This window comes from Lissotriton vulgaris, chromosome 11 (genome assembly GCF_964263255.1).
Source record: "Lissotriton vulgaris chromosome 11, aLisVul1.2, whole genome shotgun sequence".
Taxonomy (NCBI): Eukaryota; Metazoa; Chordata; class Amphibia; order Caudata; family Salamandridae; genus Lissotriton; species Lissotriton vulgaris.
In genome coordinates, this window is record NC_141699.1 from 383,984,601 (window position 1) to 384,272,958 (window position 288,358).

General features: G+C 45.7%; 1 protein-coding gene across 1 annotated transcript; it reads left to right on the forward strand.

The window, feature by feature from the left end:
- The first annotated feature begins 106,028 nt into the window (after positions 1 to 106,028).
- On the forward strand, positions 106,029 to 233,459 carry PAX8 (paired box 8). Its single transcript, XM_086943386.1, has 13 exons — positions 106,029 to 106,094; positions 106,791 to 106,966; positions 151,595 to 151,651; positions 181,306 to 181,471; positions 183,026 to 183,223; positions 183,870 to 183,958; positions 184,965 to 185,090; positions 185,843 to 186,018; positions 188,417 to 188,537; positions 194,663 to 194,869; positions 209,780 to 209,881; positions 226,741 to 226,827; positions 228,823 to 233,459. The coding sequence occupies exons 2-13, from the start codon at positions 106,942 to 106,944 to the stop codon at positions 228,897 to 228,899; spliced, it is 1,431 nt and encodes a 476-aa protein (XP_086799512.1). The 5' UTR covers positions 106,029 to 106,094; positions 106,791 to 106,941; the 3' UTR covers positions 228,900 to 233,459.
- The last annotated feature ends 54,899 nt before the right edge of the window (positions 233,460 to 288,358 follow it).

Genomic DNA, 288,358 nt, shown 5'->3' on the forward strand with positions numbered 1-288,358 from the left:
AAAAGACCGCTTCTAACCATTGTTGCTTTTTGTGTTGAGAAATGTTTAAATGTTTTTAGTTTTTGTTCCGTTTGTTAAAGTTAGTAGTTAATAAAGTTTTATAACCTTACTTTGTTGGAGTGTTATCTATTTTTTTAAAAACGGGTGAATGGGGCCTTGAATCGGGTTATTGTCATGTGTGGGCTTTGGAAGTGTGCTGCTGCAGGATCGGACATTTCAAACTCAAATGCACGTTCTTTTTCTTACCTTTCCGAAGCATGGAGCGCAATAGCAGGCAGAGAAAGGGTGATGCACGTGTTGAACACTACCTGACCTGGCAAGTTGCTGGCAGTGCCCCCCCGCCCGCTCCTGAAAGAGGGCACACACACACCGCCGCCCCGAGTACTTCACAAATCTTTAAAAGACCATGCGCTTGTTCATGAGGCTTAAATGGTTTATCACCTCTTCTAGAACCCCTGCATCGACCCTCTGACGTTTCATGGAAAAATTACCATGTAACACAATACCAAGCCCTGTCAGCTGAAACCCCCAAGGAATCGTGGGGCATATTATCAAGGGGGTTTATCTCCGCTTTTTTGGCTTTAAAAACCATGAAAGCGGAGATAAAATTATTTCCCTATTATCAAGCTGTCGCTAACACCAGTTAGTGACAGCTAAAAGGAGATAGCGACCATCTTGGGCCCCGCTTTGCATGTCAGTGATACTTATCACTAATGACATGCAAAGTGGCGTGCCAAGATGTTAGCGACTGGAAACAGTCCCTAACATCGCTACCTTCTATTACCAACTTTTGGAGATATTCGCGCTAAGCGCGAATATCTCCAAAATCTAACACCTGCCCTGAGCAGTTCTTAGCCATGTTATCCAATGGGAGGTGGATAACATGGCTAAGAGCATTAGGTCGATAATACATGAATATCGCTGACTTTTCTGCGATAATAGCAAGGTTTATCTGCGATAAACATCGCCGATGTGCGGCGATAATTTTTGTCTCTAAACAAGTTAGAGACAAAAATTATCGCTAGTTGTTCGTAATATGCCCCCGGGTTTTTGCTTGCAGAAATCGGGAGGCGGGAGACTAGCACTGAAATCAGTACTCACACGCCTGAATCAGGAGGATTGGCATGTCTGAATTCTCTACAGCTGGGGCCATAAACTACATCCGCAGGGTTAGGTGATAGCCTGGAACCAGCCTGGCATCTAAAATGGCTGCCGTGCACGACAAAATTGTGGCATTCGAAAAAAGGCAAGATGGCGCAGCCGCTGGAAGAGATGTATCAACATATATCAGCCTCCTCAGCCACCCTCAGGAAACATAGGGGATTAGGATATGTCTCCCGCACCCCCTTATACCTAGTACTTTAATTAACGAAGCACAAAATGGCGAATTCCCGTTTCGCTACCAGTTTGCGGCCCAGTTCACGGCCCGTGAAGCGCTTCTACCGTGAAAAATCATTTTTTTTTTATTTTCCCCACGGGACCCTTTAATAACCCCAACAACATTCCTAGGGGGTCAAGAGGGGGATACCTTGCCCCCTTTCATTAAATTCCCCCTTAGTTTTTCACCTTTTCTTCTCTCTCGATCCTACCGAGAGACAAGATGGCGGCCGCTCCGGACTGTCACGCAGCAAAAAAAAAAAAAAAGCTCACGCACAGCCGCTGGAAGAGATGTATCAACATATATCAGCCTCCTCACCCACCCTCAGGAAACATAGGGGATTAGGATACGTCTCCCGCACCCACTTATAACTAGTAATTTAATTTACGAAGCACAAAATGGCGAATTCCCGTTTCGCTACCAGTTCGCGGCCGCGCTTCTACCGTGAAAAATCATTTTTTTTTTTATTTTCCCCACGGGACCCTTTAATAACCCCAACAACATTCCTAGGGGGTCAAGAGGGGGATACCTTGCCCCCTTTCATTAAATTCCCCTTTCGTTTTCCACCTCTTCTTCTCTCTCGATCCTACCGAGAGACAAGATGGCGTCCGCTCCGGACTGTTTAGAATGTTGACAGACACCGGAGAGCCAATCAGCTTTCTGCGCGCAAAGTTCCGATAAGCGAAAAGTAAGCGGACCGGATCGCTGCCCAGAGCGCTGTTACAGATATATATCTTGGTTTGAACGTTAATTTCTCAAAAACTACTGGAGCACATATATTGAGACCTAGCAAAGGCACATCGGGCTAACAGTCCCTACAATTTTGCCAAGTTTCGTGCAAATCCATTCAGCCGTTCGAGCTAAAAGTGAGTCCAACCGCCCTATGGAAAACTCAATGCAAAAAACGCGTTTTGGGACCCCCCTTTTTTCTCAGCCCGCCCTCGACGAAACCCCACCAAATTTTCAGGGGCTGCTCAGAAACAAAATGTGCCATTTTCCTGAAAATTTCAGCCGATTCCGTCCACAAACGCCAAAGTTATTAGACATAGAATTTTCAAAAGTTCCATAGAGAAAAAATCCTAACTATATATACCTACTGGCGACCGCCAGTAGGTAATATATATATATATATATATATATATATATATATATATATATATATATATACACAAGGTAAGCTGCATATATATATATCCTTATCTACCCCTAAACCCTTACCCACCACAAACCCTAAAAATACCCCACCCAGACAAATACCCCACCCACCTTAAAAATACATTTGCTACCCAAATACCCCTACCCACACTAAACCCTAAACGTTCCCTTGCCAACCAAATACCCTTACCCACCCTAAACCCTAAAAATACTCAGGCCAACCAAATGCCCCTACCCACCCTAAAAATACCCTTTCCCCCCAAATACCCTTACCCACCCTAAACCCTAAAAATGCCATAGCCACTAAATATCCCTACTCACTCTAAACCCTAAAAATACCTTTGCCAACCAAATAACCTTACTCACTTTAAAATCTAAAAACACGTTTACAAGTTGAATTGATGTAAATAATTATGCAAATTTTGCACATGATGTAAATATATGAAATTAGAAACATATTTTTTATATATTTGTATACATAGATTTATATTCTTTGATAAACTGAACTCGTTTTAGAAATTCTATGCTTGTAATGATGAAACACGTCATTTATTTGCCTCATGGTATAGACTAACTTTTGTCATGCTAACTGACTGGTTTCACATTTAAATGCACAGTATTGATATGCATTTTATATATTGGTATAGTTGGTTTTTGGGACATTAATAAGGGCACTGCGCCCAGCATTACCTTTTGATGTATACCCCTTTAACGATGACAGGATGTACTATCAGTCATGTGACTAAACTGCTATTTAAAAGTACCTTCTTCCTCCTTCTCATGACATGTGATCAAGCCTCGGCTGAGGCGAAACGCGTCATGGCGACTGGTGGGCTGTTTATTCTTCACGAATAAATGCACTAACAACAGGAGCACGGAGTCTGTGGCTTTACTCGATCTTTCTGTGTGGCGTGGCGTGGCTGCTCTCTTGCTACGTTTGCATTGGACTTAACGAAATATTGTGTGCCTTACAAACTTCCGAGGCACTGAGTAAAGCCCCTCCACAGCGAGTGGCGAGAAGCGGCAGGAAGTGATTGGTTCCGTGACCCGGAACCGGACTCAGCACTCTGGTCGGAGGAAGCCGCGAGAAGCCCCTGCGTAGGAAGCACACGCCGAATTTTGACCGAAGGAGTCCAGTGTCTGAACGCTACGGGGACACCTCAACATCCAGGTTAAGGTACGGCGGCGAAAATAACGCAGTGAGGAGTGTGCACGTTTACAGTCGTTGGGAAGCTTCTCATATTGACTGAATACGTTTGTTGTTAGGAGTTTGCTTTACGAGCCTAATTCACCATGTCAGCCGCCGTGTTAAGGAGTAGGGAGCAGGCTGCTGAACTTGTGTTTGTCACCCCAGCTGGGGGGGCAGCAGCATCCACATCCATGGGAAATTCTGCTAGCGCTATAAATCCAACGGCGCGCGATTTGTTCCGCAAGCTGGAGAAGCTAATGAAGAAAGAGACTTCCAAGTGGTGGGAGAACAAATCCCTATCAATGTATCTGGAAGTCGGACGTGTACCACGCGGTCTCCGCATCACCCTGGCCCCCAGCTACGAAGCTCCGGATCCTCGCATGCTCGAGGAATGGGCAGCGTCTAATTTGGAATCCTCGGCAAAACTGATGCAAATTTTAATTAAATATGCCGAAAGTGATCGGTTGAAAATCCAAGACGAAATCGTAATGGTAGAGGCGGAACTGGAAAAACTGGGTGATGACGAGGCGAACATGAAAAAGTTAAGAGAAGAAATGGAATCCCGGTTACAGAAGGAGGAAGACATCATTAAAAAGCGCAAAGCGTTTAAATTTGAGAGGGACAGGTTGGACTACCTAAATGGGCGCATCTTCACGTTTGCACGAAGATTTGAAAAAAATGATAACTACCAAAACTCACGAGGGAATAACAAACGTGCCAATAACACTAAAGGCAATGTAAGCTCAGCCTCCTCAGTAAGTTTAAGCTCAACGGAAGGTAGTGAATTTGAAGGTGAAGTACGGAGTGCACCGTTGGGGTTTACAGTACTAACACCCGCACAGGAGGTGAGTCGCCTGTGCGAGGCCAGACGAGAAACCCTAAGACCAAGAGTTGCCTTTGCTCAACCAGGAAAAGCGCAAACAGAAAACGAGCAGAGCGACGCAAGCGCCACAAAGAAAGGTGGAACAACCGAGAAGAGAACAAACCGGAAGTGGTCCCACAAAAAACGGGGGAACCAACAGGGAGCCCCTCAATAATCAATTTGACAAACATTACTTTGAGCCCGAAGGAAATGAAGATACTTAGCCTGGGGCTTTCCTACTGTGCACCACAGACCTTTGATTACGCTGGCACACGTATGGATATATATAGGTTTGTGAGGAGCTCAAATTGACTAAATTCCATCGCCTGCGACCAAAATCTAGTAAAGATGAGACCACTGTAATTTTGAACCCTGATCTACTTACAGCTGGGGATGCCTCCTCCTTTGAGGAAATCTGGGAACTACAAGCAGAACAGAATGTATTTAACTCTAATATGCCATCAACGACTGCCATCACCAGTACTAGTAGAGAGAAAGTGACAACACCTTTCAGGCCGAAATCTACTTTTAACCCCATTTCGGCACACAATAACCTGGATACTTACCAGGATCTAATGGTGGAGGATCTCAAGAAACTCTACATAAGTACAAACAAAAAGAGCCAAGCCATTGCACGACAAAATCAAAATTATAATCTATTGGTGAAAAAACTAAAGTCTGAGGAAAATCTAGTTGTGAAACAAGCAGACAAGGGGGGCAATATTGTCCTATGGACAAGAGACAATTATGTAGCCGAGGCTGAAAAACAACTCAGCGACACTGCCTGATATCGAAAAAACAATATTTCAGTTGTGAAAATGGCTTGGAATGATCTCAATGCGAAATTGATGGGTTGGCGTAGTTGTGGTCTGATTTCCATGGAGGAATTTAAGTTCCTCAAAAAAGAATTCCCGGTGATTCCGACATTCTACCTCCTGCCAAAGATTCATAAGGACCCTCTTATGCCACCAGGGAGACCGATTATATCGGCAATCGACAGTGCGACGGAAAACCTATCCAGGTACATCGATTTCTTTCTACAAGAATGGGTCAAGGGGTTCAATTCTTATATCAGAGACAAGAGCGATTTTCTGAGTAAGCTATCTCAACATGGTTGGAATGAGAACTATTTACTGATGACACTGGACATCTGTTCACTTTATACATCTATTAGGCATGTTGATGGCTTAAAAGCAACCCAATTCTTTTTGGACAAACGACCCATAACCAAAGCACAGCATAATAAGATGCTAATGGGGATGCTCAACATATGCTTGCAACAGAATTTCTTTATGTTTGGGGGCCAGACCTATCAGCAACTCAGAGGGGTGGCCATGGGATTTTGCTTCTCCCCCAGTTTCACGTGTCTACACATGGGACTGTGGGAGGAGCAAACCCTGATGGGGCAGCACAGACAACTAATGGAACAACATGCTATTCTGTATCTCAGATATATCGATGATTTATTTTTTATCTGGAGAGGTTCCATGGATAGTGCTACTGATTTTGTTAACAAGCTGAATGTTAATGATTTAAATCTTCAGTTCACTTCAACAATCAGTGATGTCTCAGTCAATTTCCTGGACGTAGAAGTATATATTGCAAACAAAAGAATTGAAACCAAGCTGCACAGGAAAAGTACCGCTGGGAATACGGTACTGCATGCCTCTAGCAGTCACCCGCGTCACCTTATTCATAGCATCCCCTACGGGGAGATGCTAAGAATAAAACGCATCTGTAGCAATGACGAAGAGTGTAGAACAGCTCAACTACAGTGTAAAATGCGGTTTTTAGACAGAGGGTACAGTGCTAAAATCATAGATGATGCTACTTTGAAGACCACAAAAGTAGTAAGAGAACATCTATTACAGAAATGTCCAGAAATGAATAATACAACTGAAATTCCATCAACAGAAAAAATCCAGTGTAGGGCCATAGTCACCTACAGCCAACAACATGCTGAGATTCGCAAAATATTCTCCAGAAATTGGAATCTCGTGCAAGGAGATCAAACAATTGATGATCTAGTAAAAAGTCAACCAGAGATCACATTCAGAAAATCTCCTTCCTTAGGCAGTGCTATTGGTAATAACACCTTAGACGTTCCGAAGAAATGGTGGGAACGCATCACAGGGTTTAAAAAGTGCCAGATCTGTAAAGCCTGTAAGCACGCCATAAATAAAACCCACTACATAAGTCCCTTCCATGATAAGCCCATTAAGATCCGACAGAAGCTGGGATGTAAAACGGAGTTTGTGGTCTATATATTGGTTTGCCCCTGTGGCCTTCAATACGTAGGCAGTACCCGCCTCCCGGCACATAAACGCATCCTTCAGCATCTCAGGGCTATCTCTGGAAAAGACCAGGCTTATCCAGTAGCTCGGAATTTCGAGAAATGTCACAACAGCAACCCCGAAAAGCTGCAATATTATGTGGTGGACTCAGTCCTACCTTTGAGGAGGGGGGGTGACAGAGACAGCAAGTTGCGTCTACTGGAAACCCGCTATATCCTCGAGTTAAACAGTAAACAACCTGGGGGGCTGAATAGCACTGAGGACCTTTATACCTGTTTATAACAGGCTCCTTGTTTTCCCTATTGGATTGGATAGAACATTGATGAAACAATCTAATTGTATGTGTTCTGGTTCAGCAGCCTGCATTTTTTAACTGATGAAACTCTATTGAATAGTTTTTCTTTATTATTTTTTGCACGAGCACTTTATTTTATGTTTCCATTTAGCAACCCGCTGGGAGGTACTTAGCGATGTACACTCTTTTGATATTTGACTGATATTATGTGCATTCCTTACCCACTTGGGTATGATTTTTTATACTATGCCAAAATCTGGTATCTTTGGCTAACAACACGATTTACCAGTCAGTAGTTCTAACACATTGATGAAATGTCAACATTATTGACAAAGTAGACACGGGACATATGAGGCAATGTTTGAAATGAACGTTTACAAGGTGAATTGATGAAAATAATTATGCAAATTTTGCACATGATGTAAATATATGAAATTAGAAACATATTTTTTTATATATTTGTATACATATATTTATATTCTTTGATAAACTGAACTAGTTTTAGAAATTCTATGCTTGTAATGATGAAACACGTCATTTATTTGCCTCATGGTATAGACTAACTTTTGTCATGCTAACTGACTGGTTTCACATTTAAATGCACAGTATTGATATGCATTTTATATATTGGTATAGTTGGTTTTTGGGACATTAATAAGGGCACTGCACCCAGCATTACCTTTTGATGTATACCCCTTTAACGATGACAGGATGTACTATCAGTCATGTGACTAAACTGCTATTTAAAAGTACCTTCTTCCTCCTTCTCATGACATGTGATCAAGCCTCGGCTGAGGCGAAACGCGACATGGCGACTGGTGGGCTGTTTATTCTTCACGAATAAATGCACTAACAACAGGAGCACGGAGTCTGTGGCTTTACTCGATCTTTCTGTGTGGCGTGGCGTGGCGTGGCTGCGCTCTTGCTACGTTTGCATTGGACTTAACGAAATATATATATATATATTTATATCGAAGTCCACAATCCTGCAGTACACGGAATCAAACGAACACCAGCACAAACAGGTACAGACCACAGTTAAGGATGAAAAAAAGTGCTTTACTCCAAAATGGGCAGCAGCATGATGCGATTCGTCTTGATCACACATGCATGCACATATATATATGTATGTGTGGTTGTATTTATATGTATATGAAAATATACATATATATATATATATAGCAGCTCCAGACGTTGCCTTCCTCACGGAGACCTGGATGAACGCCTCTTCAGCTCCCGACATCGCCATCGCCATCCCAGAGGGCTACAAGATCGTCCGGAGGGACCGAAACGCCAACCAGATGGGAGGAGGCATCGCCATCATCCACAGGAGCACCATCCGTCTCACGACCAGCACCGACAACTCCCTGACCACCGCCGAACACCTGCATTTCCAGATCCACACCAACCCGAACACCACCCTCAGAGGCACCCTGATCTACCGACCCCCTGGACCACGCACACAATTCAGCGAGGACATCGCCGACTTCGTCAGCCCACATGCCCTCCCCTCCGCTGACTACATCCTCCTGGGAGACCTCAACTTCCATCTGGAGAACAACAACGACCGCAACACCAGCACCCTGCTCGACAACCTCGCCAACCTGGGACTCAAGCAACTGGTGTCCACCCCCACCCACCTCGCCGGACACACACTCGACTCTGTCTTCTCATCCAGCAAGGACATCGACTTCAGCCACGCCACAGAGCTCCAATGGACGGACCACAGCTGCGTCCACTTCACCTTCAAGAAAACAACGACCCACCACCACCAGCAACATGCCGCCCGCAGAAGCTGGAACAAGATCACAGCAGACCAGCTCGCCACCTCCCTGAGCCAGCACCCTCCTGCCAGCTCAGCGAACCCCAGCCAGGCCGCCGACAACCTCACGAAGTGGATCAGCAACTGCGCGGACGAACTCGCCCCACTGAGGACCCCGCCCAGCAGACCCGGCAGCAAGAAAGCCCCATGGTTCACCGACGAACTCAAGAGCTCCAAGAAGAACTGCCGAGCCCTCGAGAAAGTCTGGAGAAGGGAACCGACACCGGACAACAGGACCTCCTTCAAACTTGCCACCCGGAAACACCACCAGCTGATCCGCGCCGCCAAGAAAACAGCATTCAAGGACCGGTTGGACAACAACGCACACAACTGCAAGGAACTCTTCAACATCGTGAAAGAGCTTTCCAACCCCAGCGCAGGAAACAACGACATCACCCCATCGCAAGACCTCTGCAACTCCCTCGCTTCATACTTCCACAACAAGATCGCGGACATACACAACAGCTTCAACAACCAACCAACGCACACCATGACCGAACAACCACCCCCCACCACCACCCTCCACGCCTGGACCCCGATCAGCACCGAAGACACCATCCGCACGATGAACTCCATCCACTCCGGATCACCGACCGACCCCTGCCCTCACCACGTCTTCAACAAGGCCGACGCTGTCATCGCACCCCACCTGCGAGACATCATCAACACATCCTTCGACACCACCATCTTCCCTGAGAGCTGGAAACACGCCGAACTCAGCGCTCTACTCAAGAAACCAACAGCGGACCCCACCGACCTCAAGAATTACCGCCCCATCTCGCTCCTCCCGTTTCCAGCCAAAGTCATCGAGAAGACCGTCAACAAGCAGATGGCCGCTTTCCTCGAGACTAACGGATCCCTCGACCCCTCACAGTCCGACTTCCGAGCCAACCACAGCACCGAGACTGCCCTCATCGCCGCCACCGATGACATCCGAGCCCTGATGGACAACGGAGAAACAGCGGCCCTCATCCTCCTAGACCTCTCCGCGGCATTCGACACGGTCTGCCATCGCACCCTAGTACGGCGCCTCAGCAACGTCGGAATCCAGGACAAGGCGCTGGAATGGATCATCTCCTTCCTCGACGGAAGAACACAGAGAGTCCGCCTACCACCGTACAAGTCAGAGGCCACCGAAGTCATCTGCGGCGTCCCCCAAGGATCATCTCTGAGCCCCACCCTCTTCAATGTCGCGGCCATCGTACGCAAACACAACCTCAGCATAATCTCCTACGCTGACGACACCCAGCTGATCCTCTCCCTGACCAACAACCCCGCCGCCGCCAGAGCCAACCTGCACGAAGGGATGAAAGAGGTAGCCGAGTGGATGACGACCAGCCGCCTGAAACTGAACTCGGACAAGACGGAGGTCCTCATCCTGGGCTCCTCTCCCTCCGCCTGGGACGACTCCTGGTGGCCTCCCGCACTGGGCACCGCACCCAAACCGACAGACCATGCACGCAACCTGGGCTTCATCCTGGACTCCTCCCTCTCCATGACCAGGCAAGTCAACAACGTCTCCTCGGCATGCTTCAACATCCTACGCATGCTACGGAAGATCTTCTGGTGGATCCCCACCGAGACCAGGAAGACCGTCACCCAGGCCCTCGTCACCAGCCGACTGGACTACGGCAACGCCCTCTACGCCGGTACCACCGCCAAGCTCCAGAAGAGACTCCAGCGGATCCAGAACGCCTCAGCCAGACTCATCCTCGACATCCCACGAACCAGCCACATCTCCGGACAACTGAGAGACCTTCACTGGCTCCCCGTCAACAAAAGAATCACCTTCCGCCTCCTCACCCACGCACACAAAGCCCTACACGACCAAGGCCCGAGCTACCTCAACAGCCGAGTCAACTTCTACGCTCCCAAACGCCACCTCCGATCAGCCAACCACGCCCTCGCCGCCGTCCCCCGCATCCGAAGAGCGACTACAGGAGGAAGGTCCTTCTCCTACCTGGCCGCCAAGACCTGGAACTCCCTCCCGACCGACCTGCGCCTGACCCAAGACCACCTCTCCTTCAGGAAGAAGCTGAAGACCTGGCTGTTCGAGCAGTAGCGGCTCCCCCCCCCCCCCCCCCCCAGCGCCTTGAGACCCTACGGGTATGTAGCGCGCTTTATAAGTGTCATTGATTGATTGATTGATATATATATATATATGTATATATATATATATATATTTACAAGGTAAGCTGCATATATATATATATCCTTATCTACCCCTAAACCCTTACCCACCACAAACCCTAAAAATACCCCACCCAGACAAATACCCCACCCACCTTAAAAATACCTTTGCTACCCAAATACCCCTACCCACACTAAACCCTAAACGTTCCCTTGCCAACCAAATACACTTACCCACCCTAAACCCTAAAAGTACTCAGGCCAACCAAATGCCCCTACCCACCCTAAAAATACCCTTTCCCCCCAAATACCCTTACCCACCCTAAACCCTAACAATGCCATAGCCACTAAATACCCCTACTCACTCTAAACCCTAAAAATACCTTTGCCAACCAAATAACCTTACTCACTTTAAAATCTAAAAACACCCTTGAAGAAAATGACCCAAATCGGGTCACTGGGTCACTCGTGACCACCTCTCAGCCTTCCAAACAAATGAAGAGTCGCTCAGACAGTAGAGAATACAAATCAAAGTTATTTATTAGTATTGCGCTGCAGCTAAGTCCAGTCTGACCAGCCTCATGAGATAGCTTCCGAACACTTAGAAATACATAATATGCATTTCCATCACTCCTAAAGACCCGCCCAGACTGGAATTTTCCAGCTCGGGCACTGATGAACAAAGGAGACACAGAAGGATGAGCTACCACCTGCAGAACGGATTATCACATTTTCAAGGTTGTCTTGTTCAAGCTCAAAGCTCTCTAGTGTGGAAGCAGGGCTACAGTAGAGGAAAGGCATGCAAAGACAGAATAAGCTATTCATTAGTGCATTAGGATTCAACCTTGAATACAATAAGAAGAAGTAACTGGGCAGCAGCTTTTCACTGAGGCAGACAGTTAATAAAACAGAAGCTTATTTTTGATCATAGTACAATATGGCGGCTAAAGACAAAATGGCGCACAAATGCTAACTTAACTCTCACAATGCTAGAAGGAGTCGACTAGACACATTTGCCGTCCAACAGACCCTCCTTTAAGCATTTGCTAACAATGCTCTAAGATACTTATAACTACTAACATAAAAAGTAAGTCATTAATGTGAGGCAATACACATACTGCTAATATTCAAAAATACCCTCATCAATATTCATCAAATCATGGGCAGCTTGCATCATCATAGCTGAGGGCTTAGTATCATGTCCTGGGACCTTGGGTGCAGGTTTTAACTTGCTAACACAATATTTACAGAAGGTAGGGAGACAATTAATACACAGGCAACAAGCAAAAATGACACCAGCAATGGCTAATAGGAAAAGTAGTATTTTCCAACCTCAGGGTGGTATCTAACCCCAGAACCAACCAGAAAGGGACCAGGTGCCCTTCTCTTGGTGAATATTGGATGCAAGTCGGTGCAACTTCTGTACTGCTGCATAGACATTCGGTATGTTCACTCAGCAAGGATGATGTCTAACTCCATCCGGTTTTGAAGAGCAACAAGTCTCATAGAGTGAAGCTCAGCTGTAATGTTGATGTGAATTCCTGCTATGGTGTTAATAACTCCCTCCACATCCCTTGTGAGTCGGTAAATGTTAAGGTTATTGGACATAGGACCCCAGAAGGGCAAAATACCCTTCATAGCAAACTGCTGCAGAGTAGTGTCTGTCTGATCTCTGTCTTCTGTGTTAATAACCCTTCTAACTTGGGACAAATATACACTCCTACGCTGCAATCAATGGTCATCGGCATGTGAACAGCATCAGTAAGACCTCTGACAACGGGAGTGTGTAAACTACACTTCCTATCAGGCAATGCGGGTGGAATCGCGTAGCGGCATCACGCGGACCGCATTTCCTCTATAATTGGACTTCCGGGGCAGAGAGCGCTGCAGATTATTCTGCTGATCCCCCTGTGTTTCCTGATGAGCTGGTCGGGTAAGGGTGTGTGTGGTACAGCACTTTCCCTTGTCGACCAACCAGGAAGCTTGGTTGCTCACTGGGGTCTCTTTCGTTATTGGGCCTTGTGTCATGCTGTGACTGCGGTTCTCCCTGCTGTTGGTGGGTCTTGACTGCCCTTGCAGATGGGGAGAGCTGTTTTTTTATCTCGAACTCTCCGTTGTTGGTTGGTCTAGGACGAGACCTTGCAGAGGATAAAAGCTACTATCACTGAGCAGCTTCTCTCTGTTGGCAAGTGGATTAGTTCACTCATGCGGAGGGAAGCTATCCTGAAACTTTCATTTTGTCTTTTTCCATACTTGGTGATTACTCGTATGCGGAGTGACGTTAACTCGATTGCTCCATGCCAACAGGCATTTGGTGTACAAGCTGATGACCTTTGTCTGTGTTCAATTTATGATATGAATATGTTGACTGTGTTGTGTTGAGGAATTCTGTGCATCTCTTCATATAACAAATTCATTATTGGATTGATATCTGCATTAATTTCTTTTATGTGCTTTGTGTTAGACTTATTAAAAGGGGATTAGACTGGGATTGCGCGAGGACTCACGAATGCCACCTCTGTGATTCCTGGTGTGACAGTGTGGTGTGGAGTGGTGTGGCTCACTGGTTAGAGGCGGCAGACCCGGAAGCAGAGAACGTCCCGTGACCAGGGTTCAATTCCCGACGCGCAGGGTGGTGGACCAGGGTCAGCGGACTTGATAATTCTCACCTCAGTGCCTACTCTAACCAGGAATCACACTCTGCAACTCTGGGCATTAGCTTGCCTCATCTCTACAACGGCCCCCCACATTCGCCGGGGATGCCTGGTTTCACCTTGGAGATACCCAGTAGGGACCATCTCACAGGGATAGCCAGGACAGGTTCCCCAGCGGTCTACAGCGCCACGACGCCTCAGGGCAGCAGTGCGCTTTACAAGACACATACATACCTACATACATACAAACAATGGGGTATGTGTGCCGCACCTTAAGAGTTGTTTAGGATCTCCATTAGCAATAGGATATTTATGTTCTGTCTCTCTTCCGGTAGTACTCCATATCAACACTTCACTAGTACCAAAGTTGAAGAATCAACCTACATTTCCTTACAGTTATTTTCATTTTCAGGTAGGAATCTTGCACTCCAGAATAGAGGGGAAGGTAACTATAAGTAGAGATTTTACCACAGACATATCCAGATCAGTAATTGTGTGTTCATTTGTAGATCTCCCTCCCTGCTGATCCCATCCTTTCCTTCCCCCACTTAGGGCCAAATGTAGGCAGGCACTACTGGTCGGTAACGGCCGAAAATACCGAATTTCAGCTGTTACCGACCGGAATTGGCTCCTTGAGATGTAGGAGTCAAAAATACACCGATTCGGTAAATACGAGTCGGTATTTTACCGACTCGAAATTTACAGAATTCTTATTTTCCAAATACTTAAATACCGATTTCTAATTTACCGAATTCTTATTTACCAAATCAGTAAATAAGAAATGGTAAAAAATGACCATTGAGATGTTGGAAACCTCAAAAATACTGAATTTCATGAAATTTGGTATTTATGAGTCAGTATTTACCATGGAGTAAAAGCAGGTGGTAACCAGGTGCGGGCAATGAAAAAGGACCCAAAACGCAACAGTTTGACCAGAATGGCGGCATTCTACGTTATTGCAAGGCGGCTACGGGCAGCAGGAAAGAGGGTCTGGAGAAGGGAGGAGCAAATCAACAGGCAGAGGATTACGCTTTTCCAACTCATCGAGCCAGAGATATTGCACAGGTACAGGCTTCACCCCCACACCATCCTGGACTTGATCAGTGACCTGTACCCACTCCTGGAGTACCCAACACCAAGGGCGCACGCCATCCCACCCCATGTGCAGGTGCTTTGTAGCCTACACCTGCTTGCATCTGGGAGTTACCTGAGTGTGATTGCTGCAGTAGGTGGGGTGTCCCAGAGCTGCCTGTCCCGTTTCTTCAGGAAGTTCCTGGAGGCCATGATGCGGAGAATGCATCATTACATTAGTTTCCCTGACACACATGCGGAACTGGTGAAGACCAAAACTGATTTCTATCAACTGGTACACTTCCCTCACGTGACGTCATAGGCTGTATAGATGGCACCCACATCCCAAACTGCCCAACTGCAGCACCAGAATACATATACAGGAACCGGAAGTCAACACACTCAATTAATGTGCAGGTGATATGCAACGCTGGCAACATCATAACATACATTGTGGCCAAATACCCTGGGAGCACCCACGACTCCTACATATTCTAGAACAGTGGGATCTACACACGTCTTGCTGCTGAAGATTTTGGGGAAGGATACCTGCTAGGTAGCTAACAGTGACACACCCTGATAGTTATTGCAGATGAATGTATAATGAGTATGTAAGTAATGGCACTCTCTTTTCCACCTAGGCGATAGCGCTTATGCTGTGTGGTCCTTTGTGCTCACCCACTACCTTAATCCATCTACCAGGAGTGATAGGCGTTACAATGTGGCACACAGAGCAACACACAGCATTGTAGGACGTACATTTGGACTTCTAAAAAGCAGGTTCTGCTGCCTCCACAAGAGTGGAGGTGCACGGCAGTACACTCCTATCGTCTGCTGTAAGATCATTGCGACCTGTGCCATGCTACACAACCTTGCCACCAAGAAAGGCACAGAAGTGGAAATGACATATCATGAGGACATTGATGATGGAACTGAACAGCCAGAGCCCTATGAAGCAGGAGCAGTGCAAGCCTCAGATGGGAGACTGAGACCGGCAGAGATCACAGGCAGCTATTTCTAAGTAAGTAAGGAGACACAGCTAGGCTTTGTATTGGAATTACGTAGTTTAATGGGCACTACGGCAATTTACTGATAGCACACCATGCTACTTCAATGTCTGAATACCCCACTGGGTGGTCACAGGTTACCTCACTGTGACATGTCCTGTGGGTTGTGGGCATCATCATTGTTTGCGCCCACGCACAACAGTGCGGGATGCACGAGTCTGGGTGGCAATGGTGGCAGTGGAACCTGGGTCAGCAAATTGGCGCCTGCTACTTCTTCAAATGTCAGGTATAGGAGTGCTACAGCTACTCCTGCTGGTGTAGTCTTCAGTGTCCCCAACGCCTGTGTCCCCTGCAGTGGCTGCCTGGTTTGTAAGTAGTAGTTCCATGGCAGAGGTTACTCTCCCCGTCCTCCTAGACAAATCCGTGCAGCAGTGCACAATGCCATCTTGCATGGCGACAGAGCGCCGACATAGCAGGGAGGTTGCTGTGGCAAGCCGGTCCATGGCCTTGGTGTGTTGCCGCATGCACTGTCGATCCCAGCGCCTCTCTGTGTGGTCAGAATCTAGTTTCTCACAGAGAGCAATCATGCACTGCAACATGTCCCTCAATCCCTCTGCCATGGACTAAATGCTGTCTGCCATGGAGCCAATCCCCCGGTCAATGTTGCCCATCCTGGTATTGAAGTTGCGCACCTGTCTATGTACTGCTAATATGCCCTTTGCTTGCAGGTGCTAGACTTTAACCATAGTGGCCTCCAGACCACAGAAGGCCCCCTCTCCAGCCTGAGCATCACCTCTCTCCCGTGCCCTTCGGCGTCTGGCAACGTTAGGCACACCTCCAGATGTGGTCTGCTGCCCAGCGTTGTCTGCCTCAAGTGGATCTGTATGTGTGTCACCCTCCCCCTCATTCTCATCGGATGTCTCCAGAATCCTGAGAGGGGGCACATCATGCCTCCTTGGCCTTACCAGTTCAGATGACACTGAAGTTGGTGAGGGGGAGAGTGTTGGTAGTTCCAACTGTTGTGAGCCAAACAGCAGAGGTGACCGAGGCTGTGGTGGGTCCCTCTGGTGTTGTTGCTGCCTGCGCTGTGGGTGTGGGTGGCGGAACAGTGCTTTGCCCTGCACTTGTAGCTGCGTCCTTACTCCTCTCAGGCCGGTGCCCTTTCCTGCTCTGTGCTGTGCGATGACTCTCCTGTGGACAGATAAAACATTGGCTTAATGATGATGTACACCTGTGTGTCATTATTAAATCACATTCCTGTCACACAATTGCATAGTCCTCAACTGATAATGGATGTAGTGTTTGGCATTCCTTGCTGTTTTCTGTGATGACTGTATTGATGTACGTTTGTATGACTACATCTCCCATGATGCATTGCAGGTAAATCCTAAAACCTGTACTGGAGTGTGATGCACACAACCACATTGGGGAAGGGGGACAGGGAAGGGGGTGGGGATTGATGTCCATGCAGCTTACCTTGTTTTTTTTGCAGCTCTGGCTGAGCTGTCAGCATCCCCTATCCCATGGACACTCTCTGGCTCCAGGGTAGACTCCACCATCAGCTCCAAGTCTGATAGTGCAGGTGCACGGTTCCTTCCTCCTCCTGTGGCACTGGCTTCTTTTTTCTGGGCTGACAGCTTTTTTTTGGTTATGATCCGAAGATCATACCACCATTTTTTCAGGTCATCAATGTCCCTGGTTGTGACCCCGATGGCATTCACCTTGGACTGGATCCCCAGCCAGGTGTTCCTTTTAACAGACTCTGCAACATGCAGAGACTGCTTGCCAAAGAGCTGGGTGTGGTGTCTCACAACCTCCTCCACCAGCACCCGCAGTTCAGCTGTGCTGAATTTAAGTTTCCTTTTGCGCTCCGCTCCATCCTTCTGGGCATCCTGGGACTCCATTGTGCAGCTCAGCTCAGCTCTGGGCAACCTGTTCCTCAGTGTCTCACTGCTCTCAATGCTGTTCAGTTGCTCTGCACCTGCATGGGTGTGGCCTCTTCCTGATGGTGGGGTGGGGTAGGTGCATTAGATTGGTTGGTTCCTCTGTTGCTTTGTTGTGGGGTGTGGTGAGTGTTCTTGATTGGTTGACAGGCTCAATTGGGTGTATTTTGTATTTCTGAATCGGTATTTACTGATTCGGTATTTACCGATTCGTTAAATACCGATTCGATACTTCCCATTCATTCCTATGGTCCTGGAGGCCCATATGTTTGAATGGGTGTTACCGAATCGGTAAATACCGAATCGGTAAATACCGATTCGGACTATCCGAATTTTGCCGAATCAGTATTTTTTACCGAATTTTTTCCTACATCCCATTTTCCGAATCTAAAATACCGAATCAGTAAAATTCTGAATTTTAGAGTCGGTAAAATGGGATTACCTACATCTGGCCCTTGATCACTTAAATAGTCTATGGTATTACATCAGTCAGACTTGAAGCTATTGAGTGTTGGACCAATGCGAGCATCAAACCAACCCAAAGGACTGTCTATGGATTACATTGTGATAACTAGACGGTGCTATGTATACTGGGGGTAGGAGGAAAGAGACATAACATATACCAGACCACAACTTGGGAAGCCGTACATAAGCCTGGGACCCACAAACAAAATAAACATTATGGGGTGGAAGTAAAGGTGGACTATTGGTCGTGCTCAGGTCATAAGTATATTAACAAATACCCCTTCCCACTTTAACACTCCCAAAGTCATTGGACACAGAAATTAGCTGTTGTGTTAACTATTGGCACTGGCATTGCCTCTTCCTGAGTAAAATTACGCATCTGAAAGGACCTGAGGTAGTCAGTGACATTAAAATCTTGAAAATCCATAATTTCATTTGGAGCCACGTTACATTCTTTTTGACTTTGTAAATATTGATACTTTGCATCATTATGGATGCAAAGTATTAGGGGCCCCTTGTTCTCTTGGAGTAAACCCCTGATGTACACGCATATATATTCTAATACAGTCTCATAATCGTAATACTTCATATTCATTGCATGAGTATAGAAATGGATATACACCATGGTAAACAGTTGAAGGCATGCCTCACAGCTCCCTAAACAAGAAAAGGGTAGGGACATCAATAAATCATGTTTATGCATCACATAAGGGAGCAAGCTGCAAACCCAGCAATCAGTAACATTAGAGGTATGGTGCACCTGATGGAGTATCTGTAAGAAAACATTGTCAATGTACGTGTGTCTGTGCCTCTCCTTATGAGGGGCCAAAGTGACAAATACATGCTCAAGGGGAACAGGAATAGTACCACTGAATGCACAAGACATTTCTCTTGAAGAAATCATATAATTTTGAATGCAGTTCTTAAAAGATAAGAACAATTACTACAAAGACTATCTTGCTTTTAGTAGTCCAGCTAGACCACCCAGGACCACTTTGCTCAAAACGTGGGGCTGCTAAGGGCTGTTCTTCATCCATAATTAGGTGGCCAAATTAGTAAAAAAAAATATTAATTAGACTACCAAAGGAAAGGTCATACAATGGAGCCAATGATGATAAAACAAAGAAGAGAGGCATAAAACACAGCGTCAGTCAGAGAATCGCTGGCATACTCCTATTGTTCATCTATGGTAGTGCTACTGAGAACTTCTCAGTGGAGCTGCGCGATCACAGCCATTTCTGAAGAAATCCATGTCGTTCAAGATAGGGTACCCTCCCTGCTGGGAAAACGCCCTCAACTTATCCTGTCCATTGTCTCTGACAATGCACCAATCTCCCTTTCCCTGATCTTTCTTTGGTACTGCAGACAGGGTACGTGCACCCTATTCTTCATCCATGCGATCCATCCCTACTAATCTGACTTTCTTTTGGTGCACTGTCCCTCCGTCGGGGGTGTTAATTGTACCCAGCCACTCCAGGCACTGTGTCTTTACGGAAAAGGATCTTAAATTCAGAAGGGCCAAAGGACTGAGACTAAAGCTCCTGTGGGCCAGATGGAGGAGGGTCCTGGGCAGTACTTACTTCTGGGGGAACCGCCTCATTCAAGACAGCATCGTTCTCCTCCTCCGTTTGCGCTCATGTCAGTCGAGCATCCGAAAAAGGAACAAAGCGTGGCACCTTCTCTGTCTTGTGGTCCCCTATGCTGTCAAGGACCCACTGGTCATAGGGGAGAGGTAGCGGGACTCTCCGACAGTGGGACAAATGTATCCAATGCTTCCGGCTGTCCACCTTCACTGTCATCCAGGTGGCGGGGAGGACCTGCAGAGTTCCTTTCCGACGCGGCTCCAAACTTCCCTTCCTCTGGTAGTTCCTCACCAAGATATAATCACTGTGTTGGATATCGTGGCCTTGCCCCTCAGGTATTGGCGATAGAGCCTTGTGAATCCGTTGATGAATAGAATGCACATTTTTAGTCAACTCGCACAAGTAGTCCGCAAGCAAAGCGTATTCTATCTCAGAAAAACAATGGGGTCGTGGGACACCCCAGACATTTGCCGGGCAGCCGAAAATGACATTGTATGCTGACAATCCTGGTCTAGAGTGGGCTGTCGCCCTTGTGGACAACAGTGCTAGGGGTAACGCATCTGGCCATTGCAATCCTGTGCTTTCTTTGATATTTGCCAACTTCAGTTTGAGAGTACCATTGTAATTCTCAACCAAATCTGCGGATTGGGGATGGTTTGCTACGAGGAATTTCTGCTTGATGAGCAAACGATTGCACACCAACTGGATAAACTTTGAGTTGAAGTGACTTCCGTTGTTACTTCAAATCAAATGGGGCAAACCGAAAGTGGGGTAAGCTTCAATCCATTTACTGAATGCACAAACAACCACTAACACATATTTCAAATTGTTGACTCATTCCATTTCGATGAAATCCACCTGGAGAAACTCAAAAGGGAAGGAAAGTTGTGCAAAGTTACCAGAAGGTGTAGAGGTGCCTCTTCCAGGATTATGTATCATGCAGACCATACAGTACTTCACCAGATGAGCAGCTACCTTAGGGATGTTATATTTCTGCCATACAGTATCTAACAATTTACATATTCCCTTTGCACTAATGTGGGCTGACCTGTGCGCCATTGTGACTACAGGGGGTACATATGCATCTGGTATCATCCATCTCTGCTTTTCTGATACCCTTCCTCATCTAAACGTCTTGTTCTCTCCTGCCATATTGCTAACTCCTCAATTGTTGCCTTGCTTTGAATCTCGTTAACATTCTCCAATGTATCTTCAAACATCGCATTGTCAGGTACACATCTAGCAGGACCTGCCACAAACATTCTTTTCATCATAGATCTCAATGTCTCCTCAGCTGTCTGATCTGCAAACGCATTTCCCCTCCCCACCTCATCAGTAATTGCCTTGTGGGCACTGTACTTCACTATTGCTAACTTTTTGGGAAGTGTCAGGACTGACAAAAGCCTATGTATCAGTGGGCCGTTCTGGTTCTTTAACCCATGTGAATCAAAAATCCCCAAAATGATGGGCAACCCCAAAGGAGTACTGGCTGTCAGTATAAATATTGACAGTCAGTCCCTCAATTAACTTGCAAACTCGAAGGAGAGCAACTAGTTCTGCAGCTTGGGCCGATTGATAAGGAACATGTGATGTCTCAACTACAGTATGCAGCGTAGTAATACAGATGCTGCAGTGGTAGTGCCAACTGGTAGTTTAAAACAAGAGCCACCAACATATAGTTCCCCTTGTGGGTCAGATAAGGGAACATCAGTCAGGTCTACTGGTCCCTTTGTCTCCACTTCTGTTCAGAAAATACAATCATGTATATCTCTGTCCTCACTTTCAGACTAGAGGGGTAGTAGCGTGGCTGGGTTCAGAGTGGAACATCTTTTAATCATGACATGTGGTGCAAAGAAGGTCAGCTCATAGCCGGTCGGACGTGCACTGGTTAGGTGCTGTGTCTTTGTTTTGTCCAAAAGTGTGCCACAGCATGAGGTATCATAACTGTGAGATCGGTATCAAGGACGAGCCCTGCCGATTGTTGGATAGAGGCAGCCATGGCCATGGCGGCTCTCAGACAGTTCGGGAGGGCTCTCACAACATTATCAAGCAAAGCGGAAAAATAAGCACATGGCCTCTGCTTACCTCCAAAGGTTTGTGTTAAAACAGAGAGCACGCAACCAACCGTCTCGTGTACATAAAGCACGAACGGCTGAGCATAATCTGGGGTGCCAAGCACAGGTGCAGAGCAAAGCAAACTTTTAATTGCTCAAAAGCTTGTTGACATTCAGGCATCCAGGGTAAGTGTTCATGGACATCTTTAGTGGTTAGCTGCAACAGCTGCTTTGTTAGTAAAGAATAGCTAGCAATCCAGTGGCAACAGGACGAAGTAATGCCGATAAAAGCTTGCTCATCCCTTTGAGTCTTAGGGATGGGCATTTTAACAATAGCATGAACGTGTTCAAGTGTTACTCTCCTTCCCTCCTTCAACAGTAGGTGACCTAAATAGGTGACCTCTTGTCGACAATATTGAAACTTTGAAAGGGACACTTTATGTCCCTGCTGTGTAAAATGTAGTATTAATTTAACCGTTGCATCTTTGCAACCTTCTTCAGTGTCAGAAGCGATTAAGAGGTTGTCTACATACTGCAGTAATACATTGCCTGGGGGAAGTGTGAGAGAATCCAGTTGGCCTTTTAAAGCCTGACTAGGACAGTCAGTATAGCCCTGAGGAGCACGATAGAATCGTAAACTTCTGCTAGCCAGAGTAAATACAAAAAGGTACCTGATATCTGGATCAATTGGACTGCTACAGAAAGCATTTTTTAAATCAGTCACAGAAAAGACTTTGGCAGTGGAAGGACTCATCGTCAGGAGGACGGTGATGTCGGGGACCACTGGGAACTGAGGGACCACTATTTTATTAACCTCATACAAATCAATCCCAAAACGATAGACATCAGGATGAGCATCAGAGGAATCCAACGGTGCCTTCTTAAGAATAGGAAGAATAGGACTATTACAGACATTCGCTGCTGTCTCTTCAACGACTCTGGGTTTAATCAAACCTGTATAAACTGCAATAGTGCTCACTCCCCTACCTGCAGTATTTTGTACTGGGGAATACGAGGCAACACAGCATTGTCTTTGACCTTAATAGAGACCGGAGGTATCTGCAGCAACCACCAGTAGCCCACAACATGGGTGGCACATCTTTGAATTCAGCAGGGAGGGCGCATCTTTGGAAAAACACAGTTTGGTACTAGCCACATTTGCTCCTAATGTCATATAGACAACATCTGGAGAACAAAAACATTTGGCAGGCAACTTTTTCAACAAATTTAGTCCCATTAAATTTTCTCCATAATTTGTTGTCAATAAGAATGGTGAATCTACTGTAAAAGGGCCAATAAACAAAGCAATGGGTTTGGAAATGGGGCTCACAACCGGTACACCTGAAAAGGCTACTGAAACATTATTTTGGCCAGACAGAGCTGCCCGGGGAACAGTGAATGAGAAACAGAGCTATTCATTGCACCAGTAGCTATCAAAACATTTTTAATAGAGCTGTGCAAATCCGCTGTAACATAGGACCACGCTGATCGACAGGTATCTGGACTGGTCCCTTACCCTGTTCCTGGCTGTCCTAGCTTTAAGACATCCCTGTCACCTTGTAAAAATTCATAATCATCGTGATAGTACTATCTTCCTCAAGGGTCATCAAAATAGTTCTGATCAGAGCGACCCTGTGACGACTCATCCACCCGAACCTCGTCACGACCACCTCCAACATGACCACGTCCTTGAGTACCCCGTCCTCTGGGGGCCGCAACTTTAGATAACAACTCTGAGCACTCACTTTGCCAGTATCCTTCCTCCTTACAATACGCACACTGATTCGGCCCAACAGGTGCACTACTTCTGCTAGTGCTTGGCAACTGAAGGGCCAGACCATTGCCACGTCCCCTGCCGTTCCTCCTAGCTGCCTGCTGCATCAACACCTTCATCTTCTACTCTTTATTCTTCTTCTCCACCTTTTCCTTCTCTTCATTTTCCCTATCCTCATAATACTGTGCCATACTTAATATCACTGAAGGGGAGGATGCAGTCCAAGTGCTCTCCGAAGCCTGTAACAGAGTCGCGATCTTGGGAAGCAGGTTCGTAACAAATCTCCCTCCATCGACAAATCCTGCCCACTGAAATCCAAACACACACCTTCAAACCTAGTAAAAAAATAAGATACACTTTAATTTTTCTTCTGACGGCATCCTGCTTACTCATTCTAATCTGCTCAACTAGTTGGGATGAGGGATTGCAAGTAAGTAATATTACAACTTGACAACTTGGCAAAACTAGTATCTCAGCCCAAGGCTTCTCACCAGGCTTCCTCTCTTTATCCCATACCCTGATCTTGTCCCAAGTGCCGCCCAACTCCACAACATGGTCCTGTGTTTGCACCTGTCTCCAAATATCCACTCGTACAAACAAACCGAAAAACATCTCAATATCTGCCAACGTCATCACTGTTGACGAGGCGGCCTCTTTCAATTCTTTGTAATATGCAGTTGCATTTTTCCTAGGGTCTGGCAACTGACCCTTAAGAGCTAAAACCTCACTCCTTTTCCATAGAGTGTAAACTCATTGTTCTCGAAAGTGGGACTCTACTCGCTGTCTGATAATAGCATCATACTGATTACACAGCTCTGGTATCTCAGGGTGAAAAATAGGATGTACTTCCTTTATCAGAAACTGGGACGCCGTCATTGGGGTTTTCTGTTGTAACCTACCTCGATAAACAATCAGTGTGACAACATTACTAAAAACGTCATTAGGAGCCATGTTGGCAGCATACACACGGTCTCAGATGTCATAAATTACCTGAGGTGCGACACTATTGAAACAGTGTTCCCACAACCCTATTAGTATGGCCGACATATGCTCGAGGGCATGCTGCTCCACAAATGGCTCATAATCTTTCACCACACTCCACACATCCTCCATGCTGTAAATCGGATTCCGGGCCCACTGTGTGGCCTGGTCAGCCACCATCTTTTTCTCTTCATTCCCCACATCAGATCAACTCAGCACCCGCCCCATTCGTTCTCGGGCTGCTGCCCAATTCCCTTCGTCCGGTCCACTCACTGGTGTCCCAGTCCTCAGCAATGTCGGGAAAGAGACATTTGAGGAAGACACATTGTAATAAAGGGGCAGGCACTAGCCCTATTAATGGCTGTGTTGAGGGTGTGAGAGATGGAGAGAGAGCATAAGCAGAAACAATAGGCATAGCAGGGAGACTTGCAGTCTTGCATCTGTGGGATGTGAAGCTAGAGAAAGATCAGGAGGTGCCATAGCTGATGCAGCCAGATCAAGAGCAGAAGAACCAGAGGTGGAAGCAGGAGGGGTGGAAGACTGAGGCAGAGGGACAACAGGGTATATTCTCTGCAGGGCAAAGGGAGGTGGAGGTCAAGCATCTAACAGCTCCTCCACAAATGTATCGCCTTTCTCTCGGGCGACTTGTCACATTGCAATCAAAACTTTCTATCAGCACACTCTATACCTTTTTCTATTTTCTCTCTATCGTACACTACTGTTTTCTGAGTCATTGTCTACATCTTCCCTCTCCGGGCCTCTTTTTCTGCTCTCATATGCCATTGCCTAGCTTCCATTTGCCATACCTGAAGAGAATAAAACATCGACTGTCTACTTTGTTTTGCAAGCAATCTATCCTGCAGGAAATTCAGTTTTTGTCATCAAAGGTACCTGTTAGTGGCCACTGCAGCTTCGCATTGTCCCTCATATATTTGTGTCACAATGTACTAAACATGATAGGGCCTATGCCGTGCTTGGCATACAAAACTCAAGGTGCCTTCCGAAGGTGCAGGACGGGTTGTCTTTCATCCAGTCGAGCCTCAGCAAAACAACAACAGCTCCCCAAACACCACAATTTGCTCAAACAAGGCCTCTTAGACAGGTTCACTATTCGTACCAAATGAGTAACTCGCAAATATTTTTTTAAAAAATCTTTCTTATTTTTTAAAAGAGTTGGTCCTCAGACCACATCAAACCAAGGAAACCAAGATTCGTCCTCAGACTGCACCAAAGAGACAGGCTCAAGCCCCAGGCATTTTCAAGAGTAAGCCAAATTCATTATGTTGCCTGGCAGAGTGTCTACAGACACTCTTTATCTAAATGGTCCACAACCTACCAAGTTCAAACAAACCAAGAAATGGTCTTTCGACCATACCCAAGATTATTTAAAACGGTGCCACATTCACCACGAATAAAGACAAACTCACCTGGTGCACACAAGTCAAACAATGTTATTTTCCAATGCAGACTTTTCGGACCAAACGGTCAGATCCAAGGGTTTCGCCTTTCAGGACCACAGCCGGGATGACCGCTGGACGAGGCACCACCCGATCAGAAAGGCAGGGCAGCTGCGAGTACTAGGCTCTATCATGCAGGGTCCCCGATTCGCCCATCTGACCCGACTTGGCACCGTCCTCCTCATCTGGCTGACCCGTCCTTCCCCGTCTGTGGGCAAAGATGGGTCAGCCCGATGGAGTCCCTGTTCCGTCACTAAATGAAGGAAATGACCCAATAGAATCACCCGGGTCACTTGTGACCACCACTCAGCCTTCCAAACAAATGAAGAATCGGTCAGACAGCGGAATATAAAACCAAAGTTATTTATTAGTATTGCGCTGCAGCGGAGCCCAGTCTGACTAGCCTCATAAGATAGCTGTTGAGGGAATGACTTCTGAACACTTGGTAAAACATAATATGCATTTCCAAGACCCCTAAAGACCCGCCCAGACTGGAATTTTCCAGTTCCGGCACTGGCGAACAAAGGAGACACAGAAGAATGAGCTACCACCTGCAGAACGGGTACTTGTTATCACATTTTCAAGGTTGTCTTGCTCAAGCTCAACGCTCTCTAGTGTGGGAGCAGGGCTACAAGAGAGGAAAGGCATGCGAAGACGGAATAAGCTATTCATTAGTGCATTAGGATTCAACCTTGAATACAATAAGAAGAAGTAACTGGGCAGCAGGTTTTTGCTGACTGCTGCAGTCCATGCCATGCAGGTACTGGGACGCATACACACAGGGGAGAACAACATGTGTCCCCTGTAGGCACCCCATGGTGCAGAGCACAAGGTGTCCCAGTAGGGCCCACTTTGTTTCCTCACCATTACACTTTTCATGGCGATCGCACCGCTAAGAAAAGTGTGACTGTGAGGAAACTCTTAATAAGATTAGCAGGTCTTCAGCAGCCCGCCAAGCATATTAAGGCCTCAAGACTGCTGCGCCACCGCCAGGGATCCCTGAACCCTGGAGGTTGCAGTGATCCCAAGGTAGAAGACCGCCACTGCCGCGCACCAGCAAGTCTGGCACCCTGTGGACTGCCAGGCTCGTAATTAGGCCATATATATATATATATATATATATATATCTGTAGGTACTGGATCCCACCAATTAGAAGGAAGCAGAGACGGCACACCAGGAAACCTTGCACAAACCCTTTATTGTGCACTCGTTAACGAGTGCACAATAAAGGGTTTGTGCAAGGTTTCCTGGTGTGCCGTCTCTGCTTCCTTCTAATTGGTGGGATCCAGTACCTACAGACATTAAGGTAGCGGCTGCTGCTACCGACGGCATCAGCGTTGTCTGGTCGAGGGTCGTTCGAGCAGCAGTGTGTACGTGATATATATATATATATATACATATATACATAAATTCGAATGCAGAATCCAACTTTTCGGTAGGAACCACACGATCACCGTACTTAGGCTCTCATATTTATTAACAGCATCTTGCCAGCAAAAGACCTTTCACAGGAGCATTGTTAACATCTTCCTCATCGTACCAGACGCGTTTCAGGACGGAATGTCCTTTCTTCAGTGGCATTCGAGACATGGGGAAACCGTTTGCAAAGCGTGTCTTCATTTATACAATTAATTCACTCCCGCCCCGATGGGCATTGCTAAAGGCATCTTGAGAGTTGAAGTCCGCCTTATTTCTTACCCTTGTGGGTGATTTCGCACTGTCTTAATGTCCGTAAAATACATGATGCTTGCACTCGTGTAAGCTGTTGCCCTGCTTTATGATTGCTGCCAGAGCTTCGGTAAACTCCTCTCTGCTTAGGAGTCCACTGTTTGTCCCGTAGTAATGCCGCGCCTTCTTGTGGTACTGCATACGGACCCACTGTAGTAGTGGGCTCCTTCCACGACCTTTGATTTGGCCGTTTTCAAATAAATTCGAATGCAGAATCCACCTTTTTAGTAGGAGCGACACGAACGCTGTAGTTAGGCTCTCTTATTTATTAACAGCATCTTACCAGCAAAAGACCTTTCACAGGAGCATTGTTAACATCTTCCTCATCGTACCAGACGCGTTTCAGGACGGAATGTCCTTTCTTCAGTGGCATTTCGGAGACATGGGAAAACCGTTTGCAAAGCGTGTCTTTATTTATACAATTAATTCACTCCCGCCCCGATGGGCGTTGCTAAAGGCATCTTGGGAGTTGAGGTCCGCCTTATTTCTTACCCTTGTGGGTGATTTCGCACTGTCTTAATGTCGGTAAAATACATGATGCTTGCACTCGTGTAAGCTGTTGCCCTGCTTTATGATTGCTGCCAGAGCCTCGGTAAACTCCTCTCTGCTTAGGAGTCCACTGTTCGTCCCGTAGTAATGCCGCACCTTCTTGTGGTACCGCATACGGACCCACCGGAGTAGTGGGCTCCTTCCACGACCTTGGATTTGGCCGTTTTCAAATAAATTCAAATGCAGAATCCAACTTTTCGGTAGGAACCACACGAACGCTGTATTTAGGCTCTCTTATTTATTAGCAGCTTCTTGCCAGCAAAAGACCTTTCACAGGAGCATTGTTAACATCTTCCTCATCGTACCAGACGCGTTTCAGGATGGAATGTCCTTTCTTCAGTGGCATTTCGGAGACATGGGGAAACCGTTTGCAAAGCATGTCTTCATTTATACAATTATTCACTCCCGCTCCGATGGGCGTTGCTAAAGGCATCTTGGGAGTTGAAGTCCACCTTATTTCTTACCCTTGTGGGTGATTTCGCACTGTCTTAATGTCCGTAAAATACATGATGCTTGCACTCGTGTAAGCTGTTGCCCTGCTTTATGATTGCTGCCAGAGCTTCGGTAAACTCCTCTCTGCTTAGGAGTCCACTGTTCGTCCCGTAGTAATGCCGCACCTTCTTGTGGTACCGCATACGGACCCACCGGAGTAGTGGGCTCCTTCCACGACCTTGGATTTGGCCGTTTTCAAATAAATTTGAATGTAGAATCCAACTTTTCGGTAGGAACCACACGAACGCTGTATTTAGGCTCTCTTATTTATTAACAGCATCTTGCCAGCAAAAGACCTTTCACAGGAGCATTGTTAACATCTTCCTCATCGTACCAGACGCGTTTCAGGACGGAATGTCCTTTCTTCAGTGGCATTTCGGAGACATGGGGAAACCGTTTGCAAAGCGTGTCTTCATTTATACAATTAATTCACTCCCGCCCCGATGGGCGTTGCTAAAGGCATCTTGGGAGTTGAAGTTCGCCTTATTTCTTACCCTTGTGGGTGATTTCGCACTGTCTTAATGTCCGTAAAATAGATGATGCTTGCACTCATGTAAGCTGTTGCCCTGCTTTATGATTGCTGCCAGAGCTTCGGTAAACTCCTCTCTGCTTAGGAATCCACTGTTCGTCCCGTAGTAATGCCGCACCTTCTTGTGGTACCACATACGGACCCACCGGAGTAGTGGGCTCCTTCCACGACCTTGGATTTGGCCGTTTTCAAATAAATTTGAATCCAGAATCCAACTTTTCGGTATGAACCACACGACGCTGTACTTAGGCTCTCTTCTTTATTAACAGCATCTTGCCAGCAAAAGACCTTTCACAGGAGCATTGTTAACATCTTCCTCATCGTACCAGACGCGTTTCAGGTACGATGAAGGCATCTTGGGAGTTGAAGTCTGCCTTATTTCTTACCCTTGTGGGTGATTTCGCACTGTCTTAATGTCCGTAAAATACATGATGCTTGCACTCGTGTAAGCTGTTGCCCTGCTTTATGATTGCTGCCCGCGGCAGCTCAGTCCGTCCACCAAGCCTGCTGCTCAAACCTCCTCCTAAGTTCCCCGTTGCACACCTGCGGGTCCGGCCGCAGCTCTGTTCAGTGCGTCGAGCAGGCACAGGCCAAAGTCCCTGTTGTCCCATGGAGAGATCTCAGGCCTGCAGTCTGCGGCCGGGTCGCCGAGAGACCCCTCTGCCCGTCCCAGTGCTGCAGATCAGTTGTGCCCCGCCGTGACGCAGTTTGCCTCTCCTCCTCTGGCCGCCATTGTCTTACAGCCTCGCCCGGCCCGTCTCATCTCCGCCTCAGGACATGACATGCAGGCACCACAAGGCTGTTGTAGACCCTTCAGGAATTCCCTCAACTGAGGCCCCAGGAGAGCGCCCCGGGTCTGGGCCGCAGCACCTCTTTATCAGGATAAATTGCCCAGCTGGCGCGGAGCTCTCGGCTCCCGCGTCTGCCATAGGTGGCTTCGTAGCCACGCCCCCAACAATAATCCATATAGACACTCATGCAGCTACTCACCAACAATGCAGCAGCTTACACAGCAATAGATAGACTGATCCAGACATTCACACAGTTTAATCACTAACCCATGCGTTCACTAAGATACATTTAATCACTCACTTGAACAGTCAGTCATGCACTTACTAAATCCTCCATCCAGACACTTATACACCCACTCATTCTTCAATACAGCTTGGCATATATATATAAAACATATTCAAACTTTACAGAAACACACAGTCACTGGGTGATGTCATCAGTGATGTAATTTGAGATGTCATCAGTGATGTCCCTCACCATGTCATGAATGATGTAATATGTGACGTCATCAGCAGTGCATTGCGGGGATGCGAGTTATAGTTAACTCAACTAACTATAACGGCGGAATTTCACTGGTTTTGTATGAGTGAAATGTCCAACTAACTATAACGTCAATGAAATCTATTTTTTTTTCAGTGAATATATATATATATACAACGGACTCGTTGTTCAGAGGGCGGCTGCTGCCGTCATTTCGCCCTGCTCACAGGTGCCGCCGTGGACATTCCATTCCACACTTTCCCCATTACACCGGCCCAGGGCGCTTTTCATCATTTGGCATCCTGGGAGTTGAAGTCCTGGATATACCCACAAACTTTCACCGGTGCACAGCAATGACTGAGGGGAGGGGCGGACCTACGCCAGTCATCTAGAGGCAGCAGGAGCTTCCGAACATCACAAGACTTGCATTAGGTGTTGGGCAATGAAGAAGGCAGTCCTTGCCGAAATGCATTAGCCGCCACCACGACTGCTGTCTGAATAATAAAGTCTGCCTCACCTGTTCCCCTCCGGGTCCTGCTTCGTTCTTTTTGGGAGGAAGTTACTGCTATATATATATATATATATATATATATATATATATATATATATATATATATATATATATATATATATATATATATATATATAGATGGTTTAATGCTTTTTTATTGGCGCAATTTGCACAGATTTTTAACATTGATAGAGTCTTGTTGTCCATGATTTCAATTTTAAATGCCAAATTTACTATTGAGTATTTTTTCAGCTATTGTCGGCTTAATTTATATTAACCGAGAGGGATCTCTTAGGACTGTTAGCCTGGGGGGCTCCCCAAATATGGATTTACATTAATCAGCAAAATCAAATGACTATCTGTATTGTATTCCATCTGAGTAGCACATTAGTGTGTGATGTATACAATTGAATAGCTACTGCTTTCTCTCTAGGAACATCTTTATTTACATTATTTTTTAGCCCTGGATGGGGTTTTGAGAGTTTTTTTTAGCACTTAGCACTTTATTCACTTTTTGGGCTGTCAACCATAGGTAGGGCAACTATTGCTTATAAATGTATTGTGTATACACCTATGATCTACATGTTAATTGTAATAGTTGTATACTCGAGCAATTTTTGCATTTTACTACGATCTTAAGTATTTGTACTGCAATTTTGTAAATTATATTTTTAATGCATTAATCAGACTCTAATAAATTAAGTTACCGGGGGATAGTATTCGAACTGTTATATGGTTTAATTGCTTCACAAAACGATTGACTTGCAATATTTGTTGCCAGTGCCCTGCTGTGAACGTTCTCCGTGCTCTCCATGCCACTGGAGTCAAGCTATCCTGGCTGAAGACGGCTGATAGCCAGAAATCGGACCTAGGATGCTTGATTCCGGTCCAGGGAAGACATGGCTTGGCAGTTCGGGCTGGACTGTTCCCATGAGGCACAGGGTCAAGGCTGATTTGCATATGGCCATATCTGAACTGGGGTGGTTTGGTGAGCGAACAAATTATGGATTTAGGCCTAGATCTCTGTACTGGGGTGAATGTATGACATTGTTCTGCATTCTGTCCATCAATTGTTGTTTTTGCTGCTGTGAACTACACTAGTATTTCTACTATGTTCACTACGAGTCAGGTGACAGCCCAACACATGACCATCTGGGAGGGTTTTAAATACTTAGTTAAATACTGCAAAGGTGTTTATGTGAGCAAGGTGACTGGGATCGCCGAAACGAGTCTTACCACTAGCACTTATTGATTGAAAATAAAGGATTTAATTTTCACCAGCAACCAGTGTATTGAAGCATCTGTTTTTCTCCTGATGGTGCCTACAAAAGCATTTGGAGTGTAGCCTGATATATATCTATATATGAAATGTGGTTTTATATATATGCAGCGTGAACAAGGGCACTCGTGCCCGAAACGCGTCGCTGAAAAATGGCTTGTGAAATGAAATAAAGAAATATGCTTGCGGAACTGGTGGTCCGTTTTTCCTTCCTGTGGTTGGCGTGGAGGCTTTGACCGCATTCGCAGATCCGAAGTGAGGGAATTCTGTGTTCTTATATATATATATATATATATATATATATATATATATATATATATATATATATATAAAACCAAATTTCATAGATAGATAGATAGATAGATAGATAGATAGATAGATATAAGGCTTTATATTATCCTACGAAATACTTACATTTTCATTATAAAGGAATATGCATTTCTTATAAATCTGCTAAGCACTTTTTGCAGTGGTATAGAGCAAAACTGTATATGGGAGATAAAATGGGAAATGCTTATATTTTATTCCCCATCCTTAACTTTTTTCCCACTGCAGAAGTTTGTCTGAAACTTTGCATGTTAAAACGTAGCTGTATCCGCTTTGAATGTGCCAAATTATGGCCGTTCACCAATTGATGAGAAAATTGTTAGCAAATCAATTAATTACTTTTCTTTTTATTGAAAGTGCGGCTGAAACATATCTACAGATCTGCTATTGTCAAATCTCTAATTAAATCATATATTTATGGGTGGGAGTTGGCCTATATATATGTGTGTGTGTATGTGTACATCCATGCATGGGTGTATGTGTATGTGTGCATCCACGTGTGTGTGTAGGTGTATGTATGCATGTATCCAAGTTGGTGTGTGAACATGTGCAGGCTGCAAGTCTGCTCATGCCTGAGTGTTAGTGAGTGAGCACGATAATAAGATAAGAGTGCAAGGTACAAGTTAAGCATCTCTGTGTGCTGCTCATTCCTAGAGTAGGTTGTAGCATTGTTTGTCTGTATTAATGTAACTGGTTATTCATCTATATATGATTTTCATTGTGTTTTTCATGTCTGTGTATATGAATTACATGGATGTATGTGTGTGTTTATGCTTGCATGTTCATGAGTTCATGTGTGTGTTTGTGTCTCTATAGTATGTATGTAAGTGTCTCTGTGGATAAAATACTGTGTAAAGAACTGCCTTTCTGTGTCTGTTTCTGTCCATGCATTTGTGTGTGTGTATTTGCTTACTTACTTACTTATGCCTACTATCCCTTCTGGTGCGTAGGCAGGCCATCAGCCAACACCCTCCAGCCTGGACATTTCTTTCAATCTGACTCCAGGTTTAACCCATCTCCTTGCAGTCATCCTTGAGGCATCAGTGCCAGGGGTTTCTTGGCCTTCTTCTTTTTCCCTTGAGGGTTCCAGGTCAAGGCTTGCCTGGTGATGTTTGATGCAGGCTAGTGGAGTGTGTGATCTATCAAGGGCCAGCGTCTTCTCATGATTTTTTCATGAGCAGTGAGTTGAAAAGTCTGCTGCCATTGGTTGTTGTAGCTGATGGTGTTTGGCCAGCGGCTTGGAGTATTTTCCTCTGACAGGTGTTGATGAAGGTCTGATCTTTGTGGGTGGTGTTCACTATTGTCCTCCAAGTTTCTGCTCCATACAGAAGACCAATTTTATGTCGGTGTTAAAAAATCTGATCTAGGTTTGCAGCTTTAGTTTCTTGGACATCCAGATCTTCTTTAGCTGAGTGAAGACAGTCCTTGCTTTGCTATTTGTTGCCTTGACCTCATAATCTGTGCCACCCTATTTGTCTATGACACTGCCCAGGTAGGTGAAGGCCTCAACATCTTTCAGTGCATTGCCTCCAAGAGTGACTGCAGTTGTGCTAGCTGTGTTAGCCTTGAGGATCTTGATTTTTCCCCTGTGGATGTTGAGGCCAAGTTATACAATCTTTGGCCAGCAGGAAGACAACACCCAAAATCAAACAACCCAGACGGACTCCGGTCCTCACTGGAAGGCTTCGATGTGTTGTCCCCCATGGACTCCATGGTCTATCTTGCTGGTCATTTCATAGTAAGAATTCCTGATCACTCTTACAAGTTTATCTGGCACACCATAGTGGTGGAGGAGTTTCCAAAGGATCTTGCTGTTCATCCTGTTGAATGCTTCCTCATATTCGATGAAGATGACATTGAGGGGGAAGTTCCATTCCATCAACTGCTCAATAATGATGCAAAATGTTGCAATCTGGTCTGTGCGGGATCTATCTTTGCAGAAGCCAGTTTGCTGGTCTCACAACTGAACATCATTTTTTATGTTCAGGATGACACTGTTGAACACTTTGTTGTTTTTTTTATATTTTTTTATTGAGCAGGATAAACAAAAACCATATTACGAATATAAACATCAATTAATACCAATTTTTACAGCACAGGAGAAAAATGCATTTAAATAATGATGGACATTAAAGGGCAATAAAGTGCTCACATACATGCTCCCATTAGCATCATTGCTCAACTAATACTCATAGCATATATCTGACATATAAAGTGCATCTATAGTATTAAAGTGCAATTTTCACTCTCATGTTGACAATCACAAACCATTAAATACATCCCCAAGGGAAAAATTTATATAAATAATAATGGACATGAAATGACAATAAAGTGCTCTCGTGCAATAAAAACACTGACATCGCTTTCATTTCACAGCATTGCTCCATCCAAAATCTTGCCATGCATCTGATATAGAAAGTGCAATTGTGATAATAAAATGCCATTTATCCCAATCATATTGCAAATTTCAAACCGTCAACAGATCTGTATTTAACTTACTAAGTAGATCCTGATAACTGAAAGGGAAAAATCTAGAACCATACAATTCCCCCAAATTGCTAAAAACCTTGGGAGGGCCCCCATTCCTCTTGCATATGTCTCTTCAATCATTTTTGTCCTAGTCCTTTTCTCAGCCCATAACTTAAAAGAGGGGACATTGTTTGTTTTCCCGTATTTCAAAATTAACTAACATGCCACTGTTATTGCAATCGAGATAAAATATTGAGAACGTATTAATCCTACCCACTAAATGAGATGAACCAAATAATACCAATGTAGGTTCTGGTAGTACTCTTGTCTGAATCGTTTTACTAATTTTCAGAAAACCCCTCATTCCAAAATGGCTGCAACCAAGGACATGAAGAAAAGTGTGGACCCAACTGCCTCTATCATTTGCGTTGCATCAAAATCATTGATTTGTTTGAGATGGAAACAATAATCTTAGTCTCTGGCCCCAAATACAGATTCTTCAGCATGCTTAAAAATTGGGCTGGGAATCCAAATTTCTCTAAAATATAAAGTAATGCTTGCCAATGTACTAAATCAAATGCTTTTTCGGCATTCATCATTAAAATTGCTGTTTTTTCCTCATTTACTGAAAAATAATATATTGCTTGCATCAAAAAATTAGCTTTTCTGCCATAGATCTTTTGAGCAGGAGCACATTCTGATCTTTATGTATACCTACCTAGGCTCCTAAAGCAACCCGTTCAGCTCAATTTTTCATAAAAAGCCTGTAGTCTGTGTTTACCAAGTAGTTTTTTGGGCGGTACTAGTTGGCATTAATCACATTTTTATCTTTTTTAAGAAAGCTAATGATTTTCTATTCCTTAAAAGAATATGTGATCTCCATCCCCTCTCTAATTTGATTAAACATTGTTGTTAAGAAAGGAAGCAACTCCTTTGTGAATGTTTTAGAAGCTTCAGTTGGGCTATCATCGCTCCCAGTAGCTTTCGTATTTGCCATATTTTAAGGGCATTGACAACCTCCCATCGCACAATTTTTTCTGTCAAAGCATTTTATTTTTAGAACTCGATAGTTTCAGTAACTGGAGTGTATCAAAATATTGATCAAGTCTTATTCAGGATACCACCTCAACTTCTTCATATATATCCTTATAATGCTGTAAAGACACCTCATCTATTGCCCCCTCCTCTGATTCCATACTTCTGGTATCAGGATTGTCTATTTTATTTATAACCTGTCTCTTCTTTTTGGTTTTGTAGACCAAGCCAGATATTTCCAACTTTGTTGATTTTCCTCATATAACTTTGGCTCAAATGCTTTATCTCCCGCAATTTCTTCTACCAAAAATAAATCTTTATGGTCTTGTTTTGCTCTATCCAACTAGTCTTTCTTTTCTGTGTGCTCTGCTAAAGATGTAGGTTTACTCTGAGTTGCCAAAAATTATTTCTTGCCCTTATCAACTACTGCTTGAAGTGCCTGAATTCTTCTAAGATGAAGCTTACTACACAGCGGTTTATAAGCTATAACCTGTCCCCAAAAAGCAGCTTTAATTGACTCCCCAACCATAAAGTCAGAGGCGGTATTGCAATTTTTTTTTATTCCTTTATAAAGCCCCTCATCTCTTCCAACGATCTGATCTGAAAGCAACAGTCTATCAAAATACCAATTTGGTCATACTTTTGGAAGTGGACCCATCCTTACTTGGAGGGAAACTATTGAATGACCAGAAAATGAGTTTGCTACAATTTCCACAGACCACCATTTCGCTGTATTTGTCATAAGAAAATAATCTAAGCGAGAGTCAGAACCAAATCTATTAGAGTAGCATGTATATTGTAAAGATTCAGGGTGATCCACCTGCCAAGGGGCGTCTAACCTAAAATCCTGCTTCGTTATTTTCCACAACTTGGCTGTTTTTTGTTTCAGCCTTTTTTGAGATGTCTTTCTTTAAGTCTTGGATATAATTAAAGTTTCCTCCCATTTCTGTCATCCCCTCTCTTTCATAGCCAAATTATAGATTTGCTCCAATGATTGGGACTCATCTATCACAGGGCCATAATAAGTCACAACGTTGACCATCCTATCCTTAACTTGAGCCTTCATCCAGATATACCTGCTGTTGGTGTCCCTCTCTATCTCTTTCATTTACCACTCCACTGTATTTGAAAACAGAATTGCCACCCCTGCCAAGGTGAAATAAACTCGCGGGAACCTTCCTGGTAACTGCATTTTAGGAAAGTTGCTCTTGAAATGCATTTCCTGTTAATAGATTACATCAGGACTGGTTGAAAAGAGCCATTTCAGCAATGCACCACATTTATGTCTATTCCCCAGCCCATTACCATTGTTAGTAATAACTTTAACATATTGCTTTTTTCAATTTTTTAACCACCACATCTCCTGAGATGCCTGCGCCCCCAAGTTTAAATTATCTGGCCAACCCTTGAAAATATTTTAGATGCCGGGCTGCTGTGATTGATAAATGCAAGAAAACCCTCATAGGAACATTATCTGCTACCAAAAATGATTTTTTGTGAATCACTACGGTCAAATTCTGCTCTTTTACCAAAATTGTTTGTTGATATTTTGCATTCAGGGGCTGATCTGCTGGAACCTATGTGCCCTAATGATTGTCAGATAGGGTGGTGCGTCTGCTAAAATATACTTCCTATAAGAGAATCCATCAACTGAGGCACATTCTGGATGACCCTTGAGACTCACTCCCCTCCGGCATCCCAATAAATCGGAGGTTCGAGCATCTCACATGATGCTCCATTTCTTCGACCTTACTTTCTAAATAGCAAAGCTTTTTTTGCTCTGCCAGAACATCTTTATTGTAGGACCCCACTTTATCTTCAATGTCAGTGATCTTTGTTTTGCCTCTTGCAGCCTTTTCGGAAATTGCTCAAGATTCTGCTCAATCTTAGTCAACCTTTACTGTATCATTTTGATCTTCTGTGCCTATTGCTGCTTAAGCTCACAAATTTCTGCTAAGATCGTCACAAACAGTGACTTTACAGACACTGCCGGTAATGTGGCGGTCCAGTCAGTACTTCCTTTACTACAATCAGCAGACTCAACCATATGCAGAGGGACACCTTGACCCTCAAAGACTAAAGAGTTCTCTCCCAAATTGGCACTCTCAGCCTGGATCACTCTTTTCCCTCTGTAGACTGATATTTGAGGATTGTCCTCTATTTTCTCAGTGCTGTCTCTCTGTTGAGAATTGGCATTTGTTCTTTGACCCCCCCTTTGCTGCATTGCTGTTTATGTTTCTTCTCCCTATCCAACTGGCTGCATGCTGCCTTCTGGAACACTCTGTACTCCTTGACCTTAGCTAACAGGCCTGCATTAGGAACAGACGTGGACTCTACAACTCCAGCTGAATTTCCATCTGCATCTGGCTATCGAACACCTGTGGATGCCTCCTTGTGTCCCACTGCCCACTCAGTATTTAGCTTTGTTATTGAGAAAGGGCTAGCGGATGGAGAAGTTTGAGAAACATTAACTTCAGATTGGTCTGCCTGCTTCGATTGATCCTGATTAGCCTCATGGCTGGGGGATAGACGTTTCTCCACCATTTCACAGCGACCTTTCTGCCCCATTTTCCTGCTTGCAGTTGGTGCCAAGCAACTTTGCATTGTCTGTCATTTTAACTTCTGGGTTGGAGGCATATTTTGGCATCATTTAAAGCTGGTAACTTTAAATGATGCTGCCTCATGCTAACGCTGAACCCCACTAGATCCCTTGGACCGAGCCTTCCACCACGATTCCTTGTGCCTGATTCTTGCTTATCACTGAATATCGGAGGCCTGCCAGCCACTCGCAGATCACTCTGTCTGCTCTCTCCATCCACTGGTCCGGCTTCTCTTTTCAGAAGTGCGCCTCTACCCAGCCAGTCAGCTGGAGTCAGTCCTGCCCTTTTAACTTCGATTTTGCTGCCTACTCCTCTTCACTGCAGCGTTGAATGTTCTGACGAAGATGCCAGAATCACAGAACCACAGAAACACCAAAGAAGCTAGCAGCCATAATCGAGCAGTGCATCCAGCCCAAGCCAGCAAACTTGTGCACGATATATGTAAGGGAGAGAGATCACAGGGAACGAATGCTAGCAGCAATCTATGTGGGCTCAGCCTGCTGCTTCCCTCACCAACCACCACCTGGGGTTAATAGAAAAGTTATACCTCTGTGCTTTGCACAGTTACTCAAATCATCTTTCTTTGGGATCTTGATGAGATATCCCTCCTTCCAGTCTGATGGCACATTTTCCTCTTCCCAGATTCTTCCAAACATGAGGTAGAGCATGTCTACAAATGTTTCACTGTCTGCCTTCAGCACCTCTCTAGGAATGTAGTCAGGTCCAGCTGCCTTCCCATTTCTCTGATGTTTGATGGTTTGCTGTATTTCTTTTATCGGGTGGTCTGCTGAAGTAATTTGGCAGGTCCTTGTCAGCCGGCTGCATGTCTGGCAGGGACTGCAGCACAGGCTGGTTCAGCAGTTCTTCAAAGTGCTCCACCCATCTTTGTTGTTGGCCTTCATTACCCATGATTGTCTTCCAAGCTTTGTCTTTAACAGGTCTTTCTGGCTTTCTGTATCTGCCTGAGAGTTTTCCTTGTTATGTCGAAGAGTTCTTTCAAGTTTCCGTGGCTTGCAGCTTCCTGGGCTTCTGCGGCAAGACCATAGATGAATCTTCGCTTGTCTACTCTTTGTTTCTCTTTGTTTCCTTATTAGTGTTGATGTATTTGCCTTGAACTTTCGCTTTTTCTGCTCTTGTTCAGCTGATGTTGACTGCAGCTTTCTTTTCCTTTCTCTCTTGGATTTTATGGAGACTCTCAATGGCGAGCCATTCTTTATGCTGGTGTTTCTTGGTACACCGTACTTCCTGGCAGGTTGGTGTAACGGTTTCTTTGACCTCTCACTACTGACATTCTACTGAGTCTCTGACGTTCTCTAGTTCTTGCAGGACTTGAAACTTGTTACTGAGCATGACTGAGTATTCACTCCATTTCTGTGTATCTTTGAGAAGGGTGGTGTTATATCGCTGACGTTGGTTTATCAGTTCCATCCATGCTTTCTTAAGCTTTAGCTTTAGGCTGGCCAATGCAAGGTGCTGGTCTGAAGCCTTGTCCGCTCCTCTCACCACTCACATCCTACAGGGACCGCCAGTACTTAATGGCAAAGCAGACATGGTCGATCTGATTCTCTGTTGAATAATCTGATGACACTCATGTATTCTTTTGTGTATGAATACACACAGCCTATTACCAGACTGGTCAGGGCACAGAGATATGCGAGCCTTTCACCAATCTCGTCAATGTTGCCAAATCCATGGTTGCCCATGGCTTCTTCTAAACCAGTGTTGTTGCTTCCAGTCTTGGCATTGAGGTTCCCCCATCAGTATGGTGATGTCTCTCTCAGGGCATTTCTCCAGGATGGACCAGAGTATGTAAAACTGTTCTTTTTCCTCTTCTTTGCTGTAATTTGTAGGTGCGTAGCACTGGATAACATTCATGTTGATCCTCTTTTTCTTCATGCGGCAGGTTGCTGTGATAATTCTGAAACCATGGGCCTCCCATTCAATCAAAGCTCTGTTGGCTGCTGGCATTAGCATCAGTGCCACTATATGAGTATTTGGGTTTTTCTCTTTCTCATGTCCAGAATACAGTAGGATTCCTCCTGGAGTGAGTCTTTTCTGCCGGAACTGTGCCCATCTGATCTTACTGATGCCAAGCATGGCAAGGTTGTATTTTTCAATCTTCACTTCTGCTTGGGGTGTCTTGTCTGTCTCATACATGGTCCTCTCATTCCATTTCTTGATGCTGATGGTTTTGGTCGAAAGCAGGTTAAACGGCTTTGTGGCTTTCTGGGATCTCTGGCTTTCACCAGAAGGTGTCATAGCTCTCTGTGAAGGAGATTCCTCTCTCACCAAGGCTGCAATCTCTTTTGGTTGACATTTCTGTAGCTAGGATTTGTTTACATGGTAGGGTAGCTAGCCCCACGCATAATTCTCCTCCTTTCGCAGCTGGGCTTGGTATCAGCCATGGGAGAGTTGTGTTTGTGTCCCTCTACTATGTATGTACATGTCTCTGTGGATAAATTACTGTGTGAAAAACTGTCTTTCTATGTCTGTCTCTGTACATGCATTTGTTTGTGTATGTACATATGTGCATAAGGCTGCTTGCATGTTCGTGTGTGTTTGTGTGTATGAGAGGAAATACAGAGAGAAGGTGCCGGTTTGTGAATTTATGCATGTATTCTATATGTATGTGTTTGTCTTAATGTAAAACTATAGCATTTTGTTCAAACATATCAGCAGTACTCAAATGACCAGGTCATGAACACATTCAGCCTCTAAGCCAGTCTGACACCTAGGCCGGAATCTCTCTGTTTGCTGTAGTGGTAAGTGACAATACTACCATGGACTGAATCCACAACTTGGAACAAGATTCACAAACGTTTTGGAAAAACAAATCCCATTACTTCCATGAGATTACTAGTATATTTTGAGCAAATGCCCAAATTTTGGGATTCTCAAAAATGTTTGGCAGAAGCAAAGGTGCATTTACAATAGTCGTGGGTTTCTTTAAATGCATGTGTTTCCCTACAACTAATAAAATAAGTGTGTCAATTCCACCTAGCTACATTCAGTGCAAATTTGCATGTTCACATATTTCCTGTAGACAGAACCCTCCCCCTGCACCACATCAGTTGGTGTTTCCACCTCATTCCCAAACCGGGACTCCTAAATCCTTGCCACTGACTAGGATAAATATGAGAGTGCACCTACCGGTGTGAAAGCTACCTGCAAATTATTGTTCAGTACACTCAAAACATACAAGTTTTTGGGCGTTGATCAAAAATTGCTGACAGATCAATCCAGAAATAACCACAGATTCAAAGCCACCACACAGGAAGAATATCCATATTGATAAATCTCATTTGTGAAGATGACAATCTGACATTCCTGACTCAGAAATAAAGAATGTAAATTTATGCTTAGATACCGGCTCTGATCTTGGGTACACACAATCTTTGATAATCAGCCCCAGTAGGTTCTTCCATCCAATCAAACTGCAGGGAGTTTTAAACCATGAAACCCTGAACAAACGTTCAGCAAACTTTTCGTGGGTAGAGCACATGTATTCTTCATGAGTATGTTCCAGATTTGGAAACGTTTTGTCCAAAATGTCATAATTTATATACAAAACCGGCCTAGCAAAAACACAAAATCTGACAAAGAGTTTCAGCACACCTTTGTAAACATATGATACACTATATCGATATTTGGCACGATCAAACTCATGTAACATTCACATTAACCAACACAAACCATTACTACACTAAACGATTAGCAATTTTTACTAACTACACAACCAACCATATACAGCCAATCTATGGAAAAACACACCCCCTTACAAACACTGTGCCACGGTTAAGTAAGCACTATGGTGCTATGCAAACGGTAGAGTATATTATGTGAATGCTGATATGACAAAAAATTGGATTTTAATTACCTAAAGAAAATAGCGATATATACCAATATTCATCTCCTCCTCCTTACATTTTTGCTACATCACCTTTCCACCTTCTAAAACGTAGCTTTTTTTTCTTTTTAAAAATGCTGTGTGTTTTCTTTGTTTGTGGTGCATGTACGACTGGCCTTCAGAAAGGAAGATACCTTCTGCCCTGAAGCTATCCTGGAAGTGTTTACATTTTTTGTCTGGTTGACTGCAGGAAATAGCTAGATCTCGCCTAATGGGAGGGGGGTTGAATAGAGGCATGGGTCCCTTCCTGTCTGTCCTGCCTCTGTATGGCAACTCAACAAGAGCTTCTGTGTGACACAGTATGCTGCCTGTGCCTTGATTCATGGGCGAATCCTGCATTGGTGCAGTAGGTGCAGTGGCACAGTAGGTGCAGTGGCACAGTATGCTGCCCGTGCCTTGATTCATGGGCGTAACCTGCATTGGTGCAGTAGGTGCAGTGACACAGTATGGTGCCTGTGCCTTGATTCATGGGCGTAACCTGCATTGGTGCAGTAGGTGCAGTGGCACAGTATACTGCCTGTGCCTTGATTCATGGGCGTAACCTGCATTGGTGCAGTAGGTGCAGTGGCACAGTATGGTGCCTGTGCCTTGATTCATGGGCGTAACCTGCATTGGTGCAGTAGGTGCAGTGGCACAGTATACTGCCTGTGCCTTGATTCATGGGCGTAACCTGCATTGGTGCAGTAGGTGCAGTGGCACAGTATGGTGCCTGTGCCTTGATTCATGGGCGTAACCTGCATTGGTGCAGTAGGTGCAGTGGCACAGTATACTGCCTGTGCCTCGATTCATGGGCGTAACTTGCATTGGTGCAGTAGGTGCAGTGGCACAGTATACTGCCTGTGCCTTGATTCATGGGCGTAACCTGCATTGGTGCAGTAGGTGCAGTGGCACAGTATGGTGCCTGTGCCTTGATTCATGGGCGTAACCTGCATTGGTGCGGCAGGTGCAGTGACACCGGGACCCACCAAACCCTGAATAATGTTGTACTTTATAATCCAAACAGCAGCAGGGCATTTTTTTGCGTCAGGGTGACTATGAGCAAGGTATGACTTTTGCTACTATTTATGTCACCCGTATCCTTGTACAGTACTAAAAATGGGTTTCCATATCAGAAAAGAGTGACTCCTTGATAGTGTCCCTTTGGACACAAAAAACCGTTTTTGCCAGGATCAGACAAACAACTGGTGTGAAAATGCTGCACTTTTTCCAGCACAAGTGTCTCTGGGTAAAACCTATGGGAATTTGTATGGGGAAATCCCACAACATTCTGAGTTGACACGTGGTGTTGCCGTATTATTCGATTCCGTGCGGTGCATTTCAAAAGGGGCTATGATACCGCCCCTGGTAACGTCTGCATCCAGCCGCATTTTCAGTATTTAAAGGATTACCGCCAGGCGTAGCAGGGTGCTCTTTAATGCAGTTTTTACTGTTCTGTTTCTCCACAGTTCGTTGTACACGGTGCAGCTTACTTAAAAATAAACATGCAGAGAAAAACTATGTATGCATTTTGCAGCACGGAAGTCTGCCGTAAATATGAAAGCATATTTCCTTGTACTACTAATCATTTCCATGCTCAGTTGCATCTTTGATGTGTGGAACAAATACACGTATTTCTAATAAGTAAAAAAATATATATTTTTCAGATTTCTTTGTGATTATATTATGCCGTTGTTTCTGTAAAATAGGCCCCACACCTTTTAAGTAAAGATTATTATATAGGCATTGCATCACGTCCTGTGACGTCACTTCGTGTGGCGTCATTTGTGAATTGCATAGGATAATTAGTCTCCCCGATGCCATACAAAAGAAATTATAATTGGTTTTTTTTTCTTCTGCTTTGGCATTGGGTACAGGGGGTTGTTGTAGAAAGGTGTCAATAGTCCGGGAAGGAGGGAGAGGGGCGGGGGATTTAAACTTTCGCTCACCTTCGCTCTGAGTGAGTGATGCCTTAATGAACTCTGTTACGTAGACACACACTTCCCCCCTGCAGGGCATTCGCCTGCCCCCTGTTGATGCCACAACAGCGCGCCTTTTGTCCCAGGACTGTCCCCCTGGCAGAGAGCAGGCCCCGCCCTCTGCCACCGGCACCCAGAGTGACACCTCGGCCCATGCCTCCCTCCTGGCTCAGCTGTGATCAGATAAGGGGGGGTGTTGGAAGAGTGGGGGCTCCTAGCGGGGGTTCTTGACACATCACAGGGGATTATCCCGCACTCTGTCCCATAACATGCTCCCCTGGGGTCCAGAAGAGATAACGCGGCCTGGTAATCCCCGGAGATTCTAATCCACTTGGAAAATGCCTGTCTTCATAATGGCGGTGACGGGTCCCAGGGGGCTTCCTGCCCCGCGGAAGGAGCCGGCCTCCAACATCAAATTTCTAGCTTTGTCTCCAGGAATGCCTTTGCTGTCGGCATCTGACTCTCGGAAACATTTCCCAGACGATTCCCTCACCTGTGCCACTTGGGTACCCTTTCCCACAATGCTGTGTTGGAAATGAGAATATTTGGATATAGGGAAATATTTAAGAGCAATAGAGGAGCAGTCTTTCTGTCTATGTACCTCAGTCCTGACCTGTAGCATTATGTGTTTTCTCCATTTCTTTAATCTACATACAGCTCTGCCAATGGCCCTCAATTCTGACATTTCTGTAATTTAACCGACACGCACAGCTTCGTCGGTGCATCTCAATTTGCACCTCCAGAATTCCCTGACAATCCACTGCTTTATCCACATAGCTTTGCCAATGCACCTCAGCCTGGGCCCGCAGCATTCCTTGTTGTTTAGGTATTTAACTCATTTACAGCTCTGTCAATGCCTTTCAATCCTGCCCTTCACCGGTCATTGCTGTTCCAGTACTGTAACCCACACACAGGTCTGCCACTGTACCCTAGCACTGGCCTGCATTGGTACATGCTGGTCCGGTACTGTAGCTCACATACAATCCAGGCGGATGCCTCTCAATCCTGACCAGCATCACTGCTTGGTATTCTGGTGAATTAACCCCCTTGCAGCTCTGGCAGTGCCCCTCAATGATGACCTGCAGCCGTCCACTGGGATCCACTCAAATCTCTGCCTCAGCAACCGAATCCTGACCTACAGCATCGCTTGGTATCATATGACTGATTCCATCACATACAGTTTCGTCATTGTACCTTAATACTGACCTCAAACACACCTGCTCAGTTATGACTGAAATTCACACAAAGCCACCGCTTAATTTGTGCCGGTAGTTTCCAGTGCTGGGCACTGCCACTTAATTGTTAACACTGGCACTTATGACAGTCTGCCACATGGTGGTGCTGTTTGAGTAATTTAGAGATGAGCAGAACAACAGTTGTTCATTAATTCAATATACATTAAAAACTACGAATACCTGCGACCCAAGTCAATCTTATAGATTAGGGGGCCTGGAACAGTCTTAACTATCACACTTGAAGGGATGTGATGGTTCATAGTTGTGTGTGTACTGTTGTTGGCAGTGCTGGCTGGAGCAAGGGGTGTTGCAACCTGCAGAGGCCTCCTGATGAGGGCCCTGACACTTATTGTTTGCAAATTTAGCACTGCACACAGGCCTCATAATTCCATGCCTAGGGTACACACACACACTCTTCCGATGTACCTCATTCCGACCTGCAGAAGCACCTTGTTTCTTCATAACTGGACTCACACACTGCGCTGCCAATGTACCAGGTTTACTTAGAGCTCTGGCAGTGCACCTTAATCTTACCCTGCAGCGTACCCTGCTTCTCCAGTGGTGGGGCCCACATTCTCCCAGCCGCGGTCCAGGCAGCTAACAGCAGTGGTGCAGCGGGGGGGGGGAGGATTTCGAGGGATGGTGCAGAGGGAAAGTTAAATAAATAATCAATTCTATTATTGAAAATGGTTCTCCTCTGCCAATACACCTCCTTCACATGCAGCATACGCTTTACAATATGCATTAACCACCAACTGTTCACACAACTTAATTTTAAGAGTGAGGGCCTACCTAGGGTCTAGCTTTCCCTTTGAACATTGCTTTGGAGCTGAATTGTCACTGTTTTTCATCACTTGCGTTCGCCTTACCACCATGTGGGGGGGTATCAGCGCTGGGTAGAACTATCAACGCTGTGAACAACTCAAACCGGAATTTCAAACGTAGTTATTTAATGCTTACATAGCTAATAATCTCTGCCAGGAGTACTTTTCTGAAAATGTTAGAACTGGTAATGAGTGTCAATGGTACGAACAGTGGTCAGGATGGTATGGTGGTTTTGGGTCCAGAATTGACATTCCTTCCTAAAGACAGCTTTTTTAAAAAGAACATTTTTATGCATTTTGTAGAGCGCACGGATACCCCCGACGGGAGTGTCCCGGCGCTGAGCAGAGAAGGAGGAAATGGAGGTTAGCATGGTGGGCCCGTTGGAACTACAGTTGACTGAAGAGCCACGTTTTCACCAACTTACGGAACAGCTTAAATGTTATATATTATATTTCTATTCAATATGGCAAAAGTCAAATTTCATCAGAAAATGTTTTAGAAGCCAGGGCAACTCAAAAGCAGTCCTTCAGGATCCTAGAAGTTTCTAAAAATGGTGCAACCATTACAAATTAAAAATCTCTCTTTCGCCACTCCACGGTGACAACCTTTCAATTTAATTTCCCAACAAAATCTCAAATTTGCATCATCAACATTGCTGTTTTTTGGTTATTTTTTAGAACAATCAGCCTACCAAAACATTGCATCCACTTCATCGACTACCACTAGGGTAAGCATACATTTACTCTTCTTAACTCAACATCCATCTATACTAGACTTATCATGTAATTGAGTTGATCAACGTAGTGGTTGTGGACCCAATCACCTCCGTTGCATACTCCTCAACACCCACTCCGCACGCAAACACGCCGTCGAGCTCTAGGATCTGCTCGAGATCTCCGCCCCAGACGTGGCCTTCCTGACCGAGACCTGGTGGAACGACTCCTCAGCACCCGGCATCCCCATAGCCATCCCTGACGGCTACAAGATCACCCTCAGGGATCGCGCCAACGGAATCGGAGGAGGAATAGCCATCGCCCACAAGACCACCCTCAAGTTCGCCACCCACGCAGACAACACCCTCAACACCGCCAAACACCTGCACTTCCGGATCCACACCGACCCCAACACCACCCTCAGAGGAACACTCATCTACAGACCCCCGGAACCCGAGCTCAATTCATCGACTCCATCGCCGACCTCGCCAGCACCCACGCACTTGCCTCCACGGACTACATCCTCCTCGGGTACCTGAATTTCCACCTCGAGAACAACAACGACGCCAACTCCGCCACCCTGTTCGACAACCTCGCCAACCTCGGCCTCAGACAACTCGTCACCGCACCCACCCATGCCGCTGGCCACACGCTGGTCCCTGTCTTCTCCACAGGCACCCACGTCACCTTCATCAAAATGCAACAGGCCCACCACCTGGAAGACAGCAACATCTTGGAACCGTCCCAGTCCGGGTTCAGACGAAACCACAGCACCAAGACAGCCCTCATCGCTGCCACAGAAACATCAGCTCTCATCCTCCTGGACCTGTCAGCCGCCTTCGACACGGTCTGCCATCTCACTCTAAAGACACGCCTCCTAGAAGCCGGAATCCAAGAGAAGGCCCTTGACTGGACCACGTCCTTCCTCTCCGGCAGAACCCAGAGCGTCTGTCTCCCGCCCTTCCGATCCGAGGCCACCAACATCATCTGCGGCGTCCCCCAGGGCTCATCCCTCAGCTGTTCAATGTCTACATGCCCCCCCCGCACAAGTGGCCCGCCAACACGACCTTAATATCATCTCCTACGCTGACGACACCCAGCTCATCCTCTCCCTCACCAAGGACCCGCACACTGCCAAAACCAACCTCCACGAGGGAATGAAGGCCGTCGCCAACTGGATGAGGAACAGCCATCTGAAGCTGATATTGTACAAGACGGAGGTACTCATCCTCGGACCCACCCCCTCAGCCTGGGATGACTCCTGGTGGCCAGCCACACTGGGAACAGCATCGAAACCCACCGACCACGCACGCAACCTAGGATTCATCCTCGACTCCTCCCTCTCCATGTCTAAACAGATCAATGCAGTCTCCTCCTCCTGCTACAACACCCTCCGCATGCTCCGCAGGATCTACAAGTGGATCCCGTCCGAAACAAGAAGAACGGTGACACAAGCCCTCGTAAGCAGCAGACTGGACTACGGCAACACACTCTACGCTGGAATCCCAGCCAAACAACTACAACGACTACAACGCATCCAAAACGCCTCCGTCTGACTGATTGTCATCGTCCCCCAACGCAGCCACATCACCCCCCACCTGAGAGACCTACACTGGCTCCCTGTCGACAAGAGGATCACCTTCAAGCTCCTCACCCAAGCACACAAAGCACTCCACAATGCAGACCTGCCTACCTGAACAGCAGACTCAGCTTCTACACCCCCACCCGCCAGCTCCGCTCCGCCAGCCTCGCCCTCGCCGCTGTTCCACGCATCCAACGAACAACCTCCGGTGGCAGATCCTTCTCCTACCTCACCGCCAATACCTGGAACACCCTCCCTACCCACCTACGACAGACCCAAGACCCACTCACCTTCAGAAGACTCCTCAAGACCTGGCTCTTCGAGCTGTAGTGGCACCCCCTCTCCTCAGCGCCTTGAGACCCTCACAGGTAAGTACTGCGCTTTCACGTTCACTCTGATTGATTTATTGATTGATTGATATTATTCCATGCTAGATATCACATACAATATAGTGCTCCTATGCCCTGCTCCATTAGCCAATTCCTATAAACACCCCCAGTTCCATCTTTAGAGGTTGATTTAACCATTCGACTTTCTTTTACATCATTAACTCTGAACCAAATGTAACTCTCTATGTGACCAAAGCAATTGTGTTAGACTTACAAGATCATGTGCCTGAAATGACCGTCACCACCCCTTTTTAAGTTTCAATAATTTTTATTGAATTTTTTATTTATACACAATATAAGGCTGCAATACCCACCCTGAACGTTAAGAAAGCCCTGTCCCAACCCACCTTCCCACAACTCCTCCCCTGCCCACATAGTGACACGCTATGCTGAGATATCGCTTTTCCAGATAGCATAACATAAGTATTCCGGCTCCCCATTAATATATACTTCTTATTGACCAATAAGCCCAAACCTTGAAGTTTATTTGGGCAGGTCAAGCCTCTGTTGTCGTTGTTGAGATACGTCAGTACTGGTTCCCACATTCTGCTAAACTTATGAACCTCCCTGCTCAGGTCGGATGCTACCTTTTCTAGGACCAGAAATTGCCGGAGCAACTGTAGCCATAGATCTAGAGTTGACGTCATTGCACTTCCCTAAAGACACAAGATGGTCTGTTTGGGGGCACGTAGTAAATGTGAGATCCTTTTCCCTCTGATTGGATATAATGGGTAGTTTTCGCCTACAGCGATCCCTAAAATGATTACTCCGGTTATGAAGGAAGTGTAAATAATCTGGCGCGGTTCCCTTCTTCTGAATCCAGAGCACCTCCAATAATGTGGCAGGCTGACAGATTCTGGTCTATGAAGCACCCAACTTGTCTTTTTTGCTCGAGCCATTCAATCACACAGCACACTTGAGACAATTTGTAAAAGTGGCGTAGATCTGACGTTCACAGGCCCCCTTGTCGAGGATGCACCGTACATGTTCGTTTGTACAATAGTGGCTCATTCTCACCACAGACAAAACGATTGCAAAGGTCTGTAACTGTGTGATTTCACCATTTGAGAGGGGAGGAGGTAGGCCCTGGAAGGAGTATTGTATCTTAGGTAAAGCCACTATTTTGAGTTAGGCAGTCCTCCAGAGCCATGACAAAGAAAGCATAGTCACACCATTAGTTTAAGACTGCCTTGGCCACCTTCAGCCACAACCCTTTTTAGTAAGAGATCCACCTCTCTTCTCAGAAATGTAAAGGATGCTATGGAGACGATCTGTGAGTATCTTCGCCCTATGTCACAGGCAATTGTGTTTTTGAAATAGGTGTATTGGCTCTTTGGCATTTGAAAAGAAGAGACTCCATCCTAAGCTAACCCTATATATCCATCTGACCTCTGCTTTAATAAAATACACCTGAAAGAACCCTTGTTTATGGTTGGTTTCATTAAAAGGGAAGCAGCTGCTTTTGCTGCTTTTCAGTTGCAAGGTTTTTAGAGAGTGCTTTCCTAACCTCTCATTGCACATGGCTCCCTAAGAATCATTCAAAAAACAATGTTGCTCAAATTAACCAGAGTGGGTCGAAGATCTTAGATCCTCATATAGACTAGATGTTCAGGAAAGCAGCTGAAGACACATGTTGCACCATTTGTCCAGTCCTAGGGACCCAACTGCAATTGTTTGAATTTCCCTGTACACCATATCCACCTTTTCGGCTCACACATCTGAGGTCTGGATTTCTTTCACAAGGAAGGATCGGGAATGTGGTTCCAATCTCCCTGTCTCAGTTTTTTTCCTTCTTAATTTCCAATTCCAATCAGCCCTTGTAAACGAAGCTGGAGTACTTTCACTTTTTAACCAACTCTCTTTAACTAGCGAGCAATCATCTTATGCCTTTTTCTGGGTTTGAGAGTCAAAAGTGGCAGATCAAAGACACTTCTAGCAAGGCAGGAGACCTCGTCTAGAAAAACAAATTATTACCATGCTAAACCACTCTCTGGAGACTGGGTATCTGCCATCGAACCTAAAGGAAGCGAGAGTGATACTCCTCCTGAAGAAGCCAGGGGCAGATGCGGCCTACCCCAAAAACTATAGTCCTATCTCCCAGCTACCCTTCTTGGCTAAGGTCCTAGAACAACATGTTCTTAAAACACTCTCAGCCTTCCTGGAAGACCACCACCTTCTCCAGGGGCGCCTAGCTGGGTTCAGGGCACACCATAGCACCAAGTTGGTCATGCTATCAGTACTTGATGAGCTTAGAGCCATGGCTGATAGTAAAAGACCGTGTGCCCTGATTCTATTAGATTGATCAGCAGCATTTGATACTGTCAGCATGCTCAACTACTGGATAGACTCCCCACCTTGGGTATCGGTGGTCTGGCATAGCTGTAGCTTGAATCATTTCTATCTGGCCGGTCCCAAAGGATTCCACGGGTGGAGTTGGTGTCCGATAAAGGCATGCTCAGCTGTGGAGTCCCCAGGGCTCAGCCCTGTCCCCACTCCTCTTTAATGTCTATCTGCAACCCTTGGTAGCAGCCTTAGCCAACATGGGCTGTAAAATCTTCAACTACGCAGATGACACCCAACTGCTCCTCAGCATTGATTACACCCCACTTGCTCAGGCCCGGGCACAAAACGTCCTTAGATTTGCTGTGAGTTGGATGACAGCTAACTCACTAAAAATCAACCCTGACAAGACAGAGATCCTGGTCATCCCCACAACATATTCCCCTTGGGGTGACCATTTCTGGCCCCAAGAGCTAGGCCCCGCCCCCCGACCCATGCCGGTCGTGAAGAGCCTCGGTATAAAAATTGATTCCGAGCTCTCCACGGCCAACCAAATCTCCTCTGTGGTCAGTCCCTGCACCGGCCTCGTTAGGCAATTGCGGAAACTGGACCCCCTTCTCTCCACATCCTCACTTCAGATAATAGTGTCGGCCACTATCGTCTTGAGGTTAGACTACGGCAACGCCCTATACATTGGTCTTCCTCAGAAACTGGCAAACAGATTACAGGTGGTCCTGAATGATGCAGCCAGATTGATCCTCAGGCTCCCTAGAAGGTCCAATGCCACCCCGCTACTGGACAAACTGCACTGGCTCCCTATAAGGCAAAGATCTAAATTCAAGGGCCTCTGCATCGCCCACAAAGCAATCTACGGCCAAGCCCCTACCTTCATAGAAGAATGCCTTGAGGTTTATATTCCGCGACAGTCACTGCGATCCTCTGAAGCCTGTCATCTGTCCTGTCCATGGTACAAGCCCTAAAAGGGGGCAGAGCTTTCTCTGTCATAGTCCCCCAGCTCTGGATCCAGTTACCTGAGCAACTCCGAAAGGAATCCAGTCCAGGAAGCGGCTCAAAACAATCCTGTTTAGGGATGCACTACTAGAAAATTGTCCTAACTGTCCTGAACCCCAACACTTATTAAGTGGTACTAAATACTCAAGTGCACTAACTACAAACTGTGTTGCCACTCTAGAAAATACAACACTTACCGAGCGGTAATTGGCGACCTACATCTGGCCCCAAGTGTTTTAAAAAATCAAAGGATAGAGGGGGTAAGAAATAGGAATGATTGTGTTTCCCTCACGAAGTCCTGGTCCCCCATAATAACCAGTGCTTTGATCCCGTGGTTGAACAAGTACAATTGCCCTACATCTGCCAGAATCTTGTTAGACGGTTTCAGAGATGGCTTCATAATTCCCGCGCTTGACTACGTAGGTTATCAAAAAAGTCCAGAATCAGCTATAGGTGAGGGCGAATCCTGGGATGGCGGCAGCAAAAATTGAAAAGCAATTACGCCTGGGCAGAGTAGCAGGTCCATTTGACTTGGTTCCGGTGGAGGGCTTTGTTTGCTCTCCACTGGGGGTGGTCCCCAAAAAAGAGCCAGGGGAGTTCAGGTTGATTCATAATCTTTCATCTCCCATGGGCCAGTCTTTGAACAACGCCATTGATGAAGAACTGTGCATGGTCAGGTACTCATCCTTTGATCAGGCAGTTGAGATGCTCAGAGGTCTGGGCCCTGGCGCGCTTCTGGAAAAGTCAAACATTGAGTCAGCTTTTCGCTTGTTGCCGGTGCACCCTTTAGATTTCTATCTGCTAGGTTTCCAATTCTAAGGGAAGCTCTACATGGATAAATGCATGCCTATGGGGTGCTCTGTTTCTTGTGCTTACTTTGAGAAGTTCAGTTCCTTCTTGGAATGGGTTTTCAGGCAAGTGACTGGGCACTGGTAGGTTTTGCATTACCTGGATGATTTGCTCTTCCTGGGAGCGCCAGGCTCTCAGGATTGTGACTAGGCACTGCAGGAATTCTGTGCACTCATGCAGGATTTTGGGGTACCACTGGCGCAAGGTAAGACTGTCGGGCCGTCCCCTGTGATAGAATTTTGGGAAATAGAGTTGGATCCTGCTCAAGGTTGCCCACGTCTGCCCAAAGAAAAGATCACGAGTTTCAGGTCAGCCCTACAACAATGATTGGCAAAAGAGAAGGTTACACTGCATCAGCTACAGTAGACTGTGGCACAGTTAAACTTTACATTGAAAGTCATTCCAATGGCACGACCATTCTCACACTCCATAGCACAGGCCATGTCAGGACTCAAAGAAAAAACGCTGACGGAGTAGGAGCAGGGAGGCCGAATTCAAAGTCCCAGCGGCAGGAGAATCCCCGCCAGGGTATGAACGCCAAAATTGATACACAAGCCAATTGAAAAGCTTGTGATAATATTAAGCTGCCAGTCAATAAAATCTGGCATATTTGAAAACCAATATCGGTGGCTCCTACTACCTGAGCGTGATTCTTCCCTGTACAAATACAAGAGATCAATACAGCGTATGTTAGATCAAAAGCATCGTGAATTCACAACAGTTACTGACCGGATTTTACAACCGGCTCCCGGCACTCCAGGATATATCTGGAAGCCATTATTAAATACAGAACTTGGTCCTGAAGAAGGTTATTTATTGTTAGCCCGTAACCGAAACGCCGCGTCGACCCCTGTTCTTATGAACTTTTAAACCAATGTTTGTTTTGTCAATTCTTTGTGACTTTTTATGCTTTTAATGAAATGTCTAATATACTTCATGTATATTTTTTAAATGATTTGTTATGACTGTGACAAACTATTAATATTTGAATAAATACACAAATGATATATATTTTTCCAAAAAACAATTTTCTGGCTTTCTTCTTAACCTCTTGACCTGAATTTAAGTAATGTGTGCTATAGTGGTTTATTTTTCGGTGGTTAAATGATTATATTGGTTGGATATGTCTTACAATTTAGCTTCCTGTTCCATTTATATCTGTGTGATTGGTATTGCTAAATAACGAAAACTAACCTGGTACCATTAGTCCACTTCTTACCAACTTAGTGGCAAATGTGTGGGACAATTTTGTTTTACAAAGGACTCAAAGAAAAACATCATAACACCAGGTCATCCAGCGAGGTCAGGCAGGACATGCAGATTTGGATGGCATTCCTGCGTGACTTCAATGGTAAGGTACTGTGGCCCGGACCGGCCACGCCATATACGGAGATATACTTGATGACTGACTCTGTAGGTAGTGAAGGTTTTGGTGCCATACTAGTTACCGAATGGGTAGCACAACGCTGGCCGGCATGCTGTGTCAAAACCGGGTTACCAGGTAATGTTGGTTTCTTGGAGCTGTTTCTCATCATGGTCGTATTGTCTGGCTGGCTGGAGCAACTGAGGAACCAATCAGTGGTTTTCTGGTCAGACAACATGGCTGTAGTTGAATGCATCAATCATCAATCAGCAAAGTGTAAGATGATCCTGCATCTGTTAAAAGAAACCATTCTGTTGTGCATGAAACTGAATAAGCTGTTTAGGGCCAAACATGTTCCAGGGGTGTTAAATCGTGCTGCTGACGCGCTCTCTTGCTTTAATATGCAGGTATTCAGGTCCCATCACCCTGAAGCGGCGGAGAACCAAATGCCTTTTCCAGAACAACTTTGGTAGCTTGATGCCCCAACTTACCGGACCTTGTGGCAGCTAGCCTAGCACCCAGGACCAGGAGGGCCTACGAAGGGGCGTTTTGGGCTTACTATAATTTTTGTGGGGATGAATGGCAGGGGAATTGGCATGACACAGGGGCAATGTTCTCCTACCTGAGGGCAATGAAAGATGAGGGGCACTAAGTGGCAGCAGCAAGGCGGCACATAGCGGTTATCTCCTTCTTTGCACAAGTGAAGGCCAGAAAAGACCCCACTAATACATATATAGTGCGGAAAGCTTTAAAAGGGTGGCAGCGTCTGCAAGGTTCACAGCTAGGCCCAAGGCCACCAACACTTTGGCCACAATACTGGAGGTGTTAGTCAGGTTTGCAACACAGAAGCGGAAGCATTACTGTCTAGGGCCGCTATTTCAATGGAGTTTTACGAGGCGTTCAGGATTGGGGAACTGGTGGCAAAGAATAAACAGGACTGGCAGGGAGGGTTGCAGTTTAGCCATGTGAAAGTATAAGGAGACTCATTATTCATATCAATCCACAGGTCTAAGACCGATCAGGAGGCCAGAGGGGATGGGGTGGTGCTGCGACGGGCACAGGGGAACCTTGCTGCCCCATCACCAGGTTAGAGGCATTCTAGGAGCACAGGCCTAAAAGCATAGGGGGTTGTTGTTAATTCACGCGAATGGTACCCCACTTATAGATTTCAGTTCAGAAGGGTCATGGGCTTGCCATGCGGCAAACAGGTTTAGACCCCAGCAGTTTTGGAAACCTCTCTTTCAGGATAGGGGCCGCCACTGAAGGGGCAGCAAGGGGATTTTCTAAGAGCAAGGGGCACAGGATCGCCAGGTGGTCTTCAAATTGTTACAAGCGCTATGTATGGCTGCATATGCTCTAGAATTGGAAGTACAGTTTCACTGACAGTATTTTCTTTCTCTTTCAAATTGCAGTTTCTACATCCTATCACGTGGGAGGGAAGCTCGCGGTGGCTCGTCATCAGTTAGGATCCACGCTGGGCCAGATCCTCGCCTTGGAACATGGCAAAAACAGCAGGGGCCTTCACTTTGACCAGTTCAGGGATTTGGTGTTAGGCCTGCTGGACAGAGAAGGGATTCCTCCTAGAGTCTTTGTTCTGCACCTGGGGGGGTACGACCTAGTACAACTGGGTAGAAGGAGTTTGGTGGAAACCTTGATCACTGAAGTGGGTTGGTTGGCAAAACGATGCCCTAGGTCTATACTGGTTGATCACATTTGATCCCAAGATTTCAGTGGAGGGGGGATGAGTCTGTGCGGACCTTGAACCATTCAGTTAAAAGAATTAATAATAAGATGGATAGACTGTTCAGATCTCAGAAATTGCAGACGATAGCGCATGGCTGCATTGGGGGGCAGCCATGCTTCCCACAGGATGGCATTCACCTGTCCAAGTTAGGTAATGAGCTCTTCATGGAGAACGTTCTTGCCTGGTAAGTAGGGTCACGGAGCAGGGCATGACCTTCGGTGGGGCAGAGGGGGGAGGCCAGATAGTCTTGCAACTATGCTGGCCTTTGGCGGTAAGGTGGTGAGCTTAAATTTAAGGTCCTTAGCGGGTGGCACCATTGTAAAATGGGGCTGCCCGAGGGGGAAGGACAGATGGTCTGTCATGGAACTCCAGGGGAAAGTTACAACTGCTAGGCTGGAAGGGTGCAGGGGAGGGGAGTTACGCTTTGCAGTAGGCTGGTTGGCCACCCCGCAAGCACACAAGGCTGCAATTAAGTTGAGCATAACTGCACGGGCCCCTTCTGGAGATAATCTTCTGGGGGTAGGGGGTGCCCAGGCGGAGGTATCCTCCCGGTGAACGTGGCCCCCTGCGCAATGTCACCCCATAGGAGTTTGAACATAGCTTGATCAGGATCTGGGGCCAGTCATTGACCTTGTCGTAGGCTCAAACAGGGATACGTAGAAAGATAATGTTATGTTGTTGAATGTTTAGCTTCAGATGGGAATGTCTATGTAGTAGAAACATGTTAAGGTTAGCCAATAAGACATACTGTACCTATCAATGTAACGACTGGATTTCTGCGTATTGTTTATATAATGTAAATATATTAATGTGTGATTATTGTTTGTAATAAATACGCCAGGGGTTTACGACCCTTAATCCAAATGTTGGTGTTAATGAAGTTGTTAGCCTTGGGGGAAGATGGGAGATGAGCAACTTGGGCACCGGGAAATGGGACAACCACCCCAAGGGCGGGACTTAAGGGAGGAGAGGGACTCGGCTGTACCTGGCCTTATAGCAAGACTGGGGACGGCATCGGACATGCTGCATCTATGCCAGTTGTGCCGGTCCCCCGCAGAGCCAGCAGGGAGGTGGCACTGCACCATGCACAAGAGTGATGCAGCTCCTCGCCTCCCTCTATGATTGGCGGGTCGGCGTGGGTCCCAGAAGCGGTAAGAGTTGCTTCTGGGTCGCGTGTCGTAGCAACGCCGGGAAAGCCGATTGTAACTGGCTTTGGCGTTAGGGGGCCATAAAAAAGCTGAGGAGCGGCGAGGACGTCATCTTTCCCCGACGCCCATACAGCATAATGCAGTGCACAACAGGACCTTGTCCGGAGGTCCCACCAGATTCACCTACCCACCATCCCCTGAAGCACAAGTTGTTGTGCAATGTTTTGTTGTGTTTTTTCCTATGTCAGATAATATTTTTCATTTGCAGGTTCTTCATTTTATGAGTTACATTTGTCGTATTTAGAGATGTTATTCCTTGGTCAACGGTAAAGTCATGATTGTTGAGCTAAATTTTAAGGTCCTTAGCGGGTGGCACCATTGTAAAATGGGGACGCCAGAGGGGGAGGGACAGATGGTCTCTCATGGAACTCCAGGGGCAGTTACAGCCGGTAGGCTGGAAGGGTGCGGGGGGAGGGGAGTTAGGCTTTCCGGTAGGCTGGTTGGCCACCCTGGACGTGCACAAGGGTGCAGGCAAGCTGTGCATAACTGCACGGTCCCCTTATGGAGATAATCTTCTGGACTAAGGGGTGCCCGGGGGGAGGTATTCTCCCGGTAAACGGGGCCCCCTGCGCAAGGTCACTCCAGTAGGAGTTTGGCCATAGCTTGATCAGGATTTTGGGCCAGTAATTGACCTTGCCTTAGGCTCAAACAGGGATACGCAAAAAGATGTTATGTTGTTGAATGTTTTGCTTAAGGTAGGAATGTCTATATATTAGAAATATGTTAAGGTTAGCCAATAAGACATACTGTACCTATCAATGTAACGGACTGGACTTTCTGCATATTGTGTATATAATGTCAATATATAAATGTGGGATTGTTTGTTGTAATAAATATGCCCGGGATTTACGACTTTACGATGTTGGTGTTAATGAAGTTGTTTGCCTTGAAGGAAGGTGGGCGGTGAGCAACGTGGGCACTGGGAAATGGGCCAACGACCCCAAGAGAGGGAGTTAAGGGAGGAGGGGGACTCGGCTGTACCTGGCCATAGTAAACTCTATGGCTTGCAGATAATGAGACATTATCTGCTCTCTGGCACAGAAACTCTTTAAAAGACCAAGTCCTGAAAGAGACTATTCCTGCCATGTTGACTAAGACGGCTATTACCCATGAAGGCTGGCAGTTGCTCTGTTACCGAGTGAAGGAAAAGATGTTCTGACTTGTTTACCTTTCAGTGAGTGATCCCTCATTTAGAGTAATTAGGGGCACCTCTGAACCGGACTGTTTACACAGAATCCAGTGACCCATTCTGATTCATTCATTCTTGGGCTCTTCTATTGTTGATTTTACCGAGAATAAGAGGTACCCTTGGATTCTACTACGTAATCAGATCTCCAGCCCAAAAGTAAAGCTAGAGAAGAAGCTCATAGGCCCATCCATGCACTCAGATTGTCCATGACTCTTCCACACCACTGAAGGTTGCTCATGGTCCTTCTTTTACGTCCTCATATAGACCCGCCAGTTAGGTCTTTAATTGCCACACTCATTATCAGGGTCGAAACTTCGACAATACAACTATGCAAGCCTGGATTGTTTTCTTATCATCCTAAAGACAGAGGTGTTTCGATTGATCGGCCTCTTTCTCTTTAATGGAGACATTTTGCAAACTCAAACCTGACCCACTCCACTCTTCACCACTTCACTCTACTCTGAAACAATCTACTCTGCACCACTGCCCTCTATTCCACTGCACTCTATGCCACTCTACTCCACTCTTTGCCATTCCACTCTATACCACTGCAATCAACACTGCACCACTTTACTCTATGCCCCTCTACACCACTGTACTCTGTGCCACTACTAAATGCCACTGCATTCTACCCTGCACCACTATGCTCTAACCTGCGCCACTTCACTCCACTCTTGAAATAATCTACTGTACGTCACTGCACTCTATGACACTGCTCTCTACACCAGTTTTCTCTTCTCTACCCCAGTGAACTATATGCTATGTCACTCTACGCCTCTGCAGTTTACGCTATGCCACTGTATTCTAAACCACTGCTCTCTACGCCAATGCACTCTACACCCCTTTACTCAAAACCAATGAACCCTATGCCACTCCACCTACACCAACTACTTTGCACCACTGCACTTTAAGCCACAATACTCTACAACATTATACTCTCTCACTGCATGCTACATCACTCTACACCATTGCACTCTAAGTCACTGCACTCTACACCACTCTATTCTAATCTGCACCACTGCACTCCATGTTAATGCCCTCTACACCACTCTATGGCTCTTCACTGTACGCCCCTGCATTCTATGTTCCTGCACCACTTCACTCTACACCACTCTAAAGCACTCTACACCACTGTACTCTATGCCACTACACTGTACAACACTACACTCTACACCACTATGCTCTGCATCACTACACTCTACCCCACTGCACTCTACACCGTTCTACTTCACTCAGTTCTGCACATCTGCACTCTACCCGACACTACTTCATTCTACCCTGCACCACTCCACTCGATGCTACTTCACTCTCAGCCACTCTACTCCACTCTGTGCCACTCTACTATACACCATTGCACTCTACTCTATGCCACTGCATTCTACACCATTTTACTCAAACCAATGCACTCCACACCACTGTACTCTATGCCAATCGACTCAGCACCACCATACTTTAAGCCATTGTACTCTAGGCATCTCTACTCCACTCTACTATTCTCCACTCTATGACACTATATTCCACAATACTTCATTCAATGATGCTCTACTCCATTAAACTCTGCTCCACTTACACTCTACTCCTACTTATGCAACTCCACTCTACAGCACTCTACTGTATTCTATGCCATTCTATGACACTACTCCACTCTAAGGCATGACACACTACTCCACTCTATGCCACTACACTGTACTCCACTCTATGCCACTCCACTCTGACAATCTACTCTGCTCTATGCCACTCTACTCTACAACACTTTACACCACTCTACGCAACACCATCTATGCCACTCCACTCTTCTCTACTCCATTTAACGATACCCTATGCCACTCCACTCTACTCAACTGTGACACTGTACCACATTCTAATCTAGGCCCTTCCATTCTACAACACTCTACTACCTCCACAGCACTGTGCACTATTCTATGGCATTCCACTTCACTCCTCTCCTCTCCACTCCACACCACTCAACTCTACTGTATGCCACTCCAAGCCACTCTACACCACTCTGTAACACTCCACTCTACGACACTCAACTCCACACATCTCTCCTTTACCCCGTTAACCTTTAGCCACACTAAACAGCAGCCACTGTGGTGTACGACATTTCTAAAACATATAATAGCGCTTGTATATGAGAGGCCTATTGCTTTGCCAATGCTTGATAAGCCTTGCAAAGCTAAGCTTTTTTTCATTATAGAGGGAGAGCTCTTATTGGGTGTAGTGAAGCCAACTACTTTTGTTCAATAAGCAGAGAATGAGCTTCAACCACTGAGTGGCTTGGGCAGGCCCCATTTGGCCACTGGCTTTAAATATTGTAAATCCTATCTTGGATCAGCCTAGAAGAGTATTTTAGCCTAATTATCTGTTTGGATGTATGCTTCTGCCTCTTAGAAAGTGCTTCCATTGAATGCTTGAGGGACTATTTGGCATCTAAAAAGTAGACTCAATAATCATGCTTAAGATCACATTAAATTCTTTATCAGATACATGCATTGTATACAAAAGCTATCCTCTAGGTTATTTTTTCACTTGATCCGCATTTGTTCACTTTACAGTAAAACAAATAAATTGCTAGGACTCCAAAGTGTCATTCCGCTAATGGGTTCAATTGGAGAATGTGTCCTTTGGCATCCCTAGCAGCTATATAAAGGGATCTGGCTGCTAATATGTTTCAGCACCATTGGCAGCACCACGGCTTCTGTGTCCGGGCAGCAGCTGCAATACACATTCCAGTTCCGTTGTAACTTGAAGGTCTAAAAGTGTCTTTAAAAGCTATTCTTTTTTATTAGCATGTGCGAGTGGTACTGCAATGAAATTGCATTGTTTTGCTGGCGTTTTTCTGCAAATTCTTTTGAAGGAAATGTACATTCTTTACAAGAAGGGTGAACCAATTCCTTTGCAAGCCCTGTTAAGAGCGAAAAAACACATACATCACTGGGAGAATTATGGAGAATTACCACCCATGAATAGAGCCATCCTCAATCTCCTAACACCATTTAGGCCTGCGCAAATGATTGCTTCGGTGCTATGATACTGGCCAGGAAGTGCATGCTGTGAAATTGTCTAAAGTAACAGCGTGAACACGAAATCTGTCAGCGCCTCAGTTTTATGAGACACCTTCAATTTCTGGGTTGGACAAATGCCCCCAATGTGCTTCACAAATTCTGCCATGCCCCCAGCAGAGCTTAGCCTTAAAGGTTGAAATGTTTAACTTCGACATCCCAGCAAAGTCATATGGGATATGAAGTATTTTGTAAAAAAAAAACACTTAATTGACATTGTCAATACCATTTGTAGTTTCAGCCAGTGCTGGCAAAGTTCAGAAACCTCCATGAACTTGTTTTTAGGGCCATTTCCAATCCTCAGAGTAAATTCTTCTTTCAGATTAAGAGCGTGTATAATAATAATGCTCCATGAAAAGGTGTGGTTGAATATCTTACAGTGAATGTGGCACACTGCTGGCTCCGACAACCTTCAAACCATCAATGTATTCAGTGTACAAGCACTTCGACATGTGACACCATTCATTCCAGCAAATGGATTTTGGTAAATGCCGTCTTTTATGTCAAATATTGCATTGCTTATCAAATTAAAATGGAATGGTTTGACCAACATAAGCTTGTGCACTCAAAGGACAATAAGTGAAGATTTACACTTAGTCTGTCTGCTTCTCAGACTTGCACGGGGATCCTTGTTTATAGACCACCCGGGCCCATTGGCTCCTTCTTCGAGGACCTGCAGGTGGCTCTTTCCGTACCCTGCATGCGATCAGCGCACTGTGTGTTGTTAGGTGACTTAAATTTGCATATGGACTCGATTGCGGATTCTGATGCTTCTAAGCTGCGGGATATTACTGCATTGTTGGGGCTAGTCCCTTTCATTGACAGTCCTACCCTTGTTAAAGGCCACACTTTAGATCTAATCTTTTCTACGATGCCGATTGAGGTGTCCCCGCCGCTCCCTGTCTTATGGTCAGATCACTTTTTAATAAACTTCGCTATCTTACATGAGACAAGGACCAGCCAGAGAGCACAGAAGGGTGTGACTCGACAGTCTAGAGCGTTTCATCTAGTTACAGCGGATGTGCTATCGGATGCTCTTGGTCAACATCCGTGTAAACTTCCAGGGAATCTAGACGCTGACCTGGCTTTGGTTCAGAAATGGCTGCAAACAAGATTTGAGGAGCTAGCCCCAGTCAAGTCAGCTAGAACAGCCCCCAGCCACGACTCCGCTCCTTGGTTTACCTCCGCACTACGAAAAATGTGCCAAGACTGTAAAAAGGCGGAAAGACTATGGCGTCGCAAATACGACCCAGTTGAGAAAATAAAGTACCGTGATGCCATAAAACAGTACCACAAACATATTTCGGAAGCCAAAAAGGAATATCTTGAGCACAGAATAGATCAGGTGGATAATATGAGTAGGGAACTTTTTAGAATTGTTAAGGAGTTTGTTGATTCTGCCGCAGGTGCCCTTTCACACTCTCATACCGAAGGGTGGATTAGGCAGCTTGCTGACTTTTTGGTCACGAAAATTAAAACTATTCAAGACTCCTTCTCCCCCATGGACCTTTCCATGGACATGGACGCCTCAGCTTGTAAATGGAGGTCTGTACCATTCTTAGGGGCAGAGCCTGGGCCCACTCTATCGTTCTTTCCACAGATGTCCTGTGCAACATCGCTTGAGTTACTGTCCCGGCTTCAATCCGGCTCACCCCTGGATGTATGTCCAGCAAAGTGCTTGGGCAGAGTGGCATCGGCAGTAAACAGCTTGCTGAACCCCCTGCTCAATCTGTCCTTGAGCTCCGGAGTGGTGCCTCGGGAATGGAAACACGCATTGATTCTGTCGCTGATCAAAAAACCTCTGCTAGATCCCTTGTTGCAGGCTAACTATAGACCGATCTCCCTGCTCCCTGCTCTGGCGAAGGTGGTTGAGAAACATGTTCAGCATACACTTACCAACTTTATTGAGAGTAACAACATTCTCCATGATTCTCAATCTGGTTTCCGTGCTAATTATAGCACGGAGACAGCCCTTGTGGAGGTGACCGAAGCCATCAGGGAGACGCTCGATCATGGGGGAAAGGCTATGTTAGTCATGCTGGACCTGTCGGCGGCTTTCGACACCGTCCCACATGCAGGTCTCCTTTTAAGACTCTGGGAGATCGGATTGCGTGGGACGGTGTTGGATTGGTTTCAATCCTTCCTATCGGGCCGTCGACAGGTGATCTGCGCTCCACCGTTCTCCGCGGAAATGCCATCGCTAGAGGTAGGGGTTCCTCAAGGGTCCATTCTGAGCCCCACCCTCTTTAATATCTATATGGCCCCTCTGGCGATGGTAGCGGAGGCTTATGGGGCCCGTGTCATTTCTTACGCTGATGACACCCAGCTCCTGTTTACTTGCAGGAAAGGAGAGGTTTTTGACGGCGACAGGATCAAAGACTGTCTGAGTGCGGTCTTTGCGTGGTTTCAGCGGCACAGCCTGAAATGCAACTCGGATAAGTCTGAGTTGCTTTTCTTTGGCTGTGCCCCTGATCCCGGCTGGAAGACGTGGTGGCCCCAGGACATGTTCCCTCCGGAGAAGACGTCCTCCCAAGTGAAAAATCTTGGAGTTGTGTTTGATGACGACCTTTCTTTTCGACCCCATATTATGGGGTTATCAGGGAAATGTTTTGGCATCCTCAAGATGCTTAGAAAATTTCTTCCATTGCTTTCCCTGCAGTATCGAAAGACTGTTGACCAGGCGCTAGTAGGGTCTCGGTTAGACTACGCTAATGCGCTATTTGCAGGTCTGCCCAAGTACCTACTGGCTAGACTGCAAATTGTTCCAAACTCGGCGGCCAGAGCCATATTTGGCCTGCCAAGGAGAGCCAGTGCCTCATTGCTTCTAAATAGGTTGCATTGGCTACCTATTTCTAGAAGAATCATGTTTAAAATCCTCACGCTGGCGTTCAAAGCTCTTCACTCTGTTGGTCCTAATTACATCAGAAAGCGTACCGCTTTCTATGTGCCGCGGAGGATGTTGCGGTCAGCCGATTTGGCTAAAATGGAGGTGCCGGCTGTCAAACGTGTTCGGATGGGAGGACGGTCTTTCCAATATGTGGCGGCTCGCCATTGGAATGAGCTCCCTCTCTCCCTCCGCAAAGCCGACAGCCTCCTAGCTTTCAGGAACGAGCTTAAGACCACGCTCTTCTCCGTGTAATCCTGAGACTGTAGCGTTTTTTTAGCCTTGGTGTTTCTGGGTTTTCAGGCCTCTTTGTCAAAGCGCCGGGACACCACCCGGGGTAGCCGTGCGCTCTAAAAGAATGGTGTAACATAACATAACATAACAAGATGATTCATAATGACATGCTTATAAATAATTCTTTAACAGTGATTTCTTCACTGCGCTCAAAACATCTCTGTGATATCCTTCAGGTTTATCTCCCTTGTCGAGTGCAGAGAAAGAGGAATTAGTAGTTGAGAAGGACAATTTGAGGATCACCATACTTTGAGGAGAGATTGGCTGAATACTCAAAGCATGTTGTATTATTGTAATTGATATGTTTTTATATAATTAACATTTACTTCCTAAAGTCAAGCACATGGGCAAACACTACACGATTTGTAAGTTTGGATCAGAAATGGATTAAGAAACAATGATGTGAATAGGGCCTTAATATGGCTTATACTGTGGAGTTGAACTAGTACTCTAGAAATGGCCATGAAGGCAAAGAAGACCAACAATGGAGTGCTTCTCTTCCAGAAAACCAGGCTGCATTAACTTGGGTAATAAAAGAACCTGGCCGATATTTGTAAACTGGTGCACAGTTGTTCTTGTAAGAGAGAAGAACAAAAGGCTAACTATTTAGAGTTGGGCAAGAGGAGTGCAGATACCATAAACTACAAAATACAGTGAACGGTTGAAAAAATGGCACATGAAACTAAATTATCCAATAGATATAAAAATGCTGATTGTACACAAAGGACAACGGACCTTGAACTAGGCATTGCCAGAATAGAGTGACCAGAATTTTAAGGCCAAAAACCGGGACACTTCCCAAAAATAGAAGGACAACAATTTTACTTCAACCCAGCACACAGAAAGACAGCACTCCTTAGCAGAGAATTACAGAAGAGACAGTAAGAGCATACATAAAATTTTTAAAGCCTTTGTAACTTTGTAAACTTTTATTAACTGTGTAATTAATTAAAATCATTACAGTAAAAACAATCAGTGTATAAAAGCTAAAAACAGTGATTTCAAACCTCTGTACTGAGTAAAATTTAACACCCCTCCCCGAGTCCCAAGTAGTCGGCCTTTCCCCAGCTTTTATGGACATGTTCTTAAAGCCCTCGTTTGTGCCCTGAGGTTGATCTGCATTAGGGAGCTCTTGAACTGCCCTCTGTGGCGCACTAAGTGTCAGGTAGGTTTCCTGAGAGGACACTCCTTCTACCAAATCGGACACAGGGAGTGCCTCCCCTCTGAGCCCCGATTACTGCAAACTACTTAGTGGCATTGATTTTTGCTACTCTGGAGTACCAGTGAGTACGCCAGTACTAATATGTTTCTTTTCCACACACCTTAGCGCGTGTGTAGGAATTTCACTTTTCACGTGGCACTTTACCACTTTTGCCACTCACTTATCACCACCCTGGTCCTGAAGAAAGCCCTAGCAATCACTTATGGGGCTGAAACATGTAGACCGCCACACATAGACAACTCGTAGGACTACCACTCCTTCAGGAGTTGCACCACACATAATTTTAATCGATACCCTGGGCCGCCAATATTAAAATACAAAGGCAAGGATTCCCAGAGGTATTTTTAACTAAACACTCACATCACACTGTTGCACCAACACCCACTCAGCTGTAATCAGGCGTCGTAGCACAACCAGGTGGCATTCGGCCGCCTGGTTGGGACCCCGATGATGAAGCATGACACCAACCAGGTTGGTGTGTGAGGGGTCTTTTAAAGCACCTAGTGGGTCCTAGTTTCAGGCCACAAAAACAGTGACTAAACTACCACACAGTGGGCTTGTCCACATTGTTTATACATTCTATGCATCTGGGGATCTGGACGCGCCCTAGTTACCCTTGCTCTCCCATTGTTTTTTGAAGTTGGATGAAGCCACCAAATTAATTTGCACGTTTCCCAGTTGCCACAGTGCATTATTTTTCAGACAGTAGGACCCAAAAATGATGACCTTGGTTTTTCCTTGATTACTTATCAGGTTTTTAATGATGTTAAAACTGTTTATTGCGTTTAGGGCTCTTTGTAGGCCCACCTTAGTATGGTCCATTATAACTGTGTCGTCAGCATACTGTAAAACTAGCAGCCTCACACTTGCTAATCTTGGGGCTACTAAACTGGCTCCTTTTATGGCCTTCCCCAAATCAGCCGTGTATAAATAAAAGAGGATGGGGGCCAGCACGCATCCTTGCTTCAACCCATTCTCCGTGGCTATTTTGGGGGAAACTGTATGGGCACTTGTTTTGACCTGCACCCAGGTGTCCTCGTATAATGATCTTATTGCCTTCAGGAGATTTGATGGAATGCCCCAATTTTCCAACTTTCACCATAATCGTTTTCTGACTACTTTGTCAAAGTCTGTCTTATAATCCACGAAACACCCGAAGAGTGGGCGATGGTTCTTCAGGGTTGCCTGGGCTGAAAGGTGCGTTAGCGCCAGGACATTGTCCATGGTTGATGCCTTTGACCTAGAGCCGGTCTGGTGCAAGGGTATTATGTTTCTCTCTTCAACCCACTTCTCCAAATCTTTCAATAGTAGGGGGCATATGCCTTGGCTTCCAGATCAAGCAGGGCAATGAGCCGGTAATTCGATGGCTTTAGGCGATCTCCTTTTCTGAAAATAGGGACCAGTATGGAACCTTTCCAAGACTCGGGGGTTATGGCAGTCGCAAAGATGTAATTGAAGAGCTGGGTTAGGAGTGATACCCAGAAATCTGGTGCCAGTTTAAAGACCGGTGCTGCAATCCCGTTAGGCCTAGGGGCCCCATCATTCCTCATGCTCTTGATAGTTTTGATGACCTGTTGGATGTTTGTCCGGGCTGGTAAAGTGTCATGGGCATCAGCCGGAGATCTGTTACCCTTGGAGGCCATGACTGGGCTAGGGGTCATGACTCCTGGCTTTGTGCTAACTAGCTAGACTTGCTCGGCTGGTTCTGCCCTACCACTTGTTAGGACTCCGTTAGTAAGGTCTGTTACATATAGCTGCTTCAAATATAGCATCCAATCTTTTTCTGCATCCCAATTTTCTCTTGAGGGTCCTCGATTGCTCAACTGGTTTATATGTCTCCAGAGTCAAGCTGGATTATTTTGTTTGAGCAAGGAGAAGATTTTAAGCCATTCCCTTTCCATTTTGACTTTTTTGTATTCCCATAGTTTCTCCCTTAAAGATGCCCTAAGCGATGCAATTGATGGTCCCTCGGTTTGGTTGCCCCCTCTTTTCTTTTCTTCGAGGCCTTACGCAGAAGCCTTTTGCATTCTCGTATTTGTTTGGACAGGTGCTCCCTGGTCTAAATTGCCCTTTCAGTCTCGGGTTTTGGGACTTGGGCTTTCCGAGCTTGGTTTGTAGGTCCTCAATGATGTTCTCCCATCCATTTATGGGTGAGAGCTCTGCAAGCAGGCTCCCTTCCTGTACCTGGCCCAGCCATGTTTGAAGTGTGTCCCTGTTCTTGTCTGACCACTTGAACCTCCTCATGATGCTGTGTTTTTCCTCCCCACTTGTCTTCCCAATAGGTTGGTAGATGGTAGCGAGCCTGTTAATTAAATTGCTTCATTAGAACAACTGCTAACTATGCCTGCTTAGCAAAACATAAAGAGATACCTCCCACCGTTTTCAGCCGACCCTCTCTAAAAACCCGAACATGAGCTTAATTTCATGAAATCTGCCGGGACACTTGGTGAAAAAATCGGGACTGTTAGGCAAATTCTAGACACCTGGTCACAATAGCTATGCGAGATTCCACTGAGTCTCAAAAACGACCTGAAACTTCCTGGAATTCCACGGGCAGAGCTGCTCAATGCGCTCGTTCGCTCTACGTTTGTTGACGTTTGGCAACGTGACGCCCTTTCTCGCACTCAAAATCGCGTGCGAATGGCCCCACAAGGACAAAATTTACTCATGGATCTGCCGCAGTCATTGGCACTTTCTTGTGCTCGCTGGCTTCAGGGAAAAGGTGCCAAAAGTCACAGGTGCAACCTAATGTCGCGCTAGCAGCCGGCAAGTCCCGCAAGGGCTCTTGGGCAGTCAGTAAGTCTCACTGGTGCTTGTAGACGGCCGGCAAATCTCACTGGCACTCGTGAGCGTGTGGCAAAATTTGTCGCTCTCACTAGCGCGCACAAAAACATGGCTCGAGCACACCAATTGAAAAAAAATTCCGCTACAAGGCGGAATGCGGAATTTATCGGAAACTCAGTGTTCTCTGCGGAGTTCCCAAATTCCACAAATTCCTTGAGCGGAGCGGAATTTTACATCCAGGCCTACCTTGAACCTTATAGGAAGTCAGCAACAATGGTGATAACGAATTTGTGTAGATGAGAAGGATTGTCTTGAAAGCAAACTCAGGTGTTGTTGCTAGTTAGCAAGGCTTGGCCAAGTAAAGCGTTATGGGAAATCTGCAGTAAAACAAATTCACAAAGTACTGCGAAGGAAAACTACCAAGTCTACTAGGAAATATTATAACCTAAAAGCGCTCCTCGAAACACCCTGCACTCTAAGCGTAACTTTAGCTTCAAAATTTTATCTGAACTTAAATGGAGCTCTAATAATGCTGCCCTCAGTACGTGAGAAGGGGTTATGCTAAACACTCAGCAAAAGCAGTAACAGGCAAAAAATACATAGCATTGAACTGATGTAGAAAGCATCGAAGATGTGCTTTGCTGAGCAGCAACGAAAAACACCTACAAAGCCTGGCCTGAACCTGATAAACAAAAATGCCTAAAGGAGCCAAAGATGATTCAGAAAGCATATTGAAGTGGGTGATAAGGTTAACTGCACAGAAAGCATGCACAGTAAAACAGGGATTCAATCCTGCTGTGATAAAGTAAGTAGAGGACACCAGGGCAAGAGAACTCGTGATTATTGCACAAAAACCAGTGGACACTACAAGAAATCGGATCACACTAGCAAATATGAAGCAAAGAAAAAAAGAAGATTCAGGTAAAACGTCTTTATAGCTTACATGGAGGTCCACATCAGTACACAGATTTGTGCGCCACTTCACAAAGGCATTGCTGAATATGAGAAGCACAATTTCTGTAGTGCTACTTCAGTTACTCTTAGATGCCTTTGTGAATTGAATCCAAAACATCCATAATGGAAATAAAAGAGGGACTATATGAGAAACATTCATATACAATTAGTACAAATTTGTGCGTCTAGCGCATGCTCAGTAGAATTCACATCTGTCTCTGATTAGCGTAGATAGGAATGTGCATTTTCGCGGGCCTCAAGAACCGTTAACTCCACCCATGTATTGATCATGTTCAGAAATGTCCATATATGGTCGTAAATCATGTTCTGAGTTGTATCCGCCTACTTATGAGCCCCTTCTTTGTGTATAAAAGGGGGCTATGTGCTTTAGTTATGTGTGCTACCCTGTACAATGCTGTAGAGTGTTGTGTGGGCTGTAGGACCACCTTTAAAGGTTTATTAAACTATGTTTTGTATTTCCAGTTTCCGTGCCAAATTCTTTGTGTAGTCTGAGGACTTTGTGCACAGAAGGGCGAACCCTTTGCACTCGCAGGCCTTGCTGAGGCCTGTACTCATCAATTGGCGCCCGACACGTGGGGCTCATCGGCGACTCGGATGCACGAAGGACTGGTCGTGACGAAGGATTGGAACCTTGCCGGGGACGTGATCACAGACAGCGGCGTCATTAGTCCTGGCATCCCGAGGTTTTCTTCCTTCCCTTCCGATCTGACCATCTGGGTGGCCCCGGTCCTCGACTGAGACCTCTTCTGTCGGTTTGCTGTGCAGTGGCCGTTTGAGCGAATTTGGAACTTGGCAGTTGGAATCTGGACGATCTGGATTGGCAAGAACCGTTCTACGGTACTTTCTACGAGCTTTTGGAAGCCTGGGTTGGCAAAGCAGTTTTAGGATACGCTTGCTGTGGCTATTTGGTTTTGTGGGACTAGTCATATTTGGTTTGGATTTGGGATATATGCGTTGCAACACATATAGGCAGGCAATGCGGAGATATTTCTCCCGAAACTTTGGATCTGAGCGGCGCAACGTGTTAAGTGCCATTTTAACTATAATATTGCATATTTTGCATTATTTCTAACATGCCTGTTTTTAGCGCACTCCGTAAGTGGTGCTGCTATTTTGGAAGTGACCGGTTAAGACTTGAGGAATCCCAGCCAGCTCCCCCAGAGGGGACACCGAATAGGGACATGTATGTGAAGTTTGATCTTTCCTCTATAATGTACAGCACATTGTGGAGGAAATACAGGAAAAAGGATCCTGAGTTACGTTGGCCCCTGTATGGTTCGTTTGATTTGCGTAAAATTTAGTATGTGGAGCAGTGTATGTGTAAGCGACGAGCAAGGCAAGATATGTTTGTATGTGTGAGTATGTGGGTGAAAGAAGTGTGTGAGCACGAGAAACGTGAGAAAGCGCTGATTGAGAAGGAACAGCGAAAGAGTGAGCGTGAGAGAGCGCAAGAGTTGAGAAAGCGTGAAGATAAGGAATTAGAAGAAAAACAGGAAAAGGAACGCAGATTGCAGATATCTGGCCAGTATGCTGTTCGGCAGCCTCTTTATCATGTCCTTAAAAACCTGATGACGATTATTTGTTACTAGATCGCTCTCCGCCTCCGTACGCTGGTCCGTCCGCTCCGAGAGGGGGAGGTGAGGATTCTGGATCACCACCAGGGAAGACAGACACACGGTCTATGCTATCGAACGATTGTATGGCGGACCTTCGAAAGATCGCTCATCGAGTACTCAAGGCCACCGTTTCTCTTTCTGAGTTACTGCCATCTCTTGAAGAATTGATAATCCAAACTGGGTATGGGTTTCCAGGCAGTAAGGCCAAACCCTGCCTTAACTACTATTCCAAAACTGAATGCCAATACTGCCACTTAATTTCACATCACTTATTTCATGTCATGCATATGAGCAAAACTATACGCAAGAAGGAATTTTTATCTCAGAATTAATCAATTCAATTTTGCATTTTATTTACAAATTTCTTCTTTTTTGTATTTTTTCAAAACATTTTTTGGTTTTAACGAGACTTTTTTGTGAAGCACATTACAAATGAACAGTACAAAAATTAAACATGTCGCAACTTACTTTTATACACCATTCATACCAAAAGACATTGCAATCATACTATGAGCACATTCACACTACTAGCAATATAAAAGGGAATACATTTTTCGTGCAAGTATATACAATTCATGAGTAAGAAACCATAGATATACGTTTTTTAGATATGAATCACTTTGATCAAAAGATTTGTTCAATTCTCTTATGGTTTCCACGTGAGAAACGTGATATAGAGGGTCTACGCGTTTCAAACTCCTTAGTGTTGGAGTTCTCGTCAGGACCAATAGCTGTGAATGACAAGAAAAAGGGGGGAACCTGTGTTAATGTGTGAGCTATTTCTGCGTGAGCCGCCTTGGGTTCAACACCCACTTCTCTGCTTCTTACCTCTCTAAGTGAAACAAGATGTGCCTCATATGTTCATCATCTATCACGGAGCGGGACCACCTATGTAACAAATATACACGTGTGTTGGTATAACTTTCTAATGACAACATTCCGTAGCAGAACAAGACCCTAGAGGAGGAGATATAGATACTAAATTGTCCAAAAAAGAGGCTGCAATGATTGTCAGATTTAACACGGCTACCAATGGATTAAATGAATTATCAGAAATGTTCAAGTTATAAGAATACATTGGCACCCATGATACAATTGATGTTCCCTATCCAAGATGGCCCCCATCGGAGACACCACCGGATCGACCGTAAAATCAAACACGTTTTTCCATCAATATTTGAAATTGACACATGACCAACTAGAACCTAAAGGAACACCAAGCTAATGCTTCACAAACACAAATGGCATTTTCGACATTGAAAACTTGACCACACAAACATGGCGACCATAATACACGAGTGAGTCACGTGACGCACAAACCAGGAAGTCAAAACACCATCGGGCGTCTTCACTATCAGATCGGAAGACGGGACCCTAACGAAGCACACCGCGAATATAAGGTATGATCCCAAACTTAAACTGGGGGTACTTAAATTTTCCACTAATAGGCAAACAAACATTGAGACAATCTCGCTTTTGGCCCCACAGAAGCGACACGACTCTCCGCCCGATCAGTCACAGATTCCGGCGTGCAGCAATGCATTAACCGGTAAGACCCGTCTCGAAGCACAGTTGGAATCTATAAAGTGCATGAAGGATATTATGACTTGTTTACATCGCGCAAAAATATATATTAAGACATTACTGCTCTTGGGCCCCACAGACGCCCTGTGACCTCCAACCCGAACCATCACACTAGCAAATATGAAGCAAAGAAAAAAAGAAGATTCAGGTAAAACGTCTTTATAGCTTACATGGAGGTCCACATCAGTACACAGATTTGTGCGCCACTTCACAAAGGCATTGCTGAATATGAGAAGCACAATTTCTGTAGTGCTACTTCAGTTACTCTTAGATGCCTTTGTGAATTGAATCCAAAACATCCATAATGGAAATAAAAAAGGGACTATATGAGAAACATTCATATACAATTAGTACAAATTTGTGCGTCTAGCGCATGCTCAGTAGAATTCACATCTGTCTCTGATTAGCGTAGATAGGAATGTGCATTTTCGCGGGCCTCAAGAACCGTTAACTCCACCCATGTATTGATCATGTTCAGAAATGTCCATATATGGTCGTAAATCATGTTCTGAGTTGTATCCGCCTACTTATGAGCCCCTTCTTTGTGTATAAAAGGGGGCTATGTGCTTTAGTTATGTGTGCTACCCTGTACAATGCTGTAGAGTGTTGTGTGGGCTGTAGGACCACCTTTAAAGGTTTATTAAACTATGTTTTGTATTTCCAGTTTCCGTGCCAAATTCTTTGTGTAGTCTGAGGACTTTGTGCACAGAAGGGCGAACCCTTTGCACTCGCAGGCCTTGCTGAGGCCTGTACTCATCAATTGGCGCCCGACACGTGGGGCTCATCGGCGACTCGGATGCACGAAGGACTGGTCGTGACGAAGGATTGGAACCTTGCCGGGGACGTGATCACAGACAGCGGCGTCATTAGTCCTGGCATCCCGAGGTTTTCTTCCTTCCCTTCCGATCTGACCATCTGGGTGGCCCCGGTCCTCGACTGAGACCTCTTCTGTCGGTTTGCTGTGCAGTGGCCGTTTGAGCGAATTTGGAACTTGGCAGTTGGAATCTGGACGCTCTGGATTGGCAAGAACCGTTCTACGGTACTTGCTACGAGCTTTTGGAAGCCTGGGTTGGCAAAGCAGTTTTAGGATACGCTTGCTGTGGCTATTTGGTTTTGTGGGACTAGTCATATTTGGTTTTGGATTTGGGATATATGCGTTGCAACACATATAGGCAGGCAATGTAGAGATATTTCTCCCGAAACTTTGGATCTGAGCGGCGCAACGTGTTAAGTGCCATTTTAACTATAATATTGCATATTTTGCATTATTTCTAACATGCCTGTTTTTAGCGCACTCCGTAAGTGGTGCTGCTATTTTGGAAGTGACCAGTTAAGACTTGAGGAATCCCAGCCAGCTCCCCCAGAGGGGACACCGAATAGGGACATGTATGTGAAGTTTGATCTTTCCTCTATAATGTACAGCACATTGTGGAGGAAATACAGGAAAAAGGATCCTGAGTTACGTTGGCCCCTGTATGGTTCGTTTGATTTGCGTAAAATTTAGTATGTGGAGCAGTGTATGTGTAAGCGACGAGCAAGGCAAGATATGTTTGTATGTGTGAGTATGTGGGTGAAAGAAGTGTGTGAGCACGAGAAACGTGAGAAAGCGCTGATTGAGAAGGAACAGCGAAAGAGTGAGCGTGAGAGAGCGCAAGAGTTGAGAAAGCGTGAAGATAAGGAATTAGAAGAAAAACAGGAAAAGGAACGCAGATTGCAGATATCTGGCCAGTATGCTGTTCGGCAGCCTCTTTATCATGTCCTTAAAAACCTGATGACGATTATTTGTTACTAGATCGCTCTCCGCCTCCGTACGCTGGTCCGTCCGCTCCGAGAGGGGGAGGTGAGGATTCTGGATCACCACCAGGGAAGACAGACACACGGTCTATGCTATCGAACGATTGTATGGCGGACCTTCGAAAGATCGCTCATCGAGTACTCAAGGCCACCGTTTCTCTTTCTGAGTTACTGCCATCTCTTGAAGAATTGATAATCCAAACTGGGTATGGGTTTCCAGGCAGTAAGGCCAAACCCTGCCTTAACTACTATTCCAAAACTGAATGCCAATACTGTCACTTAATTTCACATCACTTATTTCATGTCATGCATATGAGCAAAACTATACGCAAGAAGGAATTTTTATCTCAGAATTAATCAATTCAATTTTGCATTTTATTTACAAATTTCTTCTTTTTTGTATTTTTTCAAAACATTTTTTGGTTTTAACGAGACTTTTTTGTGAAGCACATTACAAATGAACAGTACAAAAATTAAACATGTCGCAACTTACTTTTATACACCATTCATACCAAAAGACATTGCAATCATACTATGAGCACATTCACACTACTAGCAATATAAAAGGGAATACATTTTTCGTGCAATTATATACAATTCATGAGTAAGAAACCATAGATATACGTTTTTTAGATATGAATCACTTTGATCAAAAGATTTGTTCAATTCTCTTATGGTTTCCACGTGAGAAACGTGATATAGAGGGTCTACGCGTTTCAAACTCCTTAGTGTTGGAGTTCTCGTCAGGACCAATAGCTGTGAATGACAAGAAAAAGGGGGGAACCTGTGTTAATGTGTGAGCTATTTCTGCGTGAGCCGCCTTGGGTTCAACACCCACTTCTCTGCTTCTTACCTCTCTAAGTGAAACAAGATGTGCCTCATATGTTCATCATCTATCACGGAGCGGGACCACCTATGTAACAAATATACACGTGTGTTGGTATAACTTTCTAATGACAACATTCCGTAGCAGAACAAGACCCTAGAGGAGGAGATATAGATACTAAATTGTCCAAAAAAGAGGCTGCAATGATTGTCAGATTTAACACGGCTACCAATGGATTAAATGAATTATCAGAAATGTTCAAGTTATAAGAATACATTGGCACCCATGATACAATTGATGTTCCCTATCCAAGATGGCCCCCATCGGAGACACCACCGGATCGACCGTAAAATCAAACACGTTTTTCCATCAATATTTGAAATTGACACATGACCAACTAGAACCTTAAGGAACACCAAGCTAATGCTTCACAAACACAAATGGCATTTTCGACATTGAAAACTTGACCACACAAACATCGCGACCATAATACACGAGTGAGTCATGTGACGCACAAACCAGGAAGTCAAAACACCATCGGGCGTCTTCACTATCAGATCGGAAGACGGGACCCTAACGAAGCACACCGCGAATTGAAGGTATGATCCCAAACTTAAACTGGGGGTACTTAAATTTTCCACTAATAGGCAAACAAACATTGAGACAATCTCGCTTTTGGCCCCACAGAAGCGACACGACTCTCCGCCCGATCAGTCACAGATCCCGGCGTGCAGCAATGCATTAACCGGTAAGACCCGTCTCGAAGCACAGTTGGAATCTATAAAGTGCATGAAGGATATTATGACTTGTTTACATCGCGCAAAAATATATATTAAGACATTACTGCTCTTGGCCCCCACAGACGCCCTGTGACCTCCAACCCGAACCATCACAGAGCAAAAATTCCGGCGTTTACCATCAAATTAACCGGTAAGACACGCCACGATATGTATGTGAATTCAAGCTCCAATTAAATACAAGCCATTGACAGAACCCCTGTCCTTTCCCCTTTATAGAACTGAGGAGAAAGATATCACGCCAGAAGTAAGTATGAGGTTGAGCATGTCTGCTACGGAATGTTGTCATTAGAAAGTTATACCAACACACGTGTATATTTGTTACATAGGTGGTCCCGCTCCGTGATAGATGATGAACATATGAGGCACATCTTGTTTCACATCTTGTTTCACTTAGAGAGGTAAGAAGCAGAGAAGTGGGTGTTGAACCCAAGGCGGCTCACGCAGAAATAGCTCACACATTAACACAGGTTCCCCCCTTTTTCTTGTCATTCACAGCTATTGGTCCTGACGAGAACTCCAACACTAAGGAGTTTGAAACGCGTAGACCCTCTATATCACGTTTCTCACGTGGAAACCATAAGAGAATTGAACAAATCTTTTGATCAAAGTGATTCATATCTAAAAAACGTATATCTATGGTTTCTTACTCATGAATTGTATATAATTGCACGAAAAATGTATTCCCTTTTATATTGCTAGTAGTGTGAATGTGCTCATAGTATGATTGCAATGTCTTTTGGTATGAATGGTGTATAAAAGTAAGTTGTGACATGTTTAATTTTTGTACTGTTCATTTGTAATGTGTTTCACAAAAAAGTCTTGTTAAAACAAAAAAATGTTTTGAAAAAATACAAAAAAGAAGAAATTTGCAAATAAAATGCAAAATTGAATTGATTAATTCTGAGATAAAAATTCCTTCTTGCGTATAGTTTTGCTCATATGCATGACATGAAATAAGTGATGTGAAATTAAGTGGCAGTATTGGCATTCAGTTTTGGAATAGTATCTCTTGAAGAATGGCAGGATAGGGAGAAAATATATTTACTGAATCTCTTTCTGATGAAGTGATTACATCTTTTTGGAAATATTCCGATGTTTTGGAACCTGATGATGTGATATCTGATTCTAAAGAACTGCGTAAAGGTCTTTCTCCTCCTTCCCAGGTGCCCGACGAGGTTCGACGGCTGTTTGCGTTGCCGGACGAGATGTTTCAGCTACAGGACAAAGCGCGGAAAAAAAAAGCGGAGAAGGAGCAAACGAATCCGAGCGGCGGCGGCAAGCAGTCATCCATCCTTCATTCAGATAAGACCGAGCTAGTGCATGTTAAGCCTATGCGAGAGGCAGCGCCTTTGTATGTTCCGCCTAAAGGAGCAGGTACTAGTTCGGATAAAACTTCTCCTGATGCTAGGGGGTATTTTAATTATAATTGGGTTTATACTCCTTGGAATAGAGCGGATGTGATGGCATTAAAAGCTGCACTACCTGATCCACGAAAGAATCCTGCCGCCTTTTATGAGGAAGTTGAGGGAGCTCTAAACTCTTGCATTATGACATTAGCTGATATTGATTTATTTATTGGGCTCATATTACCCCCTGATATGTGGAGATCTGTGCGGAAAGTAGATGATCTTGTTGCTTTTAAAGTTAGGTGGGCGGATCTTGAGGATGAGGATAGAGACAGGAAACCTGCGCAGAAGCCACCCCAGTCGATTTTAGACCTTCCTGCTGCTATTTTGGCTAAACTAAAAACGATTATTCCCCTAAGAAGATTGATTGGACTATGTTAGCGTCGTGTAAGCAGAAAGTAGATGAGTCAGTTTCTGATTTCTTTACGCGATTTGAGGAAACTTTCCATGATTTTAGCAGCCAGTCGCTTACGGACGACACGGGCCGACATCTTTTCGTTGATAAGTATGTTTCGAATTTATTGCCAGGAGTGGCAGCTCGGTTAAAAGCGAGTGAAAGCTCTTGGACGACTTCGTCTCCGGCAACCCTCCTGACGATGGCTCAGTATTATGAGCGTCCGGAATTTGAAGCGAAGGGTACTGAAGAGAAGAAGTCTAAGGATTTGAAAACGAAAGTCATGATAGCACAAGTGTACAGACCGCCCCATAGAGGTACCGATAGGGGTGGTCGAGGATCTTATGGTTCTTCTTTTGCTCGTTCGGATTTGGCTAGGGATCAATGTGTGTATTGCAAGCAGATGGGCCATTGGGCTAGGGAGTGTCCGTTGTTGCGCGCACAGAGGCAAGGGCGTAGTCAAGGACCGATGAGAAATCGAGGGGGCTTTCCAGGCCCTAGAGGTAACACGAATGATCGTGCTAGGTTTGATTCTAATATGCGACCACAAGAGGGGTCTAATGTTTTTGATCGACGGAATCAATGCCAAATATCTGATCACAAACAACCTGAATGTCATGATTCACAGTATGCATAGGATTGCGCAGGATGGGGTAAGGAATCAGTTGAAGTGCCAGTAGATCAGAGGGGTCCTTATGTTACAGCACATGATTTGGGTTCTACTGATCGGTTTCTGGTTGATACAGGAGCTACTCGTAGCGCTTTGTCTAAACAATTGGTTCCGAGGGCTCCCCTGTCTGGCTTAACAATTACATCTATAGGGTTCGATGGAACACCTTCTCTTAGCCCACTGTCACAGCCCCTTGCGCTTCATGTAGATAAGTTTGTTGCACCATGTCCATTCTTGCTCTCCCCAAACACGCCTGATAACATTGTGGGTTTGGATATGCTCAAGCATTTTAGAGCTACAATATGTTGCTCCCCTGAAGGAGTGCGTGTTATTTTGAACGACAACTATCAGACAATGGAGAGGGTGTGTATGATTAAAGAAGATACTGCATTGGCCTCTTTACCTCGTACCTTGTGGGCTACTTCAGATACTGATGTGGGACAGATGGTCATTCCCCCGGTGCACATCAGTGTAAAGGAGGGAGCTGTGTTGCCACGCCTAAATCAATATCGTATTTCACAGGAGGAGGAGGAGGCGCTTATACAGATCGTGCAGGATCTCATTAAAGTGGGGGTAGTAGAAGAGGTTCCATACAATGTGTGTAAGAGTCCTATCCTACCGATTTTGAAGAAAGACACTGATACTAGGATTTATCGATTTATCATCGATCTCCGGGAGGTGAATAAGATAGTGATACCTCAATAGCCAGTAGTTTCTGACATTACGACACTTCTTACTCTGGTTCCACCAACTGCAACCACGTTCTCCGTTATAGACTTGAAGAACGCTTTCTTTTCGATCCCTATTCATCCTGATAGCCGATATCTTTTCGGTTTCACTTTGAATAATCGATCGTATAGATTGTGTAGAGTTCCTCAAGGCTATACTGGGAGTCCTAGCATTTATAGCCAAGCGTTGAAATGACAATTGGATTCTTTTGTTCTACCTGAAGGTGTGGCGCTTATACAATATTTCGATGACATCTTGTTGGCGGCGGATACCCCTGAACAATGTGAGAAGTGTACACTGTCTTTGCCTGCTTTTCTGGCATCACATAATCACAAAGTATTGAAGAAGAAATTGCAATATTGTAGACCAAAGGTAACCTACTTAGGTCACCTTTTGTCTAAGGAGGGGCGTGCACTTACACCGGATCGTATTCAAGCAATTTTGGACACACCAGCACCCTCTACGCAGAAAGATGTTCGAGCATTCTTGGGTCTCACTTCCTTTTGCAGACAGTGGATACTGGGTTTTTCACACATAGTTAAACCACTGTTAGCACTTTTGACAAAGGATACTCCAGTTCCCCTTCCCTGGACAAATGAGTGTGAGAATGCTTTCCAGCAATTACGACAGGCCCTTTGTTCAGCACCAGTGTTAGGCACCCCTGATTACATGAAGCCTTTTACATTGTATGCACATGAAAAAGATGCATTCGCATTATCAGTTTTAGTGCAGATGCACGGGGATAAGCAGCGCCCTTGCGCATACTTCTCGACAGTACTTGATCCTGTTGCTCGAGCGTTACCTGGTTGTTTTCGCTCGGTTGCAGCGACAGCTGTGTCAATACGCCAGAGTGAGGGGATTGTGTTATCTCATAAGTTGTTGGTGTTGGTCCCCCATGCTGTTAATGCTCTTTTGAATCAGACAAAGACGCAGCATTTAACTAGCGCTCGTCTAACAGGATACGAGCTAACGCTGTTGGCTCCTCATATTACAATAAAGAGATGTGCAACACTAAACCCAGCCACGTTGTTGCCATTTCCGGCGACTCAGCCTGAGGTTCAAGAAGCGCATGACTGTGTTTTTGTGACTGAGGAACAGACAAAGCGTCGTATTGATTTTCAGGACACGCCCTTTACAGATGTGGATGGAGAGCTGTGGGTGGATGGGTCTTGCCTGAAGCTACCATCTTGATGGTACTACCTCAGCAGCATATGCAATTACTACGCTACACACAATAGTGGAGACAGCATGCATACCGCCGAAATCAGCTCAAGCAGCAGAACTGATAGCGTTGACACGAGCATGTGAGCTTAGTGCAGGATTATTCGTGAATGTTTACACAGATAGCCGCTATGCTTTTGGAGCAGCGCACGATTTTGGCCTGCTCTGGAAGGAAAGGGGCTTTTTGACATCACATGGAGCACAGATAATGTACGGAGAGTTAGTGCATAACCTCTTGACTGCATTGACCTATCCAAAGAAGATAGCTATAGTGAAATGTAGCGCAAACAAGAAAGTGACAGATAAAGTGGGAGAAGGAAATGCTTTTGTAGATCGAGTAGCACCTGAAACTGCGATGCAGCCTGACTCCACTCCAATGTACGTTGTGAAGTCACAAGTTGAGCGGTGGCACGATGCTAGGAAGAAGGTGCTAGAGATACAGAGGACCGCTTCTGATAAAGAGCGGGAGCAATGGTCCAAGGATGGAGAGTTGGATGATGAAGGTTGTTGGAGAAGTAAACAAATGGATAAGTGGAAGTTACCCACAGCCTTTGTACAACCTATGGTTCAGATGGAACATGGGCTAGCACATGTTCGAGCTACGGCAATTGTGAAATTGCTTATGCAAGTTTGGGAGCATCCAGAGATTGCTAGCATGGCTAAGAGAGTAGTACAGACCTGCATGATTTGTCTTAAGTACAATCCAGGAAAAGGCACACAAACTCCAACAGGAGGATTTGCAACACCTACTGCACCTTTTGAAGTATTGCAAATGGATTAGATTCAGTTGGAACGCTGCAATATTCTAAAATATGTCTTAGTTGTGGTTTGTGCGTTCAGTAAATGGATTGAAGCATACCCTACGAAGGACAATACTGCAATTACTACCGCAAAGGTGCTTTTGAAGTACTTCTTTCCTCGGTATAGTGTTTGTAGATTGTTGTGGAGTGACAACTGGCCTCATTTTATAGCGGACGTTGTTAAGTATGTCCTGAAAGGATTGGGAATCAAACAGAAATTTCATGCAGTGTTCCACCCGCAATCAGCAGGATTGGTGGAAAAGTACAATGGTACTCTAAAGCTTAAAATAGCAAAGATACAAGCTTCTACTTATTTGACTTGGCCAGACGCCTTGGCTTTGGCATTATTGTCTATCAGATCAGTACCACACTCTCGGACGGGCCTTAGATTGTATTCGGGCATCCCATGAATGTATGGGGAGTGCCCATGCCAAGCTCAGTGTATGATGTACCTTGTGTTTTAATGAATGACTATTTGGCAAAATTAACTGACAGTTTGGTTTCCATTCATCAACAGGTTCGAGAAGCACTCCCTGACCGGTCCACAGGTGAAGGCCATAATCTCCGGCCCGGAGATTTCGTCCTCATAAAATCATTCGATAGGTCGAGCAGTCTAGAGCCGAGGGGGTATGGTCCCGAGTTGGTTCTTCTTGCCACAAGAACAGCTGTCCAAATCACCAACCGGAAGAATTGGATCCATTCCGTACATTGCCGGAAGGTGCAACCCGGACTGGTGGAGCCTGCTGTATTGACTGACCATCGAGAAATTCTGACTGCGGAGAGAGGCTGTGCTGTGGTACCTGACGAATCTGAGGAGTTCTTCCCGGACCCGACCGTTCCTGGAACAAAGAGATACAATTTACGACCAAGGAAAGAGCCTACAGCTATGTGATAAGTTGTCAGAACGGTCCCTAGGTCAGTGAAACGGAGAGCCGATGAGGCAAGGGGGGGATCAGCCCTGCATTAGAGTAGTGACACCCGTCTTGGCCCGCTGGTGAAGAAAACAGCGGCTGCCTAGGGGGAAGAGTTCTGACAACCCTTTTTCAGGAAGATAATGTTTGTACATTTGTTCGGATGGATAAGAAGAAGATTTTCTGTGCTGTAGGGTTCATTGCTGCTGTACAGTTGTTGCTACAATCACGTGGTTTGTCGAGGATGCAATTCCTGCCCGTGAGTTGTATGTTGTTTCCACTCCAGTTCCAGATGAGCATTTCTTTTATACACTTCCATATCAAGAGTTGAAGCATCGACAGTCGTATTTGAATAATACTTTCATTCAGATGCTGCACCATACCCACGTAGCTACTAACGCCATAAACTGTTGGATATGTGGGATGATGCCAGCACACCAGAAGAAGGGGGAACACTGTTCATACCTCTCCCTTTCTCTCATTATGGCTCTTGTCGAGCATGGTATACTTTGCTTTTTGCCACGAGAAAGCCGACAGTGGGCAGACTGCTTTTCAGACTGAATAAAGAATGCCATCAGGATAAAGAAGGCTATCCACAAGCCAACGGAACTATATGGGTGTGGGAAGAATATCGACCGGACAATGAGTCAACGCCCTATATTTTTACGAACACTAGAGACATTGGTGGCAATGAGAAGTTTGTGATTTCAGTGGCCCAAGCACAAGCAGATTTATGTGTACAGAGTGTAGGTTATATTCCTGTAGGTGTTAGGGATTGTATTATCGTGTTGAATATTGATGGTCTGAATAATAGCACATTCCTTGCTTCTCATAACACTTACCTCGTATGCGGTAATAGAGGTTATTACCGATTACCAGCCGGATGGTCTGGAGTATGTTATGTAGCATTTTTACTACCGCCTGTATTCCTAGCACCTGCATCATATCATAAAGATTTGAAATTATTGAATAATGTAACTGTAAACAGATACAAATGGACTTTGTCTATTGATGATGTAGACCAGACTGACACTAGTCTGCAACAGTATATAGATTTCAATTTAGGATTATTTTTCTTTGTTGGAGCTGCTCTGAATAGTAGAAAGATACGGCGATTAACGAGAGTAGTGGAAACCGTAACGAATCAAACTGCCGCAGCTCTTGGTAATCTCACCGAAGAGCTGCAAATTACTAGAATTGTTGCGTTGCAAAACCGAATGGTTTTGGACGTGATGTTAGCAGATAGAGGCGGTGCTTGTAGAATTATTGGAAGTAGCTGTTGTGTATTTATCCCTGATCACACTCCTTCTGTGTACAAAGTAATTAATAAATCATATAAGATATCTGCATGATATACATGTCGAAAATGGAACCTGGACATTTTCAAGTTGGTTCTGGACTCTGATCTCCACATGGGGCTGGAAAGTTCTTAATGGCCGTTGTATAATTGTTGCAATTATTTTTACATGTTGTGTATGTATCCAATGTAGTCCACTGATATGTTCCCTATGTGTTTCATTTTGTGCACCTAATAAAAGAGCTGTTGCTGAGGCTGTCCACCAGAAAAGCATAACTAGAGAGTAAGCTGAAATGATGAGCATCGATATTAACGATGAGTATTTAGATTATCCTAAGAAACCGAATGTCTTCAGCTAATGCTGAAAGGGTCGTCTGTTGTAAATAAAACAGAGATATTGTTAATCATTAGCCAAAGACATGATATCGTAATTCACTTTTTGCGTTTTTCCGCTCTAACTCTTGATATGACGAGACTCCATCTTGTTTTCTGTCCTCCATTTTGTTTGCTACATATTGCCATGTGCTCGCCATGTGATGAGTCCTACCTCTTCGCTAGTCGCCCTTAGGATCTGCCCAGCAACAGTCTATAAATAGCCCTTTGTGCGTCTAGCGCATGCTCAGTAGAAGTCACATCTGTCTCTGATTAGCGTAGATAGGAATGTGCATTTTCGCGGGCCTCAAGAACCGTTAACTCCACCCATGTATTGATCATGTTCAGAAATGTCCATATATGGTCGTAAATCATGTTCTGAGTTGTATCCGCCTACTTATGAACCCCTTCTTTGTGTATAAAAGGGGGCTATGTGCTTGAGTTATGTGTGCTACCCTGTACAATGCTGTAGAGTGTTGTGTAGGCTGTAGGACCACCTTTAAAGGTTTATTAAACTATGTTTTGTTTTTCCAGTTTCCGTGCCAAATTCTTTGTGTAGTCTGAGGACTTCGAGCACAGAAGGGCGAACCCTTTGCACTTGCAGGCCTTGCTGAGGCCTGTACTCATCACCTTCCCTTAACCAGCAATGTTAACCATGGACACTAGAAAATCAAACCATATTCTCCAATAATTAATGTAACAAAAATCACTTTGTTGGAGCTGGATTTCAAATGTCAAATTAGTGTTATTTAAGAAAAGTTCTTCATGGCATAACTCTCTAATTAAATTGCACACACAATTATCTCTCTAAGAAACATGGAATAAAGTTGGCATGTTTGATGTTGCAGATATATGCCAAGACAACATGTTCTTATCCTTTTCAGACATCTAAATTAAATATAATATTCTCTTTTCTGAATGTTATCAATATATTTTGTTGTGTTTAATGCCACAGTGAATGTATATTGTAATTCTATTCCACTTGCTAAATATTCAGATTTTTTAAAAATCTCTTAGTATTAATAGAATGTCTGGTCAAATTACATCGAACACAAACTAAAAAATTGATTTCTAATGATTCTTTGAATTTTATTAAAATGTAGTGATTTTTCGAATACTGTTGTACAGGATAGTATTTCACTACAGCAATGGAACAAACTTTGGTAATGCAATATCTCTAACTGGTTTTCTTCTATATCCCAGACTAATGCGTTTATTTTATATAATGGTTATTGGTCACCTATTCAACTATTTGAGGGGAATTACTTGACAACGAAGAGGCCTGCTACAGTGGTTACAAACCTGCCATGTTGAAAAACGTATTATTTATCTTTTCATTTTCAATTTCGGTGTGAGGTTTGGGCTATTTTTTTTATTGCAAAGGTTTTATATAGCGCAGGCTAGACCCGGAGGTATCAGAGCGCTTTACATGAGCATCAGATCATAGTTACAGGTTACATAGTTACAAAGGTTACACAGTTATTAGAGCATGGCAACATAGTTACTTGTAAGGTCAGGATAACGATGTAACCTGTATCTATGATCTGATGCTCATGTAAAGCGCTCTGATACCTCCGGGTCTAGCCTGCGCTATATAAAACCTTTGAAATTAATAAGCACAAATACGTAAGGGGAAAAGCAGGCAAGGGGAAAGATTCAGGGGACGGGGAGGAGCTGGGGAAGTAGGCAGGTAATGAAGGCGAGAAAGAGGAGGGGAGGGTGAAGGACATCGCATGGAAAGAGGAGGGGAAGGGCAATGGGGACAAACCGGTAGACAAGTCAAAGCAATGTCCAAAGTCCAGTAAGCTGTGATCCCAGGTGAATGGGTTTCACTTCCCTATCTCTGCTGCGGGAGGCTCCCTTCACGCAGTGGACACTCTCAGAGGAGTCTCTGAGACTCCAAGGCCTACATACTGGATCCTTCCCCAACAAGCATTTACAATGCAATGGTTTTGCCTTTGTTAAAGTTAGAGCTATTGGCATTGCTCTTGACATTTTTATTTATGTTTTTTTTTGCCACACACAAACACCCACAGAGAGCCCCCCCCACACACACACAGAGCCCTCCACAGACACACCCACACAGAGCCCCCCACACACACAGCCACACAGAGCCCCCCCATACAGAGCCCCCCCCACACACCCACACAGAGCCCCCCACACACTGCGAGCCCCACACACACAGAATGTGTCCTGGGATAGTGCACTCCTCTCGGGGCACGACGGCGTCACGAAAGCCCTTGTGCAATGTGTGCCCGCCCCACTGCACGCACATTTTTTCACACTCAGGCGGACACACACACACAATACACACTCTCACACTGATACTCAACACGTAGACACATATGCAGAGACTGAGAGACATGCAGACGGACGAGCTGACACGCACAGGCACACTCACTCAGCCACACAATGCGTAGACAGACGTACACACATGAAGAAACCCGCACAGACACGCGCACAAACACACAGGCGCATACACATAGTACATACACACATAAGTATGTACACACATGTATTCGTACGCTCAGAAGTGTATACACAAACACCATTATTCACGGTGCATTCGTAGGTGGCTGGAGGGGTGGTCGGCACGAACCTATCCTGACCTGCTTGCAATAAATAAATAAAAAAAATAAAAAAATGGAAAGTCAACTATTGGATTCAAATTTGATTGAGGTGGACTAGCAAATCTGTAATCTCTGAACGCCTTAAAGACCACTCAATTGACAAATGCAGAATGTGACGTGGAAGTTATTGTAGAATTTTGGCAATCTGATGTTTAGACTGGGCATGCAGGCGGGACAAGGTGATCAAATAAGCGACAGAAGAGCATCTGGACATACAAATTAGTTGGATAAAAATTCACTGGACATATTTTGAATATACCACACAAGTAAGGAACGTTATATTTAAATACATAAAAAGGGACTAGATTGGGTATCTGAAACTAGTCCCTCACAAGCTCTTAGTGGCATGAACACAGTATAAGGTGACATGGATCCCCACTTGCTTCATTTCCTTCATGCCATTCATTACTGCACATGGCCTCGAGCGAGCCGAGTTCTCAGCCTGATTGTTTGTGTGACCTTGGGCACAGAAAGAGAAAGGATGTTTATCTCGCTGCTCTCTTCTGTAAATAGGACCACACCCCCCAACCACATTCACTGCCTATCTCTTTCTCCCAGCCTCGGGCTTTCTCAGCTTCCTTGTAATTTCCAGGCTTGTGCAACGCGCCTTCCCGCCCTCCTCCGCTCCGGACAGTGACGTGAGACGTCGCGCCACCGGCAGTCACGGGGCCGGTGAGTCACGCTTCGCCCTGAATGGAAGCACTGCTTAGTCTGGGCATAGCTTCGCCATGAGTCGACGGTGGGGGCGGAGACGGGGAAGGGCAGGCGGCTGGAGAACTGGCCAAGAAAGAGAGAGCGCCGCAAAGGAGAAAGGGAGGGGAGAAGTCAATAGCAGAAAAGGATATGGAAAGAGGGGGAGGGGTGTAGGAAATGTATAGATAAAAGAAGACATATGAAGGATATAGGTGGAAGCAACCGAGGGGATGAAAAGAATTAAAGTATCAGGGAGGGAGGGGAAGAGAAGGGATAAGAGACGGATCTGAGATGTAGCAAATAATAGATGGTAGAACGCAAGATGTCGTGGAGATAAAGGAGAGGTGGGCGAATGTAAAGGAAAGTGCAGGTAGGGAGGAGGAAAAAAAAAAGAGAAGAATGGATTCTAGGTGGGACCCCCAGGACAGAGAAACAGGCAACGAACGGACTGCAGTGAATGTTGCGCCCAATATGCCCCTTTCCTTCTGAATGTGCCACCAGGTGAGCGCGACGTAAGACTGAACGGGCTTGGAATGGAAAGTAGTAACACCACAGCAGAGCTATACCCAGGAACATTGGAATTACGCCATTTTGTAGCTGCTACTTTTCCAGCACAGCCACTGATTTTCCACATAATTTATCATCCTGCATAATCTGCAGATTTCATTTAAAAAAATACTAAATGTGTCTACTTAGATGCTCAAAAGTTAGTAAAAGCGTGGGGGCACGTTACAGCGCAGTGAAAGCTGCTTTGTAAAAGTTGTCTGGTCCCCTTTCTATTGGTCGAGTGGAAAACTAGTACTAATGAGGTGAAATATGGGCCCAGACAGTGTTACCCTGTGTAAAAATGACAAAATAAGGTTGTAAAACGATCACAAAATGTGCTGCATTGCACCGCATAATGTAATTTATTTCTGTATAATTTAGTCAATTATGCCGCATAATTTGTTGATCCCCTGCCGCATAATTCAAGCGGCTCTGGCTATACCTCAAAGTGCAAGAATCTGACAGGCTGACTGAAAACAAATTTATCAGCGAGTTGCGTGATCTCACGTGCGCTTCCTCCAGACATCGGAGCTATCCCTCGGGTCACAGAGCTGTCACGGAGTTCCCTTGAACAACGGCTACTGAGGAACATCCCACAGCTTCCTACGCGCAACGAGGAGGTGCTGCACATCACGAGGCTCCGTCTCGCCCCCTCACACAGTCTCCTTGATTCCTCTTGTCAAAGCGTCTCGCATCCCTGACTCACAGCCTCTTTCTTTGCAGGTCCCAACACCTACGTGTCCCTTTATCCTTTCGTCTTTAACATTCACCTTGACGCCACCAGTTACGTCGTCTTTTCTCTCACGTTTCTTGTTCTCCTCCTCTCTGAACTTTCCTTCTGGCTTCTTCTGTAAAGGTGATCGCTGTTGGTCCTTCTTCGAGACTGTAGCCAATGGATGCGCCGCTCTCATGGCGAGCCTTCGATGGTGGCGAAGCTGCGGCCAATCGCAGCGCGGCTCCAGCGAGAAGGCTGCAGCTCGAGAACCACTCCTATTGCGGCGACACTGAGGGGGCTCGACCGCCTCAGCCAATGGGAGGGCAGCTCCTTCGTTCTTGCTCTCCGCGGCCCCGGCGAGGTCCTCAAGTTATTCTCGGCCCCAGGCAGCGGCGGCAATCAGGGAGGCAGCGTTTGCACCGTAGTAGGAGGCGGCAGAGCGCTCGGGGTGCCACTAGTGCCTTACCAGATTCGGGGGCGTTCCCCAGAATCGGCTTTCGGCTGACGTAGCGTGACGTAGCCAAAAGCCAAAAATTCTCGGGAACGCCCCCGAATCTGGTCCGGCATTGACGGACAGGCCCGTCTTCCAATGGCTAGCCTCCATTTATGGAACTAGCCAATGGAAGACGGGGGCCGTTCCTGTCTCCCCTACTATAGTCATTAGGTTTTCGCCTGCGCGAAAAAGCTGCGCAGAGCGCAGCTTTCGCCAGGCAAAACCTAAAAAGGGGAGAGGGAGTGCTTTGGGAAGGGGTGCCATACCAAACCTCAGCTGTGAGTGGCTCCCCTGGCGCAGTGGACTCTCTCAGCAGATACGCTGAGACTCCAGAGTATAAATATTGGATCTTTCCCCAACAAGGGGAGAAGGGGTGCTTAGTCAAAAGGCACAAAGGACAGGGGGCTAGGCAAACTAGCAGGCAGTTTTCTTCAGGGGAGAGTGGATAGAAGCTAGGAGCTAAGGAGGTAGACAAAGGGAGAAAGAGTACTAAATGGGAACAAATTTAACTAATGAGTTTTTATATAGTGCTGGCTATACCCAATGGAATCAGAGTGCTTTACATGAGGGACAATAATGTTGCAAATTACATCAGTTAAAAGTTACATAAGTATCAAGAAAAGCATTTAAAGAGCATAGGGGACAGGGTGAATGGAGCAGGAAGAGTAAGGGGATAGGGTAAAGGGGTAGGAGGAAGACAGGACGTAGAGACGAGGGGGAAATCTGCCCAAGGTCCGGCTGGGTAGGTGACGGCAGGGAGGGGGAGTCCACAACCCATCTTCTCTTTAGCTATATGGTAGCTCCACCAGGCATGAGCCAAATCGCTAGGTCTCCACAGTCTGGGATAAGTTCCGCAGGTTCCAAGTCCTGATGTGTAGGCAGGTTAGGGGATAGGTTCAAGGTCTAGTCAATGTCCAATTGTTGTCCCAGGGAAGTAAAACAACGTGTAGGGGACCACTATGGAAGCCCTCTTGGGGTCAGGCACAGAACTGTACTGTACACTGGTACACTGTTGCCATCCTAAGGTTAGGCATCAGGCAGTTAAAGTCAATATCCAGGACAGCGGCCGCCAGAAAATAACAAATCCAATGTGCACACACCATCACACGCACAGACATGCACAAGCACACACCAATGTGAGCACACATTCTCATATGCGCACTGATGCACACAGACAAGCACATAGCCAGAAACATCCAAGAACACAAGCACACTTAAAATCCCATGCTCTAATACAAAAACACCCAAATACATGCACACGCAAACACCATCACATGCACAGACATGCACAAGCACACACAGATGCGCTCACTCTCATATACATGCAGACACGCACAAACGCACACACAGAAACTATCACAAAAAAACACATAAGCACACATACAATCACATGCTCCAGAACAAAAATACCCAAGGACGTACACAGAAATACATGCACACACACACACACATCATCACACGCACAGACATGCACAAGCATACAACAAATGTGCGCACACACTCTCATACGCGAACATAGGGCGCACATACATAAACATCCACACACACAAGCACACATACAATTCCATGCTCTAATACAAAAACACTCAAATACATGCACACAGCATCACACGCACAGACATAAGCACACATACAGAAACATCTGCTCACACAAACACAAGCACACATAGAATCACATGCTCTAATACAAGAACACCCAAATACATGTCAACACCATCACACGCACAGACATGCACAAGCACACCCAAATGTGAACATAGTCTTTCATACATGCACAGGCGCACACACACACGTGTTAAACTTAATTATTATGGGTAAATCCTCTGCTTTGCCTTTCAACATGTTTTATGCATTTTTTTTTTTTTTTTTTTTTTTATTTCCTCAGTAACTAAATATATCACTATGAATTTGAAAAATGCTTCTGCTTTGCCTATTTGTTCTTGATGATAATGAATACTATTTATGAATAATGGAATTCACACATTTAACAAAAATTGCAAATCTTCATTTTGTTTTTAAATGTGGAAAACACTTGATGGATATATAGCCAAACGTTAATAGTATTTATATTTCAGTAAGCTTATTTATATGTTATTTGTAGCCCTAGTTAAATTATTTCTTTTTACTGCCTCATTAGAAGATAACTAATATGTACATAATAATTTGTGCTCTTTTGTTATAATACCAATGTTCCTTTATGTCTCCTTGTATCTATAATTATACTGGTATTTTTGTATGTACTGATTTCATATTTAAAATTCAAAACATTATTTAGAACAAAAACTGCATATGCATACCTTGGCCTGAACATCGATGGCTTGTGTCAGTAGGACAGGTATGCAGAGGCCCAGCGCAGCTAGTAATGAGAATATCATGGACACCAACACCAAAGCATCAGCTCTTCAGTCCTGTCCTCGTTGTATGGATACCCCGAATAACACCCAGCACCTAAAAATAACACTTTATCTCCCAAAAGAACACATCAGACAGCACTTCTCACATATATCCAACACAGATCCCTTTTGCCACATTGTCTGTTTTGTATACATTAACAGCAGCAGTCCCATCCATATATGTTTATACTCTGTCCTGCTCCAACAGTACACACTAGAAACATGTCATGCCACCATAATGCACAACGTGGCACCAAATCTATATAGTTGGCTAGGTGTTGTCACATCACCAGCACATCAGTTTCCTGTCACAAAACTACATATAAAACCACTCCAAACAAGTAGGTCTAAACATGCCACACCTGCTTACAAATGCCATTGTATCAAAGCCATTTCATTGCTTAATGATATACCTGTATAGAGCATCTTACTCAGACTGACCAATGGGAAACTGTGTCCACCAACCGAACAAACTAAGGGGCTCATGTATGAGCTTGTGACCCTGTACAGTGCAGCAAGTTACCTCGCTGAGCTGCACTGCGTGACAGGGAAAGGGTAGGCATGCGTTGTATTCAAGTCAATATGGTGCATTCCTGTCCTTTTTCTTGCGCTGCCGCCCTTTTGGCATTCTAGCGTCAAATGCATGCACCCTTGCAGGATTGAGCAAGAGTGCCTGTGTTGCATGCAGGATTGTTTTGTGCAGGAAGGGGCACCTTCCTGCACAAAAACAATCATGGGAGCAGCCACGGTCTGTGAAGGTAACAGCGGTGGGGCCCCGTAAGGGGGGATTTCGAGGGACAATGCAGAGGGAAAATTAAAAAAAAAATACATTTGCCCTCTGCATCGTCCCTCGAAATCCCACCTTACCCGGCCCCACTGCCCCACCGCTGTAACCTGCACAGACCGCGGCTGCCTGGGAGACATATTCTTCTTTCTATGTGTGCTGCAGAATGCAGCTCACATAGAAACAGGAAGAAACGAGGAGAAATAGATATATTTCTCCTCGTTCTGCCTCCCTGGGGAAGGTGTATGATTTTGGGGCATCCCCAGGTTTACAAGTTCTTGTAAATCTCGGGATGCATCAAAACACCCACGCAACATCCATGGAACGCCTTCCCAGGACAGAGTCATGCAACGCAGCAATTTGTGCTGCATCGCGTAGTTCCAGATTTTTGAAGCCACTCAGAGCCATGCTAAGTGGCTTTGTGTGGCTTACAAAATTTAACTTAGATGTTTTTTTTTACACATGTGCCATGTTGCATGGTGCACACGTGACACAATCCTCTCATAAATAAGTACCTACGTCCACCCAGCAACCCACTAACATCCATACAAATATAACGCACTACAAAAACACCTGACAAAATCAGACACAGCCATCTCGACGATTACACAAATGCCATATTGTTTAATATTAGGTTGGCTAGATCTTCTCCAACCAAACACTGCCCACAGACAGACCCCTGAGACTCCAGGCATTGAGAATCCCAGAACCATACAGGACGCCCAGACTCTGAAAACACCAATGGACCAAAGAAATGGTAGAAACAAAGAACTAGAATACTGGCAACCAATGCTCTAAATAAACCGGTACTGTCAGGTACTGAGTAGTTGCACTTCTCTCGTTTGAGAGGGGGAGTACCTGCACTTCTCAGCAAAGATGCAGTACTTTTAATTGAGAGTACCGGCACTTCTCAGTAGAGGTGGGCGAGCCCCTGAAAGCCGGAGCCAGACTGGAGCCTGAAGCCTGGATCTAGCATTGCTCGAGGTCTAACGAGCCGAGCTTTCATGTGGCATCTGCCTACCTCCCTCCCCATACCCTAGATTTGGTGATGGGGCCAGAGCTATTGACTTTGTTCTAGGCTTTGCATAAGCCAACATCCTATGATTCTGGGCAAATCACTTAATTTGCCCACCCCTATGTTATGTTATGTTATGTTATGTTATTAAATATTTCTTAAGCGCACTGTCACCGATTGGTTTCTTGGCGCTGCGATCAGCAGTAACATGAACATAGATGAAGAGAGTTGAGTTATTGATATGCTTGTCTGAAGAGCCAGGTCTTCAGGGCTTTCCGGAAGGACAGAAGGTCTTGACAATTCCGGATCTCCAGAGGAAGGGAGTTCCACAAGCAGGAGGCAAGTGTGGCGAACCTACGGCCTCCGGCGCGCTTAAGTTTGAAGGAAGGCGTCTGCAGGAGGCTCAGATGGAGTGAGCGTAGGTTTCGAGATGGAGTGTATCTGGAGATTAGTTGGTTAATAAATGTGGGGCTTTTACAGTAAAGGGATTTGAATATTATGCATCCGGTTTTAAAGGCACAGTGCTGGGTGACTGGAAGCCAATGCAGTTTCCTAAGTAGGGGGGTAGCTGCCTGTCGCCTTGGTTGGTTCAGAATTAACCTCGAAGCATGGTTCTGTACCATCTGGAGTCGTTTGGATAGGTAGTTGAGAAGACCTAGATAGATGGCATTCCCGTAGTCCAGATGGGACAGAACAGTAGAGATCACGACCTGGGTGATTGCCTCGGGCGTAAGTAGACGACGGACCTTCCGGATTTTTTTTAGTTGGAAGAAGCACTTGGAGGCCACCTGACCTACCTGTGCTCTCAGTGAAAGATCACAGTCCACGGTGACTCCAAGTGTTTTGGCCGACGAGGAGGGTGTTGGAGCTTGGCCCAGTTCAGAAGGCCAGTAGTGTGGGCCCCAGTACTTGGCGCTGTCGCCGGTCAGGACTAACTCGGTTTTTCCCGGATTCAGTTTAAGCTGGTTCTGGTCCATCCATGTTTTAATAAAACTCATGATAGACTGAAAATGCAGTATGGAGTCTTCAGTGTTGTCGATGGTAAAAAGCAGTTGTAAATCATCGGCATAATTGAAGACTCTCACCTGTTTGTCTCTTAGAGTCTGAATCAGGGGAAGTATGTATAGGTTAAATAAGTGAGGTGACGGAAGAACCTTGTGGCACTCCGCAAGTGATGGGTTGTTTGGCACCCACTAGGTCTCTAAGACGTAGTGTTTGATTGCGGTTTGTCAAAAAGGACCTCAGCCAGCAGGCCGCTAGGTCCCGGATGCCGGCCTGTTCGACACGGTCGACCGTGTCAAAAGCGGCAGATAGGTCCAGGAGCACCAGGGCCTGTGGGGAGCGTCTGTCAGCGCAGTCTCGCAACGTATCCAGGACTGTGGTGACTACTGCTTCTGTGGAGTGTGCCGGTCGAAAGCCTGCCTGGTGGGGGTCAAAGCAGGAGGACTCCTCAAGAAAGTTAGAGAGGCATTTAGCCACGTGAGCCTCCAAAACTTTTGCCAGGTAGGGCAATAGGGAGATGGGCCGGAAGTTAGCTTTACAAGCTGGGTCTGCCCCGGGTTTTTTTAACAGCGGGATGACTGTGGCCTCTTTAAACGCTGAGGGGACTATGCCGAGAGTCAAGGAATTGTTCAGGAGTGTGAGGGCAGGGGCTGGGTATGTCGAGAAACACTCTTTCAAGATGTGGGGGGGGGCAGCTATCTGAGGGGGCACCGGATTGTACTCTTGTCAGTAGTTCCCGAAATTGGTCCTGGGTTATAGGTGAGAAACTACTGAGGGTATTGTGGTTAGGCTTAATTGTCATGCCAGAAGTGAGAGGGGACACCGGTTGAGGAATACTGGCTTTGATGTTCAATATTTTGTCAGTAAAGTAAACATTGAGTGAGTCACAGAGAGGCTGGGTGGGAGTTATCTTGGGACGGACAGTGTCTAAGTTTGTCAGTTCATTGAGAATGGAAAAGACGTCCTTAGATTTGTTTGTGGATTCCAAGATTCGGGATGAAAAATATGCCGCCTTTGCAGCAGAAATGGCGGTCATATACTCCTTCCTCGCCTTAGTATAAATCCTTTTTAGCTCAGGATTATAGTCACGGCGCCAGTGGCGTTCTAGCTGCCGTAGGGCCAGTTTCCTCGCTTTTAGATCAGAGGAAACCCATCTATTGGTGTTGGCACGTCGTGCTAATCTGACTTTTTTAAAAGGGGCATGAAGATCGCTGGCCGTTTGTAGCCAGCTGGTAAGCATGGATACAGAGGAGTTGATCTCGTTCTGAGAGGGGGGGATGGTATTGGCTAATGACTCTAGGATGGCTGTTTTATCCATTGCATTCCAGTTCCTAGGTAACCCACCTGCGCCTGGTACGGTAATTGTGGCGGGGGTAATACATAATTTAAATTGAAGAAGTAAGTGGTCTGACCAGAGGCATGGTAGAGTGGTCGGGACAGTTATGCAGGTGGTATTGGACCACACCTGGTCTAAGATGTGGCCCTTGCAGTGGGTGGGGGAGGAAACTAATTGAGTAAAGTTTAGGTTGGACAGAAGGTCAGTCAATTCAGCCGATTGTGGGCCCTCCTATAATCAATAAATGGTGACCTTGTGTAATGTACCTGGTGCTTATGTAATACCTTCTGGTCAAGTTTGCACTATATACAAGATGCACAAAGAGGTCAAAACAAAGAAAGCCGTAACAAAAGGAATGTTAATCTATACCGATCTCGGTCAATACAGGGTTTGCATGATAATTGTCTTGCCACTTAGTTCATTAATGGTTCATGTTTTAAAAAAAATCACTTTTAATAAAGTACTTCTCAGTGCAGTGCTATAATGTGAGATATTGATGTCAAAGCTTCCACACGATAAATACATAAAGGGTAGACTGATGCAAGCTGGGGCCATTCTGTCTGGGGTGGAGTCCCAGCTTGATGTTTTAAGCTCATCCAGCCTAAATGTGCTACCCTTATTTACAGAGACCATAGCAGTGCTGAGCGAGCTGTTTGTTATCCCCCAACCTAAGGTCAGGACTGCTGTTAATAGTATCCCTAAGGCTAAAGATAGATGGTACTCCGCCAAATGTAGAGCTGCGAAGAGGGAGCTCATCTCTGCTGTAAAAAATAGGGACCCAGCGACTATCAGTTCCGCAAGGAAATCTTATAAAAAAGCGGTGACTGAGGCGAATGGGATTCATGAAAATCACTTTTGGCGGGAGCTAACTGAGGCAAGTAATAGGAAGGACTCAAAGGGGTTCTGGGATCTCTTGAGAGCAAGAAACAAGCCCATTGATCAGCAGTTAACCTGCAACATTCCCGGCGATGTCTGGTTTGCCCATTTTTCCAAATTATACTCTGCTACACCGGGGGAAACTCCTCCTCAAGGCTCCATGATCTGCCCAACAACTATTCCTCTAGTCAATGTCGACCCTTTTACCATCCAGGAGGTCGAAAGGGCAATTGGAGGTATTGTTTCCAACAAGGCTCCAGGCCCGGACGGGATCCCTGGTGACCTGCTGAAGTCTCACCCAGCAGTATGGGGTAGATTAATTGCCACACTCTTAAACGAGGTTCTACTGGGAGGCTCCTTTCCTGATTCTTGGAGAGGCGCTGAAGTGGTGCCAATCTTTAATAAAGGCAGTAGGGATGATCCAGCCAACTATCGTCCCATCAGTTTGCTGGATTCAACCCAAAAGGTGGCAGGAAAAGTGGTACTGGGCAGGATTTTGCAGTGGATCGATGAGGAAAAGATTCTGTCTGACTTTCAGGCAGGATTTAGATCAGGGACAGGCACCATCGAGCAGACATTTCGTCTCCTAATGCTATACTGGAAAGTAGTGGTGCTGGGAGGGGGCAGTTTGTATTTAGTCTTTATTGACTTGCGTACTGCCTTCGACCTGGTCCCACGGGCACTACTTTGGAATGTCCTCGATGGTCTAGGCTTACCCCCTACTTGCTGTCCCTGCTCAGGAAATTCCATGAGGATAATTTCGCCCAGATCAGATGGGGTGTCCAGGGAGAAAAAACATCTTGAATCCCAGTAGACAGGGGCGTCCGCCAGGGATGCGTGCTCGCCCCCACTCTGTTCTCTCTTTATGTTAACGGAGTGGTGGAGCACCTGCTACAACATCCTGCAGATGCACCTACCCTGGCGGGCATAAAAGTTCCTACGCTCCTGTTTGCGGACGACACCCTTCTGATATCCAAATCACCAGCGGGTATCCAGAAACTGCTCACTTCCTTCAAATCCTTCTGTGACTCCAAGGGACTTGCAATAAACATAGGCAAGACAAAATTCCTTGTCCTCAACCCCCCCAAGAAATCCGTTACTCCTCGTGTCTTAGACTCTATCCCTCTGGAAAGAGTCAAAGAATTCGACTACTTAGGAATACGTCTCAGCGATACCATGACCTGGAAAGCACACCACCAGAAGGTATTCTTGACTCACAAAAGGGCTACTGGAGCCTTGCTTAAAGAACAGCGAGCCTCATCTCTAAAACCAATTGGGGCACTGATTGACATCTATAGAGCAAGGGTTGTGAGCGCAGCCCTGTACGGGGCTGAACTGTGGGGTTTGCAGAGAGTTGATACCCTGGCCCATCTCGAAAACAACTTTCATAAAGATCTGATGAGGCTACCCCACAGTACCCCTACAATCCCTCTCTTGTTAGATACAGGCACACGTCCAATCTGTGAGCAAGCAAAATTGCGTCCCTTGCTACTCTGGTCTCGGATATGGAATGTCCCTGAACTCTGTAGCTATGCTGATGCCCTAAGAGATCTTCTGTCGCTTCCAGGTTGTAATAAGGTACCCTGGTTGAGGGAAGTCAAACTCCTGCTTTATGAGCTGGGTCTGGGAGATGCCTGGGTCAACAAAACTGCACCTCCCAAACAGCTACTTAAGAAGGTGTATTGGCTCTGGGTAGATAATAAGCGAATGTCCAACCCCAATCACTGTAAATCTGTCGTCCAGTTCTTGCTAGTTAAGGAGTTACCTTATAGGGAACCCTATCTGGACCAAATCCATAAGTCTGGAGACAGATCGCTGTATTTTAAGTTTAGGGTGGGTGTGCTCCCTTTAGCATTGTTCACTTCCTCTTGGAACCCCCCGCTCCAAACGCTCCCTTACTGCCCGTTCTGTGTCACAAAGGTTGAATCTGTCGCCCATTTTCTGTTTGAGTGTAAAATGTATGCAGCGCCAAGATCGAAATGGCTAAAGCCCCTGTGTAAGACTTTGGGAACAAGGTCACATGTTGAAGCCCTACGTATATTGCGCTCAGATGCACGCCCGTTTTTTGCATGTTGCATGGCGAAATTCTTAGGTTGGGCTTGGCGCTTAAGAACCTCAAGGTTGTTGCTGCTCCAGTAAAGTGTCCCTTGGTAAAACTGAATTTCAAGTTGGTGTATATATGGAAAAAGTTTATTATTATCTGCACACTTGTTTTTATTGCTTTTATTCTTCGAATCTTAAAGTACTATATTGTATATTCTGTACTGTTTTTATTGATGTTGTACTGCTTTTTATGATACGTACTGTATCGAAATAAAGTTATTACAATTTAGATAAATACATAAACTTTTTTGAATTTTGAAGAGACTTAATCATATTTTATCTGATGTTTGGTCTATAATTTACACAGCGGACATTTTCAGGGTTCGTGCATCGGATCTACGATCTGAGCCAGGCCATTGGCTCTGCTCCTGATTGGCTCCCCCTGGCTCGCCCACCTCTACTTCTCAGAAGCAAGTGGGTATTCTGGCATTGGCTATCTGCATTTCTATGTTTCCATGTCAAGCACTGCTGGAAACATAACACAACTTTGGATGAGGGGTGTGTTCTTGCCTGGTCGATGGTTAGCTCACTCGGTGTGTATTTCAAAGGTAGGACAGTGTTAGCCTCATAAAAATGTAAACATTGTAGCAAAATTTAAATTATGGTGTGTATTAATGTAACTTCAAACTTCTCTCTGCGAGTTGTTCAGTCATTTTCATTTCATGAAGCTTTATTCGGTTCATAACAATCGATGACCATAAAAGCACATAGCAAAATGCAACAAGATAAAATACAGTAAGTGACAGTAATGTTAAAAAATCATACTTTTCCTGAAAGTCATAGATTTACAAATAAAACTCGCAGCATAAAAACATATAAAAGGGCAGTCCATATTGTATAAAATACACATTGCATCCTCCACAGTACGAATACCATACCTAAGAAATATTGGTTTCAAATATGCAATCCTTGCATTTTGAAACAACGTACAGATAAGCATAAAGTGCATGGTGCTTTGTTTAGAATGCCCGTCGCAGGGACAAGGGCCAACCGGGTGCTTTTTTTGGTGTGGAAAAGCCACCAAAACATGGGCGATTCCAGCTCTCAGTCTAGTTAGCACAAATCGATGCGCCGACCTGGTTACCACATTCAGGTAATTCTGAAATCCCTCGGTAGCAATATATTTATTGTAGAGATTAACAGTAACAAGGGTATTGGTCACAGCAGAGCGTTTCAGAGTTCTATAGGACTTAAGGGTGTTTTTCATGTCCTGTTTGACAAGACCTTGTGGGGGACAGTGGTCTAACAGCAAATTAATATCAAAAATGCTCAAATAGCTGTCCACAACGTATTTAAGCCATGGTATCATCGACCAGTTGTCTAAACCAAGGCAATCCCTAATGACAAGTTGATTAAACTCTGTCTCTTCCTTGAGCCAGGTCGCTCGATAGAGTAGTAGAGGCCTAAGTAAAGCTAGGTCCCCCAAGTATGCGACCCCTACCTCTTTGTGTATCAGCTCAGTTGGGGCAGATTTAGGGAGACATAGTAATTTCTTTATAAAGTCATTCTCTTCCCTCTGCAGATGCTCAACGTTGCAATAACCCCAGAGTCCCGCCCCATAAAGGGCGGTAGATACACTGCGCGCCTTGTAGATCTCCATCATATCCTTAATTCGCCTATCTCCCAGTTTAGAGGCAAATTTGAAGATACCAAAGGAGCTTTTTCTCAATTTCGTCCTAACATTGGTTAATTCTTGCCCCCAGCTACCATCGCTAGAAAAGGTAACCCCCAGGTAGCAAAAGCTGTTAACATGCTGAACCTTTACCCCTTCTATAAAAAAGGCGCAATTTTTTCCCGTCTTTGTCCCACAGGTCATAGTGTGAGTTTTGTTTTTATTAATCAGCATCCTCCTACTCCCAATAAAGAGTGTAAACCTGTCCATCAGGCGCTGCAAGCCAACAGGTGTTCGGGACAGAAGTACCGCGTCATCTGCATAAAGCAGAACAGGGACACTATTACCAGCAACCTGTGGGGCATCAGCTTTAACAGATTTCAGGGCAGAATCAACCCCATTAATAAAAAGACTAAACAGCAAGGGGGCAAGGACACATCCCTGTCTAATCCCTCGTTTAACGTTAAAATTTGGGGTACACTCCCCACCAGCCCCATAGCGAACACATGTTTGCATTTTACTGTACAATCTAGCAAGGAAAAAAATAATTTCTTTGGGGGCACCCATATCTAGCAGAACTGACCACAGGAGAGAATGATTTACCAAATCGAAAGCACTGCTTAGGTCAGCAAAGCAGAGATATAAATTTCCGGGCTTTGCTCTAGTATACTTGCCAATCAACAATTCAAGATTCAGGCACTGGTCTAACGTCCCCCGCCCCCTCCTGAATCCATATTGTGAATCGGCAAGAATCCCATTCTCATCAGCCCACTCTTCTAATCTATATAACAACACTCGACTCATAATTTTAACCGATGAGTCAAGCAGGCTAATAGGCCGATAATTGCAAGCTGATGCCTTATCTCCCTTTTTGTAAATGGGACAATGATGGAATCACCCCAAGAAGGCGGGATCAGAGTGGTAACCGCAGCATTGAGTGCCAAAGTAAGTATTGGTGCCCAGAGCTGCGGCTGAGCCCGGAACACATCAATTGGGACTCCATCTGGCCCCTGGGCCTTACCACCCTTGCTAGATTTAATACTACATTCCACTTCCTTCAGGGCGATGTCTAGAGGCACCACAGGCCAAACCCTTTGGTCCTCGGACGTGTTGATATCTTCCTGAAAGATTGCGGAAAAGTGTTTCACCCATTCCTCACTCCCAACATTGGAGGAGAGCTGTGGGTTATTATCATCTTGGAGGAAAGGGGAGTTAATGGTGGACCAAAATAAGCGGCTGTCAGCAGTTTCTGCAGACTTGGTTAGAAGATCCCAGGCCTCCTGCTGTAGTTCCTTCTTCCTTTTAGATAACGCCTTTTTGTATTCAATTCTTAAAAGTCTGACTCTGTTCTTATCTCTCGGTGTAGGGGCTAGAGCGTGTTTAAGTTGCGAAAGAAGGGACGTACATGTATGGTCAAACCAACCTATCCCTTTTTCGCTTCTAGCCGAACTGGTCCCCGTGAAGATGTTATTGATGATGTTGTTAATGTTAAGAAAATGAGTCATAACAGAGGCAGGCGGACATCCTGGAGTCAGGATAATATCTATATCCACACGGCATTTATTTACAATAATGGGTTCCACTATAGATGCTTTTTCCCCTTTCCACCTTAGCCTGGTCCCATTAGCCCTGTGTGGCTCAACACCCCCCAAAGTCTTTGTTGGCAGTTCTACTCTGCATTCCCATATAGTAATTTGCATAGTGATATAGTTGTGATCACTCAGGGAAGAAGCATCCCTTACCATGGTCAGGCAGTGAGGTACCAGATTAGATGAAACCATAATATGGTCAATTATGGATCCACTATTCCGCCCAATAAAGGTTGGGATGGGACTATCACTACCCCCTAGGTCAGCACTTACTAGCTCAAGGTCGTAGGAAGCCATCACGTTATTAATAGCTTCCCCATAGGCGTGGTGTGGGAAGTGTGCCATGCAATCCCCACTATTGGTTTGAATCCCACATGCCCTCGACGAGGACAGACTGCAAACTGTTAAGTTAAAATCCCCTAGCCAAATATAAGTAAAAGTGCATTTTGCCTCAGATATCAGCTTCATGAGGGCACAATCTAACTCCTCAATTACTTTGTGCCGTAAATTGTTAAAATTATTGTTATAAAAATTTATTAAAAGCACGTCAGTGCCGTCCTTTGTACGGACCCAAAGAATTTGCGAGTGGGGTTCGACTAACAGATGTTTAATAATTGTCAATTTTAGATCCACTGAAATTAGAAAAAGTAAACCTCCCTTTGCCCTACCATGCCTTGATTCAGTAGCTTCTAGACTATAGCATGTATACCCTTCAAAACTTGGTTTGGCAACACACCATGTCTCCTGTAGGCATAAAATGTCATAAGACCTTATAATGCCCTCCCACTCCATTTTATGTGCCTTAGAAGCCCAGCCGGCAATATTCCAACTAACAATTGAAATCCCCATGGTAAGGTCATTATTAGAACTATCCCCTGCATTATTAGGATTCTTGCCTTTGCTACAATGTTCATTTGTGGACCACCCATTATTGGTATCAGCATCCTTCACGGGGTCTTCAGAGATCACAGCAGCATAAGACACGTTTGCCCTTCTACAATTATTGCCCAAGATATCATTAGACTGTTGACTCTCAATGTCCACATTTACCTCACTGGAATTAATCAGAATGGCACCCCTATTGGCATCCCCTTCAAGGCCAAGTCTCCTAGGGAGTCAATCATTCTGATCCAGGGAACTCAGGAGTTGATACCTGTTCTGGACAGGGACTTCGTAAACCATCCCCATCCCCTGGGTTTGTGGAAAAAATCTAACATCATTAGATGGAAAAAAGGGGTTGGATGAAAAAAAACTATCCACAGTAGGTATAGGGTTTGGTGTAGGCAGGAAAAATCTATTACCAGTTGGAGCAAAATTAGGGTTAGGTTGAAAGGATCTCTCGCTATTGGATACAATGTTGGGGGTAAAAGTCCTATCTCTACTAATGGAAGGCGGTAACTTATTAAGATTATTGTAAAAATAGCCCAAAGGACGTGCTGTTACGTCAGTCTCATACTGGGTTATTGCAGCAGCTCTCAATAGGACCGTCGCCACGTGCTGGGGGTGTTTGAAATTAACAATCACGCAGTCTCCCCCACAATTCTTTCTGATGTTACCAACCCATGTAACCCTTCTAGTAGAAAGAATTTGGTCCGAGAAATTGATGGGGAACCCACAGTGTCTATGTAGCCAGTCGACCGTTTTGTTCTTTAACTGCAATTTGTTCTGTACGCTGCCACATGCTACAACCACATATCTTGCGGGACGCAAACAGGCAGACACAACACACAGACACACACGCACAGGGACGGGCATAGAAACGACAGCCACGCATACACATAGGTAAGCACACTCACATGCACACAAACATAGACACATACAGCAGACGCACGCACACACACAAAGGCAGTTGTAAGCGCACGTTTACTCTGACATGCACATAGTGTAGACTTGGTGTGTCTATGGTAGCAGAGTACAGCCCGGGTGGCTTCCTGGTATTCTTCTACGCCCTTGGTGAACCAGTTGTCCCCTGTCTCCTGTCTGTATCGTTTACGTCTGCATTGATTCTCATTCCTATGTTACTTTACAACTAGTGTTGTTTCTGTCACTCATCTGTCGCTATCTCTGCGCGCGTGTGTTGTATCGTCTCTCTGTCTCATTGCTGCTTATAAAGTCTGTTATTCCTCTCGATTTCGTTCAAGTTTTCACACGGCTCTTTTTTACCGCACTCTCTCTTGTCTATATCCCTTTTGGTCGCTTCTCTGACTGTGTAGTTAGTCACTCCTTTCTCTTTCTTGGTAGATTTTTTCTCCATACGTCTGTATTGTCTTTGTTACTTGTGTCTGTCTCTTCTCTGCCTGTGTTTGTTATGTCACTCCTCTCTTTATGATTGTAGCTTGTGCAGCGTGTCACTCCTTTCTTTATGATTGTAGCTTGTGCAGTGTGTGACTCCTCTGTATGATTGCAGCTTGTACAGTGTGTGTCACTCCTCTCTGTATGATTGCAGCTTGTGCAGTGTGGGTCACTCCTCTCTGCATTTTTGCAGCTTGTGAAATGTGGGTCACTCCTGTCTACAATATTGCTGCTTGTGCGGGGTGTGTCACTCCTCTCTGTATTACTGTAGCATGTGCAGTGTGTGTCACTCCTCTCTGTATTACTGTAGCGTGTGCAGTGTGTGTCACTCCTCTCTGTATTATTGCTGCTTGTGCGGTGTGTGTCACTCCTCTCTGTATTACTGTAGCGTGTGCAGTGTGTGTCACTCCTCTCTGTATTATTGCAGCTTGTGCAGTGTGTGTCACTCCTCTCTGCCTCTTTGAGGCCTGTCACTGTGTTAGGCCTCTGACTCCTTTATTTCGCCTTACAGCGTGTAGTTTGTCACTCATTGGTTCTTAAATTGTAGGTACTTTGTATTTCTTCTTGCTCTGCTGATTTTCACGGCTTACTGTCTCCTTGCGGTCTGTGTTCCCTGTCACTCCTCCGTCTCCTTGTTGTCATGTCACTTCTCTCGGTCTCTTCCCTACCTGGCCTGTGCTGGCTGTCAGTGCTGTCTCGTTGCTTCGGATTGCCTTTGCGTTGACTTCCCGGTGTCTTGCTGCGGCCTGTGTCGTATGTCACATATATCGCCCCCCTTGTCCCTCTTGTCTGTCCTTGACCCCCTGTCCCTCCTCTGTGTCTCATTGGCGCTCTGTCCCTCCTCTGCCTCGCGCTGCTCGTGCCACCCTTGTCTGGCTCGTGCGGCCTGCGTTCTCCCTTCCCAGGGCCTGCCATGTCCCTGCTCTCGGTGCCTCCGCTCATGGAATCACCCATCCATGTCCCAAGCTCCTTTTGAGCCCTGCTTCACCACGGCCCCCAAAGCCTGTCAGCCAATCAGCGGCCGGCTGGCCCTGCCAGGCTGCTGCGAAAGGTCCTCGGTGGGATCAAACCAGTTTCAAACGCCTCTGATTGGGGAGGGAGGGGGGCATTAAAAAAACTTCCCAAAGTATCAAAAGTCAGGAGGGAGGAGCGGGCTGCATTCGGCTTCTGTCCCTGGCTGGTGACACTCGCGGAGACGGCGGCCCTCAGCTCCAGCAGGTAAGCTTGGTGCATGGGGGCCAGGAGCCATCCTGTGTGAGGGGCCTGTGTGAGGGCTTGTCGGTGGAACGGCTTGTGTGACAGGAAGAATGGACGCACATATATTCTTTGTTTTTGGCACGGTTACGTGGCACGAACCAGGTGTGGCGGGTGTGTGTGGAGAGAAACCGGTCTCGGAGCCTGTGAGATGTAGGTGAGAATGTGTGTGGCGGTGTGTTGTTGTGTGTGTGCTCCTACTGGTACACGAAGGAGGGAGCTGTATTTGCAGTGACGTTTGTGTGTTGTGTTTTTTAGTGGGAGTTGGGTGTGCTGGCTCCGTGTGCGGAAGTTGTGTCTGTGGTGGTGGGGCCTGTTCATTGTGTACTGAGTGTAGCTGGTGGAAGTAGCCTATAGATACAGGGCTCTATAGGTTGTGTGTGGTGTGACGAGTGTGTATGTATGAAGTGAACAGTTCCTGTTGTGCCAGCTACGAGTTGTGCGGTGTTGTGTGTATGTAGAAACACCTTGAGATGTAGCACAGCCTGTCTCTGTGGGTGGCACTGTTGATCTCTGTGGGGTGCGGCCTAGCCTATGTAATCCCTTGTACCACCAGGGGTTGGTATATCTCCCCGAGCACCCTACCACAGCCCCCAATGCCCTGCTGGTCCCACCAGGTCCTCTCCGAGCACTGACATATGTCTCTTCCCTTCCACCAAGTCTCCCGCGCCTGACTCTGGATTGTACCCCCACTGCTGACCGGGAGCACCCCACCCTGAAGCCACCCCACGCCCCACCTTTGAGGAGACCTGCGCTGGAGGAAACGGGGGCCCCCGTGTTCGCCCTATTCGCCCCCAGGAGCAGAGAGGCAATGCCACACAACATCATCCGCTCAGGTAAGGGGCGCTGGGGGACATGGGTCGGGGATGAAGGCCATGGGTCGTGGGCCCACGGGTGGGTGGGGTGGAAGGGCTTTTGGGGTGCCTTACAACATGGGGTATTACTACATCTGCCTGAAAAAGTGAGCAATGCATTACATTGCGATTCATAATTACTGGTTTTGGTCTTAAACCCTGAACTGTCAAGTATAAAAACTGGTTAAGGCAGCTAAAGCCACCAGGACAGTACTTTTGGCCCAGTATATGAGGGGGTTTATTACTCATATGATAGTGGCAGGGACTGTTACCACTTTGACGTGACGGCCTTCTTTGGTAGAGGAATTGAATGTATCCTGGCATTCGTCTGAATCATTCAGTGTATTACAGTGACAGGGTATCACTGCCCACTTCCGGGGTGAGAGATGGGATGCAAGGTGTGGGGGCAAGGGTGAAGAAAACCTTTAGATGCCGAGTCAGTATGACAAACTTTTTTAAAATTTAAATTGCTACACGCGGCTCTTTTATTTTTTACAAGGAGTGTGAAGATGTTTTTCTTCTTATGAGGCCCTGGCTACTGTAAACGAAGAATGGTCGTATGAAAACTATAAAAAAATAACGTGAATTGCAAGTGAAATATGGGGTGGAAGTTCGAGTGTGGTCTAGCGGGGGTGTGTGATGAATATTCCCATGTGTTTATATAAATGTTCGCCCTTTGACTCGCACGTTTTACGGGTTTTTAAAGTCTGCGTTTCTTACTAAAATTGCGAACAATCATGACAGAATAGGACCTTCAACATGTGATTTATTTAACCTTAAAATTGTTTTGGTCTGTTATTAGTAATGTGGATTTTTTTTCAAATGTTAAAACACATAGGTTTTATATAGTGAAACAGCAAGGCCGGTGATAAATAAAAAAGGCATTTTTGCAGCGTGTGAGTATATTTCACTTTGCGGTGTGCCTGTGTTAGCAGTGTACACACTCGCTCATGTAGGTCACTAGATTGACGGTAAAAGTAAATGGCGGCGGCGTGAATGCAACTGGTGTCTGTGAGGCGTGAGCACGCGCTGAGTCCAGTGCATTGCTCTTGGTGGTGTTTACTGGCGGAAGTGGAAAGGAGCTGGTGACAGGTCAATGCTATGGTGGACTGGCATCGGTCTAAGGGGGCAATGGCAGGGGAACAGGGTTGTGCTGAGGTAACTGGGCAGTTTGGGGATAACACGGAAGCGAAAGGGTCACGCGACAGCACGCGGAATGGAATGTCAGGGCAGTTCCGGGTTTAGAGTGACAGGCGGCTGGGACTGCAGAGGGCTCTGGTTTTAGGTGACAGTGCGGGGCTGAGGGTGACTGGGCAGTGCTGGGGTCACAGGGAAGTGACAGGTACATTGGACAGTACCCGGCTCGGAGTGGCAGGGTAGTGTCTGTGGAGAAGGGGGTGCTGGGAGTGGAGTGACTAAGTTATACCGGAGGTAACGTGATGGCTTTAGGGCGACATGGCAGTTCTGGGATTGGGCAATCGGTGATATGTTGGGGTTAACCGGGCAGGTCTCGGTGTTGGGTTCACAGGCAGCTCTGGGTGTAGGGTGGCAGGGCAGTGTTGGGTTTGGGGTAACAGGAGAGTGCTGGTGGAACAGGGAAGTCCTGACATTAATGGTGACAGGGTAGAGGTGAGGGTCATAGGTCAGTTTTGAGTGTGGGATTCACAGACAGCGCGAGGCAGTGGTTGGGCCTTGTGACAGGCAGTACGGGATGTTGGTTGACAGGACAGTGCTGGGCAGTGATAGGGTAGTACTGAATCAGGAATGACAGGCACTGGCGGACGGTGGGTTGGGACGGCAGAGCAGCTCAGGAGATTAACCGATTAACAGGGCAGTGAGATGGTTTAGGTGACAATGCAGTGCTCGAGTGGCAGGCCCGTAGTTAGAAAGGATAGGGCAGTGTGAGTGTAAAATTATTTGGTCACAGGACAGAGCTGTGTTTGGGTGACAGGCCTGGGCTAGCGGTTAGGCGCAAAACCTGGATTGGGTTTAGCGTTATAGGGCAGTGTTGAGTTTCGGTCGATAGGGCAGTTCTGAAAAGTGGCTCAGCATGGCTGGGCCTGAGTGGCGGGCAGTCCTGAGTGGGTCAGAGGCAACCCTCGGATTACAGGGCAGTGCTGGCCTTTGGGTTTGAGGCCTTGAGAGTGACGGGCGGCACTGGGTTTGGGGTGCCAGGGCTAGGCTGTGGGAGGGAGCAGAGGCTTTTGTGGGTCTAGGCTGGGATTTGGAGGCTACGATCAGTGCTGGGCTTCTGGGGCAGTCCCAGGTGGGTGTCACAGGCAGTGCTGAGCCTGCAGCGACGGGCCGGTTAGAGAGCAGAGCCTTGGGTGGCAGGTAGAGGCAGCAGGTCCCAGTCAGAGCGGGGTCACAGGCCTGCCATGGCCCGGGGGGTCCCAATCTGCTGGGATTGAGGTAGAAGGCCTGTCCGGAGGTCACAAGCAGCGTTCAGCCTCGGCTGTGGAGCCAGGCCGGGTGTCAGGCGATGACAGGTTTAGGGTGACAGGCCCCGGACGGGTGTCACTGGCAATGCTGGGCTTATGGAGAGTAGCTTGTGTGTTGGTGAGGGTCACAAGCAGTAGTGCGCTTAGGGCGTGTAGGGTGTCATAGGTAGTGGTGAGCTTGGGGCGACACTCGGGGTTTCCCGTAGGGTCTCCAGGCAGCGCGAGGCCTCGGGTGACAGCAGGCCCGAGCTGTAGGCGGGCGGGGTGGTGGCGGCGACAGCTCCCCGCGCAAACACACACAGTCATCCGTTAGCCCCGCTGACACCAGCTGGGAAGGGGCCAGCGGACCGTGAGCCCAGGAATAATGACCCGCACTCGGGGAAAATTGATATTGCTTTTTGTAAAAGCGGGAAGTGGATATCGAGGCTGAATAAAGAGACAGGTGAATCCATACAGAGGCGAGAGAGCTGTAACTCCCGGCTCAAGTGGGCCCGAGGAGCACAGGTGCGTGTGTCCGGAGCCGGGAGGGGCTCCCACAGCCTGAGGTCCCTCCACCCCGTGAGCCCACGGGAGGAGAAGACATACCTTTACGCGCTGTCAGTGGCAGTGATGATGATGATGAGGACTCATATTATTATTGTTATTGTGGTCGACATGGACATCCAGCAGTTACACCAATGCTTTTGTTATGATTACTAGTAGTGGTAGTATTTATGGTGACGTGGTCATCGTTAACATTACGTTACCACTGGTTTTATTATTTTTTAATTATTTTTCTTCCTCTTCTTCTAATTATCATAATTATTGTAATTTTTATTAATAATAATACTATTGTTACATACTGTGAAAGCGTGTGCTGTGGTCTTATAATGCATTTGAGGGTTCCTGTTGACTCGGCAATAAAGGACGAATCGGAGGGCCAATACTTTGTAAATGCCACCAGAAATCCAAACGTATTGCACATGACGCTTTATTTTTTTTATATTACATGTATTTATAAACAGAAAAATGTTCCCTGAAAACAGTACTGCAGAATACTGTAGAATATGTTCATGCAGAACACCAATTACACAACTCCCCTATGTTTGAGATCTGTATTTCACAGAGATTGTTTCATTCTCACACTATATGGAAAATAATTCACGGATATGACATCGAACCCGCTACTGACCGTGCAAGAAGAATAACCACGGATATATATATTACGATATTATCATCGTAATTGTAAAATGAATTATTCTTTTTGCCTGTTACTGCTGCAGTGTTTTCATTGTGTGAGCTTGAGCATATCACCTAGAAGCCCACACAAGGAAATGGGTATGTTTCTTTGTTGATGACGTCATATACAGAATGCAAAATCCGCTCATGACGAACCAGGAAATAGAAAGAAAATCGCATTGATAGACTGTGCTTACTCTCTTGGCGAGCGCGCGCGCGTGTGCGAACGCACAAAGACACACGCAGGTGTGTTTACAACACTCAATATAGGGGCATTCTGGAGAAAAACAATCTAATATGGCTCACTTTTCCACACAGTTGTGTTTTCACAAAAACGAGATCGGTCGGCAGTGTACTACAACTTTATTACACTGCTCCTTGCTCTTTTGGGCGAGGCTGCACGCCTGAGTTACTCTAGTTATATGGAGCATTTTTTGTTGTTGTTGCTAAAAATATACACAGCTATTCTGGAAAATTGAAAACGCACGTTTCTCGAGGTTACACTATAATCCCAATTTCTTCGGTTGCGATTTACAGTAGAACACTTCATGCCTTTCCCGAGCCCCGTTGACCAGTCTGTGACCGACTTGGACAACATGAGCGCCATGTTTACACGTCCAGCAGGGGTCCTGAGTCCGGGGAAGAGCAGCGCGTGGGCTGTACCAAACGCTGGGCAGGGGGGTTGGACCTGTTCACGCCAAGGGACCCCAGTGGCTCGTGCACACTGGGTGCACTGCAACAGTGTTTGGTAATGTGGTATGTGGGTTGGAGGGTGAATAACCAGTACATTTTGTCCTAAGAGGCCTTCCATTGGGTTGACGGGCATGGGGCTTCAAACCCCCCTCCTTCGTTTGTTTATTTGCCCAACATGCCGCCTGTGTCTTCCTGGGGTCATTAGCGCCGGATTAGTTCAGCCCCTGAGGGGCATATTTGCGGATTTATATAGAGAGAAAGAGATACACTTCCCTCATTGATCTCGGCCAGCGGCGCGCGCCCGGATCAATATTTCAGACAAATATGAAGTTCCACTTGTGTAAACCAAGCATTAGTCCTCATCAGAGGGGTCAGGGCCAAGGCGCCCGGCAGCGCCATCCATCTCCCGCCTGCTAATGTCGGAGGAGCTATAGACTGCTCATATATAGAGCTTGTTTGTCAGAGCTGGGCGAGAGGAGGGGTGTGACAGGGTTTATATTGTGGCCAATTATAGAGAGAGTGGCCTCGACTGATTAATATAAATGGGCCCCTTCCAGTCCTTTATATCTACACACAGACACTCTACTAATGCGCACCCTGTGTGTTGTTGTTGTTATATGTACCTCTGTCATATATATATATATATATATATATATATATATATATATATATATATATTTCCCCGGGAAATTAATTTGTATCGCCATTATTGCAGTTTCCTTTGCACGTTATCTCAGTTATGTGGCAAATGGGCAACATTTTGCAGCTCGTTCTCTCGCAGTATTATTTTCACCCATTTAAAGTAGAAAGAAGATGTTGTGTAATATCTGAAAAGTATGCGGCAAATGCAGTAAATACATAATTATGTGGTAAATACTGCAGCCAGAGATTCGCATAAATCCACCAGCCTTCACCGTTCTTCGGCGTTTTATCACCAATTCTTTCATTACTAAAACCTAAATATTCTAATTTTAGTCTGTGCTCATTTTAAGCTGCACTTTGAAGAGAGAAAAGCTTTTTTCTAGGACTCTACTCCAAAATGAACATGTGATTTAAAAAAAAATACCTAATGGGTAACCTTAATGTGACGTCGTCCTATATTGCCATGTCCGGGTTCTAGACATTCACAAATCATTCTATCTTTTGACTCATTGTTTATGGTGATATATATACATATATATATACACACACACACACACACATATATATATATATATATATATATATATATCTACATACGCGCACACACACACATATATATATATATATACATATATATATATATATATATATATATATATATAATATGTCTTAATTTATTTGGCATTGGCAGCAAATCACTGCTAACATTTTTATTGTTATTCTATCACTTCAAAGGGGTAATGAATATAAAATAAAAGCCATTGGTCATAAGTTCATGGAATGGAATGCTGCTAGTATACATGCTTTTCCTATGGATTAAGCGGCGCCGTGCACGCGTGTTAAATATACACGGACACGGTGATATTGTTTTTATTGTTTTAGCTACTTTATACTTTACAATAGGTAGCCCTTACATTATGAACAAAAAAAACATATACAAAAACACGATTGAAGAGCTCCCGGCGTTCCCACTCAAACGGTTACTTTCGGATGGATCTCACCCAGTGCCTTTTGGTCCGGCTAGAACACTCTTCTTCGGTTACGGCAGCACTTCAAGGCTGCTGTATGGTGCGACAACTGAAAAATAATCCAGCGCGTGCCCTGTGGCCTCGGGTCAGCACCCCCCAGCCCAAGAACACCCCTCTTTAAATAGGTCAGAAATGACACGGAATCTCTCACATAGCCGCCCACCTCCCCAGTATCAGCTCTCCATCAATGTTATTATATGTGATCACAAATATACAAGCATGTGTACTCTAATGACCACAAGTCTGCTGGAAACTTATATTGTATTCCATCTAATAGAGAAAACGAAATGTAGCTCAAAGGGACACATGCAAATGTATTTATTTTAAGTACTTACGTGTATCTGTATAGCGCTTACTTTGATCTGCATTGTCAAGTAGCGCTTAGACAATCTGGGAGTTATAGCAGTAGTTCACCGCCTGAGTAATGGGACGCTTTATGTAAAGAACTAAGAAATAAGTGAATAAGTAAATAAGACGCTCTTCCTGTTGCGGGTCGTTTACCTACCCCCGCCCCATATTGTTTCCTGATCTCCAGGTGTGTAGAAGTGTTTTCTGGCGGAAAAACGTCGCTAATCTCGGATTTTGTAATACTAAATAGATAGATATTTAAATTGCAAAAAATATATACATTCAGGTGACATCTTGTGCCTTGTTTCACGAATAAAAAAGCACGATACCCCTCGTGCCACCACACAAGGGGCTTCGCTCGTGTGTTTTTTTGTGGTCCAGTAAAAAGGGCGAGAGAGGCGCCAAACGGGAGCACGAAACATATTCGTTGATATTACATTTCAAAACTTCGATACAAGTTACCTATCTCGGTTAGTTGGCGACAATTTAATCAGAAACCACTGTTATCTTTAATAATCCACATACATTTGTCAGCACCTGCGGCGATGGTTGGTGGGAACCACAAAGTCCCCGCCCCGACCTTCACCCCACCCCGTACAGGTAGAGGCATAATCCTTAGCTTATCACGCAGTTTAAAGGAATGCCCGAGACTATTGCTGAACTTCCTTAATGTAAAATATGTTCCTTTTTTTATCAGTGACCATGTGACCCGCTAAGAGTTCAGCGGTACAATTATTTTTGTGAATGTTTGGGAATTTTTAAAGTTGTATTTTGTAAGTATTTTAGCGATTTTATGTACCTCTATGCACACACACCTTCGATCACTGTGAGAAATTGTAGAATTTTCCAAATAAACTGAATCTTAAATTGTTGATTTTGTGTTGGTGCAGGGCAGTCACTTATTGGCTGTTGAGAATGGAAAGATTCATATGCCATTAAATATGGGCTTTCGATCAGTGATTATTTTTTTATCAATGATGTACATATATCGTGCCAATGAGTTTGCAGTAAATGTTATTGTCTCTAGAAGTAATGAAGCGCATGAAGATTATAGGTGTGTGATCCTGGGCTTAAACATATTCTTGGGTTCACGTCCTGGCTTTGACTGTGACAAACATAATTGTGTAGTTTTTGGCAATTCGCTGTATTTCACAGTGCCTCAGGCTGTGCGCGTTTTAGTTGTTCCAAGACATAATTAGCCGATTTAAAGAAAATATGTACAAAATGGTCTAATGGTCGTGAAATTGAATTTTGGGGTATCTTTGTGAATTTCCCAAAAAAACAACTACAGGGCCACAGGCACTACAAAATGGAGTGTAGAGTGTGGGGCAGGAGGAAGGGACACAAAGGGAGTTTGAAAATGTTTATAAGGCCCGTGTTTGGTGACCATCCGATCCCAGGCACCTCAATGAGCATTAATTAGCAGCTAATTGAGGCGTCCTCTGAACGGCGCAGATGAGTGTCTGCCCGGCCCCTGGCGCTTTCACTGCAGCGCTGACGGATGGGCGCTCGCCCCTCCGACTGGCAGCTTTTCATGCCACTTTGGAGGAATTTATTTCGCCTCTGTCACATGAAACAGATTTTTTATCTGCTCATAAATCAGGGGCTTCTCTTCCTTGGGAGGGGGTTAATTAATTGTCAGATGTCAGCCACAACATTTGTGTTTAAAGAACGTTTTTACGAGCTCAGATAGTGAGCGGATAAGAGCTAGGAGTTAATTAAACGCATTTTGGGACAGGGGCAAATGGAGAGGGGGGGGGAGCAGAGAAGGGTGGTATGTGGGGAGGACCGCGGAAGATCTGTTGTGTGGGTGTAAAAAGAAAGGAAAAGCATGGAGAGGCGCGTGAGGTGGCGGGGTGTCCATTAGAGCACAGGTGAGGCCAGGGGGGTACGTGTCCACAATTTGGGGGGCCATGTTCACAACAGAGGATATTGAACAGAATTAAGAAGCATGTCCACTGACCCCTGCAGGAAACGCGGAAACATGTCCACTGACACCGGGCAGGAAGCTTGAGCGGGTGCACGGACTCTGCTGGGACGAGTCTGCGCACTGAGCCCATCACGTGACACCCCAGCGGAGGGTTGAACTGAGTCCCGCAGAACATATGTACTGAGTCTGACCACGTGTGTCCGAGCAAGTCTTACATCTATTGGTGTCTATGTACGTTCATCCCTTCCCTGATTGGCTATTTATGTCCGTCTGCCTACCCCGGTGTCACTGCACATGCTGCACCATTTATAGTTTCTCCCCTGCCTGTCTTATCTCTCTATTTAGTTGCCTGTCCATTGTCTTTTTAGCTCCCTAGTTGTCTGTCCCCGGCAGTCTTCCTGACTATCTCTCTGTATGCATTGGTCAGTTAGTCTTTCACTGTCTCTTCTCTGTCTGTCTGTCTATTTTACTCCATAGCTGTCCCCCGGGCTGGCTATCTGCAAGTATCCTTCAGTCGCTCTGTCTGCCTTTTGTTTCTGTCTGTCTCCCTATTTGTCTGTCTCTCCCCCTCTTTCTGACTGCCTTTATTTCTTATCTCAAAACAAAACTACTTACAAAAAAGTCAGGGTCATAATAAACATCAGCTAAAAAGGTCAGGTGTCAACTACATGGTTACACCCCCCAAGTACACTGACGTGCTGAGGTTTCTGGGTAGGGGGCATTGTTAAAGATGTCTGTTATGTGTTGCCATTGGCTTGTGGTTGTTTACTTTCTAATATTAATTTTAGGTATTTTGCATTTGGTGGTCTGCTTGTTTGACGTTCGGTTTGACGTGAACTTCAGGAGCGTGATGTGTCGAAGTGAATTATTTTTGACCTCACTATCACAAGTTCAAGCCAGGTGCAGTGTGTATGCAGAATACCGGGTGTATAAACTTCCTTCAAAGTGTAACACCAACACTAATGACAATAAAAAAGTAATAACAAAAATAATAATCTGAACAATATTTTTAGCACATCACACTGCGGTGTATTTAATCCCTACATGTGGTAAATCAGGGCTGTTTCTTTTTTTTCTTCTTTTTTTAATTCAGTACATTTTTTATTGAAATTATATATACACGGTGCATTACACTTACATGGGTAGCAATTAGACGAGAGGCAGAAGAGACGATTGGCTGCCTGATGCATCATTCCGCCTCCCATGGAGTGCTTGCATTGTAGTGCCCGAGGCACAACTTTATATCTCAGAAGTATATTACATTCTTAATCTCACAGGTGCATTATACACTGTAACTTTTTTTGTTTTGTTCATTTACTGCAGCAGGCTTTTTTATGTTTTAGTCCGGACTCGAAATGCAAGCCAGAGCTTATTGGTTTTGCCAATGCTTGAGTTAAAATGCATCTTCACTGAAGACTTGCAGTACTATTGAAACATTATCTTTTTTAAATACCCAGCCCAGAGTCCATTTATTACGATTGTTGATTACGTGGAGCAGCCAAGACACATGGTGGTCGGAGCCTTCAGTGAGCTATAGGGCCCACCCCTCCCTCAACAATGGCATTAAATACCATATTACACTCTGCACACATCTCTCATAGCAGAGCGTTCTGCTGTGTGTGTTTATTAGAAGACAAGGAATTAAACCACAACCAGGATGCAGCAGTGTAAATGTGTGCAGTGAAGTGTGACATCTCTTTGCAGAGACCTTGTGACTTACAGGAGTGTCGTTTCCCTGTGTATAGTAACTGGAACCATGCCATCCGTGAGGCAGTAAGGTTCTGGGACGTTTTCTTAAGAGAATTTTGCTGTACTGTGATAATAAAATGGAACTTAACCTTAGTAAGAAATTTGTGACTGTCTTTTTATTTGTTCACCTGCTCTAAATAACGTATTTTTGTGATTTATTTATTTTCCTTGCCATGAAATGAAGACAGACAGACAAACAAACAGAGAGACATACATATAGATAGATAGATAGATAGATAGATAGATAGATAGATAGATAGATAGAGATAGAAAGACAGAGATAGATAGACATAGATAGATAGATAGATCGATAGATAGATAGATAGATAGATAGATAGATAGATAGATAGATAGACAGACAGACAGAGATAGATAGACAGAGATTGATAGATAGATAGATAGATAGATAGATAGATAGATAGATAGATAGATAGACAGATAGACAGATAGACAGATAGATATGTAATGACAGTGAAAATAAATGTGGCACAATAGCCCATATTATTTGGGGCAACTGAACTAATATTGAGGCATGCATACATTTGTCGCTAGGAAATGTTTGTTGCAGCAATTATTTCCCTACACAATGTACTGATTACCTAAATGCAAAAATCAAATCAAGAAAGGCATAAGGATTCAGGGTGAGTCAACACTTCCCCCCCCTTACCAAGGCCCATGCCACGTGGGCAGCCACAAGGAGCTTGTGGCATTACATTTATATTAAAATAATTAAAGATATTGCAGAATTTGTAATACGTGATGGATTCTCAAATCTTAGACCCTCCCTCAATCCCTCGACCTCCATTGGGTCACAAAATTCACTAATCCAGCACTCGAAATGAGAATCCTGAAAATAAAAAAATAATTTGGAGCACTTCTGCTGCGCTTGGCTCGTGGCCTTTGGCTGTGTGTAGCAGGGTCTGGCTGTCCACAATGAGTGGGCCCTGTGGCCATTCTCTGCTGCTCAGGGGGCCAAAGGTTATTTGCAGTGGGGGTATGCCGCCTGTAGTAGTTTATCAACAAGGAACTGTTTGATGTGGTATATGATACAAAAAGATACAATTTACTAAGAAAACAAAGGTTAAAATGAAGTTATGGTTAGATTTGGTTATGTCTCCTTAACGTATGCAGTTATAACTACAAATTAACACCAAAAGCTTCTGAAATTCGCAAGTCATGGTTAGGGCCTCAATCCATCACTCCCACAGCATCTATGCAAGCCATTACTTGCACATCAGATGCAATTCTTAAGACCACACAATATTTACAACATTAACTAATACCATCTAAAGGCAACATGAAGTTAAAAAGCAACACATTCTCAAACCAATACATAATACTACATGTGTAGCCATCTCTTCCAAAGTGGTAAAGGGAATGGGATATGTAATCTTGTGTAACATTATTTACATTTGTGATTCTGTCTGCCGTATTACGGTTGAGGCCAGCACTGCATTCGGTGGCTGAGTTACGGTGTGCATGGCTGTAGTGCCAGTTATTGATTTTGGTACTAACCATAACCTGCTCATTTCAGTGGTTTGGGGGTTTTAATTTGTAACCATAACTCTACTTTAACTTTGCGAGTGTGTGCCCGCGGACGCGTCATTGGCGTAACGAAACTTGAGGGGCCCCCCTGCACCCTGCAAAGTACATTAAGTGCCCCCCTTCGGACTCACGTGGGAGCTCTCAGGCCAGGGTCCTGTGCTGAGGGCCCCCCTGGAGTTCCAGGGGACTTTGTTACACCCCTTGCACGCGCTGGCATGCACACGTTTGCACAGAAAGGGAGGCAGAGAGGAAAGCTCAGGGGGGCAAAGAGAGAGTTCTTTCCAACTGTGTACCATGGTCCTGTAATGCCATCAAACTTCCGGTTACAAGATGCTAAGCGGGCTCATGGTTCATAAATGTCACCGGACCCTCGAAGTGGCATTATTTAGCACCACAATACACATGCTACTAGGGATATATTTTTTTTATGGGGCAGGTATTATATCTTTTTTACTTTGTCTCAGTTGAAATCCTTGAGTCAGTGCAATGCTATTGTTCCAGTACATTATGAGTTTTGACATAGATCAATGCCACATCTGTGAGAGCAAACTCACAACAATTAATCATTTTATTTTAACAGATTTATCCCCCACGGGGATGGGAGGGGGAAGAGGAGTCGAAGCAGCATGACGCTGTGGTATGAGGGAGATCTGAAGCTTCCACAACCCCTTGAAAAGTATCCCTAAACCCAATAGAAGTTTGCCAGCGCATTCGTAACAAAAATAATTCAATGATAAAAATAATTGCAATGTTTGAAAAGTTACATTGGGTAATGTGAGTGATGAAAGGCAACACTGAGCATTCATTTTCTTTAAGATTTCTTTAAAAAATATATGACCTCAACTCGAGTGAAGTGCGTTTAACATTTCGCTACCTCAGAATATATATTTATTTTACCATACTCAAGTTAATGTGATGAAAATTCAACACAGTTTGTAGTTGTGGATTTTTGATTGAAGTTGCTCTGGTCTGTGCTCACTTGAAATGTGTGTCTCGCTTGCAGTGGGTTCTGTGGCATAGATTTATGAGGATGAGCTAAAAATAAACACTGAATATCAGCCTTTGCCTGCCTTACTTAAGGGCATTGCCTTCAAGCCTCATTGCAATGTTTTAGCTTTTTCACACTAATTAATCTTCTACAAAAATAAGTGTGATAAAATATTATGATGCTGTTTTGGTAAACAAAAATAAAGTTTTTAAAGCCTGAAAAGGGCTGGGATGATAAAGTTTGAAGCTAGCAGCATATTCAGATTGTTCCAGTGTATAAAATTGTTTTTGTAAAGTGTCCAAAAGTGCACCTGGACGCTGACCCGGAAGTTACTGCAGCTGCAAAAGAGCAACCTGGGGTTTTTGCACCAAGTTCTGTTTCCTTTGGGCCTTCTGACATTTCCTTGTGGGAAACTGGGGTCCTCATCTACAAGAAAATCTTGTAGGGCGGCGCCGCACGCTAGTTAGCTGCGCCGTGCTGCTTCATTTTCAAACCAAAGGGATGCGTTGTATTCACAACAATATGACGCATCTCTGTGCTTTCCCCTGCGCTGGTGCACAATTGGCTGCCATGCACCAGCACAGGCACCCTTGTATCTTGTTACAAGGGTGTCTGCGCTGCGGGATGATAGTTTTTGTGCAGGAAGGGACACCTTCCTGCACAAAACAATAATTAATGGTATTTACCTCTTTCTATGCGTGCTGCAGAATGCAACATGCATAGAATGAGGGAAAAACAAAGCCAAATAAACGTTTTTCTCCTCGTTATGCCATTCCCACGCCCGCCCAGGGTAGGCGTAGGATTCCGACCCATTACCAACTTTGAAAAATGTTGTAAATCTGAGAATGCGTCAAGTTCGATAGAAACAGCAACACTCATGGAATGTCCCTGTCACGCTGAGTAATGCGTGAAAGAGGCCCATATTTAAAGGACCATGAAAAGTTAAGCGGGGTGAACTTACGTGGCCTTGTAAATATGGAATGCCCATTGCGCCACTAGTGCGTTAAAAAAAGTGATGCACCGGCAGCAAAATGGACTTGTAAATAAGCCCGTGGATAGGGTTTTACGGCTGGATGTTCTGCCATAAACCAGTCCTGAAGTGCTTAGGGTTGTGCTCTGTTTGAGCCCTTAAAAAAAAAATTACCTTGGGGAGGAGCACTCCACCCCAAAATTAACTGGATAGATTGCTTGCTCACATGCTACAGTCTGAATCCGGTTTGAACTTTTTTGGAGGGGTAGGCTTGGGTTCTCATTCCACCCTCTTTCCAAGGATTCATCTTCTCGAATATATGTGACTTAAATGCACTCATATCACATACCTTCGCCTCTCATCACCATCATCCCTCCTGTAATGCCCATTGACACTGCTCCTGTGCACTGCTTCTAGGTGAGGTCGTAAGGGGGAACAGATATCTGGAGATGTGACTAGTATGGCATTTCAGAAAACATTACATAAAATTATGAGAAATGCACATCTGGCACGTAGCACCATATTTTATCACGAAATGCATCCTTCTGTCCATGCACTTCATGGTAAAACAATTAAACAAGTACTACAAGTGCTGTGAACAATGGTCACTCCCGTTCTTTTCGTTCATGCTGTTACCGGAACCCGGCGATGGGATTTTTACCTGAACAAACTTGTAATTGCACCGTGGTGTAATGGTGTAATTCTGGGAATTTTGCTTAACAAACTTAATCCGAAATGGCAGAATTTTTCCGGGTTTACTCTGGCATAACAAAACATTTTCCTGGGCCTAAATGTGACCCACCCCAAGGGGTTCATTGGCTGGGCTTAGGCAACGCAGAGTGGCCCAGCAAGAGGAAGAGAAGGTCAAAGGAGTGATAAGAAAGTGTGAGGGGTCAAAGGTAGAGCATGGAGAGTGATCCAGAATGTTGTCAGGCTGTTCAGAGTTAATGTCTGCATTTTCCTGGGTCGAGTCACTGAGCCATACATGATGTATTCTCTTTGTAATGTCATGGAACTCCTATCCTATGTGTTGTAATCGCGTATGTTTTTTGATGTCATAAAAGAGAGCTTTGCTGAAATAACGTCCTGTTGTGATGGCAGTAATTTCTCTTGTGATATGACAGCCTCCCAGGGTTCCATTCAGCTACTTTCGTGTTGTGTTAAAAGGCAATTTTAATGTAATGGAGACCTGTCGTGATGGCAGCGATGTCTGTTGTGATATCACTGGTTTCCTTTGCTGTGTCACAGAACCCTTTTGTGATGTCAGAAGGTCATATTGTGATATCAGTAAATTTCTTTATCATGTCACAGAATCCCTGTGTGCTTTCAGGGGCTCCCACAGTGAGCGAGTGAAATGGATTTGAAGTGCTTCCCATGAACTTAATTCTCTCTGTGTTTGTCTTGCTGAGGGAAGGATAGTATAGTAAAAGGCTCAGTGTGGGCGAGTATCCACTTCCAGTGATTCACCCAGGCGTGGACGTCGACGGAAAATACTTTCTGGAGCACTTTCTGGAGTCAGGAACCCTGAAATAACAAATGTTGGCACTCACAATTAAATCTAATATATTCGATAGAGACCTAGTAGACTTAAGTCCTACGTCACTTCTATAGGATATATTATTCCAATGCGCAGAGCCTATTGGGAATATAGGAACTTCACTACAACCTAGTTATACTTATTATGGTGCACCGCGTGATTGCTAGTCCTGCACTGATCTCACTGTACACCTCACATTACTCATTAGTCAGGCTAGGATCACCATACACTGAAAGTGCTATTAGATCGTAATCTGGTTTCTAATGATATATTGTAGAGTGTAGGTACAACTTTGTGCTGGGGTGGTGAGCCGATTTTTGTGTGGTGAGCACAGAGGCCCACTTGTGTGTGTGTAGCTTCCTTCTTTTTCAGTTGATTCGGAACTTGATCCATTTATGGATGTAGACATAGACGCAGATATATTTCTCCACACATCCAAAGCGTCCCGTCGGCGTAAAACAGAGAGCACTTACAGGTCCTTGCTCAAGATGTAATTTTATTCGTGCTAAGAACCCACCCCCGGACTGACAGACGCGTTTTGGCAATCTGCCTTTCTCAATGTCCATATTTATATATATCTCAGTAAGTAGCTTTACTGTGGGCCGATATTGCCATCAAAGGGTTTTGGTGACATTTAAAAACCGTAAAGCTGAAGGCTAAGTTATTTATAAATGTCACTTGAACCCCTCAATGGCAAAGTAGGACCATATTACGCATACTACCTACAATATAATTGTTTTTGTATTCAACTTTTTCTTAACTTATTTCAATACTCTTTAGAACCATTTGGAGCATATAAGCATCAGGAGTTGAGTTGCTATTTATTGTTTGCCTGAGACTGCAGATATGTCTATTTATGTTTTGAGAAATGTGTGTTCCTGTGGGGTTAATGTGCTAATATTTAAAATGTGTTTTATGCAAATTATATTTGTCATGCCAAGCTCAATGTAAGGAAATTAAAATTGCTTTCTAAAAGATGCTTTTATATTATTGCTCATTGACACTATATAGTAGCTTTAACAAGAGATATTTAAAGAACGCAAGTAAGTACAATACAGGACAGTGTGACTATTTTGTTGGCAGGTTTCTGCGTTTATGATTATTTTCACACATTGAGGATGAGTCTATGTTAGAAGCTTGATCAAAGCTGGGCCTGCAACTGTGAGCTTGTCAGGTGTGCTGATAAGTTGTTTAAGCGCTGTATTGTCATTTTTAATGCGTTCTTTTTTACCAGCACTGAAAGAAAGGCAACATGTTATTTTTAAGTTTTTCATTTGTTTGAGAAGCTAAATATCCTGTAAATGAATTTAGCATTGTAAATTACAGGAAAGAAGTCTCAGTTAGACCTCCTATACAGTACTTATTCACTTAAAAATGACAATCTGGATATATATATACACATATATATATATATATATATATATATATATATATATATATATATATATATATATATATATACACACTCACCACCATAACATAACATATACGTAGAAAGTCAGATTTAAAGCATTTTAAGCTAACAAAGCAGCTTGCCTTAGAATTATATGAGCCTGATGGTTGGTGACGCAAAGAGCTGAGTGTCAGTGGTATAAGAGTGGTAAAATAGGTCCTGGTCGCCAATGATATGGAGGAGTTAAACAAGAACATTTGTAAAAATGACTGGTGAGCAGGATTCATCTTTTGGAAGTACTAAGCATATGCCATGTCATAGAATTATCTAGGCCTGGCCCCAGTACAAAGAAAAAATTGCAAAGATTCAAGGCAATCATAAAGCCAATGTGTTCTTGTGTGATGTCGAGGAACCCATATCGGGAAACTCAGATGTCAAAGGTGTCGATTGGAATGTCAGTTGATTTTCTTGTGATAGTGGTTTCTTTATTGTGAGGTAAGTGGAGCCTAATTGTGATATACCTAATTGCTCTCGCATCGTCAAAAGGCTCTACAATATCAGATAATCTTTCTATGATGCCAATGGATCCTTGTGTGATGTCATGGATTCCTTTTGAGTAAGCCAGTCTGTTACCTGTCTGCACCTGTGTTAAAACTTAAATAAGCATTAAGCACTTCAGCCAAAAGTTTGATTTTGAGTTTTAGCTGCACACTTTTAAATGCACCTAAAGACAATTGAATAACATTAGTATTCGTCAACTGTTGACTCAAATGTAAAATAGTAAGGTGGTTCAGTAATATGAAGTTTACAATTTTGAATTTGGCTATAACGTTTTCAATAAATAAGAAGCCCAGATACAATAGCCTAAAAGAAGCATGAAATCACAAATTGTCACTATTAAAAAACACTTTTTAGAAGAGAGAAAGCTCTGTGTGGGCAGTCTTATCAGAAAATGAAATAAAAGTCGTGCTTGTATACAACCATCAGGTTCGCGCTTTTACGGTTAGTGAGAGGCACTGCTTTTGCTGTCTGTGTATATGTTTCTATGGTCAGTGAGAGGCACCGCTCTAGCTATCCATGTATATGTTTCTATGGTTAGTGAGGGGCACCGCTCTAGCTATCCATGTATATGTTTCTATGGTCAGTGAGAAGCACCGCTCTAGGTATCCATGTATATGTTTCTATGGTTAGAGAGAGACACCCCTCTAGCTATCCATGTATATGTTTCTATGGTTAGAGAATGACACCCGTCTAACTATCCATGTATTGCTATCCATGGATATGTTTCTATGGTTAGTGAGAGGCACCCCTCTAGCTATCTATGTATTTGTTTCTTTGGTTAGTGAGAGGCGCCCCTCTAGCTATCTATGTATTTGTTTCTTTGGTTAGTGAGAGGCACCCCTCTAGCTATCTATGTATTTGTTTCTTTGGTTAGTGAGAGGCGCCCCTCTAGCTGTCTGTGTATACGTTTCTATGATTAGTGAGAAGCACCACTTTTGCTGTCTGTGTATATGTTTCTGTGGTTAGTGAGCGGCACTGCTTTTGCTGTCTGTGTATGTTTCTATGGTTAGTGAAAGGCACCACTTTTGCTGTCTGTGTATTTGTTTCAATGGTTAGTGAGAGGCACCCCTCTAGCTATCCATGTATATGTTTCTATGGTTAGAGAATGACACCCGTCTAACTATCCATGTATTGCTGTCTATGTATTTGTTTCTTTGGTTAGTGAGAGGCGCCCCTCTAGCTGTCTATGTATTTGTTTCTATGGTTAGTGAGAGGCGCCCCTCTAGCTGTCTATGTATTTGTTTCTTTGGTTAGTGAGAGGCGCCCCTCTAGCTGTCTATGTATTTGTTTCTTTGGTTAGTGAGAGGCGCCCCTCTAGCTGTCTATGTATTTGTTTCTTTGGTTAGTGAGAGGCGCCCCTCTAGCTGTCTATGTATTTGTTTCTATGGTTAGTGAGAGGCGCCCCTCTAGCTGTCTATGTATTTGTTTCTATGGTTAGTGAGAGGCGCCCCTCTAGCTGTCTATGTATTTGTTTCTTTGGTTAGTGAGAGGCGCCCCTCTAGCTGTCTATGTATTTGTTTCTTTGGTTAGTGAGAGGCGCCCCTCTAGCTATCTATGTATTTGTTTCTTTGGTTAGTGAGAGGCGCCCCTCTAGCTGTCTATGTATTTGTTTCTTTGGTTAGTGAGAGGCGCCCCTCTAGCTGTCTATGTATTTGTTTCTTTGGTTAGTGAGAGGCGCCCCTCTAGCTGTCTATGTATTTGTTTCTTTGGTTAGTGAGAGGCGCCCCTCTAGCTGTCTATGTATTTGTTTCTTTGGTTAGTGAGAGGCGCCCCTCTAGCTGTCTATGTATTTGTTTCTTTGGTTAGTGAGAGGCGCCCCTCTAGCTGTCTATGTATTTGTTTCTTTGGTTAGTGAGAGGCGCCCCTCTAGCTGTCTATGTATTTGTTTCTATGGTTAGTGAGAGGCGCCCCTCTAGCTGTCTATGTATTTGTTTCTATGGTTAGTGAGAGGCGCCCCTCTAGCTGTCTATGTATTTGTTTCTTTGGTTAGTGAGAGGCGCCCCTCTAGCTGTCTATGTATTTGTTTCTTTGGTTAGTGAGAGGCGCCCCTCTAGCTATCTATGTATTTGTTTCTTTGGTTAGTGAGAGGCGCCCCTCTAGCTGTCTATGTATTTGTTTCTTTGGTTAGTGAGAGGCGCCCCTCTAGCTGTCTATGTATTTGTTTCTTTGGTTAGTGAGAGGCGCCCCTCTAGCTGTCTATGTATTTGTTTCTATGGTTAGTGAGAGGCGCCCCTCTAGCTGTCTATGTATTTGTTTCTTTGGTTAGTGAGAGGCGCCCCTCTAGCTGTCTATGTATTTGTTTCTATGGTTAGTGAGAGGCGCCCCTCTAGCTGTCTATGTATTTGTTTCTTTGGTTAGTGAGAGGCGCCCCTCTAGCTATCTATGTATTTGTTTCTTTGGTTAGTGAGAGGCGCCCCTCTAGCTGTCTATGTATTTGTTTCTTTGGTTAGTGAGAGGCGCCCCTCTAGCTGTCTATGTATTTGTTTCTTTGGTTAGTGAGAGGCGCCCCTCTAGCTGTCTATGTATTTGTTTCTTTGGTTAGTGAGAGGCGCCCCTCTAGCTATCTATGTATTTGTTTCTTTGGTTAGTGAGAGGCGCCCCTCTAGCTATCTATGTATTTGTTTCTTTGGTTAGTGAGAGGCGCCCCTCTAGCTATCTATGTATTTGTTTCTTTGGTTAGTGAGAGGCGCCCCTCTAGCTGTCTATGTATTTGTTTCTTTGGTTAGTGAGAGGCGCCCCTCTAGCTATCTATGTATTTGTTTCTTTGGTTAGTGAGAGGCGCCCCTCTAGCTGTCTATGTATTTGTTTCTTTGGTTAGTGAGAGGCGCCCCTCTAGCTGTCTATGTATTTGTTTCTTTGGTTAGTGAGAGGCGCCCCTCTAGCTGTCTATGTATTTGTTTCTTTGGTTAGTGAGAGGCACCCCTCTAGCTGTCTATGTATTTGTTTCTTTGGTTAGTGAGAGGCGCCCCTCTAGCTGTCTATGTATTTGTTTCTTTGGTTAGTGAGAGGCACCCCTCTAGCTATCCATGTATATGTTTCTATGGTTAGAGAATGACACCCGTCTAACTATCCATGTATTGCTATCCATGGATATGTTTCTATGGTTAGTGAGAGGCGCCCCTCTAGCTGTCTATGTATTTGTTTCTATGGTTAGTGAGAGGCGCCCCTCTAGCTATCTATGTATTTGTTTCTATGGTTAGTGAGAGGCGCCCCTCTAGCTATCTATGTATTTGTTTCTTTGGTTAGTGAGAGGCACCCCTCTAGCTATCTATGTATTTGTTTCTTTGGTTAGTGAGAGGCGCCCCTCTAGCTTTCTGTGTATACGTTTCTATGATTAGTGAGAAGCACCACTTTTGCTGTCTGTGTATATGTTTCTGTGGTTAGTGAGCGGCACTGCTTTTGCTGTCTGTGTATGTTTCTATGGTTAGTGAAAGGCACCACTTTTGCTGTCTGTGTATTTGTTTCAATGGTTAGTGAGAGGCACCCCTCTAGCTATCCATGTATATGTTTCTATGGTTAGAGAATGACACCCGTCTAACTATCCATGTATTGCTATCCATGGATATGTTTCTATGGTTAGTGAGAGGCACCCCTCTAGCTATCTATGTATTTGTTTCTATGGTTAGTGAGAGGCACCCCTCTAGCTATCTATGTATTTGTTTCTTTGGTTAGTGAGAGGCGCCCCTCTAGCTATCTATGTATTTGTTTCTTTGGTTAGTGAGAGGCGCCCCTCTAGCTGTCTATGTATTTGTTTCTTTGGTTAGTGAGAGGCGCCCCTCTAGCTATCTATGTATTTGTTTCTTTGGTTAGTGAGAGGCGCCCCTCTAGCTATCTATGTATTTGTTTCTTTGGTTAGTGAGAGGCGCCCCTCTAGCTGTCTATGTATTTGTTTCTTTGGTTAGTGAGAGGCGCCCCTCTAGCTATCTATGTATTTGTTTCTTTGGTTAGTGAGAGGCGCCCCTCTAGCTGTCTATGTATTTGTTTCTTTGGTTAGTGAGAGGCGCCCCTCTAGCTGTCTATGTATTTGTTTCTTTGGTTAGTGAGAGGCGCCCCTCTAGCTGTCTATGTATTTGTTTCTTTGGTTAGTGAGAGGCGCCCCTCTAGCTGTCTATGTATTTGTTTCTTTGGTTAGTGAGAGGCGCCCCTCTAGCTATCTATGTATTTGTTTCTTTGGTTAGTGAGAGGCGCCCCTCTAGCTATCTATGTATTTGTTTCTTTGGTTAGTGAGAGGCGCCCCTCTAGCTATCTATGTATTTGTTTCTTTGGTTAGTGAGAGGCGCCCCTCTAGCTATCTATGTATTTGTTTCTTTGGTTAGTGAGAGGCGCCCCTCTAGCTGTCTGTGTATACGTTTCTATGATTAGTGAGAAGCACCACTTTTGCTGTCTGTGTATATGTTTCTGTGGTTAGTGAGCGGCACTGCTTTTGCTGTCTGTGTATTTGTTTCAATGGTTAGTGAGAGGCACCCCTCTAGCTATCCATGTATATGTTTCTATGGTTAGTGAGAGACACCTCTCTAGCTATCCATGTATATGTTTCTATGGTTAGTGAGAGGCACCTCTTTAGCTATCCATGTATATGTTTCTATGGTTAGTGAGAGGCACCTCTCTAGCTATCCATGTATATGTTTCTGTGGTTAATGAGAGGCACCACTCTTGAAGTCTGTATATATGTTTCTATGGTTAGTGAGAGGCGCCCCTCTAGCAATCCAAGTATATGTTTCTATGGTTAGTGAGAGGCACCGCTCTTGCAGTCGGTGTATATGGTTCTATGGTTAGTGAGAGGCGCCCCTCTAGCAATCCATGAATATGTCTCTATGGTTAGCGAGAGACATCGCTCTAGCTAGCCATTTGTATGTTTCTGTGGTTAGTGAAAGGCACCTCTCTTGCAGTCTGTGTATACGTTTCTAAGGTTAGTGAGAGGCACTGCTCTAGCTATCCATGTGTATGTTTCTGTGGTTAATGAGAGGCACCGCTCTTGCAGTCTGTGTATATATTTCAATGGTCAGAGAGAGACACCTCTTCGCAGACCTTCTACGCTACTATGGTCTGTAAGACAAACCTCTTTGGCGGTCTGTTTACATGTTGCTACGGTCATGAGAGGCAGCCCCTTTGACGTCAGTGGTCATGTTTCTATGGCCAGTAATAGGCAAGTCTCTAGCTGTCAGGGTTGTTTCTATTTTTTTTTAATATCTTTATTTGCTTTTATAAGATAGACAGCTTACAAACGACATTGAGACAAAATAGCAAAGGGGGGTGGGGAGAGAGGGAATGAGACTGTCAGGGTTGTTTCTATTGTTAGTGATTTCTACCTCCCTTGCTGTCTGTGTACATGTTTCTATGGTCAGTGAGGTGCACCCCCCTTTCCTGCTGTCAGTGGTAATTCTTCTATGGTTAGGGAGAGGCACCTCTCCTGCTGTCAGTGGTTATGTTTCTATGTTCAGTGAGCGGCACCTCTTTTGCTTTCCTTGTATATGTTTCTATGGTCTGTGACAGGCACCATTTTTTGCTGTCTGTAATAGGTATATGTTCTATGGTCAGCAAGGGGCCCCTCTACTACTGGCAGTTCATATATTTCAATTATTAATAAAATGCCCATCTCTTGCTCAGTGTGACAATACTGTTCATGCTAATTACTTGTTTTAAACACACTTCTTTATACCACACTTCTGTCGTTTTTAAGTGCACAAATAATTACACAGGTCCAATTTAATGGCACTCAATTTACCAACATCAGAAGGATCGAAGTCTGGTTTAAAGTTGTCAAGATTCATATCAATATGTGATCTCCAGTTCAAAACAGATGTCAGCGTTTTTATAGTCAGTGATTTGCACCTCTCGTATAGCATATGATTCTGTAACCACGGAAGGATATTTCTTTTTCTACCAGCGCACGTTTCTATGGCCATGGAGAGGTCTCATATTGCTGTTAAAGTATACATCTGTATGGCCAGCTAAAAGCACCACTCTCACCACCATAAGTGCAGTGGGGTGACTGCTTATGTGTTTATGCTTCTCAACGTTTTCGTCTACTAGAATATTTACAGTGAAATGCACCTCTTTGATGTCAGTGTACATTCTTTGGTTGGTGTGAGACACATCTCTTTCGCCAGCATATACTATTCTACGGTGAGAAAAATGCATCACTCTTATCATTCTGTGTGTCATTATGGCCACTGAAATAAACATCTCTGTTGTTGTCAGTGTACAGTGTTATGTGAGTAGTGGGACAAATGTGTTTTGCCTTCAGGTTATAGTGCAGTGGTCTTCAAACAGTTTAAACACACGCCCCCTCCAGTGTTTAAAAAAACCCATATCCAACCCTCCTCCGAATGGAAGAGTATTCTTTTCAGAAGTATTCTATACAATTGGCAATATTAACTATTTATAAACATATTTAAATTTTACAGTTATACCTTTTAAAAATACAATCAAAAACATGATTGCTAACATACTGTTTTGGTCAGAAAGGTCTTCCTAATGCGTACAAGTATCATTCAGAGGCCCTCCCACTGTGAGGCCTACTCCCAGCCAGGTTATGAACAGCAAAATATGTTAGTGATGGCCCATTACAGAGCAGATTAGTACCCTTCTGTTGTTTTCAGTAAAAACAAAGCACATTTATCAGCATGAATATTGTATTAGACAGTGGCTGCCCCCCCCCCCCCACCCAGTGAGCGACTGTATACCTCGTATGTGTACATTTTTCTATTGTCATTGTGCGGCATCTCTTTTGCTATTGGTTTGATTTTGTTTCTATAGGTGGTAATGCATCACTCTTGATGTCAGTGTATATATTTCTGAATCCCTTAGAAAGAACTATCCATATTTGTATGGCCAGTGGCATTCCCCTCATTGTTAGAGTATCTCTTTATAGTCAATGGCAGGAAGTTCCCTTGTGGTCAGGGCCATTTAAATGAAAAGGTGATGCAAACTCTTGTCTATGTGGCCTCCTTCTGGATGGCACACTAATGAACAGCAGTGTAGCTGCATGGAAGCCAAGAAGGAGAGTTGCAAAATATGTACATAGCTTAGGGCACCAAAGTACTTTGAGACGGCCAGGCTTGCTTTCATTGTATGAGTTTCTGTAGTCAATGAGATACGTCTCTCCTGATGTCTCTATATGTGTCTTCGTTCAGCACGAGGCACCTCTCTTGCTGTCTGTGTATGTTTTTCTTTGTTCAATGAGCAGCACTCCCCTTGCTGTCCAGTGTATATTTTGTCGATGGTCAATTAGAGGCACCCTTCAAGGTGCTTTGGGTATAGGTACCATTTTGTTATAGAGTGGTGCATTTCCTTGCTGTTATTTTCTTTCTTTGGAATTTTTTCCCAAATTTCTAGTTGCCAGTGTATCTTTTCCATGGTCAGTGAAAGGCCCCGTTCGTGCTTCTTCTTGTCTTGCTGCTGTCAGTGCATAGCTTCCTTTGGTCAGTGAGTGGCACCTCTTCGGCTGCCAGCATATATTTCTGGTTGTATGACTGAGGCACACATGGCTAAACCATGCATGCCTTTACTAGCGGCCCGAACAACAAATGTGTCTGAACAACGTGTTCCTGAGCCACGCATGCCTCTACCATGCAATTTCGTGGTAAAGACATGATTGGTAAAGGCATGTGTAGTAAAGTTCACACCCCAGCCCCTCCATCCTGAGCCCTGAAGCCCTGGCTCCTGCCCTACTATTAACTTGACTCCCACCCCAAAAACCTTAAATTACCCCAACCCCACTGAGCCCTAAAACTCTGGCTTCTTCCCTATAATTAACCCGAACGCCCTGAGCCCTAAAAACAACCCCAATCCCTAAAACCCAAAACTACCCCGACCACCCCCCGCCCTGAGCCTTAAAACTCTGGTCCCTGCCCTATAAACAACCCGACTCCCCCCAAGCCCAAAAAACTACCTTACCCCAAAAACTACCCTGACCCCCTCACCCTGAGCCCTAAACCCAGACCCCTCCCCTATAAACAACTATGAACCCCCCTAAATCCTAAAAACTTCCCACCCCAAAAATTACCTCCCACCACCCCAAACCCGTTCCCAGCCCCTCTTAGCCGTCCACGTCGAGCTTCCTGTTTCTGACACTTCCTGTTCCTATTCCTTGACAACTAAACTGTGTCCTGTCTTAACCACACATATGCGTGGTTAAGGCATGTGTGGTTGTGCTTGCGGGGAAACTGCACGCGAGGCTCTGCCCACATTGTAAAGTCGGTTTCCCTATATTTCTATTGTCACCGTGAGCCAACTAACTGTCCATGTATGTTTTAATGTAATGAGAAAACTGCCTTGCTTTGGGTACATGTTTTTGTGGTCAATGAGAGAAATTTATTTTGCAATCATGGTAGGTCTTTCTGAGATCATGGAGTGGTACCTCCCTTTCTGTTACCGTGTATTTTTCAATGTTTAGTGAAAGGCTTTCCTCTTTCTTCTTCATTGAATGCTACCTGGCTTGACACCTTGCTTGCGGTCAGCGTATATTTTTAGTGCCACGGGGAGTCATCTATCTTGTTTTCAATGCATGCTTTAGTGGTATTTGACAGTCCCAGTCCTGGTAGGCAGTGTTTTCAAGTGTGTGTTGTTAGGCTGGGTTGTGGGGGTGACAGTGTCAATGGCTGTTATTGTGTTGCAGTGGGAGGAGGTGGGCTTTCAGAGCAATCTTGAAGGGCTTGACAGAGGTGTCACAGGTTGGCATGGAGCAAGTTTCATGGCGGAGATCCCGAAGGACCAAAATATGAATATGGCACAGCAGGGTTTAGGAGTGATGAGTAGGTTGTGGCTGGAAGGTCGCATGTTTCTTGCAGATGTGTAGGGGGATGGGTTTGTTATGGTGTCCTGAAGGAAATTCCATGCATTGTCTTGATGACTAAGGGCAGCAATTTATAATGGGTTCTATCGTGGGATACAGCCGTAAGAATCATAAGAATATTTTGCGTTAAGAGGTCTGTCTGGTAGACTAAAGTGTGGTGAAATCAGTCACTTTGCCTAGGATGGAGAATAAGTACTAGTGTACGCCAACCAGAATTTGGGTGCAATAGTAATTTGTATTCACAACTCCTAGATTTATTTATTTATTTATTTATTTGCTGGTTTATATAGCGCTTGAATCGACTCCTAGTGGAGTATATCTGCGCTTTTGGAGCCCGTTCGAAACAGAAAGGTGTGAAGGAATAAGGACTAGATCTCATTTCTGAACAGTACAGTTTTCAGTTGTCTCCTGAATGTAAGATGTTCTTTACACTGTCTCAGAGACAGAGGGAGTTTGTTCCATAAAGTGGGTCCTGTAATTGATAGTGCTTTGCTCCCATGTCTAGCTTTTTTAGCATGGGGGAACACTAAAAGAAGATTATTGCTGGACCTGAGCGATCAAGTTGGAATGTAGGGAACAAATTTGTTCTCAAGGTAGGCGGACCCTTGTCCATTTAGACATTTATGAATCAAACAACATATTTTAAATTTGGTTCTCTGCCGGATTGAAAGCCAGTGCAGTTGCTCAAGGAGGGGCTTAGATTGATTAGGGACCTGGCTGTATGAAAAGAGCAGTGGCTGTAGGTGGCAGGTATAGTCAGCGCCTGTTACCTGGCTGTCACAGCTGTAGCTGAGATAAAGATTCCCAGATAGTGTTGAAGGTAAACACGACAAGATGGTTTCCACCAGAGGGAAGTTATATTAGAGTGAATATTGGAAAAGTGGTGGGACAATTAAAAGGTTTGTATTGCAGAGGCAGGCAAGAATGTTGTTTGACTTTTAGAGGTTAGCGTAGGGTAGCAGAAAGCCATCCAGTGATGGATTTCCCCTAGGACGGTTAGTGATGCAAAACTGGCAGTGCGTAAAAAAAATGGGGAAAGAAAAAAAAGTGTTGTTTGCAAGGAGACAGTATGAGAAACTGAATGTAGATGTAATGTAACCTAGAGGTGTGGTTTAAAGGCAAAATATGAGAGGGTCAGGACCAAACATTAGGGGTGCCCAAAGGTAGGTTGATAGTTGTCCTGAGATTATAATGAATCGGTCAGACAGCTAGGAAGAGAACCAGTCAAGGGTCAGTAATTCAATGAGTTGTGATTATGATAGGCCCTTTCCTGCTATCAGCCATATTATAGGCACATTAAATCCTATGGCACTTGTAATATGGCAGACAGGATATTCATCACGTTTGTGAGAGAGAATCAAAACTGCTCAGCTGTAAATGAGGTCCTGTGCGTCTATGGTCAAAGAAAGAGACTTCTCTTGTTACTTGTGTACACTTTTACATAGTGAGTAAAATGCACTGCTCTTCTGTCAGTATATATGCTATTGTGGTCGGTAGTAAGCTGGTGTATATCTTTTTTGACCGATGACGACTCCTGTCTCATGGTCCGTGTTCATGTGTTTCCTGGGTCTGTGAGAGACCTTTGTTTTCTTTTCTTTATATACGCTTCTGTGGCTAGCTAAAAGTCCCATCTCATGTGTTATTATGCTCAATAAAAGGTCGAAATATTGCTGCTAGTTCAAGTGTCTGTATTCAGCGAAAGAGCCACCTTGCTGTCCGTGTATATGGTTTTCTGTCCACTGAAAAGAATCTCAAATAGCGACAGCTCATATTGCTGTGTGGGCCGTAAGAGATGTATCTTGTCATTAGCATAGTAGGATTAATGAGACTCCCTTCTATTGCTGTCAGTTCATGTGTCCATGTTCAGTGAGTGGTGCCTTTCATTTTCACTGAATAATCTCTTCCTGTAGTCAGAAAGAGCCCCTTTTACTGCCTGTGTGCTGACAGAAAAATCCAAGAGTCACTCAAAGAACACGGGTAGCACATGAGCCACGCCCCTTCAGCAGGAGAGTGCCAAGGGTGTGGTACGTAGCCGGTGGAGCATTTTGGAGCACTGGAAGGGTAGTGCTCGGTCATTTACAGGCAGCACATTTTTGGTTGAATCGGCGACTACATTTGCATAGGTATGCAGTTTTACAGGTAAAACGATTTAGTCCAGAAATAATAATGTGTGGAAATCAGGTTCCATGATTTTATATCATTTGCACACCACCAAGTAAAGTGTCTCGTTTTGTTTCCGATCCTAACAAAATCATTGTTTCCATCACACTTCCGAATTACAAAAAATGTGCTTCACTTGGGCTTTCCTACTTGCGGATATATTTAGAAATATGTATATAATTCATTTACAGGTATTAAAATGTTGTTGTGTGTTAGAAAAAAAAGACACCCTACAGCCTTTACTTTCACTTCCTGTAACTCGGGAATATTATCACCTAAGTCACATTTAGAGAAATAAAAGTAAACGCTGGTTTCTGAATAAGCAGCAATTTGTCAAAAGACATAGCCCGATATTTGATCTTTGTCTTTGAACACACAGCAAATGTGACAAGATAAACACAAAAGGTAAAGGCATCTTTATACTCGGTCACCTTCTGAAGTCCAGCAAGGTAGCACCCCTCCACCCCCACCTCGGAGTGTGCAGGTTTCAGTGGTCAGGGACAGACCCAACTCTTTTGGGTCAGAGAGACATATCTCTCTGGTTACTGAATCATGTCATCTGTGCATATGATGATATGTGGAGTGTGTGATCTTAAATTGCATATGGTTATACCCTCAGTAAGAGGGTTCTCTCTCGTTGCTTCATATGTCTTCGTGGCCATTGAAAGGACACTTGCTTCTTGCTGTCAGAATGTATGCTCATTGTCGTCACTGACACGCGTCTCTTGTCAGTGTGCATGTTTCTTTCGTCATTGGGATGCACCTCTCTAGTCTTGATATTTATATGGTAATGAGAGACCACACTCTTGCAGTCAGTGTGTTGGTGTTTTTGCTCAGTGAGAGGCAACTCTCCCTGTTGGTGGTGTGATGTTTCTGTCATCACTACGAGAGCTAGTTCCTCCCTGCAGTGAACTGGGAAAATAGCTCCTGCTTAAGTGCCCAACTGATAAATAATAATTTTATGGTCTAGCGATGTCTGTTGGGGTACCATTTTTTAACTTGGTTCAGTTGAATGCTGCAGTATATCAGTTGGTTGTTTGTACTAAATATCGTTTTAGAAAGCTGCTTAGAAGCTGAAGTATTAGTGAATCTTTTCTGTCTTTACCTTGCCCAAAAATAACAATTACAAAGTGCAAATGCTGCAATGAACGTCAAGCAGTGAAGCGTTTGACATGTTTTTGCTGAGGCTTGTGGTCACATCCATCACATTGCATGTTGGAAAAATTGTGTTTGTAGCTATGGTTTTACCAGGTCCCAGGAGACCAGTACAAGGATATACCAATCCAAGATGGTTGCTTTTCAAATCAATTTTAATCAGAACTATACTTATATGTTATCTCATGCATGATCAGTAGGAACTACATTTTTGGTGAATCTATTTAATGTTATTTCGAATCTCGTCATCGCAAAAATAGCACACCACAAACATATCACCCCTTCCCCCTGCTTGGGTAAACATCACCAAACCTGCCATCAACATTGAAAATTAGGCAGGACAAATATCTGGGCATGTTTAGTGCGCATCCGTTAAGAGGAGCTACTCTTAGAAGTAAGAAACAAGTTTGTAAACCTTACACATGTGGCACTGTTAAATTTTATCAATATATTTATCAAGGTACCTGTGAATATTTTTGGTATTTCAGTGTATTTCAAAATATCTATGGGTATTTCTTTTTGGTATTTCAGAAATGTTTGGCATACCTCAGCGCACTGCTGGTTATTTTATTGTTTCATTAAATGTCAGTGTATATTGACGTACAGGCATTACTTAAGCTTATATGTAGTCAAATTCACTTAGCTCAGTGCTGTTGAAAGAAAATCTGCCACTTTACATTGCGCAAATGGTAAAAAACTTTAAAAGCATGATATTTGCTAAGAGCCAAGAGTCCATGAGGTTATTGGCCACATGTGTTCAAAAAAGGAGGTTTAGCACACAGTCAAGCAGTGTGTTACAATGCAAAGGCTATCCAACAATGAATGACTGGTGTGAGATTTGTACTCGAGCAATGCATAAGCAGCGTAAAATTAGCAATTTCGCCGAAATGACACGCTATCATAAGATATTCAGTGTGCCTCATGTTTGTGCATGGTTTTATTTGCCTTTAGGACCTAATATAAAACTAGGTCATGTTAGCTTAGTATTTCAGGCTTTGTGTCAATTAGGGGGTTTGCACTATTGTTGACCTGTTACACTCCCATTGCATCCATTTACAAGAGGCGATTTGCTCATGCAAAGCGTTTGTGATGCTGCACTCACATCACTTTTCTGCACTACACCACTTTAGCACCAGAAAGCGCACCAGTACATCGGTTTGTGCTTAGCGGCGTTGTTTAGCACTGCACGAGTGCTGCAGAAAAGTATAGTGAGCCTGATCGAAGTATCAAGTATGACCATGGCAGTAAAAATTCATGCGTTAGGGAGTTAGCTATTTTCAATCTGCCATCACGTGCTACTGAATTTTGCCCCCTGGTGCAGAGCGCTTGGATCCCACAGACCAGCTATACCTGATCGAACCCCTCCTCTAGCTTCCTGAACGCCCCTGCGGAGGCACGTCTACCAGTTAGATGAGCACCATTGGGTTCTGTCTAGCACTCTAGCCTGAGAGACCTCATGCAAAAGCTAGTGGAAAGCTAGAGACTACTGAGAGCTGCCCAGTAGGCCAGTCACTCACCTGGCTAGACTGATTCCCTGGGCTCTGGTTACCTTTAAAATAACAACCATCGTGTATACCCTTTAGCAATTAGCAACACAGAGCTCTGGTAACCAATATATCAAAAATTAAAAATGTTTCCCTTGTGCTTTTAGCAATTCTTTGTAAAGATATATACATAATGCAACATTATTAAATTGTAGGTCAAATTATAGCATAAATCCTGAAAAATAAAAGAAGAATGGCTTTGAGAGCAATGTACGGTTTGGTCATGGAGCAGAAAGGACACTTGGATGTTTCTCTTCCCCATATTTTTAAAATTCGTGGATGCAAACCTGAAAATTCAACAGATTGGATTGAGACTTGTTCCCCTTTTAAATCCATGTGAAACTCATGAATGCAATGTTTTATCAAAGCTGTAGTGGAAAGTTTTGGAACAACGAGGACTGCAGGGGCAATTTAATATTGGCCTTAGCTTAGAATTACGTTTAGATTTGATTCAATTTTAACCCAGAATTTAAAAGCACCGTATTCCTTTGAATAGTCTATAACCATCACTAAGTACTGATGATGCTCCTGACAGACACTTATATGGGACCGAAAAGTCAACATTTTGACTCATCGTAGGATTTAAAGAAGTGTTGTTAATATGTTGGGGAATTATTTTTCAAGTAGGAGGACCGTGCTTGTTTAATATTTAATACTTTCTTCTCTCAATAGGTTATTTGTTCCCTTAGTCTTAGGTGTTACTTCATACGTATAGTTTGCGTGAACTGTTTTTTATCGATAACGGCCATATAGGTGGGGATTGGTGTAGAATGTCTACATTGATGAATAATAAATGGATCTGATTACTTTTAAGTCCTAAATTAGTAGCGCTGAAAATCCTCCAACTGCTTTAGGGAAATGTGATATCAGGAACAGTGTTAGTGTTGTGAGCTGTCAAAGCAATTCACAGATTTGTTATCTGAAGTACTGTCTATAAAATTAAGGATATTTCCATACCCTTTTTCAGTAAGTTGGTTCTATAACAGGTATCGCTTACGGCAGCACCCTTCTTGAGCCTTGTCCCAGCTTTTTACCAACCGCATGTTGCATTCTATGATTTGTAATTCAACTTTTACCATTGTCAGTACAGACTCAAAAATCCCAGCATTCTGGTGGATTTCATCCATTTGGCTTGGAGGTGCCCCCCTATTTCCCGATACTGGAGACAGGTAACGGGGGCTGTATCAAATATGCTATTGAAAGTAGTAGAACAGCAATCTCACATATGTTTCTTGGGCTCTGTCAAAAATGTGATCCCCGCAATGTGCAAGCTGGCGGCACTCGCATTATTGATGGCGAAGAGAAGACTAGCAATTAGCTGGGGCAAACGGAACTTACAGGTGAAGCAACAATGGCTCACAGACCATGTATATTGCATAGATCAACTCGTAACATATGTAGATGAACTAACTGTGGCATCGCAGCCTAAAGATAGATGGGCCCCTTTGATCATCTGTCTGTTGACAGACAAGGGAATACCATTTAAGTGACTTATATGAACATATAATCATAGTTTTAATGGGTTGTGTTACTGTTAACCACTACGCCTGCAACATGGTAAACTTTGCAATGCTGCAGTTTATGCTTCGAGAAAGATTTATTTATTTTTTCGTAGTACTTCAGATTTATGTTGTAAACACACCAAACTAAAAAAAATAAAAAACAACGAAAAAGACAATTAAAAAGCCAAGATTGGATTCATTTGTCAGTCATGAAATGAGTCCTCTTGGCAGCTACGTGCCTCAGGATAAATTCACTTGCCTTCTAATGCGCTCCACACAGCGATGACAATCAAGGATAAAATATATGTGTTCATATTTCTATATGGAATGTTTTTGTGTCTGAAAAGTACAAATAAATGATAAGTTAAATAGCGTAGAAATATAGTACTTACAGCTTAATTCTTTCACTGTCTGAGAAAAAAGTTAATATCGATAAATACAGACAGAAATGTCCAAAAATATAAATACCATAGCAGTTCAGTTCCCTCTTTAAAGTCCTACCAAAGTCCTCCCACACCAGCAACCAAACACCGCTGCCCTAAGTAGAAAGTGTTCGGGAGACAAGTTTGCATTTTATATTGGCGACCCTTTACAATCTTCATTTGTCTTTTCTAGACACTACAGATTCTATTAAGTTTTGTTATTTGCTTCTTTAGGTGCACAAATACGACTGTTCTTTTGTTTCAGATCAGTTTTAAATACAGTTATTCAGAAGACTAGGGTCCAAATGTATCAAACAATTTTGCATTCACAAATGGTGCGAATAGGTTATTTTGGCCGTTTGCGAGTGCAAAATAGCTTTTCAAGATGTATGAAAGGCTTTGTAGTTGCAATTTTAGGTAATCGCAAAAACCAAGCATTTTCTGAATGCAAACTGTGCATTTAGGAAATGCTATTACCATCAATTTTAATTAGATGGTAACCATGTGCAATTTTTGAGAAATGCACAAAAAAGCAGTTTTCAAAGTGGCATGTGTGCGCTTTACATGTGCACATTTTTTTAGGGGGTGCTTCAGGGGGCCATAGACCCCCGGGCATACTTGGTATTGGATTACCTAATTTGTGATTACCAATTAGGGAATCGCAAATTAGGTAATGCAAAACCATTCGCACCTATGGGCCTTGAGGCCCATAGGGATGAATAGAGTACTATTACCTGATTGTGAGTGCGAATTTTTAGGAATCTCATTAGGTAATCACTATTATCTTACATACCATTTTGCATCCCTTAAATAGCGATTACCTAAAATTTTCTATTTAAGGAATGTAAAATGGATTTTTGATGCAAGTGGCCCTAGATACTACAGGTTGAAGACTGCACAGTTATATACACCTCCAGATGCCAGGTGAAGGCTGCGAACTATTGGAAGCCTTGGAAATAGATTTAATACTAGCCCCATACTACGCCAAGTTAGTGAGGTAGTGGGTGTGCCTCTTCCACGTTGTTCTCCATAATAAAACTCAAAAACAAATTGTGCTAAACCACTGAATTTCATCACTATTTCCCAACATATAGGGTCGAAAGCTAGAAAACTACAGGTTTCCCGGGAATTGCAAATAAGAATTCTCAACATTTCTCAATAAGTTAGGTTTTTGTCGATTACACCAGAGCTTTATCTCCTGAACTGGAAACTTTGTTTTCTACCCCATCAGGTATACACAGTCACGGCATTCCTTATTTATTTATTTATTTTTGCAATTTATTGAACGCACAAATACCCTTAGGTGTCTCGGCGCTATTGAGGAGAGATCCATGCTGAGAGAAAGGTAGCCTAAGCTTGATCAAAAAGCCAAGTCTTCAAATGCTTACGAAATGTCAACAGTGAAGGGCTCTTTTTTATGTGGAAAGGAAGAGTGTTCCACAGTCTAGAGACCGCGACAATGAAGCGCCTGTCTCCCCAGTTTACCTTTTTCGTACGGGGGACTGGCAGTAGATGAGCTGAAGAAGAACGTAGAGTTCTAGTTGGCATGTATGTGCATAACGCTTTTTTCAGGTAATGTGGCCCTATATTATTCATAGCCTTATATGTGATGCACAAAGCCTTGAATTTTGCACAGCTTCGAAATGGAAGCCAGTGTAGTTGTCGAACAATGGGGGAAATTGATACAAATCTAGGTGTCCGTGTCAGAATTCTAACAGCCGCGTTTTGGATTGACTGCATCTTACTTATGACTCGCTCCTGAGCGTTTAGCAATAGTCCGTTGCAGTAGTCCATTTTAGATAGTACTAACGTGCACATAAGGGTCTTGCCTGCATACAGCGGAAGAAGCTGCAGGAGTTTCCTAATCATTCGGAGGGTATAGAAGGATGAAGAGACCACTGCGTTTGCGTGACTCATGAACGACAGCTTCTCATCAAATAAAACCCATAGATTTCTGACCTTTTTTACTGGAGTTGGGGGAGAGCCCAGATCTGTCGGCCACCAAGTGGGAGACCAAGATGGAGTCAACCAGCCGAAGATCAGGACCGCGGTCTTTTCCGAATTCAACTTTAAACAATTCTGGTCCATCCACGTACTGATTGCCATCATTCCATCTTCAAAATTTGCTGCTACTGCTTCTCCATTGTTATGGATGGCTAATATCAGCTGCGTGTCATCAACGTACGATGTTAACCCCATTCCATAAGACTGAATTACCCTCGCCAAGTCCGACACATAGATGTTAAATAGTGTCGGACTCAGCGAGGAGCCCTGGGGAACACCGCACGGTAGTGAGAAGACAGGAGAGTAGAAGTCACCCAGTTTAACAGTTTAGGAGCGGTCTGACAGAAAGGAAGCCAGAAGAGATTTGGCTTTGTCTATGATGCCCAGTTTGCCTACACGGTTGATCAAGATGTTGTGATCAACCGTGTCGAAGGCAGCAGATAAGTCCAGCAGGATGAGCACTGCTGCACCTCCTTGGTCCATAATCGCTCTGACTTCATCTGCTGTCTCCGTCCCATGGCCCTTTCTAAAGCCAAATTGTGTGTCATCAAGAAGATTGTTCTGGTCGATGTAATTAGTTAATTGGCTGTTCATGATCTTTTCGATTATTTTAGTAGGGAAAGGGAGCGCTGCAATTGGTCGGCAACTTTTCGGCTCAGCCGGGTCCAGGTTGGGTTTTTTTTATAAGGGGTTTAATTATGGCCTTCTTCCAGATTGAGGGGTAGTGTCCCGAAGAAAACATATTATTGCAAATTTCTGTTAGCACAGGTGCTATTAAATTAGAAACTGACCTAAGTATCTGAGGAGGACATGGGTCTAATGGTGATCCTGATTTAGTTAGTGTGATAAGGTCAGCCCCAACAGCAGGCCCCTATCCCCTTGCCACCCAGAGATGTGCCTGCATCCTATATGACAAAACCAGCACTTCCTGTTGCCGCTGTATAGTTTTCTTCCTCTGATATGTACCAGTTTACAATAGCAGTTTTGTCCTAGATAGACACCATCAGCCTCACTACTGTCTTTCCCAGCTTCAGTCAATAACTCGCTACAGTGCCATTTATCATGGATAATATAAGATGTCCAAGGTAAGGTATTTTTTCACCATACTACAGCAGGAAAAAACAATCCTTTCTCAGAAACACCTTATTCAGGTTCTCCGATCAGTCTAGCACTGAAAATACCCTTTCAAGCTTACTCTAATTTTCTGTGACCAACTGCTTCTCTGGCATCCAGGACAGGATAGCACCACACTGATTAACGTTGAACCTAAAGTCCGAGATCATCTGATTTTTTTTCCACCCCAGCCCATACAAACATTCCATCCCAGATCCAGTCTTACTTCTCCTCTTGAAAATTTGGGGTCCATTTTCATCAGCGAAATGAGGCTTGTTATTTATCTTCATTCATGTTAACCTCCTCCCGGCCACCAGCTCAACAATATCAAAATGCTCGCACCTCATGTACCTTCCTCCCAAGACCCCGATTAGTGCTTTAACAATCAGCAGTCTGGACTAGGAGAGAGAGCCTCCCCATCCGACTTCATCCAGCAGGACCTTCCCAGATCCCATCCTCTCCTGTAGCCATAAGCCACTCTGGGTCACAGTATGTTCCGCAGTCTATGAGGACATTGGAATGTTGGGAGCTCCATTGAAAACATGGAGGGCTCTGGGCTTCTTATGGTTGGTAGAAGCCAAGAGCTCCAACATTCCAATGTTTGTTCACAGCTGTTGCTCTGAATAAAAGGCCTCTTGGAGCCCGAGTGGAGGCCTCTGTATTACAACTTAGAACATTCTGCCCTCTAAGGGCGGAATGTTCTAATAGCCTTAGAGCCCTCCCTCTGTAGTGGGCTCTACCGGCCAATAAAGGCACCCTCCCTGTTAAAGGCCTTCGGCTAAGGCCTGTAACGCTGGAGGTGACCTTTAATGGCCAGTAGAGTCCACTATGGTGGGCTAAGAGGCTATGGTGTTCGACGCTATCAATGGGAATGTTTCTCCTCCACCCATTTTGCCTTGTGCTGAACAGATTCTTCAGCACCCATGACTGTCCCCTTCAGTCATATCACTCCACCACCTCTAAGCCCCTTTGCAGCTTCTAGATATTCAAGTACTTCTGCCTCTGGAAACCCCTCCAATGAATCACCCTGCCGTCTCACACTGAGAGGGACCTCATCCCAGAATACCTTCTAAATATCTATAAAGAGCCACCATCTCCAACTCTCCATATCTACACAACCTGGATGCCAATGTTATAAAGATATCATATACACTCTGGGTTCTATAGAATTATGTTTAATAAAAATGTTGTGCCATGCAATGTCTCACTGGTGATGCGGTCTCTTAAAAGCTGGTCCTCGGTTTTCAATCATCATTATTAGGTGTAAATTTACGAGAACTCCGTGCAATATGTCTGTTTCAGATGCTCTGTAAATAGAAGAATAATTAACTAAATTATCTCCAGAACATGTCACTGCCCTACATGAAAAACATTGTGACGATATAAAAGCATATATTCATATACATTGTATCATAAACTATTGCACCCTAATGTATCGAGTAATATTGCATCTTTTGGTGGTTTTATTGCACAAAATGTAATGACATAAAAAATCCATATTTCATGGTTCCTTGTGATATCTGAGTTTCATCATTATGACATAATGTCAATATGACATCCCCCAAAGCTCTCTGTTAGTCTTTGCCATGGTCAGGACTACGAGGATTAAGTGGTATGTTAGACCATATTATGCTGCAAAGCTATCTAAATTATGTGCCCGAAAGGGCAGATTATGTGGCAGTTTATCTTGATCAATTTGACGTAAAAGAGGTTTATGAAATCTGCAAATACTGCCAAGTAAGTAGCAACATTTATAAATCCATAATTATTCTGTAAAAGCTGCAGCCACAGACTCCAGAAATGTTCTGGCTCCTCATTACCCATTGTTTTATTAACAATGTATCCATGATATCCATGAAAAGTAAACAAAACCTAGACAATCTAATTTTAGTCAGTGCCCATAGTTAGCTAGACTTAGGAAAAAACATAATTCCCAAGCCACTTTTCCCATAATAAACATGGAATATTTTTAAAAAGGCATAACGGTAACCATGTCATAAGGTCCAGTTTTACATCTCGGGTTTCTGGTGACATTTACAAACCACTTAGTGATTTGTCTTGTGGTTTTTGATTAAATCAGAACCCCTATATGGTTTCGTGTGGTATACCATATATATTTTCACTGCAGGGGGTTGATAAATCATGAGAGGTAAATCCTCGGGTGAGTCATGATAACCCTTTTCTTTCCAACACTGGTAATAAATAGCATATTATACTCTGCACATCTGCATGTATGGTTTATGCCTCTGCCTTTTTTTCATGTATATTTGTTTTAACCAAACCCAGAATTACATTTCTTTGTGCAGTAAGCAAAGATGTTATTGCATAGGCATTGTATCTATTATGAAGGATGTTTGCTTGTGTTATGTAATTGGTACATGAAATCTATGAGGCAGCTGTGCTTTTCTCCAGTCAGTTTTGCTGTACTGTGATAATAAACTTGGATTTGACCTTTGCACTGGTATAATAACTATCTGTATATTTGTATAGTTGCCTTACATAACGTGTTCTTTTGCCACCTGTTTGTGCCCTTTCATCTTTTAAACTCCACAACGTAATCATCACCCACTGTACACGTGAATTTGTTCTCGTGCCCAAAGGTTCAGTCTTCTCAACACTGTTTATGAGCATACCCTTTTCACTTGTCATTTTGTTTTTTCACTCAATACGTTAAAAGTCCCACGTTAGAAAAAGGGTGTTTAGATAATGCTGAGATCAAATGTATTCACAGTTAGTTCCACTGAGCATTCTTTCCTCCCTGTACATTCACGTTGAGCTCACACTCTTCTACTGAGTCCATGTCCCAACGTTAATACATCACTGATTATTATACAGATCATTCACTTGATAATATCATGATTAACCCGTGTTTCTTTTTTCAATAGACTTGTTCTGTTAATTATTTTGGCTCCCTCTAGTCTAATTAAATTGCGCTCCTAATTTTTGACAGTTCTTCCTTAAACAACACGAAATATATATTTTGCTTAAGTACCAAAAAAAGAAAAAAAACAGAAAACAAATTCAAAGCGATCTTTTCTTATGGTACAACCAGAAAACAAATTCAAAGCTGCCGTTTGTTATGGTACAACCAGAATGAAAATCAAAGGGGTCTATTGTCATGGTACAATCAGGCTCCACCAACCTCTATGTTTTTCTGTTTTGTTCAGCTAAGTGTTGTTAAGATCATGCAAGTTAAAGACTCCCTGTGCTACATAAAGTAACATGATCTGTTCTCACTTCTACTAGTAGGTAACAGAAGGCCCAGGTGTAGTGGTAGTACTTAGCACAATGTACTTGTCAACTCTCACCCAGACACCAGCAAAAATGTTGACAATGGTTGATTTTAATACCCACAAATCTCTGAAATTCTTCATTCATGTGAAGTTAATATCTAACTACTACAAGGTTTATTATCCATTTTGTTTCTAGTTCCCAATAGGCATTATTTATATTTCCTTCTCATCTATAATCACTTTCAGCCCAAGTATTTAATTCAACTCACTTTGCTGTTTTCATGGAATACACTACGGTATTTGATTATTGTTTTTACTACACTGTGTCATTCACACTTTGAGAACTTCTAGCGTGGAGGCCAGGTCGATTTCTACATAATAGGACATATACACTTTAGTTGGTGCTGCAGTGAATAAAGGACTTGGAATAAAAGTTGTTGACCTATCGCAGTGAAGCGATTGTTGTGCGTTTTCACTTGTATATGCATCACACATACCATAGGCCCATTTGTAAAATCAACTCAGTAATTCATTCACTCACGTTTGTTTTCTTTTCTGGGATTCATAGATGAAGTTGAACTTAAAACATTATGTAATATTGGGGGGCTTCGACAGGTAACACCCATCCAATCCACAGTTGATTCTTAAATATCTTGCTCCAGTATGAACTAAGGTTTAAGTTCTTCGACTTTCAACAGGGAAATTGATATTAGGTATTGCTTCCAAGTACTTGGATGGATGAATGAATAAAACTGCATTTATAAAATGCTAATGCTCCTCAGAGTGCATCCCGGTGCTGTACATACATAGACTGTGCCATTCATTTAGAATACAAAATGAGATCTTCTGTAAATTCTTTCACCTTGATTGTTTTCTTCACCAATCACAAAATATTGTAAAGTTTAGATAAAAACATGTAAATTATACTAGCCTCTTTGACAAAATCCTGCTTGGTATTTTAGCTTTGTTGTTTAGCCTACATAAACTGCCTTTTTGGAATATACGAAATCGGCCTCCTTTGTTATTCAAATTCTGCTTGTAACACATCACTGCTGGAAGTTTCCTGTCACCATAACCTACTCTGTAATATCTCATAAAATATGAATCATTTGGCATCGAAATACATTGTTTGATTTACATCATACTCCATTGCAAGTTCTACATTGTAGTCACTATTACCTAATACTTTCTATTTTCATAGTGTGCCTTTCAAGCCCGTATTACTTTTTCATTATCTACATACCATCCTTAAACGATGATACATTGATTAAATTAATCCATTTGATCCGAGTAGGTCTGCCCTCAGTACTACATGCCAGTGCAGTGTGTGAATCCTCTCTGAACCAATCTGCAAAGTGAATTCCAGTATATAAATACATTTTGTTCCAAGATAAAATCTGTTCACATCATATATAGAATTTTTATATCTGATTGCTGTTAAATGAACGAAATAGAATGTCAGAAGCATGTGGACGATATACTTGTGTATATAATTTTCACAATCTTGGCAGCCAGGATGTTTGCTCTCTAAATAATTCATTACATCTGTTATATTTGTGATTCGGGAAAGTAAAGAGGGCACAATCTCTGCTAAACAGGCATCTACCCCGATTGACAGCTTATTGGTTAAAAAGCTAGAACCTATTTTATGAGAGTACATAGTACTGTGCATTTTCGCCAAAAAATAATAATAGGCTTTATAGGATAAACATCATTCTAAAAGGTGTATTTTTAATCACTAAGCATACCCACATTTGTTCGAACTTAAAAAGTTCTTCAACAATATATGTAAGTCCTCTTGCATGTCTGCATGGCGATTCACGTTCAAACTTACATATCCCTGTGAGGTCGTCAGTTCCCTTCAGATTTTCTTGGTGTAAACATTTGGATTGCTGATCACTTCTTTTTTCCATGCCCGCAGTGATTAATATGATGGTGTCTTGTTTGTTTGGTGCTAATAGTGCTTCATTCCTTTCATGTGCCTCGTTTGCTCATTTCCAAGTGAGTTTATTGCCCAATTATTTAGCATTATCAATAACATGTGTGTAAAAGGTGTCTATTAAATCATTAGTATCGAGGTTTGAAGAGATGATAGACTGTGGCTACAGTCAATGGTACAATTATCCATTAGGGTCCAATGAGGCAAAAACTGTTAAAAAGTCCATGACTAAATTATTGCTTTTAGATTAAAAAATAAGTAAGTGAAAAAAAGATAGAATTTTCTACTTTAAATACTCAGTGTTATACATTGTATAGTACTTCATTTAAATGTGTCGCACAAAAAAAATGCAATTATCTTTTTACCTCTTTGTTTTTGTATTTTCTGCTGTCTTTTTTGGTTTGTTCTTGGTGTCCTAATGATCATAAAATATTTTTTATATTCCATCTAAAAAGGTTACCACAGAATGGGATTTGTTAGAAGTAGTGCTCAAAAGCATAATTTGTCGAAATATTACATTCTCATGAACTCATTGAAGTACTTAATATTCTTTGAATTTTCAATTTGGAAATTACTTTGTCTTCCATATGTGTACACCTCTCACTATTGGCAGTCCTGTCATCTGTTTGGTCTTTGTGTAACGTCTTCATTCTTATTTCAAAAAAATGTAAATAAATGTATGAACTATCTTATAGTTGGATTTTGTAACATACTTACATTGTAAATTCGCAGTTCCTTTACAAATGATCTCGGTTGTTTTTTGGTAGTTATGACATTGTTTACACATAATTAACAATTAACCTCTTGATTATATTATTTGAACATTCTGTCAATTTCTTTTCACCGTTTATTGCCAAATTCTCACCCAATATCTCGTTCATTGTATATCGATTCTTTGTATTTTGTTAGCCTCCCGCCATTTTGACAATTCATGTACAACAATATAGTTTCAAGTCCTACCTATAGACGACCTTCTGGCAGAGGTAGGAATTTCCATCAGCTACCCCAGCCTGCCAAATGTTCCATTATCCACCACAAAGCAGTCCAGTTGTTTCAGCTCCAAGAATCCCTGGGACTCTTTCACACCAGAGCTGAAGCCATGCTGCTTGCTTTGGGGTAAATATCTAGAGCACCTTTATAGCACTGTGTTCTAGTCCAACCCCAACCCCCAACCAAAGCTTCCACTCCAGACTCCCTAAATTATTTATGCTTCTCTAACCAAAGGCTATTATACACCAGCACGCACACCGTCGATTTGGTGTGCACATGCTATAGCTCCAAAGGAGGAGCAACCTTTACAGTGAAAGGAGCCTCTCTCTGGAGCGCTCTCCATTTAAGTAAGCAGAGGTAGTAAATACATTTTGCAGTCAGGTCGTCTCTAGATGCTATTGGTCTAGTTACCTGCAAGAGACCAACCCACCCCTTAAATTAAGTGTGAGCATTCCTACAGAATCCCAGGAATAGTACTATGTCAAGACCATTACCATTACAAGAACGCCACAAAATGTCACACGAGAGCACCAGATCGCAAGAAATGGCCTAGAACATGGCCTTGTTCCAAGTGGAGGAGGAGCCCCGAAAATGAAAACTTGCTTAAAGGGGTTCTGAAAGTCCATGAACCAAAGCTACCAAGACAAGAAAGCTCTCTCAGGCATAAGCTCTATCTCCATCTTTTCTTAACACTCCCAACATCCACTCTACAAAGCCAGAAAATGTATTGTGATACTATGCAAAACTATTCATTTATTCATCCATTTGCTGTGCTAGCTATGGCATTACGCCTTAAAAATGCATATTTTGGTAGCTTGAAATAATTTCTAACTGATATGACAGGATGTTTCTGTCTAATTATTACTTAGAATAAAATAAACCGCTTTTGGAGCAAAAATAAAAATTCCACTACCTTCTCAATGGTTCCGGGGCAGGCTTGAGCTTAGTTAGCTAGTGGCAGAGAAAGGACCACAGTTCCCAGTATGCAGAGGATGTAGAAACGAGGGCTGGATTACAGGGTGTTCTGAGGCAGAGGTGAGGTGGAGGGTGACTTCGCTGCAGGGAAGAAGGTCGAGGTGGTCGGGAGATGGGGCACATGGTGCGCCCACCTTTTCTCAAGCCACTGCATAACTTTCTTCATTACATAAGACTCTACTTTAACGAGGCAGATATATGAGATGGTCAAGAGGTTCTGGTCAGAGAGGTTCGGGGGAAGCCGAAGAGGAGCAGCAAGGGTTAATTAGGATTGTGAGGGCCACTGAGCAGCTGTAAAGGTCATTGATAGTGGAAAGAACAAGGACTGGTGCGAGCTAATGAGGGTTCCTGAGCAGCAGAAAACCAATAAAAAGTAGTCGAGCATTCAGGGCCAGTGCGAAAAATTAGCAAACGTATGGGCCAATAGAAAGCAGAGAGAGGGTGTTGGGGTCTGTATGAGACAATGGGGATGTGTAAGCAGCAACAAGTCTTAACGCAAAGCAGTAACAGCCTGTTAAAAAGCAATGAGGAGCGATGAAGACTGGTGAAAGACAGGGCGGTAAGCAACCGGGGAGCTTAAGGGTCACTACTGGCCACTGAGGGGAAGTATGTATCAGCAAGGCTCAATAGAAATCCATCCAGGGAGGGAAGGCGAGGGACAGTAAGGGGCTGTTAAGGGCAATAAGAGGCAATGAGGCTCAGTGCGGCCCAGTGAAACTTACTGAAGGCCATGAAGAGACAGTGAGGACCGCTGGAGATACTGATCACCACTGAGGAGTAATAAAAGAACATTTAGGGCCACTGTTGGTTTTTATGATTTTAGTCGGTCAGCGGTCTGTCTGCCTCTCTCCTTCTCTCACTCTTAATTCTGCTCCTTTCACCCATCGTTTTCACATTCTTGTGTTCTCCCCTTTCCAACTGCCCCATCTAATTCCTGTTCCATCTTTCTCTACATCATCTCATCAGCCCTTTTCTCTTCTCTGCTGATCAGAAACTCTTTTTACTTTCCATTACCTACAGTATAAAGTCATCCAAGGCATAAACGCTAATATAGATTTTCCCCCAATTGGTTCGTTGAAGCAAGTATAATCCTTATCCTTTGTTTAAATATTTCATGTGTGTGCAGTATTTTTTTTTATGCTTGTACTGTCTTTAGGCCTGTACCTTCCTCTCCCCTCCCCCAATCTCTGACCTGGAAGAGTGATCAGAACTTCTAATGCGGACCCATTCTACATCATATCTCCCTTACTGCAGCCATACATGACAGTCATACAAGTGGTGCGCCATGATATATTTCCCAGTCAACCACCCTCTGTTGTCAGTCACAGCAGAGAAACATACCATTGAATGGGCAAGGCTTTTGACAAACAGTGGTGGTGGGCAGTGTGAAAAGGTGCTATCAGGAAGGGGCAATAATTCCAAGCTGTAAATCTACTCATCTATCAAGGGGCCTCAGTGTTACCATACAAACATTGACCACTACCTTTCTCTCCTCTCCGCTTTCTCTTTATCCTCTCTACACTTCTCCATCAGTCTCCCTCCCTGCATCCTTTCTTATACCTTTCTTCGTCTATCTTTTTACTTCCTCTCCACCCCCCCCCCCCCTCCCTTGGACCCCCACCTACCTGAACATCTCCTCTGTTTCCCCCTCTCTCTCCCGCTTTCTGATTTTAGTGCTTATGAAATGTACCCGCTTGAGCGCACCTAAAATGAAATCCTCCCTTTGTCCACAGAGCACAGCGGGGGCAGCGACAGGGCCTGGATCGGCACCAACAACTCCTTCCACATAGGTCAGAGTTCACTTTCTTACCTCTTCCGTCTTGTCACTGTCTCACGTAACCTTGTCTGTGTTTTTCCCTTTAAAGCAGAAGCGTGCGGTCTCCGCAGAAGGACGCAGGCCCGCTATTTGTTTACGTCAGAGGCGTAACATGCGGAAGTGAAACTGAAGGCTCAGAGAACTAAGCACAGGGGAAACTGAGAGATGCGATGCCTGGTTTAGAGTTTGGTTGGCGGCGGATTTTCCGACCACCACCTTTACACTTGCAGCTTTTGGCAAAACGACACCTGCAGATCTGTCATATTTATGAATGTCCACCACGTTGATGGAGGTTTTTGCATCGAAACTGCCGTACCATTGCAAGATTAGAGATAATTATGACGGGTAAAATTTTGGGGCGAAAATCCACAAGTGCCTGACATTGCTGGCAGTAATTCTTCCAGCAATCATGGACCACGGTAATGTCCCCATAACTGTGGGCAAATAGTCAGTGCCAGTTTAAGCTGTACCAAAAGGGTCTTTGCCTCTGTAAGTAAACAGAATCGGACACCTGTCTGAGACTAACATGCCGCGTAAATTGCTATCACACTGGTCTACCATTGGGTGTGAGTGACGTGTTCCAAGACCCGGGCTGCTTGTTTTCTGGCTCAGGAATGACCCGGTCTGGCAGTTTGGACTGGACTGTTCTGACTGGAGGAGGGTCAAAGCTGATTTGCATGTGGCTGGGTCCATACTGAGGTGGCATGGTGGGCGAAAAACGATGAACTGGGATGTTAGTGGCTGAGATTATTAACTCAAACATTCCCTCTATCACCTCGTTGTTGCAGTGTTCAAAGCCGCAGCATTCCAGCTGTCCTGTACTGGATTAACTGGTGGTTTCACCTCAAAACCAGAAACAGCTAAATTTAGAGGGGGAGCCAAGGGGTCTGAATGACTGGAGGGCACAGGCCAGCAAACCCGCCCTTGCCCAGACCACAGCTCATGAGCCTGCGACCCCTTTGAGGTGGGCTAGTAACTAAAAAGACCCAAAACAACCCACAGAAGTTTGTGGATGCTGCGTATGGTGTCTGCATGCTAACACATAGTATGCCTGTGGTATCTATGTGGTGGGCACATAGAGTGTGTGTTGTGTGTATTGCGTGTGGTTGGTGGGTGTATGACCCAGTCAGCCTCTCAGAAGTTGTCTATTCATATTTTACAAAAACAGTGTGGCACCTGCCACGCAGGTGGTGACAGAAGAAAACAGCTGAAGCAAAGCCAGATCATTGACATTCTGTCTCACTGCATGGATTTAACCCCTTGTACTCTGCATATGGTTATATAGCTATGTTTATAACTACGTCTCATGCAATAATAGCCTGGCAAAATTCATACTTATTGAGAGAGGAGGGGCATCAAGAGTCAATCGAAGCTTTGCATCTTGTGAATCATGACCCCACTAGTCGCTTAACAATAGTAATTTATTTATCTATGTGAGAGTTTTATATAGCGATAGCTAGACCCGGAGATATCAGAGCGCTTTACAACAGTAAATGTTCACATCAAAGATAAGTCTATACAGAGCATCTTAGTCAGTGTGCTTTACAACAGTAAGTGTTCACAACATAGATAAGTACCCAAAGCACTAAAAGGGGACAAGACACACAGAGAACCCATAGAGATATATATATGTGTGTGTGTATGTATAAGTATATATATATATATTAATCCAACGAACGCTGCCACACTCTCCAGGCGAAAAACACCGGAAAAGCAGCAACCATGAACTCTCGCTGTAAAGCAGTATTTTTTATTTTAGCAAATCGGCAAATCCACTGGCTGCTGCCGAGAGGAACTGCTTGGATATATATATATATATATATATATATATATATATCTATATCAGCGCTCACTCCTTTCTCCTTCTAGATATAAGGAAAGCTCTCCACAGCAACTTTGTTTGCCATCAATTACTTTAATTCATAATCCGCAGGGACAAGCAAAAAATGACGCGTTCGGCGATGCCTTAGTCGTATGTAAACATACGACTAAAGCATCGCCGAAACGCGTCATGTTTTGCTTGTCCCTGCGGATTATGAATGAAAGTAATGGATGACAAACAAAGTTCCTGTGGAGTGCTTTCCTTATATCTAGAAGGAGAAAGGCGTGAGCGCTGATATTTACGCGAAGGCACCATCGCATTCAAAGCACCCGTCTGTGAGTGCGCTGCTTCGTGGTGCAAACGGAGCTTCTATATATATTTAATTATTATTTTTAACTTGTGTAATTGCTGCTGTTCCAACTCTGTAAAGCTCTCTGATACCTTTCTGAGTATTTTATTGTACATGTGTGTTGACTGCATCCTCTACTACTGGGGGAAATGGGCGAGCCATTTTCTTGAGTAGGTCTCCTAACTAGCTCTGGTGCAACATCACGTTTTCTAACATCAAAAGTGACACACCAGGCTCTTTGATGTCATCTGCAGTGAGACTGTGTGACCGGACGTCATCAGTTGATGTCTTTGGTGCAACAGGGTGCTCTCTGATTGTATCAGTGAAAGTGTGTTATGTGATATCTGTGGTGAGTATAATGCTCTGTGATTTAATCTGGGTGGGACAGTTACCTCTATGACATAATCAGTAAAACTGGTGCTCTTTGATTTTATGTTCAGTGAGACTGTGTCTGTGATGTCGTAAGTGAATCAGTGCCCTCTGTGGCCCTTGGAAACAGAGAGCTCTGTGATTTCAGCAGTGTTAAAATGTGCTTTGTGATGCCCTACGAAATGGCTGTTCAGGTACGGTTGTCAATAAAAAGGCTTTCAAAGCAAATATTGTACAAAAACGCAATATTGGAATAAAACATACAAAAGTGTTGCAAGAGGTGCAGCAATACATCCCGCAATGTCATGCAACACCTTTGGAGGACCGGGGTCTGCTGCGGCGCCTGATTTAGTGAACAAAATCAATTCCACTACTCACTCAGTTATCAGGACTAGAAAGTTGAAAAAACCCAAAGTGTTTTCCTCTGGGAAAATAATAAGGCAGTCTGTTATAGAGATAGTTCAGGACTTGACCATTTTACTGCCTTTGCAACTAGGCAATGGTTTACATGTCAGAAATTAATACAACTTCCTTAAGTTAAGTGATGATATCTGATTAACATTGTAATTCTCTCCAGCTTGATGTTACCATCTAAGCAAAGCCTACTGAAGGAAACTCCCAAGAACAGGAGCCAAATTCTTCTTGATCTTTCCCAACAGTGTTAATTCAATATGCCAAGATCTCTTAGGGATAATATTTCAGTTATCCCAGATACAACTTACCTAAAGCACTTCTAGACAACTCTTCATCATGTGAGTAAATGTAGGGAGTTTACCAATAGACTTCCTTCTGTATGCCAAATTCCCTTATGGGCAGTGTCTCTGACTTTTCCTAGGTACAGCTTAACTGAGGCTTCTTTAGTCAATTTCTGATATGTGTAAACCTAGGGAGTTTACTAATAGGCTTGCTTCTGTATACCAAGATCGCTTATGGCCAGCATCACTGAATTTTTCCAGATATACCTTAACTGAGGCGCCTTTATACACTTTTTGGTTTATAAAAAAGTAAGTAGTTCACCAGTAGTCTGACTTCAGTATGCCACAAACTCTTACAGGCAATGTCTCTGCATTATCCCAGACACAAATTAACACAAGTGACTGTAGTTAATTTGTGATTTATGTAAACCTAAGGATTTTAAGAGTTTGATATAGCTGCAACACATCGTTTGACTGACTACCTGTATTAAAAGAGCAATACCTGTTAAGGTCTCTTGATGCAGGTCTAAAGTTACTCAAATTAATATTTTGAGCCTCTTTGAAAACTGTCAGCATGTGGGACTGGCACAGCACTAGCGGTAGTGAATTCCAGAACCATGGCCCCTGCAATGAGTAAGCTACTCCTCTTTTAGAAATGTGTCTGCAGTGGTGTATAACCAGGAGCTTTCACTCTTAGCTTCTGAGGTCCCTTGTTGGATGGGATGGGAAGGATGCAGTTTTGCTGTGAGATTTTTCTTTTCTTTCTTTATGGTTAAGAAAGTTACTGATGACGACGTGGGCAAGCTATTGAGTACCAACCAGCAGCCCCCCTGGGTGATGCTAACGTGAGGTACTTTCTTACCTTCCTTACACTTCTTTGGTCACAAATCGTTTGTGGTTACAAATTTCCTCTCGATGCTTGTATGGAATGGGGTGTATTGACGCTTCTTTGAAATTGAACAGATGGACTAACATGTTAGCGGCAATGAGCCTGTCCTGTGAGGGAAGTTTTGCAGCGTGAATCTTTCTGGATTCCCTATGCTGTGCATTATTCCGCGGTCTAGTGGTTGGGTCCGGAATCATAGTCTTTTCTTTCTTTTTTTTTTTCGTAGCCCAGGTGGGCATCGACGTCCCACCTTCTGGTGTACTTCCTGTGACGTTGGCACGCTTCCTGCGGAAGCTCCCACCTTTGGGCGCCATCTTCAGATTCTTTTTTCCGCCGTTGGGTCTGGATCGTCACAAGAGGCTTTTTGGAGGAAAGAAGAGGGAAAAGACCGATTTCTTCACGGAAAAGATTGGAGAAGACATCGAGAAACAAGATCACTGAGCCTGGACGACGAACAAGGAGGAAAACTTTGAGAACTTTGACAACCGACGGAGTATGCGCACACAGGGGGCCCCCTGAGCGCAGGAATGGACAAAACACCCTTTAAATTCTGCCGTAACTGCCATCACAAATACGCGCAAAAGGACCAGCACCCGGTTTACAACCTCTGCCTAACGGTCGACCACGAGAGCAAGGATTGCAACACCTGTTCCGTCTTCACCCCGAAGACTCTCAGGGTTAGAGAGAGACAGAGAAGAGCCAACTACATCATGCAAGGCAAAGGCCAACCTCTGTCGCTTCGGGACATGGGCCTCTCCAGTGACGAAGAGGACAACATCGCAGATGGACCAGAGGACTGCACAGTCATAGAGACCTATAAAGAAACATCTAAAGAGGTGGGAGACACGTCGACCTCTAAACCCTCGACAGACTCTCGAAAGCCTGAGTCAGACTCTCAAAAAAACAGAGTCTAAGTCCACGAAAGGAGGACTGGCGCCGAAAATTTTGAAGGCCGCAGCTGCATCCAGGGACAAACAGCCCAGCGGATCCTTCGAAAAGGACTCCCAGACAGCAAAAACAGGCGAAAAACCAAGGTCGTCGAAGCACATCCCCGAAAAGGACCACTCGACTCCGAAGGAAAAGGACCCGAAGGCTACTTCGACGTCGACGACTATGTTGAAGAGATCGGCCTAAACACTCGACACCGAACAGGCTGCCAGAATGGGGAGAAAGAAGAGAAGGCTTGAGGCTTAAATGGATAACATCCTACAAAGGAAAAGAGAGTTCGACGAAAAGATGAAAAGGTGCATGATTCAGTCGAAACCACTGAGGACGATCGTCAAAATCGAAGAAGAAGAGGAGTTCGACGCCGAAGGGCCGCCAAAAACTCCAGAGCCCCAGGAAAACCAAGAGGAAGAGGGCCTATACTACGACGAGGAAGGCGAGGAAGACCAGCGGACGAGTTTCAGCTCGGCATCCTCGATGGCACAGGACCTAGATTGGCAGGACCTCGACACTGAAAGCCCAGAACAGGCCGTGGAATCGTACCCTTCGAGGCCTTCGCCGCCAGATGACATTGGGGTCTACAACATGGTCGTCAAGAATGCAGCAACGGCTTATGGAGTGAAACTGGAGGAAGAAAAACCAAAGGCCTGATTCCTCTTAGAGACCCTGCTCCCCACTCAAACAAGGAGTCAATTCCTCCCCATGCTTCTAAGTATCCTGGACCAGGGGAGGGAGGCATTCAATGACCCGTCGACATGCAGATCTGTCACACCTAGGACAGAGAAGAAATACAAACACTCCTCTAAAGATCCCCCCTACATCCAGGGATCCGTCACGGCTGACTCATTATTGCGGCAACAGCCAGGAAAAGGGCAAACGTTCTAACAACATCAGGCCCACCACCAGACAAAGAAAGTAGGAGGATGGACCTCACTGGAAGGAAGATAGAGAGGAATGCAGCAGTACACTGGTGCATTGCAAACTCCAATGCCCTACTGAACAGACACTCATACCAACACTGGGACGAGGTCGGACAGCTGCTCAAACACCTCCCTGAGCAATACCAACAAAGAGCGTCACACCTGGTGGAGGAAGGCAAGAATATAGCAAATTCATGCCTGAAATTAGCTTTGGATGGGGCTGACACATCCAGCAGGCTCATGATGATCGAGGTCACAGAACGAAGGCATGCCTGGCTGAGGATCTCAGGCTTCAGGCCGGAAGTACAAAACAACATTCTGAGCACAGCCTTCAATGGAGAAACCCTGTTCGGGGCACCGGGGGATGAGAAACTCACCCAGCTCAAAAAAGAAAATGAGACTGCAAGGTTCATGGGGCCTTGCAATGCAGAGGAATGAGAAGGGGTACCCCGACACGAAGACCAAACGGAAGGGGGGGAAACCAGCCGGGAACGTCACATCAGACATTCCAGCAGACCTACCAGGGTGACAACCAAGCCCAGCAGGGCCAGCAAAAACAAACCTGGCAGTACCAGCCTGGGGCCAGTCCTTTTGCGGGAGGGCGAATGGATGAGGGCAAACAAGAAGAGGGGGCCAGCAACCCACCCCAAAGTCACTCCGTCCCACCAAGCGTGCCCACCCACACGACACCTCTAAGGGTGGGGCACAACAAGGTCAACAATAGAGGGTGACATGGACTAAGCACCAACGAACATGTAACACCAGTAGGAGGCAGGTTAAAACATTTCTTCCAGGAATGGAAAAAAATAACTACAGACAAATGGATACTGAACATCATACAGTTCGGATACTGCATAGAACTGGAAAAGAAGCCACCAAACTGAAAACCAAAAAGAAAGGCACACTCAGCAAAAGAAGTAGCACTGCTCCTAGAGGAGGCACAAGAACTCCTCCAAAAGGAGGCCATCGAACCAGTACCATTCAGAGAAAGGAACAAGGGAGTGTACTCAAACTATGTCCTGTTACCAAAAGTGGACGAAACGCTAAGACCCATCCTGGATCTAAGGTTCCTAAACCAATACATAAAGAAACAAAAATTCAAAATGACATCCCTACAAGAGGTCATTCCTTAGATAAGGGACGGAGACTTCATGTCCACCATAGACCTTAAAGATGCCTTCTTACACATTCCCATGAACAGGCAGCACAAACATCTACTAAGATTTGCTATCAACAAAGCACACTACCAGTTCACAGCCCTAGCCTTCGGACTAAAATCCGCACCAAGGGTCTTCACCAAATGTCTCAGTGCCGAGGCAGCGCACCTACAGAGGGAAGGGATTCATGTATACCCATACCTCGACGACTGGCTAATAAAAGCAAGTTCACACAGGACATGCAAGGAACACGCACAGCGGGTCACAGAAACTCTGACAGACCTGGGATTCTCCAAACACTGGGGGAAATCCTCAATGGAACCAGAGCAAGTGAAGCTCTTCCTAGGCACACAGATCAACACCATACATAGCAAGGTGTTCCCCAGCGACAAGAGAACACTGGCCCTGCTGAAGGAGACACGCCACTACCAGCAGGGGCGAGCTCTAACAGTGAGGACAGCGAGCAAGATCATGGGGATGATGGCGTCCTGCATACACCTGGTCCCCAATATTCGGCTCCACATGAGACCATTCCAGGATTGGTTGCAACAACAATGGTCACAAACTACAGGAAGTTGGGAAGATCTAATGGTTGTAACGCACTCAGTGCAGGAGGAGATAACGTGGTGGAACAAGGAAAACATAACAAAGGGGAAGCCTTTAACACCACCAACACCAACGGTGACCATCACCACAGACGCATCCCAGATGGGATGGGGAGCACACATGAACAAGCTCAAGGTGAGAGGTCTGTGGACTCCAGCAGATGCGATCAGACACATCAACTACCTGGAACTAAAGACCATGCTCCTCGCCCTGAAGGCCTTCCAGAAACAACTGTACAACCAGAGAGTGTTGATACAAACAGACAACACAACAACGATGTTCTACATCAACAAACAGGGAGGAACACAATCAGTTGCACTATCCAACCTAGCGCAGGAAATATGGAGATGGGCCATCCCACTCAAAATAGACCTTCTAGCCATACACCTACCAGGAAAGGACAATGTGGAAGCAGACAGGCTCAGCAGACAAACATCAGCATCCCACGAGTGGGAGCTCAATGCACAGGAAACGCAATGGCTATTCAGGAGGTGAGGAACACCAACAATAGACCTATTTGCACCACACCAGAATGCAAAATGCCGATACTTTGCATCCAGGCAACCAGAGGAACAATCCTAGGGGAATGCCCTATGGATAAGCTGGTCAAAAACATTTGCCTACGCTTTTACCCCGATACCACTGATACACCTGGTACTCAGCAAGTGCAGAACCAGCAACATGACACTGATCCTGGTGGCACCACAGTGGGCAAGGCAGACCTGGTACTCACAAATAATGGAAATGGCACATGGACCACCCCACAAGTTCGGGAAAAGAAAATAATTACTCTCCATGCAAAATAGAGAAGTACTACACCCAGAGCCAGAGAGCCTCAGCCTAGCTGCATGGCTCCTGAAGACATAGAGTTTGCACACCTAAGACTACCGGAGAGCACTCTGCGGGTGCTACGGGAGGTAAGGAGACCTACCACACGAAGGTGCTTTTTGGCAAAATGGAAAAGGTTCACATAATGGTGCAGCAAGGACAAGCTACACAAGAAAATGACAAGGGAATCAACGGTGCTAAAATATCTAACACACCTGCTGAAAGCAAAACTAAGTTCATCCTCGCTAAAAATACTCCTAGCAGTGATAGTAGCCTACACAAGAGGAGAGACAGGAAAGAGCTTCTTTACATCACAAGTAGTTAAGAGATTCCTGGAAGGGGCAAAAAGGATCGCACCACCTAAGAGAATGCCGCCACCTGCATGGAACCTTAATTTAGTCCTAACCGAGCTTATGAAAGCGACCTTTGAACCCATTCATAAGGCCTCACTACAAATGCTCACAATGAAGACAGCCTTTCTGGTGGCAATCACCTCGCTGTGCAGGGTAAGCGAGCTGCAAGCACTGACGCTACAAGAACCTTACATCCAAATACACAATGACAGGGTGGTAATGAGAATGGACCCACACTTTATGCCAAAGGTGTGTCAAGGTTCCACATGAACCAAACAATACAAATTTCGAGCTTCTTTCAAAAACCGTCCACAAGCGCGGAGAGGGCACTGCACACTTTGGACTCTAGAAGGGCAGTAATGCATTACATGGAAAGAACAAAAGAGCACAGAAAAACAAAGCAGTCATTTGTGTCCTTCGCAACCAGTTTCCTGGGTAGACCAGTAACAAAAGACACAATCGCACGATGGATCGCACAAACTATGCAATTCTGCCACAAACAGGCAAGGCAAGAATTAACACAGGGGGCACAAGCCCACTCTACCAGAAAAAAGGAGCAACAATAGCCTTCCTGGCTAACACACCCATTCAAGACATATGCCTGGCGGCAACATGGGCTTCAGTGCACACGTTCACTAAGCACTACTGCGTGGATATACAAATGAACAAGGAAGCACAAGTAGGACAGAAAGTGCTTCAACAGATATTCAACAACCAACGCTCATCTTCCACCCAGCTGCCACAAACATAACAAACTGCTGCAAAGTCTTTGCACAGCTTAGTGAATCCAGAAAGATTCACGCTGCAAAACTAATAGTTTCTTACCTGTCAGGTAGTTTTGCAGCTTGAAGATCTTTCTGGATTCACTAGCGAACCCATCACTTCCGCCAGAAAGATGAGGCAGGAGAAGAAAGTGGGAAATACAAGCAGGCCCAGCCCGTGCAGGGCGTTATACCGGGGCGGTGACGTCGGGCGGGGGAGGGGCAGAGTGGGGGGTTTTAAAATGCGGGATATGGACCATTACAGGTAAGTAACGAAAAAAATTAATAAAACGAATTTCGTTGCCTACGCTGCATCACATTTGGCGATGCAGCGTAGGCAACGAAATTCGTTATTTTTTCTTCGTTACTTACCTGTAATGGTCCATATCCCGCATTTTAAAACTCCCCAACCTGCCCCTCCCCCGCCTGACGTCATCGCCCCGGTATAACGCCCTGCACGGGCCGGGCCTGAATACAAGGAATAAAGTACAAACAGACACTTTCAGAGACAAAGTGATAAATCATTTACTTTAAGGAAAAACTTGAAAACATTGCCAAGAATTCACAAACAGAACACAAAAACAAGAAAAAAGAATCCGAAGATGGCGCCCAAAGGTGGGAGTGGCAGGAAGTGTGCCGACATCACAGGAAGTATACCAGAAGTTGGGACTTCGATGCCCAACTGGGCTACGAAAAAAACAAAAAACAAAGAAAAGACTATGATTCCGGACCCAACCACTAGACCGCGGAATAATGCACAGCATAGTGAATCCAGAAACATCTTCAAGCTGCAAAACTACACCGACAGGTAAGAAGCTATTTGTTTTATGTTATTTTTAAAACTCCCCACATCTTAAAAATACAGTTAACTGTTCAGAGCAAGTCGGGACTTTATGTGTTTATGCATTATTGAGTGGGGGGGTGACCTGACTGTTTACCCGCTGGTGCTTCTTTTGTGTTTTTGCTGTGAGATAGCCCATTGCCAGGTTTTTTTTATTATCTATGGGTGTAAAATGACCTAGTTTACAAGCGCTGGAAAATACATTAGGTCTGGGTTAAATATTATAATGCACAAAGTTAGCACATTAGAGCAAAGCATGCAGAAGGGAGAATGTCTGAGCGGCCAAGAGGCTTTTAGTTGCAAAGTTGTCCCTTATGCAGTTCAGTGCACTTGAGTAGAAGAGGAAGGATAACCCCAAAAGGCCGTTATCATTAGGTGAGAGATGAATACTTTAGTGGACTGAGCCAAAACATGATTGACAAAGTCTCAAATCAATAGCTGAAAGACCTGTTTGAAGAAATTCAATGGCTGAAAGGGATTAATCGAAACCAACTCTATAAATATTGTTAGCAATAGACCTGTTTGGCAGCCGCATTGTAAAAACGGATTCAATCCAACACTGGTTGCCAGTACACAGACTCTCTGGCTGTGGTAATGTGTTTTTTTTAGCGAATACATAGATTCTTGCCCTTTAAAGTGTATAATTTGGTATGAGGTTTTGCAAAGACATAAAGTGTTACAGTAGTCAAGCTCAGAGTTAATAGCTACAGCCACCATTAATGTCCAGTTGTCTATCAATAAGAGAGTAAGAATGTGTCTTACTTTATTTGAATGACAGTAAAAGCTGCCAACTACAGTGCCAATCTGGGCGCTCAATTGAAGATCAGAGTAAAAATAAAAGCCCAGATGTTTAACTTTAAAGAACAGTATAGAGTGGTGGCCAGCGTTCCTGCGTGAGAGATGGACAAAAGCGCTTGATGACAGCACATTGAGTTCTATAAGCAGTCAGGGCTCCCGGACTGTCATTTAAACCTACTCCAGGTGCATTCGGTTCAGGTTAGAGTGGTAGGAGGAAGTCGACAGACGACGGAAAAGGTAAAATAAAATTTAAAAAATCATAAAACCACTTACCCTGTGCTCTCCCCAGCGCCGACTTGGCGATGCGGCGAGCGTAAAGTAAGTGTTTTTTAATTTTTTTTATTTTATTACCTATTCCCTCTTCTGTCAACTTCTTCCCCTGCCGCCCCCACCCCACCGCTCTCAACCGGCCATGCCTGAGCTACTCGTTCTGATCATGTTACATTCACCAGGCAAGAATAAGGCTGTTTCAGTGACACAACACAGGCCGCAGCGGTGCGGGGAGGGACCCCAAGTTCCAGGGGGCCCCTCAGCACAGTACTCTGCCCGGAGAACTCCTTAATGGGGCCGGACGGGCCCCTCCATGTACCTTGCAGGGGGGGCCTCCAGTTTCATTACACCAGTGGGCTGTTTGGTTAGTGCACTCAAGCGAGATGTATGGGTAAGGTGACTCTGCCAGCCTCAACTCCTGAAGATCCTAGGTGCTGAAATCTGGCCTCACAACAACTCCTTATCAAGGGTAATGCAATTTTAGGTTATGTTGCATTTTGTTCATATAGCACAACATAATAACGTTTTAAATTGCCCTTTTTGTTTAAAGTGAGTTTTAAAGTCTAAAGGAAGGGTGTTTCTATGATGAATCATGTCTCTTGGCCCTCTGCTTCAACCTGTATGGGTGTCTTTGTACCCCTAGTTTAATTGTGCTGTTTCGTTCTGAATACGTCTGTCTCTTTAGGACGTTTCCCCTTCTGCAGGGTCACCCCAGATGTTTTCGCCTTTTGCTGGACCCCATATTTTTGCTGGCTGTAGTACTCTCTACGCTTTACCCCTGCTAACCAGTGACAATGCGTCTTTGATCCTCTTTTCAACATGGTAAAATTGAGATACTCCTTATTGGCATATTTAACTTACCTTTAAGCCCCAAGTCTATGGTACAAAGTGTACCCAAGGCATGTAAATTCTACACAGCAAATTTGACTTTTCGAAATAACCCCTTTTGACAGGTCAAAACCTTTCTTTAAAATATTTATGTCACTCCAATGTAGGCCTTATATGTAAGCCAGGGTGAATGGTATATAAAAATAGGACATGTAGGACAATGTCACAGTTAAACAATTTCCCCAAAGTTGTTTTCACTGTTACATGGCTAGCTGTTCCATAGGAAAACATTGGGTTATCATATTACATTGAGTAATGCTACTTTTTGTTAGTAAACAGCCAAAAAAATAACTAAGCAACTATTTTTAATAGTTGATACAAGCCAATTCAATGGTGAAGTTGGATTTTTGATAAATATTAAGGGAAAAGTTACTTTAGAAAGTTACTTTATCTCTGCCTAAAGCCTCTGGGGACTGAATGTGCATTTGCTCTCCCACTTCCAGCAGCCAGTAATTAGCATATGAATAGGTATGCATAGGAGTCAAATGCTTCCCAGTAGCAAACAATGGACTGAAATGAATGGTCAGAAATGACCCGTCTGAACCTGAGAGAATAAGGATAGTGGGGCTGTGAGTTTGGTGTTAACTCCTGGTTGAATATCAAATCTTCCTTGACAGGTTTGCTTGGTTTTATATATAACACTTGGAGCGCACTTTAATAGACGAGACCAGGATTCAAGATAATTCTTGTATATCCACTGTCTGTTTCTGGAAAACCCTACTTTGATCTACCAGACTTCTGCCTCTGGGCTTGTTGGGGGTACAGTGACTGCCCAAAACTAGATTTCATTTTTAGAAGTGGGAGGACTCTAGGATTTCCATAGTACACTCCCTACACACACACACCCAGCCCTCAGAACACACGTTTAATGCGGTTGAAGACTTCCGCCATCTTCAAAATTAGCAAAGTGGGGGGAGTTGGTGCAGAGAACTTTTATTCCTTTGGTTAGGGCTTGCCCTGGAGTCATTTCCACCCCCTACCTCATGCCAGGCATAATTGTGGCAGTGCCACTGTACCAGAACTGGGTTTGACCTCTACATGACACCCTGTGAGTCTCTAAGTGCCTCCCCTGAGGTCCTGATGTGCTCCTGCAGTGGATTGGGATTTAAAGGAGTAAAGTCAGAAGGAAAATCTTTAACAAAGGACAAACCAAGTTGTTTCATCTAACCGGCACTTCATAGTGGTCAGCGTCAGGTTGCGCCTAGGTCCTGTACCACTGCTGCAATTGACTATCATTGGCACTTGATGATTCTTGGCATTATTCCTACTTAAAAAAAAATTTAAACATATATTTAGTTCCCCTTATTTGATCATTGTCATGTTGGTGTCATTTGGTTTATTAAATTTCACTCAATTTTTCTAAATCAGTTTGAGATTTTTATTGTTTTGTATTTTGACTTTATTACTATTTTGGTGCTACGTAAACACTTTACACATTGCACTAAGTTAAGTCTGTCTGCTCTGTGCCATAGCTACCAGGTATTGAGCTCACTCAGGTTAATTAAGTGACTTTAAGGGTTTACCCTGAAAAGGGTTGTGATTATTCTGTGAGGTAGGTAGTCACCTACCTCAATTAATAATTCAGTTTCAAACAGTTCCTATTTATCATTGTTTTTTGTCTTTATTGGTCTTGTGGTTTGTGGCTTCGTAGATGGTTGTATGCTCTTATCCTCTAGTTGCTCCTTGTCTCAGTAACTGCAAATGTTTAGTTATAGGTTATCGAAGAGGTCTGTGTGGATAGGCTGCCTTTTTCACTTATCACCAACTGTGTGATTATGGGAGATGAAGAATGCATGCTACACCTTTAGATTTGTCATTGGGTTGTGGTGCATCTGACAGAGGCCTCACGTTCCTGATTGTACTCACACTGTTGTGAGGTGTTGAGGTTGGGTCGGATTGTCTTTCCTCATAACATGCAACTGGGAGGTCCATCCAATGATCCACAAAGACTGGCATGTGATGATGCTCCCACAGTGTCTATTTGTGGCGTTAAGATAGGTGGTGTTTTTTGTGAGCTCCAACTGGCGTGGTTCAGACATTCACACATTCTACTTTACATCACACAAGTATTGGGCTTCCAGACACCGTCTATGTCTGCATGGATATTTTGTGCATTGTATATATAGAACAGTGTATGCCATAACCAGCTAACTTTTCTTCACCACCTTCAGCTGTTTCATTCCCTAGAGTTCTGTTCTGTGTGTGTTCTCACTGGTTTTGTGGGGATGGTGCTATGATTAGCTTTTTTGACCTATTGAAGCATTCTCAGTTCCTTGATTGTTCCCTGTTCCAGAGCTGTGTTCCTAAGATACCACTCAAGAGGACTACGGGCACATACAGACCTTTGTGTTCATTGTATTTATCTGTAGAGCTTGGTGCTGGAGAGAGAGAGTTGGAAGTAAGGTAAATGAGGAGGACTGCTAATTGCAATACATTTTTTTCTTGGAGAGCTCAGGCCTGTGGAGACACAGGAACGTCATCATCAGGGTAAGGTTGAGGCCTTGACAGTCTCCTGCCACCGAATGACGTGACCTAGGCTGACACAACTCTATGCATTACTTGGGCCATCTAATGTTGTCTTCTGGTGAGGGCCCTTGTTGTCTAGACCTGGGGAGGGCTGAGCTCGGATGAAGGGATGTGGAAGCACTGGCATCATGTATGAGGAGATGCAGGTTGTAAAGCTCTGAGGGTTCACTTCAGGATTTCATGTTAATTAACAAGAACAATAAACAAGATACAACACAATTCTGGCTCAATGGCATGCATCTCTATGGCTTTAAACCCCAATTTAACTGAATGCTAAGTCATTTGGATTCACTGTGGACAGTAACCAATTCCTCAAAGATTCTGCCGAAATAAGGAAAGTCTGGTACCAGCTCTCCCTTCTTAAGATAGTCAAACTATTTCTCAAGAAAGCAACTCCAGAACTGCTGTTTAAGCCCTGAACCCGCATCTGTTTGGTGGTAATGCCCTACTCCACGGTCTCCAAGATGCGCTCAGTGGCACCTTTAGCGGCATCCTACACGCATTCTACAGCACATCTCCTCCTGGACCTGGGGAAATATAATCACATCTCCTACTTCATGATGGAACTCCATTAGCTCCCCTTGCTGGCCCAAACGGATGTATGACGTTACAACTCATACTTTTACCACGCATACCTTTACAACGCGGTATTTACAATGAATACCGTTACAACGCATAGCGCTTAGAGGTGCTCGATAGTGGTAAGTATAATTTTCTATTCCAACTCCAGTCCCAGTGGACACTAGAGAAGGTGTTGGATAGAAAATTAAACGTATTCCCTATCCTAGAGCGCCCCCCAGCGCAATGCGTTGGAATGGTATGCGTGGTAATGCCTGCGTTGTAATGGTAGTGCGTTGTAAAAACTTTGTTGTAAACGTTGCATACCGCCCAAACTATCCTCAAAATCAGCTGTATCATTTATAAAGCCTGACAAGCACTTATTTTTACCTTGTAGAGAAGCTCGCCATCTCTGGTGGTTCTAGGCACACCCACAGCCGGGACACCATCAGACTGTATACTGAGAAGTGTAAAATAGGAAAAAAGCTAGACAACTGGCTTTTTCCATCTATGCACACAGGATCTCTGGACCAACATTCCCCTATCTACCAGGACCACCCCAATGTTGCTTCAATCTAGGAAACAGTTTAAATCTCACCTGTTCAAAGCACACTACATCACCCACCCAGATTCCTCTCCTTTTATTCTTTGGCCTTAAGTTTATCTTTGACCATGTACTCCGCTGCCTTTTGGCTAGGTTCGTGCAATAGAAACACCATATACGTACATTGCTCAATGCCTTGGCTGTGTGAAAGGGCCAGTTTGGGGGGTATCTTACGGATAGTTAAGCATTGATGCTTGGTTTCCATGGCATTAGCAGACGGTGGTGAAGAGCATTCAGATATATCTGGCCGATGATGCTGAAGGTCAAAGTTCCTGAAGGGCAAGCCACTGTGGGGGAGTGGGAGAGAGTAGACAGGTAGGAGTAAATGCTGCAGGAAAACAGATCACATCTATTTTTGTCGCATTCACCACGAGTGAGCAGATGGTGCACTGCTGTGAGGTGGGGTGAAGGTTGCGATCGATGAGGTGTGGGCCTTATTAACACGTAGATGATAAGAGAATCCGTAAGCGAAGAGGATGTCACTGAGAGAGATGGTGTACAGGCTGAAATGAGAACGACCCAGGACTGGGTCTTGGGGGACACTGATGTGTAAAGGAGTTGAACCGCCCTCTCCCCTCCCCCTCCTCTGTCCATTAATGTTAGATGGTCCCACGCGCAGCGTCCACGCGCTACGTACACGCCGAAGGTGCGCCAAAGGTAAGCCCGTCTACGCCCGTCCGCGCCTGGACCGCGCCCAACGCCATACCCCCTGCCCCTCGCGCTGCCCAGCCCCCCCGCGTCACCTACGATGCCGCCACCCTCCTAGCCCTTAACCCCGGTCGCACCCCCACCTGCGTCCAAGCCGCTCCTGGACGCACCCATGGACCGTTCTCCTGCTTCTCCTGCAAATTTACTTGCACCGACAACATCTCCGCTACGACCACACCACAGATTCCCGACCCCAACCACCTAGAATGCATCCTTCTCAACACCCGCTCGGTCCACAGGCACGCCATTGACCTCTGGAACCTACTAGACACCATCTCTCCTGACGTCGCCTTCCTAACGGAAACATGGATGAACGCTTCCTCCGCCCCTGACATCGCCATCGCTATCCCTGATGACTATAAGATCACACGCAAGGACCGCACCGACCATACAGGAGGTGGAATCGCTATCGTCCATAAGAAAACAATCCGCATCTCAACCAGCTCTGATGCCAACCTCGCCAACTCCGAACACCTTCACTTCCAGATCCACATCGACCCCAAGACCACTCTCAGAGGCACCCTCCTCTACAGACCACCAGGACCACGCGCAAAATTCAGTGAAGACATCACGGACTTCATCACCCCACACGCGCTCCCCTCCAAAGACTACATCCTACTGGGAGACCTCAACTTCCACTTTGAAAAGATCAACGACCGCAACACCGCCACCCTCTTAGACAACCTCGCAAACCTCGAACTTAAACAACTGGTCACTTCCCCCACCCACATCGCAGGTCACACTCTCGACCCCATCTTCACCTCCAGCAACCATGTCTCCTTCAGCCACACTACAGATCTCCTCTGGACTGACCACAGCTGCGTTCACTTCACCTACAACAAGCCGAAACCCATCATCCACCTCCAACCAACTCTACAAAGAAACTGGAACAAAATCACCACAGAGCAGATTTCCACATCACTCCTCCACACCTCCCCAGCCCCCTCTTCTAACGCCAACGAAGCCGCCTCCAACCTCACCCTTTGGTTATCCAACACCGCCGACACCTTGCACCACTGAAAAAACGTCAACACAAACTTGGCATCAAGAAGGCCTCATGGTTCAACAACGACCTCAAGAAATCCAAGAAACTGTGCCGCTCCCTTGAAAAGGCCTGGAAAAAAGACCCATCCACCAGCAACAAGGACGCCTTCAAAAGCGCCATCCGTACTCACCACCAACTGATCCGAAAAGCCAAGAAAACAGCATTCAAAGATCGACTTGACAACAACGCCCACAACAGCAAGGAACTTTTCAACATCGTCAAGGAATTCTCCAACCCCTCGGCCAATTCCAACGACATCACCCCCTCTCAAACCCTCTGCGATTCCCTAGCCTCTTTTTTCCACAACAAGATTGCTGACATCCACAACAGCTTTGACAACCAACCCGGAAGCCAACCCACCCTACCATCAGCTGACATCCACAACAGCTCTGACAACCAACCCGGAAGCCAACCCACCTTACCATCAGCTGACCATCCTCCCCCCGGTAACACCCTTAACGCCTGGAACCCAATCTCCACTGAGGACACCATCCGCCTGATGAATTCCATCCACTCTGGATCCCCCACAGACCCATGCCCCCACCACATCTTCAACAAAGCAGACTCCGTCATAGCTCCGCACCTCCGGGACGTCATCAACTGCTCCTTCAACTCCGCTACCTTCCCAGAAGATTGGAAACACGCTGAACTCACCGCCCTTCTGAAAAAACCAACAGCAGACCCCACCGAACTCAAAAACTACCGCCCCATCTCGCTCCTTCCATTCCCGGCCAAAGTCATCGAGAAAGCTGTCAACAACCAGCTCGCCGCCTTCCTCGAAGCCAACAAACTACTCGACCCCTCACAATCTGGCTTCCGAGCCAAACACAGCACTGAGACCGCCCTCATCGCAGCAACAGACGACATTCGTACTCTACTGGACAATGGAGACACAGTCGCCCTCATCCTCCTCGACCTCTCTGCAGCCTTCGACACAGTCTGCCACAGCACCCTCTTACAACGCCTCAGAAACATCGGAATCCAAGGAAAGGCACTGGAATGGATCACCTCGTTCCTCACCGGAAGAACCCAGAGAGTCCGCCTCCCACCATTCAAGTCCGAGGCCTCTGCAATCATCTGCGGCGTACCACAAGGATCATCACTCAGTCCCACCCTCTTCAACGTATACATGAGCCCCCTCGCGGCCATCGCCCGCCAACACAACCTCAACATCATCTCTTACGCGGATGACACTCAACTGATCCTATCTCTCACCAAGGACCCCAGCACCGCTAAAACTAACCTACACGAAGGAATGAAGGAAGTCGCCGAATGGATGAAACAAAGCCGTCTGAAACTGAATTCAGACAAGACGGAAGTCCTCATCTTAGGTAAGTCCCCCTCTGCATGGGACGACTCCTGGTGGCCGGAAGCCCTCGGAAATGCACCCATCCCGACAGACCACGCACGGAACCTTGGCGTCATCCTGGATTCTTCACTCTCTATGAACAGACAAGTCAGCGCCGTATCCTCTTCCTGCTTCAACATTCTTCGCATGCTCAGAAAAACATTTCGCTGGATCCCCTCCGAAACAAGGAAAACAGTCACCCACGCCCTAGTCACGAGCCGACTGGACTACGGAAACACCCTCTACGCAGGTACCACCGCTAAACTCCAGAAGAAACTACAGCGAATCCAAAACGCCTCAGCCAGGCTCATATTAGACATCCCACGCAACGAACACATCTCTGGTCACCTTAAAGACCTCCACTGGCTACCCGTCAATAAGAGGATCACTTTCCGACTGCTTACCCACGCACACAAATCACTCTACGACATCGGACCAGACTGCCTCAACTCTCGACTGTCCTTCTACACCCCCTCCCGCTAACTTCGCTCTTCCAGCCAAGCCTTCGCCACTGTACCTCGCATCAACAAGTCCAGCATGGGAGGCAGATCCTTCTCATACCTGGCTGCCAAAACATGGAACTCACTCCCTGCTTACCTTCGCCTCACCCAGAATCACCTAGCGTTCAGAAAGCAGCTTAAGACGTGGATATTTGACAAATAATCCACCTCCCCTTCCTAAGCGCCTTGAAACCCTCTGGGTATGTAGTGCGCTATATAAATGTTGACTTGACTTGACTTGACTTGAGGAGTTGAAGAGATGGCGAGTGAACATTCATAAGAAAAAGACGAGACCCATAAGAGGGCTGAGTCCAGGGCTGGCCTTAGGCATGTGCAAGCTGTGCACCTGCACAGGACCACCAAACCCCAGGGGCCACCAAGCCAATATATATCCTTAATATAATAATCCTCTGAGGATGGATACATATTTGCGTGGCGGCCCCTGGCAGGGATTTGGTGGCCTCCGGCTCTGTTCCACTTCCAAATACCCTGACCCCCCCCTCTTCACTGGCCTCCACGCTCTGCCCCACCTGGACCCCCTCTTTCGGGGCCCCCTACCTATGCTTCCTGCCCAGGGCCACCATGAGCCTAGAGCCGCCCCTGGGCTGAGTCAGTGACACCAAGGGTTACAACGGCTTAGAGTAGCATAGTGTGATTGACTGGTGAACACTGTACTAGAGGCGAAGGTTAATGGAGATTTGAAACACTTTGTGTCAGTGCCCAAGTCCAAGGAATGGTTAAGAGTGATAGAAGAGTGACGTAAGGCTGGACAAGACACTAGACATAAAGGCTGGTGGTTTAATGCCTTGGATCTTGAAGAGCTCGAATGTCGCACTTGATGGGTTGCAGATGTAAGAAAGGAGTGAACTATTTGGGAAATACGGGAGGAAGGGTGGAGAGCTGTTCGAAGTGAATGGTTGAATGGAGGAGGTGAATTTTGATAACCCTAGCAGAGGTGTTTATGGAGGCTGTTATTTTAGATGAACACTCCCTCATTTAGGGGTCATGAAAGCAGTGTCAGGAACAAAACAATAAACAAGAATTAGTTCTACCTTTATATTTTCTTTACATTTCATTACCTGCCTTTCCCCTAGCCCTTCACAGGTGGCAAGGTGCATAAGGAGGGACATGAGGTCACCCTGGGTTGTCAGTGTCACTGAGGACAAAAAGTGCACAATGTCACGTCTGCTATCATTTTATTCATTTGAAACCTTTGCTTTTCTGTGTATAAATTAGAATGCTGTTGTGTTGCATCTTTGAGTAGGTAGCGGGGGCACTTCGCCTATTCCCGCCCGCACTGTTCTCCCAAGACTGCAGGTGTAGTTTATTCAAATGAAGCTATTACTGGAGTTCAAAGGTTTTTGGAGATACTTTCTAATGCAGGACTGGTAAAATGTAATGGGTGGCCATTGAGAAATCCTTGGATGCTTTGGAGGCCCTTATGCTTTTGAGTATACATTCAGAGTACAGAGCGCCACAGATTTTTTTTAAAAGCGAACTTCTCCAATGGCCACTGCCTGGGCTAATGTCCCCTATGGGTGGCACATTTGCAAGGCCACAAGCATTTGCTTGTCAACCTTGACATGCAGAGCCTTTATCTCAGCTCGCCCGGTGTCATGTGATTGACAGTGCCCCAGCCCAATCAGCTATGGAGAATTACAACCCTGCCATATTTTCAGTTCCCTGTGAATCCCTTCTGCCCTCTAGCTGTATTGGGGAATGAGGTGAGGCTGGGAGTGACACACGTTCACACTTCCGCCTCCTGATTCATGTATGGCTTAAAAGCCACAATACCGTTAGCTAAAGTTCTAGCAATTTCCGGCGGCCATTGTAGTGCCAGGAGATGCACGGACTGCACTTCATCTGCCCCCCAAAGAGCGAACCCCCCTCTTTGCGCCTCCCGCCTCCGCCCAATCCCCGTTTAATTCCCGCCACGGCTGAACAAATTCTGAATGGAGGCGGGGATTGGAGGCCATCACTGAAAGGATGCAGAGGGTTCGGGATGAGCGCCCTAGTGGCCTGGGGGTTGTGGCTGGCGGGGGGCAGCGAGGCTGCCTGGTACAATGGGCTGAGGAAGGGGGGCATACACACAAAGTCAGTGGAAGGGAGTGGGGGCTTTTCTAATACCAACCGGGGAAAAATAAATGGAGATGAGGGGGATGAACAAATTAGCTTTAATGGTCTCGGCGCCATTACAGAAATAACCGCGGAATTGGATGTGCCCGTGAGGGGGGCACGGGTGGGGCGGGGGTGCGAGCCAAGGCAATCAGGGCGCCGTAAACTGAACCGGAGAGGAGGGAAGCTACGGAACACAGGGAGGGGTAGGAAGGAGGCGAAGGGTACGGGAGAGCGGCTAATGGGCGAGGGAACAGTCTATGTGGATAGAGGACAAGTCAACATAGGAATGGTCGACAAATGGTGGAGGGCGCAGAACAGAAGGAAGAGAGAAAGACCCTTGGCACTGGATTTGATGGCCAAGGGCTGAAAGAAAGAAGTGGGGGACTTACCAAGTTGGCGTATGCAGGTGACATCATGGCGCGTGGCATCACAACCCATGACCTCAGAGGAAGTGACATCAGCTCTTAAGACCTCATGAGTTTGTTTAGCAGGTTTATCGTTAATACATTTGAGCACATTACAATATTTAACAAATGTGATTTTGCATGGGGGTTGTGCCAAAAACGTGACGAAACCCCGACGCAACATCTAGGCCTCAACTTATATATTAAGTCTTTAAAACTCTCGAACAAATGATTGGCAACAAGGAGAAACCTAGTTGTTAATCTGTTCTGCTTACTTGGTTGCAAAGTCTGCCTTTTAAAATATCTAATGGGGTTAAGGCATCTGCTGCACAGATCTTGGTGTTCCCAATAAATTTCAGGGAATAAAAATAATGGTAAGATAACTCTCGGGGTTACCTCATTTGATGGAGAGACCTGTGTCTTGTCTAGTCCCAGTTTTGAATCAACGTAGGGCAGCGGCGGCTGGTCCATGGGGGCGTTTGGGCGCCGCCCCCCCTGTTTTCTCGCCGTGCGAGAAGGCAAACAAAGGTAGTTATTACCAATGATAATAACTACCATTTGTTTCTGCCTTGCCTTCGCGCACGGCGAGAAGAGAAAGCAGAAGTTTGGTTCCTGTGTGGGCGGTGTTACGCGAGGGCAGGGGGGAGCGGCTTGCCCACTGTTGGTAATACTGTCTGTTTGGGCTGCCTGAGAGGCTACCCAAACATACAGTATTTACAGTGTAGGCAAGCCGCTCCCCCCTGCCCTCGCGTAACCCCTCCCACTCTCCCTGCTCTCTGTATGCTGCTGTGCTGCAGCATACAGAGAGAAATGACGTCAGTAGGGGGCAGCCGGCCGAACCTATCACAGCGCTGTGCTGTGGTGGAGGGGAGGGGAGGGAGGCTGCCTGCAGCCTTCCTGCTGCGTCACGACGAGTCGAGCACCATGGAAATTTCAAACAGGACGGCGCCGCGGGAGTCAGGACTTGAAGGCGGGAAGCGGAGCCTAAGGTAAGTTAACTGTTTCGGCCTGGTTGATTTATAAATTATATGTACAAGAGAATTTTAAAGTGTTTTGTGCACGATTGAATTATAGATTTTGTTTAGTTAATTAGAGAGGGCGTTATTAAAGGTGTGTTTCCGTTTTACCGTCCCTCCGGGCAGACCACTATCACGATGCCTGGAGTGCGCAAATAAAAAGAAGGAACAATCCTGCGTTTTGTGTGACATTGTCTTTACTTCTTCCCGGTGATGGAGGTGTGGGGCTCGAGATGTACAAGAAGTGCCTAAAATGTTTAACTTGGAAGTTTCAGTTACAAGTAATTTAACGGGGGGCGGGGTTCTGATCACTTATTCACCTGCCGAACCTCCGTGAACAAGCAGGGCCTGAAATGTCCCTTTTAATACCCCGGTTTGTATTTTCGGCTTGATAGCAGCACAAAGGACCCTATGAAATGCAAGCTGCAGAGACCACATTCCATGTCCGCTGGAGCGCCCACGGCAGCGCCAGGGTTGATTGTACACTGATTGCTCTATTTGTGCCACTCGTGTTTCCTCGGGGCACCAAAACACACAGGTGTTGAGGGAATACTATCAGGGATCGTGCATGGACCTAGGTGACAGTTACAATTTATTCGTACTCAAACTAATGATATCGGAAGAATGAGTTTGTCCTGCATGGATTCGAACAGGTTACCAGCTAATTACACTCACATTTTAGCAGCGAATATTTAACTTACTGAGCTACTATGACTGCATAGATGGTTTAAATTAATTTGTAATACGGTTGTTGTGGGTTTCCTATAGTGCTACTTGACTCATGCATGCAGCTTAAATAACAGAAAACAGTGTTATGTCAGCTTTAACTCACAACAAATAAGATGCTTTTGTTTAGCTAGTTTTCTGAATGACATTGAACAGCTTTTGTATGCTTAAATAAATGAATATATGTTTGTCAAAGGACGACACCGATTTAGAATAAGGATCGTTGTTCTCTTGAGCAGTGCATCTCCCAGATACATCACTGCCATTGTACTTACTATTACAAGTGTTTGGACGGAAGCTCCTCAGTTTAGAAAACTATGCTTATCCTATCTACGTCAGGCTGTGAATAGTTGCTGAATTCTTGTCATAGCCGCTCCATAGTATTGCATATAACTGTGGCCTAAAAAGAATTCGCAATGTGTCAATTATCTGCCTGGCTGAGAATAGACCCATATACTGAAGCAGTCCAAAAGAAAGAAAAGCATTTATGTAGCAAAGCTCAATGCAGAATTCAATAAACTATTACCAGATTATCTGGAGGATTTATTTGAATGAATATGAAGGTTACGTCTTCAATATGTTCTTTATAAATGATATTAACCCCCCCCCCAATTATTTTACGCCCTACCACTTTCAAATGTCACCAGCCGCCACTGACGTAGGGGGTTAATATATCTCATATAAAGCACACCGTGTAATATGCAGATGACAGATTTGCATTTTATGTAGTCAGGTAAATGGGTCACTGCTTTTAACAAAGAGATCCTCTTGTTACTTTCAGTTCATAAATTGTAATCAGCCTAATAGAGCTCAGTGAGCTAAGATGGGCATCTGACTCCTACACCATGTAACCCTCGCTGTTTTAACACAGCCTGTACACTAATTTACACACACATGATTTATTGTCAATGTATAAAGTGTACATGTGGTGTAAAGTGTAAAGACAGCCTACATTGCGATGAGTAGCGCTAGAAAAGATATCAAACAAAATAGTGGTATTTAAATTGTTATTTGAGTAAATATTGGAACAGACCAACACATCTGACATTCTTACAGTGCATGCGTATCTCTTATTTACAGGGACTAAAAAAGTCAAAAGCATATCTCTCATAAGTATAAGTGAAATAACGACAAGCTGTGTGCCTTTGTTTCCCCTCTATTGCACATGCACCTAGTTCTGAGGCTCCACATAGCTGCCAACGAGGAGTTTTAAACAAAAGGAGGCCTGATGCCCCTTTAAATTCAGCTTTTGTTTTGGGCCCAACTGGTTTTTAAAATAACAAAGCCCCCTTGCCATCTGAAACGAAAGCAAACATTCAGGACCTGCTATATGTGTACCAGTGTCTGAAAATTACACCAGGACAAGTTCAGTATTTTTCAGCGGGCCCAATTTCTTGGCAGGGTGGACTGCGTCCACCCTGTGATAAGAGTAGGTAGATGGCAACAAACCTGCGTGCACACCGCCTTGAACCCTGGCTGAAAGGAACCAAGGTGTGGAATAGAATGAACAAAATTAATGTAAAATTTTGGATTTATAGTTCAACCGAAACTGTCAAACTTTATTTATAGAATGACCGTTCAAACTAATACACTTACCACACGTTTTTGGCCCAACCACCTCTGCCTGTCTCATCCACTCTCCCACGCATAGCCATTGACACCCTCACGTAGACACCACATTAATTTCAAGCAGCATGAAGGGCTCCAACCACAAATCTTTTTGGATGAAGTTCAGTGCTGTAGATATGTGTAATCTGAGTACAATGGAAGGGGTCTCTTTATCCGTCAAAGCCATCAACAGCAACTCAGTGTCTGAAGGGTTGTGCACACTTCTAGATGCCTCGTCTTGTAGGACTAGGTTCGGTTCTTCTGTATTAATCTGGAGTACCGTCTCCAATTCTGGAAGCCTTGCCTCAAAGATCATGCTCACTTGGATTGACGGCACCGGGGGAATTGTCTCCACATCGGTATGCCTTATATGGGACATTGTGCACACATCCGTAGATCATTTGACATACTTAGTCAAATTCTGCAGGAGACAGATTGTGCAGATCTTAAGTACACTAATGTGTCCACTGCTAGAGGCCACATTAGGAGTTTTATCTTTATCTCTGGAGATCGTCAATAGAGTTATGTGGCCAGTACAGGAGGCCGTGTTCAGTACTGACCACATCTAGAGTATTGAGTAGAGTTCTGGCAGACACGTGTGCCGTACTGAGTCCACTGAGAATTATTTTCAGTTCTGGAGGACATTCATAGGAAGTACAGTTCTGGAGTACCCATCTGGAATATCTAACCCAATTGTAGAGCTCCAACTAGATATTGTATACAGGGTATTGTGCCAAGTTTCAGATGCTATTTATATGTAAGCCGCATCTCCTGAACTTTAAGGTGTCTTGGTGAAATTACAAAGGTGACCCAGTGGGGTTTTATAAACCACAAATCCTATTTAGAATCGAACTGTGCGAATCGGGGATGTATTGAGATTGAAGTACGAGTTTCGCAACCCTAAATGACACAGTGTAATTTTGGAGTAGGAGTTGGCAATCCGGGGATCTCAGGAGAAAAATGGTAAAACTTTATTTTACCAAGGAACTGAAGTACCCTGTACATGCAGAAGACAAACTCACTAAATGTGTTAAATAGCGTCCGAAACAGGTGGATAACCAGTACTGAGTAGGACTATGTAGGGCCTGTGTGTCTGGAGTATCAAAAACTGGGCTCAAGGGATCCACCTAGCGCAGTCCACCTGCCCTCAAATTTTATTTTAGGTTCATTCTCATAACTAGAATCAGTCACTTCCTGGGGGTGGAAGAGGGGCAAGCACGGGATTTGGAGAAATGTTCTTATGGGGGATGTTGTAATTATTGGACTTTATTTAAAATTGATGCATTAATTAAAATTACGTTCCATGCAATTAATGTGTTGAAATTGCATCACAGCCCTTAGCAACCTTCCTATCCTATGTGTCATTCGTACCTGGGTAACTAAGCTACCTCTAGTACTGCTTATGTATCCTATGGGATGTATGACGATACATCGCAAACCAAGACAACGAGTGCCTTTACAACGCGGTTTTTAGTTCGCATGTACCGTCACAATGCATGTTTTTAAAATGGATAGCATTAGTTCGCATTTCATTTGAAATGCATACTAAATGCCTTTACAACGGACCCCAATTCCCCGCATGTATTTACAATGCAAAATAACCCCTAAACACTAATACAGTATCCTAAATAACACACACTCCACAGCACTACCCTACAGTACGAAACAGTAGACTATCCTACATTACAACCCCCCTAACCTAAAACATTACTATACACTACGACCTCCTGACACTAACCTAAGCCCTAAACCCTAAAACACTACCATACACCACGACCCCTGACACTACCCTAAACCCTAAGCCCTAAGCCCTACACCCTAAAACACTACTATACACTACGACACTACAACACTACCCTAAACCACTACCCAAACTAATCCCACCCCAGGCACAATCACCCTTACTTCTCTTTCCTCGTGGTTTCTCTCCAGCGTCGCCGTCTCTGCTCCCGGTTCCAGCATTGCTGTCTCTGTGCCGGCGCCATTACATCACATGCGTTTTAAAAGTGCATGCAATGTAATAGTACGCGTCTCAATGTGTACGCGTGGTAACGTCGCTTGCGTTGTAATGCATGCGACGTAAAGCCATGTGTAGTGTTGCCGGCGTTGTAATGGGTGTTCACCATCCTATGTGTCATCCGTACCTGGGTAACCCAGCTACCTCTAGTACTGCTTATCTATCCTATGTGTCATTCGTACCTGGGTAACCCAGCTACCTCTACTACTACTTATCAATCCTATGTGTCATTCGTACCTGGGTAACCCAGCTACCTCTAGTACTGCTTATCTATCCTATGTGTCATTCGTACCTGGGTAACCCAGCTACCTCTAGTACTACTTATCTATCCTATGTGTCATCCGTACCTGGGTAACCCAGCTACCTCTAGTACTGTTTATCTATCCTATGTGTCATTCGTACCTGGGTAACCCAGCTACCTCTACTACTACTTATCTATCCTATGTGTCATTCGTACCTGGGTAACCCAGCTACCTCTAGTACTACTTATCTATCCTATGTGTCATTCGTACCTGGGTAACCCAGCTACCTCCACCACAGTTTGTCTATACTATGCACCCATACCTGGGCAATCTCAGTTACCTCTACCACGGCTTTTCCATGCTACGTGTCATTCATAGCTGGGCAGTCTCAGCTACCTCCACCACAGTTTGTCTATCCTATACACCCATACCTGGGCAGTCCCAGTTACCTCTAGTATGGCTTGTCTATGCTATGGCTAACCCCAGCTACTGCTTGTACTGCTTGTCTGTCCTATGTGTCAATGGTACATGGGTCATCCAAGCTACCTATAGCGCCTCTATCTTGTGTACCTAGGCAATCTTAGCTACCTCTAGCACTGTTTGTGTATCCTATGCAATATCCATACCTGGGTATCCCAGTTACCTCTAGCATGGCTTGTATATTGGATATGTCAATCACACCTGGGTAGACCCAGCCACGTCTAGCACTTCTTGTCTGTCCCATATGTCAATCACACCTAGGTAGTCCCAGCTACGTCTAGCACTTGTTGTCTGTCCCATATGTCAATCACACCTGGGTAGACCCAGCTACGTCTAGCACTTCTTGTCTGTCCCATATGTTAATCACACCTAGGTAGTCCCAGCTACGTCTAGCACTTCTTATCTGTCCTATGTGTCAATCGTACCTGGGTTATCCCAGCTACTTGTAGCACTGCTTGCCTATCCTATGTGTCAATCGTCCCCGGGTAAGCCCTCCTATCTCTAGCATTGCTTGTCTAACCTATGCATCATTCATATGTATCAGTTGTATTTCTTTGTAATCACAGCTATCTCCAGCAGTGCTCATATATGTTATGCTTACGCACCGAGGTAATCTTAGCTATGTGTAGCATGTCCACTGTATCTTATGCGCTGGCTACCTGGGAGGTTTTACCTAGCTCTTCCTCTGCTTGTGTATCCTATGCCTCCCCTATGTCTTGGTAAACCCAGATATCTTTACTATTGCTTGTCTGTCCTGTCTGTTGTTCTTCTCAGGGTAAAGTCAGCTTCCTGTAGCATTTCTTGTCTATCCTATGTGGCATTGATGCCTGGACAATCCCAATTAACTGTTACATTGCTTGTCTATCCTGCCTGTTGTTCTTACCTGGGTAATGTCAGCTTCCTGTAACACTGCTTGTCTATTCTTTGTGGCATTTATGCCTGGGTAATCTCAAATAACTGCTACATAGCTTGCCTATTTTATGCACCAGACACACCTGGGTAGCTATGCCCAGCACATCTGGTATATCCAAGCTGTCTTCTCTGTACGTGGGCAAGAAGCTATGCCTGGCACTGCATTTGTACCATAGGTTTCATCAATACATGGTGAATCTCAGCTATCTCTAATGTTATCTGTTTCATACAATGTATCCTCCGTGTCCAGCAGCCTCTGCTACACTCAGATGTGACTGTTAATCAAATCTACGCTAACACTAGTCTTTATCTTTGCCATTTTTCATAGGTCATGGGGGTTTGAACCAGCTGGGAGGGGCCTTTGTGAATGGACGCCCCCTTCCAGAAGTGGTCCGGCAGCGTATAGTGGACCTGGCACACCAGGGTGTGCGGCCGTGCGACATCTCGCGCCAACTTCGAGTCAGCCACGGCTGTGTCAGCAAAATACTGGGCAGGTAAGAGACGAGTACTAGACCATAGTTAGGTGTACCAGAACCCTACCAAAATACTCCCTCAGAGTGTCAAAAAGTATTAGAAAAGTATCAAAACTCTGGGGGAACTGCTAAAGGATTTATAACACGAGTTAGGTGTTAGGAGACTCACTAGATACTTCTAAGAGATTATAATAGCTGCTAAGAAAGGAGTAGAGAACTAACAAAGTCTTAAAAGCAGGGCCGGACTGGCACTGAGGCTTTCATGACAAGTGGGGCGATAATTACTGATGTGTATGGTAACTCCTGTACACAACTATATTAGTTATGATTTTTGCTCTTTTATTACACCTCTTTTATTACACCTGGTATGCACGAATCCCTCGTTACATTTGTGGAGGTCAAATTGCCTGGATTTAAAGGTAGAAAAATGGCAAACAGTTACTGGGACATGAGGATTTTGGTGTGGTAAGCATGCTAAGCTGCAGTTCATGAGTAAACTCGTAAAAAGCAAAAATATTACATCCAATAAATTGCGCCGTACCTCAGTGTCAGATTTTATTGATGTAAGAATTATTGCATCAAAAACCAGGCCACCGGCAATGACGGCCTTAGCAGTCTGGCTGGACTGGCTAAATGAGCTACAGGGAAAACTCTTGGTAGTTTGTAGACCAATGGACTCCTTTCAGTGCTATGTAGACTGAGCTTTTCCCAGTTCATGCAACAAAAAATGTAGCCCTTCAACAGCACATTATTTTTAACTCGACATATATATGAACTGTTGTGTTAGAGAAATAATGCGAAATCCTGAAGATTTGGAGTAATACATGTTAGACTTATCTGTTAAACTTTCAGCTCTTTGCCGTTACATATAAGACATTGCGTGTACAATTAATAACTTGTCCTGCTTAAAAAAAATATCGTGGGGGGAATTATCACAAGATCTCCTTGAAATGGCCAGGCATTTGTGCTGCGCTTATTCGGTGTAGCAAATTTTTGATATTAAAATGTGTTCTATGTCTACATTTAGCTCACAATCAAGACCTGCTTAGTACCACTGCTACAAGAATACTAAGCAATTACACTACTGCTTAACAAATACTAGCGCTGGGGAGATACTTCTATTTGTTTACACAATTGCTAAGAGAGTGCTATGAGATTGGAGAGGTGATGGTCAATCTTTTCCTAGGAGACTAATACATGATAGTTAGTAAACCACTGGGACTATTAAAAAACACTAATAAACTGTGGTGATATTATTGAAAGGCTGACAAAATAATATTTACAGGTAACATTAAGGGTATGAAAGGAAATGCTGAAAATACCCAGTTATGCTACTAAGAGTCTCTGAGAGAAATTGTATTGGGGAGGCTCTTTGACACTCATATCAAATGATTGGTGCCCCAAACCAGAGTACTCCCTAAAGTGCAGCCTTACAAAGACTTGCATGCCTTAAATGCTGTAGTGACTCTTTCTTTCACATCTGATGTTCCACTTGAGTTTCCGAGGGCATTCAAACCTATCCTGCCCATGGAGGGTTCTGTACTGAGTATGATACTCTTTTCTCTATTGGAGTAGGTACTACGAGACTGGAAGTATACGGCCAGGCGTGATTGGTGGTTCCAAGCCAAAGGTGGCAACCCCTAAAGTTGTGGAGAAGATTGGGGACTACAAACGGCAGAATCCAACCATGTTTGCGTGGGAGATCCGAGACCGACTGCTGGCGGAAGGGGTCTGCGATAATGACACTGTGCCCAGCGTCAGCTCAATCAACAGGTCAGAGATAGAGACAGTGGTGCCCAAATCTAATTATCAACCCATTACACCAAATGAAGCACATATGAGGCATGCATGACCTTTGGAAATGCAGGTACTTCACTCACAGCACAGGCAAGCTCAGTTATCAAGCCCTCAAGACAAGTGCAAACAGATCAACCACTCATTGTGCAAACCATCATTGACAACACATTAATGTCATATGTACAATCGGCTCAAAGCCTCAAACATGTGAAAACAGAGATCAACCATCTTGTAATGCAAATATGAAGACCAACTTATGACGGCACTCATGACATATGCAGACACGTCAATCTCTCATAGCATAAGTAAACATAGACAAAAGTCTCAGCATGTTAAAAAACATAAGCAATCACCCCCTGGTAAATGCAAACACAGATCAACTCAACCAGGCATTATGACATAACATAAAGCAACTTCTCAAAGCCTTAGATACACAGAGGCCAACACCACATTGCACATGAAATACAGGTCAAATCTTCACAGTAGATTCAAAGAGATATAAAACATTAATTGTGTGTACAAACCATAATAATAATTTTTCTTAATGCATGCAATTAGAGAGTTCAACTTTCTTGATATGTAACAATTAATATTCCTTTTCCTCTTGTATTTTTGACCTTAGGATAATTCGCACAAAGGTGCAACAGCCCTTTAACCTGCCGATGGACAACTGCGTGGGCTCCAAGGGTCTCAGTCCTGGTCACAATCTGAGTAAGTGACTCACGCAGCAGTGGGTTTCAGATAGGTCATGATATTGGGTCTTGTTCCAGGGCCCATAAATGTTTTCCACTATGGAGGGTGGGTCTGGCGATAGGCTCTGAGAATGTGTAACCTGTGGCCTAGTGGTGAGCAGCCATCAACCTCCTCTGTGTTCCTTTTCTGACTTCATCCGTGGGTACTTACCCCACACTCACAGTGTGACCTCAGCCCAACTGTCTTCGTTTGCTTATTCCAAAAGACTTGCATGACTTTAAATCTGAACTAAGGTTCTGAGCCAATGGTAAACGCACACTGGCTATAACTCCCAGTGTCTTGTTTATAATAAACACCCAGATATAGAACATGTTTTTGCCCAGCAGAGTTAACATTAGCTTTGGGTGTCTTATTCTTCAGAGGTTTTGATAAACGTTCACTTGTTCCCCGTAAAGCAACTTCTCAAAAAGCTCTACGTGGTTATGAGAAAGATTCTCTGGGTTTCTGTAGACCAAATTCTCCATGTGCTTCTAAAACCTTTAGAAGAGTACTTGTCCCCCCTGGAAGGAGTTTCATCATGTTCTCTGAGAGAGCTTCAATGTTACCCCTTAGACAGAATACCTCCCTATGCTCATAGCGGCTGTGGCAAGAAGCTTGCTGTACCCTGTGTAGAGAATTCCTACACATGATCTAACCTAACTCTTGATCTCAAAATGGACCAGTGATCCAGCTCTCAGACAAATGGATTCTCAATTTTTTAAAATGTGGGTCATGTCTCTATGAAATTCTCTTCCAATTAATATTGGCATTATTTAAGGGGATCGTTTTAGAAAGAAATTATAAATATGTGCTTATCTTCCTTTTACTATGTTAATCGCTAATTGTTTTTATGTTGCTTAGTTTGGATAAACTGTATTTATTTTATTGTTATGTTATTTAGCACTCACTTGCCTTGGTCAAGTGGGCACCATTCAATGAGGTGAAATAAAAAATAAATGCTGAATATAGTTTCTTTTCTTCGAAGTTCCTAGCTCTGCAGTTACCCCGCCCGAGTCCCCGCAGTCTGACTCGCTGGGATCCACCTACTCGATCAACGGGCTTCTTGGGATTGTCCCCTCATCTGGTGACGGCAAACGCAAAATGGACGACAGTGAGTTTTTGGTCTTAATATGAGTTTGTTATTAATGGTTGCTTCACAGCAGTTTTACCTTTTCACTCTATGATTCTTCAAGGATCCCAGGCGGCTTTATTGGTAAATATGTGGTAGAGTCAGCTGCTTGTCCTGCTCAATACTGGCAATTCTATAGGATGAAGAGATAAGTCAGTAAAGCCCTCTATGCACAGCTTTGGGTACATTCAAATAATGCTCTAAGCATCTTCCTTACTATAAATACTTTGGTGTCGTAGGGTCAGAGAGCAAGTATCGTGCTGGCCAAATATATGAAACTCTACCTTGGGTCGGAAGCAGAGATGAGCGCGCTATACGTCACACTGGTCACCTGGAGTGAGAAGGCAAGAAGTTGTTTGTTAAATATCACAGATCACCTAATTGTATAGGGCATGGATACGACGTGTGCAACATTGCACCAAAGACTTCAGGTTTGACTTTGGCTTAGTGGAAGGTCCAATATTTCATGTGTCACCTGGGATCAGGGTGCAGCAAGAGTCCACATTTCCTTGAAAGCCTGCCATGGTCTTCCTTGGGGACAGACCTCACCTTCTCCTAGGAAAGAGGCCCTGTTCTTACTGGGGCTTTAACCCTGCCTTGCCATGGATGAATGCTGTGTCAGAAGGAACGCAAGTCCTACCCCTTGTCACCAACCTCTCTCCCCACGATCCTTACTCCTTCTCATAATGTTTTAATCCCAAAGCAACAACTAGTATATTTGGCATTTTTTGCAGGTGACCAGGACAGCTGCCGACTCAGCCTCGACTCGCAGGGTAGCAGCGGAGTCTCCCGGAAACACCTACGAACAGACGCCTTCAGCCAGCACCACCTTGAAGCCATGGAATGTCCCTTCGAGAGGCAACACTATCCAGAAGCCTACGCTTCACCCAGCCATGCTAAAGGGGAGCAGGTGAGTGGGGGCTGCAAGACAGTCTAGAAGAGATGTAAACAGACAAGTCAGCAAGTAGCGGTACATTTTTACTTTGTCTGATTTAAGGTATTTTTATAGTGCATATATGTATGGCTTTATGGGGCAGTTGAGTGTGGTACACAGCATAGTTGGATGATTAACAGGACAAGCATAGTACATAGCAAGGTCGTGAGTGTAATAGCATAGTGCAGTATAAGACATGGGGGATAGGCTGTGTCTAGCACAGAACGTAAATTAACAGAGTGAGGCGTAACATATGGCACAGTCGCTATACTTAGCACAACAGAAAACATGGAGGACGAGGGTGTCGATAGCACTGACGTTTAAGTAACATAAGCCAAAAAAATGTTGCAACCCTAACACCAAACTCAAGGAAAGACATGGTGGAAGAGGTTATAGTAAACCCAGAAGGATTCTTAATTGAGTGATTCCCAGTACGCGGCACACTCTTACGATAAAGATCAGTATAGATCATGGAGCATAGACAATGTTTGTTAAAAGGGTAGAAGGATAGAAAGAGTAGGTAGGAGTAGGCATTGGTATTGTTATGTTATATCGATTTGTTTAGCACACTAATCACACACGAGGGTGTACCAGACTGTACAAAATCACAGGTGTGAGGCAGTGATTGAGGGAATAGGTGGGGCTGAGTGTCTTTCTTCATTGGATAGTGTTGTAAGTGACAATAGACAGGTAAGAAGTGTGTGTCTCCATCCACTTCGGATTAAACTAGTAGCTAGTGTATCCGAGTGCAACTCAGGTTCAGGGCGGCTGGATCCATGCCAGTTTTCAGGATATCGATATATGAGAAACCTACCTAAATGTAATTGGAACTTTTTGAAACAGTCTATGGTTATTCTGAAAATCCAACCCGTATCTGACCTTCCCGGACAAACCCTGGCCATGCCCTGCTTGGAGGGCGTAGGCCATGATCTTAAAGAGGAAACGCAACATGTGATAAACTGTCTGTGACTTCTTGCTCATGTGATGGCTGGGGGAAAGCTACAAGACAACAATGAAGTCTTTGGATTGTGTTTAACAAATGTAATACACAGCCCAATGTGAGAGAACTAGAACTAGTATTCTGTTTTGATATGAGTGTTTGGGTTTTAAACACTGGTGGATAATGGACTAAAGCTCTGTGTTACAGAAATACATTTGCCCAGAATCTGATTTTGCTGATGAAAGCTGAGATAGAGATATATAATGATGCAGTGATATTTCTCGTCAAGGATGATGCATTGGGGAGCGGTACGTAGTGTGATCGGAGAGAATGTGGAGTTCGATCTGGACTAACACTATGTAACTGAAAGCAAGAAAGTATTTTATTTTAGGAGCATGTGGTCATAGTCCTTTACTGGTAATAGGAACAAAGAGACACATATTTCTTTTATCAATCATTTGGAGGGCATCATCAGTCAAAGAGGTGGATGTTGCTTTTGTGATGCACCTGTGGAGCAACTTTGCCGGATAAGACTGAAGAATGTGGTGTCAATCGATGAATGCTTGACGTGGGATTGGTATAGCTCTTAGCAGTATTGTTCCTAGGAAGGAGATGTGCGTGGCCTGTTAGTAGTTGGAAACTTGACTGGTGTGAAGGTGGGTGTCTTCTTGAAGGGTAGTATCTAAACATTTTTCAGTGTGCAGTGTAATGCCCGTTTCATGAATAAAGAGCAGTAAATAAAGAAGAGGCCAATTTATGTGTTCTATTGATGGAACTAGAGCTGTAGAAAGCCATATCAAGACACCTTGGGATATACAATGGACACTTGGGTAATCTTCGGGAAGCACAAGTCCTTCAAGAGAATGCTTTATACATTCATGGAGAGTTACGGTATCTAAAGGAAAGTCTAGACCATCTAAGAAAAAGCTTCAGCGATGCAAGAGGAAGCTAATATCTGAGAGAATGCTGGGACTAACTATGGCGAAGTCTAAACCTTGCAAGGAAGTCTTTTTAGCTATTAAGAAAAATTCTCAATTCATCCAAAGTATCCTCAAGTCATCAACGCAAGAAGTTTTTTGAGCCATACAGTACGAAACTCAAGCAGTCCAAAATGAAGTGTGAGGCATTCAAAGAAAAAATGAGCAAGTCGTGGGGGAAGCTCAACCCACTCAATGGAAGTAAAATCATGCTTATTTGATCAGAAAAGTGTATCGTTCAAGGTCTGAAGCTGGGTTTCCACCCACTTTAAAGTCATTAACCTGGTGGATGAGCAGCTGATAGGAAGCAAAGATAGCAGAAGCCTTTTACATATCTCTATGTTCCCTTTTAACCCTTTTGAGGAAACTCCAGTGCATGCATCTTCATTCTGCAAATTATATACCATATGTGTTTTACAAAATATCTAATTGCTTTGATTTTTTTCTTTATTTCCAGAGTTTGTATCCACTACCTCTACTCAACAGTGCAATGGATGATGGGAAATCGACTCTAACTCCTTCCAGCACCCCCCTTGGACGAAACCTGTCCGCGCACCAGGCCTATGCAGCTGTATCAGGTATGATGCTGCGGTGTGGGTCTGCCACAAAACTGGCTAAATATGTTGAATGTTGGCCAATTGAGTAGCACCTATCACACCTATATTGTTCCTCCCAATCACGTTGCTTGTAGGAAGTTGCAAGCAGAAGGAAGTGTGAAACTACACATTCTTCTAGGGACTCTGGATATTGGGTTCATAGTGGAAATTCAAGACTCTAGTTTTATTGGCTCTACGTTGGTAGGTGTGTGTATGAGCTGTCGAGACCTAACACATGATAAAAGGTCTGATAGTCGGTACCATATAGAGCGTAACCCAAATTGTTAAAACCAATCAATGTCAAGATCCAGTGAGGAGTATTACTCTTAAAAGCAGTGGGTATTTGCTATAAACATAGACTTTAGAGCAGTTATAGTAGATATCCTAGGGGTAACTCAGAGGTCTCCAGCTGGTGCAGTGCTCAGGATGTCACTTTTCTCTAGTGTCTAGGGATTTCAGTGTTTACTCAGTAGTTCACTGGTTATTGGCCACCATTAATGACTGGTGTACCAGGGCATAGGGCACAGTTAAGCAGCTCATTCGGGTTTTGACTCGCCAAGGGATGGAGTAGTCAAGATGTCAAGACTTGTTTTAGAAGTTGATGACAGTTTGGATCACACCGGCACAGGATGTAAACTAACAACCCTCAGTAAAAGACTCTGCCCAGTCAGGGTTATAACTTTAACAAAGAAAGGGTCTTTATTTGCAACCAGATATGTGGGTGAGTAAAAATGATCAAATCAGAAGGCCCTAGCAGTTAGTCAAAATGTTTTATAGACTTACATAGTAAGATTGTATAGTCACAGTAACATTGAAGACTATGGATAACCTTTTACTGCAGGCTGGAGATTGTTAGTACTGTACAATCTCTGGAAAGATGTGCATCTCAGATATTTTACTGTACTCTTGTTTGCTAAATGAGTGTAGGTGGGGGGAGCTTCTTCTTTGACTTAGTTTTGCAGTGGCCCTTGGTGTAAGGAGGCGAGCTCAGTGTCTTTGAACCATAGCTTCTGTTATATTACACAAAACACAAGAACTCAAACATAAACTGGGATCCCCAACCAACAAAAAGGTGGATTTCTGCTTGGCAAGGAGAAAGTATCCCAGAGTCAAAATACCTACTTCTTGGTAAAGGGCCTTTGGCTCAGTGACAAAGGGCGTGACTCACTGTTGCTGGAGACCAGTTTCTGTTCCAACTACTTTAAGATCAGTTTTTCAGGGGTGCCACTGATACAAGGAAATAAAATCATATCCACAAGGAGCATGCTGAGGTAAATCAAATGCATTGGCCTTTATTGCAGAGGTATTGCAGATGCCAATATTCAGTGGTGGCAGACTTCAGGATATCATAGCCCAGTACTGGTATGACCTCTTATCTTCTAAGTTAAACAGCTATAGCCCCCCTCACAATCCTATGCTTCATTCTAACCTGTACAAAACTGCAATAGAAAAGTCCTGCCCCCAGTTATATGTCTTCTGTTTGCTTGTTTGCAGAACCTCTTCAGATCTGACAATAAATACAAAGAACTAGTTCTGGTGGGCCAGCTCTGATTTCGTTTTGAGTGCACAGGAGTGAACTAGGGTCAATCGTATGATAGAATACAAACTTTGACCTCAAACAATGTTTCTGTAACATAGCATAATAAAGCAAAGATTGTAATTTCTCATCAAATGAACAAGCTATGTTAACGTTTGGGGCAGCATTTGCAAAGTCTCTGAAATCCTCGTAACCGTAATCTCTATCTTACTCGGCTTTGCGTTTCACTAGGCAGTCAAGTAGACAGTGTTACAATAGTGAGCTACCATGTAGAGAAGAGTGATATTGGCTCTTTGGATTTAATGATGGACGACAGATTCTTGAAGTGTAACACTACTTTACAAATAGTCTTTGCAAAACATAGCAAGAGCCAATACGCAGACAAAGCTGAAATTGCTGATAGGGATGTGTAGATCTGGTCGTGATTTTGAGAAGAAGAGAACGTTTTGGAGTAAAAAGACTTTTGCATTTTCTTCAATTTATTTGTATCGCTGTATTGCTCGCTCAGTGTTACATGAGAGCCTCCGTTGGCGCTTTATTGTGGTTTGTGATTAGAGGAGGACAAAATGCGCAAGTATAAAAAAAATCTAATTGTATTTGGGATTTTCTGGTGCGTCAGGGATGCCTCGGGTCTTTGTTACATTGTGGTCATGGATAGGGGATACCCACTTCCGTAACACGCATGAAACTTACAATCTAGTGGCCAAAGTCCAGATATTCTTGTGCCCCAGGTCTCCCTTATGTCTCTGGCACCTGGCAGTTAGTGTTACAGGCTCCATGGCTATGATTAAGATGTTCATGAGGAAGAGTGTACCTTGCATTTCAATATGGGGGTGGGGGAATGGGGAGGCAGTCACAGTTTGCTATCAGTGGATCTGTCGCAATGGTTACTGATTGCTAGACTTCGAGTCAACATGGGCATGGTCGCTGGAAAGACTTTCCGCACACAGCATATTCCGACTGATACTGGGCCATTGGTCAAAGTACCTCGCAGTCCGACCTATTTAGGGCAGTTTTTCCTTGTTTGAAAGCACCTGCCAATGCCTGGAGGTCCTGAGCAGGAAAACAAAGAAATGACTCCCATGCTGTAAACGAAAACGCACCTCATCTCAGGACCATTTGCTTTTTTTTTTCAATAACAAACTCCCATTTTAGGAGTTTGTTTTTGATTACCAAACAACTTTCCTGTGCTGGCGGACTGAGCATGGCACGCAGCCAGAAAAGCTTCAGCCCTTCAGTGGAGCTGCCACTACGGCAGATGAGGTGTCTGTCTGGAGCAAATACCTAAATATGATGGGCGACATATGTCTTTCTGCTGAACTGGCTGAATAGAGCAAAAACGGCCAAAACCCTAAAGAAGCCCTAAAATGACATAATAATTTGCCATATTTAAATTATTTGGGAAAAACAAAGCAACGCCATTAAAGTGTAGACACTTTATCCATTAACGCATTGGCCTCACAGTGGTAATCTTCATGGAGGATATGAGAACTAAATCAATGTTTCCATTGAATCCATGGAGTTTCTCTCAGTACATGGCTCTCCCTTGAAGGTAGGAGTGGAACTCAGTCTATTCCTATTCACTCCCTGACCTCTCTCTTGATCGCTTTGTTGGACCCATCTCCAAAGTTAGGAGGGGAACACAACTGTTCTGTTTATCATCTGTACACAGATCCACATTTGGGGGAAAGTGAAAACCTCTAGGAAAGGCTGTGCAAAAGGGCATCTTTATTTTCCATGCAATACGTCCAATCACCGCAAACATTGAGGTTATATACGTATAATTCGTGGGTAGTCCTCTCTGTGAAAGCCACGTGAGCTGAGCCCTTGCATATAAAAGGAATGTCATCTCAATGTATTATCCATACATAAAAATACAAAAAAATTTATTATCCATACAATTTCTCAAAGCCAGCAGTGAACGTTACTAGCACATGCAGCTCAGGTACACAATTCCCAGAAGATATTTTCGGGTACTACTTGGCCTCCGAGATTGCATTAATGTGATGCGCATAGCCCAGTAATTGCAGGTTACGCAAGTTTATTCTGGTGCAATAAAAAAAATCAAGCATTGACAATGCCAACTAGTCTGGCTTTCATTTTGAGTCCCTAAAATATTTTGAAATGGCCTGCAGCAGTCAAAAAGCAAAACAAAAAATATAGCATTCTCTAAATAATACATTTATGAGATAAATTATTGAATCTTTCTTAATTCATGATACCTTTGAGTTGTAAAATAGTCCCTCATGCTGTGAAATGTAAATATTCCATAAGAGGCAAAATGCTGCGCCAAATAGCAAATAACGTGAAGTGAGAGAGAAATGCTACTCTGGGCCGAGCCAAAGCCCACCTTATGTATATTTTAAGGAATATGTTACATTAGGTCAGACAAACGGCTGCACTGCCAAACCTGGCCTAAACAGTGTGCAGACTTCCACTCTACGGATGAGAGTGGGGGCTGTTGTCTATTTCATTTGTGACTTTTCTGAAAGTATGCTCTTGGAACTGCTTTGGTGAAAATGCACATCCACTACTCATCATCTCTCAACCATCAGCATCACTAGCCCTTCCATTTAACATCATCCCTGCCACATAACTTTCCGCATCCCTTTGCTGCCGATGACACAGGCCACTACTAATCATGATCAAACCCATGCTAAACCACAACTGACCATCACAAGACTATGCTGAATAAGGAAACAATAAGGAAACAAGGCCAACTACTGATTACCACAGCTCCCACTACTGATCACCACACCCAGCTATGCTGATTACCTGAGTCTGAGCTACTAATCACAAGAACCATCTACTCCTTATCAGCACATTCCTGCATGAATATCCACACCAGTCCATTCCTGATCACCACAGATCATACAATGGCCAGAACAGCACCAGCACCCTCACTTCTGACCAACACATCTTTGAACGAATATCTACCACAAATTTCCAATTCTTCTTTAATGATCATTACAGGCCTCCATTCGTCACCGGAACTCTCCACTGCTGATCCCCGCCCAGCCACTATACACCAACACACTCCAAGCCACTCAAGACCTCCCGAACACTCATCAAGACTGCCACCCACTACTGACCACTGCATCCTTTAACTATATGTAGTCTCAACCCCACCAAACACCATAAACGATTTCCGCTCTTCCAATTCACAAGGATTCAGCCCTTTCATTGTACATAGCCTTGGTGTCTGTGCCAGTCTTGTTTTCAGCCATAGACCACACTTGGTCTCAGCCTTTCCACCCCACATGGTTTCAGACCTACCATTGCCTCCACCATAGTTGGAATCAATCCCTTCACTACACACGTGTTCTCAGCCAATCCACCAGTGGTGGTCTCAGCCCTTTCAGTGCTCCTAATCTCATCTGAATCAACACACATAGGTTCAGCCCTTGTCCTGTACATGATCACAGCTCCACAATATATGGTCTGAACCCTCTACCAGTTAAGGTTTTTGCACCTCCAGTGCACATTGTTGCACCATCTCCAACAAACATTGGGGCATATTTACAACAAAGTGGCGGAGCGCGGTGTTAGCCTCCTTGGATTAACACCGCACTCCACCAATTCAGAAATACAGGGCTGCACCAGATTTACAAGAATATGGTGCAGCCCTGCATTTCCCCCAGCGCAATCGCAAAATTATGCAGCCTAGCGCCAATGCAGGCACCCTTGCACCATAGTGCAGGGGTGTCTGCTTCGACGGGAAGGTCTCCCTTTCTGCATATAAACAATCTTTAAATGGCGTTTTGTAACTTTTATGTGTGCTACTTAACGCAGCACAAATACTAGTTGCAAAACATAATTTTTTTTATTGTTTATGCGCAGGAAGGGACAGCTTCCTGCACATAAACAATCAATGGCATTTTGCTGTTTCTATGTGTGTTGCACAATGCAGCATACATAGAAACTGCAAGAACGGGGAGAAATAAAGCATTTCTCCTCGTTTCGCCTGTTTAAGATCAGGTTTTCCCTGGTCTTAATGTTGGCGCTGCCTCCTGTTTATGCCACTCTTGTAAATAGGGGGCAGCATCAAAATCAGTAAGTGTTGCGGTGGAATGCCTACCACAACGCCAATTGCCCGCCCCTTTCACGCTAAGTATAGCGCGAAAGGGCGTCTTATTTAGTGCATTTATTTAAGCCACTTAACGTGGCTTAACGCTGCCTTGTAAATAAGGCTAAACCCCTATCGCCGATATTGCGAATCCCCTATCGCCACCACAATGTCACTAAAAGTGACATTGTTGTGGCGATAGGGGCTTGCAATATATACTCCATTGTCTGAAGAGCTGTACTATGTGGTGCATACTCCCTCCCTGATATTACCTCAGCCCTGCCACAAAACATGTTTTGATCACTTCTACCATATCTGCGCTAATTCCATCCGCTAAACACTGCCTCAGCACTCCTGTCTGCATAGAATAAACCCCAGTGCACATGGTCTAAACCCCTCCATCTTCCAGGCTTGTGCTTTGTTCATTGTGTGTAAAACCCTCCTTCTCATTCCATCTCTGTTCCATGTCTTCTATTTCTCCCCCCTCCCTCATCCTCTCAACAGATCCACATTCATCCTTCTTCATAAAGCAGGAAACGCAAGATGGCCGCGCCGCTAGCTCCACCCCGCCTTCCTTATGTAGCCCCTCCTTCTCGGACCTGCAGCCAACCAGTGTGGGAGAGCTGGGGATGAACTCCGCCCCTACCTTCAGTGCCTTCCCCCACGTGGCCTCCGTGTACGGCCAATTCACAGGCCAGGCAATGATCACAGGTATGGAGTGGACGAGTGTCATGCACCAGAGCATTGTGGGGGATTATGGGCCAAAGCACTGGGACGTATCGGCCTTGTGTCAGTGGGACTGGGGTACATGAGATTGTAGACCAGTAGAGTGGCCTAATATCAGTAAGTGTGAGGGTTACGGAAACATAGTAACTTGAAGAGCTCAGTCTCTTGATAGTGAAACCAGAAACGATGCCAGTACTGCAGGTTCAGATCTGTAGTACTGGACAACGCTCACCTTGGTGTCTGTGATTGCGAAACCCATTAAACTGCTTTACTAGAGACCTTAACTTTGTATATTGTTTTGGGTAGGGGTGATTATGAAACATCAGTACTAGGGAAAGCTCAGACTGATGTCAGTGAGAGAGGAACCCCTGAGGCTTCAGTATGAGAGAGCTCAGCCTGGTGTCAGTGAGTGTAGGGGCCACGGGGCTGTAGAATTAGATGAATACCACCCAGTGTCAGTGAGAGAGTGACTGACCATCCTGTAGATCTGAAGAGTACAGCTTACTGTCAGAGAGCGACTCCATGAGGTCTAGAGCTAGAGACCTCGGATTTGTTTTAGTTTCTGTGTGGGGTGCACGAGTCTGTACAATTTGGTAGCTCTCTGCCTGGTGTCAGGGTGGACCCCTGAGTGGATCCGTCTAAATGGGGCCTTTAATCTGCATTACTTAGATAGCCCTGCCGGGGTCTGTGAGTTAGAACACGTTAAGCTGCAGTACTGGGATCGCTGTGCATGGGGTTAGTGAGCTTGGAGAGACGGAGCCTCCAGTACTGGGAGAGTTCAGACTGGAGTCACTGATAATGGACCACAGGGGCTGTAATGCGGGGTAGGGAGAACCCAACCTTGGGTCAGTGGGTGTTTTAGGCTCCAGTACTGGGAGAGTTCAGACTGGGTCAGTGGGTGTGGCTCCCTAAGGCTCCAGTACTGGGAGAGTTCAGTCCTATTAGTGGGTGTGGCTCCCTAAGGCTCCAGTACTGTAGCAGTTTAAACTAGGGTTAGTGGGTGTGGCTCCCTAAAGTTCCAGTACAGGGAGAGTGCAGACTGGGGTCAGTGGGTGTGGCTCCCTAAGGCTCCAGTGCTGGGAGAGTTCAGACCTGTCAGCGGGTGTGGCTCCCTAAGGCTCCAGTACTGAAGCAGTTTAAACGAGGGTCAGTGGGTGTGGCTCCCTAAGGTTCCAGTACAGGGAGAGTGCAGACTGGGGTCAGTGCGTGTGGCTCCCTAAGGCTCCAGTACTGGAGCAGTTCAGACTAGGGTCAGTGGGTGTGGCTCCCTAAGGCTCCAGTACTAGGAGAGTTCAGTCTGGGGTCAATGGGTGTGGCTCCCCAAGGCTCCAGTACTAGGAGAGTTCAGTCTGGGGTCAATGGGTGTGGCTCCCTAAGGCTCCAGTACTGGAGCAGTTCAGTCTGTGGTCAGTGGGTGTGGCTCCCCAAGGCTCCAGTACTAGGAGAGTTAAGTCTGGGGTCAGTGGGTGTGCTCCCTAGGGCTCCAGTACTGGGAAAGTTTAGTCTGGGGTCAATGGGTGTGACTCCCTAAGGCTCCAGTACTGGGAGAGTGCAGTCAGGGGTCAGTGGGTGTGGCTCCCTAGGGCTCCAGTACTGGGAGAGTTGAGTCTGGGGTCAATGGGTGTGGCTCCCTAGGGCTCCAGTACTGGAGCAGTTCAGTCTATGGTCAGTGGTTGTGGCTCCCCAAGGCTCCAGTACTAGGAGAGTTCAGTCTGGGGTCAGTGGTTGTGGCTCCCTAGGGCTCCAGTACTGGGAGAGTTCAGTCTGTGAGCAGTAGGTGTGGCTCCCTAAGGCTCATGTACTGGGTAAATATAGACTGGAGCTACTGAGAGTGGACCACAGGGGCGGTAATGTCAGGGAGGGAGGGCACAACCTGGGGCCGGTGGATGTGGGCCCGTAAGACTGCAGTACTGGAGAACGTTTGGAGTCAACGATTGTCCATCCATGTCTAGGCATCTGTGTGTGAGCGCGGCCTTCGTCAGGCTGCAGTATCAGAGAGCTCAGGTTGGTATCAGTGGCAGTGGGCCACATAGCACTGGAGTACTGGAGAAAGTTCTGGTTGTGAACAAATTAGGGACTGCAGTACTGGGGTGAGCAGAGCTTGGTGTCAGTGGAGGTAGGTTGGATGCTGGACTGGGTTGTGCGTTCAGTGTGAGGCCCAATGATCTGTTACGCTAGGGGATGCTGCCTTGGGTGTCAGTGAATGTGGAGCTCACTATTCTGCACCACCGGAAGTGCTCACACCGGAAGCGCTCACTCTGGTGTCAGACAGTGAATGTGGGACCAGTCAGCGTGTCGTAGTGGGCAAAGGGCTCAGCCTGAAGTCAACCCGTGTGATTCCAAGACTGTAGTGATGGTGGTATCCCTCTTGTGTTTCAGGCGAAGTCAAAACGTTTTTTACTTTGCCGGATTGTGTAGAAAAGAAGGAAACGCGGGGGTGCGTGTTTTTTAAACAGATGCTTAATCAGAGCGCTCCTCCGCTGTCAATACCACCCCCCAGGAGATGCGCTGAGGTAGCTTCCCTTCCTCCCTCCCTCGCCCACCCCTCGGATGGGAGGTCTGCGCCTCCAGCTTCAGATCACTAGACCGGCTAGGGCTATACACAAGGGCTCGCTTTCACGTCCTCCTCGAAGCCGCCCCTCCTCCCCTCCTGTTGCAAACTCTTCCATTTCACGCTTCTAAGCACAGCCTGCTCTCCAGAGGCCGGCCTCTAATGGCTCGGATGCAGTCACCAGTTTTCTCAGCTCACACAGCTCTCACAAGCCTCCGACAGCAGAGCTGTCCCTCCGTTTACATATCACTCTCAGGACTGGAACAGCAGAGGTATCTGTCAGCTCTCACTAGCATCTGGGCTGTCCCAAAGCTCACACAGACCTCAGAAGTCTGGGACTGTAGATTTGTTCTTCAGCTCACACAGATGTCATATGATGAGCCTCAGAAAGCAAGATTGTCCCTCAGTTCATGCATCCCTCTGAGGCCTGAGACAGCAGACCTGTCCCCTCGCTCCCCCAACTCTCACATATCAGCTACAGCAGAGCTATCGCCCAGCTCACTCTTTACAATAGAGCTATCTAGTAACTAACACAGACTCTCACGCCTGAGACAGAAGATCTGTCCCTCAGCTCCCACAGCACTCTCAGGCCTGAGCTATTCCATCGCTCACTCAGATCTCACAGACCAGAGACAGCAGAGCTATCGCTCACATCGCAGTTTACAGCACAGCTACCCATGAACTCAGACAGACCACACAAGGCTGAGATGTTCCATGGTCACTCAGACCTCACACGCCTTAAGAAGGCACAACCACCACCATCAGGTTACACAGTACATGCGCAGGCAGCTGGCCTGTCCCCATCATCACATAAATCACCCAGACCACAGGTGGGATAGCCGTCCCTCAGGTTACATACATTGTACAGTCTCAGGAATCAGCAACCCAAACTATCCCAACTGGCACGGATCCTGGGGTTTCAGGTCTTGGACGGCAGAGCTCACATAACCCTCACAGGCCTTAGAAAGTGGAGCCGCACTTCAGGTTATAAAGGTTGTATGCTGTCATTTGCATGAACCCCAATTCACCAAAATGCCAAGAGAAGCGGAAGTGACATCACATGCTTCTTTACTCCAGATGACATCACAAGGGTCAACCTGTGTTCCATCCTTAGCCGCCCAACAGCTGTTGCTGAGGGCCTTGTAAAGCACTGTTCACTTTCTGTCCTGCTGCTCTCTTCATGACCCCTAAGGTCAGGGGTAGATTGAGCAGTACCAGGGGCATTAAAGAGCATGCCAGGGGTAGCAGCTGTACTTTAAGAAATAAGTGCAGGTGCCCAAGCTTTTCCTCCAGGGCCGCCCACCCAATGCCAGGGTTGCAGTTACCTTGGGTATCTAGTCATCCCACTCCAGAACTCTTTTTTTCACTACCTTGCACTTCCTCTCTTACCTCTTGCAGTTTCTTTCACATCCCACACTTCAGCATTTTCACTGCATTCTTATGTTTCTCTTCCTCCCTTTTCCCAGTTTCTCTTTAGCTCAAAGTACAATCGGCCACATGCATCATTCCGGGTGTTTGCGAATTCTTAATTGCGAAAAATAGCGATTCGCAATTTAGAATTCGCAAAACGGGATGCATGAATATTTTCGGTAAATTTATGCGATTCGGTAAAAATCGCAATTTTTACCGAATCGCATAAATTACCGAAATACAATTTGCGAATTCGCTATTCCCATTGGTTCCTATGGGCCAAAAGGCCCATAGGAAGCAATGGGAAGGCATTAGCAAATTGCGATTTTCACTTTGAAAATCGCAATTTGTTAATGCATTTCATGGGTGCAGGGGGGGGTCCAAAGGACCCCCCCATGCACCCCTGAAATGTATTTTTCGCATCATGTTTCACACACACATGTCCTAAGGACATGTGTGTCCGTAACATGAATGTTGAAAAAAATGCATTTTCAGCATTTTAAACACTTTTTGCAAATTTACCGAGTGGTTCAACCACTCGGTAAATTTGACCCCCTAATTGCTATTTCGCAATTTTAAAAGTAATCATGCATTGCTTTTAAGAAATCGCAAATTTGCGATTTCTTAAAAGCAATCGCAATTTTAGAAATCGCAAAAATGTTGCGATTTCTAAAATTGCTTCATGCATCCCAAAAAGCACTTTTGGAATCGCAAACAGACGATTTTAAGGAATCGCACCGTTTGCGACTCCAAAAATGCTTGATGCATGTGGGGGAATAATACTTCAAAATTAGTTCTGGGACTGCCACTGTCAATGCCACGTCGTTGTCTGTCCTCTGTGTTGCACTTCGCATCCTGTGAAGTACAGCTCGTACTAGTCCACCCCCAGAAATATCAGTATTTTAAGTCCTACCTTACCATACCCACTCAACATGGAAGCCTTTAGGATCCATGGACGTCCGCGTACGTGCACCATAGATTCTGTGAAGGGAGATTGAGCTGCCATGTCTTGACAGAGCTTGTGGCTCCCTGCAAATTGCTGCAATGTGTTTTGAAAGCGGGTGCTGTATTGTGTAGGGAGAGGGGGGGGGGGGGGGCAAATCTTTGAGCGCCTAGCAGATCCAGTCCATTTTGGCTTTACATTCTGGCACTTGTAATGCTGAATTTGTGGAAGAATAAACTTACTACAATTAGGAGAATACAAAAAACTAGATGGATGAGTTACTCATACATGGACCTTGGAAAGTTTGGCGGTCTGGGGGGAGCTGGTGTAGAACTCAGTCGATCGCCTGCTTCCAATTATCTAGCTGTCTTCAGGGGTCAATAACATAATGAACGAGCTTCCAATCACACAGAAAACTGGACTTTCGTAATCATCAAATCGTAAAACATTTCACTGTAACTGAAAAAGCAACATTGGCTGAACTGAAAATGGAAAAAATTGACTGAAAAGCAGAAGTGGCTGAACATTCCTTTCTTTTGAAACACTTAAACAATATTCACTTACAAATTTTAAAAAATGGCCCTGTTACACGAAATATTATTACAGCACATGTGTAAACTACATACAAGTTGACACGGGGAGATGCAGTTGTGGAACACAATAGCAACCGCTTGGCAGAGCCATACATCCTATTGCCTGCTGCCAGAAGTCTTGTCAGGAGACTTTTGGCAGCAGGGAATGGATTATAAGAAGCTTGGGACGCTGGAAGGAGCACACGGTAATCAGCAGCAAAGCAAACTGGCCTGGAACTGCCCTTTGCAGTAGCTGGAACTTTTCCCGCTGTTGCAGAGTGCACCTATTTCCCTCCCATGTTTTTCAAACTTCCCCATCCTCACGATTTGCGAAGCTGGCATAGTTTAAAAAGAAGGATCTGATGTTACAAAGCATTGGTTTTGCAAGTCTGCACACTCCTAGTTAATCGAAACAACAGAACGAGATTGCCAATACTGATACTATATTTTGGGACAATTAATTCTCAACCAAAAAAGGACTCCTGCTCAAATTTGGGAAATGCTACTTAATAGCTATTTTTTATTTAGCAAAACGGATTTAGGAAAGTATATTTATTTTAACTTTCAACTCATAAAGTCAAAGCACAATACAGTTTATATACACAAATGAAGATAAGGACACAAAGCAGGGCAATAAAATCAGCCAGGCATACAAAAGTCAATCATATCTCAGTCATACCAGAAACATTCATACATTCATACTATAATGCTTAGCCCAAATGACATATAAAATAAACCAAAAGGCTAAGTGTTGGGTCTGCTAGATTAATCAAAGAATTTTTACATTCATTAACTTTCGACTTAATCTATTAGTTTGTGAAACCTTTTAAAACAAAAATGTGATTGTGTAACTGATGATCATAAGTGTGGGGAAAATCAACACTAAGGCCACATGAAAAGGGCAGACACTGGAGGGAGAGAGGCCTACGCGTTTCGAATCCCTTTAGTTCAAGCAGGGAGACTCCTCAGGGCCAAATGCACTCACAAATGAATATATCCGATGGGACGAGTCAAAAGAGTAGAAATCACCTCTGGATTGTGTATTGGCGTGTCCTTACGCATGTATGGAACTGGAGGTGGCTGACCGGGAGACTGTGCGTCCACATCTTAAGCGGGGAACCTTGTCGATTGGCGTGTGCGGTCGTTCTCGGTGTAACGGAATCTTCTTTATCGGGGCTGCGGGTTCAATTTGTTTCATGAGGGTCCGGTAGCGTCCAGTCGGCACTAGTCCTTCGCCTTACTGATTAGAGCCAACCCTAGTTGTTTTGAGCACTCCTAGTTAAGGCTTTAAATAGGGCGGCTCCCTCCGGGTCTCAGACCCGGTAGCTAGTAGCGGCTGGCACGGATCGCAGGTGGCGGGCCGGGCATGGTCGTGTTATCGTCCTTCCGCAGCAGCCAGGATCCCCTGACCAATCACAATGCTGCAATGCAGTGTTGTGATTGGTCTGAGCGCCGTGGTTCGGTGCTCAGATGGGGAATGGGGGCCTGGGCATGTTCTCCATGCAAGCTGTAATGCAGCCTGCATGAAGAACATGCCAAGTGTGCATGACCTTTATGGCCGGCCCTAGAGGGACAGTCAAAAATTCATGCGCTCTTTACAGAGTGCCACCACTCCTTCACCTGCTCTGAGAGCAGAGTAGCCCTGCCCCAAAAGACGCAGGAACAAATAAAGTGATAATAACACCCAGTTTTGCAGCGTGAATCTTTCTGGATTCACTATGCTGTGCATTATTCCGCGATCTGGTGGTTGGGTCCGGATTCGTAGTCTTTTTGCTCTTTCTTTTTTTTTTTTTTTTGTAGCCCAGGTGGGCGTCGACGTCCCACCATTTGGTGCACCTTCGTGACGTCGGCACGCTTCCTGCGGAAGCTCCCACCCTTGTGCGCCATCTTCAGATTCTTTTTTCCGCCGTTGGGTCTGGATCGTCGCATGAAGCTCCGGAGAAGTTTCAGGAGAAAAGAAGGAAATACACAAGTTTTTGGAAGAAAAAGGACCGAGGAAGGTCGGAGAAGAAGACCTCCTAGAGCCAGAACGGAGAAGGAGGAAGAAAACCTCGAGGTTTTCGACAGCCAAGGAGAAAGAGCGGGCAGGGGACCCCCTGACCGAGCACATGGACAACACTCCATTCAAGTTCTGCCGTAATTGCCACCACAAGTACGCGCAGAAGGACCAGCATCCGGTCTGCAACCTCTGCCTGCCGGTCGACCACTCCAGCGAGGATTGCAACGCCTGTTCAGTCTTCACGCCGAAGACTTTGAGAGTTCGAGAGAGACAGAGGGTGGCCCACCAGACGATGCAAGGGAAAGGGACCACGCTGACGCTTTACGACCTGGGTGCCTCCTCCGAAGAAGAGGAGAACATCGCCGAGGGACCAGATGACTTCACGGTCGTAGAGACCGATGTGAGACCTTCAAAAAAGGTAGGAGAGTCTACGACCCCGAAAACCCAGACAGGGCCTAGAAAGCCTGAGGGAGAACCCCGAAAAACAGAGGCTAAGTCCTCGAAAGGAGCACCGGCGACGAAATGTTCGACGTCCGAAGTTGCATCCTCCGAAAGGCCCAGCGGATCCTTCGAAAAGGACTCCCAGATGGTGAAGACCAGCGAAAAGCAAAGGTCGTCGAAGCAGGCCCTCGAGAAGGGACCCGCGAGCGAGAAGACGCTCAAAATGGCCTCGACGTCGAAGGCACCGTCGAAGAGACCAGCCGAGAAGGTTGACGCCGTGCAGGCGGCAGAGATGGAGAAAAAGAGAAGAAGGCTCGAGGCCGAAATGGAGAGTATGCTCCAGAGGAAGAGAGACTTCGACGAGAAAATGAAGAACTACTCGATTCCCTCGAAGACCGCGACTGCCGCCTCGAGCACTGCAGCGGCAGCCGAAGAGGTAGAGTTGCAGGAGGATTTCGAGGCCGAAGAGCCGCCGAAAACTCCAAACCCCACGGATGAAGGGGAAGAGGAGGACTTCTACCGCTCGGAGGGAGATTACCTCCGCGAGAGCTACTACTCAGAATCCTCGGCGTCGTTAGACGAAGAATGGCAGGATCTCGAGGCCGATAACCCCGAGGAACCTGTGGAGACGTATCCGTCGAGGCCTTCGCCGCCAGACGACATCGGGGCTTACTATGAAGTCGTCAAGAAGGCTGCAACAGTCTACAATGTAAAGTTGGAGGAGGAACAGACAAAGGCAGACTTCCTGCTGGAAACCTTTCTCCCCTCACAGACGAAAAGCAGTTTCCTGCCCATGCTGAAGAGCGTCACGGCACAAGGAACCGAAGCCTTCAAGGAACCGGCTACATGCAGGTCAGTGACCCCGAGGACGGAGAAGAAATACAAGTTCTCCTCCGGGGACCCCCCTTATATCCAGGGTACCGTGGCAGCTGACTCTATTATCGCGGCAACGGCCAGGAGAAGGGCCAACGTGCCAACCACATCTGGCCCACCACCTGATAAGGAAAGCAGGAGGATGGACCTCACTGGAAGGAAAATAGAAAGGAATGCGGCTATGCATTGGAGGATGGCGAACTCCAACGCACTCCTGAATAGACACCAATATCAGCACTGGGATGAGATGAGCCAGTTGCTGAAACACATGCCTGAGGAGTACAGGCAGAGGGCAGCCCACCTCGTGGAGGGGGGAAAGGACATAGCAAACGCATGCCTGAAGACGGCCCTAGACGGGGCAGAAACATCAAGCAGATTGATGGCCATAGGTATCACTGAGAGAAGGCAAGCCTGGCTCAGAATATCAGGCTTCAAGGCAGAAGTACAGAACAACATCCTGAACACCCCCTTCAATGGGGAGACGCTGTTCGGAGCATCGGTGGATGACAAACTGGCTCAGCTGAAGAAAGACAATGAGACAGCCAAATCAATGGGAGCCCTACAATTCAGGGGGATGCGGAGAGGCACCCCCACGAGGAGACCAAATGGTAGAGGTGGAAACCAGCAATCACATTCGCATCAGTCGCAACACCATGGTCAACAGGGTGACAACCAATGGCACCAGGGTCAACAGAGGCAGAATTGGAGCTCCCAGAATAGGGGCCAGTCCTTTCGAGGGAGAGGAAACGGACGGGGCCAGAGACGGAGAGGTGGTGATCAACCCCCCCAAAAGTGACTCCACGAAGAGGGAGGCGCTCACCCACCCAAAGCCTCCGGGGGGAGAGCACCTACAGCTAAGGAGAGGCTCGCACGGGCACGGCTCAAGAGAACACACAACACCAGTAGGGGGAAGGTTGAGATTTTTTCTACACGAGTGGAGAAAAATAACCACAGACAAGTGGATACTAAACATTATACAACACGGATACTGCATAGAGTTGGAAAGATATCCACCAAACAGAAGGCCAAAGAGAAGGGGTCATAAGGGCAGAGAACTGCAGCTGCTCCAGGAGGAAGCTCAAGAACTGCTCCTCAAAGAGGCCATAGAACCAGTCCCGCACAGAGAACGGAACAAGGGGGTGTACTCAAACTACTTCCTAGTACCAAAGGCGGACGAAAGCCTAAGACCCATCTTGGACCTACGCTTCCTGAACACCTACGTAAAAACTCAAAAGTTCAAGATGACTTCCCTGCAAGAGGTCATCCCACAAATAAGGCCCGGGGACTACTTGTCCACAATAGACCTAAAAGACGCATACCTGCACATCCCCATGAACAGGAAACACAAACACATGTTAAGATTCAAGGTGGACAAAGACCACTATCAGTTCACAACCCTGGCTTTCGGGCTCAAGTCAGCGCCAAGGGTCTTTACCAAATGCCTCGCGGCGGTGGCCGCACACCTACGAAGGGAGGGTATACACGTGTACCCCTACCTGGACGACTGGCTCGTGAAAGCAAGCTCTTACACGAGGTGCAAAGCCCACGCAGAACAGGTCACAAGAACGCTCACGAACCTGGGCTTCTCCATCCACTGGAGGAAGTGCTCCATGGACCCAGAACAAGTGAAAATCTTCCTGGGAGCCCTGATCAACACGGTCGAATGCAGAGTGACACCCAGCGAGAAGAGAACACTCAGCCTGCTGAGGGAGAAACGTCACTACCAGAAGGGGCAAGTTCTGACAGTGAGGACGGTGAGCAAGATCTTGGGGATGATGGCGTCATGCATCCACCTGGTCCCCAATGTTCGCCTAAAGATGAGACCACTACAGGAGTGGCTGCAACAGCAATGGTCACAAGCAGAAGGAAGTTGGGAAGATCTAGTGGTTGTTACGCACAATGTGCAGGAGGAGATGACATGGTGGACGAAGGAGAATATAACGATGGGGAAGCCTCTAACGCCACCGGACCCAACTGTGACCATCACCACAGACGCATCCCAGAAAGGATGGGGCGCACATATGAACAGGCTCAGAGTGAGGGGTCTGTGGAACCCAGGAGATGCGGTCAAGCACATCAACTACCTGGAACTGAAAACAGTGTTGCTGGCCCTCAAGGCCTTCCAAAAGCACCTTTACAACAAAAGGGTGATGATACAGACAGACAACACCACAACGATGTTTTACATCAACAAGCAAGGGGGGACTCAGTCATTCCCTCTGTCGAGCTTGGCTCAAGAAATATGGAGATGGGCGATCCCACTCAGGATAGACCTGCTTGCCATACACCTGCCAGGGAAGGACAATGTGGAAGCGGATTGGCTCAGCAGGCAAGCATCGGTGTCCCACGAATTGTAACTGAACAACCAAGAGACAGAGAACCTGTTCAGGAGGTGGGGCACACCAACAATAGACCTGTTTGCAACACGCCAGAATGCAAAATGCCAACACTTTACATCGAGGGAACAGGAACCAATGTCCCATGGGAATGCCCTATGGATAAGCTGGTCAAAGAAATTTGCCTACGCTTTTCCACCGACGCCACTGATCCCCAGAGTCCTGAACAAGTGCAGGTCGAGCAACATGACTCTCATCCTGGTGGCTCCCCAATGGGCGAGGCAGACTTGGTACTCTCAGATTATGGAGATGTCGCAGGGCAGAGCACACAAGTTCCCAAAAAGAAGAGACCTTCTCTCCATGGAAGGGGGACAGGTTCTACACCCAGAACCAGAAAGCCTCTGCCTCTCAGCGTGGCTCCTGAGGACTTAGAGTTTGCACATCTAAAACTACCAGAGAGCACACTTCGGGTGCTGAGAGAAGCAAGGAGACCCAGCACTCGGAAGTGCTATGGGGAGAAATGGAAGAGGTTCACGCAGTGGTGCCATAGGAAAAACCTGGAGAAAAAACTGACTAGAGAGTCTACAGTACTCAGATACCTCACGCACCTGATCAAAGCCAAACTAAGCTCGTCCTCGCTGAGGGTTCACCTGGCAGCGATTGTGGCATACACAAGAGGAGAAACAGGGAGAAGTTTCTTCACTTCCAGAGTAGTGAAAAGGTTCTTGGAAGGAGCGAAGAGAATAGCGCCACCCAAGAGGATGCCGCCGCCGGCATGGAACTTGAACGTGGTACTGACGGAACTCATGAAGCCACCGTTTGAACCCATCCATAAAGCGTCACTACAAATGCTGACAATGAAGACAGCCTTTCTAGTAGCAATAACATCGCTAGGCAGAGTGAGCGAGCTACAAGCTTTGACGCTGCAAGAACCGTACATACAAATACACAGTGATAGGGTCGTGATGAGGACAGACCCGTTTTTCATGCCCAAGGTAGTATCTAAATTCCACATGAACCAAAGTATCCAGATTCCTAGCTTCTTCCAGAAGCCCACGTCAAATGCGGAGAGGGCACTCCACACTCTGGATGCAAGGCGGGCAGTAATGCACTATATAGAAAGGACGAAAGAACACAGGAAGACAAAACAATTCTTTGTGTCCTTCGCAAGGAGTCTCCTGGGTAGACCAGTGACTAAGAACACCATAGCAAGATGGATTGCAAAAACAATACAGCTCTGCCACATGCAAGCTGGTGAAGAGCTCACGGAGGGGCCACGAGCCCACTCAACCAGAAAGAAAGGGGCAACGATCGCCTTCCTGGCAAACACGCCCATCCAAGACATATGCCTGGCGGCAACATGGGCTTCAGTGCACACTTTCACTAAACACTATTGCGTAGATGTGCAGATGAACAAGGAAGCACAAGTGGGCCAAAGAGTGCTTCAACATATCTTTAACAACCAACGCTCATCTTCCACCCAGCCGCCACATGAGTGACAAAACCGCTACGAAATCTATGCACAGCATAGTGAATCCAGAAAGATTCACGCTGCAAAACGAATAGTTTCTTACCTGTCGGTGTAGTTTTGCAGCTTGAAGATCTTTCTGGATTCACTAGCGAACCCACCCACCTCCGCCAGAAAGATGAGGCTGGAGAAGGTGGAAGGACATGGAGCAAGATAGGAACGTTTAACAAAGACATATATACGTAAGAAAGTTACGTTGAAGGAAAGTTTAATACACATAGCCATGGATTCACCACAAAGGAGAAAAGAAAAAAGAATCCGAAGATGGCGCCCAAGGGTGGGAGCTTCCGCAGGAAGCGTGCCGACGTCACGAAGGTGCACCAAATGGTGGGACGTCGACGCCCACCTGGGCTACAAAAAAAAAAAAAAAAAAAGAGAAAAAAGACTACGAATCCGGACCCAACCACCAGATCGCGGAATAATGCACAGCATAGTGAATCCAGAAAGATCTTCAAGCTGCAAAACTACACCGACAGGTAAGAAACTATTCGTTATTATCATTCTATTTTTCCTTCTTTTCACTTTGTAATGGACATTGGCTGTGCATACATTCCATCATTTTCGAAGTGGGAAGTATGAGATTTTGAAAAGAAAATCAGGAAATATATTTTCTCAATTGGTTTATATTGAATCAGAGGCAACTTTAGGCGGGAGGCACCTGAAATAAAGCAATTCTTGGTTCAAAACATCGGGGGTCTCCAGTCTAAATTGGGCCTATTGAAGGGTGACCAGATGTCCCAGGTTTGCCCGGACAGTCCCGGTTTATAAGCTGCTGTCCCGGCAGATTTCTGCAATTTTGGCTCTTGTCCCGGTTTTTAGAGGGGGTTGACTGAAAACAGTGACAAGCACTTTTTTGGGTATTCTAAAGCAGTGCTAGTTAGCAGCTGCTATAAGTCAGCAATGCAATTAATATATATGATGCTGGTTGTAGAAATTACATTTTATTTATTTTCTTAATGTATCTTCTGTGATCCTATGTTGATGAGAGCTGTCATTCTGTTCCAAAAATTGTAGTCATTCTTGTATTTTTTCAAAATGTCCCGGTTTTTGGGTCTCAAGATCTGGTCACCCTAGCCTATTGGAGCGTATATTGTACAGGGCAGTTCATTATTTGTTCCACCCTGTGATATTGACTTTTCACCCTAAAATTGTGTGATGGGATCATATATCCTGTGCACTTGGCAGGTCTCGCGCCGAATATGGCTTCTCACGCTTGCAACGTGAGGCTTCCATTACAAGATGGCAGGTACACTGCAGTCACTTTGCCCGCCCGCCATCCTCGTGGTAATAGGGACCACCCGCCATAAGTGCAGAGGTCCCGTGGGGGATATTAGGATGTGCCCGCCACAGTGGCGGGCAAATCCTGCATGTTAAGCATTGTGGCAGGCGGTGCTCTCAGCACCGTCCGCCACAATGCTAAAAAATCACTTTTGCATTTGCATATTCAAAGCATCAGGCACCGCGCGGTGCCTGCCGCTTTGATCATGCAAATGCAGGGGGGTACCACAGGTACCCCCCGTGTGCACACCCCTACTCTCCTTCACTCTGGGTGCCCGCAGGGGGCCCCCAGAGTGAAGTGTGCATGCCTTTCCGTGGCGCAATTGCCGCCACGGAAAGGCATTGAAAAATGCCTATCATAATATGGCTGGCGGCGCCACCATATTATTCCGTTTCCGCCCCGGCCGCAAGGTGACCAGGGCGGAAAAGCGGCGGACGGTGTTTCCGTCCGCCGAGGTCCTCCCCGCCATACTAATATGGTTGGAGGGAAATCAAGAGTGGATGTCGGGCGGATTGCCCCCGCCAGCCTGGCAGGGGCAATCCGCCCGACATCATAATGGGCTCCTTTGTGTCCTTCTGTATGGTCATCATCTGTTCTTATAGTGACATCTACTGGCTAGATCTGTCAGTGCTGCTGAAGTGACAGGCCTGTGGTGGGGTAGGCAATGGCGGGGTAGGGGTGTCGTGCTGATTTTGCTGGGCACTGACGCTGCAGGGCCGTCGGCGTCCTGGAGGGGAAACCAAGCACGGTTTTCCAGAGAGAACTCTCCGGGATTGGGGTGTGCTCTTGCGGGGTAATGCCGTCTCTGTAGAAGGAGCGCTAACTACTCGTCCTGTAGCGACACCTTCCGGCCACAACTTGCGGTGCTGCTGAGGTATCGGCACTAAGTAATTATAATGCACAGGTTACTATGGAGGAGCTCACAGGTTTTATTAATTTTTGCCTCTTTTTTCCGATGTCTAGGGCGTGATATGGTGGGCTCCACTCTGCCAGGGTACCCTCCTCACATCCCAACAGGCGGACAGGGCAACTACGCTTCCTCAGCCATCGCTGGAATGGTGGCAGGTAAGCCCAGCTTTTCTCTCTACGCACACTACAGTGGGATGGATGAGCAGGGCCTTGCAAGTTAAAGGGTGAATAACGATAATCAAACACATTAGGATCCGAGGTAGCAGGACCCGACGGGAAACATGAGGGTTCTCTGCCCCACTGGTAACTTGAGAGTCGAGTACCTCTACCCCACTGGAAACCTGAGGGTTCTCTACCACACTGATACCATTGAGTGACTTTTACCCTACTGGAAACTTTGAGATTCCTCTACCCCACTGGAACCTGCGGGTTCTCTGCCCCACTCCTAACCTTGAGGGTTCTCTGCCCCACTGGAAACCTGAGGACCTTCTACCCCACTGGAAACCTGAGTGTTCTCTACCTCGCTGGTTACCTTCAGAGTCCCACACAACCTGAGTGTTCTCTTCCCCTGGAAACATGTGGGCTCTCTACCCCACTGGAAACCGGAGAGTTATCTGCCCCACTGCAAACCTGAGGGTTGTCTCCCCCCTGGGCACCTGAGAGTTCTCTACCCCCTTGGTAACCTTAAGGGTCATCTACCTCACTGGAAACCTGAGGGTTCTCTATCCCACTGGTAACATTGAGGGGTCTCTATCCCATTGGAAACAGTTAGGGTTCTATGCCCCAAAGGTAACCATGAGGGTGCTACGAAAGATGGCACAATGTAGAGTAATGAACAGACAAGTGTGTACAAGCAGTGTCCTGGTGCATATACCATAATGCACTGAAATCGTGTGCAGCCAGACCGTTGTGCATTCAAAATAATATTCCTGAAAGTGCACATAGTGGGGCTTATTTTGCATAGACGGCTATGTTGCATGAAATGTAAAGTGGAGGGAAATGTGCATACAGTGAGGATCTCCCAATCTTAAGGGCACTGACAGATTTAAAATAATATATAGGCACATGAGCACAGTAAGACTGTTGAGCAATACTTGTAAAATGATGCATAGCATGTGGAATTGCCCAGAGGGCGCCTGGTTTACCCTAGAAGGCTCTCATAGGTAGACAAGAATGCATAGGACAATCTGTGCCCAATAAATCATGGATAATAATGTATCGGAAAGTGCACAAAGGGAGCTGGCCTGTTTTTGAAGGTTTTTTACATATAGAATGTGTGCCACAAGGGTTTTATACCAAAATGGCGACTGAAGCACATGAAGTCACACAAAATACAGCATTTTGCTCCAAGCAGCCAATTTTCTGAGAGTCAATGCTGTACTCTACATCTTCAAAAGAAGACCGTCATATCCCGTACCTTCTGCAAGGCTCTATGTATGCATTCCATCTTTATCCCAGAACACCTTAACCACTCCTAATCAACATTTGATTTTGCAACATCTGACCATGCTCTCATTCAATTGGTCAGTGATGTAAACCCATTGACTTTATCTGTTAATATCCATGCTCCAATCTTGCATATGGCAAACAGAAAGTCTTTCTTACTAACTCCTTTGATCCTCTGCCGGTGCCCACTTCACCCCTGCATTTTCAACAGCTCCCTGCCCTTGGCCGGGGTATCTCAATGTATTTGCTCCCTAAAGTAAGCTTATCTACCACTTCTGTTAAGTGAAGAAAGTCAAAGAACGCCATGTCCCTTGTATACAAACAGGAATGAAACATCCTGACTGCCCACCTTGCTGTAGCAAAAACACCTTACTATCAAGCTTCAATCGTGCCACGTTGCACTTATCCGGAGCAGTTGTCCTGCAGTATCAACTTACGCCACATCGGAGTCATAGCCCACTATAATATCATCAAACATCTTAGCCACTGCCTCGTCCATATGGGCACATTCTAGCCACCTTCACACCAGCTCCCCTTCACATTCACTTCCTGCCCACAGATCCACTCTTCCAATCTCACCTCCTTGAATGCTAACTCATGTAATGAGGTTCTTCTTATCTTTAAAACTGTAAACAGCTCGTGTACCTTTTCATACCACTTCTCTCCTCAAACCATAAAATCTGAGACTCATCCAAGGACCTCACCTCTTTATGGGGTGTATTCACAAGGAAATGTTCCAGCTGCAAACTTTGCAGCACCGTGCCATTTCAAAAACGCAGGTCTGCACCACAATAACAAGAATACAGTGCACCCCTGTGTTTTCCCTTCCGCTAAACATAGCTTCATAGCGCTAACACAGACACCCGCGTTGCAGCGATGATTTCCTGCAACACAGGCACCCTTGCACCACGGTGCAAGGGTGTCTGTGTTGCAGGGAAGGATTGTTTATGTGCAGGAAGGGACACCTTCCTGCATATGAACAATCTTTAAAGGCGATTTGCTCTTGCATAGAAAGAGCAAGAACGAGGAGAAATAAAAGCATTTCTCCACATTGCGCCAATCTAACCCCTGCTTTTGCATGGGGTTAAATTTTGATGCTGCCTCAGATTTACACCACCTTGTAAATCTGAGGCAGCGTAAAAAAGCAATGGTTGTTGCGGTGGAACGCCCATACCAACACCCATTACACGCCCAAATTGGAATGGAATTGGAATTGGAATCGGTATTTATAAAGCGCAAACTGTCGCTTCGGAAGAAGCATCCTGGCGCTGACTGGAAGGAGTGAGGGGAGGGGAGAATTTAAGGCAGGATTAGATGGCGTCCCGCGCATACTCGTCTGATAAGCTGAAGATCCATGTTTTCAGTTGTTTCCTGAATTGGCTTTCTTTTGTCAGGGATCTCAGATACTGGGGCATGGCGTTCCACGCTTTGGAAGATAGATGGGTAAGAGTTTTACCCCCTTTGGTTTTTAGGTTAAACCTGACTAGTGTTAGAAGGTTGTTGTTGGAGGATCTCAAGGATCTGTGAGGGTTATAGTGGGGATAGCGTTTGACTAGGTACTTAGGACCAATATGGTTGAATGCCCGGAAAGCCACGGTTAGGTTCTTGAACAGGATCCTTTTGTGCAGAGGTAACCAGTGGAGGGTTTTCAGGGCAGAAGAGGCTGAAGATCTTCTGGGGAGTTTGAGCACGAGCCTCGCCGCCGAGTGTTGGACACTCTGGAGTTTTTTAAGTGTGGATTTCTTCACACCTGCCAGGAGGCCGTTGCAGTAGTCTATGCGGGAAAGGATTAGTGCCACTGTGACCGTCTTTCTGGCTTCAATTGGAAGGAAATCAAAAAAAATTTTGAGAGATTTGATGATTCCGAAGCAACTTCCTGCGACAGTCCTAACATGCTGGTCAAAGGACAGGTTAGTGTCAAAGGTGACACCAAGGTTTCTTGCAGTGGTGACGGTTTGTGGGGGGGCTGTGGAGTCCTTTGGCCACCAGAGATGGGGACAGAAATTGACGTTTTTCCCTATGGGGAGGATTTCTGTCTTCCCTGTGTTACATTTGAGGTGGTTGGTTTCCATCCACAGGAAGACATCTTTCAGGCAGTTTGTTAAATTTTGTTCGGCACTTGTAGAGTTCTCCTCTAACGGGACTATAAGTTGAATATCGTCGGCGTAGGATGTAACAGTGATACCGTATGATTCGATCAGGGAGATGAGGGGTATGAGATAGATGTTAAAAAGCAGGGGGCTTAAAATGGAGCCCTGTGGGACTCCTGATCGAATCTTTTTCTCTGTGGAGTTGAAGGGTCCTAGTTTCACAGATTGAGATCTTTCAGAAAGGAAGGATATTATCCAATCCAATGCCCGGTCGGCGATGCCGATGTCCTTAAGTCGGTCTAGGAGTATTTTGTGGGAGATAGTGTCGAACGCTGCCGTGAGGTCCAACAAAATCAGTACGGCGTTTTTCCTTTGGTCTTGGAGGGTTTTTATGGAGTCAGTCAACTCAATCAGGGCTGTTTCTGTTGAGTGCTGAGGACGGAATCCTGATTGTTGGGGGTGGAGGATATTATTTGCTTCCAGGTGGGCTTTGAGTTCCCTGTAGACTATTTGTTCTGTGATTTTACCCAGAACTGGAAGGAGGGAAATAGGGCGTAGGTTGGTCAAATCAGAAGGGGGTTTGTTAGGTTTCTTCGTCAGAGGTTTAACAGTGCCATGTTTCCATGCACTGGGGACGATACCAGTCCTGAGGGAAGTGTTAACTATTTCATTGATGATGGGATTGACAGTGTCGATTAGTTGATGTAGGATACTAGGAGGACAGGAGTCGGAGGGAGAGCCTGATTTGCATGCTAGGATGACTTCCTTGGATTGAGCAAGAGTGACGTGTGAGAAGGTCCTTAGGTAAGCCGGAATATAGTCTTCTTGTTCCTGTCTAACTGGGGGCTGGGGTCGTTGGTATGTGGGGAAGTCCTTCTGAATCAGATGGATTTTCTCTTCAAAGAAATCTGCTATTTTGTCGCAGAGATCTTGAGAGGGGGGTATTTCAGACTGTAAGGCTGCAGGATGGGTAAAGGATCTCACTATTGCAAACAGGGTTTTTTGCTTTTGTTTTGCGTCATTGATGGTTCTGGTGTAAAAGTCTTTTTTGGCGTTTTTTATAGTCGAGTGATAGCTTTTCCTTAATAGGATATAGGATTTCCTGTCAGTGCTGTCATATGTTATCCGCCATTTGCGTTCTCCTTTTTTGCAAAGCAAGTGCGCCTTGGCTACTTCTGGTGTGAACCAAGGGGCGTTTGTTTTAGTTGTAGATTTTGTACCATTTCTCTTGGTGCGCTTGGGCGGGGCACGGATTTTAATTTCGTGGGATATCCAGTTGTGGAAGGATTGTGAGTCTTGTTCTACATCTCCCAACATATTGGGGGTTTGGGTCTCCGAGATGGGGTTAAGTTTGAAGGCTTCTTCTACCTTTTTCCAGTTGACCTGGTTCTCTGGAGGAGGGCAAGGTTTAGTTGTGTTGATATGCTGCAGGGTTCTGATGACGAATGGGATAAGATTGTGGTCGGTCCAGATGTGAGGTACTGGAGTGTGAGTTTCTAAAGAAGGGAGATTGGTGCAGATCCCATCTAAGGTGTGTCCCGCTCGGTGGGTGGGTTCTTTAATCTTTTGTTGGAGGTTAAAGATCTCCAGTGTTTGATGGAAGTTAAGTGTTTGCACATCCTCTGTAGAGTCGAGGTGCAAGTTGAAATCACCCAGCATGGTGACATGCGGGTATCTGATTAGAAGTTGACCGAGGGTGTCACTAAGGGAGTCTAAGAATTTAGTAGCGGTACCTGGTGGACGATAGATAAGTCCTACTGAGAATGAGGTGGAATCGTTGAGTTTGATGGAGAATCCTAGGGATTCGGCGCCATTTAGAGAGTCGAGGGTAAAGGTGTGGCATTTGAAGGAGTTACGTATTAGGAGGGCTACACCTCCTCCTCGCCCCTTGGGTCTGTCTTGCCTGTGTATGGAGTATCCTTGTGGGAGGGCAGTGGCTAGATCAGGGTTACTGTTGTTCGTAAGCCAGGTCTCTGTTATGAAGAGACAGTCGATGTTTAATTCCTGAATGAGGTCAGTTATGTCTTGGCTGTGGCAGGTCATGGATCTAGCGTTGATCAGCCCTCCGATGAAGGGTGGGTATTTTTCCCTGAGGTTGATCAGTGGGGCGGGGATCATGGTTGGGGAGGAGGTCCATCTGCATTGCAAGCAGCTAAACGGCCCCATGGTGGTGTAGATATCGATTTTACAGGTACAAGGCGAATTGCTACGTAGCATATTTAGCGAATTAGCATTGTAACACATAGTAAGAGGACCGGGGGCAGAGTGTCCTGCGCCTGTCGCGGTCTTGGCGCGGACGGGCGCAGACGGGCTTGCCCTAGGCGCTCCCGCTGCGCTTGCGCTGGAGGCACATTTGAGGCGGGGGTTGTGGGCGTGTCCTGCCAGGGGGCGTGGCCTCGTGTCACGAGAGTTTAGCGTTCGTGAAGGAGACTGAAATGGACTGAGACACCTGACAGCGCTAGGTCCCCTGTAGGTGAAGTGCTAGCCTGGCAATAGGGAAACACGAGCAGTTTTAAAAGTGTAACAAACAAATCAAAAGGTTATTTTTAAAAGCAGTGCGAGCAGCTATCCTCCGGCTTCCGCCTCAGAGGGTGTCAATACCAGTAAGACGCGCTATTGGTCGGCGCAGTCTTATAGGCGGGGGTTGTGGGCGTGTCCTGCCAGGGGGCGTGGCCTCGTGTCACGAGAGTTTAGCGTTCGTGAAGGAGACTGATATGGACTGAGACACCTGACAGCGCTAGGTCCGCTGTAGGTGAAGTGCTAGCCTGGCAATAGGGAAACACGAGCAGTTTTAAAAGTGTAACAAACAATTCAAAAGGTTATTTTTAAAAGCAGTGCGAGCAGCTATCCTCCGGCTTCCGCCTCAGAGGGTGTCAATACCAGTACCAATACCAAATGGTACCATATTTACAAAGTGGCATTTAGCCATGCAAAGTGGCTTAACGCTGCTTCGTAAATATGGTGCAGGGCATTGTTCCACTGGAACGCCAAAAAATTGACGCTCCAGTGGCGCAATCCCCTTGTAAATATGCCCCTAAATGTTCTATCTCCTCCTTCTCAGTTGTGGATTCCCCCGGCGCTTGAAGCGTGCTGTGGTTTTACCATACTTAAAAGAACAATACCTGACACAATCTCAAAATTGAATGTTTACCCGGTTCTCAGATTCCCTTCTTTGTCAAAGACCTGCACTGTGATTTGCCACAAAATCTGAAACTCCTTGCAAACATAACTTACATTATCCCGCCGCACCCTGCCATACCCGCCCCGCCTTCCACCAGAAAGTCAGTCACTGATTATGTGTTTCAAAGAACCCTTTTAGCACCAGAGGACTCCTACCTCTTTATATGCAAGGGGACTTTCTCATTACAATATTTACTGCATTTATAGCCTTTCCCTCACTCCCAGGTGAGAATTAATACTCAGTCCATTCAGAAGATGAAAAAGCTGTTAGGCTCGCGCTACTGTCAAGTGAACCTTGTAATTTTTAATCAAGGTCTTTCCTTTGAAACCTCCAGCATTAACATTTTTAAAGAAAGTACTTCCGTGGGCTGCCCCCAGCCTAATTAACTCCTCTCTGAAGAGGCACGTTAATCAGAATATACTCTGCCTTCCCAGGGCCGTACTAGGTAAAGACCACAGGGGGGAGTGGGGTCTAGAAAAATGGTGCGGGGGGGGGGGGGGATTGTTGATGAAAGGGGTGTAGTGGTGGCGAGATAGGTGCAAGTAAAGACAAATATAAGGACACAGGGTGACTTCCAGACATAATCTTACCTCTTACCGCACACACATTGACTGATGCAAATGAAAGTGTGCAGAGAAGATGTTCAAATTACATGCTTAACTCCCTAAACAAAATGCACAGTATGCCACAGGAAGTCTTTATCCATGTGCACCTCGACTTGGTAGTCTGGCTTTCTGTGGTACTAACTGTGTGTGGGGGAAGGAGGGAGGGCATAGGATTCACATCAGCTGAAAGGACTAAAATGTATAGGGGCAAATTTACAATAACTGGCACATCCCTACATATCAGCAGGGATGCGCCAGTTATTGTACACCACGCCTCCGCCACCATGGATGCGCCGCATTACAATGCGGCGCACCATGGGGCGAAAATGGCACAGATGCGTGACGCATCTGTGCCGTGAAGGCGGCGCATTGCTGGAGTGGCATCGCAAGCGCAACGCAGCTCCAGCAATGCTCTGGGGAGCCCTATTTTTACAATTCTGCATCAAACCTTACGCCTGCTTCAAGCAGGCGCAGGGTTTTGACGCAGCATGGGCCCAAAAGTGACTGCGTGAAATCTTGTAGATCTCACTCAGCCACTTTTAGGAGGCGTTCCTGCGCCGGAACGCCCCCCCCCCCCCTGCGCAGGAACGCAATCTTCTGGCACAGAGCTTTACAACGTGATGCATCTTCCAGATGCGCCACGTTGTAAATACCCCCGCAGCATGGCGCATCTTTTGCGCCTCCGCTGCATCACAAAGTGACGCAACGGCGGCGTAAAAGAGTCGCAGGGGGCTTGTACATCTGCCCCATAGTTTTTCAAGTTTCATATTTTTCCATGGTGCCTGTTGGTACTTTAAGCAGAACTAGGACAACATCCTTAACCCAAACTGACAGTACTCTGCAGTTTTATGAAACATGTTTTTTAGCTGTAGTCCATGTCACAAGCTGTGCGCCGCTTGGGTTTGGGGGCATGCAGCAGGTTTGGTCCCAGGCCTGGCCGTAGCGCAGCACCGGTTATGTTAATGTGCGTGTAAAAAAAACAAATAGAAATTCACTGAAAAAAACAGTGGTTACAGGGACATTTAGTTAGTTTCTGAATTTAATCGCAACAAAACCATAGAAATTTTGCAGTTATAGTTATGGTTTTACTCAGGTAATCATAACTTGCACCCATAGGTATCTATCACACATGCTCCCACCATGCACAGCTTCCACGTATTACATCATTGATGACACCTTCTATGGCATCATTGATATTATCACTGCAACATTTGATATAAAATTATTGATGAGAAAACTTTGCATGTCAGGGGCGCACATTATAGTTACCTAAGAGTGCAGGTTATAGTTACTTGAGTTCACCATAACTATAACTGCTGAATTTCGATGGCTTTGTGCAAGTAAATTCATAACCTAACTATAAAGTTCCTGCAACATTTGTTTTTCTCATTGAATATATATATATATATATATATATATATATATATATATATATATATATATATATATATATATATATATATATATATCTGCAAATACCTCGCAGCAGCGCTCCTTCCAAAGGAAACTCGAGGCAAGGACCAACTTTCTTTTTCAGCATTCTTTATTTAGCCATTAGGTAGTCTGTCATGACGCGTTTCAGCCGTCCCAGCGGCCTTGGTCACATGGCGATACAGATTGCTTTTTGCCCATTTAAAGTGATAACGTGTGGTCACATGTCAGACAATGGTGGACATAGAAAAAATACTAGTATGTATGAATACAATTTACATATGCTTTCTCCTAGTACCAATATTAAAACTTTTGAGAATACCTGTATAAATACATAAATGAATCACAATATTGCATAATTATAAATTAATTTAAACTTATGCATGTACTGTTTCAATTTTAGTGTGCGAAGAGTATTACCAATTTAATAAAGATTGGTGATAACTGCATAAATGCCTATATAACTCTTCCCGATGGCGTTGAGAAAGAAGTATACCCACTTGTCCATCACAATCTAACACAAATTATTGTGCATAAAAAAATGTGTGCTCACCCTAGTGTATTGAAGTATAATACAAGATTATACAAATATTCACTACTATTGTTATAATAGTCGTGAAAAGAAGGATCCAAAAAAAGGAGAAATTTATTCTATCATTATGGATCTCTTTTGTTAAAAAAAGGGGGAAAAAAAACCACAAGAAGAAATGAATTCAAGACGTCAAATGTGCCAGCCACAAAAGCTCAAAAAGGAAAAGATTGTGGAGCCTAAACATACATCCGGTTCCATTATATCATTCTTATCTTTTGGCTAAACTATTGCACTTGTATATTTAAAGTGACCTCGTGTCTTATGGAAAAAATTATTAATTATAATTCCTTCCTCTAAAGTGACAATGTGCGGTCAAAAAAGTGCAAGTACAAATAAAGTGGCTGGTGCTGGAGGTTATACAGTACTGGGATAAGGGAGGAAGGGCAGTCTAAACACTATTAAAACAGTGCTTAGCTTCCAGTTATCAAATCAAGATAATTTCATACATCATCAATATTGCACGTATAAGAATAATCATCACACCATAAAAACAGTCTAAAAGAGAAAGGGAATCGGTAACATGACTAAAATCAGTCGCCATATCAAAAACCAGGATAAAAAACATATACTACCCCAATATCTAAGACGACGGCTAAAATCAATCAATTCATATATTTACACACACCTGATATATACACTCAACATATAAATTATACATAGTATAGTACAATATAAATATAAATATGTAAACAAAGTGCATGGTGCGAACCAACTCCTTTTGTTCCTCAGACTGTAATCATGTCATGGTGTTCGCTATAAGGTGAGGGTGGCATTGTCCCAGAGTGGTCACAGGTATGTGTGGAGGTCCTCCGTGGTGTTAAGACCCCCCGGCCACTTTGAGTTGAACTCCAAAATATATTTGGTTTCCAACCTGCGCATGCATGCCTCCCTATCACCTCCTCTTCTGGTAAGTGCTACAGACTCAATGGCAAAATATTTCAGACACTGAGGCTTACTATTGTGACATGCCTCAAAGTGTCTGGCCACTGGATAGCTTTGGTCTTTATTTACAATGGCGCGTAGATGTTGCAGGATACGCTTGTGTATTTGTAGCTTGCTGCTGCCAATGTATTTAAGCTTGCAGTCGCACTCTAAAATATATACACAGTATTCCGTCCTGCAGGTTAAATGCTGTTTTATTTCCCTAGTGGTTTTAGGGATTACTGTTGTATATTTTTTAGTATTGACACCATGTTGGCATGCTTTGCATGCCAAACACTTGTAGAAACCCCTGCTGATCGGTCTCCAGGGCTCCTTGCCTATATAGTCTTGACTGTTTTTAGAGAGAATAGAGCCCATACACAAACCTTTTCGAAAGGTAATTGATGGATTAGGGGGCATCACATCACCAATTGTGGGATCATCCTTTACAAAGTGCCAGTTTCTTCTGACAATACTCCTTAATTCTTTCTCCTGTTTGGAGTATGTCAGGATGAGTCTCACCTCATTGGTATTGTCACTTTCTTTCACTCTCCTAGTCAGCAAATCGCCTCTGTCTTTGATCCTAGATTTCTTTATAGCAGTGTTCACTAACTTGGCAGTATATCCCCTATCTACAAATCTTTCAAAGCTTTCCTGTTGTTTTGCAATCATATCTTCTTGATTGCTGCAAATGCGGCGGATGCGTAGCATCTCGCCATAGGGTATTGACTTGATTAGATGTTGGGGATGAGCACTCGTAGCGTGTAAAAGAGTGTTACCTGCCGTCGGTTTTCTAAAAAGAGTACTGGAAATCACATTGTTACATATAAAAACCTGTACATCTAAAAATGTTACCGATTCCCTGCTTATGTCAGAGGTAAAATGCAAATTAAGATCGTTATTATTGATGTCATGTATAAAAGTTAAAACACTTTCTTCGGAACCACGCCACACAATAAATAAGTCATCAATAAACCTGAACCAACAGGTAACATTAGTAGTCCAATAATCTTCAAATTTTCGCTGGAGGACCAGTTCCTCCCACCACCCCATAAAGAGGCAGGCGTAACTGGGGGAGAAACTGGCCCCCATTGCTACACCCTGGACCTGTTGGTACATTTGACCATTAAATATGAAAAAGTTGTTTTCGAGGCAGAACTTTAGCATATCCATGAGCATTTTGGTGTGTTGGGCCAGTTCCATAGGTCTGCGGCTAAGATAATGCTCACATGCCCGCAGACCATCCTTATGCTTTATACAGGTGTATAGTGAACTGACGTCCAACGTTACCAACAACAAGTCGGGGCTCCATGTAACATCATCCAACTTTCGCAGGAAGTCACTTGAGTCTTGTATATATGACTTTAGGGACTTCATGTGTGGCTGCAAGAAGTAATCAATGTATCTTGAAAGATTTTCCAAAGGGCCCCCACATGCTGCGATTATTGGTCTTCCTGGGGGTTTGGAGATATTCTTGTGGACTTTTGGTATGAAATAAATATATGGTGTCAGTGGATGATCTTTTTTGATGAACTTAAACTCATCTCCACTAAGCATACCAAAGCCCTTCCATGCCACCAAGTTCTTAAATAGAGCCTCCAACATCATCCTGTATTTCTGAGGGGTGCTCTTGGAATAACATTGTGGGTCATCTAATTGCCTATGGGCCTCCTCTAGATATTCCGTGGCTGGCCATAAAACAATGTTCCCACCTTTGTCCGAGTTTCGAACAACAACTTCAGCATTTTTCAATTTGATCGACAGTTGGTTTATTTGTCTCTCTTGGTTTGTAAATTGACGCTTTTTGTCAGTCTTTAGTGCCATCTTTTTCACTTGTTGCACCATGACATCACTGAATGAATCAAGACCATCCCGTGCCGCCAAGGGAATATATCTGGACTTGGGCTTGAATGGGGTAATTGGTTTCCTTTGACCACTGGACGTCACTATGTCCTGTGTCCCCAAAGCTTCATCAATTCCCAACTGGCAGACATCACGGTACAAATTTAGGTCACTGACTGACAAACCTGAGGTGCCGGTGGTGGCTTGTGTTGGGGCATTTTCTGTGCTGGTTGCTTTATTAAGGAATTGTTTTTTCAATTTTAATTTCCTTATATATCTGTATATGTCTGCCCTCGTGGTGGTATACGAAAAGTTGGACTCAGGGCAAAAGCTTAGGCCTAAGCTTAATAGTTGCTGTTCTGCAGCTGATAGTTCTATTGCGCTGAGGTTGATTATGGATTTGGTCTGTTTCTTCTCGCTGGATCGGTCTCCATCACAGCTCACCGTTGTTAAAGAATCCATGGTGTTGTTTTCAATTAGACCTGGGGTTTCTTGCTCCTTCCCCGGCCCCGTCCTCGTCCCCGCTTGGGTGGCTCGCCTTTGTTTGGCTGCTTTTCTCCTGCCCCTCCTGCGTTGGGACTTGGTTGGGCCAATTTTCCCTGGAAGTGCGATCTTAGGGTTGTCTTTCTGCCATCTTTCAAGACCGCCAGCTCTTCCCCCATCGTAAGAACAACATTGCTTCTTGCCCCTTCATTGTCTGAGCCACTTTCTGCAGCTGAGCTGTACGTAGACACTTCGTCAGTTTCTGCCGGCATTGCCCCCACACCCGCTGCACCTCTTTTATTCACTGTGGCTTTTCTTAAAGTGTCGTATCGACGTGCAAACGTGAATATTTGGCCATTTGCATAGTCGTCCCGGTCTCTTTTAAATTTATAAATTTTTCTTGTTTTGATTTTTTCTTCCTCTTTTGAAAGTCTGCTTAACATTTCACTCCTCATATTAGCGATTTGTGAAGTTTCCTTATCACCCTGCAGTGCCTTTATTTTATCTTCAATAATATCTATCTTGGTCTGAAGTTCCTCTCCATCAATTTCAGCAAACTTTACTAAGATCTGCATTAGTTTGCGCGAGGATTCAAGATTGCACTGACCCCATTCTTCCATCATTAAGGGGTTCGGGTTTTCATAGCTGGGGGCCAACATGATGCGTAGTCCTCTAGGGACTCTCCCAACATCTAGGTATCTCTTGAGTGAGCGTGCTTCCCACCATTTTGACTGTTCATTTCTTTTAAGCTTTTCTAGTTCCTTGAACAAGTCTCTGGCGGTACTCGTTGTTGCTCTCTCGGGCCCCCCTGCCCCGACTTCCTTCTCAGCAGTGTCCTCCTGCTCTATATCGTCTGAAAACATCGCTTGTGCAGCGAGTTCATATATATATATATATATATATATATATATATATATATATATATATATATATATATATATATATATATAAAGGCACTTAAGCCGAAATGCATAATGCCTGAACTGCTGTCCCAATAAATATCCTTTACTGGATTCCCCGTGTTGCCTCTTCCTTTGGTTTACTGGACGTTTGCTTGGATACTATCGCGTCAGCCACTGACGCGTTAAGAGGCCCCATTCTGCTAAGTTGGCTGGCTTCATTACTGGCTCCTGCATCGCAGTTTGTTTTTCGTCCAAGATTTTGGAACTGCGCCAGCCCACCTCCTAAGTGCAGGTCCAGCAAGGACTGCTGCCAACCGGCAGCTCGTGACTTCGAGAGGAGCGTGGATTCATTGAAATCAGCCCACGGCCCGGCGGATTTGTGCCACAGAGGTTAGGACGTATGCGGGGACCCAGGGAGGCTACAGGACTGTATTTTAACTGGACACAAGGCGCCTTGCCCTGCGGGACACCAATGCCACATGCACTGTATTCCATTTAGTTCCCTCACGTACCACCCGCCCAGTCAAGGTGTATTCTGGGAGCTGTAGTGTCCACAATGTTACAGCTGGTGGACGATCACATGGTTTGGGGGGTGTGTGTTTCTCATTACGGGAGAACTGCAGGACCATTTAAAAGCGGAAGCGTGCCTGCATTCTCAGTTTCAGAAAAGGGGGTGGTGATGAACAGAGTGTCTGAATTAAGCAGACCACTCTTACCCAGTCCAAAGATCAGGGCTTGATCCATCACCGTTATTTATCTCACTGCACCATCCCAGCTCAGAACCTGGCTATATGCAAATCAGTCTGTCCCTGGCCCAGTGCATCATGGGAACAGGGCAAACTAAACTACCAAGCCAATTCTTCACCAGAGAGGAGACAAGCTACCGGGGACCGGTTTCTGGCATTCCAGCCTTCTTCGGCCCGGCTTGCTTGAATTCTGATGGTGCAGTGAGAAAGGGACTCATGTCTGAGTATACCCTGCCACACCTATAGTGGCCAAAAACGATTCAGAAAAGGGGGTGGTGATGAACAGAGTGTCTGAATTAAGCAGACCACTCTTACCCAGTCCAAAGATCAGGGCTTGATCCATCACCGTTATTTATCTCACTGCACCATCCCAGCTCAGAACCTGGCTATATGCAAATCAGTCTGTCCCTGGCCCAGTGCATCATGGGAACAGGGCAAACTAAACTACCAAGCCAATTCTTCACCAGAGAGGAGACAAGCTACCGGGGACCGGTTTCTGGCATTTCTGGATCTCTTGACTGGGTGAGAGCTTTCTGCTTAATTCAGAGACTCTGTCCCTCACCACCCCTTGTTGTAAATATTTTTGTCCACCCTAAGCGTGGAAGGGTGGAAGGGTATTCTCAGATGTGAGACCCTTGCTCATTGCACCATCAGGATTCAAGCAAACCGGGCCGAAGACGGCTGTAATGCCAGAAACCGGTCCCCGGGAGCTTGTTTCCTTCCCAGTGTAAGAATTGGCTTTTGTAGTTTGGTTTGCCCTGTTCCCATCATGCACTGGGACAGGAACAGACTAATTTGCATACAGCCAGGTTCTGAAACTGGGATGGTGCAGTGAGCTAAAAAACGGTGTTGGATCTAGCCCTGATCTCTTGACTGGGTGAGAGCTTTCTGCTTAATTCAGAGACTCTGTCCCTCACCACCCCTTGTTGTAAATATTTTTGTCCACCCTAAGCGTGGAAGGGTATTCTCAGATGTGAGACCCTTGCTCATTGCACCATCAGGATTGAAGCAAACCGGGCCGAAGACGGCTGTAATGCCAGAAACCGGTCCCCGGGAGCTTGTTTCCTTCCCAGTGTAAGAATTGGCTTTTGTAGTTTGGTTTGCCCTGTTCCCATCATGCACTGGGACAGGAACAGACTAATTTGCATACAGCCAGGTTCTGAAACTGGGATGGTGCAGTGAGCTAAAAAACGGTGTTGGATCTAGCCCTGATCTCTTGACTGGGTGAGAGCTTTCTGCTTAATTCAGAGACTCTGTCCCTCACCACCCCTTGTTGTAAATATTTTTGTCCACCCTAAGCGTGGAAGGGTATTCTCAGATGTGAGACCCTTGCTCATTGCACCATCAGGATTCAAGCAAACCGGGCCGAAGACGGCTGTAATGCCAGAAACCGGTCCCCGGGAGCTTGTTTCCTTCCCAGTGTAAGAATTGGCTTTTGTAGTTTGGTTTGCCCTGTTCCCATCATGCACTGGGACAGGAACAGACTAATTTGCATACAGCCAGGTTCTGAAACTGGGATGGTGCAGTGAGCTAAAAAACGGTGTTGGATCTAGCCCTGATCTCTTGACTGGGTGAGAGCTTTTTGCTTAATTCAGAGACTCTGTCCCTCACCACCCCTTGTTGTAAATATGCATTCTCAGTTTAGCAGTGGCATCTGAGGAAGGCACTTAAGCTGAAATGCATAATGCCTGAACTGCTGTCCCAATAAATAGCCTCTCCTGGATTCCCTGTGTGACCTCTTCCTTTGGTTTACTGAAGGTTTGCGTGGATATAAATATATATATATATATATATATATATATATATATATATATATATATATATATATATATATATATATATATATATATATATATATGCAAAAAAGAAGGAGAGAACTCTGGGTAGTTCTCCAGTTTAGGTGGAAAGCACTCTCAACACCAGCAACACTCTAGATCTGCTCACCTCAAATGTCTGTTTTTCTATCAAAGTTTTTAAGCATAGGATTAGCACAGTGCTATCCACGTCGAGAGAGAAAAGGACAACGTATTTTGCCATTTCTACAGCAAAGTCTTTAAGCATAGGACTAGCACAGTGCTGTCCTTGCCGAGCTGTAAAATCACAAAAGCCATTTATCACTCCTATATATATATATATACTTGTGTGTAAGTGCGCCTGCGTAGGTGGTGTTGCCGGCATTTCATGCCAGCTTCATTAAATCGTACATGCCATTAGGACTTCCTCAAAAGTTGTAGATTACCTGGGCACACACATCACATCTCTTGGTAAAAGCATCCTGGGAGGTTGAGTGTGCCTGACTAGGCTTGAGTACTACTGTTGGTGTAGCCACAAGTCAAGAGGCTGAGGGTACGCGACTCAGCTCAATGCACCACTTGCTTTTTAGTGTCCTGTGAGGCTAGGTGGCTGCGGTTGCAGCCAGTGGCCTCTCTTGATTTAGGTACATGCTAGGAGGTGTAGGGTATCATGCCAGAGCTCACATTGCCTCTTTTTGTGCATAGGCTGTGAGGCTGAGGGCTCCAGATTGGAGCTCACTTCACCTTTCGATCTATGCAAACTCTAATGAACTAATCGGGTACCTGATACAGTTCTTGGTTTATGTAGCAGCTGGGGGGCTGAGGGTAACAGGTGGTGTCTCACATAACCACTTGATGTATACACAATCTAAGATGCTGAGGGGTTACTGTGCTAGAATGGCAGCATATCCTGCTTTAAACCCCAAAGGAGACTAGGAGCACGAGGCCAGTGTCTCACTACATTTCTTCATTTTCATCAGCAGGAAGTGATTACTCCGGAAACGCGTACAGTCATGGGCCCTATTCTGCATACGGAGAGGCCTGGAGGTTCCCTGGCTCCTCACTGCTCAGTAAGTGATTCTGAAAAGTCTTCAAAATGAACAATGTCCACACTGTCGACTCCCCTCTCCCTCTTTTCAGTGCTTCCTGCTCTCCCCTTCCACCCATTGCTCTCACTTTTCTCAACAGTGTCTCTTGTTCCCACTTCCCTTCTGTACTATTTTTTTCTTCTTTGTCACCCCTCTACAGTTTGAATGTTTGTCGTGTCTTTGCGGGGTTCCACTGGGTGCACTACCTTCTCTTGCTTGGTCTCCCTTTTCTTTTTCTTCCTTTCCCCACACTAGTTTCTGCTTTCCCTTGTTTCAGCTCTCTGCCCTAGTGAGAGCGATCACCCCTGATTTGAAAATAGCTCCTTATGAGATACTCCAGGGGAGTGTGTTCTGGGCATGGGGTTCTCCATCAATCCTTGAGGTCTTGCAAAGTGTTGAAACAAGAGACCTTGTTACAGAGTGGATGCCACACTCTATTTGTGCCACTGTGTACCCTCTAAGGGTGCACCGGCGCAGACTGTGACTCCGCTCCCTCTACACTAAAAAATGTGTCTCCACTCTCAGGTAGTGCATGCACTGGAGAGACTGTAGCAGTAGAGACAAATGTGGTTACAACCACGGATCCATCTTTCCCTGCAAGCAAACCCAGCCTTCCTTTATAGAGGAGTGGATCCTGGGACACCCTGTTTCCCCTCCCATGGGGCACCTTCAGGGTGCCCACTGTGCGCCACTTACGAGGTGCGGAATTAATGTGCCTCCAAGTGCCTTTTTGTCGGTGTGCCCACACCTGTTGTACAGCAAGGCACTTTTGTAATTCATCTCTTGGTGTTAGGACCACCACCTCCCACTGTAGCAAGACTTGATAGAACCAGTGCTTAATATGAGCCGGTGGTTTCCAGTGCTCAGTACCAGCCCTTAATTCACAGCACCGGTCTTAATGACAGCCCAGCATGTGCTGACTGCCTAATTTTGAGATAAGCACAACAACACTGTTTAGTAGTTCAATGTGCTTTAAAAATTAGTAATATCTGCCGCCTGTTTCTTTCTAATAGCGTTGGGTGGCCTGGAATAGTCTAAATTGTCACACTTGTAGGAGTGCGATGGTTAGTAGTTGAGTTGGTACAATTATTGGTGGAGCTGGCAGGGGCAATGGGTGGTAAAAAAAGTGGCAATGGCCTTTTGAGAAGGCCCTGACACGCACTATTTTTACATTTTACAAATTAAGCACTGGATAGACTCTTGTATTTGAAATGATGGGGTTGGTTGCAGAAATCATATCTGAGTGGCGCATTTAAGGTCACCAGAGGCAAACTGCCCAATAGAGAACATTGAGAGGTTTTATGGCAAGCCCTTGCTTGCCTTTAAAAGGTTGGTTTGGCTTGAGAAACTCTGTCAAATCTCTACAGTCATTCCAAAAGTTAACCTTATATGTGGTAGAATCTACCCTAACCAGACGTCTCTTTAAAATACACTGGCTTAACATATGAGTGACTTTGTCTCAGCCCCACTAATGTGTGGCTGAAACCAGTGCAGTGGGATAGAACAATGTGATGGTGCCCTTCTACAAATGTGTTGAGGGATCCCTGACAGAGTGACTTCTCACAGATCTACAATGCCACAGCCAGAGGACTTCTCTCCTCAAGGGTTAAGCCTGTGCCTGGCCAAGTTTCTGTCTCCCTAACCTCCCTAAAGACATTGGAGTGCTGAGATGAGGGTTGGAAGGGACGTCCGACTGCAGCCATGCCTCCTGCCAGAGCCACAAAGCCACTTAACCATCCCCCTAACCACCTGTACTTTTAATATTGTCTATATAAAATATCCCAGTCAAGCGTGACTCTAGGGCAAGTCTGGGTTAATGGGAAGAAGGCAGACGCTACTTTCGCACAGGTTAGGAGCTGGAGGTTAATGGTTGACTACTGCTTCTGAGCAATCTTAAACTTATTAACTCAAGATGCGACCCAGCATGAAACAACAAAAAGACGGTTCCCCTAACAACATTTTGTTCCTCTCTTCCAGCGTCCCCGTATTACTACAGCTCCACGGCAAGGGCGGGAGCTGCCCCCACCTCCACAGGCGCCTACGACCACCTGTAGCCTTACACATCGGTCCAGCGGAGCATGGCATACCAGCGTCAAGATGAGACAGGCCCAGAATTCAAGACTCAAAGCCTTTTCTTGAACCTAGGAGGTGGAAAATAAAAGGAAAAATACCATCCCTCGCAAAAAAAAAAGTGGATCAGAATTTCAGAACAAATCTTGTGCAATGACGCTGAATGTAACAGCGCGTGAAGAGCGGAGCACACGCAAGCAGGGTGGAGAACCAAGGGTGAACCAATGAACTGACGTAAAAATATTCCTGCTCTGATTGAAACAGTAGGGGAACATGAACATTGCACAAAGGAATCCCCCCACCATTATCGCAAGTGACCCCCTCAATGTTTCCCCATCTATTTCAGGCCAGGTGTTTAGCCTGCTTCAAATGAGGACTCTAACATTTTTAAGACACATGGGATATGAGAGTTTTGGTTTTGTGTCGCTGCACGGTTTACCAGAACGTAAGCTGTGCTGCGTGCCGACTGGCATTGAAAAGGTGGACCTTTGAAAAAGAATATCGAGGCCATGGCAAAATAAACAGTGGGCCTTGGCAATGGTCACTTGAAGAGTCTTGACAATGGTTTATGGAGGGCCTATGACAATGGTCAATGGAAGGACCTCAACAGTGGTCACTTTGGGAATTGACTGTGGTCAAAGGGACACTTTGACAACAGTTGATGGAACATTTGTTAATGATCAATGAGCGATCTTGACAATGGTCAATAAAAGGCCCTTGTAATTGGCCAAAGGACTGAATTTGACTGTGGTCAAGAGAAGAAGCTTATCAGTGGTCAATGGGTGCCTTGACAGTGGTCACTGAGAATGACCAAGCCAATGGTTAATGAAAGCCTTGTCAGTGGTCAATAGAAGAACTGTGAATATGTGCAAAAGAGAGAACGTGACCATGGTCAATGGAAGCACCTTTCCGATTGTCAATGGGGGCTTTGACAATGGTACATGGAGGGTTTACCAGGGGAGAATGTGAAGGGTATGAAAGTGAAAATTGGGTGGGCTTTGGCAAACTGCAAATGCAGCCATGGCAAGGTTTCATCGTCAAAGATTGGTCTTAACTGGTTTCCATGGGGCGAAGGGGCTTTCACAATGGTCAATGGAAGGGACTTGATGTTCATTAATGGGGACCTCGCAATGGTCTATGGGAGGATGCTGAAAATGGTCAATTGGGGGTGATTTAGTACTAGGCCATTCATGGCCTTGGCAATGCTTGACTGCAAAAGTGAAGAAATGGCCTGCAGGGAAGCCTTGACAATGACCGATGGAGAGTAGTTAACATGAATTAAAACCCTGTCCTTCGTATATTTATCAATCCACACGCTTCACTCAAAACATCAGAGAATACTAACTTCTCTAGCAGGCACCACTATTCCACTGATGTCACATGCTGGTGCAAGTACCCTGACCGTATTGACACTCTTTCTTCTGCTGCCTTACACCTTTTAAAGATTACTAGTTGTCTCAAAGAGTGCCAACTTTGACAATTAGGTCCCTTCAGGTGCCACTGGAATGATTTGTGCCCCACAAACTGGTAAACCACATAACTGTGGTAAGTTTTGGAGAGGGAGGAACGGGTGGTTCCGCCTTAGAGTCCCACCTTTTAAATACTGACATTGTGAGTGTGAGATTCTAACTGGCAAAAGGGAAGATGTAGACATGGCATCATATGCACAGCACGGGGTATCTCGGCAAAGCCACATAGCATGGTATCTCCTAAAGCTTCACATGCACACGAGCACACCTGTGTCAAATAGTTACTGTATAATCTTCACCAATTTAACAAAGGAACTCCTACTACCTGCCAGTTCAAAATATTTCTCCACCTCCTTGCATTTTTCTCACCTCAAAATCTACACAAACGTAGGTACTCTGCTGAAGTCCTAGCTTCAAGGGAACACCCCTATTCCACCATCATGGAGAGACCCCCGAACTTCCAATTCTAAGCGACCGTCCTCCTGAAAGATGCTCATTTTTTCACAAGGCATGCCAGAAACAGCACACTGACTAGTCCCACATAGGACCAAACATGTCTCTTTGTGCAGCATTTTCAGTGGAATCAAAGCATGCTAAAAATGCTGTATTTCCCAGTGGCGGCTGCCTCGGAATAGGGGTGGTGAGGTGGGGGGTGAAAAACAAAATTAATTTACCTGGGAATGCCGACACCGCTTCTCCTCCGTCCTCTTCCCTCACCAGCGCTCTGGCAGAACCGAAGCTCCCAGGATCTCTCAGCCAATCACAAAGCTACTTTACATCAGTGTTGCGACTGGTCTGAGCATCATTGTTCAGCGCTCATAGAGGGACTGGAAGCCTGTGCATGTTCCTCACCAGGCTGTGCATTACAGCCCGGTGGCAAAAATGCAAAGTGCGCATGACTGTTTGGGTGGCCAAAGGGGGCCTGCTAAACCGCCATGCGCACTTAGGGAGTGTAAACCCCTCCTCCACTGGCTCTGGCCAGCCCTGCCCCACCCTAACCTGGCTCCGAGTCGTCAGTGAAAAATAAAATGATACTGGGATGTCCAGGTTAGAATGTGCATCTCTACAGTTTCTTCTACCCACTTCTGAGAGAAACTATTACCACTGCGGACTACTACTTTTTCACACACCAAATCATGAAGGTTTTCGATACAATTTACGTCTCCAAACGCAGGCCATAAAATATACTTATTTTTCCCATCTTGCAAAACCTATAAATACGCACTTACATGGCGTCTGAAAAGCTCTACGAGGTGTCTGGCGCACATTAAACATGAATACATATATCGGCCTTGCGCACCCACATTTAAAAAAGCGAAACCGAGCCCCTCATTCACGAGGCGGTGAGATTAAATCCTTTTGCATGAACCACACTGACTTATGGTGCACGCATCAGCACCGCCATGGCCTAAGATCCCGCCCACTCCTTTCAATAACCACGCCCCTGGTATTATCAGCCCCTCTTCTGCCAAACTTCCACCCCGTTTTGGGACTTCCGGGATGGGGCTGTTATTTTTGTTTAATTGTTTTTATAGAATAAAACAGATGTAAATAAATTATTTGTGAAAATAAATATTTTAATTAATTAAAGCATGGTACAAAAAACGCTAAAGTATAATTGGTCGTTTTTTTCAGTAAAGTATTTGTTTCTAATTACATGCACATGATATGTACTGCAAACAGCAACCCGCGATGTCTTGTGGTGCTTGAATGAGAGGTTCATTGCTCATCTTAGTCACTGGTGCTCAGTTTATCAATACTGGAAAGATGACAGACAACTTAACAGGGAACTGTCCACAAGAACTGCAGTATTTACAGAGACCCCTGTAGCAGGTACACAGCCTGTCAAGTGCAACAGGTGCAATAACCCCTAAGCTGTATCACATATTAGAAACTGTTACCTGGGGGTGAAAGGCAGGTTGCTGCACCACACACAAAAACTCACTGAGCTATCTGACTAGGATTGGAATGTGTGATATGCATCTCACAACCCAGATTGATGCATCAACTCGCTGAGTTATCTTAATGGGCTTGGAACCCGTGTTATGCATGTTACACATAGATTGCAGCAACAGGTGTATTAACACAAGATTCAATTTCCATATCGGTTTATGTGTGTTTCTTAGTCCCCTTCGCATCCTCCTTTAACCACCTGTTCCATGTTATCAGGCTGTACACATTTTTGTAGGTTTCATTTGTCCTTTATGTAGTGCTGGGAATATGGCTGCCAGATTGTCATACCATTACACCATCAAGACAGAAGCTCGCTAAAGTCAAGGTGGTATTTTAGGTGCTGCGTGGCGTACAAACAGCTGTTTCTGGAGTAAGGTGGACCCCTCGCGTCATGTCATCATAGATACTGCCTCCAATCCTGGCTTTCGTGTGATAATCTAATGCATTCTGGGTGTTGTAGTCCTGATTTATTTTCATTTATCCAATTCGGCTAGCACACCTGATAGCAATGATATGTAGGTGAAAACTCCAGCAAAATATCTGTGACATCGAGGTTGTCACTCTGTGAGAGTCTCCTGGTTTCGAAGAACATGGGGTTTAGAGACAAATCTGGACAAGCGCTATATAAGGACGAAATGTACATGAAACACCATAAAATACATAGGACAAAAAGCATTAGCAAAGCCAATACATTTGCTTTTGATGTGTGAATCTATGCAGTGTTAGTATAATAAAGCAAGACACAAAAGGGCTAGAAAGCAGGAGCGGACAGATTAAATACAAGCAATCACAGGATGCAGAAAGGTACAACCAAACCTCTACTAGAAATAGATGAGCGATAAATACTCCTCTGGGCTCAGCCAATACATGATTGTCAAAGTCTCAAGCCAATGAGGATGAGGGGGGGGGGTGTATCCTTAGGGCTATAGCGGTCTACCTCAAAGCTGGGGAACCGGATTCGAGTCTCGGCAACGACGCTCAACATCCTATGATTCTGGGCAAATCACTTAATCTCCCCGTGCCTAAAAAATGAATGTGGTCTTCTGTAACAAAACTGGTGCTCATGCTCATGTAAAGCGCTCTGATACCCGATCTCTCGGGTCTAGTTTGCGCTATATAAAACTCTACAAAAAAAATAAAAAATGACTGAGTGCAGCTGGTCAAAGAAAGCCAATGGTTGAAAGGGGTGGACCCAAAGTCCACCCTGTATATATTGTTAGCAGTAGGTTCAACAACTATATTATTAACACCCAGACCTAAAAACAGATGGATCATTTATCACTAATGAAGCAAGCATCTGATGAAACTAAAGACTTGGGGTCCAGGTTAGAGTTTAGCGGGCACAGTATCCTACCACAAACGTGGTGTAGTACGCTGTGCGTCAAACTCTTGGGTCTGCCTGCTGTTTTTAGGGTCAGGCAGACCGTAGTCTTTATGACTGCAGTGCTCCCACTGACTCTGCTGTTAGAAAGCTTTCTCCATCATGCAGACAGAGTAGAGCCCACTGGAGTAAGGTCATCAGACTACCCGCTTCCTATTTAGAGCAGACGGTATAATTTTTTTTTCCTGTACATGACAGCAGACAAAAAAAATTTAAGGAACATGGCCCCCATATGTTGGACAAATCTCCAAGAGTGAGAGGGTTATTCGGTTTTTAGTTTTTTCAAAAACAAACTCCAGCTTTGGCAATTTGTTTTAGAAAAAGAAATGTTGTGGAGACAACTCAAAGACAGTGGCCATGCACCAAACTTGCAGTGCTTTCAGAGAAATTGCTGTGACGATCGTTCCTCTGAAGGCACAGAGAGTGTCGCAGGGCTGAAGGTGATCTCTAAATATGGCAGGTGGTAGTCCATCAAGATGGCAGGCGTAATGCCCTGCACCACCCTGGCGGACGGTGGGCCACCCGCCAAACTTCGGCCCTAACTTGTTTAGTCAGCTTGGATAATTCAGCCTGCTGCAGCTCATCCAGTTTTAGCACCAAGAGACCCAAGGGAGAAAAGTATGCTTTATAAACTCTTAACACATCTCTGTCCCAGATTACTCGTGTTTAAGACAAAATTCTTGCTAATTTATGTTAAACAAACCTTTTAAACCGCGATTGGATTCCGATGGGTAAAATAGCGTCAAATAAAGCTAAGCGGTCCCAAGTCTGCTAACTCCCAGTGCAAAAGCATAACGTTTGTGGTCCACTTACGGTCGCTAGCCATCAAATGTAATAAAAATATACACGTTAATAGTAAAAACAAGTTAGACAGAAAGTTTAGGTCAGGAGAGGATAACAGGTCTTACAATAACTACGGAGGAAAAGCTTCAAAGGTTTCAGGTAGACATTTTACACAGGAGCCTCGTCAGTGAGATCCAGGCATCATTCTTCAACCAAACAATGGTTCCCATGGCATTTTTTTGCATCATTAATCACTTTGAGAATGATTTGGTCCTATGTGTTTTGTTAAACTACAATAATCTGAGATCATATTGTTTCGACACATCTGAGTTTGTTCTCATTTTCCTTTCCATGTTGTTTCTTTCTTTTCTTGTCTTTTTTTACGGGAAGTGACCCCTTCATACCCCCATAGTCCCATCTAAAGGGGAGGGGGTCCAGTCTTCCATAGCAGGTGGACTCCCGCTTCTGGTTGGCAGCCAGTGGCACAGCCAGTCTGTCATGGGCCCTAGAGCAAGGAAGGAAAGGCCCTCTGGCTGCTATTTGAATGATAAAAGACAACAATACCCAGGGTTCAGAGGAGCGCGTTGGGTAACGGTGCCACGGCACCTGTTGCACCCATGGAAACAACGCCCCTGTTTACACAGAGGTTCCTCTAAGGGTCATAACGGGGTAACCCAAACTCACAAGGGATCGCATCACAGTTGGCACCTAAAGGTATGTGCTCAAACTTCAGGGGTCCTATCCCATGAAAATTGCACTCTGCAAACAAGTTTCCTGAGCGTCAGAAGCAACAAGGAATCTGGATCCCCTATCAGAAAGGAGCAGCGTGATTTAGGGTTAGGATGCACGTGATACTTTGCTGGGAGATGGTTCAAATGCTTTAAAGTTCAGCATGCGCTGCCTTAGTCAATGGAAGGCATCCAAAGGGTTTATTAATCATTAATTCATATATTTGTGTAGCAATTAAAGCACTTCGGACAGAATTGTGTGCAAAGGTATAGTTTTGGTACATAGGACAATAGTCTGTGGTTAACATAACATGCATTTGTAAAGCGCACGTTCACCCAAGGGTATCTTGGTGCAGAATAACAGATGTTTATTGTTACCCAACTCAATGGGGCTTATTTTACTCATTATAAACTCAATGTACTCATTTCATAGACCAAAAGGCCTGCTAGTGTCTTGTGGCTGCCATTGTATGATGTCATGCACAGTGAACAGTTGAGCGAGAGTGTGAAGATGGGGTGCAGAGATGTGACCCTTATGCCAAGCTGATGGCACTCCTGATGTGTGATGTGCTTTTAAAGCCAGCCTCCATGGCAAGGACTGTGGGATGGGCTTGAGACCTTCAGGGAGCGTTGTCCAGTGAAAAGGACCAAGTAGACAGAAGAAACGAATGTGTGATTTGAGGCAGGGAGATTTAGGTACAGTAAGCAGTTAAAGGTTAGCGGATCGCAGTGATCGAGCGAAGGTCTGCCAGGCAAGGCTGTAGTGAGGTAAGAGTAGGGTAAGGCGCATATGCTGCTGGCACAGAGGCAGCAAGGTTATGTGCGGTAGGAGGATGGGGGTTCATGACCTGAACGGGGCGGTAACTTGGCGGGAGAGAAGCCATATTCAGGGAGTCCCATCAGTAAGCCATTGCCGTAATCTAGCTTGCTCATGACTGCTATGTTTATGTGGTGTTTTGTGGTATCTCTTGAAAACTAAAGATGGATTTTAAATCCTATTGCTCCCCACATCTATTCCCACGTGTTATCCATTCTTTATCTCTCAGTTCCTCCAGTCTGTAAGCTACGTTACCCTAGGGTTCTCCAAAGTGGGTCCTGGAGGGCCGGATCCATGCCAGATTTTTAGCAGATCCCCATTTACATAAAGGTAGTTTTAAAAAGCTGGCAGGGACCTGACCCTCCAGAACTTACTTTGGGGAACCCTGCCTTATTCCATAAACATACCCTCTATTCCTCCATTTGCCTCTTGCTGTCTCTCTGGTGGAATTCCTCCCTTACTAAATACCCTTATTTATCTACTTCCACATGCTCCCGCTACTGCTCACTTGACTGTCCTATAATCTCCTTAGACCTCACTACACACGTACATTCCTCACTTACCTCTACATCATGCCATGCCTCATTTTCCTTGAACACTCTTCATACCCATTTATTCCTCCTTTACCCTTCCACATACCCTGAGGTATTAATTGCCTTACCGCTTCCGCATACCCCTCTTATCGGCTTTAGCAGCTGAAGCAGGTGTGCCACCCATCCCTATGGGCTGGTGAACTCTGTCACACTAAAACAATAATTAGTTATGTATGAACCTCTTCTGTCTACAGGTTTGCAGACAAATTCCAAGCAGTAATACTATCAGAGAATATTATGGCAGCGGGTTTTGTTCGTAAGCTGACTTGTACAGTTAAGAAAACAAAAAAAGAAATACTGAAAACAGCGAAAAACAAGGAGGGGGTAAAATGGAAGACTGTGAGAGAGGAAGAAAGGAATGTAAGCGTATCAGGATGGTGAAACAAATATGTAGATGAAATGGGGAAATAAGAGAAATGAAAGGAAGAAAGATAACATGAAAGGAAAGAGGAAAGAATATAATAAATGTAGGGTGGAAAGGGGGAAAGGAAGGAAAGGTAAATGGATGGATGACAGCGTGAAATGATAGATAGAATGGTGAAAGGAAGAATAAAAGGGAAATGTGACAAGATTGATTGAAGAGTGAAAAAATGAATAATTCAAGTATGAATGGATGAAGATTTGACAGATGGGTAAAACGAAGGAGGGAGGAAGAGTGAAAGAATAGATGGGTGAAAAGAAAGTTAGCTACTCGAATATATTGATGGTGAAAGGATAGGTATGTTTATGAAAAGATGAAAGGGTGGATGGATGGAAGAAAGTATAGTTGGATACGTTATTGGATGTAAAGGTGAACGGAAGATCAGATGAATGGATGAAAAGACGGAAGGGTGAGTATGGATGGACAGATGTTTGAAAGGAGGAAGAAAGTGCGAAAGGCATTGCTCTAAGGTGGGTGAAGCTCTCTGACTTTGTATGCATGGTGTGACTAGACGCCTGGTCCAAAAATGGGGGTATTTTCATTTTCTGACCTGTTCCCTTGCCTCTTTGCCTCCTCTACATACCCTCCACCCGCTGCCATCTAAAGATCCCTCTAATGGTTCACGTACCTGCCTACTTTCCCTACCCATGTCTTCCCCTGATCTGCCCCTTCCCTGATCCTACTTCCGCTCTACCTCTCTCCACTTCTGCTCTCCACTCCCCACTTATCTCCGTTCGCCCCTCTGCATTCTGTTCCTCTTCACCCTCCATCTTTAGTGATCTCTCCTCTGCCTTCTCCTCTTCTACCACTTTTGCTCCATCCCTCTTTTCTTCACTCTCCAGTTCACTTCGCTCCTTTCTCTGTCCTTCTCCGTTGTGCACTGGCCCCCTCTCTCAGGGACAGGTAATGAATTGGTGACAAAAAAGCATTCCCGCAAAAATGCGCAAACCTGCCCCGCTCCCTGTCCTCTCTCTCCACCCATTCTCTCCCTCGCTCCTCTTTTCTCTGATCTATTGCCTTGCTTTTCCCCATCCCCTCTTTCTCTCTAAAACCGCCCTGTGTCAGCTGCAATTAATCTAAGGGAGCAGGGGAAAGCAACAGAGGCACCGAGAGCCACCAGCTTACCCAGGAAGTGCCCCGTGGAATAAACAGCCAACCCGGCCCTGCTCTCATTGAATTCCCTTAAGTCTTTCTTTCTTTTCCTTCATTCTTCCCTAGCGATCCCTCCATTCCCCTTCCGTTAAGCTCGCGCTCGGGCCCCAGCCCCCTCCTGTCACCAGGAAGCGTGGCAGTTTCCAGAACTCTCCACGGCCCCTCTGGGGCGTTCATTTTCTGGAAGCCATGGGCTGGTGCTGCGTGGAAACTGTAACTTCCCCATTTCTCTGAAAGACAAAATGAGCTCGCGCCCCTCCTGCAAGTAGTTGTTGCCATGGAGCTGTGTGGCTGGATGCAGGGAGGGGCTACTGGGGGGTCCCACAGGAGATCTGTGATCAGCCAAGTGCTTAGAACTCATTAGGGATAAATCAAACTTTGAGCAGCTAGAAACAAAACAATCCCCCTTTTCCCTGCCCCCTCCACCATAATTCTGCCTCAGAATCCGCCGCTCTTCAGTCTTCATCCTTAACTGCCTCCTCATCATCATCAGCCCCACACCCCCACTGCCTGGATGAGCAGTCACTTCAGAAATATAGGATCCCTGGCTGGTAGGGGACTGGCATCCGGAAGACCTTTTTAAGGTATTAAGGTATCTTCCTTTGATTTGGGACAGGGCGGACTACAAAGAGCTGCGGGTTTTGCAGAATCCGCTCCCATTCTGTCTTTGGCCTCTTTTTGGCTATGTGATCAGGTGGAGAAGGGCCATTAATATTGAAAACGACTGAATGTATTTAGCGCTGTGCATGATAAGTGTACATTTTAATTCATATAACCTCGCAAGGATAAAAGGTTAAATCAACAAAGAAAGGATTCCCTTTCAAACCTGAGACCGCGCAGGTGGCAGACAGATCCTGTGGAAGGCACATTTGACGGAGATTGGAGCATATGGCGTGCAGGATACCCATAGATACTCGAACCAGGCATATGACACTAGGCTCAAGTGGAATTTTACTAAGGCCCCCCCGAAGTTCGAATTTAATCATACGTGAATTTCACAAGATTTCGCATACATTTTTAGGTCTGCAGTTAGCCAAGACCTTTTAACTTTGCAAAAATGTTGTATATTTATTGATAAGGGGTGTCAGCCAGCCTTCTTTATCCCTTGGTCTCCGTTGTGTCCTATCGCCCACAAAAACATTGAGGGCCTCGTTTAAGAGAAGTGACGCCTCACTGCGTGAAAGCAGCGATGCGTCACTTCTCAGTGCGCCCTCCTTGCGACATGATTGATGCGTCATATTTACTGTATGACGCATCATGTCGCAAGGAGTTACAGATATGTCAGTATTTCTGACGTATCTGTATGGCGCAAAAGTGACGCATTGCTGGAGTCTGTCACGAAAGTGACGCAACTCCAGCAATGTATCCTTTCACATGGGGCTAGAAAGGGCCTGCGTCAGTCTTACGCCTGCTGTGAGGCAGGCGTAAGATATTGACGCATTTGCATCCTAGAAGTGGCGCAGTGAAATCTTATAGATTTCACTGCGTCACTTCTTGAGTTCAAAGAGAATTTTATTAGTCAGATAAACAGGGTGTCAGTACAGAACACATGGGTATTACAAGAGTGACCTGAGAGAAAGCTAAAAAGATAGCAACAATAATCAGTAAAATTGATACAATAAAATCAGCAAAGTCAATACTATAAGCTAAACACAGGCTTTAAGCTAGATAGGGGAAACACAGTGGATATAAAATATGGTTATGCAAGAATGAATGTATACAAAGTAAAAATGGAAAAAGAAAAGGAATGCAAAGGGTGACTAAGGGGGTTTAGAGACTTCTTGCTGAGCAGGCTGTCGGCGGAATGCAATGGTGGCACATGTGATGTCAGGACCTTTCCTGACATCACGCGCTTCACTTTGGATTCTTGTTGTTTTTAAAACCTGCACTGTTCGATACTTTTAAATTTGCGTCATTGTAATTGCGCAGCTGTATTCCGCCGCTGTTTAAATCTAAGCGCTGCTACTGCTGTCACCTGGGGATTAGACAGGCTTACCTGCATCTAAATTGTGCCCCCACAAGCCGCGTTTGCGAGACTGAGTTAGGGGTCCCTGGTCCTGGTGATTCGTCCGCCATCTTGGGTAGGTAGTGACGCTCTGAGACATTCTCAGGCGCCATATTGGTTGGGTTAGAGGCTCGAGCAGCCGGAAGTCCGCACTTGGAGAGCTTATAAAAGCTGCTCCTAGGTTTCGTCTTTCAGACCTTTCCTGACATCACGCGCATCACTTTGGATTCTTGTTGTTTTTAAAACCTGCACTGTTCGATACTTTTAAATTTGCGTCATTGTAATTGCGCAGCTGTATTCCGCCGCTGTTTAAATCTAAGCGCTGCTACTGCTGTCACCTGGGGATTAGACAGGCTTACCTGCATCTAAATTGTGCCCCCACAAGCCGCGTTTGCGAGACTGAGTTAGGGGTCCCTGGTCCTGGTGATTCGTCCGCCATCTTGGGTAGGTAGTGACGCTCTGAGACATTCTCAGGCGCCATATTGGTTGGGTTAGAGGCTCGAGCAGCCGGAAGTCCGCACTTGGAGAGCTTATAAAAGCTGCTCCTAGGTTTCGTCTTTCAGACCTTTCCTGACATCACGCGCATCACTTTGGATTCTTGTTGTTTTTAAAACCTGCACTGTTCGATTCTTTTAAATTTGCGTCATTGTAATTGCGCAGCTGTATTCCGCCGCTGTTTAAATCTAAGCGCTGCTACTGCTGTCACCTGGGGATTAGACAGGCTTACCTGCATCTAAATTGTGCCCCCACAAGCCGCGTTTGCGAGACTGAGTTAGGGGTCCCTGGTCCTGGTGATTCGTCCGCCATCTTGGGTAGGTAGTGACGCTCTGAGACATTCTCAGGCGCCATATTGGTTGGGTTAGAGGCTCGAGCAGCCGGAAGTCCGCTCGGCGTAATACTATAACTAAGATGTGTAAGCAGACGCGCAGCGGATGCGTGCAGCGGAGGCGCCGTAGATGCGCCGGAGGTGCGCCAGAGGTAAGCCCGTTTGCGCCCGTTCGCGTCCCGGGCGCCTCTGGCGCTCCTGCCCCTGCATACCCCTGCCCTGCTTCCACTGAGGACTCAGAGCCCGAGCCCATCCTCACCCCGCGTAAGACATTGTCTTGCGGCTTGTTGAATGCTCGCTCTTTGGTAAAGCACCACGCTGAGACCGCCTTATTAATTGAATCGTCACAGCTAGATATACTATTCGGGACTGAAACGTGGGCCACGAAGGACTGTGACATGGAATTAGGTTGGGCGTGCCCGCCAGGCTATCTGATAAGACACACCCCCCGCATTTCAGGCAGGGGTGGTGGGGTAGGTTACATCTTCAGAGACTCTATATCCTTGACCGAATTGGTGACTACGAAGGTAGCAGGGTTTGAGCTTATGGGTTTTTCCATCGCGGCTCAAGGAGGTACATTAGTAGCAGGTCTTTTATGCTACCGACCGCCCTCTCTGCCTACGACAGCCCTTCAATCTCTGATTGATCTGATTTACGACCTCTCGAACTCGCATACCAATTTTCTAGTACTGGGTGATTTCAACCTTTGGCCATCTGGCCCGCATGATTTGGCCTTCCGAGAACTGTGTCAAGCATGTAGCAACATCCAGCTTGCTCAACTGGTTCAGGTACCCACCCATGATAAGGGACATATACTAGACTTGGTATTTGCAGATAAGAACTTGGTTGTGGTAGAGAAGGTCGAGGCCCAGGGTTGGACCGATCATTCTATGATTGTCCTGTCCCTCCTTATGCCTGCCCCATGGAGACCTAATAAATCGACCAGCAGGAAGCTGAATCGGCAATGGAGTCGCCTCCTTAGGGAACCGACTCGACCCACACTCCTACCGGGAATCTTTCAGATGGAGGAGAATGTGGATAAGAGCTACGCCTCTCTTTGCCAGCATATTGTATCATCTCTCGATGACCTGGCCCCTTTACGCAAGGTAAGAGACAGGCCCAGGGGCCTAAACGCCTGGTTCAGCGAAGAATTAGGACACTCCAAACTCCGCTGTAAACAGGCGGAGCGCACTTGGAGGAGAGGATATAGGGAGCAGGATAAGGCAGCTTATAAAGCAGCCTTGCACGAATACAAGGCCCAGTTAAGAGCCGCAAAAGCCAAGTTCTTGGAAGATACTCTGACGAAGGCCTCTAACAAATCTCAGACCCTGTTCAGACTGGTCAAGACTTTGTCCGACCCACCTTGCATGGCGTCTACTATCCCGGCCTCACAGGCACTATGCGACTCGCTGGCCCTTGCATTTGAGGAGAAAATCAGGACTATCCTGACTGGACTGAAAAATTCCGAACAATCTGTAATAACCGCAGTCTCTCCTTTAGACCCGTCTGGCAACATGGACTCCAATTGGGCACCTAACAAGGAAGGGATGCCTCAGCTGTCCAGCTTCCCCGTCCCCTCGTTAGAGGAATTTGTTATCCTGGCAAGCAGTGTATCGTTAGGATCACCGCTGGATCCCATGCCTCACAAGATCTGGAAGGCCTTTCAAGATGAGCTTTTCCCTCCGCTGCATTCCATCTGCTGTCAATCGTTGACCACAGCGTCAGTTCCAGACAGCTGGAAGTTGGCCATTGTAACACCTTTGTTGAAAAAGGCCTCTCTGGACCCTCTCTGTGCGGCCAATTACAGGCCAATCTCGCTATTACCATTTGCGATTAAAGTCCTTGAAAGATGGGTCACAAGAGCCTTATCCAACTTCCTAGAAACAAATCTGTGTCTGGATGCTGTACAATATGGCTTTAGGCCAGCGCACGGCACCGAGACAGCCTTGGTCACCGTGTTGGACGATCTGCGAACGCGAGTCGACAGGGGCAAGTCTGCATTCTTGGTGCTACTTGACATGTCGGCCGCGTTCGACACGGTGGACCATGAAGTTTTACTTGGCCGTCTTCGGAGCGCGGGAGTGTGCGGCCTGACCCTAGACTGGCTCACGTCCTACTTGGACAACCGACAACAAGCCGTGGCACTACCACCTTTTCGATCAGCCACTAGGCGGGTGAAACAGGGAGTCCCTCAAGGATCGGCAATCAGCCCGATCCTATTTAATATATATCTCCGTCCCTTGATAGCACTGATAAAGTCATTCGGCATATCTGTTGTCAACTATGCCGATGACACTCAGTTGATTTTTTCATTTGAGGGCTCAGAGACTATCTCAAGGGATGTCTTTCACCGTTGTATGGCAGCCACAGCGGCATGGCTGCGAGCCAATGCGTTGCAATTCAACGGATCAAAAACGGAGGTACTCCACTGCTCCTTGGACCGAACTCCCCGTACACTACCGGCTGATTTCTGGCCAGGGTCCATCCCGGGATCGGTGGAGGCGGCAGAGTCAGCTCGCAACCTGGGAGTTCTATTCGAACCCAACTTGCAGCTTGATGCCTCCGTAAACAAAACGGTAGCAACATGCATGGGTCTGCTCCGTGCTTTACGGAAAATCCTGCCACTTCTTCCACGGGGCTCCAGAGCTGAGGTAGTGCGTAGTTCCATTCTCAGTAGGATCGACTACTGTAACGCACTACTTTTGGGTGCCCCGAAGATTCTGATCCTAAAGCTCCAAAGGATACAGAATATGGCCGCCAAACTGGCCTTGTCTCGACCACGGTCCGCCTCTTCATCGGTAGCTTTGGCCGATCTACATTGGCTTCCAGTCCAGCAGAGAATTGCGTTTAAGGCTCTCTGCCTTGTCTTTAGGGCCCTGCATGGACTGGGACCAATACCTCTTCAGACCCTCTTCCTCTGGTATCAGGCAGCCAGACCTCTAAGATCATCTTCGGCGTTCTTGGTAAAAGTCCCTAAAATTAACAGAACGGGAATGGGTGGTCGCGCTTTCAGTTTTGCGGCTGCCACGATGTGGAACACCCTCCCCCTGGCATTAAGGAGCTGCCCTGATCTGCTCACTTTCAAAAAGAGCCTCAAAACTTATCTGTTTCCCAGAGTAATGTAGCTGTCTTAATAGATGCACGGTTCGGTCTCAGCGCCAGGATACCCTTGGGGGTGACAGTTGCGCTTAATAAGCAATAAATACAAATACAAACAAATACAAATTAAGGTATAGTGTAACAGGGAGCCATAAATCTAATCGTTTTGCAGCCATATGAATAGGAAAGACAAAGGCAGTATCTAATCTATGGTTATGACACACATTATACCACCATGCTTTGAAGGAAATGTCAGAAAAGTTTTTCCAGTTAATCGTAATCTGTTGAAATGCAACAGCTAACAGTAGATCAACAATTTGAAAGTTAAGATCAGTGCTGACCCAACAGGGAGAAAGGCTTCCCAAAAAGATGTGAATGGGAGAGAAGGGAATTGAAGTGTGGAAAATCACATTGATTTGAGCCCATACCTGTAGCCAAAAATCATGAACAGGATTATAGAGGAAAAGCATGTGGAATCGGGTGGCACGTGGAGAGGAGCAAGACCAGCAAGTATCTGGGGTTGTGGGAAACCACTTGTTAAGAACAAAAGGTGTAAAAAGGAGCCTATTATAAATAAAGAATAGGGACTGCGTCAAAGTCGCCGCTCTGGATGATTTGCGGATCTTAGTCCAGATCTTGTCCCATAAAGGTGTCGGCCAAGAGGAGGAAAAGTCTTGTTCCCATTGCTCTTCCACCTTAGACTTAGGTCTAATAGAGTCTCTAGTATGAAGGTATTTGTAGATGGTAGAAGCTTTGGAAGTGCAGCGTAGGAAAGAATGAAGTTGTGAAGCAGAGGTGGGTGGTGCGGGGAGAGCATGCGCCAGCAAAAGGCGGGTATAAGTCGCCATCACCGTTTCTTTAAGAAGAAGGTATTTGTGTGCAAAAGAGGCTGGCAAGTCGAAGGAAGAGCAGAAAGTTGAAAAAGGCAAGAAAGTGGAGTGTGAAAACAATTGAGAGATCCAAAGTAATCCCTTTTGCCTCCAGGATTTTTAGTGAAAGGGTTTGTCGCGAATCAGTAGATGTGCATTATGCCAAATAGTGGAGTTGAGAAAGTCAGGAATTGCAGTAGGTGGAGGAGGAGTAGAAGAAGATAAAAGGAGTTTGGAGGTGAACTTGTGAATGGGAGTGGGAAGGGAGGAAGGTTTGCGTGAAAAAGAGATGTATTCAGCGAAAGAAAAAGGAGAAAGAAAAAGGCAATCAAGTTTAGCCCATAAAGGGCAAGGGGAGGCTGGGTCGTGTAACCAAAAGGAAGCCTGTCGTAACAGAAATGCTCTTTGGTAGGCCGGAAAGTCTGGAAAATTGACTCCTCCTTCTGACTTAGGGCGAATTAACCTAGCAAGGGATATCCTAGATTTTTGTTGTTCCATAGAAAGGAGGACAAAACCGAGTTAATTTTCTTGAAAAATTTAGAAGGGATGGGTACTGGGATATTGGAGATCGTGTAAAGAACTTTGTGGGGGATAGGATCATCTTGATGGTGTCAAGACGGCCCCACCAAGACAAGTACATAGGGTGCCATCTAGCCGTTAAATCCGTTATCTTTTGGATAGAATTAGTCAAACAGAGAGAGACCGTGTCTGAGATAGAGGGAGTAATATGCAAACCCAAGTATTTAATGTGCGAGGAACTCCATGTAAAATTGGTGGCGTTGAAATCGGGTTTGAAAGTAAACTTCATTAGGGGCAGTATCTCGCATTTATCATTATTAAGTATATAACCAGAAATCAGGGAGTAATCCCGTACATCAGTAAGGAAGGCAGGAATTGATTCAGTGGGATTAGAGATGAAGAGTAAAATATAGTCTGCATAAGCAGCGAGTTTAATTTGGGAGTCCAAGGCTTGAAAGCCATGGATATTGGGATTTTGACGAAGTTTGGATAAGAAGGGTTCCAGCGCTAAATTAAAAAGGAAAGGGGAGAAGGGACATCCTTGATCACCCCCCTACCTAGATCGAAAAAAAGGGAAACTAGGCCATTAGCAGAGACTGCTGCACGCGGGTTAGAGTATAGTAGGGAAATGAAGGAAATAAATCTGGGACCAAAGCCAAACCATTTGAGGGTGTGAAAGAGATAGGACCATTCGACCCTGTCAAATGCCTTTTCGGCATCTAAGGCAATTGCCGCGAGGGAATGTTGCAAGCGAGAGGATTTTGATAGAATATTTTTTTTTTTTTTTTTTCATTTTTGTAAACCTTTATTGTGCATGAAAATATAACAAATACGGGCCCACAACCGTCAGGCCGGCCACGGTACGTTTGAGCACAAGAGCGAACAATACAATTCCTCAGCGGCACCAGGTGAAGAGCAGCAATCAATTAACAGTACACCAAACAGATACGTGTCGCCGAGAAACAGGAGCAGTGAAGGTTAATTTTAAAGTTTTTGTGGTCTTAAAATATATTACAGTGAAGAGTAGAAATCCAGGAGAGCTGAGTCCGTACAGTTACTTCACAGCATGAGCAGGCAAGAGCATCACAGGAAACCAAGCGTTAAAGCCAGTCCAGGCAATATGGCGGGTACAAGTAGAACAACAAAGTCGTCAATTTAGCAATTCCACGCCATGTACAGAGCAGCCCACTCCCTACACGTCCCTATCCCGGACCCAGAGCAGAAATTAGGTAAGAAAAGCGCAGAGAAATAATAAGAATAAGGCCCATAGAAACCAACATGAGAACTAAAACCTTCCCCCCACCCTACATCATTGCAGAGGCTACGGCCTACCCCCCCCCGCAGTGTGTCTGTCGCCCGCTAAAGAACCCGAAATATAGACAAAAGGAAAAAGAGAAAGGGAAACCCTAAGAAGAGAAGAAAGAAAAATGTTACTTTGGATATAGGGAGAAAGAACAGAAAATCCTAATCTATAACTCCCAATAAAGAAGAAATCTGGGGAGGAGCCCACCAAACACCATGTCTCTCGGACACCCCATCCATGCAGCAACTCCCACCCTATATACCACCTAAGGAGTATAAATTATGCAGTACGAAACAAAACAGGGAGAGAGCAAACGTATCATATCAGCACGCACATAAAGGGTGTCTCGTCCCGAGGTCCCACCCACCTAACAAGTCTATTCGTCCCATCCCCCATGTGTACCAACAAGAACAATGAGCTGCGAACATCGTACAACGCAAGGAGAATTACACTTGCACAATGCAGGAACCGTTGCAAACCGAGATCTAGTCAGCCAGGAAGACACAGTCCACCAAAAAAGTTCGCTAACCCTGGCCAGTACGTATTCGCCCCCACAGCCAAAACCCTCGTAGGGCAGCCCACACGGGCTGAACAAAAGGACAAGATGGCCGCCCTCGGCAGGGAGATGGTGTTCCATAACAAAATGGACGGGTCCGTCCTCGACCAGTTCCATGTATCCCGCTAGACAGCGCCAGTAGTTGCTCCCTGGTCAGCGAGAGAATGATTGTCAGCAACAGGGCCAAATGAGCATTGGCAAGCAGACTAACTAGTTGCTGTGTCTGTGGCGTCGGTACCAAAGGTAGCAAAGCCTCGAAGGAAACTGTGAGCACTGGTGGAGGCAGAAACATTGTAGCGCCGGTGAAGTGAATAGGCATCAAATCGCGTCCGCCAACACTGCCAGGAAGCTGAAGGGTAGAGCGCTTGTTTGGCAACAATGTAGCCTGGACAGGAGTAACGACAGCCACAGCATCACAGTGAGAGAGGCAGATCGGCGATGTGCAGGTCACCACGGGCGTAGCAGCCTCAAGCCTCTCATACAGCGATAAAAAGCCCACACGCATCTCTGCCCACAAGTCATAGATTGCATCAAGAATGGAGCCATAAGTTGGGGCCGCCGGGGGTTCCATACTCGCCTCGATCACAGGCGCGGGTCTCCAGACAGGACAGTGTCCAGGGGACCTCAGCACAGTCGAGGTCTTGTCCGAGGCAGCGTTGGCAGTAGATGGAGCCAGGTCAGCCATCGCAATAGCCCCGCCGGGGCAAACACTGGGGTGCGGGGGCGCAAGTGCCACAGGGAACACAGGGACGTATGTCGCTGTCCTAACGCAGACACACAAGCAGTGGGCGACCCGTAGTGGAAGCCCCACGGTGGTCGGGAGCAGGCTTGAGGGGGAGCTGCGGTGTTTAAATGTCCGCCATTATGGGGGTGACGCTGCGTACCTCGCCTGTAGATCTCGGCAGCGGAGGCGCCCGAGGAAGTTCCCAGCCGGCAGGCACTCCGTGTATAAGTGAAGGGCAGGCGCAGATAATAACAGGTAGAGGCGCCAGTCAGGGCGCTGGATTCACTCCGCCTCCGTAACCTCGGTAGCTCCGGCAGCCGCCATGCCAGATTTTGATAGAATATTAAACAAGAGCCCTGTGTTATCAGTGATAAATCGGCCTTTGACAAATCCAGATTGCTCCTCGCCCAGAAGGTCAGGGAGTAAGAGGTCCAGTCGTGCCGCTAATGACTTAGCAAATATTATATAGTCGATATTTACTAGAGAAATAGGCCTGTAATTTTTGCAATGTTGGGCGTCTTTTCCTTCCTTGGGGATGAGCAAATGTGAGCATCCGAGAAAGAACTGGAGGAACTTCCTAAAGCAGTGAAAGAAACTAAAAGAGAATGGAGTTTCGGGATAAGTAGTTTTGAGATATGGAGAAAAAACTCAACCGTGAGACCGTCCGGTCCAGGGGCCTTGTCTTTTTTGAGGTGTTGGAGTGCAGTGAGTAATTCTTGTTGGGAAATAGCGGATTCTAAGTGAGAGAGATCAAGGGGGAAATGTTAAGGTTTCTGAATGGTAGAGAAGAAATGTGTTAGAGAATGTGGAGATGGTTGAGTTTCAGAAGAGTAAAGGGTTTTGTGAAAAAGGGAAAATTCAGCAAGAATGTCAGCATCCTTATGTTGGAGAACAGAATTGGTAACATAAATAGATTCAATGTTTAACTTGTTGTGTTTGACTTTTGTTAGACGGGGACCTGGAGGGTCGGCCGAGGACAGGGGGAGAGGCCTCCGGTGAGGGCTGTCTCCAGCGATCGTACAGACAAGTAACTTCCCCCCCACAGATGGACACCACACGAGGATGAAGTTAACACTCTTTATATACGATTCTTAAGGCAGAGGTATCAGCGGTACAGTGAAGTCGGACACGAGGGTCCACTCAATTCTAGTCTCTGAGGGGGAAAGGGTAGCGGGACAGTCTTGGTACTGGTCTGGTGAGGGTGGTAGATGGGTAGCTCACAATCCTCGAGCTCGGAATTCTGGAAGGTCAGGCCGCGGCAGCGCCAGCCGGCTAGGATGACAAGTCTCACTGGAGAAGGGCCGCGGCAGCGCCGGCAGGCAGGAACGATGGTGCACACAGATGGGCTGCGCAGCGCCAGCAGGTCCCGACGATGGTTCACAAGGATGGGCCGCGGCAGCGCCAGCAGGTCCCGATGATGGTTCACAAGGATGGGCCGCGGCAGCGCCAGCAGGTCCCGACGAAGGTTCACAAGGATGGGCCGCGGCAGCGCCAGCAGGTCCCGATGAAGGTTCACAAGGATCGGCAGCGCCAGCAGGTCCCGATGAAGGTGTAGGTTGCAGAGGGCCGCGGCAGCGCCAGCAGGCAGGATCGATGATTCACAAGGAAGGGCTGCGGCAGCGCCAGCAGTCCGTCAAGGATGAGTTCTTCAAGGTGTCTCTCGACTCCAGGATACAACTGCCTTCCTGCTCTGGAGCTGCCCCAGTTATAGGTCTGGTCTCCTTTGATGTCCGGACCCTCGCTCTTGGAGGTTGGGAGGTCCGGGATGAGGGAGTCCAGACACCCAGCAGGGGGGTGGAGCCAGCGCCCGGGGAGGCTGGGGGCGATCGGCACCTGGCGGGGGAGAGCCATCGACACTCCGTTCTCCCATTGACCTGCCAAGTGGTCTCGTCACCTCCTGGGTAGATGGTGGTGCCTCGATGTCGGGGTCTGGCCAGGCCCAGGGTTGGGGTCGAGCTGAGGCCATGCGGCCTCGTGGTGCAGTGTTCAAGATGGCGGATGGCCCGGGGCAATGCTGCTGAAGGAGACCCGGGCCGGCCGATGTCGGGGTGATCGGGAGCAGGCGTCCCGTTGGGGACGGGTTGCAGGTTGCTTCTGCGGGTTGTCGGGGTGGTTCTTCGGGTGATACTGGGAGAGCCGGTGTTCGGGTCTTCCTATGCGGGGAGGGAACGGCCCGTGCACGAGGCCTGTCCAACATGCGTCCCCCCAGCTGAAGGCAGGGAGAGTCACCCATCTTCTTGGGTACTCTCCTCGCCGAGGCGGAAAAAGCGTGACAGGCCGTCTGCGTTGGCGTGGTCTTGGCCAGGGCGATGCTCCACAGTGAAGTCCATCCCCTGCAGGGAGATGGACCATCGCAACAGTTTTGGGTTCTCCCCCCGCATCTGCATCAGCCACTGCAGGGGTCGGTGGTCGGTCTGTACCCTGAAATGGGTACCGAAGAGGTAGGGCCGGAGCTTCTTGAGGGCCCATACCACTGCGAAGGCCTCCCGCTCGATGGTGCTCCAACGCTGCTCTCGGGCCAGCAGGCGTCGGCTGATGAAGGCCACCGGCTGATCGATTCCCTCAGCGTTGAGTTGCGAGAGCACTGCCCCCACGCCATGGTCGGAGGCGTCCGTCTGGACGATGAATTCCCGGCTGTAGTCGGGGGCCTGGAGCATGGGGGCGGTGCACATGGCGGCCTTCAACCTCTCGAAGGCCGCTTGACAGTCTGGAGTCCAGTTGACCGTTTTGGGGTTTTTCTTGGATGTGAGTTCTGTGAGGGGCCCCACAATACTGCCATAGTCCTTTACGAACTGCCGGTAGTATCCGGTGAGCCCTAGGAAGGCTCGGACCTCGGTTTGGGTGACAGGAGGTTGCCAGGACTTGATGGCAGCGATCTTGAGCTGCAGGGGGGCCACCAGGCCGCTCCCCACTTGGTGTCCGAGATAGGTCACGGACCCCTGGCCGATTTGACACTTGCTGGCCTTGATGGTGAGGCCAGCTCGCTGGAGGGCGTGCAGGACTTCTCGGAGGTGGTGAAGGTGGTCGGCCCAGTGACGACTGTACACAGCGATATCGTCCAGGTAGGCGGCGTTGAATTCTTCGAGGCCCACCAGTACCTGGTTCACTAGCCGTTGGAAAGTGGCTGGAGCGTTTTTCATGCCGAACGGCATCACGTTGAAGTGGTAGTGGCCATCCGGGGTGGAGAAGGTGAATCGCTCTTGGGCTCTGGGGGTGAGGCCGATCTGCCAGTAGCCCGCCGTTAAGTCAAAGATGCTCAGGTAGCGGGCGGCCCCCATGCGGTCAATCAGCTCATCCGCCCGGGGGATGGGGTGAGCGTCGGTTCTGGTAACAGCGTTCAGGCCCCGATAGTCTACACAGAACCGGAGCTCGGGGGCGACGCCCGGGGCGGCCGCCTTGGGGACCAGTACGACTGGGCTGGCCCAGGGGCTGTCGAGGGTTCGATCACTCCTAGCGCCAGCATTTTGGAGACTTCTTCCTGGATGCAGGTGCGCACTCGATCTGGCACTCGGTACGCCCTGTGTCGGATAGGCGGACTGTCTCCCGTGTCCACGTCATGAAGGCACCAGGGGGTGACCCCGGGGGTGAGGGAGAACAGATCCGAAAATTGCAGCAGGAGGGCCCGGCAGTCTTGGTGTTGTTCCGGGGACAAGGCCTCGGAGAGTCTGACCCCGTCCACGGAGCCATCTTTTTCACGGGTCCTCAGTAGGTCCGGGAGGGGCTCGGAGTCTTCTTCTGTCCCACTGTCCGTTGCCATTAGTAGGCTGAGCTCCGATCGCACAAAGTGGGGTTTGAGTCTGTTTGCGTGAAGGACTCGGAGCGGGTTCCGGGGGGACTCCATGTCTATTAGGTAGGTGACAGGACCTTTGCGCTCTACCACTTTGAAGGGTCCGGTCCATTTGTCTTGCAGGGCACAAGGTTCGACGGGAGACATCACCCATACTTGCTGGCCGGGTTCGAACTCGATGGAGGAGGCCTGTTGATCGTACCATTTCTTCATGTCCTCCTGACTGGCCTCCAGGTTGGCTTTGGCGAGTTCCCTGAATCGCCGGGTCTGGTTCCGGAGGGTCAGGAGATATTTGTACACGTCCGGAGGGGTCTTCTGTGGGGCCATCTCCCAACCTTCCTTGACCAGGCTGAGGGGGCCCCGGACGGGGTGTCCGTACAGGAGCTCGAATGGGCTGAAGCCGAAGGACTTCTGGGGGACTTCTCGATAGGTGAAGAGGAGGCACGGCAGCAGCACGTCCCATTGGCGACGTAGGGGTTCTTCCAGGCCCATGATCATTCCCTTGAGGGTACGGTTAAACCGCTCGACCAGTCCGTTTCCTTGTGGGTGATACGGGGTCGTGAAGTGGTAGGTGACTCCACACTGTTGCCAGAGAGACCTCATGTATTTCGAGATAAAGTTCGTGCCCCTGTCGCTGACGACCTCCCGGGGGAAGCCTACTCGAGAAAAGATCCCCATCAGGGCTCGGCCTACCACGGGTGCTGTCACAGTTCGAAGAGGAATGGCCTCAGGGTACCGGGTGGCGCGGTCTACCAGGACTAGGATGAACCGGTGCCCCTGGGCCGTTCGGGGGTCTAGGGGCCCCACAATGTCTATTCCCACCCGTTCGAACGGGGTGGTGACGACGGGAAAGGGTTGCAAAGGTGCTTTAATCTTTCGGTCGCTCTTCCCGCTGGCCTGGCAGGTGGGGCAGGCCCGGCAGTGGATGGCGACATCATTTCGCATCTTGGGCCAGTAAAAGTGTGTTACCAGGCGGTTGTAAGTTTTGTCTTGACCCAAGTGCCCAGCAAGAGGGACATCGTGCGCTAAGTTCAAAAGGAAGTTTCGGAAGCGGAGGGGCACTACCAGCACCCGACTGGCCCCTAGCTCCGCAATTCTTTGCTCGCTGTAGAGCAGGTCATTGTCCCAATAAATCCAGTGTGCCCCCGCGGTGTCTCCGGCGTTCTGGGCGAGGGCTTGCTGCCTGAGTCCCTCGAGGGAAGGACAGGTCTTCTGTTCTTGTCGGAATTGTTCTTGGGTGGGACCACCTTCCTGCCGCCACTGAGCCAGTTCTGGAAGGTCCTGGAGTGGCACGGGCTCTTCTCTGGTTGGTTCTGGGTGATTGGCACTTAGGGCGTCTCCCTCCGGGACGATCGGGGGAGGAGGCTCTGGCCACTCGGGTTCTTCGGGACTGGAGAGGGCACGGGCGGCCATGGGCCTGGTCGTTATGCAGGCCCATTCAGGGAGGCCCAACATCCCCAGGTGCTCTCTTCTTTCGACGGCTGCCCAGGGGGAACTTTCAAGGTCGTTCCCCAGGAGGCAGTCCACTGGGGCATCATCGCGGACAGTCACCTTCAACATTCCGGACACTCCTCCCCACTCGAAGGGAACGCAGGCCATCCGACACAGGCTTTCTGAGTTGTCGGCTGATCGGACGGGGCAAAGGACGTTTGGCAGGATCTGCTCCGGGGTTACCAGATGACAGCGGACCGCCGTCACACTGGCCCCGGTGTCGCGTAGGGCTTCGGCCTTGCGGCCATTTATGTTCACCCACTGGCTGTATTTTCTCGTATTGGCGGGTAGGGGAGCCCGCAGGATCATGTCTCTTTCCCCTAGGCAGACCAGGGACATGGCGGCTGGTTCCCACTCGGGCTGTTCCTGTTCGTATTCCTCGTAATCCTCTGGGGCTTGCTCTTCTCCCAGGGCGGCGGCAGCGACCTGGCGGGGTATCGGATTCTGGTTTTTCGGGCAATTAGGGTCGTTGGCATAGTGGCCGGTCCGCTGGCACCGGTGGCAAGTAACATTGGCTCGGACCCCGGACGCCTCGGGGGGTTTCCCCTGCCGGCCGGGGGCGGGGTGTTGCTGGTGGGAGCCGCTGGGGTGGCGTCTCGGCCCCGTCCCTGGCCTCCTCCTCCTCGGGGGCGATGGGGACCTTGGTTGGTTCTGTTCGGCTCGCTGGTCCCACTTCGGGAAACTCGAGTGCTTTCCCACCGGTCAGCTTCGGCGGCGAGCTGCCGAGGTTCAGTCAGTTTGCTGTCGAGGAGGTGCTGTCTGAGCTCGACGAAGCAATTGTTGGAGAGGTGCTCCCATACAATGAGATTATTGAGTTGCTTGTAGGTGGTTACTTGGCTGCCCTTGATCCACCCCTCGAATGCTCTGCTGAAAAAGTTTACGTACTCTACCCAAGTTGTACCCGGGATCCGTTTGCAGTCGCGGAACCGCTGGTGGTACATCTCGGGCGTGAGTCCGTATCGAGTGAGGAGGGCTGCCTTCATGTGGTCATAGGACGTCATCTGATGGTCCGGCAGTTGCAGCAGGGCGTCGCACCCTTCGTTGACGAACCTCCCCCATAACCCGGCTCCCCAGTCACTTCGGGAAATCCGGTGGGAGGTCATGGCTATCTCGTAGGCCTTGAACCACTGCTGGATATCGTCATTCCTATAATATTCTCGGACGACATCCTTGGGGATGTGGACTTTAGGGACTGCAGGGCCCGGAGTGTTTGGGCGCTCGGGCACCCCGAGGTCTTTGTTTTGTTTCCGAAGCTCTATTTCGGCTAGGTTGCGCTCATGTTCGTAGGCCAGTTTTTTCTCTTCTAACTCTCTCTGTTTTTGCTTCTCCTCCCGCTCCTCTCGGAGCCGCAAGTGTTCCAATGTTATCTTCTGTTCGGCCAATTTTAGTTCTCCGTCCAACCGAAGTCGTGCCAACTCTAATTCATGGAGTCTGCTTTTCTCTCGTTCTCGGATCTCCTCTGGGGAGAGACCCGATCTCCTTCCTTCTGCCGGAGCTGTGCTTGTTTCTGGCGTCTCGGTGTTTTGGTTCTGGGGTGCGGTCGTACCCGTCTCCGCCCAAGATTCTAGGGCTTTTTTGAAGTCGTCTTTCGTGCTCAGTCCTGTGGTAGCAATGCCTAGTTCTATGCAAAATTGTTTCAGTTCTTTGTGGTTGTATTCTTCTAATTTCTCCATCTGGAATTTTCCTGTGGATCCGCTCTCTTTGGTTGTCATTGTGGTTGAGCCGTGAGGTGAGTTACTTTCTGTACGATTACGCGTTGGTTCGGATCGCGCCGCTGGCCACCAATGTTGGACGGGGACCTGGAGGGTCGGCCGAGGACAGGGGGAGAGGCCTCCGGTGAGGGCCGTCTCCAGCGATCGTACAGACAAGTAACTTCCCCCCCACAGATGGACACCACATGAGGATGAAGTTAACACTCTTTATATACGATTCTTAAGGCAGAGGTATCAGCGGTACAGTGAAGTCGGACACGAGGGTCCACTCAATTCTAGTCTCTGAGGGGGAAAGGGTAGCGGGACAGTCTTGGTACTGGTCTGGTGAGGGTGGTAGATGGGTAGCTCACAATCCTCGAGCTCGGAATTCTGGAAGGTCAGGCCGCGGCAGCTCCAGCCGGCTAGGATGACAAGTCTCACTGGAGAAGGGCCGCGGCAGCGCCGGCAGGCAGGAACGATGGTGCACACAGATGGGCCGCGGCAGCGCCAGCAGGTCCCGACGATGGTTCACAAGGATGGGCCGCGGCAGCGCCAGCAGGTCCCGACGATGGTTCACAAGGATGGGCCGCGGCAGCGCCAGCAGGTCCCGACGAAGGTCCACAAGGATGGGCCGCGGCAGCGCCAGCAGGTCCCGATGAAGGTTCACAAGGATGGGCCGCGGCAGCGCCAGCAGGTCCCGATGAAGGTGTAGGTTGCAGAGGGCCGCGGCAGCGCCAGCAGGCAGGATCGATGATTCACAAGGCAGGGCTGCGGCAGCGCCAGCAGTCCGTCAAGGATGAGTTCTTCAAGGTGTCTCTCGACTCCAGGATACAACTGCCTTCCTGCTCTGGAGCTGCCCCAGTTATAGGTCTGGTCTCCTTTGATGTCCGGACCCTCGCTCTTGGAGGTCGGGAGGTCCGGGATGAGGGAGTCCAGACAACCAGCAGGGGGGTGGAGCCAGCGCCCGGGGAGGCTGGGGGCGATCGGCACCTGGCGGGGGAGAGCCATCGACACTCCGTTCTCCCATTGACCTGCCGAGTGGTCTCGTCACCTCCTGGGTAGATGGTGGTGCCTCGATGTCGGGGTCTGGCCAGGCCCAGGGTTGGGGTCGAGCTGAGGCCACGCGGCCTCGTGGTGCAGTGTTCAAGATGGCGGATGGCCCGAGGCAATGCTGCTGAAGGAGGCCCGGGCCGGCCGATGTCGGGGTGATCGGGAGCAGGCGTCCTGTTGGGGACGGGTTGCAGGTTGCTTCTGCGGGTTGTCGGGGTGGTTCTTCGGGTGATACTGGGAGAGCCGGTGTTCGGGTCTTCCTATGCGGGGAGGGAACGGCCCGTGCACGAGGCCTGTCCAACAACTTTCAAATAATTGGCTAAAAGTTTTCCAGCTTTGTTTCGGCCTCCATAAAACTTTGCACTAGACTTTAGCAGATATAAAGAAGCATCTTCTGTGGATTGTTTGTTAAATTGCATTTTAGCCGTGACAAGGGCAGTCAGACTATCTTGGGAGCGTGAGGTGAAGTAGGCGTGTTCCAATCTCTTAATGTCTTGAAGGAGATCATTGGTAAATTTGCGACTAACTTTTCATTTTTTCGCCACATATCCAATTATAAAATCACTTGATGCGGCTTTAAAAGCATCCCAAATGGTATGCTTAGGGATAGAAGGGGTTTCGTTAAATAAAAAAACTCATCAAAAAACGCGTTGAAGGAGGCAGTGAATTTGGGATCCAAAAGCAAGGTATTATTGAAGCGCCAACGCTTGGGTCCGGTAACTTTAGGAAGTATGTCAACGTTGATTAAAACGGGGGCATGATCTGACAGTAAGATTGGTCCAATTTCGGCATTGACAAGAGTCTGAGCAATGTTGTGGGTGACAAAAATGTAATCAATTCGGGATTGGGAGTGATGAGTAGGGGAGTAAAAAGTGAATTCTTTGGACGTCGGGTTACATAGGCGCCAAGCATCAATAAGCTTGTGTTGGGGGATAGCTTGAGTAAAAAGCTTGTGGGATTTATTGGGGATATAAGGGGCATTAGAGTGCCTGTCAATGAAAGGGTCTAAGGTTTGGTTACAGTCTCCCGCCAAGATGAAATTATCATCAACAAAACGAGTGATATGTTGAGACATCTCACTCCAAAAAATAGGGTTACCACCGGTAGGGGCATAGACATTAAGAAGAGAGATTGGAACACCTCTAAGAGATAGTCTGACATGTATCCATCGACCTTCGGTATCTGATTCTTTAGAGACTAAAGAATAGGATAAGGACTTACGACATAGAATCGCAACCCCATTACGTTTACCATCGCCCTGAGAGTAGTAAACCTCACCCACCCAACCCCTTTTGAGTTTAGCAGATTCCGCATCAGAAAGGTGAGTTTTTTGTAGGAATGCAAAATCAGTGTTCAATTTAGCTATATGAGAAAGAATCCTCTGGCGTTCGATTGGAGAGTTGATACCCTTAACATTCCATGAAATAATCTTCAATGACATAGCGCATAAAATATATGAGGAAAAAGAAAACAAACAAAGCAGAAAATAAAGCCCATGAGACGAAGTAGGTGAGGAAAAAATAAATGCTTGTGAAAGTGAAAGAAAAGGAAGAAGAAGGAGAGAGCAAAGAGGTTGAAGTCAAGAAAAGGAAAAGTAGACAGACTATAAGGGAAAAAGAAGGGAAGAGTAGACAGAAATGAATGCAAGTTAGGAAGCGAGAGACGTAATATAAATATGAGAAAAAAGAAGAAATGTAGTCTGAGCAAAGAGGAATCAAATGTATGAACGAGAGGAGAAGAAAAAAGTTAAAATGTAGAAATGTGAGCAGAAGAACAGAGAAAAGAAGAGGAAAAGGGAAAAAAGAAGAGTATGAGCAGAGGCAAATGACGAAGATGAAGAACATGAAAAGGAGGTATATGCGAATAGACAAACAAGAGAAAAAAAAACCAATGAAAGAATGAAGAGGTACATGAAGAGAAGGAGTAGAAAGGCTGAAGCGAACAGGAGAAAGGTGACACCTGTAAACAAAAGTTGAGTAAGAGGAAGAACACGGAGAGGGAAAGAAGGGAAAAGGCAAACATGTTAGGCAAGGAAGGAGAGCATACTTACAAGGGAGGGAAGTGAGGAAGGACAATCAGGAAGGAGAACGAACAAGAAGGTGAGGGGGGTAGAGCCAACTGGAGAAGGCAGGACGTCCATTGTCAGCGGGCCTTCAAGCCGGGGGAGCGTCACGGAACATAAAGCGAATTCTGTGGAGACATGAGGTAAACATCAGGAAACGAAACAGTAGAAAATAGCAAGTAACAAGGAGGTTATATGAATAAATACAAGGGAGGGATAAACAAGGGGAATTGCATAAAGACAAAACTAGCATGAACAATTCAAAAACTACATAAGAACATGAAGTAAAATTGTGAAATTTGAAGAACAAATAAGAGCAACAGAACCAGAGGAAAACAACAGCAACTCAGGAAAGTCATGGAGGAAAAGAGGAGGAGGAACCAGAGGTATCCATGTCAGCTGCTCGGCAGGAATTCAAGAAGCTCCGAAGTCGTACAGGATCCTCATAAGTCGTTGTCTTATTATTGTGGGTGACTCTGAAGAGACAAGGGTGGAAGAGACCATATCTGGCGCCAATGGAACGGAGCTCTGGCCTCATATCCAAGAAAGCCTTGTGACAGCTGGCCGTAGATTTAGCATAATCCTGCGCGAAAAACAAGGTGGAACCCGACCATGTAAGGCAAGGGGAAGCTCTGGCCGCTGAGAGGACTTTGAGAAGGCCTGTATATTCCAGGAAATATATGATGACGTCTCTTGGTCTTAATGAATTGGAAGTAGGCGAAGGAGCTCGACCAAGTCTGTGGGCCCGCTGTATGTTGAGCAAAGTGTCCTCTGGTAGATGCAGGAGTTTAGGGAGAAAGGATTTGAAGAAAGCAATAGGGTCACTCCCCTCACAACCCTCCACCAGGCCGTAAATTCGTAGGTTATTACGCTGATTTCAGTTTTCAAGCTCCTCAACCTGCCTCTGGAGAGAAGAAATCTGCGAGTGCATATGAGTGACCTTGGAGGATGATTCCTGGAGAGAAGAGACACTACCAACGTAACTCTAGCCTCCATCTGCGACCAGTTATCGGTTAGAACTTGCAGCTTAGCATTGGTTTCTTCCATGAAAGAACGAAGGGCTCGTATCTCCGCCAATAACAATTCCATAGATAAGGCCGAAGAGGAGTTAGACGGTGAAGGAGGATCTTTTTTTAGCCTTTTGGTGGTGGCTTTCCCTGAGGGCTGCACAGGGTGCTCCATGCTGGACTGCGACGTGTGGATGGTAGATGTGTGAGAGGCTTCTAACTGAGCCAATTCAGAGAACACTTTTGAATTCTTGATAAAGGTGTGCCGTGGAGTCTTATTAACGCGGTCCGTTGTGCTCCTATCCATAAGATAATAACCACCACAGGAGAGAAAAGCTGGCCCTAGGACCTCTATATCAGTGGGAACAGCAGAAAGTCAGACGATAGGTGACAGGATTGCTGAGTAGCAAGAGAAGTCAACATGGACTGCAGGAGCACGCAGGGAAAAAATCCACGGAGAAGACATCAGAGAAAAACAAAATGGCCACCAAAAATTGAGAGAGTAGAAACTGGCCGTTTCATGAGGGCGGGGGGTGGTAGTTACAAAAATATGTGAAAAAGAAGCATTAGCCAGCTTTGTGCGAAGAAAGGAAGGTTTGGCATTATGTGCAGCTGCTCAAAATATTAAAGCTTCACAGAGGAGAACACAATCCGAAATGGCTTGCTTGAAGAAGGAGGAGGTATGCAGTTGTATAATCTTCCGAAGGGAGAAGGGCTACGCGCGAGAGACGCGCTACAGAATCACAAAATGGCAGTCGCGGCCGCCATGAAGCCGCGACTGACAGGAATTGCAGCAGAAAGTAAGGAAGGCATTCACCGGGAGCTGCGAAAAAGGCATCGGAGCATGCCTGGATCCCTCCGAAGATGCTTTCCGCCGTCTCCGATGCAAAGCAGGTACGGGAGCCGCTCGTTCACCCCAGTAACCACGGAGCGCTCAGACGAACGCCGCCATCTCCGCCGGGTGCTAAGCCACACCCCCACTGCGTCACTTCTATGACACTTTCTTGTGGCAGAACGCCCCCCCTGCATACATTATTCCTGGTGCAGGTATGATGTGGCGCAGGGGTTTACAAAGTGACGCATCTACCTAGATGCATCACTTTGTAAATATGGTGCAACAATGCACACATTTTTCTTGCCGCTGGTGTGTCACAAAAAGTGACCCACCGGCAGAGTAAAAGTGATGCACGGCCTCATAAATAAGGCCCACAGTATTTGCCAAGGATCAGCCCACTCAATCTAGCGGGTAAGCTTTAGACCTGGGACTAATTTTAATTACACTGTAGAATTCAGAGAAATGTAGGTAATTCTGCGTTACACTTGTGATGCAAAATTACGTGATTACGCCCACTCGCGAAGCTAAGAGTGATTTGGGGAAAGAAACCTACGGCAGGGGCCAGGATGTATTTTGAGGTTAGTTGGGGATCGCAGCTGCAACCCCTAAATTGTTCCGTGCTGCTCCGGGCACTCCCTTTGCAACCCACCAGGGGTCGCAAAGGAAGTGTCAGGAGTAACAGGGAGCAAGTTTGAGGTCACAACTGCAGCCCCTAACTAGCCTCAAATGGAGTACATGAGCAGGAGCCCAGAATCAATGAATTTAGCGTGCACAAGCGACTGGTGATGCTGTAGTTCATGTTGTGTTGTATTTGGCGCTATTTTCTTAGCACAAAATGCATCCTTTTGTCCATTTTAGACGTGTGAGGGTGCATCTTGCACTAAGAAATAGAGCTAAATGCAAGGTCAAGTCAAGTCAAGTCATAAAATTTATATGGCGCACTACATACCCAGAGGGTCTCAAGGCGCTTAGGGAGGGGAGGAGGATTACTTGTCAAATATCCACGTTTTAAGTTGCTTTCTGAATGCTAGGTGGTTCTGGGTAAGGCGAAGGTAAGTGGGAAGTGAGTTCCATGTTTTAGCCGCCAGGTATGAGAAGGATCGACCTCCCATGGTGGTCTTGTTGATGCGAAGTACAGTGGCGAGGGCTTGGCTGGAGGATCGTAGTTGGCGGGGGGGGTGTAGAAGGACAGTCGTGAGTTGAGGCATTCCGGTCCGATTTCGTAGAGTGCCTTGTGTGCGTGGGTCAGAAGTCGGAAAGTGATCCTCTTATTGACGGGTAGCCAGTGGAGGTTTTTCAGGTGACCAGAGATGTGTTCGTTACGCGGGATGTCTAATATGATCCTGGCTGAGGCGTTTTGGATTCGTTGGAGTTTTTTCTGGAGTTTAGCGGTAGTACCTGCGTAGAGGGTGTTTCCGTAGTCCAGTCGGCTCGTGACCAGAGCATGGGTGACTGTTTTTCTGGTTTCGGTGGGGATCCAGCGAAATGTTTTTTTGAGCATGCGAAGAATGTTGAAGCAGGATGAGGAGACGGAGCTGACTTGTCTGTTCATTGAAAGTGAAGAATCCAGGATAACGCCTAGGTTCCGTGCATGGTCTGTCGGGATGGGTGCTTTTCCAAGGGCTTCCGGCCACCAAGAGTCGTCCCATGCAGAGGGGGATGTACCTAAGATGAGGACTTCTGTTTTATCTGAGTTCAGTTTCAGACGGCTGTGTTTCATCCATTCGGCAACTTCTTTCATTCCTTCGTGTAGGTTAGTTTTGGCGGTGCTGGGGTCATTGGTGAGAGAAAGGATCAGTTGAGTGTCATCCGCGTAAGAGATGATGTTGAGGTTGTGTTGGCGGGCGATGGCCGCGAGGGGGCTCATGTATACGTTGAAGAGGGTGGGACTGAGTGAGGATCCTTGTGGTACGCCACAGATGACTTCGGTGGCCTCTGACTTGAAAGGTGGGAGGCGGACTCTCTGGGTTCTTCTGGTGAGGAACGAGGTGATCCATTCAAGTGCTTTTCCTTGTATTCCGATGTTTTTGAGGTGTTGTAAAAGGGTGCTGTGGCAGACTGTGTCGAAGGCTGCAGAGAGGTCGAGGAGGATGAGGGCGACTGTGTCTCCATTGTCCAGTAGAGTTCGAATGTCGTCTGTTGCTGCGATGAGGGCGGTCTCAGTGCTGTGTTTTGCTCGGAAGCCAGACTGTGAGGAGTCGAGGGATTTGTTGGCTTCGAGGAAGGCGGCGAGCTGGTTGTTGACAGCTTTCTCGATGACTTTGGCCAGGAAAGGAAGGAGCGAGATGGGGCGGTAATTTTTGAGTTCGGTGGGGTCCGCTGTGGGTTTTTTCAGAAGGGCGGTGAGTTCAGCGTGTTTCCAGCTTTCCAGGAAGGTGGCGGAGTTGAAGGAGCAGTTGATGACGTCTCAGAGGTGCGGTGCTATGACGGAGTCTGCTTTGTTGAAGATGTGGTGAGGGCATGGGTCTGTGGGGGATCCTGAGTGGATGGAGTTCATCAGGCGGATGGTGTCCTCAGTGGAGATTGGGTTCCAGTCGTTAAGGGTGTTCAAGGGGGGAGAATGTTCAGCATATGGTTGGGTGGGTTGGTCTCCGGGTTGGTTGTCGAAGCTGTTGTGGATGTCTGCAATTTTGTTGTGGAAGAATAAAGCCAGGGAGTCGCAGAGGGCTTGAGAGGGGGTGATGTCGTTGGAGTTGGCCGAGGGATTGGCAAATTCCTTGACGATGTTGAAAAGTTCCTTGCTGTTGTGGGCGTTGTTGTCTAGTCGATCCTTGAATGCTGTATTCTTGGCCTTTCGGATTAGTTGGTGGTGTATGCGGGTGGCGTTTTTGAAGGCTTCTTTGGTGCTGGTGGTTGGGTCTTTTTTCCAGGCCTTCTCAAGGGAGCGGCAGAGTTTCTTGGACTTCTTAAGATCATCGTTGAACCATGAGGCTTTCTTGTTGCCAGGTTTGCTTTGACGTTTTTTCAGTGGTGCTAGGATGTCGGCGCTGTTGGATAACCATAGGGTGAAGTTGGCGGCGGCTTGGTCTGGGTTAGACGAGTGGGCAGGGGTGTTTAGAAGGAGCGATGAGGAGATCTGGTCGATGGTGATTTTGTTCCAGTTTCTTTGCAGAGTTGGTTGGGGGTGGTTGATTTGTTTAGGCTTGTTGTAGGTAAAGTGGACGCAGCTGTGGTCAGTCCAAAGGAGAGCCGTGGTGTGGCTGAAGGAGACGTGGTTGCTGGAGGTGAAGATAGGGTCGAGAGTATGACCTGCTATGTGGGTGGGGGAAGTGACCAGTTGTTTAAGTCCGAGGTTGGCGAGGTTGTCCAAGAGGGTGGTGGTGTTGCGGTCGTTGTTCTTTTCCAGGTGAAAGTTGAGGTCTCCCAGAAGGATGTAATCTTTGGAGGGGAGCGCGTGTGGAGTGATGAAGTCCGTGATGTCTTCACTGAATTTTGCGCGGGGTCCTGGTTGTCTGTAGAGGAGGGTGCCTCTGAGTGTGGTCTTGAGGTCGATGTGGATCTGGAAGTGAAGGTGTTCAGAGTTGGCGAGATTGGCGTCAGCTGGTTGAGATGTGGATGGATTTTTTATGGACGATAGCGATTCCTCCTCCTGTGTGTCCGGTACGGTCCTTGCGGATGATCTTATAGTCTTCAGGGATGGCAATGGTGATGTCTGGGGTGGAGGAAGCGTTCATCCATGTTTCCGTTAGGAAGGCGACGTCCGGAGAGATGGTGTCTAGTAGATTCCATAGGTCAATGGCGTGCCTGTGGACCGATCGGGTGTTGAGCAAGATGCATTGTAGGTGGTTGGGGTCGGGAATCTGTGGTGTGGTCGTAGCGGAGATGTTGTCGGTGCCGGTGAATTTGCAGAAGTAGCAAGAGAAAGGTCCATGGGTGTGTCCAGGAGCGGCTTGGACGCAGTTGGGGGCGCGACCGGGGTTAAGGGCTAGGAGGGTGGCGGCATCGTAGGTAATGCGGGAGGGCTGGGCAGTGCGAGGGGCAGGGGGTATGGTGCTGGGCGCGGTCCAGGCGCGGACGGGCGTAGACGGGCTTACCTTTGGCGCACCTTCGGCGCAAATGGGGCGCGGTCGCTGCGCGTAAACGCTGTCCCCGGGAACAACTGTCATATATGGATGGTGGGGAGGGGGAGGGGCGAGGGCGGCTCAGCTGGGAGGCGGGGCGGGCTTACGAGGACGCAGACCAACAACAACACAATAAGCAAAATGGCAGCGTGGGGGAGGGCAGAGCACAGCGCTGGGGGTAAACGCACACTTACTGACCCGTTGTAAGCTTCACAGTAAGTGACGGCATTCTTCTCTTTCAAAGAGAGCACATCCCCACAAAATTGTTCCTTTCACTAGCAATTCCTTTCACTTTGCTATGGCAAAGTGTGCATTGTGAGGCCAGTGTTTATGTTTTTTACATTGGCATTAGCCTGGCAGCTCCTCAAAAATGAAACGCTACAAAAATTATGACAAACCAAAACAAGCATTGGAAAAGCCAAAAGGCTTGCATTCAACTCTAGATCTACTGGCTCTGCCAATACCTGTTACTTTGCAAGACTAGATTGAGAAAATCCTTTCTCACTGATGACATTTTTTTCTTGAGCAATTCTCTTGCCCGTATCTTGCATGACTATCGGATGTGATTTACGCCGTTCTGTTCAATTTTCACATAAGATACTAGCAAGTGAAATTTTTTACAATTTTACATTCATTTTGCAAAATGTTCCCTTTAATTGGAATCAGTGGCATGGAGGTTGCGCACACAATTCTGTAATAGGTGCACAACCCACTGAGCTATCATTCAGGGGATATTTATTAAACGTGCAGTATGGGTAAGTTTGACAGTGACTGAGCAAGACTGGATGAGCAAATTTGTAAACTAACAAGCATCACTGATAACTAAAGCACATGAGTGTGAACAAATGACCATGGTTATGACTTAAAATGTAAAAGTGTGTTACAGTGCACAAGACGATTGAATGGCCAAGACTGGAACCCAATGTGCAAGAAAAGCAATTAGGGGACATAGGGCCACATGTATGAAACAATTTTGCGTTCGCAAACGGTGCGAATCGTAAATTTGACTGGTTGTGAATGCAAAATAGCTTTCAAGATGTATGAAAGGCTTTGTAGTCACAATTTTAGGTAATCGCTAAATATTTGCAACTACAAATAGGGAATCGCAGTTTGCGATTCCCTAAGCACATGTACCAAGCATTTCCTTAATGCAAACTTGGCATTTGGGAAACTCTATTACCATCGACTCCAAGCCAATGGTAACCATGTGCAATTTTTGAAAATGCACAAAAATTCATTTTTCAAAGTGCCATATAGCGCACATGTGCCCCTTGGGCATGTATGTGCTTTAGATGTGCAAATTATTTTTTGGGGTACCTCGGGATGGAGGGGTCTTAGAACTCCAGGCATCCTTGGGTTTGCATTACCTACTTTGTGATGACCAATTAGGTAATCGCAAATTAGGTAACACAAAACCATTTGCACGTATGGGTCTAAAGACCTAATAGACAGGCACGGCCCATGCCGGGCGTTATACTGGGGCGATGACGTCAGGCAGGGGAGGGTCAGGGTGGGGTGTTGTAAAATGCGGGATATGGACCATTAGAGGTAAGTACCGAGAAAAAAAACGCATTTCGTTGCCCTCGCTGCATCACCAAATGTGATGCAGCGTGGGCAACGAAATCTGTTTTATTTTATTTTTTCGGTACTTACCTCTAATGGTCCATATCCCGCATTTTACAACCCCCACCCTGACCCTCCCCTGCCTGACGTCAGCGCCCCAGTATAACGCCCGGCACGGGCCGTGCCTGCTAATAGAGTAGTATTACCTAATGGCGATTGCAAATCTTTAGGAATGACTATTAGGTAACCGCTTTTTTCTTACACACCATTTTGCATTTCTCAAATGGTGATTACCTAGAATTCGCTATTTAGGGAATGCAAATTGTAGTTTGATACAAGTTGCCCATAGTCAGCAGAGCTGAGTCACTCTTTCAGAGAATAGGCCTGCAACCCAAAGAGCGTGGCTCCCACACAACAAGGATGGCAGTGCTTAAAAAGCAAAACTGCACAGCTAAGATCAAGAAGCCAAATCCTCAAGCAAGGCTTCGACCTAAGGAGAAAGACTATGACCCAAGAAGCACAACTGCAACCTAATAAATACAAATTTGACCTTTCAATCATGTTTTGAGAACAGAAGAGCAATGTTGTGATCATAGAGAAAGGCTTTGACACATTTAGAAAGATGGTAACACAAAGAGACCAAAGCAAGTTAGCCAGACCTTTTCCATGGGATTTCTCTACACCACAAAATAATTAAAAGAATGGATGAAATAGTGCATTTGAAAGTACAAATTCCACATACATTTGCTAAAAAGCCATAGAAACTGAAAGGACACTCTTTACATGTTAAAATCCTTTCATGGTGAGCCAACCAATGAAACCTGACATTCACCAGTTTATCCCATTTCTTTCAACATATGGTATGGGGCCCCCATGTGTCACAAATGACTTTCAATGTGGCAAGGCAGCATTTTGACATGGGTGCCCCCATATTTATTAGTACCTCCTTATATCAACAAGCATTGGCAAAGCAAATAGGTCTCACCTATGCAAGAGCTATTGGCTATGTCAATATGTTGTATCCATGTTGTTTGTACACCAGCTTAGCTGCTGTTCATCATGGCTAAAATTTAGTGAGGGTAAACAAGAGTGGCGGAGAATGGAGTGTCTTAAGGTGCAGAGTAGTGGAGTGTTATGGAGTGGCATAGAGTAGAGTTGAGTGGAGTGTCATGGAGTGGAATGGTGTAGAGTGTTGTGGAGTGTCATGAGGAAGTAGAGTGGACGAGAATACAGTGGAGTGCAGTTGAGTGGCGTAGAGTGGATTAGAGTGTCAGAGTGAAGTGGGGTTGAGTGGAGTGGCATAGAGTGTCACAGAGTGGAGTGGCATAGAGTGGATAGGCGTAGAGTGGAGTAAAGTGGAGCAGCATGCCGTAGAATAGAGTGGAGTAAAGTGGCATAGGGTTAGAGCATAGAGGGAGTTGCATAGAGCACCATAGAGCCAATTATTGTTGTAGAGTGGCCTAGAGTGGAGTAGTAGAGTGTTGTAGAATGGATGGAGTGGAATAGAGTGAAGTTGATCTTAATGGGTTAGAGTGTCAGAAGGTGGAGTATGTATCGTAGAGAGTAGTGCCATACAGTGGAGTGTTGTAGAATGGAGTAGAATGTCCTGTAGTGAAATGGCATGAAGTACAGTGATGTAGAGTGCATTGGTGTAGAGTGCATTGCTTTTAAGTAAAGTTATGTAGGGTGCATTATTGGGGTAGAGTGCAGTGATGCATATTAGATTGGCGTAGGGTGAAGTGGCATAAAGTAAAGTTTTTCAGAGTATCTTGCAGAAGCGTAGAGTGCAGTGGCATATAGTAGATAGTTGTGATGGAAAGTGGAGTGGTGCAGGGGAGAATGGAGTGGTGCAGTGTAGAGTGCAGAGGTGTAGATTAGAGTGGTATAGAGCAGAGTTGTGTAGAGTGCAGTGACATGGAGTGCAGTGGTGCAGAATAGATTAGAGTGGTTTGGAGTGATGCAGAGTGTAGTGGCTTTAATTAGATTGGCGTAGAGCGCTGTGGCATAGAGCTGAGTGGTGTAGAGTAGATTGCAGTGGTGTAGAGTGCAGTGGCATAGCATGCTGTGGTGCAGAGTAGAGTGGCATTGAGTCTAGTGGTGGAGAGTGCAGTGGTGCAGATTAGAGTGGCGCACAGTAGAGTGCCGCAGAGTGCAGTAATATAAAGTACAATTATGTAGAATGGCATAGCGTGCAGTGGTTTAGAGTACAGTGGTTTAAAGTAGAGTATTGTAGGGCATAGTGGCATTGAGTAGAGGGGTGCAGAATAGAGTAATGCAGTGCATAGTGTAGTGGCATAAAGTGGAGTGGCATAGAGTGCAGTGGCATACAGTAGATGATTGTTTCAGAGTAGAGTGGCATAAAGTGGAGTGGTTCAGGGTAGAGCTGAGTTGTGCAGGGTAGAGTGCAGAGGCATAGAGTGGTGGCGGAGAGCACAGTAGCATAGAGGATAGTGGTGTAGAGTGAAGTAGAGTGCAGTGGATTAGAGTATATTTATTTGGAGTAGAGTGAAGTGACATAGAGGAGAGTGGCGCAGATTAGAGTGGAGTGGTGCAGGGTAGAGTGCAGTGTCATCGAGTGCAGAGACATAGAGTGGAGTGGCACATAGTGGAGTAGAGGGGCGTAAAGTGCAGTGGCATACAGTAGATTGTTTTAGAGTATAATGAAGTGGAATAGAGTGGAGTGGTGCAGGGTAGAGTGCAGTGGCATAGAGGGCATTGGTGTAGAGTGCAGTGGCATAGAGTGCAATGTTTGAGAGTAAAGTGGCATAGAGAGAGGGGTGTAGAGTGGAGTGGTGCAGAGTGGAGTGAGAGACTGGAGTGGTTTAGAAAACAGTTGTAAAGAGTGCATTGGTGCATAGTAGAGTAGGGCAGAGTGCAGTGTCAGAGCACAGTGGTGCACAGTAGATTAGAGTGGTGCAGAGTGTAGTGGCATACAGCGTTACGGCATGGAATGCATTACCATAGAATGGAGCAGAGTGGTACAGAGTAGAATCAGGGCCGGACTGGCCGTAGAGGGCACCGGACGTTTCCACGGTGGGACGCCAGTGTGGGGGCTGGTTTTAGGCCCATAGGGGCTGTTTTTCTTACCAGGGCCGGCAATATCGCCCCCTGCAACAAAATCGGCCGAAACAAGCCCTAGCAAACAGCTCAGTCGCATCCCCTTCCTCCCGCACAGGGGGGCCGGCCGATCAGTGTGCCGGGCCAGTTTGGGTTCCCAGTCCAGCCCTGAGTAGAGTGCAGGGGCAGAGAGTGCAGTGGCACAGAGTACAGTGAAGGAGAGGTCAGTGGCAGAGAGTGCAGTGTTGTGAGTAGAGTGTTGTAGTGTGCAGTGATGTAGAGTAGAGTGGCGTAGTAATGCATTGCTGTAGAGTGCAGTGGAATGGAATGGTGCAGAGTAAAGTGACATAGAGTGCAATGGTGTAGAAGAGTGGTGCAGAGTGCTGTTGCATGGGGTAGAGTGTTGTAGAGTATAGTGGCGTACAGTGCAGTGGTGCAGAGTAGATTGGCATAAAGTGCAGTGGCTTAGAGTGTATTGGTTTTGAGAAAAATGGTGTAGAATGCATTGGCAGGGAGTGCAGTAGAGTAGAGTGCAGTTGCATTGAGTAGAGTGGCGTGGAGGGAAGTGACGCAAGGTAGATTACAGTGGCTTACTTAGAGTGCAGTGGCATAGAGTAGACAATTTTGGAGTAGAGTGGTGTGACATAGAGTGCAGTGGTGCAGAGTAGAATAGGGTGGATTAGTGTAGAGTTCAGTAGCGTAGAGTGTAGTAATGCAGAGTAAAGTGGCGTAGAGTGTAGTGGGATAGAGTGCAGTGGTGCAGAGAAGAGTGGCAGAGTTCAGTGACAGAGAGTGCAGTGTGTTGCAGAGTAAAGTGGCGTAGAGATGAATGGTGCAGAGTAGAGTGGAGTAGTGCAGGGTAGAGTGAAGTGGTGCAGGGTAGAGTGTATTGGTATAGAGTGTAGTGGCATAGAATGCAGTGGCATAGAGTGCAGCGATGCAGAGTAGAGTGCAGTGGAGTGGATTAGAGTGGAGTGGCACCGAGTTGTGTGGTGCAAAGTGGAGTGGCGCAGAGTGGAGTGGTGCAGATTGGAGTGGCGCAGAGTAGAGTGTAGTGTCATAGAGTGCAAAGGCATGGAGTGCAGTGGCGTAGACTAGTGTGGCATAGAGTGCAGTGTTGCAGAGTAGGCTGTCTTAGAGTGCAGTGATTTACAGTGCAGTGGCATGGATTGCATTGGCATGGAGTGCAGTGGCGTCGACTGGGGCAGAGTAGAGTGGCATAGAGAGCAGTGGCATAGAGTACAGTGGTGCAGAGTCGAATAGAGTAGCATAGAGTGTAGTGAAGTCAAGTACAATGATGCAGAGGCATACAGCGCAGTGGGATTTACTGTGCTCTATACTACTCTTAAATATGTAAAGCGCTCTGATACCCTCACGGGTCAAGTTCGCGCTCTATAAAACCTTAAAATAAAATAAAATAAAATAAACGGTGGCATAGTAGAATTCAGTGGCGCAGAGTAGATTAGTGTATAGTGTAGTGGTGCAGAGTGCGCTGGTTTTGAGTAAAGTGGTGTAGAGTGAGTGGCACAGAGTGCAGTGATGCACAGTAGAGTGCAGTGTTGTGGAGTGGAGTGGATTAGAGTGGAGTGGCACCGAGTTGTGTGGTGCAGAGTGGAAAGGATCAGACAGGAGTGGCTTAGAGTAGAGTGGTGTAGAATAGAGTGTAGTGGCATAGGGTGCAATGGTGTAGAGTGCAGTGGTGCAGACTAGAGTGGCATAGTGTGCAGTGTTGCAGAGTAGACTGTCTTAGAGTGCAGTGATTTACAGTACAGTGGCATTGATTGGATTGGCATGGAGTCCAGTGGTGTTGATTGGTGCAGAGTAGAGTGGCGTAGAGAGCAGTGGCATAGAGTACACTGGTGCAGAGTTGAATAGAGTGGCATTGAGTGCAGTGACGTCAAGTATAATGGTGTAGAGAGCAGAGGCATACAGCGCAGTGGCATAAACGGTGGCATAGTAGAGTTCAGTGGTGCAGAGTAGATTAGTGTAGAGTGTAGTGGTGCAGAGTGCGCTGGTTTTGAGTAAAGTGGTGTAGAGTGAGTTGGTACAGAGTGCAGTGATGCAGAGTGCAGTGATCCAGAGTAGAGTGCAGTGGCATGGAGTGGAGTGCAGTGGATTAGAGTGGAGTGGCACCGAGTTGTGTGGTGCAGAGTGGATTGTTTCAGAGTATGGGTATGTGGTAAAGCAGAGCAGTGTAGTAGAGTGAAATGCACAGGCGTGGAGTGGAGTGGTACAGAGTTAAGTGCATTGGCGTAGAGCGAGGCCACATAGAGTGCAGTGTTGCAGGGTTGAATGTAATAGAGTGAAGTGGTGCAGAATGCATTAGCGAAGAGTGCAGTGGTGCAGAGTAGAATGGGTTAGAGAGCATTGGCATAGAGTAGAGTGGAGTAGAGAAGTGAAGAGTGAAGTGGCATAGAGTGGAGTAGTACAGAGTAGAGTGCAGTGACTCGGTGTGGCGTGGAGTGGCGTGGTGCAGTATGGAGTGGTGCATAGCAGACTACAGTGGTGTAGAGTGGTGCAGAGTAGAATGGAGGGGGTAGAGTGGAGTATGCATGATATGGTAGCGTACAGACAACACATATTCAATTAAAATGATGATTACATTTGCACAGACATACAGTTTTACCAATAAAACTATACAGTGCACAAACGAATAGGTGTGGAATTGGCATCCAACCGAGCCTTGGAAAACACCAGCTGAAATTAAGCAATGCCTCTTTCTTAGCTTTGTGCATGGTAACTTCTGTGCGTTGCTGTATCTGACTCCACTTTCCTAACCATCTCCTGAAGTAGGATGTGCCTGCTCAGCAATGGCTTCAACTAGGGTCAGGGCTACTGAATAAGCCCTGACGCACCCCTGTGAGCTTCAGCCCATAAAGAAGCTTTTATCTAAAACTGCAACATCAATAGTGTCCGTAATCATTTTACATAATCTATGGACAACTGTCCTACACTATTGGACAAATTCACAGCCTCCTCTGCTTGTCCTCTAACCACACTTCTTGTATTCTTCACCCTGTATTCTCAGGTACAGATCACATGCAGTGCCCTATAAAACTCCATAAATAAATAACTAGCTAGGTAAGACCTATCCACATATGGAGAACCCCTCCAAGCAAGGACCCCCCTCAAATTGTAAGACAATGCACAGAAGCAAAACTAGATCAAAGAATAAAGTCCAGCTCTAAGGAGTGCCCTCCATCGCTAAAGGGTTGTGGCCCTTTCCAGGGAGCAAAATCCCTTGAAGTGGTAACCCTAAGAAATGAATAAGACCAACTTTGTGATAAAACACAGCAAGGAGCATGAGCCACCATTCCACCTCAAGCCTTAAGAACCCCCCAGTCTTGGAAAACCAATGGAAACATCTCCAAAAGTGCAACAAAGTTGTCAGGAGGAGCAGAAAAATATGAATAAAAATGGAGGACGCAAAAGAGGCATACCGAAACATATTTACCAGCCCGTTTTCCCACCAATTCCCTTCTAACAGCAACATGTACAAGACCTCATGATCCCTGGAGGCGATGGCAAGAAAATAGAGTAGGAGGGGGCTTGATCCATGAGGAAGAGGGTGCAGAAGCGTGGGTCCAACGGTTCCAATGTTTCAAAGCAGGGGTAGGACATGGGTTTAGCTGTCATTTGTGCGGCAAGTGCAGTGGCACCCAGTCTCATAATGGTGAAATATGCACTGCACCCCTACGTAAGGAGACCGTATGGCAAGAGGGTTGATTGTTAGGTCTGGGGTTTGGTAGGGCAGGTGTCAAACAGAGCTCTTGGTAACAAAATGCAGAGAGTGGACTTTCACCCATTGGCTTCTAACTTTTAACAATTACATCTTGGATCATCCCAGTGGAGTATTCATCTCTCACCTAAGTTTACTGGGTATTTTCCTTCACTCGAATGCTTGCATTGAACTGCACGAGGGACTACTTTACATCTATAGTTCTTTCTGTCTGCTCCCGCAGATGACCTCCTGTGTGTGGCTCGCTCACTAATGTGCTAATGCTGTGAATGTTACCACATTAAACCCGGACGTATTTCTTTGTCAATGCTTGTTCCTGCTTGCATTAGAGTCCATGGCACCCTTGCTAAGCCTCTGCGCAGGGGGTATCCAAACATAGACGGAGCAGGATACAGAGTGGGTGCAGGCGACGGAAGGCACCAGGTACTGGGGAGGCTGAAATGCAGGGGGCAGGGATGCTGGAGAGAAAGATGCTCTGGGGATGGAAGTGGGGAGCCTAGAAGCTGTGGATAAAGAGGGGTGGGATGTCATAATAGGGCATTTGGGGGTTCAATAGATGCAAAGCTCCAGGACTCTGGAAGAAGGGGTGGCGAGAACACAGTCTGCGGCAGGAGAGAGGTGGAGGGAGGGTGGGGAGTCTAGAAGCTGTGGATGAAGGGTGTGGAGGGTATAACAGGAGTTTGGGGGTCCACGAGGTGCAGTGCTCCAGGACGCTAGAGGAAGGGCTGGGGGTAGATGTAGTCTGGCGCAGGAGAGAGCCGGAGGGGAGCCGGGGAGGCAGGGTGGGCAGCCCCAGGAGCAGTCGATGCGGCGGAAGAGGGGCTGATGTCTTGAAGAGATGCTGGAGCGGCCTTCCATGTGCATCCCTCTATGTCGAACACTAAGTAGAAAGAGGGGGGCTGAGAGGGGAATAAATAATGGGAAATAAAAGTTCATGAAGCAGAAAATAAAAGGCAGATTATACAGATGTGGCAATTTTAAGGATCGCTGGCTCTGTCCTCCGAGAACAGCTGAAGTCGGGCCTAGCCCACCGTTCTGAGCCTTTGAGGATGGGGCAGAGGTACCACTGAGGCCTGCGTGAGGATGGGGCAGAGGTACCACTGAGGCCGGCGTGAGGATGGGGCAGAGGTACCACTGAGGCCTGCGTGAGGATGGGGTACCACTGAGGCCGGCGTGAGGATGGGGCAGAGGTACCACTGAGGCCTGCGTGAGGATGGGGCAGAGGTACCACTGAGGCCGGCGTGAGGATGGGGCAGAGGTACCACTGAGGCCTGCGTTAGGATGGGGTCCTGATGCGGGAGCGAGAGATGGGGGGGTCTATGCAGCATGGGCAGGTGTTCTACTGAGGTAGCCAAGGGTGCCCTGAGGACTTACCGATGAAAGGGGGAGTGAACCCTACTAGGGCTTGAGCAATGATTGATCGATGGGTGGTCCTGACCCCTGGGCCTACAGTGAGGACACGAGTGAGCAATGGCCACTGGAGTGAGTGATAGAGGTTCCTGGGTGAGCAAGTGAAGGCGGGATTGCCAGTCAGAAGTGTGGCTCAGGGGTTAGAGGTGGCAGACCCGGAAGCTGAGATCGGCCCTGGACCAGGGTTCAATTCCCCGCCTCGGCGGATCTTGGGCTCAAAAATTCCACGGACTCGATAATTCTCGCTCCGGTGCCTTCTCGACTCACGGGTTCACACTCTGCGACTCTGGGCAATAGCTTGCTTAATCTCCACAACGGCCCCTCGTGGCGGGATGCCTGGCTTTCACCTTGTGGATACCCTGCCGGGGTTATCTCACAGGGGAATACCAGGACGGGTTCCCTAAGCAAGCGCTTAGATACCGACCTCGGTCAGTGATTTGCGCTATATAAATACATGTACATTTACATTTACATAATAAACAAGGGTTTATTATCGTTTTGTTTTTCATTTTTTTGGCTGCTGGCAGATGGGGCAACACTCATCCACCATAGCGGAGGAGCCACCGCTGCTAGGCGCAAAGTTTCAAGCATCGATCTTGATCTCTTCAGATAGAACTTCAAGACGTGAGATATTAGGGAGCAACGAGAGGAGAAAATACCCCAGCAGATAACATATCGGGATCCAGCAATGCTTCCATTTAGTTCCAGTTTCTCTCATCACACACCTGGGAAAGTTCACTGATCTACTGACTCCCCTGGAATTCTGCACCAAAGTGTGCCAAAAAACAGCACTACCAAATGAAATCTGTGCTAGAGCATACAGAATGGAAAGCATTACCAAATTAGTACTGCAGTATAGCATATCAAACACAGAGCATTACCAAATGAAATCTGTGCTAGAGTATACAGAATGGAAAACATTACCAATTAGTACTGCAGTATAGCATACCAAACACAGAGCATTACCAAATGAAATCTGTGCTAGAGCATACAGAGTGGAAAGCATTACCAAATTAGTACTGCAGTATAGCATACCAAACACAGAGCATTACCAAATGAAATCTGTGCTAGAGCATACAGAGTGTAAAGCATTACCAAATTAGTACTGCAGTATAGCATACCAAACACAGAGCATTACCAAATGAAATCTGTGCTAGAGCATACAGAGTGGAAAGCATTACCAAATTAGTACTGCAGTATAGCATACCAAACACAGAGCATTACCAAATGAAATCTGTGCTAGAGTATACAGAATGGAAAGCATTACCAAATTAGTACTGCAGTATAGCATACCAAACACAGAGCATTACCAAATGAAATCTGTGCTAGAGCATACAGAGTGGAAAGCATTACCAAATTAGTACTGCAGTATAGCATACCAAACACAGAGCATTACCAAATGAAATCTGTGCTAGAGCATACAGAGTGTAAAGCATTACCAAATTAGTACTGCAGTATAGCATACCAAACACAGAGCATTACCAAATGAAATCTGTGCTAGAGCATACAGAGTGGAAAGCATTACCAAATTAGTACTGCAGTATAGCATACCAAACACAGAGCATTACCAAATGAAATCTGAGCTAGAGAATACAGAATGGAAAGCATTACCAAATTAGTACTGCAGTATAGCATACCAAACACAGAGCATTACCAAATGAAATCTGTGCTAGAGCATACAGAGTGGAAAGCATTACCAAATTAGTACTGCAGTATAGCATACCAAACACAGAGCATTACCAAATGAAATATGTGCTAGAGCATACAGGATAGAAAGCATTACCAAAGTAGTACTGCAGTAAAGCATACCAAACATAGAGCATTACCAAATGAAATCTATGCTAGAGCATACAGAGTGGAAAGCATTACCAAATTAGTACTGCAGTATAGCATACCAAACACAGAGCATTACCAAATGAAATCTGTGCTAGAGCATACAGAGTGGAAAGCATTACCAAATTAGTACTGCAGTATAGCATACCAAACACAGAGCATTACCAAATGAAATCTGTGCTAGAGCATACAGGATAGAAAGCATTACCAAATTAGTACTGCAGTATAGCATACCAAACACAGAGCATTACCAAATGAAATCTGTGCTAGAGCATACAGAGTGTAAAGCATTACCAAATTAGTACTGCAGTATAGCATACCAAACACAGAGCATTACCAAATGAAATCTGTGCTAGAGCATACAGAGTGGAAAGCATTACCAAATTAGTACTGCAGTATAGCATGCCAAACACAGAGCATTACCAAATGAAATCTGAGCTAGAGAATACAGAATGGAAAGCATTACCAAATTAGTACTGCAGTATAGCATACCAAACACAGAGCATTACCAAATGAAATCTGTGCTAGAGCATACAGAGTGTAAAGCATTACCAAATTAGTACTGCAGTATAGCATACCAAACACAGAGCATTACCAAATGAAATCTGTGCTAGAGCATACAGAGTGGAAAGCATTACCAAATTAGTACTGCAGTATAGCATACCAAACACAGAGCATTACCAAATGAAATCTGTGCTAGAGTATACAGAATGGAAAGCATTACCAAATTAGTACTGCAGTATAGCATACCAAACACAGAGCATTACCAAATGAAATCTGTGCTAGAGCATACAGAGTGGAAAGCATTACCAAATTAGTACTGCAGTATAGCATACCAAACACAGAGCATTACCAAATGAAATCTGTGCTAGAGCATACAGAGTGTAAAGCATTACCAAATTAGTACTGCAGTATAGCATACCAAACACAGAGCATTACCAAATGAAATCTGTGCTAGAGCATACAGAGTGGAAAGCATTACCAAATTAGTACTGCAGTATAGCATACCAAACACAGAGCATTACCAAATGAAATCTGAGCTAGAGAATACAGAATGGAAAGCATTACCAAATTAGTACTGCAGTATAGCATACCAAACACAGAGCATTACCAAATTAAATCTGTGCTAGAGCATACAGAGTGGAAAGCATTACCAAATTAGTACTGCAGTATAGCATACCAAACACAGAGCATTACCAAATGAAATCTGTGCTAGAGCATACAGGATAGAAAGCATTACCAAAGTAGTACTGCAGTAAAGCATACCAAACATAGAGCATTACCAAATGAAATCTATGCTAGAGCATACAGAGTGGAAAGCATTACCAAATTAGTACTGCAGTATAGCATACCAAACACAGAGCATTACCAAATGAAATCTGTGCTAGAGCATACAGAGTGGAAAGCATTACCAAATTAGTACTGCAGTATAGCATACCAAACACAGAGCATTACCAAATGAAATCTGAGCTAGAGAATACAGAATGGAAAGCATTACCAAATTAGTACTGCAGTATAGCATACCAAACACAGAGCATTACCAAATGAAATCTGTGCTAGAGCATACAGAGTGTAAAGCATTACCAAATTAGTACTGCAGTATAGCATACCAAACACAGAGCATTACCAAATGAAATCTGTGCTAGAGCATACAGAGTGGAAAGCATTACCAAATTAGTACTGCAGTATAGCATACCAAACACAGAGCATTACCAAATGAAATCTGTGCTAGAGCATACAGGATAGAAAGCATTACCAAATTAGTACTGCAGTATAGCATACCAAACACAGAGCATTACCAAATGAAATCTGTGCTAGAGCATACAGAGTGTAAAGCATTACCAAATTAGTACTGCAGTATAGCATACCAAACACAGAGCATTACCAAATGAAATCTGTGCTAGAGCATACAGAGTGGAAAGCATTACCAAATTAGTACTGCAGTATAGCATACCAAACACAGAGCATTACCAAATGAAATCTGAGCTAGAGAATACAGAATGGAAAGCATTACCAAATTAGTACAGCAGTATAGCATACCAAACACAGAGCATTACCAAATGAAATCTGTGCTAGAGCATACAGAGTGGAAAGCATTACCAAATTAGTACTGCAGTATAGCATACCAAACACAGAGCATTACCAAATGAAATCTGAGCTAGAGAATACAGAATGGAAAGCATTACCAAATTAGTACTGCAGTATAGCATACCAAACACAGAGCATTACCAAATGAAATCTGTGCTAGAGCATACAGAGTGGAAAGCATTACCAAATTAGTACTGCAGTATAGCATACCAAACACAGAGCATTACCAAATGAAATCTGTGCTAGAGCATACAGGATAGAAAGCATTACCAAAGTAGTACTGCAGTAAAGCATACCAAACATAGAGTATTACCAAATATAATCTGTGCTAGAGCATACAGGATAGAAAGCATTACCAAAGTAGTACTGCAGTAAAGCATACCAAACACAGAGCATTACCAAATGAAATCTGTGCTAGAGCATACAGGATAGAAAGCATTACCAAATTAGTACTGCAGTATAGCATACCAAACACAGAGCATTACCAAATGAAATCTGTGCTAGAGCATACAGGATAGAAAGCATTACCAAAGTAGTACTGCAGTAAAGCATACCAAACATAGAGTATTACCAAATATAATCTGTGCTAGAGCATACAGGATAGAAAGCATTACCAAAGTAGTACTGCAGTAAAGCATACCAAACATAGAGCATTACCAAATGAAATCTATGCTCGGGCCTACAGAATACAAAGCGTGACCATATCAGTACTGCAATAGACTATACCAAATACAGTGCATTACCAAATTAATATTGGAGAATTTCAACTAAAAAACATAAAAGTTGCACTGCAATGTGAAAAGCTTTACCAAACAAACACCGCACTAAAGTGTGTCGAAAGACATCATTATCAAATTGTCCTTGGAGCAAGCCAATGCCTAGAGATCCCAACCATATTCTACTAGAGGGAGGCAAATGCAGACTGTTAAAACACATACTGGGCTACAGTGACCCACACACAGAGCATTACAAAATAAATAATGCGGTACCCCATGCAAATGCACAGCATTACTAAAATCATTCTGTACCAGGGTGTGTCAGATCCAGATCATAGGAAATAAACATTGCACTCCTCTGTGCTTGGGCATAACCAAAGGAGTACTGCACTGCAGTGTGGCACATCCAGTGCATTAGCATGAATAACGTACAACAGTGCGCGAAACCCAGTCCATTGCCAAATGAGTACTGATCTTCAGCGTACCAAATACAGATCATCACCGAATGCAGACTGCATTACAGTGTACTAAATACACATCATTATGCAACAAATATTGCACTCAAATGTACCAAGCCCAGAGCCTTACCAAGCAAACATTACACTGCAGTGTGCCAAACCCAGAGCATTACTCACTGAATTCTACACTACAGTGTGTCAAGGGAATGGCGTAACCAAACGCAAACTGCACTACAACTCTAGTGTATCACCAAACACACGCTCTATTACAGTTTGCCACATTCATATATTTAATAAGCCAATACACTGTGCCAGTGGCGTAGCGAGGGTGCCCAGGGCTCTACATCTAGCCAGGAAATGGGCCTCCATACATTGGTTTGGCACAGAGAAAATTCAGTTACAATTGGGATGCATTGCCCCCCTCAGATCACTGGGCCCCGGTGCCATTGCACCTGCTGCACCATTGATAGCTAGGCTCATCACTGTACTGCAGCTAAATAGAGAGTAATTATAAATGACACGTCAATGTGGCATATCCAGTACAAATACTGAGCTACCGTGTGCCAAATCCAGTGCATTTCCAAACCAATACTACACTACATTGTGCCAAATGCAGTGCATTTGCAAACAAATACTGCACTACAGTGTGCCAAATCCAGTGCACTTGCAAACAAATACTGTGCTACAGTGTGCCAAATCCAGTGCATTTCCAAACCAATACAGCACTACAGTGTGCCAAATGCAGTGCATTTCCAAACCAATACTGCACTACAGTGTGCCAAATGCAGTGCATTTGCAAACAAATACTGCACTGCCCTGTGCCAAATCCAGTGTATTTGCAAACAGATACTGTGCTACAGCCCAGTGCATTTCCAAACAAATACAACACTACAGTGTGCCAAATCCAGTGCATTTCCAAACAAATACAACACTAGAGTGTGCCAACTCCAGTGCATTTCCAAATAAATACTGCACTACCCTGTGCCAAATCCAGTGTATTTGCAAACAGATACTGTGCTACAGCCCAGTGCATTTCCAAACAAATACAACACTACAGTGTGCCAAATCCAGTGCATTTCCAAACAAATACAACACTACAGTGTGCCAACTCCAGTGCATTTCCAAACAAATACTGCACTACAACGTGCTAAATACAAAGAATTTCCAAAAAAGGCTGCAGTAGATCATGCCAAATAGGTATTACCAAAGGAATACTATACCGCAGAGCCCCAATACAGCGCATTAGAAACCCCTTACTGCCCTACAGTGCGTTAAATACGGAGGATCACCAAGCACATGTTGTGCTGCTGTGTGTTAAATTCAGCCCGTGTCCTAACTAACATTGTACTTTAGGTTACCCGACACTGCACTGCAGTGTACCAAACATCCAGCATTCTCAACAGATGCTGCACTACAGGGGGCTAAATCTGGAGCATCATGAAAAAGGCATGGCTCTAGAGTACACCAATCCCTACCTAGCATTCCCAAAGAATTCTGCACTGCAGCATGACAAATGCAGCACTACAAATGAATGTAGCACGACAGAGTGGCACAGCAGTGCAATACCAACCAATGCTCCCCTACAGTGTGCCAAATACAGACATGTTCGCAGTACCGCACTAAAGGGGCCCAATCTGTAGCACCATTGTGGGACCTGGACAGTGAGAAGCCGACAGACCATACACCAGAGAAAACTGCACAATAGTGTCTCAAACTCGCAGCAAAATGCGTCTGAGCTCTCTCACTCGTTCACACTCCAGTGACAGGGCGCAGACCTCACTCGGAGGCCTCTTCTGGGAGGCGCTTTGTGTTTTTAGTTTGTTTTATGCCGTTTTTAGGGTTGGTTGATCAGAAACAAAGACCCATTTCCTTTGCCGTGGTTTCCTGCCCTTTTTTCCCACTAATTGGCTTTCTGCCCGTGGGGTCTGAGCTGAGACCGGCGGGAGCTCACAGCGGGGGCCAGTACCTGCTGAGGAGACAGTACTGCCGGGCCCATGAATGCGCCCTGCCTCGACCCGAGCAAGCACTCCCTGGCTCAAGACACCGGGCATTTGTCGTACAAAGAAGCAGCACTACGAGGATTGGCGGCAGTTAGAGCCTATCACACGGCTGCGCCAATCACTAGCAGGTGCTGGCACCGCCAAGCATATAGCACCAGGTGCTTGCCCTGCTGAAGAACAGCACTATGAGTCTGAACCAGGGACCCGCGAGGCTGCCCCCCTCCCCCCGCCACCCACTTCCCGAGGAGCCACCTCTACCAGGTTCGGGCATTTGCCCTACCTGAAGGCCAAAAACTCTCATGTCGAATCTGTGGTGGGCGGAAGAAAAATATGAACGCCACAATAAGAGACTAGTAGATGATGGGGGCAGACATTAAGTAAATATGTTATACATAACATTTCAGTAAAACCAAAGGGGCTAATGAAGACCTATAACAATTATAACAGAGAGAGAACCGTGAAACAAAGGCTAAACTTCACCAAACACGTTTGGCGATGCCGATACAAGGGTTCCTTTTTGCACAATTGCAAAGCCTGCAGCGATGTCAGCACTGCTTCTTTTTAAGTCTCGCCTGACCCAGCGCATGCTCTGATCTGGCGAGACATTTAGTGAGGGCTCAAAACATGCTACCATGGCCAGCCTAAAGCTACAGTGCATGTGCAAGGGTGCGCGCTTAGGAGCAGAGGCGCCATATGCCAAACCTTGTCATGCTCATTAAGCACCCTTGATCACTTTCACCCCGATCATTTTCGCGGCGCCCCTTTAATGTTCTCATTCAAAGAGCATCAATTATCAAAGAACATGATGTTGTGTTAATGCTTTGCTGCGCCCTTTTGACTTACAACGTGCTTTCTCTTTCCACAAACTCGATGTTTGTGTTTGTTCATTTTGAGATGCTTTTGGTATTACTGTCACACCCACAACCACACAGCCACACACACAACCACACACACACACCACACACACAACCACAACCACACATACACCCACACACACACACAACCACACACACATACACACAACCACACACACACAAACCACACCCACAACCACAAACACACAACAACCACACACACAACCCCACACACAGCCACACACACACACACAACCACACAAATACACACACACACAACCAAACACACAACCACACCCACCCACACACAACCACACCACACACACAACCACATGCAAAACCACCCAAACACACACCCAACTACACACACAACCACACACACAGCCACACCCACCCACACAACCACACACACAACTACACACAACCACACACAACCACACACACAACCACACACACAAACACACACAACCACACCCACAACAACACACACACAACCACACACACACACACACAACCACAACCACACACACACACAACCACACCCACAACCACAAACACACAACCACACCCACAACCACACACACACAACCACAACCACACACAACCACACACACAACCACACACACACCTACACACACACAACCACACACATAAACACACACAACCACACACACAACCACAAGCACACACACACATTCAACCACACACAACCACACAAACATAATCACAAGCACACACAAGCACAAACACACACAATCACACAACCACGCATACAACCTCAAAAACAACACACAACCACACATACACACAACCACACACACAACCACACACACAACCAAACACACAACCACACACAAACAACCACACACACACACCCACACACACACAATCACAAACAACCACACACAATCACACACACAACACACACAATCATACCCACAACCACACACACACAACCACAGACAACCACACACACAACCACACTGACAACCACACACACACACACACACACACAACACACACACACAAACACACAACCACAAACACACACACAACCACACACACAAACACACTCACAACCACATACAAACACACACACAACCACACACACACAACCACACACACACAAAACCACACACACAACCACACACACAACCACACACACACAACCACACACACAACCACACACACAACCACACACAACACATCCACACACACCCACAACCACACCCGCACCCACAACCACACCCACACACAACCACACACACAACCACAACCACACACACAACCACACACACACACACACAACCACTAACACAACCACACACACAAACACACACACACACAACCACACACAAACACACACACAACCACACACACACAACCACACACACACAACCACACGCACACAACCACACGCACACACACACATACAACCACACACACAACCACACCCACACACAACCACACACACACAACCACACACACACAACCACACACACAACCACACCCAACCACACATCCACACACACACCCACAACCACACCCACAACCACACACACAACCACAACCACACACACACACAACCACACACACAACCACACACAACCGCACACACACAGCCACACACGCACAACCCCACACACGCACCACACACGCACACAACCACACACACAACCACACCAAGCATTGGCATAGCCAATAGGTCTCGCCTTTGGGACCTTATAAGTGTTTAGCCATGCAACAGTTGATGTGGTTGCACCAAGGATATTGTGCTGCATAACTAAATACTTAGAAGGTCCCAAAAGCGAGACCTATTGGCTGTGCCAATGCTTGTTCCCTTTGACGCTGAGTTTAATATACTTTTTTCATTGGGGGGAAGATGTGAATTGTAGGTCACTGCTGCAGAGACACATTCTAATACTGGGAGGAATGGCACCCTATGGGGTGGCTGGGCGGTGGACAACCAACTGTTCTTATAGGAGCTGACCTGTGCAGAGGAAGGGGTATTTTCCCTCCCTGGGTCAGAGCGTCTTCGCCATGGTGGATATCATCACTTTCTTTGTAACCCCCTACTAGTCTATCTATGTGTGTAGACCACAGGAAGGCAGCTATGACCTCCAATTGTAGGTCAAATGGGTTCAGGGAGCTTAGAAGGTTAGTCACTTGTAAATGCACCTGCTTCCATATTTGCAGTCCTAAACATTCAGTAATACTTTGGAAACTGACAGTGGTTCATGTAGGGCGTGAACTTAATTCTTATCTTCTTTATGGTTCTGTTTCCCTTAAGTGAGTGACTCCAATCTAAGGAAGAAAAAGGCTAAATCAGTAGAAAAATTCACTGGATTTGTGAGACCAGTGATATTAAAATTTTGAGTTCTAGTGGGAAACTTTGCTGTGTTTGTGTTAGCCAGGCTACCTTAAATCCAGTGGAAGAGCGAGCAAGGGACCCATGTCTGGGCATACCCTTGGCCACTTATATAGCAAATCTGGTCCAGGGAGGACCTGGCTTGGCAGTTCGGGCTGGACTGTTCCCTTGAAGAATAGGGTCAAGATTGATTTGCATATGGCTGGGTCCAAACTGGGATGGCATGGTGAACAAAAGAACAATGGATTAAACCCAGATCCTTGTGACTGGAGGTGAAAGTTTGCATTGTTCAGCATTTCGTCCTTTGGCTTTCAACTCCTTATTCAATGTTATATTTTTGATCAATGCTTATTTAATGCAGACTTCATCACATGAATGTATTCTCTGAACTCTTTGATTTAAATCAATCAGTTGTTCAAATTAGCTTGGAGTATTTGCAGACAGGGCAAACTGTTACCATCTAATAACTTGCTTTTGTATAGCACTCCATCCTTCAACTCAGCTGTTTCTAAGCACATGTGCCATGTGGTCAAATTTGATGATGCTAATTTGCTGATATGTGCTAGGACATCTTAAGAATTATGGGGGCCCTGGGCCAAGCGTAATTTGGGAACCCCTGTTCGGAACAGTTTTTACTTATGATCCAATTTCAGCTCTCTCATACCCTATTTGGCCAGGTCACTGACAATGCACAGGCACACTCACTCACATTTTAAATGTGTCTACATCTAATATTGAGGCATAGCGATGTGTGCTTTCAATATTGTAACACAGCATTAGCTCACTATTATTATTGCAAATAATCTCTGTGACACCCTCCGATGTCTCTTATGTGAGGCCCTGTGTTCATCTAAAACACACTTTTTTATGGATGTTGCATGAAAAATAAACACAAAAAATAAATTAAAGGAAAATTGTATTTTAAACAATCTTTTAAAGAATTATTAAGGTCATCAGGCAAGGCTCTGCAGAGCAGAGCTGGCTGTATCAGGAGGTGCCCTGAAAGACTGGGGCCATGGGCCAGCGTCCACTTTGCCCATACCGTAAAAACTTGCTGCATATGTGAAAGTTAGGCATTCTGGAATCTTAAGTGCTGACATTAAAAGGTTTAACTAAAGCGGGAAGCACAAGAGAAAACCAGCAGGGCAGGATGAACTACTTGCATGTGCCATGGGGTTGATGCCCATTTTGGAATGTGGAATTGCTGCCATCTATAATCAGAGCTGCCTACTCACTCAGTGCCACTACTGTGTGTCACACGATGTTGGCTCCCTTCACACTGTTACCCAGTGAGGAGCTGATATCAGTGGCAGGGTAGACAAGCTGGAAACCCCTTCAAAGAGTGGTTTTCAAGCTCATCTTATGAGATGTTGGACAGCTGATGTCTATTAAGGAGTGTGAAAACACTCCCAGGATACTGAAAACAGCCTCAGCAAACTTTATTTTTGTAGACAAGCGTTTGGTGGGAGTAGGCCAAAAGGTCCCCTCAGGTAATTCTTGGCATGGGGCCCGCCCCTCTTAGATGGCAGGTCTTTATAATGTACCTGCCAGGTGGGCATGTGTGGCAAGGAAGTTTGCACAGCTGCCTCTTCATTATCTGTTCTCAGCGTTGGATTGGTAACGGGGGCATTTGGGCAATGCCCGAGGGGCCGGGGTCCGAGTTCCAGCTGAGGGAGCCTGGGGGCCGATTTGGGCGGTGTCTCTGTTGTTCGACTATACCGCCAGCAGTCCAGTGGGTGTCTGAGTGGCCTTTCTGGAGGCAGATGGTCACTCATTATCTCCTGTATAGCAGCAACAGGTAGAGGTGTCACCCCTTTTCTTTCGCTGGGCCTCCCATTAATGTAGGCATACTGAGCGGGGCAGGGGGCCTGAGCAGAAGTGGCCTTACTTGTTTTCAGGTGTGTTTCACTAGTGTAAACTGATGCGTGCATTTTTCTTTATTCCCCCCTCCCTCCCCCCCCCCCCCCTTTTTATGTGAAATTACGCTGAAAGCAGTGATTTGAGGGAAGGCATTATGCAAATGTGGGCCGATTTTTTTATGCGTGCCCGGGCCGATTTTTAATCCCAATCCAACACTGTCTGTTCTATGCTTACAAGCAGAGCTTGCACTGCTGCGGACAGTGCAGACACTGTACTGTTTATATGTAAAATGAGTCTATTTATTTACAACAAACCATGAGCTTATGAGGTGGTTACTGGGGTTTAGAGGGTGAGGCGGTTTGTTTTCCGCATAGGGAGCTGCTTGACTAAAGGGTGGCCCTGTCTATTGGAAAAACTCTTGATAATGAAAAATATATTCCAATACATTTCAATAGACCCGATTCCGACAGTAGACTCCCTATTTGTGAGCCAAAAATGGGGTTTAATTGGTTGTCTCCTGCCTGAAATTGCTTCAATAGAAGTCAATGGGGGAAATACATTCTCCCGATTATAATGAGGTTTTTTTTAATTTCCCACTTACTGCTTCCAAAATGTTGGCATGTATGTATTTGAGTCCTAAAAATGAGTACCACTGTCCAACACCAGCACAAATCAATAGATCCCCAACTTGCACGAAAAACTTTGGGGTGTTGTGTGCCCTCCGCTGCTCAGAGCCATTCTCTGTGTGACTCTGACCGAGTTATTTCTCTGCACTCATCTCATGCCTCTGTCGAGGCCATTTGTCAGCTGCTAATGCCCTGGGGTTGGGTATGGAGAGGATGGGCAGGGGTGTTGGATAGGAGGGTAGGTCAGAAAAATCTGCTGCAGCAGGAATATGGAGGGCAAGAGCCCGTACTGGCGCGAGGAGCGTCAATGAGAAGGTAAACACTTACGTTCACCTCTGACGTCAAGACTCCCTTTGGCGCAGGAAGGGTGATGCTTCTGGAGTCAAGTGCGCGAGGAAATGACGCACACACCTGAGAGGGAGAGCAGCCATCCGTTGGAGTTTGTCTGAGGTGTGAGTAAGAAAGAAAAAAAAAATAACGTACTCTGTCTATCCCGAGTGTGATGAAAGTTTGCTCTAGCGGTAGCGGAGGAAGTTCCCTGAACCATATGTAAGAAACTGAAATGGGTCTCCCGCACGCCAGTTGGGTGCAATGGGTTTTTGACACACTTGGCCTCAGGTCACTGCACTTGCTGCACTAATGACAGCTATATCCTTATGTCTTCCTTTGTCTGCAAGTCTGTCCGTTTTTACTGGGGCACAGAAAATGTGTTGAGGGCCTTCTTTTCCCACTGATGGCGCTTACTTGTAATTCCTCTACCCACCACCTTGTAGCCGCCTCCTCCCCATCACACTCCTGCACTATCAGCCAAACCCCCTCACAGCAGACAAAGATAGCGCTTATTATGGTCAGGACCAAGCGCTATATAAATAGTAGTGTGGCCTATGTAGCTTTCATGAACGTACTGTTTCATTCTAGAGAGTGAACCGGAAGCTCAAAAATCCATTATTTGCTCCCCCCAAAACATTTCTGACCAATTGACTGCCGTTGCTCTACCAAAAAATCTTTTGCCTCCAAGTTGGCAATTCCTGATACCAGACACTTCCAACAAATATGGCATAAAAAAACAGGTGGTCCAAGATACTGTAAGGAGAAAGGTGGCAGGCCGGAAGTACATTTTGATTGGGTGTGAGAGGCCCCAGACTATTGGGACATGCTGTGCCCTACTAGTATCAGACCCGAGGGGCCAGGTACTGGTGGTGAGAGGAATCCCTCTGTTCATGGCTTTAAGTGGGATTAAAAAACTTGAGGGTCCCTGAAAAGGGCGTGGCTGATTTAATTAAGGGGGTGGGTTAAAAGCTCATAAGTTTAAGAATTACATCCAAATATATATTACAGCAAGTAACATTACACTTGCAACAAGCTAGTACCATTGGCTTGTCAATGGTTGTTAGTTGCATAAGATAAATAAGCAACAACCATGCCTTCGTAGTATATCATATTGAAAATGCTACAGTTCTCAAATGTCAAATGGTGTGACTCTGAAATAACTATAAGGAGTCTCTTTGAAGTTACTTTAAAGGCAGTGAAGGGTGGTACGGCTGAGGAATGTCTGACAAAATGTCGATATTCAAAATATCAACCTACAAAAAGATCGCAACAAAAATGTTGATTACAAAAATATTGACATGCCATCTCCAACAAGGTAAGTACAAAAATATCGGAAAAAAATATCGATGTCAAAAATAT

Excerpts from the sequence above, each read along its gene's own strand:
- PAX8 (XM_086943386.1), top strand. The coding sequence starts at position 106,942 with ATGCCACACAACATCATCCGCTCAG. Across the intron at positions 181,472-183,025 it reads GTCAGCAAAATACTGGGCAG|GTACTACGAGACTGGAAGTA; the intron begins GTAAGAGACGAG and ends CTATTGGAGTAG. Across the intron at positions 188,538-194,662 it reads GGCCTATGCAGCTGTATCAG|ATCCACATTCATCCTTCTTC; the intron begins GTATGATGCTGC and ends TCCTCTCAACAG.